General features: G+C 37.8%; 1 protein-coding gene and 3 pseudogenes across 3 annotated transcripts; 1 reads left to right on the plus strand and 3 right to left on the minus strand.

Annotated features, from left to right (window-relative positions):
• Positions 1 to 11,618: 11,618 nt before the first annotated feature.
• LOC118613690 lies at positions 11,619 to 13,375 on the minus strand (annotated as a pseudogene).
• Positions 13,376 to 37,304: 23,929 nt separating this feature from the next.
• LOC118613956 lies at positions 37,305 to 37,423 on the plus strand (annotated as a pseudogene).
• A 35,116-nt stretch (positions 37,424 to 72,539) lies between these two features.
• Positions 72,540 to 237,446, minus strand: ANO6 (anoctamin 6). 3 transcript variants are annotated; one of them, XM_016146448.2, is made up of 20 exons: positions 236,769 to 237,444; positions 170,238 to 170,317; positions 137,755 to 137,883; positions 123,048 to 123,113; positions 121,902 to 122,189; positions 121,612 to 121,725; positions 119,440 to 119,555; positions 117,026 to 117,160; positions 113,752 to 113,857; positions 109,674 to 109,734; positions 102,523 to 102,665; positions 100,314 to 100,391; positions 95,687 to 95,912; positions 94,486 to 94,655; positions 94,176 to 94,273; positions 90,235 to 90,365; positions 85,998 to 86,203; positions 82,017 to 82,219; positions 80,621 to 80,726; positions 72,540 to 75,799 (listed from the first exon to the last, which is right to left on the minus strand). In XM_016146448.2, exons 1-20 carry the CDS (start codon positions 236,833 to 236,835, stop codon positions 75,593 to 75,595), a joined length of 2,730 nt encoding a protein of 909 aa, XP_016001934.2. In that variant the 5' UTR covers positions 236,836 to 237,444; the 3' UTR covers positions 72,540 to 75,592. The 3 variants fall into 3 exon arrangements, with proteins under 3 accessions (XP_016001934.2, XP_016001931.2, XP_016001933.2); XM_016146445.2 differs by lacking the exon at positions 236,769 to 237,444 and adding an exon at positions 219,535 to 219,701; XM_016146447.2 differs by lacking the exon at positions 170,238 to 170,317 and having other exon boundaries at positions 236,769 to 237,446.
• On the minus strand, positions 220,430 to 220,548 carry LOC118614545 (annotated as a pseudogene).
• Positions 237,447 to 288,358: the final 50,912 nt, after the last annotated feature.

The raw sequence follows: 288,358 nt of genomic DNA on the forward strand, positions 1-288,358 counted from the left end.
AAAATACTTAAAAAAAAAAAAAAAAAGAACCCACAGACTATTTTTTTGTGGTCTGATCCATGATGCCATCTCAGTGATTCATAATTTAAATTTTGATTTTATAATATTTAGTGTTATAGGATGATATTTTTCCTATCTATAAAATGGAGAATATCCACCCAGCCTACTCACACAACTATTGTGAATATTAAATGCATTTGCAAAGTATAAAATGCCATACAGAACATGTATACATATATATTCATCAGTGGGTCTTATTTAGGGGTGCTTTTGCTGCCCAAACCCCAGGGGCAATGTCCGTAGATATTTTAGGGGCTTAAAACTTGATGGGAGAATATGCTACTAGCATCTAGTGGGTAGAGGCCAGGGGTGCTGCTAAACATTCTATAATACACAGAAACCTCCCCCCCCCCCCGCCATAACAATAACAACAACAACAAAAACCCAAAGAATCACCTGCCCCTAAATGTCAACAGCACCAAGATTGGGAAACACCGAGGTTGAGATACACAAAGCAGAAATAGAGTCTTGTTCAATAATCATCTTCCCTCCTGTTCCTTTTCTGCATCTGACTGTGGGCAAGCTGAATGAGGTAATGAAATGCTAATCAAAATTGCCACTCCTTTTACAGGTCATTAGACAGAGAAAGCAACTTGAATAAACACTATTTTTAACCATTCTTATAAATTAACAGACATCTCATAGATAATTTTTAGTTGTTGGAAGGATCAGGATGAGTAGTTAGTCTGTGTTTTTATTTCCATGCTCTAGTTTATCTAGGTACAATATCTCTAGTTATTAAAGAATAGAATCCTAGAACCTAGGGTGGTTGCCAGAGGTATCTGTTTCATCTTGCCAGACAGATGGTGTCTAAACTCTCCTAGTTAATTGCCATCCTAATAGCAATGATAACCAGCATCTATTGAGTATTTATGGGGTACTTTACATACATGACCTTTTCTTGTCTTCACAACAACCCTGAAAAATAGATGGTTATATCATACTAGTCAAAATCTATTTTAGAACTTTTAGGAAGAGTTTAGAAACACAACTTTCTGTAGTTGAAGCTCTTTTCTGCTGCTTCTTCAGTTCTAAATGGTCAATAAATAAATATTTTACTTAAGAGTTTCTATCTGCGGAGCTCTTTGAGAATTTGGTAATATTTCTTTTAAGAAACATGAGCTTTAGTTTGAAGAGTATAGCCCAAATCTTTATAAATACTATATAACCAGTAAATGGTCTAAATGTTTGCTAAAAGGTAATGGTTATTTATAATGTTTGTATATTAACACATATATGATCTCAATACAGTGAGTTTAACAAATAAGCTGTTGGTGGAACAATGCATATAACATAATACATTTATGTTGAAAATAATTATACATTCTTAGGTAGGAAAATTATCGCATGGAAGAAGTTTTGTCAGATTGTGAAGTATGGTTTTACCTTTGTGGGTAAGACTACAGAGAAGCATTTTCTTTCTCTACATAATTTAAATCTTTTGTAATGATCATGTATCTTTCCAAAGAGCAATAAAGATATTTAAAATACACAACCATAGAAATTAACAGTAGTTCAAGATAGCCATGGAAAATATAATTTGTCACAAAGTGGAAGTAATAAACCAAATAATGGCTAATATTAATTGAATGCTTACTCTGTACTTGGTATGGTTCTAAGCATTTTATATACATGAACTCATTGAATCATCACCAAGGCACAGAAAAGGTAAATAAGTTGTCCAGAGTCGCAGAGGTAGTATTTGATTGAATCAGGACTTGAACTCAGGTAACCTGGCTCCAGAGCCCATAGGCTGAATCTTCATTCGGAAATGCCGGATGAAGGGTCCCCGAGACTACTAGAGGGATTTAAGGGGGTGAGATTTGAGGACTTGAAGTCACTCTGGGTTCTCTCTGAGGTAATCATCAGTACCCTACCAGGCTCTGAGCCCCTGTGGGCAAACAGTGTCTGAGGCACCTTGATTTTTTTTCTCAGCCACCAGAATCAGGTCTTTGACACATACTTGTATTAAAAGTTTTTAGATATCCTAAGATTAATTTCCACTTCATTTCATAAACAAACTCTTCACGTGGAAAGGGGTTTGGCTGTTTTGTGTGTGGTCAGCGGTGAGAGGGTATAAGAGGTTAGAGAAGGTGTGCATTTCATTGACCATTCAACGTGCCTTCTTGAACACCTGCCACGTGTTGGCAGTGTTCTGGGGACACAAGGTGTACAATGTCTTGGCTTTCACAGAGGTTATATCTCAGTGGTGAAAGTTATCAGAAACAAGTAAATTGGGAAAACACTGAAGACACAGATAGTGTTCGACCCTTAAGGATATCACAAACCTGGGGTTTTGAGAGTTGTATGAAATGTATATTTTGTAATAAAGTGTTACTTTAATAGATAACTGAAAGAGAAAAGTTCTAATGTCAGACAAGTCGCCGGTGCTGTATTATTAAAACAAAGAAATTAAACTTAATGGCACCAGAGGGAAAATGATAAAAATGATTTTCTGGTCACGTGTTATTAACCATAATAAAATAAATAGGGGAATGATGAGGGGGAGAAAGGACTGGGTTGTTCATACCCTCAAGGCAGACACAGTTAGCAGGAGAGGAAAAATGCTGCTACTTTTCAGCTTAACTCTTTCCTGGGCTTTACGTAAGCCCACAATGTGTATGTGTGGCTTTGGTGTTCCTAGGGGCCATAAAGTCCACCTTAAATGATCCTTGTATGAGTCTCAGAGTTACTTTATGTTGTCCTTGGAGACAGAAAATAAGCTTTTACCTCTCTTCTGGATTCATTTTCGAAAATGATTCTTGGAAATGAGTTTTCCTTAGACCCATTTATATATAATGACAGGCTAATATCTTACACACCATTACTGTATGTAATAACAGTGTGACAAAACTGACAAGGACTAGACTATAGATATAAGGCAATTAGCTGTGGAGGGAGAGTTATCCAGCAGAAAGGATGAGCATCATCATACTGGGTGGTGACTTAATAGTTACTAAGTGATGAATGGGGACATCTCAGAGGCAAAACTTCAAATAAATGAAAATTGTTCTCACGGCTCCACTTTTCTTTTTGGGCATACACTTTCGCATTGCCAAGTCCTTCCTGCATGGAGAGAAGTGTGAGCCCAGAGACCTAACCCTTAGTAGGTGATCAATAGTTTTTACTGAATGGATAGATGGACTCACTCACTGTAACGTACAAGGAGCTTATCTTAGCACCCATTTAAATTTTGGACAGTGCTTATGGCAGGCATGAAGTGTTAATGATGGGATTTTAGGGATCAGTGAGGAGATGTTTTTAGATAGAAAGGACGTCTTTTGGGGAGGGATGGCTAAGTGAGCAGACTCTGGAGCTGTACTGTGGGATTGAATCTCAGTCTGCCACTTTTTTTAGCTGTGTCGTTTTGAGCATTTTCCTCAGCTGCGAAATGGGGCTAATCATCCTATCTACCTCACAGAGTTGTTTTGAGGATCAAATGAATGAATTCGTGTAGAGTCTGCCATATAATTAGAACTTAACAGACCTGTACGTACCATCTGTGACCGGGCACAGGGGTTGCACTGCCCCCTCTCTCCCTCTCGCCCTCCCCTCCTAGTGAGAGCCCATTTTCTTCCTGTTGGTTAGGGGAAGATTCAACTGCTCCTACATGTCGCCTTGCTCACTCTGCTCCTTGCTTTTCCTCAGACACTCCAGGCACATCTCTACCATCATGTCTCTGCACTAGCTCTATACCACGAATGCTATTCCCCAGATGTCCTTCAGCTAATTCCTTTACCTCCTACAGGTTTTTCTTCAAATATCACCTCCTACTTGAGAATTATTATGACCACCCTATAATACTTGCACCCACCTCGTCTCCCCCAGTATTCCTGATACCGCTTACCCTGCTTTTTAATTCATTTTACTAGCTCTCACCACCTTCAAATATACTCTATATTTACTTATTTATCATGATTATTGTTTATGTATTTCTCTCCAACAAGGAGGTAAATTCCTGGAGGGCAAGGATTTTTGTGTTTTGGGTTCATCGATACATCTAAGTGCTACAACAATATCCAGGCATCTAGTAGGCACTGAACAAATGTTTGGTGAATAAACGAATGGTTAAAATGAACTGCAAAGCAGGTGCAAACTTTCTAGGAGTTGAAAGGCAAGGAAATGGATTCTAGAACAATCTTAGAGTCTCCAGAAGAAAACAGTGCCTTACTAGCATCTTGATTTTAACTGAGTGACATCTGTGTCAGACGTCTGACCTCCAGAAATGTAAAATAATAATTTGTTTTGTTTAAGCCACCAAACTTGGGGTAATTTTTTTATAACAGCAATAGAAAACCAGCATACTGTATAATGCTTTGCCTCCCTGGGCTTAGCTTTTTTGAGGCTACACTGTAAAATGGGAGTAAGTGATACTAACCTTTTAAGGTTATAGAATTTGCAAAATGCCTAGCCATATCCCACACATAGTAGGTACTAAATAAATAATAACTCTTAGCTCATCAGCATTTCTTTCTAAGCTATATTGTCCTTCCTAAGGATAACTCATCATTCACTCATAATATCCTTACAGGGAACAACCCAGTGCCTGCCTAGTAAACCTTATCCTTTTAGGCTCAGTTTAACATCCCCTCATTGGACAAAGCTTCCCAAAACCCACTCTCACATCAGGCAAATATAATCTACTCTCTCTTTCTGCCTCCTCAACTTCGTGATTTATGTAATAGCTAGGTGAAGTAGCTAATTCCCAGAGGTTTGAATAAGAGGAGGGAAGCAAGTTACCACGAGTACAAGATTTAAGGAGGCATATTCATCGTTAGGTTTGTGCGAGTCCTCACCCTCGTTCTGATCCTAATTAGCCCCATTTTATTGAATAAGAAACCCAAGCTTAGGGAGATGAAGTGTCTTGCTGGGAGGTGGCAAAATCATTTCTTTGCCTTTCAACTCCTATATTACTTTACTATTCACAAGCTATTAGAGCAGAGCCTGACGCATAGCTGAGACTCAAGAATTTGTCAAAAGAATAAACCAAGGTGGTAGGTTGGGTAGCACGTTGGCCTGGTAGTTGATGTAGTAGTAGTAGTAATGATGATGATAATAAACTTCCAGCCTTTACTGAATGTATATTATGTGCTGTACACTCTGCTAAGCGCTTTGCATATAATTCTCATAGCTCTATGAATTAGGCACTATTGTTATTATTTTCATCCTAATATGAAGCAATTGTGCCTCAGAGAAATTAATCCCTTGTGTGGGGTCATATAGCTAGTAAGTTTTCATTAAATCTAGTATGTGAACCTGAGCAGCCTGGCTCAGGAGCCCTTAAATCTGATTTTGTCGCTTTCATTCTAGAGAACTGATTGAATATGTTGTCTTACTAAGAATGATCAAAGGCTAGTTACCCATCTAAGTGTTCGCTCTGAAGTTTCAAGAGTCTTAATGGTGTTTAAAAAACCCCTCGAAGGAGGACAGGCCTGTCTGTGTCAGCAGGGCTGACATAGGAATGAGACATTGGAAGAGGCATTGAAGCTGAAGGAGACACACTCAGGAAAGCAGACATGCCAACCCAGTTCTTGTGAAGTGTGTTTACTCATCTGTTATGAGCTCACTCTAATGTGACTTTATTTTTGATGTAATAAATTGTATTAACTTTATGCTCGAGTGAGTTATCTCTCAAAATAGAAAAATGTGTATTTCCAGGAGTCGTCTTTCATTTACACATGGAAGTCTATGGGAGTTGAAAAAATGGACTTTAAGAGCCTCAGTGATGGCTAAGAAATTGCTATTTCAGTCTTGAAAATTGCCCTTTCTACTGGAAACCTGAACAAGAAAATCAGACTATCTGATCTTGTTGGATAGGAAAAAAAATTACTCGGATGGTGAGATGGTCTCTAAAATTTGATCCTTTTTCCCCTCACGATATGATAAAAATTTAACCTTGGGTTCCCTTATCCAAATATCTAAAGATAGAGTAACACAGGAAGCCAAATTGTATTATTTATTTTAGTGAAAGAAGGCACCCAGAAGTTCTGAGCCTTTTCCCCCAATTGTGATGAGATTCAGATAACTCATGAATTCAATGTTAGCTTTCTCTATGCAAGAGCTTAATTTCCCATCTTTACACCACACTTACTTAGGTTTGATGACAAAGTGATTTGTCCTCTATCCCTATAATTTGAATGGCTTAAGTCCTGTGGCAGTGCCTAATCACTTTCCTATAACAGATACGTAAAATTAGGTGAACTCTCCTTTACATGTAACTGTGGAAAGTCAAAGATCTTTCCCAAATTCTCTGCAGTGTGGGAAGGCGTGCTTGTATTTTCCAGGTGGTTGTCTTTCATCCTTGATTGTAAGTATTTGCTGTCAACGTAATTCTTGATCTCTTGGTCATCTGCCAGCTACTGATCTTTCTACTGTTTCATCCCAAGATGTTCTCTCCTCCTTTGCAAAAGATTCTCTAACAAAGCTATAGAATGTAATAAACTTTTAATGAAAGTTGGGGACTTAGTCCGAAATTACAGCATAAAACAGGAAGCAATCCAGAAATGAATTTTAGAATTTCTGGTTTCCAACTAGGATGCGGAAAGCTGGAAAGAGTGTTGCTGCCACCCTACTGACAAGAAAAACTTAACTGACAAAATCACATTTTTTTTTTTTTTTGTATCTGTCAGAAAATTGAGTTCACAAGGCAAACTAGCCTGAAGTCTAAAGAAAGTTGAAGATCTGTAAGGAGAGGCTGGGTACCTGGTAGAACTCAGGAGTCACCTGATAAGAAGAGTTTGGTTAAATGTTTCAATTAATTGCTGAAGATGAGGGGTGGGCTAGAGTGAGAATATACAACATCTAGGTGCCACCCGAGCAAGGAAGATCCATGTCTGCTCATAGGCCCTTCTGCACCAATGTTCACAAGGAAGATTGGGGCAGGGTGGTTGTCTAGCGAAAGCCTACCTCAGTGATGTAGGCTTAGAGGAGGGAAGCAGCTGCCTTTGCGACATGAAACTTTGCCCGGATCCTTTTCTCTTTGAAGAATGCAGGCCTTACAACACTGAGGGGAGAGCAGCAAACCCTGAAACCCCTAATGCATTATGAAGACCTGTGTGGCTGAGGGATATGGCTGTGAAAGGAAACAAACAAATAAACAAAAAACTATTTTAGGAGGTGGGACAAGAAACCACCTAAGAGCCAGGACATTAGAGGTCTCTCATACCTTTTTCTCTTGGGTGAAAGGTAAAATCATTAAGGTCTTACCTCTGAGACCAATAAACATAGAGCCTGCCTAAGACTGAGGCTCGGCTAAGACCACAGACAGTCCTCCCCTTGTCCCCAGCCTTCACTCCCACCAAGCTGAATAACAAGCAACAGCAGTATTTTGCGGGAAAGAGCAGGTTCTTTCTAAGGTACAAGTGCACAGTTAAGACATAAAGCTGTAGATGGAGCAGGAATGTTGAAAAAATTCCTCCACCAAGCCAGCCTCCACGTAAGTAATTGCTCCAAAAGTGAAGTGAATGTCTGTCAAGGAGTAGCAATGTAGTTTGGTTTAAAAGCACATATAGATACATGAAATATATATCAAAGTAAGATATATGAAAATAATAGCACAAAAGATGGGAGGAGGAAATTGGGAATATACACTTGTAAGATTAGGTTCTTATACTAAATATGAAGTAGTATTATTTGGAGTAATACATTATAAACCCTAGGGTAACCACTGAAAATGTTTAACAAGAGATTTTTTTAAAAATTAGCCAATTGTAGAGATATAAAGCAAGAGGAAAAAAAGCAGGCAAAAAAGGAAAAAGAGTAGATGGAACAAATAGAAAACAGCTAGCAAGCTTATTGACTATAGCCCAGTCATATCATTAATTATATTAAATGGTCAAAAAATACCAATTAAAAAAAAACGGGGATTGGCAGAATGGATAAAAAAATGACTTAATTTTCTACAAGAAACTCGTTTAGGCAGGTTGAAAGTGAAAGAATGGAAAATGATATACCATACATAAAAGACAGTGGAAGTGGTCATAGAAATATCAGACTAAGTAAAATTCAGCACAAGGACTACTACCAGGAATAAAGAAGGACATTATCTCATGATAAGGGGTCAGTTCACCAAGGAGACATAACAATCCTAAACGTAGATGCATTTAACAACAGAACCTCAAAAACTGATAGAACTGGAAGAAGAATTAGACAAATATAAAATTATAGCCAGAGGCTTTAGTATTGCTCAATAATTGTTAGAACAAGGTGGCAGAAAAATCATTAAGGATATAGAAGACCTGAAGAACTTGAGCAACCGACTTGACCTTATTAATATTTACAGAACTGTAAACCCAACAAGAGCAGAACATACATTCTTTTCAATTGCACAAGGAACACTCACAAGATAAACTATATTCTGGAACATAAACCTCAATAAAGAACCAGTGGAAGCTTTGAAGTGACAGCTTTTCTTTAATACTTCACAATTCAAGATCACATTTTTAAAAGGGCTCAGGTCAGAGAACTTTCGCTTCTCAGCCAACCTATAGTCTTCGTAAGTGGAAGGGGACACCAGAAAAACTTGTCCATTTCTAGAGCAAATCCTTGAAGTTATGCCCCCACCATTACGTCACAAACTAGTGGCCATTCGAGTAGAAAGGGGGTATATGTTAGAAGAGCACTTGGCGGAGGTGAAGGACTGTGTTTCTACTTCTCTAAGAGAAAAGAAGGAAATGCCAATCCTTCTATGCTTGAAACTAGGGGTGTATTAAATCATTCTTCCATCCAACGAATATTTTAGGGTCTACTATGTGCCAGGCACTTTTTTAAGGGCTGAGAATATGAGGCTTAAAAGCAGTGAATAAAACAATAAAGGAAATGGCTTTTTGGAGCTTACGTTATAGTGAAATAGACCCAAACATAAATATATAATTAAATACCAGGTAATGATACATGTTTGAAAAAAAAATAATTCAGGTAAAGAAACAAATGAAGATGGCATGAGTAGCTGTTATGAATTATGGTCTAGAAAAGACTGACTCACCTAGGCCTTCTTTTTCTGTCCTTATTCTATTCCTTATTCCATGGCTCTCATTTTCCTTTCCTTCATCTCTAAGGGATTGACATTTGAGCAGAGACCTGAATGAAGTGAGGTAGCCAGCCATGCAGATGTCTGATTGAAGGTTCTTCTGGGCAGAAGAAAGGACATACACTGATGCATATACTTGATATACGTTTGTATACTTGCCTTGTGTAAGAGACGGTGATGTGGCAAGTATGGCTGGAACAATGAGAAAGAGGAGAGTGGAGGGTGATAGGGTCTGAAACACAGGCTGAGGCCAGATGCTATAGGACCTTGTAGACTGTGGTAAGAAGTTTCTAGAGTGCCCACCTTCCCTGAAATGCTATGGGGACTTTCTGTTGGACATACATGTGCACGCGCACATCCACACACAAAGGAACACACTCCAGTAAAATCTTTGGAGGGATGTTGTTTCTGTTGCAGTTTTTATTATTAGAGGACTTTTTAATGCTGGTACAAGGGGTAATTACATGAGCTGGATAAATGTAGGAATCCATTGCTGGCCTTCCACGTACCCCAGAAAGACTGATGAAGGCTGGAATCAATGTAAGGGCTGCTTCGGGGGGATGTAGATGAATATTAAATGCCTTAGTTCTAGGTGCACAATATAGAAATAATGGGGTCACTCCAGCATTTTTTAAAATACTTTTTTTTCCCCTTCAGATTACTACTGGTTTCCCTTTTCTACTAAAAGAGACATCTGCTTCTATGTATAGAAGAGGCTTCAGGCCCTGAATTATAGTGTTGTAATTTATGCTTAAGTGTTTGAATGGCTGCATAGCCCTCAGCCCTGCATCTCCTAATGCACAATATACTAATTATTAGACTATAATTCACACTGTGTGAGTTCTTATTGCTTATCTCTCTTGTAGGATACAGATAGCTAGGAACATATAGTGCCTGTGAATGACCAGTATGCTCACTCAGATAACATTAGGCAAGCAATTCCACATAACACTGAAGAAGGTAAGAGTGTGAAGAGAATTAACAAAATGGCCCTTGAGAGACAAAGATTGTTTTTGACAAAGTGCATTAACTAATTGATAGTGGTAGCAATGGCACATGGCCTGCTCATATGAAAACTTTCTATCAAACCTTTAGTCCCTTTTGTAAGGAAAAGGGGGCCTGTAAACTAATCATGCAGCCTTTTAAAGAGATTATAAAAAGCAATGAGATTTGCCTGTGAATTCACCTACAGATCTGATGAAACTTTTGTGATAGATTTGGGAAATCGATTATTTTGTCATAGCTTAAGGAAAAAGCTGTGGTATCTTTTGATGGTTCAAGAACTAGAACTTGTGAAACCATGGGAATATTACAGATTGGTAGAAAACAATAACATTCTCACAGCTGGACCATCTGGTGGGTTATTCAGATATAACAGTGTATATCACTGAGCGGCTGCCATAAAACACCAGATGAGGATAAGAGCTGGCATCCACTTCTCATTTTCCAAGGCTTAAATTGCCTTTAGTTCCTTAAGTTCTGGAAATGAGGACTTCATTTGCAATGGTCTCAGCATCTTCCTAAATGCGATCTTTTTAAACGAATTATGATGCTAGTAGACTTTAGGACAAGAACCTTACATCTTCGTGGTCAATTCTGTGCCAGTGAAGTGTGTCCTTCGTCAAATAAATGTCACATGCTCTACACTGTCCTGCTTAAAGAACATCTGCTGTTATTCATCCTATTTTTTAAAGCGCGCTCTCTCTCTCTCTCTCTCTCTCTCTCTCTCTTCCCTCCCCCCTCACACCCCTCCCCCCCCAGAGCATAGGGGCTATAAGAACACCTTCGATTCCACATTCCATCCCTGGCCCCACCACTTACTAGTTATGTGGCAGTTTGCTTATTCTTTTTGGGCCTCAGTTTTCTAGTCTTAAAATGGAAATATAACAGTATTTAACCTATATTGTTGTTGAGAGAAAAAAATAAGTTATAAGAGCTTTGAACACTGCTTGTCACACAGTAATATCAGTCATCATTATAACAATAATAATTATTATTTTTATTACTAAATAGAAGGTAGTCTCAGCCTCTAGTTCTTTCTTGATTGACCAGCACAATGCACATATAAAGATCCTGGTAATAGTTAACTAATAAATCCAAATCATATAAATTAATAACAGTTATAATTAACAATAAAAACAACTCCTTTATTGTGCTACTATGATGTAGCAGGCACTGTTCTAGATGCTTTACACAGTCAGCCAGTATTCATTGTCTTCTAGATAACTAAGATAATTGGGGATGCAGCAGTAAACCAAACAGACTTGGTTCCTGCCCTATGAAGTAATTACTATTAGTACTATTTTGTAGGTGAAGAAATAAGAGCTCCATGGATTTAACCCATTTCCTATTTAGAAAAAAAAGTGCAGTTCACTGCCAATGTTTATTTAATTTTACATAAACACGCTTTTTGAGGCTGAAGCAAATCTGACTGGTTTTCAATGTGAAAATAATGGAGTTATTTCTAAACAGAACTTGTCTCTAATCCTAATGTAACAGAAATGTATATGATGATCAGTATCGAATAATTTTTTTGTGTGTGGTAAATTTCAAAGCATGGAACATCACAGAGCTGAACATCACATTCCGCACAAAAATGTTGCGTTTCTCTCCCGGTCTTCTTGCCATCCTTGTTGTGCGAGCAGCAAACTCTGCAGCAATCAGTTGGATTCTGTTTCTCTGGTGTTGGTGGTATGCTCTTGGGGGAAGTGTCTTCCAGACAGGCGAAGAGGTGTGACATCATCAGAGTACGGATGACCTTGAAGACATTGCTGTCTTGGCTTGGGATGCTTTTCCAGCATTCTTTTAATCGACATCAGTCTGAAGTTTACATGGCGAATCGTGTACTCATGATTGTCCTTCCTGAATAGAATGTAGTAGTTCAGTACTGTAATGTTTAGAAGGTGGCAAAGGAATTTCTTACACCAAAACTCGTGCCTTTTGCTCTCAGTTGGATAAGAAGTGAGCATCTGACCAGCTGAGTCCACTGCTCCCATATTCTCTTTATAACCCACAATGACACATGACTTCTTAGTTTTCTTTTCATTTCTGTTGTCTACTTCAATCATAGTATCTTGTGGAGTGTTGATAACATTGCCACCTCCTAGTCACACCATTTCAGTGCCATATAAGTTCACCACAGAATCTGGCTACAGTCATCCTCTTTGCCATCCTTTTTTTTTCAGATCATTTGGCATCTATTTTCTGTTCAAATGAGCTGTCCCAACTGCATCGGTCCTGTTTTGATGTAATTCTCTGAAAAGCATGGGAGATGTATAGAAGTTATCCAGAAATACACAATGTCCTTGGCCAAAAGGTCATTGACCAAGGTAAGGACAATATGTGATGATTTCAGCTATCGGCTGAATCAAATTTGGGCCCTGTGCGAATAAGTTCATTCCACACATAACCAGATTGACTTTCACAGAGTACATATAGCTTGACACCAAACCACACTGATTTCATCGCAATGTACTGCTGTATAGCTAACAACCCCTTAAAATGCATCGGTGATTCATCAACTGCAATGATTCTGTTTGGAGTATATACAATTGAAAATTTATTTATGAGAAATTTGAACACAGGTTTGATCTTCTGCAATGAAATATGGGCCTTTGATTGAACAGCAGATATGTAAGAATTTTTGACAAAATACAGGCACCAAAGCAAAAATAAAAATCTTTCACTGGTCATAATTTGCCTGAGATAAGGTATATCCAAAAGAGGCCTAGTCAACCGAAACATCTCCAGCTCAGGTTTCTGCACAATACCTTACTTTGCAGTAACATTACTGCAAAACAAAACAAAACTAAACACCCTTTCACTTCGTCATTGTCAATATCTCTTCATTTATCTCTCCATTTATCCATTTGTGAAAATCCTTTTGGACCAGATGGCTTTGAAGCCAGCAAGGCAACTTGGCATTCATTTTGCTGTTAATTTTTGAAACTAATTCCTCAGTAAAGAACAGTTGAAAATACAGCAATGGGTATTGACATCAACTTTTCTGCCAGGTGCGCTAGTAAAGTTATATCTTTGTTGTAGAATCGTAACACGAGTTAATCATTTCAGAGAGCAACCCAAGTTAGCTAATGTAGGGCTATTTTCATCAGATTCCAAATCAGACAAAGGCCTGTCGATATAGTCTTCAAAAGCACTATTTGAAAAATCATCGGAATCATTTATTTTGGAAAAATCAGATTCATCAAATGAATCTTCGGCTAACAACTGTTCAAAAATGATGTTGACATCATGCATAGGAACAGTATGTTTTCTAGGATTTGACATTTTCAGCTATTGAGAATTACTATATTTCATAAATGGAAATACTGCTACTAAAAATGGAATGCTGTAAACAGAATAATGTCATTTGTTTTCAAAGACTATCAATGTACTAGAGTAATGTGAAGAAAATAATAAAAGTGAGCTATTTTGTGGCAAACTTTGGGGGTAAGGTTAGGACTGTAATCTGCGAGTTACCTTGGGGTAAATGCTACAGCTGCAAGCGCTGCCAATGAGTATTCTCGGGGCACCCGGGAAATGGGTTAACTTGCTTATTGCCACATTGTTTGTTAGTAAGTGGCAACTTCCTGGAGAGCTGTTTGACTTGAAAGCCCATGTTCTGCCCATTACACTTTGTTTTTTTCCTTGGTTTAACAACTAGCATCTTCGAGATTCAATAATACAAGCTAAATGTGGGGCATTCCAAGTATCATAAAGCATAGATAGTGTTGGTATGGGTTGTAATAAATTGAAAAAAAAAAAAAAGAAAATCCATGAGTCATAAACAGGGATGGGATGGAAGAAAATAAAGCTCTTCTTTAAAGAATAATGCCAAGGATGTGTAGAAAGAATTATGGAAATAGAAAATCACTATTTGTAACCCCCAATTTAATAATTGATAAGGCAAGGATTAATAATAGATCCTAAAACTTATACTAGGTAAAAGTTTTTGGAGACCTTGTTATTCATACAGTCTCAAAGTATCACCTCACAGATTATTTATTAGTTAAAATGGAAAAAAGTACCTTTACAGTGGATCAAATTTAGCATCTCCATTAATAAGACAAGCTCACCTTATACGATGCAATAATGAATACACAACACTGCAATAGTCTAACTCTAATCATGAGGAAACGAATTCAGAATGTAGAAAAGACATTCTATGAGACAACTGGACTGTGCGCTCTTTTCAAAAATCTATCTCATGAAAAACAAAAATAAAGAGACAGGCTATTTATTCCATGTTAAAATAAACTAAAGAGATATAACAACCAAATATGATGCTAAAAGCTTGGATTAGATTCTGGATCAAAAATTAAAAACAATTTTAAAAGACATTTTGTCATCAAGTGGGAAAATTTGAATTTGGACTATATATTAGATGATAATATTGAATTAAGTTTCTTGGTTGTGATAATGGCATTGTGGGGTTATGAAGAACAACATCTTAAGGTAAACATGCAGAAGTATTTAGGGACAATATGTCACATGTCAGGATGCCTATAATTTAATTTAATTTAATTTCTAATGCAGCACTAGAGTGCAGCATTTCTATGTATACACATCTATATATATGTATACACATGTGCATATATATAATATATTCACATATGTGTGTGTGTGTGTATACACTTATATATATGAGAGAGAGACAGATTGATTAAGCAAGCAAATGTAGCAAAACAATCTATGGGAAGGGTATACAGGTGTCATTGTATTATTTTCTCAAATTTTTGTGTTTGAAATTTTTCAAAATTAAAAGTTGGGCGGAAAAATACAAACAATGAAATTTTCTTTACCAACTAAATAAAGCTTGGTAAAGTAATACCTCCAGCCGCAAAGCTAAGCAAAGATGAAATTTCTTCCCCTGGTTCTAGAAAGAAAGAGTCTAGTTCCCAGATTTGCAACTGTTTGCTTCTATTGATGAAGAGTTTAATAAGTGTCAATCAAAATTTCAAAGAGACATAATCTAGTTAATATAACTTTGGTTTAAATTTAGTCTAGTTCCGGATTAATCATCAGTAACCAAGGTATTTGGAGCCTTTTAGCTACCATAATGTGCTGTGGAACCTGTCCCTGTGAATGGAAAGGGGGATTGAAGTGACCTGCTGGCCAGATTTCCTGGAAGAGACTTTGTATGACTGAGCATAGCTCCTGCATTACACCGACATATAGGAGGAGTTAGAGTTCGCCAGGAAAAGAAAATGCAACGAGTCGCACACTTGGATAGGAATAGTCTCGTCAAGGCAGTAGTAGTCTCTACATTTAAAAAAGATGTAACTCTTTCATGTAAAACAAAACAAAACAAAACAAAAACAATACCAAAAAGCCCACCCACTTTAAACATGTGCATGTTTATTAATACATTTCCTATTTATTCTATTTTACTAATGTTTTATATTATAAAACACCCACAAAGATAGAATATAACATATGGAATAAAATTAAATATTAATCAAAGTTTATTTCCTACTGTCACTCCAATGTTTTACGCTTCATTTTGCAACCACTTCGATGGTGGCCATTTTAACATTCATTTATGGGCATCTACACATATATTTATCAATACCTGAAGGAGCTTTTGATTTTATAAAGCAAAAAAATCATTGAAATCTTTAAATTAATTACTTTAGAATGAATTGGATATAGATTTTGATAAAGTTTAATTTTCCCTTATCAATGCCTTAAGCTCATGAATATGTATGTCTTTTCTCAAAATAAAATAGATGCCTTAGCTTGCTTTCCTTCCCATTGGGCTCAACTATTTTTTCCCACCTCCCTTCCCTTTTGGTATTCACTATACTTTTCATTATGTATTTTTATGCATAGATTACTTAGTCATTGTTTAGACTAGTGATCTGCAAATTTCTTTGATCATGTGCCCATATTAGTAAAAAAAAGAAATTGAGTATGAACACACACATATGCTTAATTTTTAAATTATATCATATAAACTATATTAATAGATTATGTACATTATAAAAGTTTCACTAAGATAATTTCTTTACAAATGAGAGTAACAAATATATATAAGTAGATGTCTTAATATCTTTCTATGGCATACCATCTATATTAGTTAAGGTTCTCCAGAGAGAGAGAGAGAGAGAGAGAAAGAGAGAGATTGATTTTAAGGAATTGATTTACATGATTAGGGAGACTAGAAAGTCCAAAGTTCAAAAACTTCCAGGTTGGCTGGCAGGCTGGAGACTCAGGGAAGAGTTGATATTGCAGTTCAAGTTCAAAGGCAGTCTTCTGGAAGAATTTTCTCTTCCTTGTTTGGTTTGAAGATTTCTTTGTGCTGATCTGTGGATAGGCTGTGAATCTCCTAACGTTTTATATAAAATCTGTGCTTGTGGAGAGGGTTTATAGTTTTCACCATATATTGAAAGAAGTTTGGATTTGTCGAAAAGATAAAAGTTAATACTCCAATTATTTACACTTTTTATTTGCTATTTCACAAAAGGATTAGCCAGAACTCCTGGAGGTGTGGCTCTTTTCTAGGAAATGTGGAGACAGATAAGCTCCGGGAGGAGGGATAGCAGAGGAAGGCAGTGAGCAGAGGCAAGTGGCCCAGTGATAAAGAGCATGAACTTGGGCATTACCTTCTCTGGATTTTGAACTCTGACTTGGCCAGTTAATAACCATGTAAACTTTGACAGGTTATTAACCTCAGTTTTTGTAAAATGGGAGTGATACTAGTAATACTAGTAATCTTTTACACAGGGTTATTTTGAAAATTAAAAAACATTAAAAAGTAAAAAGCACATAGAATGATTCCTAGCGTCAAGTGTGTAATTGCATTAATTTTTTTTTTTTTTTTTACTAAATCTCTCAGGTATCCAACTTAGAGGGTTGAGTGAATAATGATGTCCTGACTATTCATTCGCCTTTCACACCTGTATAGGCAGGCCTACTTCAGTGCCTTGCCCGTCAGAGGAATTTCATAAATATTTGTTGAGTGGGACACAATTGAATCTGTATTGAACTCCTGAAAGTCCATTTTTATCCTCTGATTCAAATTGCCTACCTCCTTTTAACTTAGTCTCGGTTATTCTATTGGATCTATAAGAAACCAGAAAGTTTGGAAACCAAGCTGGTGTGTTCTTGGAGAGGAGGGAAAAAACGAGGGAGGTTCATGTCTGTGCATTAGCTAAACGGCTTTTTTAAAAAACACCTGTTGGGGGGGCGGAGGGGAGTACATAGTCAGCATCACAACAGTTTTAAGTAGTCTAAGAGAAAATGTATTTTTAAAATTTACTAAATATAAATATACAAACAAACATTTTGAATTCTTTTTACATTAAGAAATTACTATGGGACAACAGGATTAAAGCAGAGAACTCCAAAGAAATTGAGAACTCATTTTCTGTCTGTATGAGTCAGGATTCTCCAGAGAACCAGAACCAATAGGATGTGTATATAAAGAATAAAATTTGTTTAAGGAATTGATTCACATGATTAAGGAGGCTAGCAAGTCCAAAATCTGCAGAATGGACTGGCAGGCTGGAGACCCAGAAAAGGGCCAATGCTGTGGTTCAAGTCCAAAGTCCATCAGGCTGAAGACCCAGGAAAAAGTCCTTATTTTAGTTCAAGTACAATTCCCTCTTGCTCAGGGGAGGTTAATCTTTTGTTCTAGTCAGGCCTTCAACTGATTGAGTGAGACCCACCCACATTATGGAAGACATCAGCTTTATACAAAGTCCACCAATTTAAATGTTAATCTTACCCCAAACGCCCTTGTGGAAACATCCAGAATAATCTTTGACCATGTCTTTTGGGACTGTGGCCCAGACAATTACACATAAAATTAAACCATGCAGTTTTAAAGTATGAAGAGAAAAAGCTCAGGGTCACATACAAAATGATAAAAAAGAATGAATAAGGATAAATTTTAGATTCAGAAGACTTGAGATCAAACCTCACTTTCACACCTTGGTAAGTGGGTAGCGTCTTAAGGAAAATACCACAGATGCTCAAATTAGGCAACCTCAAAAATAAAGTGAGTTTTTACATTTCCAGTGAGAGGAATGCAAAAAAATTTTTTGGCCAATTTAAAAAAAAGCAAAAAGATTCATATATAAAATATAATTTGTAATATCTATACATTTAGTCATATATTTAAAATTCTATTATATATGAAATAACAGAAATATTGGGTGGTTTTTTTTTTCCAGTCTCATTCTTCATGAAACACTTTGATCAGATGCTTCCCAAGCATCTTTAATATCGGTGTTGTTCTTTTGGCTACTTTCTCAGTTACTACACAGTTTTTTTGGAGTATATCTTCATATCCATCCAAATTATGTAAGAATCCAAACTTTTGAATCTGTGATTGATGCCATCACTAGAGATTTTATCCCACTTTATAAGTATATGTTTGCATAACATTAGGAAGTGGATTTTTAAATTTTAGGTGAACAATCATTCTGTTTACAATATATACTCTTTAAGTGATTTTAAAAGATTTGAGTCATGAACTGCCTCTTCCAAGCCTGGGATAATAAATCTGGGTTAAATTTCTTTGTTTCTTCTTCTTTTTTTTTTTTTATAAATCAGTTCTACCAGATTACTTTCATAAGCATCCCAAACTAGTACATTAGAACCATTTCAGGTAAGTATGTTTCTCATATTCCAGTGTTCAAAATTTAGTAACTAAAACAGTGCCTTATAATAATTTCTATAGAATTGAATATAAAACAACTTTTTTCTGATAAATAATTTTGGGAAAAATATATTTAGACACATATTTGGATATATTTTATGGGGATAATGGCAGTAATTACCTCATTGGGTTGTGATGAAGATTAAGTGAGATAATTTAAGTACATCCATTGGTACAGTGCTGATACATGGTAAGGGCTCTAAGAGGTTAATTATTTTATTATTAATAAGCAATGTGACAGGATGTTGTAGATGTCACCTTCTTGCTCCACAGTGAGAAACAAGATAAAACAGGTTCAGAATTCTTCTTTCTCCAGTTGTGGATTAGATGTCAGGCTTGTTTTGACTTTGTAGCTTCCTCACAGCTGTCAGAGGATTTCATTGAGGTCCTTAATGCATAATAGAGGTGACCACCATTTGCATCCTTCTGCCGTGTCCTATTAGGGCACTGTAAAAACTGGTTACATCCTTCCTTATCTTGCCACATTCAGGCACCTATATTTCCTCAGTAACGGCTACTGCTTACAGGCAGTTTAAACTTCTCACACAATCCAAGATCAGGATGCTGTATGATTAATTACCATAAAATAGTCTTGCCTCCTTCTAAAAGAGTGTAGACTTCTTTCAATTTAGACCCTTAGGCAAAATTGAACTAGATAACAACTTCTGAAGTCACTTCTGTTAAAACTTCTCGAAATACAGATAAAGAGAAAACAACTCTTAAACCTCCCCGGTAATAACAACAGTAGCAGAGCCATTATTTTAGTACCTCTGTAGTTTGTATTTCAAGGGAGGGGGAAATACTTTGTGTCATCCTCTTGGTCTCCCTATTTTTATCCTGAAACTATAAAAGACTGGCCGATTACAAAAATAACAGCAAACTTGGAATTTCCCCCATAACTGTTATCTTCTTCATCCCGTAAATTTAGAGATCAGTCTGAGAACAGCTTGTGTTGCAGTATGAGTCAAGTAAGTGCGATTATTAGGGCGAGTCAGGAGAACCTGACAGTGTGATTTCTTGTCACATTAAAGGAAGTACTATCCTTATGGTTCATAGAATGAAGGGTACTTTAAGGCAATTTGGCTCAAGTTTGGTGAATATTTCACTATGAGAATGGATTTTAGTTTGACAAGGACAGCAGGCAGACAGATGTGTATCAGATAGCATCTGTAGCATATGAAAATTAATTTTTCACAACCAGTAAGATATAAAGATAGTAATGTTTCTCATTTTAAAGTGTCATTTACATCAACCAGAAATGTGATATATTAGGGAGAAAATTCACAGTCTATAAATAATACTGCTTTGGTGTTCTTATCTGTGGGTAGATGGACAAGTGTGTGGGGATTCCATTCCCTGAATACAAACTTAAATCTAACTGTCCATGCAACATTTCCATTTGGTTATCTCAAAAGCACATTTTATTATCATCCCCTCTTCCAAACTTGGTGCTCTTCCTGTATTTCCTCTCTTTGTACATGGAACCATCGTCCATTTAACTGAACAAAACATAAACCCAGATATCATCCTAGATGCTTCCCCTCTTCCTCACCCACTCATCTAATCCATCCTACCTTTTCTGTAACTCTCCACTTTTCTTCCTTACCACTGAGACCATCCTAGTTCAAGTCACCATCAGAAATCACCTGTTTACTGCCATGGCCTTGCGTTTTAAAATGTACCAGGATTTGTTTTTAATCAGGTATGGTAAGACCTGCAGATACTGAAATGACTATCATGAAGGAAGAAGTTTATAGCCATAGATCTCTAGAAAAAGGAAGCATGGCACACCACCCAAGAGGCCCACATGGGAAGCACCAGGATTGGTCAGGAGGCAGAGGGAGAGTGGGAGTGCGGGTGTGGCCAAGAGCCTTTATCGTGGTTTCTGTGGGAAGGAATGAGTGAGGCAGTGTAAGCAGGCTTAGGATAATTTTGAATAATTTTGAGTAATTATGGAATAATTTTGGTGGGTTGTGGGGGATGGGGGCTGTCCCTAGCTATTTGGTACCAGGCCCTGGGGTAACTAGGGCAGGTAGATAGTGGCCCGAATAAAGGAGGTGGTTGGGGGTTTGGCTTTTAGATTGGTTGGTTTGCATATGAAAGGAGCACTTGTAGGCCAAATCCTTTTCTATCTCTAAAAATTGGCTAGCCCTATGAGAGGCAATCTTTCCAGGGTCATCATGGCTCCAAATGTCAAAACATCAGAAATACCTGGTTAATTTACCTTGTAACTAGTTTCCTTGCACACACTCTCCCCTACCAGAATAAGAGTTCCTTTAAAAATACAAATATGAAAACATTTACTGCTCAGTTGAAATCCATCAGTAGCTTCCCATTGCTCTTTCTAGAAGGCCCCGAATGATCTGTTCCCTGCCTACCTATTGAGCCTACTGCATTTTGCACCCCCTCCCCTGATTTCAGCTCTTTAAAAGGGCATGTTTCCTCCACGGACATTTATATGTGCAGTTCTCTCTGAGTGGAACATTCTTCCTCACTTCCTCTTCCCCGTGTTACTACCCAACCACTCTGGAGCCATCAGCTTTAGCCTCGCTTCCTCATGGAAGCCTTCCCCTCCTGCCCCAGATCAGGTCAAGTTCCCCGTTTTATATTCCCCTTTCATGATCCTCCTTCAGAACACTTATCAAAGTTGGTGATTATATGCTTATTTGTGTGATTAATTTCTGCTGCCTGAGATCCATGAAGGCAAGACTGTGTCTATTTGACTCACATTATGTTTCTAATTCCTAGCAGAGTGCCTCGATAAATATGGTAGCCTTCAATAAATATATGTTGAATGAGTGAATAAATGCCAGTCCTGGTTTAGGGCATAGATGATATTTTCAGCTTAAAGATGGAGTTGGAAGAACAGGAGAGGTTTTCCTGAGACTGCTTTTTAAAAAACACGCGAAGCTGATGCATAATTGCTCTCGGTGATGTGTTATCAGAAGTGATGGGAGCCATACCAAACTGTCTCTACTGGGCATTGTGTGTCGTGGCAATGAGACATCTGACATGATTTGGAATGTGAAGGAAATAGATTGTGAAAAGTCATAGTGTGTGGAAGTTTTTTTCTCTTTTCATGAGGATCATCTGAAAACTGCTCTGAGTAGCCCAATGGCATGTTTTATGGCTGACTCTTCAGCGAAGATGAGGAAAGGTAGTCTGTAGGAAGATCTTTTTAGATTGTGTATAAGAAGGAAAACTTTGACTTGCTTTTCTTTTAACCACTCTTTATAAGAATTTAATTATAAAAACATGACACAGTATTAACCATTCCCCAGATGTTCATTATGAGGAAAGAATCCTAAAAACACAAGCAACTATACACTGGGTTAGTTAAAATTAGACTTAAGCTCTGGGGTACTCTGGAAAAAGTACTCAGATTTCAAATTTTAAAAAAAGATGAGGATATCAAATGAATAACCCACTTTAGCATAACTGAAGTGCCACAGAACAGAGCAGATAATTCCCTGTCAAGAAGACAACTATCCTAACAGATGTCAAAGCTTTTCCCTTTATATCATTTCTGAAGGCACAGTGGATTTTAAAAATCTTTTTTATAGTTCGACTCTTCAATTCCCCACTTCTCCAATTCTTCCTCTCTAGAGCTTAACTTATCTTCTTTTCACATAGAGGAAGCAATACAAAAATTTGATCAGATGAAGCAAAAATTGATGTAATAAACCAGATCAGATGTTGCAACTGGATGATCATGGTACTGTGGGGTATATTTGATCTGCAGAATACTTTTGATTTGTCCAGCAAAAGGTGTAGAGTTTCATGAATAATTTGTAATGCTTAAAATTAAAACACTACACATTAGTATCTGTATCTTTAATTGAAAACTGGGACACCCTGCGAGGCCAGCAGCTATCTTCCTAGATGGCCCCATTGCTCTTGCTGAGTGGAGTCCATGCACATGGCACATGGTTGCCAGTGTGCCAGAGTCCCAAAGTGGCCCTTGTCATATTTCTACATTATCTGCCTGGCCCCTGCAGGTACTTGACTTTGTAATTCTTAAAATATGTGGTACAAGAATTACATTAATTTTCCATTTGCTTCAGCTGTAAAGAGAGTCTTTTATAGTGTAATCCACACAAAAAGCTCTTTTCTAAAATCCATAAGACTAGCACAATTTACAGTGAGCAGCATGTGATGACATATTTTAGGGATCATCTCTCTGTGAAGCTTTAAATATGTTAATTCCCTTAGACCTTGTTCTCTTAAAGATTTAAAAAACTTACCCCCTACGAAATTGTCAGGTATTTCTTTTTCATCTTTATGGCAAAAGAAGAAAAGTTACTGGGCTACTTGATTCCTAAGATCTAAAAGATGGCATGCAATGGCTATTTATAAATGTCACTGGGCCATTACCTTATTTCTTGAATACCTTAAGTATCTTAGCTTGTGAATACCCTAAGGTTGTTATAGGAAAAGTCACAAATGGGCATGATGATTACTAGAAGCTAATTCATGACTGTTTTACCTTCACTTCTACGTCACTCTGACATAGCTGGCATAATATTAAAATAATTAATCGACCTAGAACAACAAGGAAGTGGAACCAAAATATGAATTAGAAAAAAAAATGTACAATTAAATCAAGAAACACATCATATTTATAGCCTGTATTCTATGGGATAAAACTTTCCAAATGTTAGTTTTTCTCTATTGTTGTTATTTATATAGTGATGAAAAGTTAAATTTATGAAACTGGAAATTAGATTATTTCCCATTGTGTCTTTCGCATAGAAAATAGAAACTAGCACATACTAGGCACTCAATAAAGTAGAAAAATAAAGGTGACTTTTCAGACAAACACACATACGAGTGAGTTATAGTCATTTTTGTGAAGGACAGGTCAAGGTTATACACACTGTTAAACATTGAGGTAACTTAGAATACTTAAAAAAACTCTCACTTTAATGAGATGGTAAATCGGCTTGGTTTGTGTCCCTTAATTCTCAGATTGCCAAAATATTCATTTCTCTACTCTTATCCATGGACCTAGGATTCTATGGAAAACCATAGTATCTGTTCTTGTGCCATTCCTTAAATTCTATCTTAGAACATTTCTCTGCATTCAGTGGTATCTTTTATCTGAATATGTATCAACTGGCAAAGTATTTCCAGCCTATTCCTATAGTACTGTCATCAAAAAAACTTGTGTATGCAGTGCTGCTGACTTGGTTGGGTCCTGCCCAAGGCCACCTGTCCAAAATCACCTGAAATCTATTCTCTCTGTGGCTTCAGGGAATCCACTATCTGATCCATCCTTGTAATCGACCACCAACTTCTACTCCTATTGTGACTTATCTTGCACATTGACCAGCATGGCTGCCTTGGCCTATTTCTGTAACTTATTTGCTTAAGTGTCTTATTTTTTCTATTCGCTTAAAACAGAACAAAGACTTCCAGTTTCTAGTTCCACATGTAAGAAGCTTGGAAGTCACTACTCTATTCTAACCACAAGTAAAAAGCAGGTTGAAAAAACAGATTGAAAATTCATAACTCTTCTAGGATCTATAAGAAAAGAAGACACAGGGCAAACTTCTGCCTCAGGTTTGGAGAGACAGACAGATAAATATAGGGAGATGCGGCTCACTGGAGCAGAGACTCACAAGTGGAAACTGCCACAGGAACCAGTGCTGGGGTAGGAAAATCTGGACTATAATTTGTATGTATTAATCCAACTATATAAATAATCACTTTGCACATCAATGGTCTAAATGCACCAATTCAAAGACAGTGATTGTCAGAGTATGTAAAAAAAACACACAAGATTTAACTATATGTTGTCTACAAGAAATTATCTTTAAATATAAAGACATGTATAGATTAGAAGTGAGTAGGTGAATAAAAATATGCCATGCTAATATTAATCAAAAGGAAGCAAGAATAGCTATATTAATTTCAAACAGAGAAGACTTCAAAGCAAGGAAAGTTATCAGGGACAAAGGGTTTACTTTTCCAAGAAGACATAACAATCTTTAATAGGTATGTACCTAATAATAGGGTGTCTATGTGAGGGAAAAATTGATAAAACTATAAGGAGAAATAGATGAATTAGCTACCATAGTTGGAGACTTCAATATCCCTCTATCAGAAATGAACAGATAGAACAGGCGGAAAATCAGTAAGGACATCGTTTAATTTAACAATACCCTCAATCAACTAAATAGATGTCTTTTCTTCATTCAAAAACAGCAGAATACACATTATTCTTAAGCTCACATGGAACACTCACCAAGATAGACCACATTCTGGGAGATAATATACACCTAAACAAATTTAAAAGAATAGAAATTATACAGCGTCTGCTCTCAGATGACAATAAAATTAACCTAGAAATCAATAAAGGAAAGATAACTCGAAAATTTCAAAATAAGAGGAGATTAAACAACACACTTCTGAATAACACAGAGGTCAAGGAAGAAATCTAGGAAAAAAATTGAAAACATTAGGCTAAATGAAGATGAAAACAACTTATCAAATGTGTATGATGCAGCAAAAGCAGTAGTTAGAGGGTAATTAACAGCAGTTAAAAAGGATCTAAAATCAATCGTCTAAGTTTCCACCTTAGGGAACTAAAAAGAAGAACAAATTAAATCCAAAGTAGGCAGAAGAAAATAAATAATAAGAAACAGAGGTGACATCAATGAAATTGAGAATAGGAAATAAAGAAAATCAATGAAACCAAAAGCTGATTCTTTGAAAACATTAGTGAAATTGATAAGCCTTTAGCCAGACGAGAGAGAGAGAGAGAGAGAGAGAGAGAGAGAGAGAGAGAGAGAGAGAGAGAACGAACATAAATTAGTAATAACAGAAATGAAAGAGGAGATATTACTACAGAGCCTGTGGATGTTAAAAGAATAATAAATGAATACTACGAACAACTATATGCCCACAAACTTGACAATGTAGGTGAATGGGCAAATTCTTTGAAAGACATATCTGTCAAAACTCACACAAGAAGAAATAGACAATCTTAATAGGCCTATATCTATGAAAGAAATTGAATGAATAATTAATAATCTCCCCAAACAGAAAGCATCAGTCCAAATGGGTTTATTTTCTTATAGTTGAGTTTTAAGAGTTCTTTGTATATTTTGGGCAGCAGTCATTTATCAGATATGTTTTTTTTGCGAATATTTTCTTCCAGTCTGCGTCTTGTCTCTCATTCTCTTGAAACTGTCTTTCACAGAGCAGAAGTTTTTACTTTTAGTGAAGTCCAGCTTATCAATTATTTTTTCATAATTTATGCCTTTAGTGTTGTATCTAAAAAGTCATTGCCATACCCAAGGTCATCTAGTTTTTCTCCTCTGTCATCTTCTATGATCTATTTTGAGTTATTTTTGCGGAGGGTATAAAGACCGTGTCTAGATTTATTTATTTATTTTGCATGTAGATGTCCAATTGTTCCAACATATTTTTTAGAAGGACTATCTTTGCTCCATTGTATTACCTTACTCCTTGTTCCTGTATGTGTATGGGTCTACTCCCAGGTTCTCTATTCTGTTCCATTGATCTGTTTATTCTTTTGCCAATACTGCATTGTTTTGATTACTGTAAGGGTCATCGTGGATGGAGAAAAGGCTCATCTGCCTGTAGCAAAGTAAATGGTAACTGGGGATGGAAATTTGAAACCTGGCAATCCAGATGCTCTTACTGTAACTCGAAGTGGTGCTACTCGAAATATGATTTGCGAACTGATGAAATGCACATTTTCAGACCTGAAACTGGATGTAATGAATCAGAATCCCTGGTGGTGAGTTTCCAATTTTCTAGGTGATTTGGGTGCACACTTGAAGTTGGGGAAACAGTGACTAAGAGAATAGTCTTCCCTAACTGACTGAAGACTACATAGAAGATGTGGGAAAGAATGAGCCTGGGAGGGGTGTGAGTAGGTTAATTTTGGAGTTTGAAGAGATAGAGATCTTTGGTACAAATGGTAATTTAAAAGTGGCATCCCAGGCTTTGTAAGGGGAAGGCCATTTATTTTTGAGAGGATGTTGGTATACCTAAGGAGCTAAACATCTGGAAAAAGAGAATCTTCTGGAAAGGCACCTCTTTCCTTATACATCTGGAACATTTGAATTGACTCATAAAGTCAGACATAATGATGTCCTCCAGTCACGCCCACCTATGTGCGGAATCAAGGACATGATGTAAGACTCACAGACCTCTAGACACAGGCCTCATGGATACCACGCTCATCAGATAGTGTTTTGTGGGGGCCTCAGGCACATTTGCCAACTATTGCAAATGATCAAGAGTCCTCTCCAGCATGGATTCTTATGAAAAATATAGAAAGTAAAGTTACAAGTTTATTAATTTTATAGTAGATGATTATCATGAAAATATTTCTAATTTTCTCTGAGGGCCTGGGAAAATTGTTTCATGCCCAGGGAAGTTGTTTTTTATTTAATCTTCCCTGGTTTATCAATTAGGATGTGATGATGTCTATGAACCAGGCTAGGCATTTTCTTTTGAGGCCAGGCTACTTGACAGAATTTTTTAAAAGCTGCTGGTTACTACTATTTTCTCCTTGTATTTCCTGATCTACCTTACTCTGAAAATAAATACAAAAAAACACCAGATAATGTTGTTATCCTTACCACCATGGAAATAGACAAAATTACCCAGACTTCATACTGTATATATGATTACATGAAGATCAAAATGAATCAAAGCTTTGCCATTTTTACCAGTTACAATTATTATAAATATCTTCATCAGTTCTTTAATAACATTCTCTCCTGGCTTGGCTAATAAAATTGATGGACTTTGACATGTAATATTCACAGATGCTAACAAAACTGTTATGATAGCTGTGGTTATGATAAATTATTTTCAAAGATGCATATTTAGAGGGATGCTCTTATTAAATACTGTACTAGAAGTCTAGGTCCAGATTCCAGATCTGTCTACAGCATGGCCTCAGAAAATATTGATTTTAAATTAAGTATGACATTTTATCTTTTCTATCAAAACAGAAGACCATATGAAAACAAAAAGAAAAGTAGAGGCCAGACTTTTGAAAAATGAAAAAAGATGTGACAGTAGCTCTTAGATAAAACTGGTTAATATTTAGAAGGTAACCTACTCATGAGTTAGTGAATTTAGTTGTTATATCTTATAGAAAATTAGCTTATAAATTTAATTTTTTATTTTGTGAACGATCTTAGTTGATGAGACAAGTTATGGAGAAAATCAAATTGCACTTATAAGTTATCACTTGTGTTTCATTGTCATTCAGTGCTGTGTAGGAGAGAACATAGAATTTCACTATTTTCTCTCCAACATCAAACTGATGGGATCTCAGTGTAGCCACAGATGTGGATGATGGCTGGATCCAGTAGGTCATAGTTATTTGTTCAAATCTACTTGCTAGAAACCTGAAAAAACAAATTATTTGACATAAATAAAATATTTAAGAACTATATGAATCTTTTTATTTTTTTGGCTCAATCTACCCAATAACTTGCCTTTGGAAATAATAACTACTCTTTCAAGCCCTAATGCTGGACTATAAGTAACCTTCATTTATAATTCGATGTTTTAAAGAAGTTATTTGCAACATATTTGAGGTTGCATGACCCTGATCTATCATATATTAGACTGGAATCTTTTTGTTTTAGACAGAGAGCAACTGAAACTGGTCATTTCCTTTTTCTGATAAAAAGACATCTGAATACGAGTTAGGAAACCACGGTACCGATTTCTAATGATCAATCTATCAGCATGTGCCAAACAAATCTACCTGGCATATGGCCATGTTGGTTGTAGTTACTTAAATCTGACCAAAAAAAAATATTATTGAGTCTGTACTAAGTGCAAGACACTGTGGAGGAATCAAATACAATAAAACATACAGTATAATATGATAATGGCAAGTTGTTAAGGTCTTCACTGTTTCCAAAGAACTGATACATTCATTATCTCATTTGACCATCTCAGCAACACTTGCCCCTTGCAATTGAGGAGACTGAGACCTGGAGAGGTGGAATGACTTGCAGTGGTCATTGACAATGGATCTTTGGTGACAGAACACAGACTAAAACTAACTCCCTTGCCTTCTGATCAGAGTTCTCACCATCATTCTTATCTCTGCCCAACTTGCAACAAGCAATTGATTTGTTGCCATCCATTCTTTATTGATGAACATGATGTGGTGGAAAACATCATTGTATACAAGATTTCCCAGTTGCTGGGCCACTCTTTTCCCTGGACGTGAAAAATGTTGCCTGCCAAGTGAACCTGACCCATATGGCGTGAGGTTTACAGCCTTAACAGGTGCATGTCAAGTTGTCATCCGTCATTGTAACAGCGCAGCTCTCATTCTTTTTACCCTCGCTCCAAAGTGTGATGCTTTTGTTAAGGCTTAGTTTTGGATGGAAGGGGAAAAAAATTTCTCTCCTGAGCAGCATGCTGACTTTATCAAATGCATTTTAAGCCAAGACAAAACCTACGCTTTCCTTGACTTTATGTGAATCTTCTTCCTAGAACAGACTGGAGATTCTTACTCTATTCCATCAAATGTCAGCATTTACTCTTTTGTTGTTCTTTTTTTCTTTTACACCCTTATCTAATCCATAAGTGAGTCCTCCTGGTTCCCTTTCCATCCGTTCTGTTCAGTCTTGCCTCTTCTTTGTGCCTACTACCCGCTGAATTCAACCTGCCGGTATTTCACTTACCCTTCTCTGCTAGGGGCCATAGCTCTACTGATTACATTTCTTTTCGCTCTGGCCCGTCACTGTCCGGCCTCCACAAACTGACAAGAGAAATGCTTTTAAAATGTAAAATATTCTCACTCTCTGTTTAAAATCTGTCACTGCCTTCCAATTAATTAAACTAAACCCCGATTCCCTTACCTTGGCGCATAGGCCATGTCCACTATGTCTCAGGCCTCATGGTCTCTGCACCTCCCTCTCCACCTGTCGCTTCAGCCATATACACTATCAGAACATGCCAAACTCCTTCCCATCTCCGGGAGGCTGAAAATTGCTCCCTTGCCCCCAAATATATCCACATCCTAATCTCTGGAACCTGTGACTGTGACTGTTACCTTATGTGGCCAAATAAAAAAAAGGGGGATGTGATTTACAATTTTTTTTTCAGATGAGATTAAATTAGGTATTATGAAGTGGGGAGATCGATTATCCCGGGAGATGGGACCATCACAAGTGTCTTTATAAGACAGAGGCAGAGGGAGATTAGTCACACAGAGGAGATTTGAAGATGCTGGCCTTGAAGACTGGAGTGATTCAAACAGAAGCCCAGAAATACTGGCAGCCACCAGAAGCTGGGAGAGGCGAGGCATGGTTTCTCCCCTAGCACCTCCAGTGGGAGCTTGGTCCTGTGAATACCTTGTTTTCACACTTCTGACCTCTAAAACTGTGAGAGAATGAATTTCTGTTTTTAACTACAAAGTTTGTGGTAATTTGTTATAGCAGCCATAGGAAATTAATACACCATGAGACTTTATGGTTCTTTCTGATTGTAGCTTATTTCTATGTGACCTTTCTAGTCTGCCTCTTGTTCCTTAGGGCTCAATTGAAATGCCATCTCCTCAGGAAGAAATTCCTGACCATTGGAGCTAAGGTAGCTGGCTCCAGTCAGACAATCTTTATCACATCACACATGTTGTTTTCTTCATTTAAAAAATTTTTAATTTTTTTGTTGACTTTCTTATTATCTAATTCCAGCACATAAAACAGTGTCTGGCATGGAGTAGATGTTGTTAAAGGAAGAAAGAAAATAAGGAAAGACTATTACTAACTGCCTGGCGATAAAGCAAATGCTATTTAATAAACAGCTGGGCTTTTGAAAAATCCTTGTCTCTGATGGGGAATATCTTTGCTATTGATAGGGTTTGCCTATTTACAATCCTATAAATAAAATACAGGACAACCAGTTAAATATAAATATCAGACAAATAATTTTTATAAAAGTACATCGACAAATGTTGCATAGGACATACTTACACTAAAAATTATTCATCATTCAAATTCAAAATTCGAATTTAGCTGGCATTTTGTTTTGTTTCGTTTTTACAAATCCGGCATCCCTAATTGTAGAACATTCCAGTTCTCTGTCATGAACACAAATTATTGTCCTGCCAGGAGATGAGGAAATAAACTAAAAAAAAAATTTCTTTGCAAATCTTTTCTCATGCAATTATTCTTCAATCTTAGAACTTTACACATATCAGTAAGTTCATCCTTCTCTCTTTGGGAAAACTAAAGAAGTGCTTATTGACTCACATCACCCAGGGAAGGAAGATATCTTTTGTGCAAAGACAAACCCTGATAGTTTCATATGTGAATCTGTACACGTGATGCCAGAACTGGGCATAGATCAATTCCACATAGTGGAACTATTTACATATGTGAAGGCAATATGAGTACCTGGGATATGTTTTCATTCCCTGTATGAAGTGCTTTTTTTGGGGGGTTGTGATGAGGTTTTTTTGCATGCATTCTTTTATTCACCCTCTACCTCCTTATTCTCCTGGATCCTGGCTGATAACCAGACAAAAGATAGATTAACAGAGGGGATGAAATACCATTAGGGCTTTCTGGTTATGGCCAACTTGGAGACTGGGGCCTCTCGCTGCTCATCCCAGTGAAAGACTTGGATCTGCAGACCACATTCCCACTTGGTCCATGCTGGGAGGGAGAATAGAGATCTGGCGGTCCCAGTAAGGGCAGGCCCTGCTCACTGGGCTGACACAGACCAGATGAGTAACCTTGTCCCATGAGAGCAAGAGGTCATGCATTATGTGTGCAGTGGCTGTTAGCATGCCAGGTCCACTCAGTGAATGCATGGCCTGATGGCTGTCCAGTCTGAGCAACCAGACCTCTTCATATGGAGAGAGGAAGTCAGGGGCAAGTGGGGGTGGACTTTCTTGTCGTGGAGAACATGTTTGTGGATGTTCTCTTCTCTTTGGGTCAAGGCAGGAATATGAAAAGAGGAACATAATTACTTCTCCCTAAAATACTGCTTCAGGGGAAGGGGGTGTTTATAGGACATGGCTGTCAGTACTATTGATAGATGTGACCAAACTTTAAGCCTGCTAACACGAGAGATTCATTGTGAGAACTAAAAGGTTTTTACTAGGCAGCAGAATTGTTCGAAGGCTCTGTAAAGCATATTCCAATAGTTGTGTTTACCTTGAAGTCTTTTGGAAACTTAAAAATAGGAAGTTCTATGTTGAAAAGCCTGTTTATCAGTAAGGAAATAGAGGGTGCCAGATAGCCAGATGCAGAGCCTCAAACTCCAAGCCTCAGTTTACCCACAGTCATATAATGGGAGCCTCAGTCTTCTCAATGAGTCCTCCCATCATAGTATAGGGAACACTCCAGAAGAAGAAATTCAAATAACGACTAAAAATTGAAATCCATCACTAGAGTAACATAGTTTCCCTTTTAAAACATCTCAATCGTCTCAAGAGAAAAGGAAAAAAAAAAGATGTGTCTTAATGAGGATCTACCTCCATCTTTCACAAATTCACATGGAATTTTGTTTTAAATAAGACCATCACAAAGACAGTTTCTTTTCTATTCAGCATCAACTTAGAATAAGTTTTGTGATTATTTTGTTTTCTAAAATGCATTAATTTTACATTTTAAAGAAGACACTGAGCCCTAGTGGTTACGAACAGAATTAAGTGTATTTTTCAAAGACTCCAACTTCAAGAACTGAGCATGAGGTAAATTCACTCTTCTGGATTGTTGCTTAATGTTTCCAGTAGGTGCTTTGCCTAACTCTATTTTGATGTCGTAAAGAAATAAATGTAAATCTAGTGGATGATTCCATACAATTGTATTATTTTATTTATTTCAAAGACCATAAGGTCTGGATCAAATTGTAAGATTCTCAAATTTAGCTTTACAATACTTTTTACATATTTCTCCTTCTATAAAATTTCTAGCAATATGTGAGATTCCCTAAAGTTTTATATATTTAAAATTTGTCTATAATATGTAATTGACCAATTAAAAGATTTAATTATAGAAAATCAATCTTATATATTTAAATTCTTCATTATTTTTTCTAGTTAAAAAATACATGTGTTCATCATAAAAATCTCAAGGTATATAAAGAAAAAAATTAAAATTTCCCTTCTTTTCACTCCAATTCTACACTCCAGAGATACCCATGGTTAACAGTTCTATATGTATCCTCTCAGATTTTCCTCCTATGCACATAGAAACATATACGTAAATATATTTTAATGTACTCTAATCTTTATTATAAAAATTTCAAACTTGAAATAGAATATTATAATAAGGCAATATATACCTATCATCCAACTTCAACTGTTTTCCATTTATAGTCAACCTTGTTTCGTCCACACTCCCACCTACTTTGTTCCACGCCTCACTAGATTATTTATAAGCAAATCTAAGACATAACATTTCATCAGTAAATACTTTTATATTTATCTAAAAGGTAATAACTTTAAAAACTATTACCACGCCCCAAATATTCTAAATAAATAACTCTTAAATAACATTGAATACCTAGCATTCGAATTTTCCCAATTTATATAGGCATATAGGCACAGATATAACTATAAATATATAGATTTTTAACACAAAAATGGAAATATAGTAAGCATAGTGTCACATATGTTGCAGAAAAATTTAAACTTTAAAGAAGACATTTGACAGAATGCTGTTGGAATTCAAAGGGACTCTCGAAGTTATGTTTTATACCCTTCCTATTAATTTGAAAAATTCTACTCATGTAAGGCCAGGCTTTAGGTTTACTTCCTTCATGAATGGCTTGTAATGTCAAATATCTTTTATGTGCTTATTTTGCATCCATATATCCTCAGAACAATGTTTCTTCATGTCTTTTGCCTATTTTCTAATTAGCTTGTCTTTTTTATTATTGTGGAGTTTTGAGTGTTCTTTATATATTAATAATATATAAGTCCTTTGCCAGATATGTGGTTTGCAAATATTTTTTCCCAGGCTCTAAGATGTCTTTTCATCCTCTTAACAGGCTCTTTGACAAAGCAAAGATTTTTTTATTTTGATAAAGTCCCATTTATCTACTTTTTTCCTTCAGGGTCATGGTTTTGGTGTCATGTCTAAGAAGTCATCATTAAACCTTAGGTCCCAAAGTTTTCTTCTATGGTATCTTCTAAAATTTTTATAATTTATGTTTTAAATGTAAATCAATGAATGATTCATTTTGAGTTAATTTTTGCATAAGATATAAGACTTAGGTTGAATTCATATTTTTCCCTGCTACATATCTGGTTGTCCCAATATCATTGGTTGAAAAGACTGTCTATCCTTTCTTGAATTGCTTTTGCACCTTTGTCAAAAATCAACTGGATGTCCTTGTGTAGGGTTATTTCTGGATTCTTTACTCCGTTGCATTGATATGTGTATACCTATTGATTCATGTGAATTATGTGCAGTGTTTCTAAATACTTCCTACCACACAACCTAGTCATCTGTCCCTATAGTTCATTGCTGTGCTCAGCCAGGGCTCTTACTCATTGTGTTCCCGTGGTAAGATTTTTGGTCTGTCAATGAGATGTAGAGAATCTTGAATATCATTCTATTCTAATGGTATTGTGTGAATTTCCTTCTGAAAAGTAGTCTCTTTATTAAGAAATTATCAAGAACAGGAAAATTTCAAGTTTATGTCATTTATAATTTGATGTTTATGTAATCCAAATGTCCCACATTTCATTTCCCTTCCATGCCCTATTTTCAACAATATGAATCCCTTTCCATTTTCCTGTAGAAATTCTACTCCTTTCTTTCAGGTATCTCTGAGAATGCTCTCATGTTTATATGTTCCACTAATGTATGCTTGTTGGCTGTCACTTTAGCAGATCATCTGGTCTCGATCCCTGCTTAGCTCTTCTGAAGGCCCCTCTCGATACCTTGAGATAGGTTTTCTTCCAGCTATGCTGCTATACTGTCTATACTATTTTGCTTTAAAGTATGGACACAGTTTAGTATGAAGGCTCAAGAGCCTCTCAGGCCTTTTCTGGGGTGTGTCTCCCCTGGTTTTATGTGTGTGCTTCCCCCCACCCCCCACTCAATTTTCCCATATACACAGCTGCTTCTAAATGTCTTAATTTCCTGAGTCTCACTTCTGCTTCTTTTCAAGGTCTTAGATATTCTGTTGTATTCCTCTACCCATCATCTCTTGACCCAGGCATCCACAGGTCCACAGTCTTGCCGTAGATCTCATGTGTCATAGTGCCCACTGCTTCTAGAGGCCTTCAATCTGGTATCCAAATGATGCAACAATTCCTGTCTGTGCTCTCAGTAAGGTGAAACAAACAAGTTCCATTTTTTTCTTTCTGTCTCAAGGGAGGAACCAGTAATTGGGCATTGTCCTGACGACCACACCTCTGTGCACTGGGGTAGTGGTGGTGGTGGGCAGGGAGAATGGGTCAGGGTAGGCAGAGATATCCTACTTTTTTGAGTGTGACATTTCTCGGTTAGGCATTCACCTGTTTGCTGCAACTTTTTAACTGTTTTTTAAGAATTCTTACAAAACTACTTTGGTCTGTAAGTTATTGTTTATTGGTGTTTCTGTGAGAGAACAAGGGTTTAGAGCTTACTACTCTGCCATCTTGCTGTTGTCACTCTACTGTGTAAGTCCTTTGGTTTAAGTGACCTTATATCTTTTTGGAAATATGTCATAAAAATTGAATACATAAAATACATTCACATCATTTAAGAGGGAAACAAATTATAGAATATTAATATATTCATACTTCGGAGAATCGACTAGAAGAAACTAAAATTTTATTCGAATTAGTGCTGAGTAAGTACAAAGAGGTGCTAAAAAAGCAGTGAACGGCAGTGGTTTAAATACCTATAGACTAAGGAGACCAAAATTTATAAAGGACCTCCAAATAATCTTTAGTTAAATAGTAATAAGATAATATTTAGGGACCGTTATAACATTTGGCGATAAAAGTAGTTAATTGGTGCTTAAGAAATTTTGTTTTATAAAATAGGTTTTGCTCCAGTTAGGAGTATGTTCCTTTGCAAGAAAAAGAATATCACATATCAGTGGTTTAATAAATTTTGGTTACTTTTTATCAAATAAGAAGACTGGAGATAGAAAGATTCAGGCACTGGTTCAACAGCTCAATGATGCCAGAATTTGTGTCATCATCTTTCTGGCCTTACCCTCATGGATGTAAGTCAGTTCCTGCTGCCCCACATTTGAAGCAGGAAGAAGAGGGAAAGTTGGTGCCAGTTACCAGACCCTTAATTAGGAAAGCACATATTTCCCAGGAATCCCTGGGAGACTTTGAGTTACAGCTCATTGGCCATAACATGGTCACATGTCCATCTTTGCTGCAGAGGAGACTGAGAAAGTGAGTCTTTACATTTTTCAGCCTGGCAAGAGAAGAGGGGCTGGGAATGGCTGTTGGGTAAGCAGCTCTAGCAGTGTTTCCCCAGGGGTATTCAAGGAGCAAAATCCCACTTGGTCCTCTGGTATGTAAGCAAGAAATTCTATGTCTTTATTTTATCACAGCCTTCCTTAGTTTCCAGAGTATTCTGATAGAAAGGTACATAAACAAAGTGTATTATTCTTCAGTTCCTCTGTTTTTAGATGTGGTTCTATATTTTGAAACCAAAGTATACATTGCTTTTTCCCCCATTAACAATTTTAACAATATTATGAATTTTTAATTAACACATCCAATCAACATTTATTAGGCATCATCTGTGTGATAGTAATTATAGTAGATACTGATAATTCAGAGATGAATAAGTAGCCTTAAATAGTTCATAATCCATTGATGTAAACAATTACATATATATAATTATAATTTATTATGAAAGCATTGATGAGCAAATATGATAAAATATACATACAGGTCTAATGATATACACATCCTTAGTCTATGAACAATCTTTTGAGATGTTGATTTTGCTAAGAGATCTAGGAAGATGTGTTTAGAGATAACTAGAATTTCCTTAAGCAAATGGCCCTTTGTAATGATGCTAATTTTCTTTAATCCTTATATTGTCCCTGAAGTACTTGAAGACTGTAGGTCTTTTATATAATGCTAGTTTATCCAACTTGATGATAATATAGTGGTTTGAATTTAGGTACCACTGCTATGCTTGAAAATGAAGAATGTGATTGGCATTTAGCATTATATAAAAAAAGGATTGGTATGTTACTATGTCTCATTCACTTGATGTGCCAGGGCCCTGAGTTTAAGAATAAAGAAAAAGATACGAGTCAGAACTGCACCAGGCAGCCTAAGGCACTTCATTTTAGGGCCACTAGATCTGCTGCTCTCAATCAGATGACATGCAGGTTTTTGGTTTTTAGGGATGATCAGTGATTCACCCTTCACTTCTCTGCTGTCAGCAACTCACAATTGCCTGGAATGAGAAATTTTAATTCTTCTTAGCTAGGACTCTTCTCCCTTTGCCTGTAGTGGATTACATGAAACCAGGACATGGCATTAAAGCTTGCTTTTCTTCTCCTATACTTTGTGACTCTGTGTCTCTGCACAAAACTCTCTCATTTCGAAGTCCACACTACGGCTATGCTACCCTGTACGAGCCCAATCCCATCTGATCTCAGAAGCTAAGCAGTGTCAGGCCTGGTTAGTACTTGGATGGGAGACCACCTAGGAAGACCAGATGCTGTAGGTGTAAAAAACTTTTTTAAATGAGAGATTGTAAGCTGACAAGGTCCTTGCAATCTGTGAGGTCAACCAAGGTTTGCCTCACCTAAAAAAAAAAAAAAAAAAATAGAAGTCTACAAACTCCAGCCCGTGGACCAGATACTATAGTTATGTAGTCAGTCTGTGAGCTAAGAATGGTTTTTACATTTTTAATTGGGCAAAAAACTCAGATGGAAGATTTGTTTTGTGATCTGTGAAATTATATGAAATTCAAAATCCAGTGTCCACAAATAAACCCAGCCATGTTCATTTGTTTACATGTCATCTGTGGCCACTTTTGAGCTACAATGGCAGAGCTGAATAGTTACAACAGGGACTGTATCATCTGCAACACCTAACACTATGTGGTCCTTTACAGAAAAATTTTACTGACCTCTGATTTAGAAGAAAAATGTCTACCCCTAGATGTAGAAAGCTATAATCACAGTAATATAGTGCACTGACCAAATTAGGATTGTATATCACATATCAGTCCACTGAGGTGTAGGGGGACTGGCACCATCACAGCAAGTGGTGATCAGGCATTTTTAGCAGAACTGGTTTTTTTCCCCCAAATAATTTTTATTGATTGATTGATTGATTCAATGTGAAACCATATATATAGTATGTATTTACTGTATACAATACAAAAATAATATGTATACACACAGCCTGGATTGGTCTCTAAGGTCCCTCTAGTGGTCACTAGGGTTCTATGGCTCTAGGTTTGCCTCTGCAGTCTCAGTCCCTTAATGTTTGTGCATCTGTGCTCTGAGGTAGACATGCTCTGTGTCTTTGCAAGGAGAAGCTCTACGTGACCCAGAAGGTCCACTGTTCCCACCTCAGTAATGACACTGATCATCTCTAAAAACCAAAAACCTGCATGTTAACTGTGACAACCTTTGCTCGCCTGGGGGGGGGGGGGGGGGGGGGGGGGGGGGGGGGGGGGGGGGGGGGGGGGGGGGGGGGGGGGGGGGGGGGGGGGGGTACCCACCCCCCACCCCGCCCCATTCAACCTGTCACCCAGCTCCATCAGATCTATCTCCCGTGTGTCTTACCCGAGTATCCGTATCGTCTCCCTTTCCACTGCTACCTCGCCACCCAATGTTACCAGCACTTGGACTCCTGGAAAAGCTCTCGGTGATATTATTCATGTTCCCCTCAAACCACTTTCCATAGTAGGCTTTTAAAAGTGAAGATACGGTGCGAGATTCCTCGTTTTCAAATCCTTCAGTGTCTTCCCATTGACTTTCTCTTCACTCCCATCTCTTACCTCTCTCTTCCCAGAGCCCAATCATATTAGTTTCCCTTCAGTTCTTTTATTGTGTTCTACATTAGGGCCCACACACCTGCTATTTCTTGCTTCTCACCCTATTTGCCTAAATGTTCATTTTTTTCTTTAGTTCTTGGTTTTCATTTATGAAATGGAATACTGAGAACTTATGTCCCAGATCCTGCGAGCTTAGACTACAGGTATGGAGAAAACATAATCCTGTCCCACAGACTTTATAATCTAATAGGGGATACTGGCATTAAACAAATAATCCTCAAATAATTAATTACTATTATGATAAGTGCTAGGAAGCTGAAATACAAGATTTCAGAATAAAACAGGGTTGTTGATCTACTCCTGGGGGCACATGGAAACCTTTGTGGAAGTACTATTTAATGTGAGCCTCAGAGGATGAGGAATAGTTCTGTAGGTAAGAGAGAGAAGCAAGTTCAAAAGTCCTGAGGCTAAAAGAGTTGAAAGAGCATAAACAGTAAGAGAGACAATGACTTATAATAAGCTGAACATAAAGGGAGGGCCCAGATCAAACAGGGGCTTGGAGGCCTTGCTAAGCATTTTGGTCCCTGAGAAATTTAGGCTTAAGTGACCCTTCTTTCAGGAAGCTTTCCTTCACTCCTCAAACTGGGTGAGGCAACCAGCCCCCAAACCCAGCTCTGACACCACACACACGTTGTGTCTAGAGTAGTGTTTGGCATGTAATTCTGGCATTGGCTTCTTTTATGAATCATTCTCTTTGATCACTGGGCTGGCCTCTCACCTACTCTCCTGACTTCCATTCTCTTGCCTTTCGAGTCCATCATTCTCACTACTGCCTGAACTACTATCCTAAAGTAAAATTTTGATCACATCTTTAAAATAAAAAATTTTTTTATCCTTAAATACCCTCCATTACTCCTCAGTGCCCACAGAATAGAATTCAAACACTTGTAAATCTGTTCTAGACCCTCTGCGAATCAGCCCTGACCTATCTTTCCAGTTTCATCCTTTCTTCATTTCACATATTCTGCCTCCAACCATAGCAGGCTTCCCCAGCATATCAGAAACTCGGATATTCCACGCTCTGGTTATTGTGCCAACCAGGAATACACTTCTCTCTCTCCTCCGCCTGTCGACATTTGGCTCATTGTTTGCCACCCACCTGGATCCAGGCATTCTGTTCTTTTTACTCTGTTTCCATAGCCCAGTGGTTCTCAAAGAGTAGTCCCTGAACAGCAGCAAACTTGTTACATATGAAAATTCACAGGTCTCACCACAGACTTACAGAAAAACTGGGGTGGGACAATCTGTGGTTGAATAAGCCTTCCAGGTGATTACAATCATTTGAGTCACTGCCCTAGCACACTGCTGTATTTCTATTAGGATTTTTAAGTTTAGTTTAGATCACATTACGTTCTAGTTAATTGTTTGTCAGTATCCGAGGATACAGACAATTAGTATCCTCAGTATAAGCAGGCTAAAGGCAAGAAACAGATCTTGTCTATTGTATCTCCACCACAATAAAATAAAATGGCGATGAAATACTATGGAGCTGTGGGTAGTTGATACTACTCTTTCTGTTCCTAACACAATTTAAGGTTTTCTCTTCTGCAAATAAATTTATTTGGAAAGGAAGGTATATTGTAATGTATAATGTAATATTACATTATACATTACAATATAGTCTATTGCATTACTCTCTCTCTCTCTCTCTCTCTCTCTCTCTCCACTATCGTTCATCTTCAACATTCTCAATGATGAAACCTGGACTTGAATCTCAGGAACCTGATAAGAAAAAGGTGTTCTAAGGGGAGACTGATTTGTTTTGCCTAGTTAGTATTTAGGGTTTTCAGCAGTGCTTCTCAGACTTTAACATGAATATCAATCACCTGGGATCTTTTTAAACAATAGATTCCTGAGTCAGTAGGGCTGTGGAGAGGCCCGAGGTTCCGCATATCTCATGAGCTCCCAGGTGATGCTGATGCTGCTGGTCTCAGTGGACCCCAGAGAATATCTTACAAATGACCTATGTTCTTTCAGAGACAGGCTTTGCAGCTTCTTCTGGTGCAGGGAGATTTAGTGTGAGGCATGACTTCTTTGTGGTATTTTTTTTATTCGTGCATGTGTCAGTGGCCTTAGCCAACAGTTCTCAACCCTGGCTGCACTTTTGAATCACCTAGGGGTGCTTTTAAAACATACCAGTGCCCAGGCTCTACTCTCTGAGAGCTGGATTTAATGAACCACAGCCCTAGGCGATGAAGTGAAGCAGGTGCATAAATTGCTCTTGTGTTCTACACAGCAGATCTATGAAACGTCTGCCCTTGAGAAGTTTTTTGTCTAAATGATAAGATGATACAGTGCATATTAAGAGGGACTTAACATTAAAATTATTAAAAGGAAAAATAAAAAGCAAACCTTGTTTTTGATATAAAGTATGACAGACCACCTATTGCTTAAGATGGAAACCAAGCAATAGGCCTGCTACTATGCACTCCTCTCTCTGGATTTTCTCCTAAGGAGATTATTTAGAAAAATAGAAATCTTGCCTACCTGCCTGGAAGATGAGATAGGCCATTGCCATTTCTGTAGTATGGCATATTTGCAGATACTAAGCTGTAGCATATTGGATTACGTTCCAATTCTTTATTCCCTTCCTTGTTATGGAATTACAAGACAGTCATGCTTTTTCTGTGTGACTTTTCAGTGCCTCCCACAAGAGCAGAGGCAGCATATTTTCTTGTGTCAATGGAATGTCACAACCCAGAGACATTAAATGTTCTTGGGTGATATTGCTTGGCTCCTATCATTGCTGCCATTCCATAAGGAGATCACACCAAGGCTAGCGGAGGTTCTGCCTCTCCCTTAAAAGATCTGGAGTGCAGCGCAGACATCTGTATTTGTTAAATATTAAACACAGGTAATTCACTGACCTCCTGGTTTCAGAGACTAGAAAGTAAAACATAATGTAGATGGGTTTTCCCTCAATACATTTACATTCTCATAATTAAATGTCTGAAGTATACCCCACCTGATGATTTCTGTGATTGAGCTGTCACTGTTTAATTGTAAAATAAGGACATGATAGTATTTCATTAAGTCAAAGATTCAGTTTAAAAACATTTTTTTTTTATTTTGAGAATGTGATATTTTCTCCTTTTTCGTTTAAGTTTTTTCTTTATGAAATGATAGTGGTGGTTGGCTATGTATTTTTCCTTAGCAAAATAAAAAGTTGAAAATGGAAAGTTAGAAATCTAATGTATGTTCCAAATTTTGGTAGGTTAAAGGGTGTGAAGAATTTTTATGGTATATGACTCCAAAGCTAGGGAACCAACTTTACAATCTATTAATGTTACTGTGGATAAATCAAACTTAGAAGATGAATATCAACTGAGGATTAAACTAACCTTTAGTCTAGTGTCTTTCCCAGTGGCTGAAAGGACAAGCAAAATATGCCCTGAAGAAACCCATACTAATTAGGTGCTATAGCTTAGGGCCATATTTGCCATCAGTTTTTTTTTTTTTAAATTTTGAACTTCATCTTCAGTTGGTGAGGCTTCTCTGTGGAAATCAGGATGGATAAAATAGATGTTAGCTAAGTAAAAGCAGTGTTTACAATATACCGCACCTAATTATATAAAAATGTCAAGATCACTCTTTTTAATAGTGTTATGAGATGTTCTAAAATGGTAAGCTGATAATTTCCCTTTCTGGGATTTCTAGCTGACTGTCAAAATAATGGTAATATCGCCTGATATATTTTCAGTATTAAAAAGAAAAGATTGGCAACATCTTTACAAATTTACAGTACTGCAGAACTGAGACAAATTGTACAGGGTAGCTATGACTAGATCCTCCTGCTATTATTTAGAGGGGCAGGAACTCCTCCCAACCCGTGAGGTAGTTGTGGGGTGGCAGAAGCACACTGCACAGGGACAGGGAAGACCTGGCCACCTGCCTAACCTGGCACAAGTCATTTAATCTTTCTGGGCCCCAGTTTATTTACCTACAAAAGGAAGGGTTTAGATTAGATGGTTTTTAAGGACTTTACCAGATATAAAATTCCATGATATTACTTAATTTGTATAACATCTCCTAATGAAGAGAAAAAATAAGGTTAGTTTGGCCAACGTATTCCTCTCTGCTTTCTTAGTAAGGCAATATTTTTTGCGAATGAGGAAACAGACCCACAGAAAGGTTAATTAATTTACCCAATATCATACAAAAACTTTACGCTTGATCTTTTGAATCTAGAACTTTAAAATATGTAGATCTATTTTTCCAAACGAGCAGTTTCAAAAATTTCTGATTATGTAGATTTTACTTTAGGCAGATGATAAAATTATTTTTACCCTTTTAAGGTGGATGGTAGATCCAGGAGAAACTTTCTGATTTACAATTAAAATGACTATTTATAAATACTAAGTGCTCTGACTTTTAAAAGTCTTTATATTTTGCCTTTAAAAGATGAACAAAAACCCATTGAATAAGTTAAGAAACTTATCATATGTGCATTGTGTGCACTTGTGTGTATGTGTGTACATGTGTGTATGTATATGTGACAGAGAGGAAGAGGTTAACACAATCTTATTTTCTCCTATCCCTTTTTACTCACATGCATTATAATACAGGAATTATCTAAGATCTATGAAACGTTGCCCAGGTGAAATCCTGCTATGTTCAGTTTTCAGATAAGGAGATTGAAACACAGAAGTGTTAATTGACTTTCTCAAGGTCACACAGAAGATTTCAATCAAGGCTGGGATTAGAATCTTAAATTTCCTGACCCGGATGCTTTCCTCCCATTAGGCTGTTGTTCTCTCATGGAGTCGATTGAGATCATCGATTCCCCTGCAGGACTTGGGGACTCTTAGGAAATGCATCGATAATAATCACAGTATCCTTGGATGTGGACACAGGTGGCATCCCAGGTAAAGACTGATGGGTTTTGACCAGGAAGTTAGGGAGCTTAGAGTATAAATTAACGAGAAAAGAAACTAAGGCATGGGGACAGCTTGGCCTTTCACAGTGGGATTCTGCTTTGTCCCCTGGGCCGGCCATTCCACTTTCACTGAGCATTTATTTTTAATGTGGTGCTGTCTCTGGGACTAATATTCAATGGCATAAAGACCTTGTCTCCTCTGTTTGAAAATTTTTTCTTAGTAAAAGCAAATTTCCATATATTTTGTAAGAACTCCTTTGGCTGTACTACACAAATCGTATTCAAACAAGTTTCCTCAGCTCTAATTAGAATATTGTTTTATTAGTCTGCACATTTTCTAAATCTCACACTAATTAAATGTATGTTGTACGTTATTACCAACAAACAGCTATCGGTATTCAAGATTTACGGTTGTGTACTGTGGTGGTTGATGACTGTATCAGCATTTCAATTTCAAATGCGTTTCAGAGGTTTAGAGCTTATCTGGAAAATTAATTGCAGCTGAAAATCTGGCACAGCCTGTTCTTAGTTAGACCAGCCTAGGGGGTCCCCTCAAGCTCTCCGCTCCTTTTTCTGGACCGGCTGCCAGAGGAGTGAAGTGAGGAGAGGAAGAGGGGGAAGTAAAAGGCTAGATGGGGGAGTGGGATGCCATCACTTTCTCAGAGCTTTCCCACCAATTGCTGGAATCCATTGGAGGGGAAATGAACATTCTTCTCTGCCTAGAGAACACAGTAAGTGGACAGAGCCTCGAGTTCTCCACACTTCATTAGCAAGCCAGCCAGATGTTGGCTGCTGTCAACACTGGCAGCTTTTCCCCTGTATTTTTTAAGCAAAGATTTCAGGCCTTTTTTTTGTTTATTTTTAGTAGATTTCAGCTGTGGGTTTTCAAGATAGGGATGTATTCATTGGCTTAGAAGCAGATGGATGACCCTTGAAGGCAATTGGACTTTTTCCTGCCAGCTTGTCCCTTGACTTTTCCAAAGGGAGGGTGGTAACAATAAGACAGCTACTCTGGCTAGTGGCCTTGTAACCTGTATTCATTTCTGTTTTGTGAGGTTAATCAAGCTCTGCCTAGGAGCATGAAAGAGTAGTTTTCCAAAGAAACAGGAGCATTTACCTTTTTTTTTTCTTTTTTTTTAACTAATTTACCATGAAAGTCCTAGTAATAGACTAGGAACTTTTTAGCTTATCCTGAACACTGAAAAGCAAAGTATCCCTGTTGAATTCAGGGCCATTTGATTGCAAGGGGCAGAAACTGATGAACACCAGTTTAAATAAATGGCGTCTAAGAACTAGAAGTACAGGTGAACCTGATGAGAGTCTGGAATTGTAAATGGGAAAGTCTTTCGGGGCTAAGATACCTGTTTTATTTTTCATTTCTCTCTCGTGTCCACATTTAATTTCTCTTTCTCTCCATGTGTATTTCTTTCTACCTTCTTTAAGACATTTGCTTCTCCTTGGTCTAGTTCTCTCTTCTTGCTCATCCACCCAGAGTTCCCAAACTTCCAGCCTTGAGAGTCTATATGACTTTCCAGTTCCAGTGACTATCACTTATTACTACAGTTTTGCTATCTTGGTTTCATTGTTGAGAAAAGCTCTAATCTGACTTAGATGGGTCGGATGTCCAGCCCATGCCAAATCAGTTTTGGTTGGCTTGGTGGCACCATGACCACTAGATAATTACTTTTGCAGTCTATGACATCAGTATTCTTAAGACAGTGCTGGATAGGCACTTAGGCACCCATCCCAAGTGTGAATTAATAGGACCCAAGAATGTACATACACACACACTAGAAATGGCTTAATGACAGAAAAGTGGTATCATGTGTGAAAGACGGTGCACATAAAATAGTTTAATTCAGTGGTTCTTAAATATTAGAGGGCATAAATACCCTTGGAGGGCTTATCAAAAATGCAGATACCAGGGCTCTCTTCAGAGACCCTGATTGGGGTGGCAAACAGGAATCTACTATTTAATAAGCCTTTCAGGTGAATCTGATGAAAGTGGTCCACATACCTCATTTTGAGAAGTCCTGGTTTCTCAGCTGATTCTTAACGTAGATTCTGGCATAATTAGTAGTGAAGAATTTCTTTGATGATATTTAGTTGCGGTAGTGCAGAAGGACTTCTGACTCTTCCACAGAGACTAGAACAGGTCAGGTAGCGAGAATGAATTGCGTCCTACACCTAAGCTCTGAGTGGGATTTAGTGATGTGGGTGTATAAACAGTTCAGGAGCCTAGTCAGACAAACCCCAAGTGCTTTCATTTTACTAGATGTAGTTACTGTGTGAAAAATGTAAGTTAATTATGAAATAACATGGTCGCATTCATATTGCCATACCAGTGAGCGCTGCAGTGAAACATGCCAGAGTTGATTACGATAGCTTGCCTGGGAGGATTGATACTAAACTGTCAGGAGTGACATGAAAGAAGTTGCAGTGGCATTATTCCTACCTCACAGGAGTATAATTAGGGAGGATAATTTAATTTCTTTCATCCTTGTTTCCAGGGTTTCATACCTTCCTAAAAATGCTAATTTTAAAGAGAATAGTTTTATAATTTTTCATCCCCAAAGTTAAAAATACACTCCACATTTTCAAGCTTGCTGTTTCATGTGTGTTTAAGAATGGTTGTAAATTTGCCGTAGGGCCAGATATCTCCCTTATAGAACCCAGGGTTCAGTATGTTTTATTGGATGGAAAAAAAAAAAAAAAAACAGCAGTAGATGAAGAATGAAATTAAAAAGAAATTAAGATATGAGCTTTGTACAGCCAAGTACATCATCATCTTTCCACATGAAGCACAGAGGGTGGTTTTTCCAGGCACACACAGGCGTGTGGCACCTGTGTTCATTTAAGTGATTACACATTCAACAAAATTTGAATGTGTGATATGCAATCATTTGAATCGCTCATTATACATTAAAATAAACTGACACAAACACAACTCGTTCTCAGCTGCTTTTGAGAAACTAAGTAAATTAAATGAAAGAATGAAACGAAGGTGATGCTAGGCTGAAGATTTAATGTGGATTTGACTCAGAATTCAGAATTCTGTCTTTACCCATGATGAAAGAACTTTCAGTGCTGGTGTACAATTAAAAAAGCTAAAGTAAAGAGTATCACCTCCCTGCCCTGGACCACCGCACTTGGGGCTCCCGGTCCACTTCTCAGTGGGTACTAATGTAGAGGACCACATAGGACAATAGGAAACAGTAAGGAAAAAAGGTTCAAGCAAAAGAGGCAAATGGAAGAAATATAGGCTCCGGGGAAGTACAGGTGTGTTTTCCCAACTCTGTCATTATCATTGCGGTCTCTTTTTTTTATGGCTAATGATTTCTACAACCCACAAGAATGGGTCTTCTGACCCTCATCAGTCCACTGAAACTGTTTTCAGGGTTTATCATAATGCCAAATCAAATGTCCCTTCTTACTTAACGTTTCTTGACCTGTCGGTGTTGAAATGGATGATCCTCCCCCACCCTGACTGAAACATCTTCTCTTGCCTTCCACAATAACAGTGTTCTAGTTTTCATCTTTCCTTCGGACAATTTCTTCTGAGTCTCCTCCTACTCTTCAATGTTTAAATAATTGACAACTGCCAGCTTGGTTTGAGACAATCAGCTTTTCTTTCTCTAGGGGATCATATCTAGTCTTACACATGCATGCAGAGGAATTCAAACTTATTTATCTAGGTCTGAAGGCATCCCTGAACTCCACATTTATATACCCAATGCTTACTTGATATTCTGACTTGGAAGTCTTATTAAGACCTGAAACTTCATATGATAAAAACAGAAATCTTAATTGTATACTTACCTCTTCTAAACTATAGCATCTCTGCCCACCTAGTTAAGCCAAAAAATAAAGAGTTCTCAGCTCATGTCTAGCCTTCTCATCCTACATCCAATTCATTATCAAGCCCACTCAAGACTATACCCAAAGGTTTCCCTAATCCATCAGTTGACAACTGCCATTATCCTTCATCTTGATGGCTTTAATAGCTGTCTAATAGGTTCTCTCTTTCTACTAGTAGCTACGATATTTTCCCCTAGTTTTCTCTCTATATATTACCTTGTCAATCCACCATCATAATTTCCTGGCTACTACATTTGGATTTTAACTGATCTCCTAACTCTGCAACCAACCGGGTCCTCTGAAAATAAAATCAAATTTGGCACTTCCTTCAGTAGCTTCCTATTACATGTAGAATAAAATTCGAGTTTATCACGACCTTCAAATTCTTAAAAGATCTATTCATGAATTCTGTGGCCACATTTTCTACAATTCTTTTCACAGAATGTCCTTTTACAAACTTAAATCAGATTTTGTCATTCTTCAGATTAAAAACTTTCGAAGTCTAGTAATCTTTACCACATTGTACAATGTTATATCTGTTAAGAATACTTTTGGCTTCAAGTAATAGAAAAACTAATAGTGTCTTAGACAAAAAGGGATTAATTTTTCTCAAAGAACAAGAAAGGAGGAGGCAGTTGGTGGTATTGGTGCAGTTTTTAAAAATGATTCCATAAAGTGCTCAGATTCTTTCCTTTTTCTTTTCCATCTGCAGTATGTTGGCACGTGACCTTATGCTTGTTGCCTCATGATTCAGATGGTTCTCACAGCTCCAGACATCACATCTATATCATCCATATTCAAGGTAAGAAAAACGTAGAAGAGGTAAGAGCTGTACAAGCAAACTTATTTATGCTCCAAGGCCTTTGCACTTATCATTTTTTTCCCACTGAAATGAATTTTCCTCAGATTTTCATATGATTTGCTCTTTGTAACTATTCAGATCACAGCACAAATGTCATCTCAGAAAGGTGACTTACTGATTCAAAGTAGTACCTACTAGTTGTTCACCATCACTATACATTTGTTTTTTTCCTTATAGAGATCTGTATTAGTTTGCTAGGGCTGCTGCAATAAGGTATCACAGACTAGGTGACTTAATGTCTTAGCATAGGCCGCATAACAAAAATACCACAGATGGAGTAGCTTAAACAACAGAAATTTATTTCTCACTGTTCTGGAGGCTCAGAAATCCACCATCAAGGTACCTGCTGATCAGTTCCTGGTGAGAACCCTTTTCCTGGTTTATCAAGATGGCTACCTCCTTGCTGCATCCTCACTTGGCAGGGAAAAGGAGGAAGCAAACTCTCTTGTATCTCTCTATAAGGGTGCTAATTCCATCACAAAGCTCTACTTACCTGACTTAATTACCTCCTAACGGCCTTATCTCCAAACCATCATACTGAGGACTGGGGTTTCAGCCTATGAATTTGGGATTGGGGGACATATTCAGTTCATAGCACTTAAACAACAGAAATTTACTGTCTCATATTTTTGGAGTCCAAGATCAAGGTGTCAGCAGGGTTGGTACCTTCTGAGGGCTGTGAAGGAAGGAGCTGTTCCAGGCTTCTCTCCTTGACTTGTACATGGTCATCCTCTCCCTTGTGTCTGTATCTAAATTTTACCCTACCGACCTTATTTTAACTTGATGACCTTTATAAAGACCCTGTCTCCAAATAAGGTCACATCTGAGGTCCTGAGATTAGGTCTTTAAATATGAATTTGGGAAGAAGGCACAATTCAACCCATTACCAACTCAATAAACATGTGCTAAGTGAATGGATGGGTTTTAGTCATCACCACCATTTGCTGAATGTTTACAGTGTGCCAAGAGTGACATGAAGCTTTAACTCTCACAATAATTTAGTGAAGAAGGTACTGCATGCATTCTCTTTTAGAAATGAGAAAACCATAGCAATAGATACAGTGAGTAGTACAGCAGTATGGTGGAGGCATAAAAAAAAATAAAGGCTGAAATGTTTCCAGCAAAATAGTGAGGAAAAGGCCCTTTGAGACATCTTCATTATCTTTGGTCACATTAGATCATGATTAGACAAAACTGAAATATGATGTTTAGACAGGGATCAGCAAACTTGTGTCTGTAAAGTATATATTTTATAGGCTTCTAAGCCACATGGTTTCTGTCACAGCTACTCAACTCTGCCATTGTAGTATGAAGCAGCCACAGATAATAATAAATGACCGTGGTTGTGTTCCAATAAAACAAAAGCCAGTGGCTAGCCAGATTTGGCCTATATGCCACAGTTTGTTAAAGCCTTGTTTAAGAAAATTTTCACTTTGATTTTCTTTCATTTTCCTAAAAGCATATTAATTTTATGAATTAAAAAAAAAAAAACTGTCCTGATCTGCTGCCTTTTGGATGCCCAGCATTTGCTTCCCTTTTAGAGAGGTTTGTTCTAAACCATTCAAACCCCGAGGGAGGCACTCAGAAAGTCCATAAATGTCCTCTGTAATGTTCTCTCCTCTAGGGTGTTCTTTGTCACCTCATGTTACAGTGTGAACCTTAGCGATGGTGCAGGAGAGCTGTGGGGACAGAGGAGAGATCAAAGGGACAGAAGTGCAAAGCCTATCGATCCTGAGTTTCATTTCTGGCTGAGAGATGAACAGACATGTGGCTTGGGTGCCAGTTATTTCAATTCTCCATGAGTTGCTTCCTTTCCTGATGAGATTGCAAGTCTTATTTATCTAAAGATATGGTCCTTATTAAGTCGTTGAGGTAATCTGGATAAATATACTTGAAAAATAGGCAGTGTAGAGTTACCTGATTTCGAAGTGTGAGGAATTCTCTCCTGTTGCCTCAATATATATTTTCAACTTTTGAGTCCCTGTGCTATTTGTCAGAATTTTGTGTTTCTTGTATTTTCTCCTGATGACTGGCCTTCAAGATTCCACTTTTTTTTTTTTTTCTCCTTTTCTCACTATCTGCCCTGCCCTGCTCTAGTCCTTGGAGTTCTTTTTTTTTTTCATGTTTAGACTTAGAGCAAGATGGAGTTCCCCACCTGCCCTACCCTCGAGCATAGATGCCCCAGGAGAGGGTCCTTATGGACCTGTGTCCATATCATTTTAAGTAGTTTACTGCTAAAGCAACCTGGGTGATGATCGAACTGAACATGGGAGTTATATGTCTGCTAACGACCTTGAAATAGTGCACCCTGGTCTAAGATGTCTTCATGTTTTCATGGTGGTGGTGGTTTTTAAAGGGGATAAAAAGAACAGTTTTTTTCTTATTACCACGTTTTGGCAATGTGGTAGACTAAATATCCTAAAAGTCCACCTAATTCAAAACTCCTAGCAATGCTATATGAAATATAACAAACATCCTTTAAACACATAGCTGAAATCATAAGAATATAGGAGAAATCTTCAGGGGCCCGAAACAAAGAGGGACCTGGAAACCTGTGTGGCAGTTCATCCTGAAGCATTGACTTCTCAGGGAACATTTGTCAGTTCTAATAACCAGAAGGCTTTCATTTTAAGGATGAAAACGATAGGACCTGGCAAAAGCAAATGATAGGACCATGGGGGCTTGTCTCCTTATTCAGGCTCTACAGGATTCTTATAGATAAAACCCCACATATGACTTCACAGTTCAAAATTTCAAAACACATGAGAAATGAACCATTATATATAACATTAGTTAAAACAAAAAAAAGAAAAAGAAAATTAGATACCCAGGATGTTTCGATATTGAATTATCAGATTCAGGATATAAACTGAAGAGATTTAATATATTTTTTTTGCCAATACCATACTGATTATTGTACCTTTATAGTTAAATTTGAAGTTAAAAAGTGTGAAACCTGTAATATTGTTCTTTTTCAATATTGTTTTTGTTATTTGGGATTCCTCGATATTCCACATGAATTTGAGTAAATTTTCCTAATTCTGCAAAAAAATATATCATTGGGATTTTGATAAAGATTATATTAAATCTGTAGATCACTTTGGGTAGTATCAATATTTTAATAATATTAGGTCTCTGAATTCATGAACAAAGGCTGTCTTTCCATTTATTGGTGTCTTTAGTTTCTTTCAACAATGATTTCTAGTTTTCAATGTATAAGTCTTATACCTCCTTAGTTAAATTTACTTCTAAGTATTTTATTCATTCTGATGCTATTGTAAATGAAATTGTTTTCCTAATTTTCATTTTAGCCTTTTCATTGTTAATATATAAAAAGACTACTGATTTTTGTTTGTTGACTTTGTGTCCTGTAACTTTGCTAAATTTATTTATTAGTTCCAGGGTTTTTGATGTGGAATATTTAGAGTTCTCTACATATAAATTATTGTCTATACACAGATAATTTCACTCTTCCTTCCCATTTTGGATGTCCCCTTTTTTGTTGCCTAAATGCTTTTAGTGCTATGTTGAATGGAAGTGATGAAAATAGGAACCCCTGTCTTGTTCCTGATGGTATAGAGAAAACTCTTAGTCTTTCGTCATTGAGTATATATTAGCCGTGGGCTTTCATATATGGCCTTTATTATGTTGGTGTATTTACCTTTTAATCACAGTTTGTTAGTGTTTATATCATGTAAAGGTGTTAAATTTTGTCAAAGGCTTTTTCTGCATTGATCGGGATGATCAGGGGTACCCCTTCATTCCATTAATGTGGTATATTATGTCGATTAATATTTGTATGTTGAACTATTCTTGAATTCCAGGAATAAATCCCACTTCATTATGGGGTGTAATCTTTTTAATGTGCTAGTCTGTCTGCTAGTATTTTCTTAAGGATTTTAGCAGTAATATTCATCAGGGATATTGGTCTGAAGTTTTCTTGTAGTGTTTTGCCAGGGTTTGGTATCAGTGTAATGCTATCGGTTTGCTCTTTACATCTGGGTCTGTTTCTTTGTGCTTTGGTTTATTTTTAGATTCTACATGTAAGTAAAATCATACAATATTTGTCTTTCTCTGTCTTTCTTTGTCTTTGTCTGTTTTACTTAGTGTAATATCATGTAGGTCTATCCATGCTGTCACAAATGACAAGATTTCATTCTTTTTTATTGCCAAGTAATATTCCATTTTACATATATGTACTATATCTTCTTTATTCATTTGCCTATCTGTAGACACCTAGGTTGCTTCCATATCTTGGCTAGTGTAAGTAATGCTGCAATGAACATAGGGGCACATATACCTTTTCCAATTAATGTATTTGTTCAAATAAATACCCAGAAGTGAAATTGCTGGGTCATATGGCAACTCTAATTTTAATTTTTTGAAGAATCTCCATACTGTTATCCATTGTGGCTGCACCACTTTACAATCAGTGTATGAGGGTCTCTCTTCACGTCCTGGCCAGCACTTTTTATTTGTTGATTTTTTTTATAATAATCATCCTGACTGGTGTGAGGTAATATCTTATGGTTTCGATTTGCATTTCCCTGATGATTAATAATGTTGAGCATCTTTTTATAAGTCTGTTGGCCATCTATGTCCTTTTTCAAAAAATGTCTGCCTATTTAATTGAATTGTTTGCTTGTTTTTGGTATTAAGTTGTATGAGTTCCTTAGGTATTTTGGATATTAACCCCTTATCAGATGTATCACTGGTGAATATCTTCTTCTATTCAGATTGCCTTTTTTTGTTGATGATTTCCTTGACTCTGCAAAACTTTTTAGTTTCATGTAGTCCCATTTGTTTATTTTTTCTTTTGTTATTCTTGCCAAAGGGGACATATCCCAAAAGATATTGCTAAGACCAATGTCAAAGAGTTTACTGCCTATGTTTTCTTCTAGTAGTGTGTTAGAGTTTCAGGTCTTATATTTAAATCATTAATCCATTTTGAGTTTATATTTGTATATGGCATAAGAAAGTGATCCAATTTCATTTTTTTGCATGTATCTGTCCAGTTTTCCCAACACCACTTATTGAAGAGACTGTTTTTACCTCACTGTATATTCTTACCTCTCTTGATATAGATTAAGTGACCATATAAGTGAGGATTTATTTCTGGGCTCTTTATTCTATTCCATTGTTTTTATACCAGTACCATACTGTTTTGATTATTATGACCTTGTAGTATTATCGAAAGTGAGATATTGAAGTCTCCTACTATTATTATTAAGTATTCTCTTTCATTCATTCAGTCACAGTTTGCTTCATTTATTTTGGAACTCTGATATTTGTTGTAAATATCTTTATAATTATATTTTCTTGTTGAATTGACTCTTTTGTCATTCTCTTTGTTTTTGTTTTTTTATATAACAGTTTTTGTCTTAACGTCTATTTTGTCTGATATTAGAATAGTGTCTCCTCTCTTTTGGTTACTATTGGAATTGCATATTTTTTTTCGATCCTGTCAGTTCCAGTCTGTATATGTCCTTAGATCTAAAGTGAGTCTCTTGCAGGCATCATGTAGTTGCATCCTGCTTTTAAATCCATTCTGCCTATCTATGTCTTTTGATTAGGGAATTCAATCTATTTAGGTTTAAAGTAACTACTGATAGCGAAGGATTTACTATTGCCATTTTGTTTTATGTATGTCTTATTGTTTTATTGTCCCTTATTGTCTTCCTTTGTGTTTAGTTGACTTATTGTTGTGACACATTTTGATTCCTTTCTCTCCTTTTGTGTATATTCTACAGATTTATTTTTCATGGTTACCATAAGGATTACATATAGCACACTAAAGTTATAACAATTTATTTTAAACCGTTACCAACTTAAGTTCAATTGCATACAAAAAATGTACATGTCTGCTCCCTTCATGTTATTTATGTCACAAATTGAATCTTTATATGTGTGCCCATTAACATAGATTTATAATTATTGGTGCATTTTCTTTTAAATCTATAGAATAATAATGGAGTTATGAAACAAAATTATAATACTGCTTTTTATTTTTGTACATGTATTTGCCTTTGGAAGAAAACTTTGTTTTTGTGTGATTCTGAGTAGCTTTCTGATTTTATTTCAATTTGAATAACTCCCTTTTTTTGTAGGGCAGGTCTAATGGTAATGAACTACCTCAGTTTTTGTTTATCTGGAATGTCCTCATTTCTACCTCATTTTTGAAGGATGGTTTTTCTAGATATAGAATTATGTATTGTAGTCTTTCTCTTATAGTATTTTAAAGATATCATCTTACTGCCTTTTAGAATGTAAGAAAGGTTCTGCTGAAAAATCTATTGGTAATTTTGAGGATCCGTTATATGTGATGATTCACTTTTCTCTTGTTCCTTTCAAGATTCTCTTTGTAATTGAGTTTAGACAACTCGATTTTAATGTGTCTCAGTATGAGTATTTTCTGGTTATCCACTTGAATACCATTGAGTTTCTTGTATTTATCTACGTTTTCCTAAAATTTTGGAAATTTTCAGCCATTATTTCTTTAAATAAGTTATCTGACTTTCTGTCTTTTCCTTCTGGGATTTTCATATTGTAAATTTCCATATATTAGTCTGTTTGATGATGTCTCATAACTCCCTTAGACTCTGTTTACTTTTCTTCATTTTGTTTTTGTTTTTGCTTCTCATACTTGATAATTACAAATGACCTATTGTAGTTTGCTGATTTTTTTCCATCTACTTGTTCGGGTTTACTATTAAATCTCTAATGAATTTTTTAATTTAGTTACTGTTTTTCAGCTCCAGAATTAGTTTATTTTATATAATTTCTATCTACTGATATGCACAATTTCTTCAAATGTAGTTTTTCAAATTTCCTTTAGTTCTTTGTCCATGTTTTCTTTTAGCTCTTTGAGCATACATAAGATGGTTGTTTTAAAGTCTTTGTTTAGGAAACTCAAAGCCTGTTTTTCTTTCAAATTGTTTTCTGATATTTATGATGTTTCTTTAAAATGTTAATTTCTTTCTTTGCTTTATTTTTATTTTTTCTTATTACATCTGTCTTTAATCACTCCTCTACATGATTTCTAGAATGGTCAGCACATCCATTCAAAGAAATGTTATAAAATGCTGAACAAATAGTATTCCTAGAAACGACATTTTTAATTTTCCAGCTTTATTGAAATATAATTTACATATAACATCGTATATGTTTAAGGCATACAATGTATTGATATGCTAATAAGTTGCAAAAATGATCCCCGCCATAACATTTGCTAACACCTCCAGCATGTCACATAATTACCATTTTTGTGATGAAAATATTTAACATTTATTCTCTTATAAACTTTTAAGTATGTAATACAATATTAACTATAATCGCCATGCTGTACATTAGATCCACAGAATCTATTCATCTTTTAACAGGAAGTTTGTACTCTGACTAACATCTCCCCATTTTCCCCACTCTCAGCTGCTATTAATCACAATTTTACTTCCTGGTTCTGTGAGTTTGGCTTTTTTTATATTCCATGGGTAAGCGATATCATATAGTATTTGGCTTTGACTTAGTTTACTTCACATAATGCCCTCAAGATCCATCCAAGTTATCACAAATGACATGATTTCCTTTTTTCTCATGCCTGATTACTATTCCATTGTATCTATATACCACATTTTCTTTATCCATTCATCTATAGGAAGACACATTGTTTCCATTTCAGGACTACTGTGAATAATGCTGCAACAAACATGGGAGTGCAGATATCTCTTTGAGGGTACTGTTTTAATTTATTTTGGATCTATACCTAGAAGTTTGGTTTGCTGAATCATATAGTAGTTCTATAGTTAATTTTTTTTTTTGAGGACTGTCCATAGTTTTTTCCATAGTGGCTACACCAGCTTACATTCACATCAAGAATATACAAGGGCTCCCTTTTGTCAAGCCAACACATCCTATTTCTTGTCTTTTTTATGATAGTCATTCTAACAGGTGTGAGGTGATATCTCATTTGGTTTCGATTTTCATTTCCATGATGACTAGTGATATTGAGCACCTTTTCATGTAACCATTGGACATTTATATGTCTGCTTTTGAAAAATGTCTATTCAGATTCTCTGCCTATTTTTAAATCAGATTTTTTTTCTATTGAATTTTATCAGTTCTTTATATATTTGGATATTAACCCCTTATCAAGTACATGATTTGCAAATATTTCCTCTCATACCATAGGTTGCTTTTTCATTTTGTTCATGGGTTCTTTTGCTTTAAAAAGAAATCTTTGTTTGATGTAGTCCCACTTATTAATTTTTTGCTTTTTGCTTTGCTTTTGGTTTCTTATGCAGAAAAATTATTGTTAAAATCCTGCTTGATTGTAATGTATGATCTTTTCATTATGCTGTTGAATTTGGTTTGCTATTTTGTTGAGAATTTTTGCATCTGTAGTCATCAGAAAATTTGGTATGTAGTTTTCTTGTAGTATCCTTATCTGGTTTTGCAATTAGGGTAATGTTGGCTTCATAAAATTAAGGAATGTTTCCTCCTCTTCAATTGGATCAGTATTAATCCTTCTTTAAATATTTAGTAGAATTCACCAGTAAAGCCATCTAGTGTGGGCTTTTTTTTGTTGTTATAGGTTTTTAATTATTGATTCAGACTTTGTATTCAGATTTTCTATTTCTTCATAATTCAGGTTTGTCTGGTCATATGTTTCATTTCTTTTAGGTCATATGTTTCTAATAATATATTCATTTCTTTTAGGTTATCCGAGTGTAATCGTTCATAGTAGCTTCTTTTTATCTTCTGTATTTCTGTGGCATCAGTTGTAACATATGCTCTTTATAATTTTGTATATTTTAGTATTTTTTTTTATTCTTAATCTTGCTAAAAGTTTTTCAATTTGGTTTATCTTTTCAAAAAAAAAAACAGCTCCTAGTTTTACTCATCTTTTTTATTTTTCTGGGTTTTGTTTTATTTCTGCTCTAATCTTTATTTCTTTCCTCTGCTAACTGAGCTTGCTTTGGTTTTCTTTTTCTAGTTTTCTCAGTGGAATTTATTTGGTTATTTATTTTAATTAAAAATCATTGGGGCGACACTGATGAACAAAATTACATAAGTTTCAAGTGTATTATTCAACTGAAAGTCATAGGTGTATTGCACTGTGTGTTCACCACCGAAAGTAGATTTCCTTCTGTCACCAAATATTTAACCTCTTTTACCTCTCCCCTCCCCACTTCTCTCCGGTAACCACTAATCCACTGTTTATGTCCATGAGTCTGTTTGTTTGTCATGTTTGTTGCTTTCAGTTTTATATATCACATAAGAGTGATATCATGCGGTTTTTAACTTTTTTGGTCTGGCTTATTTCACTTAGCATTGTAATCCCAAGATCCATCCATGTTGTCTCAAATGGCAGTATTTCATCTTTGAGTAATATTCCGCTATATATATGTACCATGTCTTTATCCAATCATCTATTGTAGGACACTTGGGTTGTTTCCATGTCCTGGCCACTGTGAGTAATGCTGCGATGAACATCGGAGTGCATATATCTTTGCAGATAAATGTTTTCAGGTTTCTGGGGTAAATGTCCAGAAGAGGGATTGCTGGATCATATGATAATTCAATTCTTAGTTTTTTGAGGAAACTCCATACTGTTTTCAACAGTGTTTGTACCAATTTGTAGTCCCACCAGCAATGTATGAGGGGATTCCTAAGCATTTGTTATTACTTGTCTTGTTGATAGCCATTCTAACAGGTGTGAGATGACATCTCATTGTGCTTTTAATTTGCATTACCTTGATAGCTAGTGAAGTTGAGAATCTTTTCAAATGTCTGTTGGCCATTTGTATGTCTTCTTGGGAGAAATGTCTGTTCGGGTCCTCTGCCCATTTTTTAATTGGATTTTTGTTGTTGTTGAGTTGTATGAGTTCTTTGCGTATTTTGGATATTGGGCCCTTATCAGAGGCATTATTTGCAAATATGTTCTCCTATTTAGATGGTTGTCTCTTTGCCTTGTTGACTATTTCTTTTGCTGTGCAGAAGCTTTTTAGTTTGATATAGTTCCATTCATTTATTTTTGCTTTTACTTCCCTTGCCTTTGAGGTCAAATTCATAAAATCCTCTCATGGTTTATGAGTTTAGTACCTATGTTTTCTTCTATGCATTTTATTGTTTCAGGTCTTATATTCAGGTCCTTGATTTATTTTGAGTTAATTTTGGTGTGTGATGATAGACAACAGTCTAGTTTCATTCTTTCGCATGTGGCTTTCTAATTTTCCCAGCACCATTTATTGAAAGAGGCTTTCCTTTCTCCATTGTATGTTTTTGTCTCCTTTGTCGAAAATTATTTGCCCATGTAAGTGGGGATTTACTTCTGGACTCTCGATTCTGTTCCATTGGTCCATGTGTCTGTTTTGCTGCCAATATCATGCCGTTTGATTACTGTCACTTTGTAGTATAATTAATGTCAGGCAGAGTGATACCTTCGAGCTTTTTCTTTTTTCTCAGGATTACTTTGGCTATTTGGGGTCTCTTGTGCTTACAAATCTGATTTTTCTATTAAAAAGTGCTAATGGGGTTTCAATAGGAATACATTAAATCTGTATAATGCTTTAGGTAATAAGATCATTTTAACTATGTTGATTCTTCCAGTCCAAGAACACGAAATATCTTTCCATTTTTTTGTGTCTTCTCCAATTTCTTTTAATAGCGTCTTATAGTTTTCAGTGTATAGGTCCTTCACATGTTTTGTTAGGCTTATTCCTAGATATTTTATTCTTTTTGTTGCAATTGCAAAAGGAATTGTTTTTTTCATTTATTTTTTCTGAAAGTTCATTATTAGAATTTGGGAACACTATAGATTTTTGAACATTGATTTTATACCCTGAAACTATACTGTATTTGTTTATTAATACTTTAGTGAAGTCTAGGGTTTTCTTTATAGAGAATCATGTCATCTGCAAAAAGTGACAATTTGATTTCTTCACTCTCTATTTGGATGCATTTTAGTTCTTTCTTTTGCCTGATGGCTTTCACTAGGACTTCAGAATTATAATGAACGATTGTGGTGTTAGCAGACAGCCTTGTCTTGTTCCTGATTTTAGAGGGAAGGCTTTTTGTTTTTCACCATTAAATATAATGTTAGCTGAGGGCTTGTCATATATGTCCTTTATTACATTGAGGTACTTTCCTTCTATATCCATTTTATTAAGTGTTTAAATCCTAAATGGATGCTGTATCTTCTTGAAGGTTTTTTATGCATCTATTGACATGATCATATGACTTCTATTCTTTATTTTGTTTACATGGTGTATCACATTAATTGATTTGCACATGTTAAACCATCCCTGTGCCCCTTAGATGGAGCCCACTTGATCATGGTGTATGATCTTTTTAACATGTTGCTGTAGTCAATTTGCCAGTATCTTATTTAGGATTTTTGCATCTGTGTTCAAGAGAGATATTAGTCTATAGTTTTCGTTTTTCTAGTTTCTTAAGGTGTAAAGTTGTTTGAGATTTTTTTTTCTAGCATAGGTGTTTGTCACTATAAACCTCCCTCTTAGAATTGCTTTGCACCATGCAATAGGTTTGGGTATGTTGTGCTTTCATATTTGTTTGTTTCAAGATATACTTGGAGTTTTTTTTATTCTTTGACTTACTGATTGTTTAGGAGTATGTTGTTTAATGTTCACTTATTGGTGATTTTTCCAGATTTTCTCTCATTTTTGATTGCTAGCTTCATTTCATTGTGGTCGAAAAGATACTTGGTGTGACTTCAATCTTAAGTTTGATAAGAATTGTTTTGTGACCTATCATATGATATGTTCTAGATAATGTTTTATGTACACCTGAGAAAAATGTGTATTGTATTCTGTTGCTATTGGATGGAATATTTTGTATTTGTTCCATATGATCTAAAATATGGTTCATGTCCAATGTTTCCTTCTTGATTTTCTGTCTGGATGATCTGTTCATTATTGAAAGTGTACTATTGAAGTCTACCATTTTTGTATTGTTGTCTATCTCTTTCTTCAGATCTGTTAATATGTGCTTAATATATTTAGGTGCTCTGGGATTGTGTGTATACATTTTATAATTGTTACAACTCTTCCATGAGTCAACCCCTTTATCATTTTATAATGACTTTCTTTGTCCCTTATTACTGTTTTTGTCTTATAGTCTGTTTTGTCTGATATAATTTTATTTACCCACCCTCTCTTTTGGTTTCCACTTGTATGGAATATCTTTTCTATCCCTTCACTTTGAACCTGTGTGTGTCTTTAAAGCTGAAGTGCATCTCTTGCAGGATATACTTGGATCTTGATTTTTTATCCAGCCAATCGCTCTAAGTCTTTTGAATAATTAAATGCATTTGTATCTAATTATTGATAGGTAAAGACTTGCTAATTCCATCTTATTGTTTTCTGGTTAATTTTTAGCTATGTGTTTCTTCCTTTCTTGCTGCCTTCCTTTTTGAATTGGTGATTTTCTGTGGCGATATGCTTTGATTTTCTTTTAAAAAATATTTTGTGAACATACCGTAGGTTTTTGCTTTGTGGTTGTTATATGTCTTACATAAAGCGTCATATGATATAACAGTTTATTTTACATTAACAACACCTTCAATCACACATAAAACCCTTTTACTTTCCCTTCTTTTATGTTTTTGATGTTACAATTTAGCTTTTTATATTGCATATCTATTAAAAATTATTGTAGCTATAGTTATTTTTAATGATCTTGTCCTTTAACCTTTATACTAGAGTTAAGTGATTAATTAATACTCCACCATATTACAATATTAAGGTATTCAGAATCTGACTCTATACTTACCTTTGCTAGTGTGTTGTATATTTTCATATGTTTTTGTGTTACTATTCCGTATAATTTCATTTTACCTTGAACTCCTTTCAACATTTCTTGAAGGCAGGTCTAATAGTGATAAATTTCCTCAGCTTTTTCTTGTCTGTGAAAGTCTATTTTTCCTTCATTTCGGTAGGACAACTTTGCTGGGTAAAGTAGTCTTGGTTGGCATTATTTTCTTCAGTACTTTGAATATATTATCCCTTGGTCTGTAAAGTTTCTACTGAGAAATCTTCTGATAGCCTTATTGGGGTTCCCTTGAAAGTTACAAGGTCTTTTTCTCTTGTTGCTTTTAATATCCTTTTTCTTGAATTTTTGACAGTTCTGTTAAAATGTGTCTTGAAGAGGATCTCTTTAAGTTGATTTTCTTTGGTCACCTGTGAGCTTTATGTATTTGGATATCTAAATCTCAATCCAGCTTTGGGAAGTTCTCAGCCATTATTGATTTTATGAAGTTCTATCCTTTTATCCCTCTCTTCTTCTTCTGGAACTCTAATAATTCTCTCATCAGTTCTTTAGGTGGTATCCAAAAGATTACATAGGTTTTCTTAACCTTTTTCATTATTTTTTCTTTTTTGCTCTTCTTACTTGGATAATTTTAATTAATCTGTATTAAAGTTCACTTATCCTTTTTGCTTCTTGCTCAAGTCTGTTGTTGAAGCTCTGAGTTAAATTTTTCAGTTAAGTCATTGTATTCTTTAGCTCCAAAATTTCTTATTGTTTTTTTTTAAAGATGTTTACTATCTCTTCTCATTTTATTCTTGTATTGTTTTCCTGATATCATGAAAACTGTTTGTGTTGTCTTGTATCTCTCTGAGCATCTTTAGAAGAATGATTTAGAATTCATTGTTGGGCAGTGCCTGGATCTCCATTTATTTGGGGCCAGTTACAGGGGTAACGTATTTCCCCCCTGACTTTTTGTGAGCCCTGTAGCCTTGCATAGGTATCTATCTGTACATCGAAGATGCAGTTGCCTCTTCCAGACTTTATGGACTGACTTTGGTAAGGGAATATTTTCACCTGCAGGTCGGGGCACACTGTAATGTACTGTGATCCCAAGTCTAGTGGGGCAGGGCGCCAAATGCTGGTAGGTTTGGTGACACTGGGTCCCCCTGGACCATGTGAAAGCACACAGTGGCTAGCAACCAAAGCAGGAAGCTGTGGTGGCTGAAGCCAGTGGTGTGCACACACTTGGATGCAGGGACCAGCTGTAGGCGTCTATGTGGTGTCAGGGGCAGGTTATAGACACACACGTAGTGGCAGCCAGAGCAAGTATCAATGGCCAGGGCCAACTACAGGCTTATTGGCAGCTATATTACCCTGGTTATCTGTGTGCTTTCACATGACTGTACAATCTCCCCTTGGGCATATGCACTGCAGTGGAGGCCAGCGGTGTGTATGAACCTGGCAGTGTGCAAGCGCACACCTGGAGTATGTGCATGGTGATGGGGGCAAGTTTTGGGGATGTAGGCTGAAGTCTGGCACTATAGCAGCCACAGAGTACTGGGCTGGCTTCCAGTGCTTTTTCTGAGCTCTGGCTCGTGGGGGTTCAGTTGGCTGGCATCAGTGAATACAAATACCTGTGGGGTGAAAGCTGGGAGGATTTGCAGGGGGTGCCACAGAAGCTATGCTGGCTGTTGGTTCCTTCTTGAGTGGTGAAAGCTGTTTGGCTTATCTGTAGACAAGTCATTGCAAATTGTGATTGCTGCTGTTGTGTGGCTTCAACTGATAGCCTCTGCTACTCTTCCTCGTTCCTAGCTGTCTCTGTACATCCTCGCTTTACCCATCTGTGTGGGGTGAAACCAAAGTAAGTCCTTCCTGTGGTCCCTCAAAAGGCTGTGAAAGCTGGCCACTTACCCTACTCTCTCTTTCCCAGTGAGGGGAACTCTTTCTAGCTGTGAAATTCCCTCTTGGCACTAAGCAATGCTGGCTTGGGGGATGAGATGATGCAGGCAAAACGAAGCTATATATTTTTTCTCTTTTCATGCAGTTATTCTTAAATGTATTGTTCTATTGTGTTGTTGAAGTTTCTGAAGTGGACTTCACAGCTCTACCAGAGCTGATTTTGTTGACAGATAGCTGTCTAATTGTTGGTCTTTGTTGACTTGGGGGATAGAGGCTGAGTTCCCCTATGTTACCATCTTGGTGAGGTCACTTTCCTGTTTCTTTGTATGCCCTATGATCTTCTATTGAATATTGGGCATTAAAAAAAGACACTTCTTCCAGTCTTGGCTGACTAGCTCTAGAAGGAGGATGATATCCCCTAAATAGGCTAGTGAGAAGGATTAAGGCATTCTTAGGCCTTTTCTGGGTATGTGTCTTTTGGGGGCCTATATGTGTGCTTTATTCTCAATATTCTTATATACACAGCTGCTTTTAAATGTCTTAATTTCTCTGAGTCTCATCCCTGCTGCTTCTTAGGTCCCTAGATGCTCTACTGTATTCTTTTGCTTGTACTCTCTTGCCCCCAAATGTTTGGGGTCCGCAGCCCCCCTTTTCACATGCCCAGGTGTCCAACACTACCACCCATGGCTTTCAACCTAATATCCAAACCGTGACGCCATTCCCATCTGCGCTCTGGGTCAGGGGAGTCTCTTGGGCAGTTGACAGGCCAGAATGTTGCAAACATTTTTCCTTTTCCTTTCATCCAATGGGAGGAAAGCTGGAATGGGTACCTCTTCCACATCATGTCATATCATGTTGGAGAAGGGGAAGGGCAAGTTTGAGCAAAAACACCTCAAAATTTCCTGCCATTTTGAGTGTGGCTTTCTTGATTTGGGTGTTCAGTTGGTTGCTGCAGGCCCTTGACCCATTTCCAGAGCACTCTGTTGTTTACTTGATGTTTCCAGGAGGGGAACAAGGGCTTGGAGCTTCCTGTTCTTACATCTTGCTGACATCATTTGAGAAATAAATTCTTAAACGGTCATGGAATATTTACAAAAACAGGTTATACACTGGTTCAAAAATCAAATTTCAACAAGTGTCAAAAAATAAGTATTATAATATATAGAAACTTTCCTTGCCATACTGCAAATAAGGTCAGACTTGATTATATAAAGAAGCTATTATAAATTTCAAATCTCACAACAATATATCTCTTAGTAAAAAAATTAAACTCAAACTACCTTGAAAAATGAAAATGGCATAAAGGCATGTCAGATTAAAAAGCAAATCAAAACAAAACAGATAAAATACAACTTCATAACAACTATAACAACAAAAACTCCACAAATAAAAGGTTGTAGATTCTAGCTAAAATGGGATTTAGAAGGAAATTTATGGTCTTAAAAGCCAATATTAAAAAATTAATGAGCCAAGCAATACTATTCTATTTCCAGTATGTAAAACAATACCTGTTACACAATAGCCACATAAATATTTGTTGACTGACTTATTGAATGAATTTAGCTTAATAAATTAGATAGAGAAGAATATAGAATATACCTAAGAAAATAGCAAAGAATAAAATATGTTGAATATACAATACAGAGTGAGTCAACAAAGTCAAAAGTTCTTTCAAAAGTCTTTCATAGACAACTCTATGTCAAATATGGCAGTCAAATTATATATTACATACCCCGGTACTTATTGTTTCCCGGTAGGCCAAATGAAAATGAGAGCCAGCATTTGTCTTTGAGTGTTTGTTTAAAAGCTGAAATTCAAATGCTCATGTGCCCAGATAAACTCCCTTTTACCATTTTCCTATGGTTGAGGAAGAACAGGACATCAATATCATAATAGCCTTACCTAATCTGCCTCCTATTTGGGACTGTCTCCAATTGAGACCCACACAGCAGATGAGCTCAGAAGTTAGTTCAGTGCATCATTCGGATATGGGGATTGAGCACTTCAGAGCCCCAGATCCACTTTGTTCATCATTTCATTGGCCTCTATATGTTGTGTAACAAAATCATTGGTGTCATCCCACCTCAGAAGGCTATTATAGCTGCATATTAGACTGAGACTCACTTTAGTGGTGGGCTGGTGGTTGGCAGCCAGCAGAGGGCTGTCAATGATGACTGACTATAGCAATGTCTATAGTAAAGGTACATAGAACACACTTCCTCATAGTTCACAACCAGGACTTTTGACTACTCAGCCATTATACTAAACCAAAACGTCTAGCTTTACTCATCTTAATTTGGAAATGACAGCAATCCACTGTCATTTCCATTTTAACCTGTTCTACTTTCCCGGGTACGCTTCCTAACTCCCTTAGAGGCATTCATTTATTCAATAATTCATTCTTTGAATGAATGAATATAGTTAGTGAGACCAACTTTATTATTGAACATCTACTGTCTGTAATGAGTCTGCTATGGATACAATAGTGAATACATACACTGCCCTTTTTGTTTGAAGGAAATATCTTTAATGGGATTGTTTCCTACCTATTATATCTTACAGGATCAATGTACAACCATGTTTTTGCACTGGGCTTCTAAATGGTACCAGAACAGTAGTTTTGACCACTTTTTGCATGCTAGTCCACTAATATTGCTGGTCACTTTTTCTCCTTTGGCACCCCAAGATTTCCAAACAAAACAGAGCCCAGAATCCAAAATATATATACAAACATGTGTTGAATGTGGCAGGATTCACAAAAGAAACTGCAGCAGGGCTCATCAACCTATACAGCCCAGGACAAATAGTGGGGAAATGTAGAACACCCAGAGCTCAGCAGGCGTCAGGCAGGGATGAGGGGCTCATCTGAGCATAAGGACCAGTGCAACCCTTGGGTTGGAGCCTGAGCTTCAATAAAGGTCATTGACATCTACCCGAAGGTGGATTTCATGTGCATTCAGTGTGGAAAGGGTACATTATTCTTTTCTGCCACTTGAGTTTCATCGTCCAAATCAAATGTGAATGCCTTGGTTGGCTCTGGCTCAAATTTTTATTACAAACAGTGGTTCTCATGGGTTTTGGTCACCAAACTCCTTTATACTCTTAACGTATTAAGAAGCACCCCAAACACTTTTGTTTATATAAATCATATTTACTAATATTTAGTATAATGGAAACTAAAACTGTGATATTTAAAAATTTGCTTATTAATTTAAAATCCATTGCATGCGAAACATAAAATGTTTTAATGAAAATGTTTTAACATTTTAAAAATGTTAGAAGAGTGTATTGTTTTGTTTCTAATGTCTGGCTTAATAGAAAACAGCTGGATGCTGATAACTGCTTCTTTGTTTAATCTGTGGCCATATCCAATATTATGTAGCCTCTGGAAACTCCACTGCGAGGGAAAGAGTGAAAAAGGCAAATTATGTTTTCATATTATTAAGAAAATAGTTTTGCCTTTGTAGACCTCCTGAAAAGGTCTCAGGCCTTCCAGGGGAAACTCAGACCACATTTTGAGAACCACTGTTTTAGAATCTCATGGCTGACAAGTCGTTTCCAACATATGTCAATATTTCTTAGACTTTTCTACGCTAAGTATTGTTATTTTATATTCACATTTTACATTCAGTTCCATCGTATTTACACACACACACACACGCACACACACACACACACGTGTTTTATATTGGTCATTTCCTTCCTAATCATTGAAACACTCACCTCTAAGAGGATGGGTCATTGTTTATCCAGTGTTTTCTTCTACTGCCTGGCACAGATGCTAGGGACTTAAAAATGGTGTAGAATGGTGGGAACTATTTAGTTCTATTTTATGGATTAGGAAGCTGGAGCCTAGAGAGGTTAACTTTGTGGAAAAAAGCAAAGATCAACCAAGTGAGAACAAGCAGAGACTATTCTGAGCTTGATGCAGCAAAGGAGTCAGCCACCATCATATGCTTTTTTGGCAGAGACTTAAAGGAAGGAAGAAGCGAGAACGCTTTATAGTGAAAGAAAGGAAGGCTTCAGGTGTACCCTGGTTGGAGGCCGTTGGCATGGAGAAGCTGGAGATAAGCTAAGGAGAAGTGAGGTGTCCTATGTGACTGATTAGGGGTGCGTATTTGGTTTTCTCTGGGTGATCCTAAGTTGGAATCAGGGAAAACAATTAGGGAAAATAAGTCAATTATTAATCAAGTCCTGGCAATTTGGAGCTGATTATCATTTGGCTTCCTAGACTGTCACTAGTGGTAGTAACCTGACTTCTTACAAGTCTGACTTGACAGCAGGTTGGTTTCCTGGTCTGATTATTGTAAAGGGTTGGTTTTCAGGGCAGGATGGCACAGATTTGGGTCAGAGTCCTATTCATATATATGGTCTGGACATTGTCTATTTTTATTTCGTCTCAGCTTGCTAAAGCTGGCAGGTCCAGGACTTGAACCAAGGTCTCCTGTTTCTGAATCTTATTTGCTTTCCCATACTCCAGACTGCCTGGAACCCCAGTAAAATAACCATCAACACTGTCTTTTACCTATACATTGTCCACATTTTTTTCCCAGTGACTTTCTGTTATATTCTAAATGTACTGGTGGACTCTAATTAAAAACAAGATACATTTTTGGTGAGGCTGACTATATTCTTGATATACTTAGATAAATAGGTTAAAATCCTCACTCTGTACCCCAGGCAAAGTTTCTGTTCCTTTCTCTTATCGTTTATAGTATGTAGGCTGGTCAGGAGGGACGAGAAGTACATTTGTTCCAAGCCCGGATTCACAGAATACAGAGATTTGGTTTAGTTCGAATGGTATAGCGTGACCTGAGAGTTCCTAAGAAAATGGAGGACAGAAGAAACGAGATGTTTATAACAGATGCATCCTCCAGGCTATTTCCATGGGCTGCAGAGTTGAGGGGTGTTTTGTGAGCAGAATGCTGGTGTTATGTCTTTCTTACCTTTAAGTGAAGCAGCTGGCAGAAAGTAGGAGGACTAATATTAAGTAATGAGGTGGCTGTGAATGAAAGATGTTAAGACAAGATTTAGAAAATGATAATACTGTAGTATTATCAGGGCAGATGAACTTTCAAGGATTGGAGCCCAGGAAAACCCAGGAAGAGAGCCTGGGTTTAGGTTCCTTTCTCCTATGCAATGCTGTCATCGGGTGTTAGGGATTATATCATTCACATTTAACAGGTGATAGAGCTTTAAAAGGTGACAGAAGAACATTATCTGGGAAAAATTTTATTCTAGGTTTTCAGTGCAATCTCCTAGATTAAAACAAGGAAGGTAATGTCGTGATTTACCCTTGCAAAGGAAGTTAAAGAAGTCCCTAAAACATATTACCTCACCTCGTTATTAGTGAAAGGCAAATATTAACATCACAATTCTCTCTGGGCCCCAGTGAGGCTCCTGGGGTTGTATCTGACCCATTGTCACCAATAAAAAGGGAAACTGAGACAACTTCCTGGGAGCTGCTCCTTACATGTTTGCTTTTAATTATTTTGGGGTGCAACCTAAATGGAATGTTTTGGTAGTTATACTCAGGGGCTTTCTCAGAGCAAAAACGAGGGACCTGGAATTTCCCACTACTCTCTGGATCTTCTAATAGATTCACTCTTTTTCCAGATTCTTTATTATTCTGGTCTCTTTGGATTGCTTCCTATTTTCCTTCTCTAACCAGTCTTTAAGAAAGAGTTGTTCCACAATTTTAATTTTGAAGCTAGGGCTCTGGGATTGTGGATACTGATTGTTCCATATACTTGAAGGTAAAATTTGGTCTGATTGAAAATAACGTAGAAGAGGAAAGGCCCACTGGTGAGGCCAGACCTTGAATTTTGGTGCCATCAGCATTTGCGGATCATTCTACACCCAGAGCAGGCCACTCCATCGTTTTCTCATCACTAATAGAGACCCATCACTATGTGTCACCACAAGCAACACTGAAGAGAAAGTAAAGGTAGGGTATTTTGTAATCATAATTGTGTTTACTCATACTGAATAATATTAGGGATTATAATCTACTTACTTTAGAGTTCTCCTGTGGAGTGGTTCTCATTGGCAGGAACCAGGTGTGATCATGGCAAAGCACTCAGTCAAGAGAATGAGAAAAGAAAGGTAGGGCCAGGGATCTTGGGGATCCCTTCCAATAGGTTAAGTGATAAAAATAAAATAAAATCACTCCAGTATTGCAAAAGACTCATGTGTTAAACAGTTTTAGGAAACGAGGCAAGGGGTTTTTAAGGGCTATTGACGTCGTTTTCTGGTAGGAAACAGAAATGCTGGTCCTTTAAGAACATTTATAAAATCTTGTTTCATAACCAAAGGAACACATTTCCCCCTTAAAAATGAAATCGTTTTGGTTGCAGCAGGTTATCCCATGATTGTTTTCCCTCCAATTTATGCTTGAATGCCCCATGTAACATGAAGGCTCTGAGGTGGGATAAACTCCCTCCTTTGCCTCACACCAAGAAGACTGCAAGTGGCCTACCTATTGTGAGAACTAGTATCAATCTTTCTTGAAACTGAAGGTACCCAAGTACCTTCTGAGCATCTCAGAGGAGTAAGAGTTTAGACAGAAAGGAAATGAGTCTTTACCAGGGCTAAAGATGAGACTTTTGCTTCCAGTTTTTCCTTTTGGTCTTTCATAGGTTCTCCATTACCTATCAAAGGCAAATTCTGTGCTATATTCACCCCTTGGCAGTCCAACCTACAGTTCCAGAAGATTATCAGCTATAAGTTTCCAACCCTCCCTCCCCTTCTAATGTGACTCAGGGACAGAAGTCAGCCAAAGTAACACTTCCAAATGTTTGTCCAACCTGCCCAGCAAACCCCCTCCACCTTGTGTCAGATAGTAATGTGAAATAAATAAAGACCAACTAAATGAGAACATGCAAAGGCTATTTATTCCAAACTCCCTATAGCAAGGAAGTCAGCTATCATCAGTTGCATTTTCACAGAGACTCAGGCAGAAGTAAAAGTGAGAAAGCTTATAGTGAAGAAAAGGAGGTTTCAGGTGTGCCGATTGGAGGGTGTTGACATGGGGGAGCTGTATGCGGGCTAACTAGAAGTGAAATGTCCTATGTAATTGGTTAGGGATACATAGTTGGCTTTCTCTGTTTGGTCCTAAGTTGAAAGTAGGGACAAAAATTAGGAAACCTGTCAGTATTAATCAAATCTTGGCCTTTGGGGCTGATTGTCACAGAGGTTATTTTTTGGCTTCCAGGACTGTTACCACAGATAGAACAGTTTATTGTACATAAAGGGTTGGTTTCCTGGGTTGGTCGCTACAGCTTGTGGGTCAGAGTTCTATTTTTATATATAGTCTGATCATTGCTCACTTGCTTACTCAGTCTCCCAGTCACAAAGGGTGACAAGGGAGAACATGGGCTAAATAAATGGCTTTGTGAAAGATATTCTCTAAGCAGAGCAGGAGAGTTAGCAGTCCCTCTACTTGCAGCCTCTTGGCCGCAGTTGGAAAAACTGGAGTACTTAAAAAGGAAATGGAATAGACTAAATTTGTAATTGCTATTTCAGATATTTTAAAGCTTTTCATTAAGTTCGCAAGTGGAAACAAAGTTTCCTTAAAAGGTGATAACATTTGCTAAGTTTATGAAAAGAAGAGGATTTGGGCTGAACTTAAGAGCTTAAGGATACAAGTAGCTTTTCTGATCTGCAACTTTAACATACTAAATATAATTTTGAAAAACTAAGGCAAATCTCTGGGGTCTCTTTGGGACAAAGACTGCTTTTGATGGCCCTCAATTTGTACTTCCTCGGACCTCTGGGGCGGGGGTAGAATGGGCTGGGGTGAGAGTAGGACTTAGGTTTCCTGTAAAGCCTTTTTGTACAGCTTGGAACTTTTTACCAACATGTTGCATTTCTTTTACAATCATATGCTTCTTTTATAATCCTTTAAAAAAAATCGACTTAAAACTTCTCTACAAAGAAATCATGCTGAGATAATGTGTAAGTAAACATCTGGCATGTGCCAGGTGGGGGTCAGATAAATACCAATTACAGTCCTGTCCCCCTTTCCACGGGGGATATGTTCCAAGACTCCCAGTGGATGTCTGAAACCTCAGAGGGTACAAATCCTACTTATACTATGTTTTTTTTTCCTATACATACAATTCCATGATAAAGTTTAACTCATAAATTAGGCACAGTAAGAGATTAACAATAAAATAGAACAATTATAATATACTGTAATAAGTTATATGACTGTGGTCTCTCTCAGCAAACTCGCACAATTTCTTTTTCCTTCATAATTTCATGGCTAGAAGATTAGTTCTTACCATAGATATTAGCAACCTCAGCACACAATTCTTTTTTAACTTGAGAACTTTCACCTTTTCACTTATGGAAGCACTTTTAAGGCTTTTCTTAGGCATATCCGAATTGTCACCATTACTCCTCCTGTGTTTTGGGGCCATTGTTAAGTAAAATAAGGGTTACTTGAACACAGCACTGTGATACCATGACAAATCTGATAACCTAGATGAGCGGGTAGCATGGATAGTGTAGAGACATTGGACAAAGGGGTGTCTCATGTCTTGGGCGGGATGAGATTTCATTACGCTACTCAGAATTCAACTTGAATCTTATGAATTATTTCTGGAATTTTCCATTTAAAACTTCTGGACCACAGGTAAATGAAACCATGGAAAATAAAAACATGGATAAAGGGGAGAGAATGCCTGTATTTAAAATCTCATCACTGCCCCCAAATAGAAGGGGGTACTTTGAAGTGAACTTCTAGTTGTTCCTTTGCTACACTTAGAGTGCTTAAAGGAAGAATAACATTGTTAGTATTGGTCCCAAGAGCATTATTTAAGGATCAGAAAAGGCTTCTTCCTGTTGATCCAGGTGTGGACTATATCCGAGTTATAGTTTGATTGGAAGCCTAATGAGATTTAAACTGGTCAAAAAGAAATCAAAGGATAGAATAAGTTAAAATTTGAATTTTAGGTTGTCAGGATAAAAAAAACAGTTGATTTTTTTTTTTTTTTTTTTTGGTAATGAGATAATCCTTTCTATTCTATAATCTCCATAATTTCTCCTTTCTGCACCCGGGGCCATGGCAGGTCCAAACAGCCTTCCTGTGACTCACAGAGACTTGCCCTCTCTGGGTGGCATGCCCCTGCGATCATGGTTTGTAGCTAGTAGAAGCCGTCTTTATGTAATTTAACACTTCCGCCTCCTAGCTGATGCAGCTGGACACTGGAGCACCTGGCCTGGTGAGCAGAGGTGAGCTAGTTTTCATCTTCCACCTGGTCCCCAGGCTTGGCGCCCTGTGTAGGGCTCAATCACAACTGTACACAGCAGCACCGGCTGAATCCCCACCCTCAATTTTTCCTAGAAAAACCACGTTTCAAAGTAAGTGTAAGCTGTGAAAAAAATACAATTTTAGCTATAATCTATACAAAAGTGCACATTTGTTACCTGAGTTATACATAACTGGTAAATAGCAGATATATATTTGCTCTTTCTTAAAAATTTTAAGACCATTAAATAGAGTAACCACAGTATTGTTTTTAAAATAATTTTATTAAAATGCTCATAATTATAAAAGGATATTAAAATGCACAGAAATCACAAAACATTACAAACTTTACATCTTATGCCACAGTGTATGAATATTTATGAATATTTCAGTTTTACTTTAGTTAAGCTACTAATACATTTAGACTTTTCAAACATCTTAAAATATAATACAAACATGACAAAATGGTACAAGAAATGTTTCAAGAACAGAGCACATTCTGCCCCCCTATTATGAATTAATGTTTTCTGAAATTCAAGACGCAGGTGCAATTAAAAGGGAGGACTTTGGCGACAGTTTACAAGGTGGCCTTGTTTAGTTTTCAAACAAAAACGACAGCTTTCCCTTTCTATTGACATAACTAAAATAGCTGAGGGATATTTAAAGAAAAATCCCCTGAGTATTTTGGTCTAATGCTTCAATCCACTAAAATTCACAGGCATTACCAAAAGGATACAAAATGAAAATTTCTCTAGTGGTTAACACACTGGGCAGTTCTGGGGTCAGATTTTCCCTTCACAGGTCCACTGCGACACCCATCCATTTTTCCAGGGGCGCTGCCTCTGGGTACGTTTACAGATCCAGTCCATGGCTGCTGCAGACAGCCCCACGTTTTCCTTCACCACCGAGTCAGCACTAGACTTACATTAACACTGTCAGTGTCACAGGTAACCCTGGGTCCCCACTATATCTTAGCTGTTTGGCGAACACTGGCACTGTCATACAACATATCTGCTGCCTTTCAAAAGGGAGAGGGTTTTTCCCTGCCTCTTCACAGAAGCACATCTTAGACCATGAAGGCAATTTATGGAAAGTGATTTATGAAAACATAAATGCACAATTCTTTTAAAGTCATGTCTCATATACAAGGGGATAAGGCAAACACATTTCCTTTTCTATGCTTCCATAAGCCCTGGGTAATTGCCAAATCTAATAGTAGGAGATAATCATACAGTTCAGAGGATAGAAGAGGTAATATGAGAGGCGCCGACACCGCTTCCAAGAGCAGTATCACAGGTGAGCGGGGAAGGGAAGAGTGGCACCCTGTCTAGGCTGGGCAGAATTAAAAGCTTTTCCCCACTGGGAAGAAATTCACTTCTCATTCCCGGTGCAGTCACACCTCACGTGGACTGTTGCAAGCACTTTCTGAGCCTCGTTAGCATTACCAAGAAAGCTAGTAAAATGTTGTCTCTGATCCATTGGGAGAATTCAAAAGTCCAGATAATGTTTTGATGAATCTGACATAAATACTGTTTTTTTTTTCTTTTACCATTCATGGCAGGCATTTAGAATTGTGATCTGGAGTTAGGCCACTCTATTTTAATAGGCCTCTAAGTCTGCTCACTAAACATGTTTCCTTTTCCTTTATTGCTGGGGTTCTGATTGGCTTGGCTCCTGTTGCACCTGGACATTTAGCAGCATCCCAGTGGGTGGTGGCCCATTTAGCAAGATCCTGGTGCCAGACCCCCTCTCCTGCACCCAGCACTGCCCTATATTACCAGTCAAGGGTGAGGGGTCCGGACCTGTGTCGTCTCCAGTGCTTACCGGAGGCTCTAGCACCTGAAAGGCAGTAAAGCGCTGTAAAGACTGCTGAGCTGAACAAATCAAGGGCAAGATATGCATAGTGCAGAAGTTCAGCAGGAAGTTACCTCCAGCTGATGGCAGAGTTTGTGGCCAAAACCATTTCCTTTTCTTACCTTAATGCCTGATTGGCCTTAGGGAGGCTAGAAGCTCAAATCAAATCCAAAGTCTCTTTTCTTGATTGGGAATAACCTGGGTCTCTCCTCCTCCTTCCCCACAAATGCTCCACTGGTGCAAAGATGCAATTACAAACGAGTTACTGGGCTGGGCACAGGAGAATGGAGGGTGCAAAGAGTTACTTGTGGCGGATGCTTTGGTATGCTAATCACCTGGACATGCAGAATCCCTGCTGAAAGGCGCCCCCTACACAGGAACACAATGCGGCTCAAGGCTGGGGCACTTAGTGTTCTCTTCACTGTGCACGTCAGTCACGTCAGGATGGCCATATAGTGAGCCACTTGCAATGGTGCTCATGATTTGTAATACTGTACTTCCTGCAGCTAATGAATAAAGGGCAACTGGTAGGAAGTTGATGAGCTTTATCTTCTCCAGACCATTATGTTGATAGAAATGTAATGTTAATCACTTTTTTTTTTTTTTAAGAAACCACACCTCTTTAGAAGAGGTAAATTAATTTACTTGCTCAATAGGAGTTACAGTTCTATTTGAATCTGTAACCTTGAGAGTTGCAAAGCATTCAACATTGATTAGGCACAGAACATTCTAGGACAGCTCCTAGAAGATGAAAGGTGTTGCTGTGGATTAGCACAGATATGCTTCAGTTCCTTGCGATTTTTATTCCAATCCATTAACAGTATTTCTTTGAGATGGAAAGGTAAGCCAGAATAAAGACAAACTATTTCCTGTTAACTGAGGTTTCCTTTTCTGTGGAGCTGTGATAGTACACCTCAGTATCGTGAATTCTTCAGTCTATTTGCCACTTAATCCAGCATTCAGACTGAGTTCTGAGTTAGCATTGTTTAACCATGCAAAAGCTATCATGTCTTGTCTTTAATGATGATACTGTAAGGGAAAGACAATTCTGGAACAATCTGGCAAAGTGAAGAAATGAAACACTACTTAAAAATAAAGACCATGCGCTTGAGAACAGAAATGAATGAAGGCAATCAAATGGGAGGAAAAAAAAATCCATCCTGCTTTAGAAGGCGTGGTTTTTAAGCACATTAAGAGACTTTTTCTGTGATAGTGAAATTCCAATTTATCAAAGGTAACGTTTTAGGTTTTCCACGTGATTAGTTTTATGTTCTTCTTGATCTAAATTTTACATTTTCCAGTTCCTGCATCACTAGCTGAAACTGAAAAATAATCTACATGAAAATGGCAATAGTTAACACTCATATTTGCCAAAGTGACTGAGCTTAAACATTCTCATTAGAGATTCATAACATTTTTTGACAGAGCTAAATTCTCTAAAGTGCTTCTCAGAACATAAAGCTCTTATTCTGATTTTGGTCGTAAATTGTTATCTACTGCTTCTACCATCCTCTCAGCTATGACCTCCATAGTTTTTGTCATATCTTTGAGGTGATTCTCATGAAGAAGCTTTTGAGTTAAGTATTTTTCTCTCTTGATCTTGCTCTTCGTACTTTTTGATACGTCTGGAATTGCATAGGAAATGAAAAATTTCACAGAGTAGATGACATGCTGAAGGAGAGAAGAAGAAAAAAGTCAATCAAAAAGACACGGAGGGGAAAATAATTCCTTTCATTTATTTTTGCTGATCGTTGCGGCAATGTGGTGGGCAAGGTGTTGGGCATTCTACGTGTACATCCAATCTCTCCCACCATGATGTGGCTCTGCCAAGCAGCTACGTTTTGTTACTTTATATATTTCAAGAACAGTATTTGATATGTAGAAAAAAATATAATATCTATAATACCACGACACTGACAATGCTGTAGTTTTTTGTGTGTTCCTTTCCTATCTCATTCCATTCCCAAGCCTCCTCCCCAAAGGCAAACATGCTCATCTGTGCAATTATATAATTTTCTTTTACTTTTGAAAAAATCTTTAAAATATGTATATATCCCAAAATAATGTTGTTTAGTCTTGCTTGATTGGACCTTTATAAAGCTTATAGCATGACATCATATACAGTGTTTAAAAAAACTTTTTTTTTTTAATTCAGAACTAGTTTCTAAGATTTATCAAGGTTATTGTGAATAACTATGGTCTATTTATTTTCACTTCTGCATAACATTCCACTGTTTGAATACACTATCATTTATTCCACTCTCAAAAGGTATTGGGCTTGTTTCTAGTTTTTGTATTAGACGCAGTGATGCTGGGAATGGTCTTGCCCTTGGACTCTGGAGCGTATCTGTGAGATTCTCAAGAATGTGCACTTAAGAGTGGCGCTGCCACGAAATCTATTCTGTTTTACCAGGGGTGGTTTTTAAACACATTAGGAGAACATGAATGTTCGATTTTACCAGGCAGCAACACAGTACTTCCCAAGGCAGTTATACCGGCTCACATTCCTACCAGGGGTATATGATCGTTTCAGTTGCTCTGCAGCCTTGCCAGCACTTGTTAGCAGACTTTTTTTTTTTTTAAACCAACATAGTTATTAAGAAATAAACTTTCGCTTTGGTCTTGCTTAGCATTTATTTGATGACTAATGAGGTTGAACATCTATTTATTCAATATTCAAAAATTCCCAATCTAGCAAGGCGATGGATATAATATGCAATAAAGATAATTAAAAACAAATTATACATGGTGTTAAGAAGTGATAAGAACTATGGGAAAACAGTAAAGCAGAGTAAGAGTTATGGTGAGTATTACGGTGAGAAGTGAATTTAAAATAAATCTTATATGGATTAGCTTGGATATGCCTCATTGAACAGACTTGAAGGAGGTGAAAGAATCAGCCATGCAGATATCAGGACAGACACTCTAGGCAAAGGGAAGAGTCAATGCAAAGTCTGTACAGTGGAAGCTGGCAGGATGTGGTCCAGGAGTGGCAAGGCTGCAGTGAAGTGAGCAAGGAGAAGTGGCATCAGAGAGGTGACAAAGTGTGGCCAGGTGCATAAGGCCTTGTATGTCATTGTAAGGACTTTGGCTTTTACTTTGAGACATGAAGACAATGGAAAGCCCAGATAGAAGACTGTTGCCCAAATTCAGGCAAGAAATGATGGTGCCTGTGACCAGTGGTAGAAATAGTTGGTAAAAAAAAAAAAAAAAAAGTGGTCATATATATGAAAAAGCCAACGGGACTGGACTGGACGTAGGGCAAGTGGGGGAGAGAAAACAAGGTTCTAAGCGTTCTGTCCTGAGCAACTGGGGCGGTGGAACCGAGAACGGGAAGACCGACTATGGACGGAACAGATTCGGGGCAGGGTGGGGAGAACACTGAAAGTGAATTTAAGCGAACATGGGAATTTGAGGCAGTACATTTGAGATATCTGCTAGATATCCAAATAGAAAGTTCAAGTAAGTAGTTGGAGTCACGGGCTGAGTTCAGAAGAGAGGTGTTTTGGAGCTATCCATTTGTGAGTCATTGGCATGTAGATGGCATTTAAAGTCAATGTACTGCATGAGATCACCAGGGCTGTGACTAGAGAGAAAGGAATCAGGTCCCAGGATCATTAAGGAGAAGAGAAGGGGCTGGCAAAGAAACTGAGACCACCTAGGGAGGTGGACAGAAAAGCAAACAACGAGGCAGGGCAGGAGGAATTTCAAGGAAGAGAGGGCGATGAGCTGTGTCAAATGTTTCTGATAAGTTAGGTAATGTGAGGGTGGAGGATATTGAGATGAGAGAGATCAGAGTATTTAGATGATGGAAATTACATAGTAAAGAGACAAAAGTCATGTTGTAGGAAAGGGTTTTTTTCCCCCCATCTATTTCTGAGGTAATTAATATTTACAGATAAGTGGATTTTCTGTTATACTACCTTTGCATTTCTGTGATAAAGTCAACGTGGTATGATGTCATCTTTTAAAAACAGTCTGCACATTTAAAAAATACTTGTGCATCTATCTAAGGAGTGAGATTGGCTTATAATTTTCCTTTCTATTCTTGTGTGATTTTAGGATCGAAAGAGTGGGAGAATAGTTCCCTTTCTTTTCTGATCTCTGAAGGAGTTTGCTTAAGATTGAAAAAAATGTTCTATAAAGTTTGGTATCACTCTCCCATAAAACCGTAAGGCCTGGTGTTTTCATCGTGGAAAGATTTTTCAGTTCCTCAAAGTTTAATAATCCTAGGTTTACAGTTACCTTCTTTAGCATTTTGAAAATATCATACTACTCTTCTGGCTTCTATGTTGCTGTTAAAAACTCTACTCTCATTCAACTTTTAATTTTATTTTTCAGTCATCCGTCTTCTTCCTCTGGTTACTCTTAAAATCTTGTTTTTGGGGTGCTGCATTTTCCTTATAATGTACACGTGGATTTCTTTATCTGCTTTGCTTAACATTTTTGTTTTGGTGTGCTTTCTGTTCTCTGAACAGATGTCTTTCATTTATTTTGAAAAATTTTTAGCCAATAACTCATCAAATGTTACCTCTCTTCCATTACCCATTTTTTTCTTGTACGATTTTTTTGAAAATTAGTCCTTTTTACTGTGTCTTGCATATCACAACCTCTTTTTCAGACTCATCTTCTAATTCACTAATTCTCAAATTTGCTCAAATTTGTTTAATCCATATGTTAATTTTTCATTTCTAGAAGTTCTATTTTTCAAAATTGCCTTGTAACTTTTTTTAGTTTCTTACTGTTTGCTCAGTTTTGACTATTTGTTTCAACATTTTTACGTACAGTTAATTTACATTCCTTATGTGATAATTCAAAGTCTTGAAGTTATTTAGGTTCCAAATCAGTTGTTTTTTTCTGGCTGAATCTCACCCATGTTGCCCCCACCCCTGTCATTGTTGATCTTTGATTGTAAGCTCATATTTGATTATTGCAAAATCTGAGAAAACCTGGGATCTAAATTGAAGACACTTTTCTCCAGAAAAGATATGCTTTTCCTCCTGCTCTGGGACACATTTAGCCCTTTTCGGGGTCCTGGCTGAATCTAAGAGTCTCAAGCTCAGCTCTTCCGCCTTGCTTCTGACTCAAGCCTTGACTCCTTGAGCTTTTAGACGGAGGCGATGATGCCAGCACTTGTCCTCAGAGCACTCGTGAACCTCAGGGGTGCTCACTGCCTACTACTCAACTTTGGCCCATCACCTGTTTTCCCCTCTTTGTATATTCTCCTCCCTTTTAGTGAGCTCAGAAACGCAAAGGAAATGTTTAAAGCTAATTCTAAATGTTTTGTAGTGAGATGGCCCCTCACAGTGTCTAGTCTACCATATCAAAAGCAAAAGTCTAAACACTTTGGCAAGAACACATTTTAATATAATGACTCTTGCTAATATATCAGATACTGTGCTTTAAGAATCCACTTATGATGGTGAGTTAATGATAAATTACTTTCTTCTTCCATTAGTGTGTGGTAGCTATTAAAAAATACTAGAAAAATTATCAAAGCCAGGTAGCCTATCCCACTTCTTTCTTGCTAACAGATTCTGATTTTATTCAGAGAAACCAAATATCTCTAGGAGGAACCATGTGCTGTAGTTCTAGGATGAGATGGAAGTCTGCTTGGAGTGGGGGTGGGTTCTGACAGAGCATTTTCTTTCCTGACAGAAAGAAACAGGTATGGCTAGCATCTCCCTTTTCCTTCTTCTCACCTCAAACATAAACACGTTATTGGGAATTGCAGCGCTCATAATGTAACCATAACATGACACGCAATGAGAGAAAATCAGAGACACAATCCTTATATCAGTGAGATGGAACAGATTTAGGAGTAATCACCTACTTCTAGTGAACTTTATGTGAGAAAAATCAACCCTTATTTATTTAAGCTACTGTAGACGGTTTTCTATTTCTTGCAGCTAAATGTAATCCTAACTGACCACACCAATCAAGCAGCTTCTGAGGTTCTGGAATTTGGTAGTAGTTATTCACTCAGCGTAAGAAGTTGGCTAGATCAATTTCAAATTTATAGGTGCCTTCATCATTTTTCAGAGCTGATTAATTTTAGGTATATAAAACTATTGTAAGAAGGTATATTATAAAAATCAATAAAAATAATACAAATAAAACTATTATAGCAATAAAAGTTACTCCAGGTCAGAGGTCACATCTTATTCATCTTAAATAAGTCCCTTCTCAGCCTAATATGTAGCTGAGTGCTCCCTCCCCAAAGGCATTCAATTAATGCTGAATTGAAAAGAACTGAATCTCCTTAGCATATAACACGCTTTTAACACACGTAAGCAACTTCATTTAATTAATGAGAGCTTTACGTGTGTTCTCAGATCAAATCTGATTAATAAAAATCCTAAAATAATCATTAGCAAGAGAAAAGAATGCATTGTACATTTTAAGTCAGAGTTGGCAACACTTAAAGCTAACAAAGGATCTTCAAATATCCTGCCTTATAAACTATTTCCAAGTACGTATACTTCTCCTTACCTCCATGACAATGATAAAAGCCAGCTTGGCTGCGATCACATGCCAGTAGTAGATGTTGTGTTTATATTGTTGTGGGTGTCCTGGAGGGTACCGGAAATCACGATACCTGGAAACGAAATCAAGGCAGGTCAGGAGATAATTCTTCTTGATCAATGACTGTAAACGAGGTCCCATTTGAAAAGAGGTCATATTCAATGCAATGCTTTTAAATCGGGCATTATATAAATTTTCTCCCAGAGGTTTAATTTGGTAACAAAACTCAAATAACTATTCCAGTAGTACTTCATTTAATGCACAAGAGGAAAATGATGGTAATCACAGATTCCATCTTTGTAAAAAGAGAACAAAAATATCTTAAAATTTTTGGTAGTTTTAGCCCTGCTTTCTCAAGATAATAACAAACAATTTAGCATATTTTCAGAATTGTATTTATAAATTTATATCATGGTGTCATCATGGTTCACTTCAGCTATGGGACTCTCTCTGCCTACAGAGAATAATATATGTTTATAATTTTCTTACTAATTTCCTGTTATCAGATGTCATGTGCTACTGCTGTTAGTGTTTCTCCCTCAGGTAGCACCTCTCAAATTTTCTGCCTGTAACCTGTTAGATCTAGAAGAATTTAATTACTTTTAGAATTATGCAAAGTAAAAGTAAACAGATTCAGTGTGAGATTCTGAAGAGGCTCTACTATGTGTCACTTTGAAACATTTATTTGGGGCTTATTTCTGTTTTTTTGGTTGTATTGTTGAGAATTTGAATCAGAAAGCTTTGAGGAGTTGATCTAAATGAATTTTAAAGCCTCTTTTAGGTTTAAGACTCCATTGAACAACAAAAAAACTCAAAGAACTGTGGTCAACAAACTTTCAATTGGTAATTTAGTTGATGTATACTGTCTACAGTTGATCTTACCAGCCATTAAAAATCACTGCACAGAGCTTTGTAATACCTTTAGAGAATACTGTTGGCTAGGCTGGGGTATTCACAGTTCTTATCTTTGTTTCCTTTAAGTGAGGGTGCTAGCTTGTCATCATTCAATGTTGTCAGGTTGTGCTTGAATAACACATTAGTCATAACAACTCAATTATCTTGCTTTTTGGAACTCTTAGAATTTCCTCATTTCTAAGATATAAAACTTTTCTCCTGGATTGGTCTACCTGTAATCATTTGAAACTCTCAACTTTAAATCTTGCTTTATGGTTTGGTTTGAAAGCTCTAATCCTAGTGTGTATTACTTTTGTATCTTACCCTTTTTTTAAGATCGATTGAAAAGAAAGCTGGGAAAAAAAAATGTCTCTAGCAATTTTACTTAAATGATGTCAAATAGAATTATATTACAATAAAAGTCCTTTAAAAGATGAAGTGCATTTGAAAACACGTAAGCAGAACTTGCCTGCACATGGCATGACCACCAGGCCCAGAGTCCAGATTTGCCTTGCTTCTGTTTTTAAAGTCCGCGACACTAAAGTAGGAGAGAGTATTGTTGATGTATCCCTCCATGGTGTGATGGGTGTGGTCCCCATAAGGAGGGATGGAAAAGGACCAGTAATACACCAGGCGGGGGATCATGTCTGACGTGAAAGCAATGATCATGGCCTGTGTTGGGAGGAAAACAAGAAAGGGGACATTAATTTAGGGCCTTCACAGCTATGGTTATCTAGCATGCCAGAATTACATTTTCATCAGTTTTTTTATTTTTTTTAAATTAATGGTTCAGAAACTTTTCCTCCTAACTAACAATCGGATATAGATAGTGAATAGCCTAAAATCTTTGAGCAGCTGCTTTAAAGTAGAATAGTTTCCTTCTGGTCGTCGATTCTAAGAAATGTCCAGAAGTCTATCTGCAGTTCAAAAGTGAAGGCCTGATAGTCGTCTGTTACATTTAAGTACAGTAAGAATAACTGCAGACTTGGGTATTGTAACTTGGAAGTTTCTTGCATATACATAAGTTATATTTTTAAAAATTAGAATGTAACAATTTAGTCGACCTTGAAGCTCTATTCAATATAATTTAAATCTTTTCTGATTCAGATGTAGAAGGCCCTTGTGTACATGTAATACTAAGGTCAGTATTCTGGGTTTATACAATTTCTTTGCAATACAAAATCGACTTTTAAAAATTACTTGCCTCTTAAAAATAGAACGTAAGCTCCATAAAATGTATTTTCCTTGATCTAAACTAAGTAAATAACAGCCTTTAAATTTATACTTTTTCTCTATAGTATCTTGTTTAGACAAGTCAACCCATACATAGTCTGAATTTAAACTCTCAGAATATACTTACATGTTGCTTCATTAGAGAGCAGTAATTTTTAAATTTTAATAAAATATAGGTAGCAAAATATATTGGGTTGATCCACTCAGTCAAGCAATGATGTCTATTTTGTTAGATCTAGTGTTTAAATTAAGCCTCTAAACTTCCAAAAGTAATGAACATTATAGATTATCAAATTAGTATGTTCCCAGATTAAAGGAATAAATGTGAGTCAAATGTATCTTAAATGAGAGCTTTATGGATATTCTCAGATCAAATTTGATTAAAAAAAATGTCCTAAAATAATCATTAGCAAGAGAAGAATATATTGTACATTTTAAGTCAGAGCTGACAGACATCTGTTAGGATGTAAAGCTCTTATGCATTACATGAATTTTCTCTAAAGATCTGTAATTTGGGCTTTAAGTTCTCTAATGTACAAAATTGGTTTGAAGGAAAAAGTAAAAGCTAAACGATTCAGTCATTTATTGAGGCAGAAGAACAGACATGTTTTTGGTACAAAATGATTTTTAATAGTATTTATCTGAACATATGATTTAGACACAGATCACAAGCCAACAAACAAGATCTTAGGCAAAGCAAGAAAAACAACTAAGGGGCTTTTCTATTGCAAAATTCCCCCCCACTGGAACCAGCTCTGTCATTTCCTTTAAAATATTTTTTCTGTGTGTGTATAGGCAGTGGTGTAAAACAAGAATATTTTAGTTTTCCGGATTTCATTAAATTTTTTTTATCATTTTACTGAACTACAGCTTTATCTAGAATCACCTGTAGATGTGCTTTACGAAGCTACAAAAATTCTAACAAGATAATTCCATTTTCTGACAAGATACTTTTTCTTCCTGAATTGAGCTGCTTTGAGACACCCTGCAAAAGTACAAATAAATGCAGTGTGCTCCATTTCCCATGCTGTTCCAAACATAATTTTCCATTTATATCAAAATAAATTAAAACTGTTCTTCAATAGCAGATGCTCTGGCATGATACAACAATGTCAATTCGGCTTACGTATTGAACCAGCAGCTTTAAAATGATTTTATAACAAACTCCTGCCTGATGTCCCTTCTCATCCCTGGTGGCTATTCTCTTCTTCCTACAGTTAAAAAATTCTCCTATCATGTAAAGTTAGCCTGTCTTGCATACAGTAGATCGGGGAGGCACGCATTAGGTATGTGAGAGGGTAACATACACAAGACCTGGATCTTGAAAATTGTAACATATCCTAATATAGAAACAAGTCCTGGGGTATACAAAATGAAGCCTAAGGTATAAGGAAAAAAAAAAAAAAGCTACTTGGGTAAGAACCAGTAGCACCGAAGAGCGGTACGAGCATGTGCACACAGCATCGAATAGCCCTGGAAACACACCAACACTCTATCGGCGTGAATGGCCTGGAGCCAGGCTGGGGGTACTAGGGAAAAGGTGCCTGACACAATCAAACCAGAATGCTTGAAGAATGGGGAGGATGAGTCAATTGAATTTTCTGGTTAGCTGAAGGTCAAACAAAAATCCTTTTAGTTTCAAACTCGTTGCTGAGAATTTTCCTAAAGCACACGAGTCCACGTTCCCGCCTTGCTTAGTGTTGTACAGCATATTGAACTTGACAGATTCATCCTTTTATGACTATGGAACTTGAAAGGCCTCACTGTCCTATTTCTGAACATCAGTCTTCATTTCACAGCACAGTGGATACTGAAAGTGTGGGCTATTTGAACGGAAACTGATAGAACCTAGCAGTTTTTGTGTGTGTGTGTGATTTGCAACTTTTCCCAAAAAGGAGGGACAGCATGCAATTCAGATAAATTGAGGGTTCTTGGGGGTGACAGTTGGCCTCCAGATAACTTGTTTTATTGTATAAAACTGTAACCATGGTTCAGACAGTGACCCGCTGTAAAATTATTGTGCCTCTGGTTTAGATACCTGTCAAAGTTTATACACAGTCACTGTGGGTGATGATGAGTAATGGAAATGATAAAATCACAGCTAACATTCCTCGAGGACCAGCCTCCATGCATTGCATGCATTAACTCAAAGAATTCCCTAACCACCTTTTGTGCTATATAATCTTAAAATACGTGATTGGGAATCAATTTACAAATGATAAAATGGAGCTCTGAAGTATTAAGGCCTGGCCATAGGTCATAAGGCTGGCAAGCTGCAGTGCTTAGCAGCTTCCCTTGTCCAAGAGCCTGACCCGTAGGCACTGCCGAATTCTGTTCTGTTTCTACAAGTGCTTAAGAAATTAAAACTGGGATGTCATTTTGTTGGGGACTATGGCTTGGGAATGAGATGAGTGGAAATAGCCCTGGTTGTAAGTGTATTTCTAGGGCAGGAGGTCCCGATGAGCTGGCATGTTGGACTCTGTGAGGTTGGGGGTGAAAGAGACTGACTGTTTGGACAGGTCCCTAATAAAGGTTGTAAACAACTGAGCTCTGTTCCCTCACAGCTGGGATACAAGCAGGGTATGAGGCTGCTTAGCTAATGACCAGAGAGTGGCTAGCAGTGACTAAAGGGGTGGGGGGAGACATGGGACCTGTCTTAAACCACCTCCTGGAAGAACCTTTGCCCTAGGAGACAAGGGAGATAACAGGATTGGGAATGCACAGTGTTTGTACTTCATTAAATAGTTACTTTAAGTTGATAATTTGAAATACGTAGCAAAATACGGTGGAATGATAGCTGTTATTTTAGGATCCTCAACCTCTAAATGGATAGATTTCTATGTCCATTATAAAAGCACTTTTGGATAACTCCTTTTATAGTTATGTGAGGATTAAAAGAGTACTTACTGTTATTACTATTACAATGTGTCTATTGAATAAAAACTTTACCAAAGTGCAACAACAGTATAATGATTACTCTTAGCAATTGCCTCTGTAAGATGTCTTGACTTTGTGATTATTTTTCATGACTTACAAACAAAATACATTAAAAATAATAATTACAGTTATAAGAGCTATGTTGCTTATATGGCTAATAGTCTTGGCATCCTTCTTTCATTTTAAGAAATACTAAACATCTGATTCCAGAGGTAGCAATGCTAATACATTTTTTGGACTTTTCAAGGTCTGTACCCTGTGAAGCCTAAGTTTTACTCACATTGGTCACCACAGCCAGAATTGCTATTCCTTGCATGATGGGCTGCCATGCTCCGATGTCTTGGGCTTTTTCTGGCACCATGCGTCTATACTGGGTGGTCATTTTCCATGCGTCCACTCTTATTTCCAATATATTGTTCACCAGGGCCAACAGAGGGGCCAGTGGAAAAGAGGCCACAAATAAGGTGACGAACCCAAACTGAATAACTGTCAATGGAATGGACACACATCACAGGATGGTAGATGGGTGGAAGGACAACATTTTTTCCTTTACTCTTGTAAAGAAAGACAAAGGCAAACAACAAACTAACCCTCAAAGAAAACCGACATCTGTGGTAATAAGTGTGCAACAATGAGAGAATCCAAACAAAACACAAATATGGGATTTGGGGGAAGAAGATGAATTACAAATTGTTTCTTTCATATATACATATATACACACACACACTTAACAGGAATAATATATTTAAAAATCTTTAATCAACCAAAGCTATTTGCTGGTAAATAATCTTGGGATACCCTAAGCATATTATTCATTCTCAGTGTTGAAATAGAATCTTGGAAGATGATTCGTAATTTAGGATCAAAAAAATATTATGTATGTATCTAGCAAGTTAAAAAGAAATAAGAAATATACCTTTGGGAAGACCATGCTTAGAGAATGTTGGAGGAAATATGTCGAAAATAGGCAAATGAATAATCTCCCTGGAGTCTGTGAATGCAAGTGCTATGATATTATACAAATCACAGAAATGTGATAAAAGTATCTTAAGTCAAAATATAATCCTTTAGGAATTTTTATCTTGAAGTTGCTGCAGGCCGCACGGTCACAGTGAGTCAAGATTCAAGTGATGGCTTAGAAGACTTTTTCTTCCTTTTCTGTAATTTATGTGGCATCTACTCTACATACCATGTATACTATACTGTACTGTACTATACTTTTCAGTTTTAGATCTTCCCCTCCTAACTGGCAGACCTTTAAAGTAAGCCAGCACAGGTATGTAACAAAGACTGTGGGTGAAAAGAAAATGAACAGCCCTGTAAAGCTACTGCTAGACCAGGGGGAGAGACCACTCTGGCCAAGGCTGTGGAGGAGGTGGGTAGGGAGGAGGAGCTGGCATGTGCTTCTGGTCTGAGAGGCCAGAGTGTGTTACAGAAGGGCAGACAGGGCTGGAGGGACCTGGCAGGTCCACAGGCCAGGCAGGAGTGGTCATGTTTAGGGAAATCAGATAGGCAAGGACCAGAGTTGGTGATGCCAGCAGAAAAGAACCGAGCAGTGAGGTCAACATCTGTGTCTGACTCATCTAACCCTAAATGAACTTATCAACCAGAGGAGCCCAGCAAGTAACAGAATTGAGTGAAATGGGTACAGTCAACTGTGGGAAACTGGCAAGTGCATGTCCTAAAGAAAGGGACCACTCACAGTTGCTATGTTGGAATGAGGGCCCAATGCTGCCAGATCTCATTATTCAAGAGGAGCCAGAAATTAGGGCTATGTTAGCAATAAACCCAAAAATCCAAAAAAGAAAAGGTACTGTTTATAACAAAAGCATAGACTATTTAGAAATAAATTAGTGAGAAATATTAAGACATGGTAACTGACTTAAAACAAATGATGAAGGAATGGTACAGTATACCATACTCTTAAGCAGACTCAAGTCTGCTTAATTTGGGGACATACCAAATTTATTCTCCAAAATATATTTTAGGATTTAAATACAAGTTTAGTAAATAATCCCAAATAGATTTCAGGAAAAAAAGCTGAAAGCGATGCTAAAATTCTTTATGAAATATACACAAGTACAATAATGAGAAGGGATGTTTGAACTGACAGTATTAGGAAAACTAGATATTCCAAAAAAATAGGACCAGATCTAGGAGATATTAATGTATATTATAATGTTATGGTAATAGAAACAGTGTAGAACAGGTACAATAATAAAATGAATTAAACATAGAAGATTTCAAGAATAGATGTAGATATTCAGGAGAGTTTAATATAAAAGTGATACTTTAAATCAGTAGATCCACGTACTGAAGAAATTAGCTGAATCACTGGAAAAACTGATATGGAGTCCTCACTTTTGACACCAAAATAAATTCCAGATGGTATAATCTGTTCTGATATTCAAGTGAGAAGAACTTTCTAAACAACTTTTGAATCCAAGAACAAAAAGAAAGGGAAGCAAGCAAGCAAGAAAAGACCTAGCAATTTAGCAAGGCAAAAAACACTCGCTGGAAAAACAGAACTAGCCTTCATCTGGAACGTTTTCCTGACCTAGATTACTGGCTAATACTTTCCATGCTTGCTTCACTTTAAAGTCAAGTTTCTTGAAGAAATACCTACATCAGTCGCTCCTCTACACCCTGCTGCAGTCCTTAGCACTGCACTGAAACAAGACTCCTGCTAACTCTGCTGGGGGCTGCATATTCCAAAGCCGCTGTATAGTTCAGTCCTTGTTTGATTACGAGGTAGCTTTTGAGAGCACTAAACATCCCCTTCTCTGTGGAATGTTTTACACCCCTTGATTTTTGTTTTACTGTTTAAAAGCCAAGGTGTGTATATATTTATGTGTATGTACTTGTATGTAAATATACTTTTTTAAAAGGCTACCTAGCTACCGTGCTTGTTCCATTTGGAAAGCTCATCCTGCAAAGACAAGGAAGTATCGATGCAGGTGGTGGACAGAAACAGAGCAGAGATGACGGAGGCGGGGAAGACAGGCCCGACTCCCAGATAGTGTGTATGGATGTAGCACTGGAGAGGGAGGGAAAAAGGGATGAGTGCCAAGGAGATGCTGAAGAATTGATCTTAAATACAGAATAAGAGACGGCCTACTCAGAACTCAATTTTCCTAATTCATTTGACTAATCACTTCAGAAAAATAGCTTTCTCCAAGTTATTCTGGTGCTAAAATAACATGATATTCTCCCCCAGAATAGTATTAATAATGCTAATAGCTCCATATAAAATATTTATAATTACGACTTACTTTAGGATGACTGGTAATTGTCTTAGTGTCCCTTTGAAAACAAACTGAGTAAATAAATATAGCTCCTACATTATGTACAGTGGCTACACACTTACTCAAACTTGATCATAAAACATAACAAAAGCAAAAATGGAATTCAAATCAGACTCCAGGATGAAAAGCCCTGTTGACCAAAGAAGCTACAAGATGAACCTTTCGCTCACCAAAAGAAGCAGATGTCAGATGTGTTTCCATGTATATTTTTAAAAGCACTTATTTAATATATGGAATGATTTAATAAAAGACACCCTCTCTTTGCAGACTTATAAACAGGGACCACAAAGGGATGTCTTTACTATCACATATACCCCTATGCATAAACACAAGGCCTTTCAACAAAAATGTCGTGCCTCCTTTTCTAGTCTCCTAAGCTTAAAAAATGGTAAATCAGTGGTTAGCTGAAAGGGCAGATACAAAACATGTAGACTGTTAGCTTTCTATTAGATATGTGTGTCATGCATGATAGAAAAAATGGTATTTCTTATGGAAATTTATCTTGAGATGCATCCATTTAAAAGGCAACTCAGAGCGCAAAATCAAGTTCAACTGAAGAGAAACAGAGCCCAAGCAAATACTACACAAATGGGTAGACATTCAAAAAGAAGAGCTGTGCTAAAATCTTAATTCCAGACCAGAGAAATGGTTCTGAATTCAAGCCAGTGATTGGCCATGAGATCAAGGAACCAGGCAGAAACCACCAGCCAGAACAAATAGATATACTGTCAAAGGTAGTTGTATGTGTGTGGTGGGGTGGGGGACTGTGATCATTCCTGTAACAAGAGGCAACATGCTTCTACAGACTTTCTGTATAGGCTTGCTTAAAGACTCGGATCAGAACTTCATCAGCCAACAGCTGTCTGTGCCTACGTGGACTCCAGCCCAAGCTGAATAACATCTAATAATAGTTCTGGGTTCATTCTCAGACCGCATGGTTGGAATGCCCTGAGAATTAATGGTGAAGATGTACCTCAATGACTACTGCATGTCACTAGTAATAAAACTTTAACTTCGTACAACAAAAACACTGACAAAGATACATGCAGTCACCTTATTTGAAAGCCTGATTGTATAATTTTATCTAGTGGAGAGAAACATACTCCATTTCAATATGCTAGATAATTATTTAGTTTACTAATCCATACTTTGGGGATCCAAAACATGCTCCAACATAAATTTATAGCATCTGAAACTTAAGTAATGACTTACTCATTTCAAGATATTCGTAAAATAATCCCAGCCTGCCCATGAGCTGCAGATGATAGTCCTGTTCCCATCGTGGGGTTACCTTTTCTGAGCCTGAAACTGTGCGACAGCGTCCAATTAGATTCTTGACCCAGCTGCCAAAAAGATCAAATTATAAATTAGAACGTTATCAGACAAAGGTTATAAAAGTATTTGATAGCTCAAGCTGAATGCACAATCTTCCCAATAAATTGATTTTCACACTAAATTTCTTATTTTTGCCTCCCTCTCCCAAAATATTTTGAAAGGGTACTAACGACCAAGTACCTCGGTTTATCAAAATTGTAACTGCTACTTTTACCTCCTTTTCACGTGAGTTTAGTTGTTAAAAGATACTTTCCCTCATTTGATTAACTTTATTCCTCCCGCCCTTCATTTTCATGCTGTTATTCAAAATCATCTTTTTAGTATGAAAATCACCAAAGAGAAATGAAGACATGGTATGGGAGCTGGTGATAAGGGCTCTGGAGAATAACACAGTAGGACAAGGAGTGGCGAGCACTTGCATTTGTGATAGGGAGGAACAGGGATTGTGGAAAGGAAGAGAGAGCTCACTGCAAATGACATTTTCATAAGGCTGTGAAGGAGGCAAAGGGATGGGGAGGGGCGGAGGGAACGGTGACAACAGAGACCTGGAGACAGGAGTGGGCCTCCCATGTTTGACAGATAGGAAGAAGTGGTCCAGGACTAGTAGGGAACAACTGGTGGGTTGGGGGTGGTGAGGGTAGGGGTGGGGTGAAGAGACCAGTGTGAGGATTTGGGTGTTTTTTACTCTGAGGGACTTGGGGAGCCCTTGAGGAGCACTGAGAGAAAAGTGACATTTGACATTAGATAAAGCAGTTCTACGACCCTATTTTAAGCTGAACAGATCAAGGACGAGAGACACGAAACACTTCATTAAAGTCACAGTGCAGAGCTAGAAGAAAACACAGCCTTAGCTGACAGCCCACACTGGTCTGCCCTCTTCTGGATACTATCCTCACAGACCTGTCTGTTGTCTCTTGTTACATGCCACATTTTTCTCTTTCTCAAAGCCTTGTGGCCCAGATAAAAGTTTCCTTCTTTTTAGAATGGCAAGTTGGCAGTGAATTGAGGTGTGCACCTGTAGCACAGAGAACGGTTGTCCCCTAGAGCAACAGCTGGCTTGTGGTTGACATGTGGAGTTCATCAGAGGAGGCACAACAACTTCAAATATGGATATAAACATCTGGCTAAGCTTTGGCTGATTAAACAACGTTTGTATGGATTTCAAATTCCGAAAATGAGAAGGCTTCACACTACTGTAGAGACAATTGTATACGTTGCATGTGCATGCACGCACACACTTGGTATAAGATATGCATTACAAATAGCTCGCTATGCTGGGTTTCCCACTGCTACTGATCTCGGCGTTAACTTTTCACTGACTACTCCCCAGGGTTTACTAAGAGGAGATTTCTTTACAACAGAACATGCCCCTGGCTTCACAATCTTTCTCCATTTCTCTCTCTCCTATGACATTAGAGACATGACAGGTGGCTGTGGAAAGTGGAGGGAATATAGATTCTGATACCCCTGAATCCATACTTCATTGCTTAGTATTTAACTTTGGTCAAGTTCTAATAAAATTGGGGAATAAAACCTACACTGCCCAGGGTTGCTGCCAGGATTAAATGATTCAAACCCTCCTGCATGGGATTTTCTTTCAACCAATACATGTTAACTGGCTGAGGCCACCAGTAAATATGGCTCACGTTACTTAGAAAATCGGCTTGGGGGCATAGTGCTGTCTGGATCAGCAGATCTCACTCCATCAAATATAAGAACGACATGGAATGCTAGTTGCTAGTGCTACTTCCTATGCTCCAACCCAAAGCTCTATAATCAGTCAAGACTGGGAATCTACAGCTTTATGGACATTCCAGGGGCCCTGTGACACAGGTAGCACCAAAGACCACACATGTCCATCACCCTTCATGATGCTCAAACTCAAGATTACTGATTTTTATTGGATAATTTTTGGCTCTGCCTCACACTTTCAGCCTCAGCCTCTTGCTGAATCCTCTCCATGGTCCAAAGACGCAGGTCTTCTACTAACAGGGCCCCACATCTATCACAACTGAGATTCAGGATGGAAACTTCTGTCCTGGCAGCCACTTGCATGACTAACTCATCTGGCGCTTCCCCCATGTACTGAACTGCCTTCCCTCACCCATAACAGGTCACGTTAGAAATCTTTCTGAATAGCTTTCTTTTCTCTACAGACTCGGAACCTCTCGTTCAGTGCTTCTGAGCTAAACCACTCAACTGTAGAAGGAAACCTTGGGCTGTAGTCCATCCATCACTGTCCTTAGTCTTTTGGGCTTTCTACTGGGTTGTGATTCTAGTGTGGGCTACCGATCTGGACTGCATGTGAGAATTGCCTAGGGAACTTTTTAAAAACACTGACACCAGACACTTCTTCCCTTGGCCCAGGTTGGAAGCTTCCTCTGTCTACCAGGGGTTACAAAATAGTTTTCTTAGAAATTTACCATGCATATTAGCATAACAGTATCATTAGAAGTTACTCTTTAATAAATGCTTATTATGTATAAAGCATGATGTGAAGTACTTTATACCTCATTTTCTTTTTGCATCTTTATGATCATATTTAACGACATACTGAAGATAACTGCCATTTCTGTTGAGGACATTCTATAGTATTCCCACTTGCTAATTTTGAATACAAGCATCCTTTATTATCTGAATCTATTTTATTCCTGAGTTTACCATTCTTGAATTTAAAAAGTGAGTCTAGTCAGTGAGGGATACCTATATTTAGAGTTCTCTATTGCAGGTCTTTGGTTCATCCTCTAGCCAAATCATAGAAAATATCCCTTCACAAAATAACAGTTCACTTTTCTTATAAGTAGTGAGCATACCCACTGTGGAAAATACAGAAAATATATAAAGGAAGAAAATTATAGCCACCCATTATCTAAATACCCAAGGATAATGGTATTGGCAATTGGGATATTTAATCATTTTCCTTAACATTTTATCATACAAATTTCTCTAGTGTAAGTCGCTTAACACTGAAATTACACACTAGCATTTCATCAAGTATGTACAGAATAAAATTCCCAGGAATGCCTCAAATATCGAGAAACTAAGTGAGGCTAGAAAGGCTAAAGAGCTTTGAGCTTGTTCTCTGGGTCCAACAAACAATTCTATGTTGTATGTTTGAAACACATGAGCTACTCATTCACTCAACAGGTGCTGAGAGTGCCTACTAAAGGCCAGGTTCTGATCCAGGTGTCAGTGCCAGAGATGCTTCTTCATTTGCTCTAAGAATCCTAGCCAAGGACCCCCAAGTGGGGTTGGGGCAAAGGAGGGTAAGTTTATGGTGGAATTCATTTCACTATGTTCCTTTTGATATAGTTAAATGGCACAAAAACAAGTGCTGATTTGCAAGGCTTTTCTCTCCCTTTCTATGTATTTTTGGGATGGTGTATGTTTGGGTAGCAAGAGTATCTAATATGTCTTTGGGATATTAGAATTTCGTATGAAAAAAATTAGAAGGAAACTGGCACCTATACACAGAAAAGGAGCAGTGATGAGAAGAGCCAAGTTGCTCTCCAATTTGGCTAACAGCATAGTTTTCAAACAAGTAAAAGATAACTCAAAACATACTGCCTTAATATTTTAGGCCAGGAGTTGAAATATCGGAAGGCACAGTTCAGGTCATTATAATTTGCAATAGTGGGCTTATCTGAATTGAAGGTTTAAACATGGGTACATTTACTTCCTATCTGGAGAACTTTAATAAATATAGTCTACTCGATTTTAGAGGTGGGCATGCAGCTATGGAGATATGTAGGCAAATGACTTGGATGGGTGGGATGTTGTCTCGTCCTATCCCCAAGATTAAACAATATAAGACTCACGGGAGTAACACTTCTTGTATGTTATTCCAGATTGCTTTTCCTCCCATGATTATTGTCAGCTGTGTGGTCAGTTCAAGGAGACAGCCACCTGGGTCACACTGGAATTTTAAAAAGAAAATCTTATTTAAATTTTACATGGGTCTAACATGAAACAGAATCATTAGTTTTGTTATTATTATTATTTTTCTGATATTCTGTTGAGGCTAAAACAAATTTAAGAATGTACAAGGAAGAAACTGTTCATTGGGCAACCAGAAAAAAAACACAAAGCCACTTAAATTGTCAAGAAGATACAATTCTATATCCATACCTCTTCATTTCTATATTTTCCCAGCCAATAAACTGGATCTCCTGGATAACCTACAAATTTGCCCTTAAAGAATGCAATGTAGAAACACGAAGAGTAGTAGTTGACAAACTGGAATAAGAACATCTTCATGGTTAAGCTATTTTCATAATCAGTCTGGGTCCTTGGGAGTTCTGTAGTTAAAGCAAAGCAAAGTGAGATTTTTAAAACTGTGAACAGCTTTGAGACCCTAATCAAAGACACTGATACATGAGTTAACAGGTTAAAAAAATATAATTCACACTGTTTCCATTTAAGCTATTTTGATCTTAATATAGCTACTGTGTTAATTCAAGTTTACACATTTTTATGAGTTTCTCCCCCATAAATACACTATCCGAATGACCAAAAAATTCAACTGTTCCTTAAAATATATAAACACAATGTTATCAAATGGGCAAGAACTGTCTTCTCTTGGGTCTAAGCAGACAGGAAATTATTTTTGAACAGCCTGCTAAATGATGTTCTCTTTTTCTGAATCGCAATAAGGTAGGTATTGAAGAAAACAAAGCAAGGGTCAACTTGCTAGAAGCATTTGGGGAAGACAAAACAGATCATCCTCCAAGTTTAGAATTTAAATCAGACTGATCGGTCTCAGAAGATGACCACTGAGCAGACCATTTGGCGAATGACCCAGGCATATGCGGCGTGTGAGAAGCACTTAACTTTGGCCACAAAGCAGTTGCCTGGGATACGAGCCAGAGAGAAGAAACATTTATCACAAAGCAAGAGCTGATGAGAATGGAGCTGTATTAATATGAACAGAACAGGGGAAGACACGTAACAGCGTGACTGCTTGTCCTCTCAGCAACGGAGGATCATATTTGCTACGGGAACCATGACCCTATTCTGCTTATTTTCAAGGAAGATACTATTCCCTTTCAACAATAGGGTACATGATGTAATGAAACTGAAAATATTTTTCAGCCCTGATCTGTTTATACAAAGCTTGAACATTATAATGACTATCTTTGCTTTGCTCCTTTTACTAACGCAAAGCTGTAAATAATTCATTTCCCATACAGGCTAGGGAAAATATGTTCACACTTGAAATTTTCTAAAAATTCTAACATGTTGGAATAGAAATGCCTAAAAGATACAGTCTCTTTCTTGACCAGGTGCTAAAAATGTCTTAAAAATGACCTAAGCTACGGCAAGAACTTACCAAAATTAGTTATCATGATTGCCACTTTTTCATAGATGATGTTCAGTATCATGATGATGATAAAGCTGATGAGGGAAGCAGTGATGGACGTGGCTGTCTGTGGAGTCAGATACTTCTGTATTGGGTCTGTTACATTAAAGCTATTGGGCAGTTTTGCGGAAAATACAATGAACACTGAGAGCCGATAGACGATGATCCCGATAACTGAAGCAATGATCAGCAGGATCTGAAAACAATAAACAAGAAAGCATGAGTCGCCAATCATCATAGTTCTAAACTGAAAAACTGGTCCCACACTTAAATGGACAAGTTTCATGTGTGATGTTAAATCCTACGTAACTGCCACAAGAGAGGTGGAAATCAAGCATGTTAAATTTCAAAAAAAGGAAAAGGAAAGGAATGAACTCAAAAGAGAGCACATACATCCACTAAAATGAGACTCTAACAAGGGAAGCTGTGAGTGGGGAGTGAGGGGTACGTGTCAACTTTATACCTTCTGTGTAATTTTTCTGTAAACCTAAAACTGCTCTAAAAAAGTTCTATTAGAAAGGGAAGGAGGGAGAGATAAGGGAAGAAGGAGAGAATATGAATATCTTCAGATGGGGTAAAAATGGAATAACTGGTAGCATATTCTGGTAGAAGGAAAAAGTCTTTGTGACAGCAGAACCAGTGAGCATTCCTTTCTACAATTATGAAATTATTTAGGTTATGAAATAGTGTGTTTGGCTCCATTAAGGGGCTATGTGTCCTTCTGACTGAGAACCTATCCCTGGATTGGGGTTGGCAGGTGCTAGCTTTTGTCCTAGTTACTGTACCAAGGGAGATTCTGCACAGGACCGGTGTTCAGAAGCCGCAGATGTGTCCTGAGGTAATGACTGGAGATGGCGGTGGGTCTCTGCTGATGAAGGAAGCTTTCCATGCTTGCATCTTAAGATCTTAAATTGGCATTTTCCATAACTGCGTTAGCACAAGATTCATTTCACTAATTCATTGTATTTTTGACTGCATGAACTCAATGTCAGTGGAGGTTTCTGAAACATGGTTTGCATGTAGTTGCTAGGATTTCACTTCGACACTAGGCAGGTTCCCTCTGCCACTGAACAATACACATTAAAGGTCCCATTTTAAAACTGTTTTCTCTACATCTGCCTTCTTGGACATACTCCAGAAGCATGTGCTCGATGTGTCTGACTGCTTGTGATGACTGTCATGAGAGAGAAAAGCTACAAAGAATGTGAATTTCAGGATCAAGCAAATCATGTCCTGTTGTTTACAGTAACAGAGGAAGGCTGGTTTTCACGCGTGGAGTGCAGTAGAGGAAGTGATTACAAGCACAGTCCTGGAGCCAGACTCCTGCATTGGAATTCCAGCTCAGCCACTAGCTGTGGGACCTTGTACAAATTATTTAAACTTTTGGGGCTTCAATGGGGGAGATAATAACAGCAACTAACTTATAGAATTGTCGTCGGGATTCAGTGAGGTACTACAGGGAAAAACATCCCAGACCAGGCACATGAAAAGTACTATATAAACATCAGCTATGATTATGGTGGCCAATGTTTTCCTTTTTAAGCTATCAGTTTGTAAAGAAGACATTATCCTTCCTCCTCTGATCTCTTTCATTATCTCCTTTCCTTCACAGGTAAAGCTTAAAACTATGAAAGGAATAACGTATGTGTGTGTACGTGAAAATTAGCCAAGGCTGAGAAATACGTATTAGAGAAGGTATATTGAGTCTTCCTCGCTCAGCACAGTATGTAGAGACCATTTATTTTATTTTTTAGGTGAGGCAACCCTTGGTTGACCTCACAGATCGCAAGGACCTTGTCAGCTTACAATCCCTTATTTATTTTTTACACCTATAGCACCTTGTCGTCTTAGGTGGTTCTCCATCCAAGTACTAACCAGCCCTGAGCCTGCTTAGCTTCCAAGATCAGACAAGATAGGGCATGTTCAGGGTGGTATGGCCGTAGACGAGACCATTTAAACATGATGTATTTAAAAAAAATTATCTCCATAATAATTTTAAAAATTATTAATTATAATAGTTACAATTCTTTAAATGCTTACTATTCGCCTCAGCACACACATATTTTTTAAGTCCTCACAACAGCCCTGTGAGGTAGATAGTGTTATATCTCTTTAAAGATGAGGAAATAGAACCACAGAGAGATTAAGCAATTTGCCCCAAATTAAGCAACAAATAAGTGAAAGAACTGAGATACTCAAGGACTCTAAAGACACATTAATCTCTCCATGGCACTGCCTCCCACCACATGTTTCTGAAATGAATTCTGATTCATTCCAGAGCTTTCACAAACTTGATAGGTTTCCAAACTTCTTCAGAGCACTTCATAGGCTGGCTCAATATTTCTTCATAGGGAAGAAGAAAGGTTTTCATTTTCTAAGTTTCTTACATATTTTTCTCACTATAACTTTAATATATGCTCATCATAGTAAGTTTGAAAGTAACCTGTAGTGGACATTAGTTGTGTTTGCTACCCCGGATCTGTTCATAGTCTTAGAAGAGGACCCAGACTTTGCTTTTGGGGGAATGAATGTTTTTCAGTCTTGTGGTTTGGGCTGGATGGCTCCCTCCCTGAGTCTCCAGAGGTATAGATCCTGACTGGTTTGAGACAGACAGGTATCTTATTCTATTGGCTTTAGCAACTGGTTCAAGGACTGACAAATAACCTAACATGAGCTATTGAGATGAGAGGAGTTATCTACTAGGACTCATGGGAGAGAGAAGTTTCCTTTGTCAATAGAGGAAGCTGCTAACAGATACCTCTCTTGGCTTAGATATGATGTGAGATCTGGAATGCTGCAGCCACTGTGCAACTGTTATGGGAGTTCCTAGAACCAGCCTGCTGGAGGACCACTGGATACAAAATAAAGACCGAACGAAACACAGCCCTTGACATAGTCAGGGCTGCAGCATCTATCATAGACGGAAGCCATAGCACAGACATGGGATTTTCAGTTATAGGAACCAATAAATCCCACCCATCCCCCTCCTTTTTTTTTTTTTGGAGATTTTTCTGTCACCTATAATTAAAAAGCTCCTAACTATAAAAATAGACAAAAAAATAAAAATAGGAAAAACATATCTAGGCATAATTCCTTTAGCATGCACCATGTAGTGTGCATACTAAAATCACTTTAATAATTTTATATTTTCCTTAAGCCTATCATAATCATAACATTTTTATATGTCGTAAAATATTTTCATGAACATACTTTTTTATGGCTGCATAAGATGCCATGGTATGAAGGGCTGGAAGGATATTTTGGCATATATATGTAATAAATATGTCTATGACCAAATATTTACTTTTACTTACCATTTTGAAATACTTCCTGATTCAAAGTTTTAAAAATCTGAATTAGTGAATTAAAGCATGTGAATATTTTTGACTCAGTACATACTGCCAAACTGCTTTCTAAGCAGGCCAGAGCAATATAAAATTCCAATATGTATGAGAGAACTGACCACTCATTTCATCCTCACAAACACTGAGTCTTAGCATTTGAGACAAGAAAAATTGCATCCATTTTCGTGTGCACTGATATTTAATTACTATTGAGGTTTGACATCTGCCATGTACTTTTTTTTTTTTTTTTTTTTGGTGACTGTATTCATGTTCTTTGCCTCCTTGGCTCCTGAGATCTTTGGTGTTATCTTAGAAGTGATCTGGACTTTTTATGTATTGAAGGTATTAACCCTTTGGTCTATTTGTTAACAAATTTTTTTTTCTGGTGTTTTGTTTAAACTTAGGATGCTTCTGATGTATGGAAATCCTTAAATATTTTCATCTGATGCTTCTCCCACTGTTTTTAAGTTTAGAAAGTCTTTTTACATCTAGAGAGCATATATTCATCAGTATTTATTTCTCAGTTTTTTGGTATTATTTTTTAATGTTTCTGGAATTTATTATAGTATGTGGTTCACAGTATGGTTTCAATCTCTACCTTTTCCCCTTGATATCTAACAAGTGTTCCATTATAGTTATTGAGTGATTTTTACTTATCTGACTGATTTAGAATGCCTCCCTTTTCATATTATTATTATTTGTATCAGGGCCTATACTGGGCTTCATGTCCTATTCTCTAGTCTGGCTATTCTTGAGCCCATAAAACTCTTATTATACTACTAATTATTATAATACTAATATGATTTTATCAATAAACCCAAAATTAATTTCACAAATACTGATGTTTTAGAAGTATTGTCTTTTGATGTAGCATCATTTGTTTAAGGCTTCTTTTATGTCTCTCAGTAGTTGTTATGTTTTCTTTGATAGTTCCTATTTTTTGTTATAGTCATTCCTAGACATTTTTAGTTGTTACTATTGGAAAATTTTAGAATTCTTAAGGCCTCCCATTTGGTCTCTGCACCAGAAACTGGAAAATCCTGGACCGCTGATCTGATTTAAGTAAATGAGGTGAAAAGAACTGGAAGAACCACTGTGAACAGGTAGGCGTTTTGAAACCTTGAGAGTAACTCCATGTGGTGGCTCAGTAGTTCTCTGGAAACCATTTTCTGAGACAATGTAGTTTCCAGCTCGGCTTTTAGTGTCCTCGACATTTAAAATTGGATAGTAAAAAATTTGCGAAAGACTCTTACCCAGAATAAGACAGCACTTGCACAGAGGGCTACACGTATACATTTTCCCCAGGCACTGAAAGGAACGCGTTCCTCTTCCTAATTAAAAAAGAAGAAATTTAGTCAATCGAGGGATTACGCCTGTGAAATGAGTTTTCTCCAGATCAGCCACTAAATCCTAGGCTTAATTTTCCTAAAAATTAGTTTCCAAACATTCTTACTCATAATTGCAGTTTTTTGTTAACAATTGCAAACATATGTATATGTCCAGTGTTCACTTTAAATTTTTTGAAAATGTAAGTGTGAATAATAACAATTTATCTGCCATATAAATTTGGTATAATGAATTTTTAGTTTTCATTTTATACTTTATATGAGTATGTTTAAAAATTTAAGAGAAGAAATCACTACTTCTCAAGATCTACCTGGCTAGTAAGAGTAGCTACAGTATAATAATAGCTGCAAATACTTCTGTGCCAAGTACTATTCTAAGTAGGTTCTGTACATTAAGTGGATCAATATTTACTACAATCACATAAGAAAGCAACTATATTTGTTACCATTTTATAGTTGGGAAACAATGGCACAGGAAAGTTCATTTATTTGTCCGAGACCATTCAGCTAGTAAGTTGCTATGTTCAGCTTTGAACTCAGGCAGCCTCATTCTCAAGCCTTGACCACCCGACTATATATATACTTCCCTAAACCAATTAAGGACGTGTTAGCAACAAAAGCAAAATGAGGAAGAAAGATAAAGATGAACGACTTTTTAAAAATGTTTCAATGGAAATTTAACCTATTAGTTGGCAATTTTAAATTTAAAAGTGGCAGGTTTAAATGACCAAATTGTCTTTTCTATAGTATTTTTCCTACGTTGCCAATAAGCTTTTGTTTTCTCAGTACTCAAAAAATGTTACGAACATCTAATTTTGTCCAAGTTTCAGCTTTAATTCTGAATGTACAATCTTTCAACATACGCTTTGATCCTGTCTTCTGTAGTAAACACCGAGAACTATTCATGATGGGGATTATTTGAAGCTTATCACATAGTAAAAGACAAATGTCACCCTCTCTTGATAATTGAATCTCATTTTTTTTTTCCATTTATAAAATGCAGAGGTTAAACTGCTCCCTTCAGTCCATTTTAGTGCTGACATTCTATAAATCTGTGAATCAACTTACAAAATATAGAGCTGGGGACATTTGCAGATGCTCTTGGTTAAAAGCATTTCTAGCCAAGAGTTATTCATATTCAGAACCTACTGTCCATATGCTGATGAAGTACAATCAGCTTTACATTTTCTGTGTTGCTGGGAAGAAGCAACAACGCAGGTGATTCAAAAATCATCTTTTGCTGGCTTCGGAATATTTATACATAGAGATATATAGTTTTTAATTTTTTTTTCCGTGCAGCAGTCACATCAGCAAATTTACCTTTCCAATTACGTAAAAGGCCTCACACCTTGCCGGAACACAGTTGGACCTCACTCAACAAATGTTTTCCTTCTTCATGCTTCCTCTGACTATGGGATATGAGCCACACTAGTTTGTGCACATCCCAGCCAGAAGGGGGAGCAGTGACTGAGGCTTAGTGCAAGACAAAGGGGCAGCTAGTGTAGATGCAAAGGTGCATGTGAAAAATTGAGAATCAACTATAAAAACCTAAGCATCTCCCCTTATACATTTAGGTCACAGAGTATAATTTTTATTCTTGCATTTTTTTTTACTAGTATTACAAAAGAAAGGACATACACCAATACATTTTTTCTAATACAGGAAGTCCTCAAATAACATTGTTTCATTTGATGTCATTTCATTATAACATTGACAAGATGACAGAGAAATTTAACTCTAGTTAATATCAATTAGGCTATGGGAAAACTGGTTTCATTATGCATCATTTCAATGTAGCAGAATCTATCAATGATGTTAAGTGAGGACTTACTGTACATTTATGTTAGAGCCTAACTTTTTTTTTTTACTTTTATGAAAGAAGGGACCACATTTATCTCCTACGTCCATTGTTCTAAGCATAGCACATTAGAATCATCAGAGAGCTCTAAAAAAATACCTGTGCCCAGAACACACCCCAGGCTTCTAAGTTCCATCAGAGCATGTAATGATGGACATCAATATTTTCTAAGGTCCTCAGGACATCCCAATATGCAGCCAAGGTTGCGAACTCCTGCCATAAATAGACTAAAATGCATCTAAATAATATCCTTCTTACCTGAGTAATCTCATTTATCACCACGTGAGTACAACGTGCCTCATATTCTGGTCGGGGTTGTTCTTCCTGCTGTAACTCAACAGTGTCCCATTCATACTCAAGTTCTGCCTGGCGCCGCTTCCAGAACTCCAAAAACAAAGTAACTAACAAGGAGAGAGAACAGGATCATGCATGTCTTCAGTGATGCCTGACTTTTCAGAAATAGGTACCGAATAATATCCATAACACTTTTGTATATGGTGAATAAAAATCTAATATATGAGACTGATATTTGAAAGAGAAAAATGAGTTAATTTTTGGGGGGAAAATGATAATGTGTTCAACTTGAGGAAACAGATTAATGCGATGGTCAGACTGGGTCTAATGCTCAAGTGTCTGCTACCAGCATTTTACTGCCAACTAAACAACACAGATAACCATCCTAATTCAAAAGCAGTTCATGGTCTATCCCTCAGTCTGCTCTTCCCTACACCCCTCTCCCTTTCTTCCCAAGGGTATGGCGGGGGGGATGGTTTAGTACTTACCTAATTTCTATTTACCTCTACCCAAGCTACCTGAAGTTAAAACAGTTATATTCTTAAATACGTAAGACTGATTTTTTTCAATCTTGCATCAATACGAATGAAATAAGTTTTAGAAATTTGGAGGGAACAACTGTGAATTCTGGGGTGATTTAGAGCTGAGGTGAAAGGTAGAATGTTAAGGCCATTCCCCACGGTGAGCTTTGTAAGCAAAGGCAAGAAGGCCAGACAGAGCCAGGTACTTCCCAGGAACTGCAAAACATCTGGAAGTGAGCACACGGAGTGATAACGAGGGTGGGGCAGCCAGGAGGGGAGTGCCACAGGGACAGCTCACAAAGGGCTTGCTGTGCGGTAGGTAAAGCGGGAAGTAGAACCTACCTCATTGGCTGTCGCGACCTGAATGATATAATATCCATTATATCATTCAACCTGAGGTACTTCTTATCTTCATTTTAGATGCCAAGAAACAGAGGCATGGAAAGGTTCAAATCCTCACCCAAGACTACAGAGTTGGAGTCAGCGACCAAACTCTGGCGTTCCTGGCTCCAGGGCCCAGGCTCTTCTCGGTGTGAGGTGCTACCCAAAGCTGCCGGCCCCTCAGCTACCGTGCCCGGCAGCCCACCTTCCTCTGGCCCTGTGCCACAGCGCCCATTCTTTGCTTCGGTGCCGTCACTGCTTGCTTTTCTAGTTTCTGGTTCTGGCACTCTTCTGGGGCACGCTGCTAGTAACTGTCCTCTGGTCCCACGCACTGCCTCTGTGGGTACGCCAGCCTATATGTGGCCGCCTGGATGTTTACAAGGGGTATAGATGGTGGCCCAGCTTTTTGCTACAGGTGCTACTGTTAATGGAGGCATAGAGCTCAGTGAGTAAGGGAGACCCTTTCTTGTCTCCTACTCTGCTGGAGAGCTGGAAGAAAGCTAGTTTTCCTTATGCAATTTTGAAACCCAGGGCAGGAGTTATGTAAGGCCTCCTAGCCTCTTTGAATAGGAATGGTCCCCTCTCCCTCTGCCACTAAGTCACAGTTTACATTGTAACCCAATGGCCCCATAAGCGAACAAAGGCAATGGCCTAATAGTCCACCAAGTTCCATCTCCTTAAATAGCAGCTACAGTGGGATGAGTTAACTTTGGAGGGTGAAATCTATAAAGCCCTTGGGTATTATTTCCTGACACTCTCAGGTTATTCAAATGTCCCAAATCCTCTAAGTGAATAACTGGAGAGAAATTTATCTAGCTTACCTGTCAGACCCCTGATAGCAGGACAGATCTACCTAAGGCCACAGCCAAGGCAAGGGGCCCACATTGCTGAGTTTTCGGTATGGAGATTAATGTCCCTTACCACTGAGAAACTGCCCAGATGTAAATGTCCTTGTCCTTAACCAGGGGAAAATGAGGTATCAGTGGGGTGAAAGTCTTAAGGGACCAAGCTGTGACAGACTGGTCCTTCTCCCACCTGATCCATGCTGGATTCATGTAGACACTCCCAAGAGACCCCTACTGAGGTGAATGAGTCACCCATAAGCCAACCCTTCTTGGGCTGCATCTGAAGCAGTACAATATATGCCCCCCATTTACTAAAGTCCCCTAAACTGACATGCCCTTGATAAACACCAATGCACCCCCATTAAACAGAAGACCCCTACTTTTTAGTTTATTTGAGAACTCTACTGCCAGGATTGCAATACTCTCTACCCGGGAAATTCTTTCAACTGTCTCCCATATAAACTATGAAATCTGGCCAGTGGTAGTGTACATTCTCTCAAAAAGGGCACATTTATTTCCTGTGCCAACCTCAACTTTTGTGCTCCAAAACAGACAACACTCACGCATCCTAACCTGTATTTGCTTCTGCGTTTATCATTTACCGTGCCCACTAGAATGTCACCTTCATGAGGGCAGGGATCTCGCTTTGTTCATGTTAAAACACTAGGACACAGCAGGCACTGAGCATATATTGGCTGAATGAATGAACTGTAGGAAGTGCTCCCGAAACTGGAGGACCCTCACCAGCTGGGACCCCTCCCTGAACGACGGAACCACCTGCTCAAAGGGCCCAGATGGCTGACTGCTCCTCTCTGTGAATGACCCGCTTTCCATCATTCTCTGCCGTGCCAGTCCACTTGGGTCCTCAGCTCGCCCTGCACCCAGCAACTGGTCTAGATAAGCTGAGACGGAAAACCAACCATGGAGAATGTGACAGTTTATCGGTGAGGTCATTGTAGCGAAAGCCCCTTGACTACTCGGAGTAGTTCGGGGTAGACAGACTGGAGGAATCATCATGTTCTCTCCAAACTCAACTCACTCAGAGCACTAGGACCACACACCAGTGGAAATTCTGGCCTAAGGAAAGAAACTGTGGGTGGGAAGAGTATGCCTGGCTCATTATGGCCTATTAACAAACCTAGACTACTGGAAAAAGCCTTCTGAAGTCACTCTAGATACCTTCTTCGTGTTTCTATAATTCCTCTAAATTTCTGCAATTTTAATCTAAATATTAGAAATGTAAGTATTTTTTAACTCTTTTTCAAAAATGGAGAAAATCCCCAATTTCCTTCTCTACAAAGTAACTTTTCATTTTATAAAAAAGTAGCTTGCTTTCATGAATTTATATATTTAAACATATCTATTTTTAAATGAAATTGTGATTAAGAACATTGAAGTCCTGCTCACTTTGGCACCCAGAGGCGGGCACACATGAAGGGAACCGGGCCTTATCTCACGAGGCTGGTAAAATGAGACTAGAAACCCAGTGCTTTTTTCTTCCTGTTACACCTGTCAGGTGAAGTAGAACCAAGGCCATGCAACCAAAATTTTCTAACCCATGCCTAGCATTCAAAGCCCCAGAAAAACAGTGCTTTTATATCAATTGGGTAAATATTTCTGCATCTTTCTAAAAGCTTCCTACAACTTTACTACTATATACTGCACTTTGTCATTGATCTCAAGGCCGATGACACCCAAATTATTTGCACAGCTCTTATTCTGTGCTTGTCACTTTCTGTCTTTGGAGACTTGAGCAATCTGCTTAATCTCCCTGAGTGTCATTTTCCTCATCTTTAAAATGGGAGTATAATAGCCATCCATTTGTTCACTATCTAGCAACAGTATCAACAGGAGATGATTTATGAAAAGAAAACTTACTTTTCTCACAAAAAGCAATATAAGCAATTCTAATCAGGAAGAACGGTCTTCTCTGAACTTGAACATAAGGGGTAAAAATGCTGTTTACCAAAAATCCTGATCTTTAGGAACGGTTCTGCCTAGGAAGTGATAGGACTGTCCTGCAAGCAAAAAATGACCTGGTGAAAAATAATGAGTTGTCAGCAAATCTTCAACCTTAAAGGCGAAAACCTTGAGAATTGCAGGAATGAGCGGGAGTTTTAGTTCCTATTTCACACCACCAAGGTTTTGCTGGGTCCACGGAAGACACTGGTAATCTAGTATAACCACCTAGCATTTGGGAGTACTCCTGGGCCACATCCCTGCTGACTCACACTGCTGTGTGTCGCAGATTGGGAACAGCAGGTCCTGGGGTGACAGTGCATGGTCAGATAGGAATTTCCTGTTCTGTACCTTTTGCTCTCTGCCAGTAATGACACAGCTGGTGGAACCCCAGTGGGGGGCACTGCACTTAGGTTCTCTGGCAAACCGCTATGCACCATGAAGCTCTAGTTGATGAGAGAGACACAGTTAGGACTCTTACATCAACGTGTAACAAGAGAAGAGGGAAGGCTGCCTAGGATCTTGGGAATTAGGAACAGCTTGTCCTCTTACTCATGATATTACAGTTAGAGAGAGTATGCATCAGATGAAGGTGCCCACACACAAAGACAGGGTTCAGATCACTAAAGCACTGGTGGTGTTATATCCAGCAATATCTAAGGACAAGAGACACACTCTGGTAGATGGGATGGTTGCTATAAGAATTTGCTGCTGAAGGGCTGGGACATTTTAGTAGGTCTTGAAACTATTCCGACCTCTTTACTCACAAAGGCAGATGAGGTAGATGAGCTTGCTCAGCCTTTATTCCAACTTCCTAACTGAAAGACTGCAAGGTCGAAAACTAAATCTCTCACATTCTCTTGCAGCTAGGGTTCCAGATGTGATTTTTAAAATCTACATCCGATACATGTGGGTGTCACTTAAAACAGAAACCGAGTGGCATGGAGGCAGAAGCAGTTGTAGGAACTGTGCTGTTTTGCTGGTGTGGACCCCGCAGGAGCAGCACAACTCTGGAACTTATGGTTCCAACAGCCATTTCCTGACCCCAAGTGCACTCAGTTAAGGTAACAGCTTCCTCATCCCCTGACCCCTGACGAGCCAAGTGTCTGGTGTTTTGGGGGAATCGTTAGGCCTAGACTAGGACTCAAAAGTGAAAATGAAAAACTGCAGTCATGCAGCCAAGAGCCTGGAGCCAGGGAGAATAAGATAGAAGAAGGTAAGAGGCCACAAAAGATGCGGAGGGGATGATACGTTAGGACCTTTACTTCGACCATGGACTGGTGTTTTAGGACCCTCAGTCAGTTACGAATGGGTGAGCTGGCCTGGCCTAGAAGGGTGAACATTTTTCAGATAAGTATATGATTTGTACTATATTTATTATTGAAGGTTTTCTACCCTCAACTGTTATAACTCTAAGGAAGCATAAAAATATTCTAAGCGCCATATACATCTGGGGACAAAAGAGATGCTGTAGGAATATGACGACAGTGATATGAAAAACTTCACATGATCCTCCTGGCCTGTTCAGTTCTTACAATTTTAGGCTTTCTGTAATGAGGTTCAAAGCAGTAGTTCTCATAAGGCAGAGGTAACAAGAAAAGCAACATAAGGCCCTTAAAATAAAGACTTCATCATATATAAATATCTATATAGATATATATATAGTGCTATAAGCTGGGCTAAAACATTTTCTGCATTCTGAAATTTGATGAAATAAAATCAGCAGATCAATATGCTTAAGTCAATTCTATAAATATGCTGTAGTTAATGATCATAGAAAGCAATGTTAGCTAGGGAATCTTAGGTTTGTCTTTAAGTGCCAAAATTAATATATATTTTTGCTTTATGATATCTCTTTAAATTATAGCTGTCAGCATCTATTACTATATGGAGTTTGATGGGATTTTATATATTATGAATCCACGCTGAGACTAAGGTTTAGACAAGATTTAAAAGAGCCCACTACCCATGTGCTCGGCACCTATGCTCTTACTTCTGGGGGAAAAAAATGATGTATTTTAGTGAAAGAATATGTAGGCTCTTCATACATAAATTTAATTTTGATTCTTGTATGTGTCAAATATTAGCCAGTGTTTGGTCTCCAACTAAAACATGCTAAGTGTTTGAATGACAATGTAACTTAATAGATAAGTAGGGCGATCTTACAGTCTACTTTATCCAGGAGTGGCACCTGGTATCCCTAAAAAGTGTCCAAAATAATTGCTGTCTGCTTTGAGATCCATTTGGTGACCCTTCATAGGCACAACCACTGCAAAAGAGAAATGCTGCAAGGACAGCGGTAAAGAACTGGGTGCTGTGAGTCACATGTGTCAACACGTTACCTTAAGAGACTTTAGTTCCGTTTCTTCTCCCACCCATCTATAACCTGAACTCTATTTTCCCTTTGACTTACCCATTGAAATTGGAAACACATTTGTCTTTGAAAATGGAATCTTTTTTCTTCTTTGGTAGTACATTTACATCCATTAAATATGTAAAAGTTTGCATTTAAAGAGAATAATTGCCTCATTGATGATGCTATTCAAAGTAAATAATATAATGTTAAAGCTTCTATATGAGAATATTGTTTAGGATTATATTTGTTCAACTTATTAAATAGGATGTGATATTATAAGAGTCGCGCATGCTTACTAAATACTCACTCATGTAGAAATGTATAAAAAGAAGACAGCTCCTGTAATCTCTGTGTTGGTGCTTCCCCCAAAACCCCAACCCCATGAACGTCAGGTGGGTTCCCACCTGTGGGACTGTTACAATAATGGCTCATAATGAATCGTGTCCCCCTCCATCCAAGCCCTTGTGGAGTCTTCCCACCTCCTCACATTATTATTGGCTTGGCCATGACTTGCTTTGGCTGATGGGACATTTGTAACCTTGATGCAATTGTAAGCTAAAAAAAATGGCCGTGCATTGGGTTTTGTCCTATTTTACTTCTCTTTGGAACCCTAAAACCACCATGTGAAGAGAATCCTAGGCCAGCCCACTGGAGGAGGAGAGGCCACATGGAGCAAGACCAAACCAGCCAGGTGACTGTGGGACCATCTACACCAGTGGAGCTGCCAGCTCGAAGGAGAGATGAGCTGAGCCAGCCCATGCCTGAAGAACCTCCCAGCTGACTCAGAGGTTCAGGAGGATGATAAATGTGTTTTAAGCCATTACATTTTGAGGCAGTCTCTTATGAAATAACTGACACAATGGCATAAAGGTTATAAGTGGATTCTAGGGGAGCTGAAACTTGGGCAATCTGAGCATTAAAAGTGGGTTACTTTGATAGCCTGAATGAAACTTGTATAATTCTGTTAAATCAGGTGCTTGTGTGATCTTAGGGATATTTTTTTAATGTTAAGATGCAAAAGTAAACTGAAAAAAAAAATTGAAAAGAACTTACCCCATACTCCCATAAATACTGCAAAGACTAGGGTTCCAAAACTGTCAAAGATGCACAATTTCTGGAAAATACAATAACATATAAATGAATGCTGTTCTCCACTTACTAGAATTCTCCACTTAATAGAATTCATCAAATATGTAACACTTTGTGTATTATACAGTCTGAACTTCTTTTTAAAGCTGATACCTAGTTTAACAATCACTATAGGTACTACATACTTACAGATGGGATTTCTTGTTCTTTTGGAAACAGCCTTTGCTGTACTTACCAGAGTGCCTTTTCCAATAGAATCTTTCCATATCATGACAAAGAAATAGGCATAGCTGCTAAGTTTCCATTCCATTTAAAGTCTCTATGAGGCTTTGAAATAATGGCCTCACCTAATGAGTTGTCATAAAAAGAATGTGAGGAAGTAGTATGGTCCTAAGAGTACAATGAACTCCAAGCAACTTTTGGATTATGATTTGCATCTTATCACCATCCTCCCCTGATCAGAGAACTCATTTCTGAATTCTTGTTTTAATTGTTAAGAGAAGCACAAAGCTGGTTTATTCTGAGACGGCTCTTCCCCTCAAACCCAATGCAGGCTTTCCTACCATCACTGACAGAGGCTTCCTTGAGAATAAGGATGCACAAGTGCTTTTGCTGACATAAAGTATACAGTGACTATAAATGAATAAGTCACATACCTGTGCAAAGAAGGTTCTAGTCACTAGTTCTGCTAAGTTTCATCTCTCTACTAGTATATAAGCCACCTATCTCCCTCTATGAATTCCTGGAAAAATCTTTCGGTTACTTTTTCATTAGTCAGCTTTTTTATATCTCTTAAGAATATCTGTAAAGTTAATGAAAAAAATGGCAAACATCTATAATGTCATCTTTATGAAGGTTTATGTGAAAAGTAAAGACAACAAGTCAGAAAAAGAAGCTATAGGTCTACTTTGTTTTAGGTAACTATTTTGGTTGCTTTTTATACTGATGTAAAGTGGGTAATCTTTCATCTACGTAAAAATATTAGTTATGTTATTTTCATTTAAAAAAAATCCACCTAAATATCTTCTCATACATCTGTTTTTCAAAGCCTAGAAATGCCCCTCAATCATCCTTTGAGACCCTGATCAGAAAGCACATCTCAAATTGCTATAATCCAATTTTTCCTCTCAAAAAATCAAGCTCATGGAAGACCATGAATAAATGAATGAAGGCTCTGGGGAACAAAGCTCTCTACCTTCTCCTCTAGTCTTGGAATCCCCTGAATCACACATTTCAATCTTTTAGCTTTGACTCTTACAGAACCATCCTCTCCAAGTTGTCTTTTACTATGCCTTATCCCTTATTGAAATTATAAGAAACATTTTATGAAAAATAGTCCTGCATGTTATCATGCTATTATTATTGAAGGCTCTGTCCAGTGTTATTACTCTTTTATGAATCAATGCAAGCCTCTCTGTATCCGATACCTCCCTGCTTGCCCTGACATCTCTGCCCACCCACTGCACAAAGAAGAAATCCTACCTGTGAATTCTTTGCCCTACAATGCTAAAAAAAAGGAAAAAAAAAAGCACATCTGTTAGTGCAAGAGAGAAAAAAAATAGGAGCAACAAGAAAAAGCAGGTTTACTAATGATGCCAAGATCACCCCAGTTGTCTAGCTCAAGCCAAGAGATGTGCCTTATACTCCTATGACAGGCAATTATGTGGCTTGGATAGAGTCACTATTTTTGCCACATATTGAAAATCAAGGACTTGAGGAGAATGAGATGATTGGCCTCTCTTCTCCATGTGCCCCATAAATGACACAGAATCAGGAAGTAGGGGAGATGGTAAGCAAGGGGTGTTCTTGGTAGGAAGCTTGGCTTAGCTTCCTTGGCAGGATGGCGCAGAAAGGGAAAGCCAGCTGTGTAGAGGGTAGTCCCAAGTCAGTATGCTGCTTTAGTCACATGGAACAGGAAAAGAAAAGAGAGGGCTGCACATGCAGGCATGACAATTTCAAGAGAGGAGCCAATCAGAATCTAGAAAAATAACCATGCTATGCTTTCATCCTGCAAAGGAACAAAATAAAAATTTTATAACAATGTCTTTCTAAGAACAAAATATTATATAACTTACCCTGTTCCCCTTTAACTTGACAGCCAAAAAACTAAGAACCTTATTCAATGCCCAATCACAAAAACATATTAACCTTGATTATTTTCACAACTGTTTCTTCATTTCCTCGATCTTGATTTTATATTTCTAATTTGTTAACCCTTTTAGCATACATGTCAGTTAGTGACTACTCCATCTCTTTCCAAAAGAAAGGTAGAAATGAAAGCATGAACAGGTGCTCTCTTTTTCTGCTTTTTAAACTTATTTTTTAATTTCATTCTTTTAGTCATTTTAAAAATATACTTCCTTCCTTTTGTAAATCACTCTGACAAGGCTCAAGGGATCCTTCAAAAAACTGGAATAGAATGATTCATTTTTTCCAAAACAATGAAAAAAATGTATGCAGGGACACATTTAAAAGTCATGTGCTTAAGGATGGGCAGACGGGAGCAGGAGAAAGGAGAAATAAGGTGGGGGTAGGGTGTCGAAAGAGAATTTCTTAAAGAATATGAAATTTGCAATTGTACTTTGCGGAGCACAACTTACCTCTGGTATTATTATTGGCATTTGTCTTAAATCCAGTGTGTGGAGATACGTGCTAACTTGTGACCTTTGTGAGTTAACATCATTGGAAGGCAGCTTCCTTCTCACTAGCTTCAAGTCTTTTACTTTGTGTTACCCTTGACATATTTGTAAGTCTAGAATGTATTTAATGGTTTGGGGGTGGGCAATGAAATCTATTCTAATTCATAAACTAAGTGTAAAAATTCATGTGTTGACAATACCCTGCAATCATCTTAATTAAGTGTTGGAACGATTTTCCAAACAAAGCTCAATTTGAGAGTGAAATGTCTGATACTACTATTAGGCAGTGAGGAACACAGTAATGGCAAGAAATGCAGATTTTCTGTTAATTTTTGGCTTTCTTAGTTACCAGATGGGTGACTTTGAGTACATAATTTACTTTCGGATCTTTTGTGTTTTGATCTTTAAAATGGAAATAATATCTATTCTGCCCATCTCACAGGGTGATTGTCTCAAAAGTGATAAGTACAAGACTTTGCAAAGTATAAAATATAAAGTAACATCACTATCATAGCAATGCAGTCAGTTAAAATAAGAGATATACGGAATAGATCAGAATATTCCGAGGTCATATAAGGATTCCTAAACTTTCATGGCAGAATGAAGGGACAGAGGAAAGCTGACAACCATTGAGATCATATATCAAAGTTGTTGGGAAAATTCTCCAAAGCAAGCTGACCATCCCTCTTCCTGTCTGGAATTTCTGGCATGCCTTTCAGTAAGTTCCCTCTTGTCTCAGTGTCTGTCCTAAGCCTCCTGGAGTTTAAGAAGTCATAACTCAAGACCATCTGCATGTATGTATAAGGGGAACCAGATGTGTTTTGTGGGAATATTTGGAGAGACAAAGTGGGTATCTGTTGTCATTTATACACACAATCTTTCTTACGCATATTTATAGATATAGTCTAAATCTGACCAGCGAAATCTTTAAAAATCCAAGCACAGTTTCAGCACACTTTAAAAGTGGGAAAACACAAGTAGAAATTTCAGGTTTTCACTCACTTGAACTATGGAAAATACTATTTAATAGCAAACCTATTAAATAGTATTCATGAGTTAAGTCGAGTCTGAGATTTCAGCTTTGATTATTAAATAGTATTCATGAGTTAAGTCGAGTCTGAGATTTTGGCTTTGATTATTTGAAATACTCAAATAGTTTAAATTCCATAGTTCCTCACCGACCCTTCAGGAGATTTTAGATAAGGCTTTTAATTTCAATTTATTATGTGTGAAAGAGGAATTAACCCATGCATTCCTTAGCTACCTTTTAGAATGAAAAATTAGTTGAAAATTACCTTTCCAAATTCCTCAGGGGGGGGGGGGAATTTCTATGTTGTTGTAAAATTATTAGAAGAAAAAAATATCTTTCATTAACTGTAAACGTTTGGAATAACAAAAATTACCTTTGAGGACTCGCAAGTAATATTGAGTTTCCAGAACTGACAATGAGAATCACACTGAGGACACATTATGATCTTGCCACCAATATCAGGATGACAAACTTCTTTGCTAAAGAGAGAAAAAAAATTTAATTTAATTTAATTTCTACCAGCATGATAGAATCCAACATCTATTCACGATAAGAAAACTGAAGTATACCAAGTTCTTATAAAACTAGAAATGGAAATGGACTTCATTAACCCAGTAAAGGCTTGCTACACGAACCCTATAAAAAACACTATACTTAATGGCAAAATGCTGAAAGTATTTCCTTTGACCAGAAACAAGAAAAGAATTGTGTCCCTATAAACTTCAGCAATTAGAAATTAATTTTTAAAAATGCCATTTTTCAATAGCTTAAAAAATATAAAGAGCCAGGAATAAATCTAATTCAAGAGATATAAGGTTTATATGGAGAAAATTATAAAACTGTTCTGAGAGAGTGAAAAACATATAGCAAATCTTATATACATTATCATGTTCATAATCAATATTTAAAGATGTCATTTCTCTCCCACTTAACTATAAATTCAATTAGAAGAGCAAAGAGCTCAAAAAGAGTCAAGATATCCCAAGGCAACTGAAGTGTCCTATGATAGATGATTGGATAAAGAAGCTGTGGTATATATATATATACCACAATGAATTATTATTCAGCCATAAGAAGAGATGAAATATTGCCATTTGCAACGATGTGGATAGACCTTGAGATAATCACGCTAAGCGAAATGAGCCTGATTGAAAAAGTTGAAAACCATATAATATCACTTATATGTAGGCTATAAATCTAAAAGCAACAAACAAACATGACAAACAGAGACTCATAAACATGGACAATAGACTAGTAGTTACCAGAGGGCAGGGGGAAGGGGGAGGAAATGGAGTAAAAGGGGTCAAATATGTGGTGATATTGAAGGAAAAAAAAAAAAAAAGACATCCCTCAAGAACAAGGTTCTGTTGGCACAGGTTAAGAAAAACTGGCCAAGAGAACAAATACAGAGTTCAGAAAGAGACATCTGCATATATAAAAGCTGACTTATGACAGGGCTGGCCCAGCAAATCAGTAAGGTGTGAACTGACATTTCAATAAATGGGGCTGGTGCAATGGAATATCCATATGGGAAAACATAAAACTGGACTCCTAAATTCTATCATTTACCAATAAATTCCAGGTGAAAAATAAGAATGCAACAGTACCAACTTGTTAGAAAAAAAAAAGAGAATATTTAAATAACTTTGGAGTAAGGAGAAATTCCATTAATGAGAAATCAAAAGGCATAAATCATAAAGAAAAATAATTGATAAATTTAAAAGTGAGAACTATGCTAAAATATACCATGAAGGGAGGAAAAAAAGAACCAGCCACAAACTGGTAGAAGTTTTGCAACACATAAAAATGACAAAGGACTATTCACTAGAGTAGTTAAAGAACTCCTACAAGTTAATGCAGACGGCCGCCTCTAGGAGAAGCCATTCAGAGGAACTCTTATGTGAATCGGACTGGAGTTGTGTAATTGCACACTTTCAAGGGGTGCGTTTTATGGTATGTAAATTAAATCTATACAGCTGTTATTTTTAAAGGAGGAACATAGGATTTAAACAGGCATTTTATTGAAGAAGAAATATCTATAGTACCCTCCATTTATGCACACATATTTTCAAAAGCACACAAAATAAAATATGTTTTGTAAGGACACAAATATATGTGATAAAGAATAAAGAATACATGTAAAAAAATGATAAAAATCAAAATTTATTATAGTTGTTATTTCCAAACTGGAAAGTGTGGGAATGCAATTGAGTAAACCACTTCAGAGGCAACAGTAATGTTATTTTTCTTAAACTGGATGATGGATCATTATTCCTTACACCTTAAATGTATTTTTTATTTGTGAATCTACTTAACATGTAATAAAACTAACTGAAAATATTTAAAATGCATACATTTTAAATATTTTAAAAAGTTAGAAATTAAATAATTGAAGACAAAAAAGTTTTGAGCATGGGGAATATATCTCCAACGCCCTTCCCCCCCACCCCCAGTTTTTTACAAATTAATCTGTGAAACAGTGGAAACTACATGGTGTGATGGTCATGGCGATTTTATAAAATGAATTATAATGGGAACAATCACCATTCAAGAACCTTGTAAAAATGTAACTTTTGTACTTTGAAAGTGTATTTTTGAGAGAATTATTTTTTTATTTTTTTATTTTTTGGCTGGGACAATATACAAAGCAGTGAGAAGCCAAAGACAAATTTAGGCAAAAGTTATCCACATTTAGTCTTTGGCCCTAAACTTTTTCGGTGAAGAGAAGCAAGTACTTCAAAGACCATCTGCAGCTTTCTAGCTAAGAAACCATAATGGGTACAAAACACTCAGAATCCTCCATTAAATAGAATGGATAATTATGCCCATACATCAGGGCTGCCATTGCCATGTAAGCTTCCTGCCTTGGGAGTCAGCCTGATAGGCTCAGGGCTAGAAAAATTTGGTCTGCTCATGGGTGGTGCCCAGAAATCTTGATCTGGCTATCACATCTGGATAGAAGCCAGATGATCAAGAGAAAACACTTGGTTGTGGTGTTTCATCCCTTCTGGAAGTAGAAACCTCCAAAAGCAGAGGAACAATAACAATTTAGAAAAGTGTTGCTGAAATTCAATGTTCTGGCACCCACGTATTTCTCTTTAGACAGTGCAGCTGGTTATTCGCATTCTGACATTTAATTCTTTATGACATTGTTTCCTCTAAATTTTTAAGAGCTAATTTTTAAAAAAGTAAAACAAAAGTTTTTTATCTGAGTTTTTAAACATGTATTTCTTAATATTCATTAAAAAGTCTTTTCTAAAAGCATAAAAACATCAATTTTACCAGTTTTGCCCTTGAAACCTTGAGGAAATTAGAGCTGTTCTTGGCCCATAGCTGTAGGACTGGGGCCAGAAGTTCAAGGACAGTCTTCCCTCCAGATCTCCTTTATTTTTCAAACAAAGTATTGTCTTAAACTATTGAAGTGTTCCCTGGTGGTAATATTCCTATCAGAGACTGGGCTGTATTATCTAAGGAAAGAATTTTCCACTCCACTTAGTTATTATGCTCAGAATAAAAAGGAAGCATATCATCCAAATCAGTAAGTGTTCTGTGCTGAGTCTTCTTTTACTAAAACAGTCTAAGACCTGAAAATAATTTTATGTCTCATCAACTTTTCAGAATGGTAACAAGGAAAAAACAGAGGTTACCTCCATGTACAGTTATTTTGATTAACATAACCGTAGACAAAGCAAGCCACTCCTACAACTGCTGCCAGGAGGAGCATCTGAGTGTAATAGCCCAGCCAAGCAAAATAGATTCCAATCTTCTCTCCGTAATATTTCCTGAAGAAAGACAGAAATGTTTAGAAGGCACAAATAATCACTCTGCAGCTTCATCCTAATATTAATTTCTGATTTTAAATAAAGGAAGCTTTATGCTTAAACTTCTGACTTTACACTTAAAACACATTCAGTTTTGTAACAGACCCCAAATTCCAGTATAAAGCAAAACTATTTTACATATCATAGAAGTACTGACCACTGGTTAGCCTGTAGAAGCAAAGTAAATTAGAACGGAGCAAAGGAAGAAGAAAATGCTGACTATGGAGAGTATCACCATCGTTTTTTGTAAATACTATTCTCCAAAAGATTATTTTTAATATGCGTGAAATGAACATGAACATCACAGATATCTACTTTTGCTTATCTAGGGAACTTCCTTAGAGCAAATATAATCTAAATCACAAATAATAACAAGAAAATGACTGATAATAATAGTAATTAGTAGTGAAACATCTCTCTCACAAAAATATTTATAAAACCAACTCATTGTGAGAGTGGAAGAGGGTGGGATGGATACGACTGAAGAATCCACTGCCTGACATTCCTTCTATTGAGCGCTTCAATTTTTCCTAAGGTTTAAAAACTGCTCAGTGGTATGCTCTGGGGTAAAATGGAAGAGGTCAGCTAGGCAAGAAGGGAGACGAGGCATGAAGCAATACCAGATTGTTTCTGAAAGGGAGATATATAATACAGTTAGGCAGAAAAACAGGTTTTAGGGATAAGGAGAAAATTATGAAATGATTGTTTAGGTGATTGTTGCTGTTGCTGATACTTTTCTAGAATGACTCACTTCTGTCTCGGTATTGGCTGGTACGACATGAAGATTTACTTTGGGGCCTATGTGATACTTCCAGCTCAGCATGGAGCTGGAATGGATTTCTTGGACTCAGGCCAGTGGGGACTGAGTGCTGAGAAGAATCTAGAGATGTGGGAGATTTCATACAGGAGCATCCCTAGGCTGGACCAGCTCCCTGGTTATAGGTCTGGTGTAGGCCACATCCCTGGGGAAAAGGAAGGGATGATACCAATGTGCAATCAGGAGAACAGTGTGTCCATTTTCATGCAAATGGCGCTTTGCTATCTGCACCTGTATGGCAGGCTTAGGATAGAGCCTGGAGAGAAAGCCTGGCAATGGGTTTGAGATATCTTGGACTCTTTGCTGTTAGCCTTTCTGTAATGTGTTCTTATCAACCATCTACTTTAGAAATGCCACATTTAAAATTGGAAAGAATGTTAAAAGTTTCCTGGTCTAACCTCTCAATAGTAAAAATATCCCAATACATTTAGTGGGCTGGTCATGTAGTCTCTGCTTGGATATCTATAGTGACAGGGAGTTTATTACTTCCCGAGGTATCCACATTACACTGTAGGCAAGGATGTCAAAATTTCTGAATCTTAAACAGAGCTTGCCTCTCAGTTCATGCTGAAAGGCTGGGAATAATGAGAATCCCTTCAAATGTGAGAGTCTAATCATCTCTTTGCCAAAAACATCCCAAGCCTTAACACCAGTTTTTAAAAATTTAGCTTTGATTTTTTAAAATCAAAGTTATGACTATACATTCATTAAAGAGTTAAATAGTTCTAGAAGACTGATTATAAAAAGCAACCTCCTCCCCATCTCCTGTTGCCTAGCAGCAACAACTTTCAACTCCTAAGGCTGATTCTTGAAATATTTATCTCCATATCTCTAACTAATATATGTGTCGTGTTGCTTATTGATTTTTCAGTTTTATGTATCGCCTATTGACGTTCTACTTTGGAAAGTGAGGATTAAGCTCTCTTTTAATGTACCTGTCCTACCTCCCCAACCCTGTCTCATCTGCACATCCACCACATCTTCTTGACACAGTTACATTATAATTTTGGTTAATCTCCTTGCTTTACATTATTATGACGCTTTAAAGATTATTAATGGCTAAATCAAGTCACCTGCTATACTTACGTCCTTTTCTGATGGGCACCCTAGAGAGTTTATGCTAATGAGATGACTCAGGATGGTGCTGGACACGCCAGAAAGACCAAACATGTGATTAGAGGGTTGGGACTTTGAGCCGCATATATTGGCCTGAATTCTGGGGAGAGGAAGAGGTTGGAGACTGAGCCATGTGAGCAATGACTCAATTAGTCATGTCTATGTAATGAATCCCCCCAATAAAGACTCTGGACAACGAGGCTCAGAGGTCCATGTGAGCTTGTGTGGTTGGCAATACTGTCACACTTAGATGGCATGAGGACAACCCTGAGTTCTTTCCACTGGAGTGGTCCCTACAACACCTCACCTGATAAGATCCAAGGGCTGCTTTTTGTATATGCTTCGAGGATGACCCCACTCCCTGTACAGAAGGTACCGTTCATTTGGGCAGTTGAAATCCTTTGATGGATGGCTGAAGTTGCACTGGGAAGCAGAAGCAAACAAGTGAGCATCACAATCACCATGTGTTCACAAATCTGTTTATTAAATGTGGTTCTAATACACTTCACAGTCATTTGTGAACAAGGGGCCCTCATTTGTTGAAGCAGATGGATATATCACATATTTTTAGTGATTCTCAACCAGGGTATCACTAATGTCACCTCCTATGAAGGCCACTTGCAGATGTGGGTGGGAAGGAATTCATGATTGTTACAATCCTGAGGACCACTGTAGATACTCGGTGGGAGCCTTGGGGATGCTTAATGTCTTATAAGTGGGCCAGCTCTAAACAATGAAAACTGGGCCACTCAAGTGCCAAAACTGCCACAATGGAGAGACACCTGATAGTCCAGCCCCCTTCTTGGACACTGGGGGAAAGCAGGGCCTTAGCTGGTAAGCAGCAGGGTCAGTTCTAAAATCCAGGCTTCTTCTTCCCCCAATTCAACAGTAATTCAGAGACAATATGTAGAAGAATTTTACATGTTATATGCTTAGCTTCTTCAAAAAATAAAACTTCCCACCTCTGTTTAATTTCAGTCACTCTTCTTCCCACCTGACTCAGTTCCTTCCTCCAGTATTAGAACCAGACTATTTCCCAGCCAAGCCTTAATGTGGGTCTTGACCACTTACCTCTTTTCCAAATACCACATGAGATCTCATTCCTTAGCTTGGATATAGCACTCTGCAATTACATGAGGCTTTAGTGGAGAAGACCTGGGCATGGACAGATGCCACCTGAATATTACAGAATCTTGGCATCCCAGATGAATATTCATGAGGGCTCTCTGAAAGTGTCCTCTGAGTTTATGTCATGCTATAATTGCTTATTTTGCTGGGGCACAAATATAAAACCCCTAGATTGTCAGGCTGAACTGCTGCGGTCTCTTAGCCAGGAAACTTAGCATCTGTTTTTCTACCCTTCTCTCTGGTCTCTATTTATGCATGTATATTAAGTAGCTATTTAATGATCTAGTTTTATTATCTTATACAGTACATTTTGATTATCGTCTTCATCCACAAATGCATGTACACACAGTAGTAATTATCCATTTCAGTGTTTGCTATCTTTGGTCTTAGAGATTCAGGTAAATTGATAGTAAATGTAACAAACTATCGAGTTGATAATAATATAGTATTTAATTTATTTCAATGAAAGAATTTATGTAAAGCGCTTAGACATAATATCCCTGGATTTATGGAATTACCGTGGGTCTGAAGAACTCACATTTTAAAAATTTCATTTCATGAGAAATGTTATCGACTAGAGAAGTGCTCTTGAATTTGAGGAGTTGCTGTCATCTCAGAACATAGTTTTTAACAATGTCAACACTCTGCCGTATTGCCATTATGACAAGAACCTTGACAAATGCCTTTTTAAAAGCCCTGTGATATTCCAAGGCACACACAGTCTGAAATGGTGTTTCAGTGGGTAAAAAAAAAACCCCTGTATTACAGAAAATGATAAATGAGAAGGTCTAACATGTATTTTTCTTACAAAGAACTAATACTTTTCTGGTTGATAATGACATCTGTCAGTAATTATAAAAATATCTAACATATATATAGTACTTACTACATGCTACGGGCTGTTCTAACATTTGATATGGATTCGTTAATCTTCACAGCAATTCTATAAGGCAGGTACTCTCATTATCCCCATTTTATTGATGATGAAATTGAGGGAAAGAGAGGCTAAATGACTGCTCGAAAGTGGTGGAGCAGGCGTGTCGGCTCCGGAGTCCACGCTCTTAACTACTAATCGACATTACTTTACAGAGTAACTATGGGAGGGCTCCTGTTCATTCGTCTGTTCATTCCTTCATTCACTCATTTAAACCCTGGGCCTTCTCTATGTCTTGGATTCAGCAGTGAACAGTACAACCTGGTTCCTGCCCTGAATAAGCCTGTAACCTTTCGATATATTATTTTCATTTCACTGAGGAAGAAACTTAAGTTAGGTTAAGAAGATTACCTTTCTCCACTAACACTGGAATACATATGTTAGGGTATTTGATTTTGTTTTTACTGTTTAACTTACATCATGGAGAGGAAAAGCTGCCTTGTAGATCCCGGAGCTCACAAGTTTGTTAATCCCAAACTTTTTAACGTTGTCCCGTACTTGATACTTGATCCGAGAGAGGATAAAGTAAACCTAAAAAGATTCCAAAATAGTGTGTGGTTTATTCAGTGCTAACTAACCAATCGCTGTTTACTAACAGAACAGGAACACGTAGGCATATTTCTTTTTTGTGTCTGTGGCAGCTTTTAAAAACCAAACTAAACCAACCAAACCAAACCACTAGGAAAGTAAATTTGGTTTAGACTCACAATGCGGCTTCTTGTGGCTGGATTGAAGAAGGTTTCTCTATCACGAATATAAAAATCACTCATCCGGTTCTTCTCAAATGGGGCAGTGAAAAACTCTTGCTCTGGCTTGATGATGCTTTCATCAACTTGGAGGACTTTGGTAAACCAGTTGAAATTACCGAAGGCTGAGGACCGGGTTTTCAGATCATTGGGTTTCAGAGGCAATTTGATATGCATTATCTCAGCATATGTACATAACACCTCCCAAGGGGCATGTACTTTTACAAATACGAGTTTGTCATCCAAAATCTATATTGAAAGAATAAAAACACAATTCAGGAAACCAAACCAACTGTTTTCACTATTTTAAAATTCATAGTTTTTCTTATGTTGCTGGTAGTTCAAACACTCGTGTGCACAAACACACATTCACACACACACACACCGGTAAAAGTGAAGATACAATAGATTTGCAAATGATCATAAATTTTTGCCTTAAAGATAATTTCTTGGTTTGAATTACTGAGAAAGCAACTCTTACCATAGTTCTTTCACAAAATTACTAACATTTTAAATGAAGAAAAACAAACTTGTTATTTGCCCATCATTCCATCCAAATAAGGAAAAATTAAAATAATGGAATACTCATTGTGATGTTATTATAATAACAATCTTAAACCTAAAAGAGGACTGTTTATTATATATCTGTCCAATATCAAGTTATGTGGTCATTATAAAGGATGTCAAAAAATTATATTTTTTACTATAGAAGTGTATTTACTATATATTAAAGGAAAAAAATTAAAATACTGAAATTAATAATCCCCCTTTCTGGAACAGAAAAATGTATATATTTGAGCAAAAAAAAAAGGTTAAGAAGGACTACAAAGTTATAGGTAATTAATAAAATTTTTTTTAAATCTTAAAATAAGAAAATAATTTACACATGTATTTATTACTACATTCTCTGGCTGTTGAAAAAGATCTGCTGGCTTTGATCAGAAACAGATACATTCCATAACGCAGATTTTGACTGACTCCCCTCCTAGCCTACAACTAAGGCGTGACTGGAGTCGCATGTTTCAAATGCCATTCTGGCATTCCACGTGACATGCAGGTTCCCGAGAGCAATGGCGAGCCAAGAGCTGGCAAGGGACAGACACTTACTGATCGTGTTGCTTCTAGCTGCAGGCCATCATGGATGAGGTTAGACTCATATGCCTGTCTTTTTCGCTGTCATGAGAAATTGGAAAATATGTTAGGCCTTTAGTTTTACCAAGGGCAGAAAAAGTTTTTTAAGAAAAAATAAACACCAAATCAGTTTGAATCTGATAGAGACATTTGCTGGAAATGGCACAGAAGCGGTGGAGGCGCTGTGGCTGCTGCTGCTGGTGCTGGACTCCTCAGACGGAATGCCGCGGGGCTCACTTGGATCCCCTTAGCACACTGGAAGGCCCTTGGCTGTCCCCATGGGTTTTCAGCCATTTGAGATGCACAAAAGTCCCTGATTTGGGCACAATTCCAAGGAATTTCTTTTTTTTGGCTTATAAGAGGTTTTGCACACAAATAGAGGTTTTTGAGTCCTCTTCACTGACATCACTTACCAGTTATAGCCCAGATCCAACACTCTAGATTTTTAAAATTTTATTTCCATACTGGACATTCAAATGGTTCAATTTTGGATGCGTGTATTTCATCTCTGCATGCCTTGACCAAGTTCAATAAAACAACACAGACAATTTTGGCAAAACAATGGAATTTTTCTCTCTGTAAGACCGAAATGTTTTCGAAGCTATAGAAAAATAAACTGAAATCTAAAAAAATAGGGAACTAATTAACTGATAATATATTTGTCCATGTTACATGGCCATTTAAAAAGATATAGAAGGTAGTAGTGTATTAATTGATATTAAAGTCTATATCTGGTTAAGCCTTTTGTCAAAATATGTTCCAAATTATAAGGGAAACATGTAAAGGTAGAGACTTGTTTGACCTTTTAAAAGAATGATGATGAAGCAGCTATAATGCTTTATGAAAAAAAGAAAATGGGTGGACTTAGGAATTAAGCTCTGACATCAGATGACCTGTGTTCAAATGCTGAGGCCATTACTTATCAGCTCTTTGATCCTGGGTAAGAAACTTTAACTCTCTTGCCTCATTTTCCTCATCTGTAGATTGGAGAAAAAGCTCACCAGTTTCCTTTTGAGGTTCTTGTGAGGATTATATGATTTAAACTACCACATGAAGCACCTAAACTAGAATTTCTATCTCTAGTAATCACAGGAAGTGAATTGGACCAATTCTCTCACTGAAGAAGACTAACAAGGCTTTATTACATTTTTTTGTTTGTTTTAACTTCAGCTGTTAACAAGATAGAAAGGAATTACTCCTGGGTTAATGCCTAGGTAATCCTGGAAGTCTGGCCACATTGCCCAGGGAGCATCATTCATGAGTTGCCAATGTGAACTTGCAGAGGAGGGGCTGAGCTGCAGTGCTACGGACAGTGCCTAACATGGAAAGCACCTGGTGAATGTAAAGCAGATGCTGTATGAAGAAGGCTGACAGTCAAAAAGGAAAAAAATAAAAAATACATGTGGCATTTGGCTTAATGTAAGTCCGAGTGGGATCTCAACCTATATTGTGGCTTAAGTATCAGAAACAGAACATTGCTTTATATTTATATATTTAACAAGTGGTTACAGAGTACTTAAAACATGCCAGACACTGTTCTAAGAGCTCTGCAAATGTAACACATTTAACTGCTCATTACAATCTGAGCATACCATAGTCACTTAGAGAAAGAGAAAAAAACAAGCACGTGCTACAGCTCCTCTAAAAATGAACAAATTGTCCAGATACGCCTGAGTCAGATGAGAGTGAGAAGAGCTTGAGCTGCGGCTTTTCCCACTCTGCTCCCAGCAGGCGACTATCTACTCTGCCCGCCTCCCACCCCTGCCATCTCTGCAATTTGCCCTGGTAAGTTTTCCAGCTCTTTCTATCTCTGATCCCCAACCATATCCCCAACCTCAACTTCGGGAGCTGATTCAGACTCACCCTGCTTCACGTCTAAGCAGTATTTCTTCACTCTAGATCCTAATTCTCATATTTTGATTGGTAGCCCGCTCCTTGTTCCTGACAGCTTTTTTTCTTTACTATTGGGTAAGGCATTTTTATCCTGCAAACAATTTTCAACAGTATTTGGAACATAACGTATGCCCAATACATATTTGTTGAAAGCATATACTCAACACATTAATTTATTCTACAAACATTTCCTGAGAGCATCCCACAAAGTGCTGAGGATTCAAAGAAGAATTTAAAATAGTCTGCTATAAAGGAACTACAGAGAAACTCAGTATCTAGTGACTTAAGACTTTCTCCCAATGCAGAAGGACTAAAATATTTATTCCTGTGTTTCATGGCACTGTAATGGACATCTGTCATTCTTTATGGCCACCCAACATTTCAACTGCCAGAGCCTACAACCACTATAGCAAATAAAAACACAAACACTCCCATTTTTGTCTCCTGCGAAGTTCAATCATTGGCACATGAGCTAGGTCTTATTAATCAGACCACCCACTCCGGACTCTGAATTAGAAGCCAGCAGTGCAAAGTCAGGCCGACCAGAACCCATTTTGGGGTAACTGGGAGAGCGAATGCCAGTTCCAGAAACAGTAGAGGTTTTGGCAGGAGCTTTTGGGGACCACTGCCGGTCAGTATTGTCAGCTGTGCCAGCAGCTCTGGGCCCAGAGGAGCAACCATGCTTTCACTCCTAGACTGGCTCTGCAGGGGGACTTAGAGCACTGCTTCTGGCTGTCTAGTCTCCAGGCTTGTTTGCCCAACCTTTGAGGAAAAACCTGTGAGCTCCCAAACATTCTTCTGATAAAGCTGTCTGCTTAAATTAGAGCTCATTTGTTGTTTGCCAGCAAGAATCCTGACAGAGTAGCCATGAACTGGGGAAAACTTGTTAGCCTAAAACCTATATCACTGCACAGTGGAGGGAGCAGGAATTCCGAGTAGACTGGACACTCTGACTTCCTCTCATTCAGGGGAGATGACTCACCCCAAGGCCGTCCAAGGGGCAACCCAGATTGTCTCACTAGCAGGTCTTAAGCAGGATCCATTACTGTCTTTTGTATCTTCTATGTCAGTCCAGAATAATTTCAATAAGGATGGATGTAAAGGCTCGAACCCAAGGATTTTAGCTTTTATGGACACACGTTTTTCTAAAGGTAGAAACACCAGTCAGAGGGGCTTTTCCAGTGGCTCAAGGGGTATGTAAAAAGAAATCAAATAACTACATTAATTGGCCTTATTAGAAATTCCCAGTTCCTATCACCATTTGGCCCACCATGATACGTGGCCATCTCCTTCCTGGCCCCTACTCATTCACTAGGGAGCTGTTCCAAACTTCAAGGTGCTCCTCAAACTCCACACTAACTTCCAGAAAGTGACTTTGTGTCCTTTCTCACAGAGAAAATGGCAGCCACTCACTGCGAACTCCTGCAGGTGTCTTTCTTTCTACCTACTTATCAATAGCCGGATGTCATTTCTCTTCTTGAAGTCAAAAAAATTCCATCTTTTCCTATCTCTTCTTGAGCTTGCTCTCACAATACCTTCTCTTCATTGCTTTTACTCAGCCAACAAACACCTCAAATTTTTTCCCATCTTTAAGAATATTAAGTCCTTCTGCCAGCCCTGCCTCTTCTTCAATTACCATCCCTGTACCTCGAGATGTTTGTCTTTTAATCTTGATATCCTTGTCACTTAGAACAGGCCTATAACAGATTAAATATGAAATAAATAATGAATGAGTGAAAGAATGAATGGAGTGGCTGGTGGATCAGTGGCTGCCTGTTAAGTGGGAATGGATTTAGGAACACGAATTACTACAGTGTAGCAACTGGGCTCCCCTTTCCTGAGCACCCGGAAATATTCCATGAACTTTTACTAATGCGTAATCGGAATATGATGAGGTGAGACACAGTTTAATTCTGGAGTGTACCAGATACCTCAGAGCATCCTGAGCATGAAGTGATTTCCAGACACCGTGGACTCTGGATTACTAGATGATGAGAAGAGGATGTTTTCAAAGAACTGGAAATGAACCAGCCCCACCAGAGGGCAGTTCTGTCAAACACAACAAACAGACTATTCCTGCCTTAGTTGTATCAGCTGCACCCACCATGATTGTAACATGTGGCAGAGTATAAGTCAGATATGGTTCCTCATCTATGGAATTTCTAAATTGAGGCTATAACTTCTCATCACCTTCGTGGGAAAATCTCCTCTCAGATTTTAGTTTACCACATTAACCCTTTAGCTCTTGCAGTTGGGTTTTCCATTTACTCCTGGGCATAATTGTTAGATTACAAGTCAAAATTCAAATCTTGGTTCTGTGATGTACTAGTTCTGTGATATTGGGCAAATAAACTGTGCAAGCATTAGTGGCTTCATCTCAAAAATAAGACAAGAAGTATCTCCATCATAGAGTTTTTTAGGGATTAAATGTGAATATGGGTATAAAATACTCAGTATTATGCCCTTTAAACATGCTCAACTTCCCTTATTCCTTAAAAAAAAAAACCTCTCTATCTTGCAAAGGTAGAGTCTCACCTGTCCTTTTTAAAGCCAAACATTTGAACAAAAATAGGTAATTCCCACTTTGCCTCCACACTGTGTGCCCAATGACACCTTAATCCCTCCAGTGGGCGCCAATGAGACCATTTTACTAGAGCCCGAGAAGAAGGATCTTGATGCTGAGTAGTAATTCAGCAAACCCTCTTGACTCTTCCATACCACTTGATCCTGACCCCTGGACTACATTCTTTGATATCTGGTAGATATATAGCCTTTTCATTCTCTGAAAAATGAACATATCTTTCTACCTTCTCTCTTTCTGTAGGTATTAAAGGAAGTCACTGATAAAAGTATAGAGCACATGTGAATATCACAGATGCAGAAAACATTAGAAATATTTCTCTTCTATCTCATTTTAATGGCACGATAATATTCTCTCAGAGAGATTTACTGTAATTTATTTAACCAATCTCGAATTGTTAAATATTTAGGTTGTTTCTAACTTTTCATTACTACGGAAATCCTTGTAGAACAATCTTTGTGCATCCATTAATACTTCCTCAGGAGAAAAGTCCTAGTAGAAGAGTTATTAATCAAAGATTGTATACAATTTTAAGTTCTTTAATATGTATTGCCATACTTCCCTCCAGAAGGGCTGTACTAATTTATCCTATTTTACTTTTATCTAGTTTTTTACAAAGAGCTCCTGAGATATTTACCTGATTTCTCTTAAGATAACTGGTAGACCTTGAAGTTGGTTTATGATGCCATTTTACAGCTATAAATACTTAAACAGTTGACTCAAGGATAGAACATTTTTATTTGCTTAAACATGTTACTAAATCACCCTGGTGGTACTTTATTAAGTTCTTGTTACTTTCCTTTGGCAAGGCACTTCACAAAGAACTAGTGGAATATTTAAAAAATTGATCAAACCAGTTTTCTTGGTTTGTCAGGTAGCTAAAGTAAATTAGCATATGTGCCATATTTGTCAAACAGGCGCACATCAGGAAAAAACTGCTTTTTAAAGAAAAGATTGCTTAGGTCTGTTTAATATGAAACCATCATCTTTACTTCTCCATAGAATTTACACTTGAATAAGTGTTCTTGACATTTAAAAAAAAATTAGGGTAGAGCTGTCATCCACGTTAAAAATGAAAGAAAATTAACATTGTATATTGCCCGACATAGCCATTGCTCAATAAATACTTGCTGAATGAATAACTGAGGCCACACAATTTTTATCTAAAAATTATGTGACTTGTTGGAAAACCTTACATATAAGAACCTGTCTATGTTCTATAGTCTATAATCTGCTTTTGGCAGCACAAAATTATTAAACTAGACTGAAAAAAGCCCAGTCACACACTCTATTGTTCTGCAAATTACACTGTTTCTAGGGGAGCAAATTCATTGGCATTGCAACCTGGATTTCATTTTTTAACCTATTTCTAGTAAAGCCAAAATGACTATAATCATCGAGGACCTATGTACATTACAAAAAGATGCATGTGATTCTATTACTGTTGGAGGAGGACAGTACCAGGGGGTTCAAAGTGAAAAAGGACAAGAGCGCCTATCCCACTCCATAAACCGATATTTTATTCATACCTCTTTCGAGAGGTTAATAAAGCTGTCAGAGAAATAAAGAATAAAGCAATCAAAATCACAAAGGACAGACTGGCTTAATTAAGGAAGCTTTCTGTCCCTAAGCACCTTAGATTACACATTGCATTTGGCTTAATATAGCCATTGTTAGGAAGGACCTGCTTGCGAATGATACAGTAATAATACTGATTGTAAACACCAATCTACCATTTTCTTTGTGTCACTCAGATTTTTCAGCATAAAAAGCAGGGGTTGTAATGTCTAAGAAGTAAAATTTATTGAATATACTGCAATGATAATAAAGCGCAAATCAGTTGGGATTAATGAGATATATGCATAGATTAATTTTAAATATTCTTACAGCTTTGTGAGGCACAGTAATGACAATGCTGTCATTGTGTTTTTCAACTTGCCAATTGTTGTTAGGCCTACAAAGATGGATGAGAAATAAGTCCAAGGTACTTAACTTGTGCAAAACATTACTGTCTAATTCCTCTAAGTGCTATTTATTAGTTACGTATTGTGCTCAAGAAGGTTTGGTAGGCAGAATTATTTAATCGAGGTTTAGTTTAAACTCACATATTGGTGAAAAACCATTTAATGTGAATGGACAGATCTGATGAGAGATTTACTCAAGAAGTTAGCTAGGGGAAATAGATGAGCATTTTAAGTGATAAGCACAGAATGGGAGTGAATATTTAGATCAACTTCACTTCCAACTTTTCTTTTTAAACAAACACTTTTGGTGTAATTATAAAAATAAATAAATGGTAACTTAGAAAACAAATTTTCCAAGAAGAAAAATAATCACTGTAACCCACTGCTGAGATAACTACTGTAAACATTTTAGGGCAGTGTTTTCCAAACTTACCTGCTTATAAGAACAACTTGGAGCACTGCTTTAAAAGCAGATTCTTGGGCCCCTGTCCTAGAGACTCAGCCTGAGTATAGGATGAGGCCTAAATTAATCTAGTTTTAAAGAGCAAAGCAGATGACTCATCAAATAAGTTTAAGAAATACTGTTTTTCAGAACACCCCTCTTCCGTGCATCTAAGCAGCTATTTTTTGAGTATTTATCTCCCTCAAGCCTGTACCATATGAGAATTCGGTATAGCTGATTTTCCCAACCCATTACCCTTTTACAGATGACCTTTTAAAAAAGTAAAACACAGGTGACTTTTTGGGGCCAGGGCAAATGACAGCCTCTTCATTCAACTCTAAGGCCAGACAGACCTTTATGAAATAAAATGAAAAAATCAGATTTTACTTTTCAGGATTTCACTGTCCTCTTTGTTTTTAAGGACTGGGTCCAAGGAAACTTCCCCATGTTGGAAATAGAAGCAGGATGCGGATTCACTGCTCTTGTATTGAGTATTCAAAAATAAAACCAAACATGCTTACACCAGCAACACATTTCGTAGCTGTAATTTGAAACTTCTGATTCTAATTTATTTCTTTTAGCCTATAATCTTAGTATAAGCAAGTAGGGTGTAAAGGAAGGAGATAAAAATATAAAGAGCTCCCTGCCTCAGTCTAAAATATTAAGGAGTTGAAAGTAGACTTGATTTTACTCTCCAAAACAAAATGGAACACCTAGCAAAAGTTGTCTGAGAAGGTAAAACCACCCAACACTGGTTGCCACCATCTCTTCTTAACCTATCCTAATATGGGCCTCAAGTTTCCAACTCCTAGACTATCTGTAGCAAATATATCATTTCCAGTAAATGTTTTATACTGTTCTGATTCTTCAGAATTTCCTTCTTCTATCCCTTTATTTCTTCAATTTAGAGAAAGTATGCCAATATTAAATCTATACGATCACGCATTTCGTTTTGAGGATCCATGGGATACATTTCTTTCTGGGGGATTCTCAGACCAGAGCATTATATTTCTTTCGAACACTTAGTTGTTTTTATTGAGTTGAAATTTTAGACCGAGTTATTGATAATATCCCCTATTTTCTTTGGCTTTGAGGAAACAGGCAAAATTCCAGCTGAACTCAAACTTCTGAATAGAATCTATGGTTACTCCTCTGATATATGACTTCATTTTATTTTCTGGCCTTTACATTTCTGTCACTTTGATCTCCTCATCTAATTACTATTATTCTTGATATATTTTTTAAGTGAGCTCATTTTTTAATCAATTATAAAGTATGTTAATGTGTATTAGCATAAGTAGGGAGCTAATGACTATAAAAATTATAAATTTCATGTTGAAGGCGATAATTTTTGAATTATGTATGCTATTAGTCATCCTTTTATTAGCCGCAAATAACCACATACTTAATGCACATAAGACTCAATGAGAAATAAAGCCATGTGATCATCTCAATAGACACAAAAAATTTTTAAAAATTTGATAAAATTTAAAACCCAATTTATAAAAACTCTTAGCAATCTATAGCTAGAAAGGAACCCCTTCACTTTTTAAAAGAAAACTACCAAAATTTATAGCAAATATGATACTTAATGATGAAATTTTAGAATCAATCCCATTGAAATCAGGAACAATACAATGGTGATTATTATGTATTACTTGTTCTATGTCTGAGCAATTGCACTTGGAAAAGAAATATAAAGATGGGAAAGGTAAAGCAAAACTGTTATTTGTAGACAACATGGTCTTCTGAGAAACCTTTAAACAAGTATTATAAACTACTAGAACTAAAAACAGTTTAAGTTCCTAACAAAACTTATGAAAATCAAAAGACTTCTTTTTTATTTTTACACACAATAATAAATTACAAACTGCAATTTAAAATCCTTCTAACAGCAACGAAAAAATTTAAAGTAATAGTTAATAAATGTACAAGATATAGGGTTAGGGTTGATGTTGATTAGGTTGGTGTTAGAGTAAGGGTTAGGAAAAAAAATTTAAAAATGAAAATAAATGTACAAGATCTCTGTGGAATTATAAAATTTTACTAAAGACTGTAAGACCTCAATAAATGAGGTTATGTACTGTGTTCATCATACTAGAATTTTCTGATGAACTTTTAAAAACTTCCTAAGAAATTTCATCTGGCTTTTAGACAAACAGTTTCAGTATGATAACTCATCTAAAAGAATGTATAAAAGTTTTAAAAGCTCACAAGATCTTTTACCAATTAGATGTCTCACATTATTTGAAAATTTGCATATAATTTGATCGCTCATTTTTCAAAAATCTTTTTCTATGGTCTGCATTGGCCAGATTCTTCTGTTATACAAGGAAGAATTTTTAAGGTCAGATATGAAATATAAATTTTTACTTCCATATATAAACTTCTTATCGACTTTAAAGAAATAAATTTTCCATCAACTTTTAGGAATGGACTCTGCTGATAAGAAAAGTAAATAAAACACATATTCAGGATTGTTTATACTGTTTTGGGGCTATTTAGGCCCCCTCCATTCTCTTTACTATCATTTGAATTATACCATTACTTCATAAATACATCTGTTTGAAGGGAGGCCAAGTGTCAGCCAAAATGAAATTCAAATTGATCAATTCAGTCACTTAGCAGTTTCAGAAAAAGGAAATGGAAGAAGCATTACTAACAAAACTGAGCAGGAAGAGTTGGAAAAGTAAAGGTGAATTTGTTTTATTTAAAACATTTCTGCTCTTTACAATATAGACCAAACATATTTAGATATATTAATCATTTATTGTGCCAGACACTGCTGGCTGCCTCCTGAACAGTCATTCTCCCCATCTTCATTACTAAGAAAAGCCTAGTGTTTTCTCAGATATTGGGTGATGAGGTGATTTAAGAGTTGTGTCTCGCTTAGTCTATGCTAATGATTAATTCCATTCACCTTGCAAGTAGCTGATTAGGAATAGATTTGTGATAGACAATGAAGTGTAAAAGGAAGTCTGCTTAGGGACCTTCTAGGGGAGCTTTCTTCCCCCTTAAAAAAGGGCCATGAGAAAGGGCATTGCCTCTTTTCACCTCTGGATACCTGGAATTGCAGCAGCCATCTTGTAAGACGGTGAAGCCAGTTTAAGAAAACAGCCAACATTATAACACTACCAGATATCAACCTATATTACCAGGCTACAGTAATCAAAACAGCATGATACTAGCATAAAAACAGATACATTGGGAAATGGAACAGAATAGAGCCCAGAAATAAATCCATGCCTATACGCTCATTTAATATATGACAAAGTAGGTAAGAATAGACAATGGGGTAAAGACAGTCTCTTCAATGAATGGTGCTGGGAAAATTGGACAGAAATATGCAAAAAAAATGAAACTGGACCACCTCCTTACACCGTATACAACAATAGACTCGAAATGGATGAATAACTTAAATCTAAGACCCAAAATCATAAAACATCTAGAAGAAAACATAGACAGTAATCTCTCTGATATTGCTACTAGTAATTTCCTTTCAGACATATCTCCTCAGGCAAGGAAAACAAAAGAAAAAATAAACGGGACTACATCAAACTAAACATTTTTTCACAACAAAGGAAACCATCAACGAAATGAAAAGACAACCAACTGAATGAGAAGATATATTTGCTTATGATACTTCTGACAAGGGAATAATATCCAAAAATATATAAAGAACTCATACACCTCAGTAACAAAAAAACAAACAATCCAATTTAAAAATAGGCAGAAGATTTGAATAGATATTTCTCCGAAGAGGAAATACAAATTGCCAACAGACATATGCAGAGATGCTCAAGGTCACTAATCATCAGAGAAATACAAATTAAGACAACATTGAGATATCATCACACCTATTAGAAGGGATATCATTAATTAGTCAAAAACAATAAGTTTTAGTGAGAATGTGGAGAAAAGGGAACTCTCATACACTGTTAGTGGGATTGCAAATTAGTACAGCCACTAGGAAAACAGTCTGGAGGTTCCTCAAAAAATTTAAAATGGATATACCTTTTGACCCAGCAAATGCACTTCTGGGTATATATCCAAAGAAAACCAAAACAGTAATTTGTAAAGATCTACACATTCCTATGTTTATGGCAGCGCTATTTATAATAGCCAAGATATGGAAGCAACCTAAATGCCTATCAACAGATGATTGTATAAAGAAGTTATAGTTCATATATACAATGGAATATTACTTAGCCATTAAAAAAATAATATCCTACCATTTGCAACGATATGGATGGACCTAGAGGTTATTATACTGAGTGATATAAGTCAGACAGAGAAAGATAAATACCTTATGATTTTACTTACATGTGGAATCTAAGGAACAAAAAGAACAAACTGAGAACAGACCCACAAATATAGAGGACAATCTGGTGATGGCCAGAGGGGAGGGGGGCTGGGAGAAATGGGTAAAGGGTTAAAGAAGTATAAATTAGTAGCTGACAGATGGTCATGGGGATGGGGAGCATGGCATAGGGAATGTAGTCAGCAGTAATGTAATGGCTAGGTGCAGAGCCAGAGGAGAGAGAGGAGAAAAATCAGGGAGATTGTTTCATAAACTATACAAATGTCTAACCAATGTACTGTATATTTGAAACTAATAATAAGATAAAAAAATAAAAATAGAGAGCTCTAATAAAAGAGAAAAAAGAAAAACAACTAACATTTTGAGAATGGTGGGCCAGAAGGATGGAATGAACTTTGCTTCCTGATGCGCTCATTAAGCCAACAAATTACCTAACCCAGAAATGGTCCTATCTCCAAGCTACTTCTTAAATGAGAAAATTATTATTTTCTTTTAGGATTTAAACCATTCTGAGTTTGATTTTCCTGTTATTTGCAGTTAAAAAAAAATTCAAACTGATTCTGAGCTAAGAACGGTCCTGGCTAAATGAGCGTTTGTTATAATCATCCCCTTGCAAATCTAAGTGTAAATGGTTTATGCTTTTAAAAGGAAGGTATGAGGTTTCTGAAGTATTTACAATAATATAAGGGAGGGAGAAAGTTACATTCTATTTGGAGGTTTGGCTAGAAAAATTAGTTCTCTTTTGCTCATAGAAATACGCAGCCTTGTACTCCTCTATGTTTTTGATATTGTGGCCCTATATCACGTTTTTTTCCATCATCTCTAAGAAAGTATTTAACAGTGCTTTTCAGATCAGCCCCTGGCAAAGTCGACTTTGGTGTTGCTTTAGGAAATCAATATGATTTCAACATTTTTTTTTCCCTCTCAAAACAAACAATATTTTCAAATTCCTTTTCCTTGGTTTTGCCCTAAATTCTGAATAAGGCCTGACAGTGAGGAAGATGGAACTTGGGATTGTTTTTCCAGTTAATAAAAATGTAATTCGAAAGCTGAGCTCTGCATTTTGGTAGAGTCTAAATTAAGTAATATGGAGAGAAATTCAAAACACTTCAAAGCATGACTTATAAAAACTATCATCATAGTATATCAATCTATGAGTTCAGGGATTGCCAAAATTAATGATGTTTTTTTTTTTTTCTCCTGATTTATGAGAGTTACTCTGGGACCTATGTTTCTGTGTAAAGCAAATGCAGAATTTATTAATAATGTAAGCAGCTCTATGGCTCCTTCACCATTGCAATGAAGTTCTTGCCTAAAACCAAAACTGTTTCCTTTACACTTTAATGGATTAGATTTGTTTAATTTACTTTATGTAGCACTCAATCCAGTTCCACTGGCATTCAGATGCATAATGAATATTTGATGATGGTGACTATGGCTGCACAGAAGATATTTCAGTGTCCACAGGAACATGAAGGAATACTCTAAGCTATTTAACGCTAGTGATAAAATTACACAATAACAGAGGAGCCGTGCTTTTCATATCAGTGCACTGTTTTAAGAAAACCCCAAATAAAAGGGAAGGGATAGGAATTAACATCTATCATCTAATATATTTATAACATCTCTAAGTACTTTTTTATATAACATCTCTAAGTACTTTTTTATTTAATCAAAACCATAATCCTATGGACTAGGTATTGAGATTCCCATTTTCCTGAATCGAAAATGCCATTGGTTGTATTGGGAACCAATATTCTACGGACTAATAGAAAAAATCCAGCCAATGAAATTATGACACATCACGTGTGAGATATACTTTGATATCAGAGATGTCAAAATGTAAAAATAACAGGCATATCAAAAATAATAATATATTGATAAGAAAATTCATAGCAGTCACACAGCCAGTTAGTAGCTGTGGCAAAGACAAGCTAGATACCCACCAGAACTCCTGTTCCCCTTCCACAGTATGTGGTTCCTACTGAGAAATGGCTGTCCAGCCAGAAACTACACTTTCCACCTTCCTGAGTTCTGATCAATAGATTGTGAACACAACTGATGTAGTCACTTCCAGGCCAAAGAGGTAAAGAAGCATGAGTACTTTCTCCGTCTTCTCTCTTATTCTACTACCATTTATGTTGATGCTCAAGATGATGTTAGAAACCAACTACCTGTTGAATATAGCAAAGCCTCTGTGTTAGCCTGGGTTCCTGAATGACTATAGAGCTCAGCCTGTACCTCAAACCATTGCGCCAAACAGGGATGCCACATTTGACCTGACATGAATAAATAAACTTTTATTTTGTTAAGTCGCTGTCATTTGGGGCTAGTTTGTTACATCGACTAGAATTAATCCAAATAATAAGTGGCAAAATTAGAATTTGAATGTCAGGTTCCAAAGCCTGGGCTCATCCTATGACACCATGCAAATATTAACCTTCAAACGTATCCCTTCCAAAACAAAGAAAAACCCAAAATAAAACAGCACTGATCACTTCATTTTAAGCAGGTTTCATCACTTGGTTTGAAAGAATTAGGCAGACATCAATAAATTTAAGAATGATATACTTTAGAGAGAAAGTCTAGGCAGGGACAATTAAAGTTGTGTGTGTGTGTGACAGCACAGGTGTGGAAATAAAAGAATGAGGGAGTGATTTTCTAGGCAGGTATAAGTGACATTTACAGGCATGTGCTCTTTTCCTCTCCTGTTTTAGTTTACTACAGTTTGAGTGCACGTAAAGATCCTGGCAGGTATGATAACCCTAGCCTATTAAAACGGTTTACTATCTTGAGGTGATCCTGAGAGCTTGAGGCAAAGGGCGGAAGAAGTGGCTTGACTTGCAATGGACGAAAGGGATGGAAGGGAGGTGACAGAAAATGGGAGCGGTCAAGAGCACAGGGTCTAGATTCAAGACAAGAGTCTGAACCATGGCTCCAATATTTCTTATACCAGGGTCCATGACCTTGGGCAATCATTTCAACCCTCTAACAGTCAACTCTGTCATCTAGGTGGCAGAACAGAATACACCTCAGAGGACGTCGTGAAGATTAAATGAAAAAATGCATGCAAAAGGCACATAACCATCCGTAAGTGAGCACACACTGAATCCTAGTTATTACACTTGCTATCATTATTAATCATTAGCTTGCTTTCCTACCTAGTTGCAAACAGCCAAGTGAGTTTTTAATATAAATCTCTTCTACAGATAGGAGGTACAATTCCTTGGGGGAAAAAAAGGTCTGCCCAGCTGTGAAACCAACCGAGGTTAAGAGCCTGTGGAAGTTTCTATTTCAAATTAAAAATAAAAAATTTGTTAACATGCTTTGAGGGAATGATGAGCAGAGAAAATTTGAAGGTATGTATGGTATGTGATATTTCAAACACCAGTTTCACTTTACTGCTTATATAAAATTAGCACTTTTTTTGTTTACGATATTATAAGGAATAAAAAGGAATGAAAATAGCATTAAAAACTTACCCTTTGTTTTTCATTTGAACCCTTTTTATTGGTCTCTTTTCTACTTTCATCTTCATACACGAGAACAAAGTCAATTCTTCGCTGGCCGTCATTAAAAAAGAGGGAGTCAGGCTTTCCATTAAATTCTTCCTGTATGGAAAGGAAAACCAAACAAATATAATTTTTTTGAAAAAGTGCTAATTTATAAGTATTTGTTTTTTAGTTTTAGTGTATACATCAATGTGTTTATAGAGAAAGAAAAATATAACCATTACTAGTTACTCGACAAAAGGCATGGTCACCATGACCTTTGCAAGTATAGTCTGCTCTCAGTGAAATAAGTTCTTGAATTGAGCAGTTTAGTGTTATTCTACAAGTTCATTGGAAAATACCAGTGTTATGTATGTGACACAATCATCCCAGAATTATTCCCATCTCAACCAGCAAAAGGAGTATCGTATTTGGAAAACAAACACAGTAACCAGAGATGCCTATTGGAAGGAAGGAAGTTTGTTTAACAAGAAGAAAAAGCTAAAACAAAGCGCTGTTAATGAAAATTTCAATGTCTTATTTTCTAACTTTTTCATTATTTTTCCTGACTTCTCTCTAGACATCACCACTTTATAGAAGGTACTATTTTATAACCTTAAACAAATGCCAGAAGATGCTTTAACATACACAAAAGCTACAATGGTCTTTGGTATTCATTCCCAAATCCATCAAGGATACCAACTCACTCCCAAGCAGAAAAACAAACAAACAAAAAACCCCACAGCAACAATAACAAAATAAATGAGCCTTTAAGTTATATCTTAAAAGCCTGATGGGTTAAAAAACGAAGAAATAATGGCCAAACATAGATCTAATACAATTTAAAACAATCAATATTACTATGTGGATTTGAACAGAATTGTTTAAAAAAACTTGAGTTTGTATTCTCACAGCTTGTCAGGATGCTTATGTTCATTTTGTTTAAGAATCAGACTACTTTAGAACTAATATTTAATTTTTCAGGTTTTTTTTTTTTTTAAATTAAAACCTCATGGAGAGAAATGCATTTTGCAGTCACTTGGTAGAACCACTTAATCACTAAATGTGATTAATTCTTCTCTGCGTTTAGCATCAATTAGTACAAAATCACTTAATTTTACCACCACTTCCTCCTTTTCTTTGCACTTCTGAGATGTATTTTTTGCTTAACATATACAACCCGATACTTGTGATTCCACTTTCCATCAGGGAGCCTGCGAAAGTTCATCAGTATTCGAAGCTCCCCCGATTTAACAGGTTACTCTAATGTGTGCGGCTGAACCCAACTCAACACACCTTCATTTCAGCTTCATTTCCCTAGAGATAGTAACCATAAACAGTGTGACTTTGCCTTGAGCCCTTTCCTAGCCAGGGCATAGAGGGGCCAGGAAAACAGAAGGACGATGTCTTAGGTTAATGTCATTAACGGATTCTTTATCTGCAATTTCAGCTATTTAAAACTAATAAAGCTTAAGAGTATTTAAGGCTATACAAAAATGCTAAGCCCTGTCTTTTTCATTTCAGCCAGAGTCCTTGAGGCCCCTTCATTTTCCTTTCAATGAAGGTATTACTATTATTGACAGGGAAGCTTCTATAGGAAAATTCTGTGTAGAATGAAAGAAAGAAAGAAAGAAAAAAAAAAGAATTTCTCAGAATGGCAAAGGGGAGGTGAGGTAGGGTGGAATATAGTCGTGAAAATCTGGTCATTATTGCAGACATCTATGAAGTGTACAAAAGCAACTTGTTCTCCATTGCCCATATTATGCTGTGTTTGGTGGCATCCAGCAGGAGCTCACTAAAGTTAAGTTCTGAGGAATTAGTCCTCGAACCAGAACCAGTTCTGCCCGACTCCAGGCACTCTTCCTTGCAAGCCCATCACTCAGCTGCACAGGTTGGCAGCTAGCCCCCAAATAATCTGATCTGCATGTACATTGGTCCTGTGTGATAGAAGACCATGACTCTTTGTGTAGAGGAAAACCCCTACTGACTTGGCAACAGTTGTCCTTAAGAAATTGCTAGGTCAAACTCTGATATGGTATTTTAGAATGCAATGCCAGGAAAAAAGGTGCAAATTTTTTACTGCTGTAAAATCCAGGTTTCTCATCCCTTGGCAGAGACATTCCACTAGGCATTTGGGAAGAAGGGACAAACTAAATGCTGGGCTGGAAAGAATAGTAACGAACAAGGGAATTGGCCTCTTTTTTTTTTTTTTTTAAAGACTGATTTATAAATAAAACTGCGCTGTTAAAAAAAAAAAAAAAAAGGCTAGATTTTCCAGTAATAAATTCCACTACAGGCCTAACAAATATAACACGACATCGGAATGATAGGAGAAAAAAAAAAAAAATCCTCTCCTAAAGTTTTGCTTTACATGAAGTAAAATTTTAATAATTTTTCGGGATAAATTTAAATAATCTTTAAATGACTGATTATTCAGAGATGGATTATTACAGTCCTGGCCTCTATGCCTTCTCCCCAAGTTTACTTAAAATTCAATCATTAGACATCCTACCAAGTCAAATGGTACCATTCAGCAGATTAAATTTAAAAAAATACTTGGAGAGACGATTTAAAATTTATCAGGTAAAATCATTTTCAAGATCAGAGTTTATGTATGGTTACTGACCTTCTGGCTAGAAAATTTATTAATTCTTAAGCTCATTCAGGTAACTTACTAATTGTTACCTTGGGGTCTTAGGTAAATGTCTTCAATGCCAAGGAAGTCAATAAAGTCTCTGTTAATACTTCTTCCTTCTTGGAAAATGTATCAAGCAAATTTCTAATTACAGTTTGGAATCTATAATCATTACATCTGTTCACACCCACTGCTCCCTACAGTCCCAAAGATACATTTATTTACTCATCTGTAGCAACCTGACCTAACACTGTACGAAAAGCTCAAGGATGGCAGTGGGTGAAAGGACTACCTACGTTCATTTGTTATTATCTCGAATTAAAGCAAAACAATGTCGGCCACCACGGCAGAAGAGTGAGCTGACCACTTCTATCTTTGGCTGTTGGTACTGACATTTCACACTGGGATAGGATAAAGAGGAGACGTGCTTGGTCTGAGTAAGGGGAGATCTGAGAGCTTGGCTGAGTGGTGTAGAAGAGAAAAGAAGGGAGGTCACATATGATTTACCCAAGTGCCATTTTCCAGGCCTCCCTCCTTTCATCTGGCTTCTCTCCTCCTCTTATTTGTGGGTAGCTCCTTCAACAAAAGAGCCCAGAAGGGTAGGATCCTCCTTAACCATATCAGGATAAGAAATGCAAGCAGAAAAATTACTCTGCCCAGGGCCTTCAAACTGTTGCATGAGTTTGACAAAACTAAAAAATATGATTTGTTGCTATTGTCTAGGAAGTTTGTGTGGGTACCAGTCCTTACCCTGGAGTGGTTGAGACCCCTGTACTATAGGACAAGTGTCTGAGAAAGAATGTCCTAGTGGATAGAAAGATAAGTCCAAAGATGAGCATTTCTCGTAATTACTTGGCAGGAAAATTTCTCATAAGCAGTCTCTGAATGAAATAAGGCCCTGGACTTCTCTTTACATAAGATGGTATTCTTCAGATTTATGAAGGGTCATGTGATGGTTACATGATGGTGAAATCTGTCTTGCAGGCAGAGAAAAAAGAGCTGGAGTAAGGGAGGACCTGGGGAAAGAGCTGCCTGAGCATCACTGCTCTGTGGCATTTAGGGTGGTTATAGGTGAGCAGCCCATTACTCAAATCTCTGGCATTAGCACTCAGGGAGTCCATGAAATAACTTAGTGCTTAACATCTGTCCAACACTTCTCAAGTGTCTCATATAACCCTGCAAAATCAAGACTGAAAGTCCTATTTCACAATAGAAGCCTCTACGCCAAGTTTAAAATACTGAGTTTATATCATTTGCCCAAGATCTGGATAAAGAGCAGACTGGGATTGTTGCTCAAACTCTTGTTTACGTATAAGGAAGGGTGTTGGAAACTTGTTTTGGGCAGCAAGTGATATTATCTGATTGCATCTCTAGAATTTCCAAATAGGCTTTTCCTGTCCTGTTACGGTTGTCATGGACTAAGAGATTGAAGTGCACTCCAGGCTTATTTGGGTTCATGGTCTCAACCTCTACACAAAGCGGGATGCAAGAAAGGTTTATTGTCTAACAATAATAGTTGAGGAATTACACTATGAAAAACAGTATCAAAACATAATTAAAGAGCAACTGATGTATGAATGTGGAAAAAAACATGTGGCTCCCTGCAGTCTCTAAGACTAGCAAAACAAAGTAATTAATTCCAAGCAGAACACAACAGAAAAAAATCTTAATTAGAGTAGAGGGCTAAAGTGAAAATACAGGATCTTCCATTTCTCATTAAACCATGAATCCATGCACATAGCAAATTCTAGGGAAACAAAAGTTTAGAATCCAAAACCTTTATGTAAAAATTTAGATATCACAAAATATGGAACATAATGAAATTTTATTTACACGCCATGCAGTTATGAATTAGATATATTCGAAAGTGTTATCCCTGACTGTAGCAGAGTTCACACAGATTTGAGGCATAAGTAACAGTCAAACTCTCTTTCCTTCATACAATTGTGCAAAATAACTGCAGAGACAGAAGAGACCAAGTCGAACTTTATTCCTTATGTTTAGATCACCTCCTCGGCCTGTAACAACACTTAATAATGAGAAAATGCAAAGAGCAAAGAAAAATGTCAAGAACTGTAGGCTGAATGCTGAAGATGGAAAGACTAGTACTGTGAGAAGCAGGGGTGGGAGGAAAGGATGTTAGATATTCGTAACAGGGTTAAGAAAAGTACATGGACACACAGGAACCACAGTCCGCTCTCTAAATGGCACACTGTTTGGGGGTGGGGGGGCACGGTGAGCATGTTTTTGACGAGACCCAGGCATTCAGCACCTTGTTGACAGAAACAAAGTGTGGTGGAAAAGGGGTCCATTCAAGGAGGAGGGAACCTCCAGAAGTGAGGATTTCAAATCTGTTACAAAGTGTGTCAGGATGTTCTAAGAACGTCCCTTGGTGGTGACTCTGTGATGATCCAAGAGTAACCAAGAATGATTTTTGTAGAAATCACACTGTCTCCCCGACTCTGTTAACCACACTATCAAGTTCTGAAGTCAAGTGACCAGGTCTTATTCACCCTGAGTTCTTTGCTGACCCTTTACATGTAGCAGGAGTTTGGTTGTTTTTTTTTTTTTTCTTAGAATAAAAATAGCTTTTTTCCTTGCTGATGGTAAAAATCAATATATACACGAAGGAAAAATTCTGAAGATACAGGAAAAAAAATGTCTTATGCATTCTCAATTCCTAGAGATGAGCTGAACTTCTTAATGTTTTGGAATACATCTTTTTGGGTTTTCACACACGCACACACATTAACCAAAATGGTACCATGCTATATAATCTGTTTTATAAACATCCATCATAGACACTTTTCTAGCTTGATATAAAGCTCTGCATCATCATGTTTAATAGCTGCAATATAATTTAGTTAAATAGTTCCTCTACTGATGAACACATAAGTTGTTTCCAATTTGTTGCTTTTATAAACACTGCTGCAATGAGCATCCTTGCACATATGTATCTTTGCACATGTTCAATTACCTTAGGCTAAATTCCAGACACGGATTTTAAGTACCATGGCCTTTCAGGAAGCTTTTGATATACAGGTTGCTAAACTGTCACCCAAAATACTTATAAAAATGAGCACTTCTACCAGTAGAGTATGAAGATGCCTTTTTCTATTGTGACTAGATACCAGTCTTTCCCTTTTCCCATCTGAGTCATTTTTTTTTTCTCATTTGCACTTTTTAACTACAGCGCTCTAACACTTTTACGGTGCTGCCCATTTGAATTACTGTTTTTGTTAAGTGTCAATAACTATTATTGACCTAACTGAACTATCTTATTCTGTGATCCCTTTCCAGGAGATTCTCTAGGGTTTTACTGAAGGGATCCCAAAGGCCATACAGGCAAATGGGGAGAGGAGGTGAATGGCAACATGGAAAGGCAGATGTTTAACTGGAACGTGCCAGGCGAGTTTTAGAAGTTCCCTACGCCCACCATCCCATTACAGTTTCAGTGGCACCTGTGTAACTACCAAATACATTATATCTTTTGGCTCACATGTTTCTTTAGATTTGGAACCCACTACTTGGTTTATAAATGATTTCTGTTGCAAGTTAAGAATTGAGGAACAAATTCTTTAAAAAGTCTTGCTATTTTATTTTGGTAAATGGCTATAACTAGTTCTCAAGTAGCTGAACTTGTTATTTCAGTCATTTCTCATCAGGGATAGATGTGTGTACTTCACTTATAAATATAATTAGATTGTGCCATGAAAATGCTGCTGCTTCTTTTTACTTTTTTGTTCTACACATGAGGGAATGTTCACAAGCCGACAGCGTCCTGATTTGGTATATGGACCCTGCCTTTGTTTTCCCTTGCCTGTTAAACTTTAGAGCTCCATTATTGGAACATCACATTTCGGATGCCTCAAGCATAATTACTGTTAAGTATTTCCTTCTAGTCCATGCCAAGGAAGCAATAGTTTTATCAAGTGGAATTCCCATATGATTATAAATATTATATTCTTAAAATTTCTGAACAGGGCTATAGGAAATATGAAAATAGAACTTTGAAATGACCTTTAAAATAAAACTTCCTTAAAAGCAGTTAAGTAAACAGGGTAGATGGATAACGAGCTCAGTTAGGAGCCCTCGCATAGAAGAGAGACTGACTGAACCTTTTCCTTAAACCCACAGATAGAGTTGGGACTAGAATTTCCAATTAGCACAATTTCAAACTTCTTTTGCTTGCCTATTTTCCCATAGGCTTTCCACCATTTTAAAACCTCAGTTTAGCCTTCCTTAAAGATCTGCTTAAATGAGGGGAACAAGTAAAGAGCAGTAAAAAAAAAAAAGGAAAAGGAAAAATGTGAAAATGCCTTTAGTGATGGTTTTCATACTTTTCCTTTTCTAGAAGCATCATCTGTTTGCACTGTTCTCATCTGGTAGTGGTAAAACTGCTGAAAGAAATATGGGTGAGATTAAGCTGTAAGATATTCCCAATAAAGTCTGAGGCACGATAAAAGTGACAGAAGTGATAAAACAAGACAAGTGTACAAGAGGACATTAGTGAGAGAGGATGATTATCTTCCTACACGCTAACCTCTTAAGGTTTCAATATCCCCAAAGTGTCTTGCTTTGCTTTAATATCCCATTATAGATTTAACATCCAACCATTTATCTAAAACTTTTTTGAACCTATGAACACTTATAGTTGTATCACCTTCTGAGGAAGAATGTTCTGTAGCTTCCAATTTTATATTCTGGAATTAGAATGAAAATAATTTTGTTACAACCAGATCCTTTATGACTTAATGGACTTCCACAATATACTATCTACAACTTTAAGATCCTTAGTTTTAAAAAACAATAACTTTAGCTTGGTTTTATAACCACAGGTTCTCCTCTACCTACCCTCTTGTTCTTCTTAACTAACCATATTTCAACTGTCTTTACATTATCTACTTCCAATTCTTGGAAAACTAACTGGTTATGACTTAAAATATTTACTGGTAGATCCTATTCACCAAATCCATAGCTGTGAACTGTCTCCCTTTTCTCAATCATCTAGGTCTCATGTGACCCAGGTTACTGGTCCTCCAAATTTTGTGCTTTTGAATAAAGAGTCAATCTCATAGAAGGTGACTATAATCTGAGGATGAATAGAAAGGGGAGTTTCAAGCTATGTGCTGACCTGAAGAAGTATAAGGTATAACTGAGGGCATAACTAAGGCAAGACTCTACCAGATTCCTGTATAATTCTTCTTCAGACTCCCTTAAAATTGTAACGTCATTCTCAGAAAGCTCTTCTACTCTCACAGGAGGTTTTCATTTCCAGTCTAAGAACTACTCTGAGTTATTTTTAGCTTTCCAGCTGCTCGGGGTTTGCACAAGAGTCCTGTCATCAGCTCTAACTTCTTCATGGGACTGTTGTGTCACATGTGTCCCTTAACCATAATCCTCTCAGACCACATCTCTGAGAACTGAGGTTTGCAACCTCATTCAAGCAAGGAGGAGAAAAACAAATCAGAGCATTTAGTTCCCAGCAACGCAAAGGACTGTGACAACTCCTTTCAATTGGTTAATGTTTTATAGAGATAATACTTTCTCTCCTTTAACTCAAGCAGCAGTTTACAAGAATGGCTATTCTTTGTGATATGAAAATGAAGATATAGAGATACTTACAAAGCAAAATTAAAAAACCAGTGACATTTAAAACAATGGCACAAAAATGTTTTAAACTGACTATAGATAATAAACACCTTACAAAATCTTCCTCTCAGACAAGAAAAAACTAAACAAGTTCATCACTACTAAAACAATATTAGAAGAAATATAAAAGGGACTTCTTTAAGTAGAAAAGATTTTTAAAAATATGAAAAAGAAAATATAGGAAAGAAAAAATGCTCACTAACAAAAGCAAACACTTGTAAAAGCAGGTGGCTCAACAAACACTAAAGCCAATATAATGGCTAAAAGACCGAAGTAGGAAGATCGTGCATAATTAAAGCAGTAAACTAAGGGATACGCACTAACCCACACACAAAGCAGTAAAAAAGAATGACAAAAACATAAACATGATGGGGGTGAATAAAAATTGCAGTGATTTTAGAAGTATTCAAAATTAAACACACATAAACTTAAAATAAACTGATGTAAACATGGCTTGGTATATATGAAGCACATGGGAACCACAAACCAAAAGTCTACCAGAGACACACAAGAAGAGAAAGAAGTCCAAACACAACACTATGGAAAGTCATCAACATAACACGAGCAGAGAGCAAGAAATAAGAAAGGAACAGAGAACTATAAAAACACTTAGAAAACAATGAATAAAATGGCAATAACCACAAACCTATAATAATTATTTTAATTTAAATGGACTAAATGTTCCAATTAAAAGATACAGGGTGGCTGAATGAATTAAAAAAAAAAAAAAAGACCTGTACATATGCTGCCTATGTACAGAGACCCACTACAGAAAGACAAACACAGACTGAAAGTAAAGGATTGGAAAAAATTATTTCATGCAAATGGAAATGAAAAATAAGCTTGGGTAGTGATACTTATATCAGACAAAATAGGCTTTAAAATAAGGACTATAACAAGAGACAAAGAGAGGCATTTCATAATAATAAAGGAGTCAATATCCAACCAGAAGCTACACTCTCAAAAACAGTTACACAGCCAACATAGGAGCCTATCAATACATAAAGCAAAATTGACGGATATACAGAAAGAGATGAATGGTCATAGTAGGGGACTTAAACATCCCCACTGACATCAATGGATAAATTATCCAGATAGAAAATCAACAAGGAAACAGTGGCCTTAAATGATATATTAGCTGAGATGCACTTAATTGATATCTGTAGGACATTTCACCCAAAAGCAGCAGAATATACTTCTTTTCAAGTGCACATGGAACATTTTGCAGGACAGACCACATTTTACACCACAAAACACGTTTCAATAAATTTAAGAAGATTAAAATCATACCAAACATCTTCCCTGGTCACGATGGTATAAAACTAGAAGTCAATTTCAAGAAGAAAACTGAAAAACACACAAAAACATGGAGGCTAAGTAAATGCTACTAAACAATGAATGGGGTTAACAAGATCAAGGAAGAAATCAAAAGATACTTTGAGACAAATGAAAATGGAAACACAATGATGCAAATTCTATGGGACACAGCCAAAGCAGTTCTAAGAGGGAAATGTATAGTAACACAGGCCTATCTCAAGAAACAAGAAAAATTTCAAATAAACAGTTTAACCTTACACTTGATGAAACTAAAAAAAGAACAAAGCACAAGATTAGAATAAGGGAAATAATAAATATCAGAGTGAACAAAATAGAGACTAAAACAACAATAAAAAAGATCAATGAAATCTAGAGCTAGTTCTTTGAAAAGGTAAACAAAATTAATAAACCTTTAGCCAGACTCATCAAGAAAGAGAGGGCCCAAATAAAGTAAGAAATGAAAGAGAAATGACAACGGACACCACAGAAATACAAAGGATTATAAGAAAATAGTGTGAACAACTATATGCTGACAAACTGGACAACCTGGAAGAAAAGGATAAATACTTAGAAACATAATCTTCCAAGACTAAATCAGAAGGAAAGAGAAAATATGAACAGACTTATGACCACTAATGAAATTAAATCAATAAGCAAAAGTCCTGGACCAGATGGCTTCACAGGTGAATTTTATTAAACATTCAAGGAACAATTAACAAGTATCCTTCTCAGACTATTCCAAAAATTTGAAGAGTGTAGGCTCCAAACTCATTTGTGAGGTCAGCATTACTCTGATACCAAAATCAGACAAAGACACAACAACAAAAAATTAGAGACCAATAACCCTGATAAACTTAGATGCAAAAATTCTAAAAATACTAGCAAACCTAATTCAGCAATAATTGAAAATATCATGGTCAACTGGGATTTACTCCTGGGATGCAGGATTGCTTCAACATCTACAAATCAATTACCATGATGCACCACATAAATAAAATGAAGGATAAAAATCGTATGGTCATATCATGCAGGAAAAAAAGTGACAATATCCAACATCTATTTATGATAAAAACTCTCAGCATAATAAAAGCCATATATAACAAATCCATTGTTCACATCATATTCAAAGATGAAAAGCTGATAGCTTTTTCTTTAATATTGGGAAAAAGAAAAAAATTTCCACTTTCACCACTTTCATTCAACGTAGTATTGGAAGTCCGAGCCACAGCATTCAGACAAGAAAAACAAAAAAAAAAAAGCCATCCAGATTGGAAAGGAAGAAGTAAAACTCATTATTTGCAAATGACATAATGTACTGACAGAACCCTAAAGATGCCACCAAAAACCTATAAGAACTAATAAATGAATTCAGTAAAATAGAATACAAAATTAATATTCAGAAATCAGTTGCATTTTTATACACCAACAACGAACTATAAGAAAGCAAAATTAAGAAAACAATCCCATTTACTATTGCATCAAAAAGAATAAAATACTTAGGAATAAATTTAACCACGGAGATAAAAGACCTGTTCTCAGAAAACTATAAAATATTAAAGAAAGAAATTAAAGAAGATACAAATAAACAGAAGCATATGGATGCTCATGGATAGAAACAATTAATATCATTAAAATGTCCATACTACCCAAAGCAATCTATAGATACCATGTAATTCCTAACAAAATACCAACAGCACTTTTCAGAAAACAGAACAGAATCCTAAAATTTACATGGAACCACAAAAGATACCTAATAGTCACAGAAATCATGAGAAAGAAAAATAAAGATCAAGAAGGTATCATGCTACCTGATATCAAACTATACTACAAGTCTATAGTAATTAAAACAGCATGGTACTGGCATAAAAACAGATACACTGATCAATGGCACAGAACAGAGAGCCCAGAAATAAACCCATGTTTATATGGTCATTTAATCTATGACAAAGGAAACAAGAATATACTATGGGGGAAAGACAGTCTCTTCAATAAATGGTGCTGGGAATATTAGACAGAAACATACAGGAGAATAAAAGTGGATCACTTTCTTACACCATATCTAAGAATAAACTCAAAATAGATTAAAGACTTAAATGTAAGACCTGAAAACACAACTTCTACAAAAAAATATAGGCAGTAAACTCTTTGGCATCTTAATTACAATCTTTTTGCATATGTTTCCTTGTACAAGGGAAACAAAAGAAAAAATAACAAATGGTACTATATCAAAGTAAAAAGTTTTTGACAGTAAAGAAAACCATCAGCAAAACAAAAATACAACCTACTAAACTGGAAAACATATTTGCCAATGATATATTTGGTAAGGTATTAATATCCAAAAATATAAGGAATTCATACAACCCAACATCAAAAAAACAATCTGACTAAAATATGGGCAGAAGTCCTAATTCTCCAATGAGGACATACAGATAACCAAAGGACATATGAAAAGATGCTCGACATCACTAATCATCAGAAAAAATGCAAGTTAAAACCACAGTGAGATATTTCCTAATTCCAGTCAGAATGCCTATGATTAATCAACAAACAGGCGTTGGTGAGGATGTGGAGAAAAGGGGACTCTTGAGCACTGTTGGTGGGACTTCGAACTGGTGTAGCCACTATGGAAAACAGTATGGAGGTTCCTTAAAAAGTTAAAAATAGAACTGCCTTATGACATAGCAATTCTACTGCTGGGTATTTATCCAGAGACATCCAAAACACTAATTCAAAAAGATATATGCATCTGTATGTTCACTACAGCACTACTGACAACGATACCCAAGATATGGAAGCAACCTAAGTGTCCATCAATAGACAACTGAAATATTACCATGGAATAATACTTGGCCATAAAAAAAGAATAAAATCTTGCTATTTGCGACAACGGGAAAGACCTAGAGGGTATTATGCTAAATAAGTCAGACAGAAAAAGACAAATACCATATGATTTCACTTAAAAATGATATTAAAAAAAAAAAAAACAGAAACAAGCCCACTTATATCACAGAGAATAAACTGATGGGAAAGGGTTGAGGGGGGTAGATGAATAAGGTGAAGAGATTAAGTATATAAACTGCCAACTATGAAAACAGTCACTGGAATGAAGTTTGGCACAGAGAATATCATCAATAATATTGTAATAACTATGTATGGTGCCAGGTGGGTACCAGACATATTGGGTGATCACTCTGTAAGTTATATAAATGTCTAATCACTATGTTTTACACCTGAAACTAACATAATATTGTTTGTCAGCTCTACGTGAAAAAAAAAAAAAAAGACATCAGCTTTGGTACCTGGCAGACTAGGTTCATATCACAACTCTGCCAGATGACGACTAGCCATCTGCCTTTGTGTATATATTTTATCTCTTTAAAAATAAATGTACTCATCTGTAAAAAGAAGGAAATCATAGAAAGAAATTCAGGATTATTGTGAAGAATAAGCTGATGCATCTAAAGCAACAGAAGAGTCAGAAACACAGTAAAGCCCAAATGTGAGCTGTTGGTGTTCTCTATTTGAGTGTATGACAGTCCTTCATTGACTACTAACTAGCTTGTTGGGTTCATTCACACACTTTATGCCCATTAGGAAGTTCCACTTGCACCTTGTTTTTTCTCTTTGCCATGCCTCAGATTTCGAGAGTCTCTTCTTTCACTACCATTTTACCCATGGTTAACAGGTATTCCAAAACCCTTTTGTTTGCTGCTTTGAATTGGGCAGCCAAATTAACTGAATTTGTTGAATTTCTTTGAAATTATACCTTGGTGCTTTGGTTTTAAACACCAGAGGCTTTATAGCTTTCTTCGGGTTCTGAGTAAAATGTGATTGAAGTAGAGGGCCCTATCCACAAATAAAATATGTTACCGGCTATTATATTATCATATTATATTCCCCCGTCTCTTCAATCTGTTTCAAAAGAGGTCTTATGGCATCTGGCATCAAATGGAATGAAAACAAATTAGATTAATGAATTATAAGTAGAGATAGAGACTCAGAGGCAAAGAAAATGTACTAACCACTGGGACAATTGTAACTGTTGTGATTTTAACATGACATTTGGCACAAAGTCTTCTGGTGGCAGGGGAAAAAAAGGAAATGTGTTCCATGACACAGTCCTCGTGATCAGAAACAAGGAAGCATTCTGATTTTGGCAGGCAGGAAAAAGTCTCATGTGAGACTTTATAAAAAAAAATACATCCAGTTTTTGTCTATTCCCTAACAATGTTCTTGGCAAGAAATTGGGGTTATAAAATATAACAAATTAATAACCTTTGACTTTTTCACCTTTAATTCTTATACATCTACCTTTGAGGCAATTAGTCTACATTTCACTCTGTTTCACTTATTGCCATCACCCTCGTCTGCGCTCTTAACTTTTACTAGATAACAATTAGATCTCCTTGCATCCAGTTGTCCTGTTTGCCAATTCACACCTTATACACTGCCACCGTATGGATGAATGCTCCTAAATCAACATGTTCAAGTCACAGGATTCAAACACCTTCAGCTACTACTCCCAGTGATCTCTGGAGAAAGTGCAAACGTTTCAGATGGGTATTTGGGATCCTTCATAATCTCATTACATCCCACATTTTATTATTATCACTCCCCATTCCTAACCCTCCAACCCAAGCATCTTTTTCAATCAGTATTATGCCTATGTCAGGCTGCTTCCTGCCCACTTCTTTGCTCACATGATTTTCCCTCCTGAAATCCCTTTTCATTCTCTTGCCCACCACCTATCCAAATCTTAATTCAATTCTTCAGTTAAATTCTTCTCTCATGAAACCTTCTTAACAGCTTGGGTTCATGTTTCTTTCTTCCTCACTGTACTACTGTTTATGCCAAATGATTTGTGTTCTGTGGACTTCTAGAGATTCCTGAGACCCTTCACAACCATTTTTATAATAACATTAAGATGTTATTTGCCTTTCTCATTGTTTTAACATCTGCAAAGATGGTGCAAAAGCAATGGTGGGTAAAGCTGTCAACATTGCAACACAACTCAGCAGTGGTACCAAACCACACATGTAATCACTGTATTCTTTACCACTACATACTTACAGTAAAAAAAAAAAAAAAAAAAAAAAAGAGTCACCACTTAAGAATGTTCTTGATGATGCTGTAACAGTTGCTAACTTTATTAGAGCTTGACCCTTGAGAACACAGCTTTGGAATAAAGCACTTCTGCTGCACGTCAAAGTATGATGGTTGTCTTCAGGAAAAGTGTGTAATATTTGAGTCGCCAATTTTTTTTCCATGGACACCACTTTTACTCAACACAAAATTAAGTCATACTGACTTGGATATTTGCCAGATATTTTTCTGAAAATGAGCAGTGAAACTGCCATTTCGAAGAAAACAACTCATAATATTTATTGCTAATGATAAAATTCGAGCTTTTATAAGTATTAGGATTTAGGACAACTTGTATTCACCACCATGAACTTGAATGCTTCTCAATATTCAATGCTTTTCTGATGAGACTGGAAGTATGTTAATATAGTTTTTTTTCATATTGTATAATGAACTAGGTCAATATTTATAAAAGCTACTTAACTCGATGAACCAGTATTTTCCAACTGCCCTATGCATGGGGATAAAAATCATGCTCAGGTTTCAAAATGCAAGCTATGTTTGAAATATACAAAAAGTTCACTGATGTAGATTTACATTCCACATTGCAACCAACCTTTAAGAAACCACCACTTGTTAAGTTTTAATATGGTATCAAAGAATAATATTCACAATTACCTAAAAAGTCTTTAAAACACTCCTCTCTTTTCTGCTACCTATTTGTGTAACGCTGGATACACTTCATATACTTCAACCAAAACAACCCATTGCAACTTTAAACTGCTGAAGCAGATATAAGACTCTAACTATTCAAAGGAAACCAACAACAAAATGAAAACACAACTTTTTGAAAGGGAGAAGATATTCACAAATGATATATCTGATAAGGGGTTAATATTCAAAATACAAAACTCATACAGGATCAAAAAAAAAAAACAGATTAAAAAAATGGACAGAAGACCTCAGTAGACATTTCTCCAAAGAAGATATGCTGATGGCTAACAGACACACGAAAAGATGCCCAACATCAATAACCATCAGGGAAATGCAAATCAAAACCACAATGAGACATTATCTTAACCTATCAGGATGGCTATTATCAAAAGGTCAACAAACTGCAAGTGGTGGAGAAAATGAAACCCTTGTGCATTGTTGGTGGGATTGTAAACTGGTACAACCACTATGGAAAGCAGTATGGAGATTCCTCAAAAAATAAAAAATAGAACTATCATATGATTCAGTAATTCCATTTCTGAGTATTTATCAAAAAAAAAATGAAAACACTAATTTGAAAAGACATATGCACCCTTATCTTTACTGTAGCATTATTTGCAATAGCCAAGATATGGAAACAACTGAAATGTATACTGATGAATAAAATGAATAAAGATGTGGTACATATATACAATGGTATACTGCTCAGTCATAAAAAGGAAATCTTACCATTTGCAACCACATAGATGGACCTTGAGGGTACTATGCTAAGTGAAATCAGTCAGATGGAAAAGGACAAAAACTGTATGATTTCACTCATATGTAGAATATCAACAAAAAAAACCCAAACGAAACAAAAAAATCCTCATAGATACAGACAACAGACTGGTGGTTATCTGGGGAAGGGAGTCATGGAGAGCAAAATGGGTAAAGGTGTCAAATGTATGGTGACTGATGGATGCTAGACCTCTGGTGGTGAGCTCGCGATAGTGTACACATATCAAACTACAATGCTGTACATCTGAAGCATATATTATTAACCAGTTACCTCAATAAAAAACAAAACAAAATCCAGCTGTCTTCTCTTAAAGAGATCTGTAAAATATTCAAAATAATGCAACCTTTCTTACTTTTTCTGATTTAGAAAATATTTTTCACAAAAATCTTATTTATGTTAATGCATATTGAACTTATTACTTGGTTAAGTTTAATCAAATGAATTAATATTTAAAAATTTTAGTTGTTAAGTTCTAATATAGCAAATAGTGACAGATACATCCACATAAAGCTCTTTGGTGTCGATACTTTATTAAAGAGTATAAAGTGTAATAATATATCAAGTACAGAACTGCTATTCTATGTTGTTCATTTTGGCTCTTAATTTTGCATTATATAAATGATAACAGCATGATACAATACACATATAGTATAAAGTCATCTATTTTTATGTACACATATCATCATTTTAATTGGATTATAACAATAAAGGAAAAAGAACTTGCTTTTTGTTTTTAACCTATAATACCTAGGAAAGTAAGCCAACAGATACTTGCTGAATGGCCTTGAGATAACATATTCAAGTCAAAGTGTCTAATAGAACCATCTTATTCAAGTTGTAAAGATATTATTGGTTTCCAAGGCTGCTCTAGATGGCTTGAAAAATTTAAAGCTACATGTCATCCCAAAACAGGTGTCAGTTTCTATATTTCATTCATGTTTTTAATGATTAAACTGCATTCCTTCAAAGTATTTCCCTCCGATCTTTGCTCATGCAGTTTCTATCTCCTAGAATCTTCTCTCCTTTCCTCCGGTTAACTCCTCTTTATGGAGCCCTTCCCTGACCTTCCTGGCTAGCTTAGGTTTCTTCCTTATACATTCTCAGAACATCTTATACTCCTCCTTAAATGACACATCTCTCAATTTTAATTGTCTAGCTATTCATATAATCATTTGATTAATGTCTGTCTCCCTCACTAGAACATATGCCCCCAAGCAATATTTCCATGATATTTCCCAATTGTCCTTCCTTAATAGGGTTATAGAAATAGTAAGTGGATAAATATTATGAAATAAATCAACTGAAATTAATTAACCCTTTATCTTGTGTCATTTTGTAGTACAACAAAGCAAAAGGGAGAAAATTCCATTACATGTCACAGAAGGAACGAAATGATCTTATTTGTTTTTAAAGGAATTGTTTAAAAAATAGTAGTTGACCAATATGGTCATGGGTTGACCAATGTGGTCATGGGGAGACTGTGAAAGTCCAGGGAAGAAAGGTGGCAACCTATTCTAAGAGGGTAGCAACAGAGATAAGGAGAAAGGGACAAACTGAAGCAATAACTTACAAATAGCATCAGCAGATCAAAAGCAAGGTGTCAGGAGGAGTCTCAGGTTTCCGACCTGAGCAGCTGAGAGGATGGTTTATATTTACCCAAAATCGAAACACTGGGAGAGAAGTTAAGGCCAGGAAGGGAGATGAAGAGTTTGTGAGATTTCCAAGTGGAGATACCAGAGATCTGGAGATGAGATGAAAGATCTAAGACTGCAAGTATGAACTTGGGAGTTATTAACATAGATTTTGTAATTGAAACTAAGGAAGTGAGTGAGAAGAGTGAGAAAAGATAAGTTAGGATAAGCTCTGATGAAATCTACAGACAGGAAGGGCTTGGATGGTAGGAGAGCAGCAAGCAAGAAGGTAGATTAGCTGTTGGAAAGACAGAAGTGGCCAACTGTATCATCACTTCTCCCTCTTCCTATCCACTTTCCAGGCTTCTGACCCAACCTCCACTGGGACTATAAGAGTAATCTAACTGGATTGCTTGCTTTGTTTCTTCTTCAAATGAATGCTGTATACGCCTGCCAGATTGATCTCGCCATAGCTGGATTCTCCAATGCAGTAGCTTCTAGCCATGTGTGGCTATTTACATAAATTAAAATTAAAATTTTATGTTCAGTTCCTGTCTCACTAGCCACATTTCAGGTGTCTCCACAGCCAAATATGGCTAAGTGACAATCGTGTTGGGCAGCACAGAGTCAGAACATTTCCAGCATCTGAGAAAGTTCTGTTGGAGTGTTCCGATAGCACTGTTTTGTCTTTTCAGCTCAAAAGTCAAAACTCTGAGTTCAACGCTTCTGTGTTCGATCCTATCTTTCTAACTTCATCTCCTCCCATTCCCTTAGATCAACTTTATGCTTGATACAAACTGAGCACACTCACTCATTTCCACTTTTATTTACATGTTCATGTAATGCTATTTGGATACTCTCCTGTAGTATGTCCACTGTCATAGTTACATTCATGTGTCAGTTGGCTAGGCTACAGTACCCAGTTATGCAACCCAATACTAGTCTAGGTGTTACTGTGAAGGTATACTATAGATGTGATTAATATCTATAATCAGTTAACTTTAAGGAGATTATTTTCAATGATCTGGGTGAGAATCATCCTATTAGTTGAATGGCCTTAAGAGCAAAGCTGAGGTTTCTCTGAGGAAACTTCCATCTGTAGGCTGTGGTACCAGTCCCTGCCCAAGAATGTCTAGCTTACCCTACCTATTGGAGGGTCCCACAGATCAGACCCCACAATTGCAGAAGTCAGTTCTTTGAGATAAATTTTTTAATGAATGTTTCTGTTTCTCTCTGTGCCATGTGTGTATACACATACATATATACAAATATGTACACACATACAAATATATATGTACACATACACACATATGTGTATGTATATATCCTATTGGTTCTGTTTTCTGGTAAAACCTTGAATAGTACAGATTTTGGTACAGATTTAACTACTGAAATGTACTCCCTTGAAAACTGAGCTATTTAACCCCTCCTTTAACAATAACAACCTGATTTTTCAAAGACAGTAACTCTTAAACATGGCTGCACATTAGAATCACCTCTGTAAACTTTATAGCAACAAATTCAGGTTCTAACCAAGAGCAGGATTAGCACACAGGGGTGGAGTGCGGCCCTTCACTTTTTAGAACAGCTCTCTAGGTAATTCTGACACACAACTGGGGTTGATAACTATAGTCCTAACAGAATTCCTCCAGCACTTGCAAGTGAATAAACGAATAAAACATTATACATTGCCTATTATTCTTCATTTAACCAATGAACCAAGCGGCATGAGTTGCTTGCTAATATTTGTCAGATAATAAGACAACGTGCAGGGGACGGAGGCAACATTATACCCACTCTCGGCCTTGAGGGTAAACAATGAGATATACTGTTTGCCATTCCTCAAAGTACATTGATTAATAAATATTAAATGATTAAGTAAATAAAAAATTTACTACAAAGTTTAGTGAAGCTGATAGTGGTTTATTCAAAATAGTGCATAATTTAAATAGCTTTTATTTCTAGTTCAGTTGTAAATTCTATTAGCAAGTGTTAGTAAGTGCTTGATATATTTATTTATTGATAGACTGTACTGTTGGCATTTTATTATATTGCTGGGTATGATTAATTCTCAACCCACTGATAATCTGGTAGGCACCTAAAGGACTATAACTACTCTCTCAAGAGCATAAGTCACAAATGCTCCTGTGTGCAATTCCTGATGCCAACACAGTCTGATTTCATTTGAAGAGAATGAAGAAGGGTATAGGCTGGGCTGAGGGATGTAGGGCTGTGGTCGCTTCAAGGCCGGCTAGCCCTGTGCCTGCAAGGTGCTTTGTGAATTATAAGCATTCATAAATGTTAGATAAAATTTCTCACTGTATTATTATTTTATGAATATGCTTTTAAGATAGCTAAAATGCTTTTCAATCACTGTGCAGTCACTGAACAACACTCTGGTGAGGAAATCTACTGCTGATTTTTCGTTTTTATACATGAGACTGAGGTCCTAAAAGGAAAAGTGACATGCCCACAGGGGACTGAGAACAGAGCTGCATAGGAACAGAGGGTATCTAATTCCCTGAAATGCCAACTTCCACTCACCTTTGAGGGGCACTTTTAGAATGATTTTTCCTTTCTAAAAAGAAAACTTTTTTTAAAGTAAAAATGCTTCTAAGTCTTAGAAGTATCTTATCTCATTCACTGCTTTCTTCTTCGACCTTCTTCCTTCCTATTTCATAAGACTATATTTACTTTTTAAAAACACTTAAGACTAATGAAAATACATAAAATGCTGGTGATAGAGTAGCATCACTGAGTAATCTGTCAAAACTATCATGATGTATATTCATTCAAAGCGATTTAGACTTAAGTCAAATTTCACTCCAGCTACAAGTATGGTCCTGACTTGATATATTCTAATCATACTAACATCATATAAAGATCCATATTATTGGTCTGCCCACCATAATTAATGAAAATGCTTTTTGGTAGTTATTACAATCTGTCAGGTCACATTAATCTACATTTCAAAAAGTAACGGGAGAAGGAACTGTAGATGCATTTTTCCTTTTGAAGGAGCTATTAGGGTTTTCCGGGTAAAAGCACATTTAAAATTTTGTTTTGTTTTGTTTTGTTTACCAGAAAGAGTTAAGGAATACATTTGAGACTTACAGTAAAAAAGCACTTTTTATTACTTGTTGAAATCAAGAAAACTACAGTTAACTACCTGAACTTCAGAAATAAGGAGATTTTAAATCACCCTTCCAAAGCCCTTAATACTTCCAAATTAATTAAGAGTTCAAACTATGGGATGGAGAGCTACGGCTGAAATCTCACTGGTCTCCCTTTTTAATTCTTCAGGAATCCTATGAATTTATATTGTGTACACATTTCTACCAAATTTCGTATTTCTCTTTAAATTTTAATTGCCTTTTTTTTTTCTCAATAGGTCATGGTGCGGTCAGGTTATTTACTAGCAGACTCTCAACTTTAACTCAATTCTGCAGGCTTTTTTGGCCATTATTCTGATATGCTTCTACATGACTTAAAGTCAAATGAGTTCCATGATAAATACTGATATCGCATCTTTGTTCAGAAGGCTCCCAGAATGCCCAAGGCTCCCTGCTTTTCTCACGCATGTTTTTGTCAAATTAAATTTGACATTCGCCAGATAATAGATAGCTTGCTGAATTTCAAATGGGATATTTTGTGGGACAGGAAATCACAAAGCATTTTATAGTCAAGAGTTTCTGAAAATAGGGTAATAAAACCAGGTAGAATGAATACCATTATATGGAGGAAAGGGTTTTAATCAATTACATAATCTGGCTAATGGTGATAATAAGGTGAATAAGGGGGGAAAAAAAGAGAAATCAACTCAGAGTCATCAGTGAGTCACATATATCTCACTTGGGTGGTACAGTCCCAGAAACATCCTCTCTTTCCCTCATTCCCTACTTTCATCAACAAGTTCAGCTACACATAAAACAAGCATGCCTTTCCTTTCCATCCCCACTGACACGTCCTGGTTCAAGCACTCAGCATCTCCTGCCTAGACTGTTATCCAGTCTGTCTGTATTTGAACTACTCAAAGGAATTAAGATATTTTAATGATGAGAACATCTTTCTACTGAAATGAAATCTGTCTGCCTACATATACACCTTCCATGCACAGGTTTTAATACTATATTTTGTATTACCACCAATTACTATTGTCAAATATTCAAACTTATCCTGTTCTTGTCTAAGTGTCAGGACCCATTACCCTGTTGACCTTTCTCCTTTCGATATGCTTTCCCTTAAAATGGAGCACCCAGAATGGGAGGTAGATTTATTGATACTGTATGGAAAAAGCCTCCTACTTCCTTTGTTCTGGACGCAAAGGTAAGAATGCAACCTAGATGTAGTAGTACATTTTTAATTCATACTTAGTTTAATTAGCCAAATACCTATCAGTCATTAGCCTCAGCCCTTATGATTTTAAGCAGCTAATATTTACGAATTAGGAGCCGGAGCTTACTTTAATGCATATTGATTTTTGTCTCCTCTCGAAACTGATTTCCATTCATTATTCCACAGTCTCGCTAATATCAATTGCCCAGATTGGCACACTTTCACTAGGCCCACATTTCTTCATTCTGTATTTAAATGTAATTTTTCCCACACACCTTGCTAAAATCAAAACACACAAAAATGTCTGTGGCTTTCTCCTGCCATACCCTTCTAGTACCATCCCTCCATTTAAAAAAAAAAAAAAAAGAGGCGGTAATGTGCTCAGTTTGACATGACTTATTTTTATTGAACTCATGGTGGCTCCTGATGACCTTTTCTTTTTCTAACATTCACAAACCACGTGCTTAAAAAATCTCACTTTGTAACATTCCTGGAGATTAATGCTCCGGCTTCAATGTCTCCATCAGAATGTAGTCTATGCCTAACTTTTACCCTAACTCTACCCCTTTTTGAATATCGTCACCTTTGTCCCTCTACTATACTGAAACTTATTCCCCATATGGCCTTGAGATTACTAAGTGTGGGTCTATGAGAAAATCTACAAGTTCTTTTAATACATTAGTTGATAATTTTTCTAGCTAAGAAATTTAAACTCATTTGGAATTATATTCCTTTCTAAAATAGCCTCGAGCAGCATGGGCTTCTGCAGCCTCTCCCCAAGGCTTGAACTATGCCAATCTAAAGTTCCCCTTCATTAGTGAAAAGGCAAAAGTAATATAGAAGCTGATAAGCTCTTTTTCTGTCATTTAGTCCCATTAAACTGTCTTCCTCAAATTCCGGACTGATCACAAGCCTTTTCAGGGTCTGACATAACTCAAAATCAATCTCTCTCTCTTTCTCTCATTATGTTCAGCATTTTTTTCACAAACCTCAACTCAATCTCTTACTCTGGACTCTCATATTTTTTAATAATAATGAAAAAAAATAAGGCTGGGGTGTTCCAGAAAAAATAAGGGTGGGGTGTACAGAATGATAATCTGTTAACGTTCTGAGTTAACTTAGCTTCATCAGGTCTGGCCTTGCTGGACCTAAAAGCCTATCACAATTTATAACTGTTTCTCTGGAAAAATAAATTCTGCATTCCAAAGAAGTGACTCAGAAAGAAATTTCTGACTGAGATCTGCAAATGTTGGACTGCCCACTTCTGCTCCAAACCCCCAATCCCAAAAAATCCACAAACATTGATTCTGAATCAGCCACATAAAGTGAATGAGTAGGTCCCCCTTCCTCCATATTCAGGTAAAGTACACATTCCATCACCTTTTTGCACTTGAATGCACAAAAAGCTTTCAACTTCAAATGCCATGTGAATTCCTGCCAGAGCAAAGGGGCCGATTTAGCCATTCTTATGAGCCAGTTTATCTTTGATCTCATTTCCCCTCTTGAGTTTTTTTTTTTCCCAAGCTAATATGTTACTTTGTTTGGTTTCCTTTTTTGGTTGAGTTTCTTTTCTCTTTTAATTTGGTGATCTTAGTGCCAACAGCTACAAAGCAAAGCCACAATATTTCTCTGTTTAGAGCAGGCCCAAGGGTACAAGTCCCAGAAAAGAAATGCTTGAACAGAGAAGAGTCCTGCCTTATTCCCAGTCTTTCAGATCCTGAAGATCCTGAGAGCTTGAGACAGACTTGGGACTTTCACTGGGTTTCTGGGATTAGCCAGAAAGATCCTGGACTGACCATAAAATAAAACTAATCTCTCTGAAGAGCACCAACACTGATTCAGTTACCTTGGGGTTATTTAGACTGGAAATAACCAAACAAAATCTGGACTTCTAAGCGGGGAGGAGAACAAACCAAAGATTAAGTTAAATCTACTTTGAAAGAAACCTGACTGACCACCCTTGAAATAAAATCTGCCATCAGCTCTGCGGGCAGCTGGTTTTGCTGTCTCACACCTCCCACGTCTCAGGGTAAGCAAGCAGGACTGACGTTCTCTTTGTTCCACGTGTCACTCCTACTCACCAGTGTTCCTAGGAGTGTAAACAGAATACGCTCCCAGAGTTTCCCAGGGTCTCTCATCTCCTTCTCCCAGGTGCTGCTTCTGGTTCACAGAAAATCTGGTGCCTGGGCTCAGGCTTCCCTTTCCATTCTGAGTCCTCCATCATACCAGAAGAACATCGCATCCACAGGTGTGACTGAAGTAGCATGGCCCCTTAATAACTCGACATCTTATCACCAATGATCTTCTCCCTTTCTTGAACTAACTGCCATGGTCACACCCTGGAACTTGCCATCACTTGAAAAATTTCCTTTCTAAAATCACTTATTCAAGAATCCTTCTTTCTGACTGACCACAACTAACAACTCATTTCACAGTGACTTCAGAGGCCCCCTCACTTTTTCTAATCCATTTGCAGATCCTCTTTTTCTTTCCCTCTGTCCTTTTTTAAGGTTACATTTCCAAGCTCATCATTTCAGTAACACACTGGCCAACACTACTCTTCCCCACGTCCATCTAGCAAGACCCCAACTCCAGCTGAAACCTACTATCTGCTTTCTCGGTGTGGGAGTGATGCTGGAGAAAACCACAGCACGGCAGTTTGGTATCACAGTAAATTCAGGCTCATTGGCCCCAAACAGGCCCTCAAGTCCAGAAATCTTTAAAATTTGTCTAGGTTTTTCCAGGTCAGCTCAGTCTCCCGTTCTCTACAACTACATTGAAGTGCCAACTCCTCCCCCTCAGTGCTCTCTCCACTCTCCTCAGGTGAAAACTGAAGCGGCCAGATGGGAATTCCTTCAATTCTTTCCATCAAATCCACAAACCAACAACATCGACTCTCTCAACCCCAGACCTTAGGAGACACTGCCCCTCCCATCCCATGTTAACTCCTCCTCCTGTGCTCTGCAGACCATTCCACAGCCCTTTCAAAGCCACTCTTCTCTAGATGCAATTGTTCCTTTCACATGGATCCTTATCAATCTTAAACTTGTTCAAGTCTCTCCATCTGATGGAATGACGTCATCCCTGGCTCTCCTATTCTCCAGTTAGGTCTCTCATCCTCCAGCCCTTCATAGTCAAACTCCTTGAAAGAGAAGTCAGTATTTTCTATTTTCTCCTGTTCATTCTGCAATCCTCAGAGGTCCCATGGCTCCCCAACACTCCCTAGAAAGAGCTCTGTATAATGACACCAGTGACTGTGGCGCCTTTTCAGTATTCATCCTGGTATGACTGAATCCCTACACAACATCGAAACTACTCAACACAACACTTCATCTACTTCCTGGCTGCTGTCCTGCCATTCCCCAGATTTTCTTCTTGTCTCTCTGGTTATCTCCTTTTGCAGCTATCTACTGACTGCTGAGTCACTTCTCATCATTCCTTGGAGATTTAAGCTTTGGTTCACTGATACTTCTCCAATGCATTTCTCCTGACAAAATTCCTGGGAATTTTCACATCCACATATGCAGTCCTCCCAATACCCTAACTCCGCCCTGCCTCAGCTGCTCATTCCAATTCATATCCCAGACCTCTGTTGTAACTCATTCCAATTCATATCCCAGACCTCTGTTGTAACTAGCTATTGTAACTCCTCCCTCAGTTATGACCGTCTGACTCTCCAACTACGGTCTCTTATTATTCCAGTTCACTTTCTCCAGTACTCCAACTCCGAAAATGATCACACCCCACTTCAGTCTGAATCTATTCCCTCGCCCTCATGTCCCTGGTCTTCTACTCTCTTGTAAACGTTTGGTAACTCTCTTAGCCTTGTCTTGCTTCGCTGGAACTGACTTGAAGAAACCCCGAAATAAATTAAATCAAACTCTGCCTATTTGACACCTGCTCCCCATTGCTGAACTCGAATGGAAAAACATACAACCATGATGCCCACTAACCTCAAGTGGGCTCTTCGGGATCCCAGGCAATATGACATTTTTCAGTGCACTCACTCTCAGATAACTATCTATCTCATACTGTCTCCTCTCTGTCAGAGCTCTTCATCTCTTTTCCTTCCTCAGTCTTAGCTAATGTCTTGCTTTCCTCGTACTTCTAAGAATAAACAGTCTCTACAGCTATGTGGGGAGACCAACCCACCACTCATGGACCAGGTTCCATCCCCTTCCTGTCCTCTCCAAAGGGCATTCCACAAACTTATCCCTCTCACTCCAGTGTCATCAGATTTTCTCTCCTTATTGAATTATTTCCATAACCTTACAAACAGTGATTCCTGCCATCTAAAAACTAAAGTTTTCCACCAAATCTCCTTCCAGATAATATCTCCTTACTCTATATTTTTGTTTAGCAAAAACTTCTTGAAAGTGTCATCTAAATTCTGTGTATCCGATTCCTCTTCTTCCATTCCATTTTGAAGCTTCTCTAATGAGGTTTTGGGTCCCATCACCGAGCTGAGACTTTTCTTGTCAAGGTCTCTCCCATATTGCTAAATTCAATTTCCCATCCTTATCAGCAGTATTTGGTCATTTCCTGATACTTCCTACTTTTTTCATTTAGCTTCCAGGACTCTCCTTGTTGTCCTCCTACCTCACGGCTCCTTCTCAGCAATCTCCTCTGCTGATTCTTCCTCAGCTCCCTGACCTGTGTACAGCAGGGGCCCCAGGGCTCAGGCCAGGAGCTTTTTTATCTCACTCACTGCCTTGCTGCTCTCATTCAGCCCCACAGCTCTGAACGCCATTCGTGTGCTGACAATTCCCAGATCCCTAGCTGGACTCCTAACTCCTGACTCATATATCCAACGGTATGTGAGCATCTCCACTTGGATGTCTCAAACTCTGTATATACAAAAGAGAATTCCTTCCAACTGCTCCTTCCACAGTCTTCCAGATCAAATACTATGGAGTCATCCCTGACTGCTCTTTCTCACACACCTCACATCTCATCTGTCAACAAATCCTATTGGTTCCACCTTCGAAACATACCAAGAATCTGAGTGTGTCTCACGACTGCCATAATGAATACTCGAGCCCAAGCCACCGTCATCTCACTTAGATTCCAGAAAAGTTCAATAGGTCTCCATGCTTCTGCTCCTGTTTCTCCACAGTCTATACTCACCAGTCAAAGTGATCCTGTTAAAACACAGGTCAGGTCAGGTCACGTCGCTCCTCTGCTCAAAATCCCCCAGTTCATCCTTCAAATGCTTATCCCCATGTAACTTCCCAACTCGCTCAGGGTAAAACCAAAGTGTTTAGAGTAGTCCATGGAGTCCTGTTCTCACCATCTTTCATTACACTCCAATCAAACTGGCCTTCCATTTCCTCAGACAGGTCACAAACTCCCACCTCGAGACCTGTGTCTACACTCTTCTTTCTGTCTGCACTGTTCTTCTAGAGCCCCACAGGGCCTGCTCCAGCAACCCTGCCTTCAGGTCTTTGTACTTGTCACCTCCTCCATGAGACACACCCTGCATACCTGGTTTAAAGCCGCAACTCCCCTCCGCAGCCCCCAGGATACATGTACCATCCTTAACTATTTTTCCCTTAAGGATCGCCATCATATGGCACGTCATGTATTTTGTTTATTTTGTGTTTCATCTTTCCCCCACCAAAATGTAAGCTCCACAAGTGCAGGGATATTATCTGCTTGTTCACTACAGTGCCTAAAATAGCAGACATCAAATATATATTTGTTGAATGAATCAATATTTTAACTCTTCCTTGGGGGATCATGTGTATTTTCATCAAGTTAAAGACAATCAAATTTCAATTTCAGGGAATCAACAGTGTTTTCTAGAAAGTACTATCTTCCCTCAAAAAGAGAGCCGGTTACACAAAACCTCAAATAGGATAATTACTCTTCAGACCGCCTTCTCTCTGCATAACCATGAGTGCTGAACAAAGGGGTCAAATACTTATTCCACTTTAATTACCTTCCTGAGTCTATTTTTCTCTAGTTTAGTCTGTTTAAATCCTGTGATTTCTCATCATCTTCCCTGGTTTATCCTATTGTAATCCTAATACTCTTTGCCAGCCCACATTCTTTATTATTTACTCCAAATTTGGTAGAAGCTAAACAAAAAAGAAATCATCTTTTGGCATGAGACAAGAGATGATAAGAATCTTCCTGCCTCTGAAAAGCCAGGAGAGTTATAGATAAACCTCAAGTCTGGAAAGGCCGGAAAAGGGGATATTACTAGCGAGGCTCAGATCATAAAACATAATTCCTCAGCCTTCTCTTTCCTTCCATGTCTCTTCCTGTTGACCTCGGCCTGGTTTCTATCCAGTTTGCTACAAGCAGATTCACCACTGCTAGATCAGAGTTCTTACCCACGCCCATCCCTCACCCTGTGTGTACTCAGGCAATTGGGCTCACGTGAATTCCTGGGTCAGTGCCAAAAGAGGCATGGTTTCTAGAAAGAGCCTTGACCACTACCCAAACTTTCCCCCTCGTAACCCTTCAATATCCAGTTTTTTTCCTATTCTTTGAGGCTTGGAATAACCTGGGGTCTGTTAAGACAGTTATGACTGTTGAGACCCTTGGGTGACCACTCAGATCACCTCTGCCCTTAAACAAACCTGAAAGTGGGAGCGCTGGGGGAGACTTGGGTACCCTACATCTGTACGCTACCACATTGCAGAATAGCCTTTATCAGCTCCACTGCCATGTGGGATGACTCCCCATCCTCAGTTCTAACCAGACTGCTGAGCTCTGCCATCTCTGCTTCAAAGTCTGAAGTCTACGAAATCATCTGGGTCTCGGATACCCAGTCTTCAGCCTCACTCCGGCTGATCTCCTTCCACAGAGTCTGACACTTGTCATCACATACCTGGTCTATTTTCAGGGTCCATGTCCCAAAATGATGGTGACCAATCACCTGGTTCCAGAGCATCTGACCATGCCATCATTTCCTTGACTAGGTCCCCCTTGAACTGTTTTGAAAATTATAATGTGATTATAGTTTATCAACACAAGGAAACCATGTTAGAGGGAAAAAACAGCATGGAGCTGCATACCTTAACTCTACACAGTGCTATGCCAATTATACCTCAATAACTGGGAAAAAACAGCATGGGAAAATATTCAGGTGATAAAGCAGATTTTCATTGTGCTTGAAAAATTGAATGGGGATAGAGATGGTTTTCCCAGCACAGTGAGATCACTGAGTCCACACTTAGCCAGGTCCCTTTCACCCCACTCACACATCCACATCATCCCGGAGTGGGTCTATGCCTAGTTCTAACACTTTCCCCAGCTCTTCATAAGCTCTGCAGTGGCAAGAACACATACACCTTGTATCCACACCTCTGTCTACCCTTTTACCCAGCATGGTTTGGCTTAATTCACTCGCTTCAGTCTGCAAAGTCGGGTGGGAGGCCAAGAGGAGCAGCACAGGTGTGCAGGCTGTGACAGAGCATCAATGGACAGAATCTGCAGCAAGCGGAGAAGGGGAACGAGTGTGGACCCTGCCAAACACAAAGTGGGTGGCTGTCTTCGGGCCACACAGAAGGGTCACGACAGCATTTGTTTACTCATGATTTACACAGACTATCTGGCAATACAGGCTTAGTCCTACCAGTCAGTATAGACACCTGAACTGTGACGGAAACCTTTAATGTCCTTATCGTGCCAGTAACTAAGGCTACTCAATTGGCAGTGCTCCCTTAGGCCTTGTTTCAAAAGGAAGAAGAAAATGAAATTCTGAAGGAAACAAACTAATAATGATAAGCATTTTTGTTCTCTCTCGGCCAAACTATATAAATACACTCTGTTGTATAAAAACACTAGGCTCTTGATCCTTCTAAAATCTGAACTATTTGAGGATAAGGCCTGAGTAAACATGGTTTATGCCTTGCTTTATTTCAGTTCAGCTCAGCAAATTGCCAGATGGGGAACAGAATACTGATTTTTCAGCTCCTTTTATTCTTCTGTCTTCTTTCCGTTTTCAATTGTGCTTTGTTGTTGGGTTCCTTTTGCTCCCAGGTACGGCCTGTAGCCCCTGTTTTTGATTTAAAATTAGGGGTTGGATCAACTTACCTGATTTGGTCCTAGCATTTCCCCAATCCATCTGCCTGAGCGACTGGAGACACCCGTTTTCACTGATGCTATAAGTTTCTGCCTACAGAAAAGGCTGCCCTGATTCTCCTGAGTACCTTATTCTCAAGGCACCTTGCACACCTCCTGTTTGTTTACCATAGAGACAGCAGTTTGGGAGATATGTTTACTATGGGAGTACACAGGCTATAGTGATGCTGAGGAGAAAATACAAGCAGCTATGTATGTGCTACACAGAGATGTGGCATGCAGTGAGCATCAGATGTGTGAAAATCTAGAAAGCACAGGGAAATCAGAGATTCCTTCCTGAACAAGGTATGAACACATAATTAGAGAAAGGTAAAAGCCAGGATATAGAACTCAATATCAACCACACATTTAAGGAAACTATGATTACCAACCTGATTCCACTAAGGCAGTCTAAAGAAATGACTCTGGATATTCTTAAATAAAGAAGAAAAACATGGAGATTGAGCCTAAAAGTCTCCTTTCAGCTTGAGTGTTCTCAGACTCATTGTTAAGACAAGTCCCTCCAGACAGCAAGTATTTTCTGTGATTCTTAAGTTCCACCCCTGGTCATTCTAGCTTAGACTCCTCAATCTCTACACTTTGAAAAGGGGTATGTGCTAGTCGAGAAGTTAATGCTGAAGGTGGAAGAGTACCAGTGAAATTACCAGTGTAGACTGCCCGTGGCCAGGACACCACAAAAGCAATGCCACTCTCAAACGTCATAATGTACTACAATCTGTTCTCGAGAAAAATACTCTTATTTTCACAAGGGAACTGGAGTGAACTATCTCTGTGTTTACCAAGCACACCAGTGGCTTATTGCACACAGTTCTTTTTAGATTGGCTATGTCGCTTTTCAGATTGTATGTGTTGCTTAAAGGTACTCAACAAAAAGCAGTTAGAAAATAACAAAACCAAAAAAGGCTAGCTAGCTCTGTGAGTCTGTAACAACATCATACTCAAATGTGAAATATCTGTGTCAATTCTGCTTTGTGGCTCTAACTGAAGAAATTAGAAAAACCTCAAAACTATTCTGCAACTTTAAGATGCAGGAATATTGGCGAGTATTCACAATTTTCCTTCACTGAAAATCTCATTGTATATAATAGGGAAGTCATTGAATACTATGTCTTTCTATTATATCCAAGTGATTTTCGCAGTAGGCAATCTGCTAGTACACCGCAGGAGTCCACACTTTGAAATAAAATGACATTGTGGATACAGTTTTATGTGCGATCCCTATTCAGTCCAGAGCACTGCCTAGTTCCCTTCTTCTTGGCTGAATTGAGTGGGCAATTCATAAAGAGTGAGTGAGAAAGGAAAAGCACATAATGAGTTCTTTTTTTGTCTTCATCAATAATATAATTGTGCTCTTCCAATTACTGGAGTGGTGACTGTATATATTACACTTTGAAAATAAGTCGAAAAAAGATTTTTTGCATTGCTAAAATGGTACACGAGCCATCTCCAGCAGGAGGCAAAAATTAGTAAATCTAGGTGGATCCTAGCATGCTCTTCCTACATATCTGGTGGAATAATACGGCACAGGAGTCAGAGAGACGCTTCTTCCCACCCCCTCTTCAAATGAACCTAATATAAAATCTATTCGGCAAAAACATTCTGCACAAGGCATCCTATGTGCTTACTATTCTTTAAACGTGGCATTAATAAAATCACACTAGCATCTAATAAAATTTTTAATTCCTTAAGGGTAGGAACCATTACTAACCTTTAATGAGTGATTCAGTGAAAGCATTTAGTTCCCCTCTTGGTAGGAATAACCAGTAGAATATTCTTAGCCCTACAAGACATATCTACATAGATGGTATTACTGATGGCTCCAGAATAAAATGATAATCAGACTGATTAATGTACCTGTATGTGCTCAGTAAAGACTGGTTTCCAGAGTTACTAACAGCAGAAAATGATGGCAAGGATATCAAAGAATGATGGGGGAGCTTCTGAAACACGATGCTATTTCACTGCAGAATGCATTCCCATTTGTGGTTTCAGGCAGCATGAAGAATGAGCCTACAGAGCAAGATTCCAAGACACTGTAGAGTTCAGTAACCTGTTCCCCAAAGAACCAGAGCTTTGAACACACGGTCAGTGCCAGTGAGACCTGTGTCAGATCTAGAGCCACTGAAGGAAAGAATCAAAACAAAACAAAACAAAACAAAACAAACACCTTTTCTTCCACTTGGTGAGAAAGCTCTGGCTAACCAATACAAATTTAGGATAGCGTAGTAGTACTCACAAACTCTGGGGATCTGAAATCTTGCTGACTTTCCAGGGTTCCAAAATTAGAGACAATCATCTGATCAAGGTTTTCCAACTCTAAAAAGAAACACACACACACACATAAATGAAGTATGAAGTTTCATCAGCTCCCATACCTTTTTTGCTTTTAAATCAGCCACACTGGCTTACCAAGTATATTTAGCATTTGTGGCACACTTACAGGTTTACATTATTTCAAGTTTACATTATTTAACACTTTCAACTATCGGGGACACTCAAAATCTTCAGCAGCAGTTTCATTTATCAGACAATGCCATGCTTGCAGGATGTTAGGTCTGAAAATGCTCTGGGCTAGATCTACCACAGAAAATCATTTAGCTTCTACATGGAAGGACACAGCAAATAAATGTTATTAAACTCTAGCTAAGCCTACTGATGTGCTTTTTCTACTGCCTTTCAGAGAACTGACAACACGGAGTCATTCTGGAGTAGCAATTTTCTGTTCTAAAATCTGCTGAATAGCACTATCTGATAGAAATAAACTAGGAGACAAATTGTCTGTTAGACATATTAATAAAAAACAGATAAAATTAATTTTAGTATTATAATCTCTTTAACCTGATATACTCTGATTATCATTTGAACATGTATTCAATATAAAAAATTATTACTAAAATATTTTACCTCTGTTTTGGTACTAAGTCTTTGAAATCCAATCTGTATGTTATGCCCATATCTCAATTTGGACTAGCCACCATTTCAAAAGCTCAAAAGCCACAAGTGACTAGTGGTCACCGTAAGGAACAGCACAGTTAGAGGGATAAAGGAACCAAATCTAAAAGGTGGGTCACTGTGCAAGACATTCGTCTTGTTTTGTCAACAAGTTCCTGACATGAACAAAAGGAATTGTTTGAGATTAAAAGGCACTGAGAGGACAAAACACCCGTGTGCAATGTGTGGTTCTGGATTGGATCCTGGTTTAAACAAACCAGATGCAAAAGACTTAAAAAAGAAAAAGTTGGGAAAATTTGAATATTAAGTTTTTGAATTATATTAAGGAATTATTAATATTGATAAATGTAACAATGTAATTTTAGCTGTGTAGGAAAAGTTCTTAAATATTCTTAAATATTTAGGTTTAAATAAAGATGATTAAATATTTAAATAAATTTAAGTAAATATTCTCATTTATCAACAGGTCCAGCCTCTTCAACAAATCACTGATATGAAAAAAGGCAGACCGCTGGAAATTTAAAGAGCCCTAAGGAATGGAACTCCAGTGTGTATTTTTTCCCACACCACCAAACAACTCACTCAATTCTGACACTATCTGAAGAGAGTATCAGATTCCACAGGTTAAGGGCTCAGTTCCACTGGACTTTCTCCACTTACGATGCCAATACAAGTCTAGATTGTCACCTGTGCTTGTGACGACCGACTATAAATGAGAGATTGCCATCATCCTCGTCTTAGGTTTTACTAATTTTCTATAAAGCAGCTCACAGAATTCAGAGAAACGTTTACTTACATTTACCAATTTATTATAAAGGGTTGAAGGGGTTCAGAAGAAGCCTATGATGTGCCACTTTGGCATAAGGATTCTTCTTTTGAATTAAAGGAGGCTCGAAAGAAATTTTTACCTCTCCCTTAAAAAATTTAAATTGGGGGGACTTGCCCATAATAACAGTTAACAAGAAATAAATTTGTATGACTTATCTGTAGGCTGGGACGAATATCTAATCACTGAACGTCTATCTACTCTTCTTATTTTTCCTTCCCATTCCTGGACTCAATATGGCATATATATCTCATTTTACCTTTCTGTCTTTGACCTTCTCATGTATGTGTAATTAAATTTATTTTCTCCTGTTAAGCTGTTTCACATCAATTTGATTAGAACAGCCAAAAAAAAAAAAAAAAAAAAAAAAACCTTTGTAGCATTGAGGAAACATTATTTATTTCTCCCCAACAGGGTATTATTAAGGATACAGAGGAATAGCCAGATGAAGAAGTACATAAGGTAATGCACGTAGAAAGAGGTGCAGGGTTTGAATGGCCACTCTCCCCACGACTCTCCATGTTCACCAAGATGAAGCTCTCCAAACCCTGCAGTTTTGGATTTTTATGGAAACTTCATGACATAGGCATGACTGATTGATGATCACTGGCCATTGGCAGTTGATTTTACCTCACCCCTCCCCAAGTCAAGGGGCCATGGAACTGAAATTTTCAACCCTCTAAGTCATAGGGTGGGTTCTTCCAGCAACCAACCCTCAACCTTTGATTACCTAAATTGTTTCATTAACATAATAAAAGGCAAATTTATCTCTCTCATCCTGTAGGAAATACCTAGGATTTTAGGAGATGTAGGCCAGGAACCAAGGAAAACTAAATACATACTTTTACAAATCACAATACTAAAACAGTCATTATCAATATGTGACCCTAAACTAGATCCTAACTTGGACAAACCAGCTGTGAAGAACATATTTATCAAAACCAGGGAAAATGAGTATGGAATAATCATTATGTTAAGAAATCGCTTTTAATTTTATAAAATATAGTGTTATCCTAGCTTTGTAATGACTTTTTTTTTTTTAATGCATACTACATTTTTTTTTAAGTCCACAAAGGCTTTTGTAAAAGAAAAAGCTGGGTTTCTATGGATCCAGAAAAACTCCCTTCATGGCTCAAAAGAAAGCTGAGAGATTCGTAACAGATCTCTAAGTGATTGTTTAACAAAACCAAACTGTCAGCCAACAATGCAGCTACCAAATACTTAGGTTTGACACATCACTGAGAAACATCCCAATATCTGGACGGGGATCACTCAGAATCTTGTCTGCTTACATCACTGTATGTCCAGGAACTGAAAGGAAATGTCAGTAGAAATGACAACACAAAGAAATGATTCTAACTATTTGAGAAAAACTGAGTTCATCACAGGACCAAAGCAGAAACAAGAACAGATGAGGGGAGCCAAGGCTTGCAGAGCTGCAACCAAAGCAGAAGTTAAGGTGAGAACTCCAGGAGGGAGTCTGCTACACTTAGAGCAGCAGTCCCCAAACTTTTTGGCACCAGGGACCAGTGCTCCCATGAGAATCTAACGCCTGATCATCTGAGGTGGCGCTGAGGGCAAATACTGATGAAGCTTTGCTCTCACTTGCTCTCCCACTGCTTGCCTCCTGATGTGTGGCCCGGTTTCTAACACGCCAAAAACTGGAAGGTACAGGTTGGCGGGGGTTGGGAACCCCGACTTAGAGAACTGTAATGTAATAAGCTGGTTATTTCTAATATCAGAACAACAGTCGTCCAAGATAATTACCTTCTTGCAGACCACCTTTAAAACTTGCTAAAAATGTGTTTACACTACTGGCCATACGGGCTTATTTTATATTGGTGTTTTGCAGCTTGGTTTACATCAAGAAGAAAAGGCCTAACCTTTAAATAGTGTTAAGGGTGGAAAATTTTCAAATGGCCAACTTCTGCTTCCATTGTTTAATGTTAAACAGGGTGTAGTTCTAGGAGATATTCTGTGCAAAGATATGCTAATGTTAAGGGTGTAGTTACACTATGTAAAGATATGTTAATGGCCAGCCTCTGCTTCTGTAAACCTGCTTGCTTGCTAGAGGGGGTTTTGGAGCTTTTTAAGCTATTCCTTCTAGAGGCTCAGGGCTGATTCTCTAGTGGGGAGAATCAGTCGCCGGCTGGCTAATAAAGGCTCATAATTAATCTCAATTGGCTCTGTGGGTCTTAAATTTGATCACACAACAATAGCATTTAGATATTTAAGAAATTATATCTGTGGCATTTATCATACATTGTTTTTGGGGAGCAGAACTAGCAAGTCAATGAAATAATATTGCAGATATATTTTTAAAATGAGTATTGTAAATCTGATAGAAGAACTTGACTTGTATTTTACTGGATTACTTTAAAATTATCTAATAATCTAATCCAGCTATTATGTATCCAGGGTCAACAGATGGACAGAGCTTTTATTGTTGACTGTTTTCTTATGGAAGGACAGCGTTTAAAAAGTAAGTATTTTGCCTAAACACAGGAAAAACAATGCATTACCCAGATGTCCTATCAAATTAAAGGCATCTATGCAGCTCAAAAGGATTTGTGGAGGAAAATACAGAACTATTTATACTTTTTGTTATTCTGCAGGTAATAAAAACTAATAGACTCACTGGTTAATGTCAACACAAAGAAGAAACTGTAAATTTGAGTGAATAAAAACAGAAACAGCTTTATTGAAACATCATCTAGGTAGAACATGCTACAGCTGTTGCTCTCATGACCTCATACAATACTGAGAAGCAAATGATTTATGATGCTAATATGATAATTATACTTCCACTGCTAAAGGGTCCCAGTTACTGTTGGATATTCTCATTTCTGGTAATCTAATACAGCTGAAAAAATTCCCTTCTCAGCAAAAACAAAATAGTCAAAATCAAGGTGACACTTTGAAGGCTTTTTATTAAAATAGGGGCATAGTGAATGAAAAAAATTCTAAAAAGGCAAAAATGTTAATTTCTTCATATGAATCATTTTTAAAAATGTAATATTTTGAAATGTTCTTTTAGTATTGTCACAATCCCTTGCTTTATACAACAGAGGTACCACCTTAAATGACATCATGATTAGCTCATTTAATTTTGGCACTCGAAATATAAAAAAAAAAGATTTGGGATGGATCTCTATGTTATCTGTTCATCAAAAGCTGACTAGAGAACTGGAAACTAGTTATTCTACTATGATGAAAAACCTTTGGTATTGACATGTCAACAGAATTTTACATGGATGTACAATAAAAGTGTAACTGAAAGTCAGGTTTGACATACATTGACTAGTTTATATAAGAAACTCGTCAAATTTTAAAAAAGCCATTATGTATAATTTTATAACTTAGACAATCTACTACCCATACAAAACACAAAATGACCTTTTAGGAAATTCAAGGACAAAAGCCATAATACCTGATAAGTAGTGCCCTAGCAATAAAAGTAATCAGAATTATGCATCCACATTTAATCTAACTTACAGCACCAGCATGGAGGTGGTTGGGTTCAATCGAAATATTTATTATGGTGGTTGTTTGCCATTGAAATGATCAGAGATGTAGTGAATGTATGAGAGAGGCAGATAAAAATAGACTAGGGCCTGGTGCAAGGAGCACAGGTCATGGATTAAGGAGGTTGACTGGGTTCAAGTCCTGATTCTGCAATTTAGCTGCATGACCTAGGAAGGCAATAACTCATTCTCAGTTTGTTTACTTAAAGCTGATAATAAAATTATGCTCCCTGGGTATCGGACAGGATTGTGCAAAGAATATAAATGACAGTTCAAAGGTATGTTGTAAAAAAACAAACCACTATATATAAGTATAAATTAATTTCATGTATGCAGACCCAGAAATATGAAAAAATGTAAACAGAAATTTCCTGAGTGTTTTTTTGTGCATGGCACTTCCAACTATCTGATCTTATCTAATCCTATTTGTATCCCTATTTTCAGAGATGATGAAAAATTTGAGGTTATTAGTTGCCTAAGGTTAAGCACTAGAAGTGACCCAACAGGAATCTGAATCTGTCAAATTCCAAACTTTTTTAATATAATAATTTGTCTCTCAAGCTGCTGTGAATAATCCCAAGGTGCCCGCAGTGCTAAATACAATGGACTAACATAGCTTGAAAAACAAATAATGATAGAACAATGCAGTGAAATTTATTGTTATAGTGGTCACAACCAGAACTAGTGGAAAAGTTCCACAAAATAAATAAATGGATACAACATTCTGGAAAATGGCTAAAGACATGCGCCAAGGACGGAGCTAGGTGATATGAGCACAAATACCAAGATGAACAAAGTACCGAAGCTATACACAGGAATTCCATGATCTAGCAAAAGTACAGCTAAAGAAGTGTCAAAGGAATGGCCCACATCACCTTGGGAATGAGGATGTAGTCACATATCCAGATTAAGCATGATGTCTAATGATCTGCCAGGCCTTCCTGTACCTGAAATTCCATACTTTCCAGATATTATGTGGGCCTGCCCAGTCTCACTCCCCACATCACGTACAGATGAGTCTACCCCTCAGGTCTACATCATCTTGTGGTCAGTCGTATTTGATCTCCATGTTCCAGTATCTCTTTCTCTGGCCTCAGTTTAACAGGATCTACTTTATTCTGGTGACAATTAGGTAGGGAAAAATCTATTTCCCATATTATCATGATATTGTAAGCCCGCAGGTTATAGTCTCTATGACATTAAATGAGATTCTAAATCCTAAAATGGGGCCAAAGAGTCCTTATTAATAAAAAGTAAATAATGAAACATAAAACAGAAACACAGGAGAATTTCTATCAAGCTAAGATGGTTGTGTTTTACCACACAGGACAGTGGACTTGAATTATAAGACCTCTACACAGAATAACCCTGTGGCTTCAGGCATATGGCTTAACCTGAAGTCTCAGCTTCTCCATCAGTAAAATGTAGATTATAATGCCTACATCAAAATGTCATTAAAGAGAATAAATTAACTGACACATTGATAAAAGTGACTTGAAAACTATTAAGTACTATATAAACATTGGTTATTATTACTTTTTTATTTCAATCTTTAATAAATTTTGGCATCCTTAACCTTGTTAGGCACCAATATTTCCATTTGACTTTTTACCTTAACTATCCCTGCCATTCATTCCTTTTTTAATAATAAAACAGAAAAAGGCAATACTAATACAGTAAATATTTTTGAATGATTTCAATGTCCTAAGCACTCTTGGCTACTACTTTCAATTAAAAGACATGTGAATCAGGAAATGTTTCCTCTTTTATGAATCTGGAGGGATAAATCTCTGACCCCAACTTGTTAATGGCATATAAATACAATAATTGTAATATTTAAACGAAAAGAAAAATGAGGCATTCTCTTTTAATTATTTCTGGCATGCAAATTCCAAATTCAAGTTGATGATTTCCATTAGAGCTCTGTTTTCTCATCTTGAGAAAGAAAAAAAGTGCTGTCACTCTGGAAAAGTTATTAGTGCTCTCTAATTCCTCAGAATGCAATTTAATTACTTACATATAATAAGAGTTTTTATATTTCCAGGACCCTACTGCACTAGACCACATTGCAATATGTCCGCACACAAAGCAGGCTAATAATATAATGTCCTTTTGCAATAATATTCTTTAAATATTTGGACAAAAAGGAGGGGCTCGGCCTCACCTCCACCCTGCCCACTGCTCCAGCAACGCATTAAATAGACACATGCTCCCACCCAAGCACAAAAGACTCCATAACAGGACCAAAGGGAGACAGTTCAATGAGTCCCTTGGGTATCTCACCTTTCTAGCCCTGCCCAAAGTGGGTACTTTGATTTCTTCCATCACAAATAACAATGCTCTCCCCAAGAAGATCTCAAGTACATATAGTTTTCTCCATCTCATTACATTTCAGTGGTGTTTAGTGTTGTTTTAGCTCCTGTTCTGCACCGTCTTCCCACAATCCTCCCCCTTCTTCAATAATTCAGCGCTAAAAATGTGCCTGGAAGTTAAATATGTTTCCTTTTGAAGAGCTGGGAACAACCATCACATTATTTATTCTCACATCCCAACCAGATTAGCTAATGCCTTTATAGAAAAACCCAATGTATATCACAGACCTATCAGTTTCCAATTAAACTTATTAGTTCCTTTGCCATCTTAAAAAAAGCTTCATTGTGGTAACATTCATACAACATGAGATTTTTCATTTTAACCATTTTTAAGTGAACTATTTGGTGGCATTAGTTCCATTCATGATGTTATGCAAACCATCACCACTATGTCCATTTTTTTTTTTTAACACCACAGAGACAGTTACTTATTAAGCAATAATTCTCCATTTCCCCCTCCCCTGGCCCATGGTAACTTCTAATCTTCTGTCTCTATGAATTTGCCTATTCTAAATATTTCATATGAGTAGAATCATACAATATTTGTCCTTTTGTTTCTAGCTTATATCACTGAGCATAATATCAAGTTTCATCCATGTTATAGTATGCATCATCTACTTATGACTGAGTAATATACCATTGTATGTACATAACATATTTTGTTTGTCCACTCATCTGTTGGACACTTAAGTTGTTTTTATCTTTCGGCTATTGTGAATAATACTGCAGTGAACAATGACATACAAGTATCTGTCTGAATCCCTGTTTTCAATTCTTTTCGGTATATTCCTAGGAGTAGAAATGCTGAGTCAGAGTAATTTTTATGTTTAGCTTTTTGAGGAACTGCTAAATTATTTTCTACATTGGCTGTAACATTTTACATTCCCATCAGCAATGTACGAGGGTCTCAATTTTTCTACATCCTTACCAACACATTATTTTTTTTTAAATTCTGACCATTCTAGTACGTGTAAAGTGGTGTCATGGTTTTGAATTGCACGTCCCTAAAAAACAAATAATGTTGAGCATCTTTTTGTGTGCTACTGGCCATTTGCATATCTTCTCTGTAGAAAGGTCTACTCAAATTCTTTGCCCACTTTTTCAATTGGGATGTCTTTTATTGAGTTGTAGAAGTTCTTTATATATTCTGGATATGAAAGCCTTATCGGACATATTATTTCCAAATATTTTCCCCACTCTTAGTTGTTTTTTCATTTTCTTGATAATGTCCTTTGATGAACAGGTTTTTAATTTTGCTAAAGTCTAATTTATCTATTTTTGTTGTTGTTGTCGTTGTTGCTCATGCTTTTGTTGTTATATCTAAGACTCATTGCTAAATCCAAGGTCATGAAGATTTACCTCTTATGTTTTTTTTAAGAATTTTATAGTTTTAGGTCTTACATTTAGATTGTTTATCCATTTTGAGTTCATGTTTATATATGATGTGAGGTAGAGATCCAGTTGTCACAACACCATTTGTTAGAAAAATTATTCTCATTAAGTGTACTTGGCATCCTTTGCAAAAATCGATTAGCCATAGATATTTAGATTTATTTCTGAACTCTCAAGTCTATCTGTCTATATATGTGTCTGTACACCAGTACTACACTGTTCTAACTACTGTGGCTTTGTAGTGAGTTTTGAAATCAGGAGATGTGAATCCTTCAACTTTGTTCCTTCTTTTCAAAATTGTTTTGGCTACTTGGGGTCCCTATCAATTCCACATGAATTTGAGTCAACTTTTCCATTTCTGCAATCTTTATTATCATTTTAATGAACATGTTTTTAAATTTAGATTTAATAACATTAACGAAAATCAATTATGTAACTGAAGAGTGATTTTATTTAATGTAATCAATCTGGCGGGGTATTTTTTTTGTTGTTTTTTGTTTTTTTAAAGCTTGGCTAACACAGCTGATGTTCTATAAATGACAAATGGTATTAATTATAAAAATATGTTCCAACAACATCTCGGAAAGCTCACTATCGCTTCACAGTCCAATTGGTTCAGGTTTTCTAAGACCCTCAGGGTTCCCAGTTGAATACCACCAAGTTTGCGGTTGGCTATACCTCAGCTGCAATTTAGCTCTAGTCATTGACCTGTCAGTTCCCAGATTATAGTGATTATACAAGTCCTGGGGATGAAAGAAAACACCATTCTTAAATTCCTATTTCTTTAAACTCAAAGCACATTTGCGTCATAACTCCATGCTTAACTATCAAAGTAGGCCTAGCTTCAAAATTAGGTTTTAAAGCTTAGGGGAAATGAGAACATAAAATGCAAGACAAAAAAAAAAAACAACAACAACAATAAGTCCACATTTCCTTATCTAACACCTTTGATGCCAAAACCTTTGCTTCAGAATTTAGAACTTTTCAGAATTCTAAAAGAAAATAACTCTTACATCTACATACTGTATATTACTATGCACGCCAGTGAGGTATGAAACAGCACCTATTACTCAAACATGTTCCAAAAATATAAACTTGGCAAATGTAGCAAAAGCTTTAATATTAGTTATATCCTTTGATCTTATAAATTCTATTTCTGGGAAACAATACTTGCTTGCTTAAATCAATTAGGATACAGCTATACAATAGTATATAATGCAATCACTAAAAATAATTTGTTAGAAAATTCTAACGATATATTTCATTGTGAAAAAGTAGATTATAAAACTATATGGTATATCCTTAGAAGAAGGAAAAGGAGGAACTCAAACAAATATTTGCATACCCATGTTCATAGCAACATTATTCACAATAGCCAAAGGTGGAAACAATCCAAGTTTCCAACAACTGAAAACATACAATGGAAAGTTATTTAGCCTTAACAAGGCAATTTTGACCCATGCTACAACATGGATGTATCCTGAGGACATTATGCTATGTGAAATAAGCCAGTCAAAAAGGGAAAAATTATGTATGATTCCACTAATATTAGGTCTTTCGAGTAGTTAAATTCATAGAGACGAAGTAGTGGTTGTCAGAGACTGGGGGAAGGAAGAATGGAGAGTTTTTGTTTAATGAGAATAGAATTTCAGTTCTGCAAGGTGAAAAAGTTTTGGAGCTGGATGATGGTGATAGTTGCACGATAATGAGAATGTCCTTAATGCCACCAAAATGTGTTATACCCCAAGACTCCCCTGACTTTGGAAAGGACCCCAAATTCCACTAAATTAATCAGACCAAAATTCCTGGAGCCATCCCTGATTCCTTTCCCTCACACTTCAACATCTAATTCCTCAATAAATCTACTTAGCTAAATTTTCAAATATATTCAGAAATGGGCTACTTACATCTCACCACTCCATAGTGCCTAGATAAAAACTAGCACTTAATACTAATGTTAAGAGTGATTAACAAACTCTAGTACCTGTTTTATATCTAAGTTCTTTTCATATATGAACCCATTTCATCTTCACAACAGCCCTACAGGAGAAAGATAAGCATTATCTTTAGCTTTACATCACCAGTGAAGAGGCACAGAGAAATCAAGTATTTTGCCCAAGATCACACAGCTAATGAGCAAGAGGATCAGAATTTGACTCAGGAGTCCACAGGCAACCTATGCTTATAACCACTATATGAAACTGCTTCTTGGTCTTTGGCATCTTTCTCTACGGCTTTTCGAGTCTCTGTTCAATATCCTGGCCTCGGAGGGGGTGTCCCCAACTTAGGCTCAGAATAGAGCCACTATTCTTTGCCACCTTGCCCTGTTGTAGTTTTCTCTAGCACTTAATTAATAATTAGTTGCTATATATTAAGTTTCATGAGGGCAGAGATTTCACCTTGTTTGTAGATGAATCCGAAGCACCTAGAATAGTGCCTGGGCCATGTGAGTCACTCCATAATTATCTGCTGAAAGACTGCCTTCTATTAGGTTGGCTGCTGGAGTCAGACAGATGTGAATTTAAACCCCAGACTCACCATTTCCTGTGTGTGACCTTGAGCAGCTTAGTCAACCGTGCTATGGGTCAGTGTCTGCATCTTCTTCTCAGGATTGTTTTGAAGATGAAATGAGTTATGGCATGTGATGTGTTTAGCTTGGAATCTGCACATTGTAAACACTAGATAAATATGAGCTACGAGTAATATATAATGGTGGGGGGGATGTTATGTTGGAACCTTCCTGAAGTGCTTTTCTTTTTTTTTTTAAAGGATATATATATAGCCTTTGGAATACGTCAAGAAATAAAGATATTGATGGCAGTTTATTACCTGTTCCATAACAAAAAAATTATGGATGTGTATGTAAATTCAGTCTAATGCTGAAAATAAAGAGAACTCAAGAAACATGTACATCTCATTTTAAGCATTCTTTTAAGCATTCTTGTGTATTGTTATTTACATACTTCTAAATCACGCCATTACTTAAATTTTGAATGTACGGGTACTTTTTTTTTTTAAAGCCGCCAGTTAAATAACAGACTGAGACAACAAAAATTCCTTCCAAACGAATCAGTTTTAGTAGTTCAGGATATTATTTTAGGCTAAATAGAACTGAATGCCCATATTCTGCCACTACTTACCCTACTGCCTCTGGGAAACCCAATGAGTCAAGGGCAATGGCAGCAGAGCCTCACCCTCTTCCTGTTTACCCTTCAACAACTCAACAGCCTCAAGGGACTGTTCAGAAGTGGGGCACCCAGATCCAGCTCCAGTCAGTCCCTTCTGCTTGAGGAGTGGCCAGGGCAATGGCCATTCTTATGGCTGAGAACACAGTGACTATACTAGGAATACGTGGCTATTTAAGGGAAACTCTCACACCTGGCTGGGGAGAAAGGCGTCACAGCAAGAAGCACCTGGCCTCATGCTGATGTTTTCCACAGGACTTCAACTCTCATGACAAGCGTCTCTCTAGACAGTCCCTGGGATGTAAATGACTCTCAGTTTCTTGGTCACGGCACTTCCCAGCTGTGACTATAATGCTTTAGAAGGTCTGAACCCATGCCATTTGCTCCATAGAAAAATAACCAACTCCTTCTGTGTCTTATTACACTTTGATTTGGTAACTTGAAATACTTGTTCAGTTGCCAGCTGGTAAGGACCTCCTACTACACTCCCAGTAGATTATGGTGGGGAGGGGCATGGTGATGCAGCAGAGGCGGGCAGATCCAAATGGGAAGACCCCAGTTTGGGAGCTCCCTATCTAAAGAGTTGGAAGGCCACTTCTTTTAGAATCCCATCAGGGACTTTATTCATGTGATAATCCTCCAGCTGGCCAGATGCAGCTAAGAAGGTTCAGGTACTTCTACTCTAGAAAATACGATACAGTATAGCTCTTTGAGATTTTAAAAATAAACAGATCATCTGAATATAGCTGAATCACCTGAGAGATGCAAAGTATTTAAGTTTACTCAAAATATGCACTTAATGTGCTAATTAAAAAACTAATACAAATGGCACTCAAAATCAGATTGCCTCTCCCTAGGGTGTAATAATCCTGAAGCTTGCTCTAGGATCAAATGTCTTCTTGGTCCTTTGTGAGCTCATCTCATGCCTTTTGTCCTTGTCCTTCTTTTTCATGAACCAAGTTTATATAAGCATTAGACTTTCTGGCATAAAATAATAACTATCCGTTTTTAGCATGCAATATGAGCTAAACACTAGTTAAGTGTTAGAGATGTAAAAATGGCCACTAAGATATTCACATGTGAAGACTAGATAAATAAACATACAAATGACCGTCCAGGGAGAATAAACTGAACAGGGCTGGAGATCTGAAGAAGTGAGACCAGAGTAATGCACAAAAAGAAATATGAGACCATCTAAGAGATTATGCTGAACAAAATCCGGGCTGGAACATAATGACGGTGGTAGTGGGGATGAACAGAATGAGATGGAATCCAGTGACTTTAAGCTCTTAGAATCAATAGGCTTTGTGGGCTGACTGGGGAGGAATGTAAGAGATACAGACTATACGGAGTCCAACCTGAGCAAACGGGTACACTAAGAAGGGCCTTTCAACTCTCCAATTTCGCCTTCATCAGTTTCAGTAGGAAATATTAACCTTATTCTTGGTAGAGAAAGTGGAAAACTAGATGCTTTCAGATAGAATCATTAAATTCTATTGCCAAATCAACCAAACTACACTTGTTTATTCATTCAACCAATAAGTATTTGTTGAGTGCCTGCCATGTGACAACACTGGGTAAGGCTCTGGGAATGACTGAGGACTCTGCTTCCCCTTTCATCCTATCTGCCCTCCTCAGCCTAGAGCCTCTTCCTTTCATGCCTTGGTTTCCATTCCCACAGGCCTTGTCACTATAGAATACTCAAGCATGTTTTTCTGTGACTTCAACTTACCCTTTACTTGCCCCGCATTGACATTTTTCAAGCTAAAAGTTCTTCCATCTTAAAAAAATAAAAGACCCTGTCCTTGGGCATTGTAGCAGTAACAAAATGTCAAATGTGTACTCCCTTTGACCCCGCAATTCCACTTTAGAAACTTGTCCCACAGAAATTCCTGCACTCACATGAAAGGAATGCATAAGCAAATATGCACAAATATGTTCAGGAAAGCATTATGTGAGAAAGCTAAAATGTCTAAATAAAACTCAAATGTCCAGAGAATATACTACAGCACAATATAATACTATACACTTGCTTATGTAGTGAGATGTCTGAAACAGATAAAAATACAAGCTTTAACAGACTATATGACAATAAATCCAATTTTTGTAAATTAAATGTGTAAAAGTGTGTGAATGTGGTAGTGTATGCACAGAAAAACTTTGAAGGATATACCTCAAATTTTTAACTGGTTATTTATGAGGGAACAGGACTATGAAGATTATTCTCAGTCATATTTTTGGATGTTTAAAACTTTTACAATTTGTACCTTATCACTTTGGTAATCGGAACAAAACAATAAAGAGGTTAGCATAAAAAGGAAAGACAACAACTTTCTCAGCCTTGTCCATGCATCTATTGCATTGTAACAGTCCAAAATCCTTACCACTGCTGCCAGGGCTCTAGGTAGGCGGGCACCTCTCCAGCAGGGATTCAGTCTCTACCACTCGTCACCCAGCTCTGCTTCAGGTCACCCATAACTTGCACACTGCTAAACTTAATGTCTATTTTAAATTTTTGCCTTATTTGGCATCTCAGCAATCTTTGACACAGATGACCGTAACTTTTGAAGACTCTCTTCTCTTGCCTTCTCTTGGAGGTTCTTCCATGTCTCTGGTCTCCTCTGTCAGTGCCTGCTCCCAGGCTAGACTTGACTTCTAAAATATATGGGGCTCCACCCAAGGCCCATGCCTCTGCTATCCCATGGCATCTGTTAACATCTTTAGGAGAAAGGTTCCAAATGCATCACTTCTGAACGTCACACATCCAACTACCTATATGACTCTTCTACTTGGAAACTTCCCATGCATCTCAGACTGAGAGCGTGCACACAGGACTTAGGTTTAAACACACACACACACACTACTCTTTCTCCATTATTTCTTGTCTCAGTAAATGGTATTGCTATCTATTCAGCTGGTCGAGCCAGAAACCTGGGTGTCATCCTGCATCCCTCTTGCTCTTTCATCCCACAGCCAAACATTCACCATCTTTTGGTGCCGAATATTTCTTGAGTTTGTCTTCTTCTCTCTGTCTTACATGGCAGTACTTCCCAGTAGCCCTGTGCTGGACTACAGCACTAATCTCCTGACTGATAGATAGCCTGCCAGCAACCTTCACCCCCTTCCAATCTTTTCTCCCTTCAACAGCCAAAGTGACCCCTGAAAATAAAATTCTGACCCAGTAATTTTCTGCTTTAAACCCTTCAGTGGCTTCCCATTAGAAAGCTACTTTCGGATTTATGACAACAAGCATTTCTGTAATGGGGAAAAATGAGAAAATTTTTAAAGGAGTGTAGTTAAAAAGAGAGCGTAAGCACCACGGCAGCAGGAGCTATGTCTATTTAGTTTGCTGTAGAACCTCAGTGCCTAGCCAAGGTCTTTGCAGATAGTTGACCCAAGCTATGGAATGAATAAATGAATGAATGGGATACGGCAGAACCTAGGATGGCCATAGAGTTGAGGAAGAAATATTTTTGTTTGTTGTGCCTTGTTTTGTAAAATTAAATGTGTATTCATATTACATATACATACACGCAAATGTTGATGAAAAGGGGTGAAAGAAAAATACATAGGAGGGATCACTGATGGAGAGAGGCATAGGTAGAGGGGTTAACCTTAATCAGAATAGTAAACATAAGTGTAAGCATACAGTAATATTTTCATTATGAACACACACTTTTTTTTTTTTTTGAAGGAAGGAAGGAAGGAGAGAAAAGGGGCAGTACCTCCCAAAGATTTCTATTTTCTCTCTGGTTTCAGAAGAAAGATGATCTACGAAGAATGAGGAGAAAGGGTGTACAGTACGGACGCTAGGAAAGCAGTAAGAATCTGAAACTGTTTTTGTGATTGATAGAAGCATCGGCTGGCTAGGTATGCCAGGTTCAGTTTCTGTTCTGCTTTTTTCCCTGAGCCCTGCAAATACTCAAGACTTAGATTTTTTTCTGGCCTCTTATCCCTAAGACAATAGTTCCCCAGCCAGTGTAAGAATCAAATGTATCATAATAACCTGGGGAACTCTGATTCCTGAGCCCCGCCTCATGGAGACTGTTTTAGTAATTGGGGCAGGGTGGCTCTAGTGTATAACTCAGTTTGTGAAGTACTGCCCTAAGGAATCTCACCTTGGTATCTGAGCCACAAGGTCACCGGCTTCACGGATCACATTTCCTCTTCAGTCATTATATGAACCACTACTGAGTACACATGATTAGTGATCAAACTCGCCAGTCAAAACCACAGTGACATGCAATGTCCACTTTCCATCTAACTGAAAAATAGCAACATGGAGGAAAAAGAAAATATAAATGGGGGATATTATCTACTCACACATGGGTTGGATGAGAAGGACACATTTCCTGGTGGGGTGCTACCAGGATGTCCATTCTTGTCAGAGGGTAAATGGGGAAAAAAAAGACCTCATTCTCCATTATCTTTCCTGTTTTTCTGGCTCAAAACTAACACTTCAGCTATTGAGAACATGAATCCAAGTATGCTTTGGAGCTGAACTATTATCAGCTGAAAATAGACCAGAGGGAAAAAAATTCAGAATTTTTTTTTTTTTACTTTTTAACAGTTTCTTGTTAATTAAAAGTAGGTTGTAATTTTACTTGGGACTTTCCTTGAAACTAAAATCAATCTATGGGAACAAACCAACTTTAAAATCATCTATTTCAAGTCCTTGGTCTTATAGATGAGGAAATAATGACAAGGGAGAATGCCCATATTAAGTAGTTTGTAGCAACTCTGGAAATAGAACCCAAGTCTAACTTGCAGTCCAAGGAACTTTCCACCATGCCTCACTCACACTGTAGGTAAGAAAAGAATTGAAGTTGGGGGCGGGGGGAGGGGGGGCTGGAGATGCACAGCTTACCGAGAACTCTATTTCACATGTGTGATCAAATGCCTCATAAACAACAACTTAAAACTCACGTCAAGAGAAATTTTTATTTGAAGATAGAGTACTGAACACATACATTTAGTTCTGCTCCCTCCTCAAATACTACTGCAAACTAAACAGATTAAGACACAAAAGATAGAAGAGAAAGTAACACAGTTTTGGAAGATGGAGAGCAGACAGACAAGTGGCAACTAACTTGACAGAATCAAGAAAGCTCAGTCCAAAACTAAGATCACCTCGGAGCACTTTCATTTAAAGTATAAACCCCGCAAAGGCTGAGGGCCTGGCAACACCGGGTTCTTCTGGAAGGGGGAGAGAAGGCGGGGTGGAGAATTGGCTGAAAGTCTATTTAAGAAGTAGTTAGACCCCTAGATTCTCTCCCTCATTCCTTGAAGACAGATGATTGCCTCCAAAGCTCCAGACCCACACTTAGGAGAAAACTGGAAATGTATCCTCTCTGTAAAGAACTAAGAAAGGATCTTTGGACTGGAGGATTCCTGGCAGAGTTAAGGATGGGGATTCCATACTGAAGAAAGATTACACAAAGAGATTACGGCTGAATGTTAAGACCCCTAGCCTAGCTATATTTTCTCTGGGGGATCTAATCAGCTAAATAAGACAACAAAAACAAATAAAAAACACACAAAGCCTAAAGACCTAAAAATATTAACATCGGGAGTTCCAAAACAAAACCAAAATAAACAGCCCAGCCAGGTAACCCTAGATGAAACCCAAAATTGCCAAACCCCATCCACTATTCAAAAAACTTGTGGTTATGGTCATTATTATAGAATTACCCCCCCAAATAGGAGGGAACAACAAGAATTTCCAGATATGAAGAAAAGCATCTAGCAGAGAAATAGCAAAGCAACTTAAAGGTGTGAGGTGGGAGATTGGGAGTCCTTGGCATAGATGCTAATGAATCAAATATGAGGTATGAGACAAAGTCAGAAATCAAGGATGACTTCAGGTTTTTGGACTGAATGACTGGGTGGAGTCACTGCTGAGATGAGGAATAATGTAAGAAAACAAATTAGGAAGTTGCTTTTGGACATGTTAACATTTGAGATGTCTCTTAGACAACCAGATAGAAAGGTAAATAAAACGGGCAGCTGAAAAGCAAGGGAGGGACAGGGATTGGAGATAAGTATGTGGAAGTCATCGACATATAGATGATATTTAAGGCCCTGGAAACAAATAAGTTCACCTAAGAAGCAAGTGAGAGGCGGTAGAGGTCAGAAAAACCCTTGGCACTACAAAGTCTAGAAGCCAGGAATAGGAAGAGACGGATCCAGTAGGGGAGACTGAGAAGCAACAAGAGAGTTGTGAACAGAATCAAGATGGAGTAGCATCACATAAGCCAAGTGAAGAATTTCAGGAAGGGGAGAGTTCTGGGCTGTGCTCCATCCTACTGAGATAAGGATGAGCTCCAGGAGAAAATGTCAAGGGACTCTGTGACTCACGCTGAATGAACAATGCTCTGAGATAATACTCCTTTCTCATTAGTGTACTAAGAGTAATCAGTTCATCTAGAACACCAATGTTCTGTTTCCACGGATGCCTCACCACACCGCAAGCCCTCCTTCAGGGTTCTCCCAGGAAGCAACCAGGAGAGCCCTGTGCCTACGAAACAGAAACAGCTCCAAATGGATAGGGTTAAAAAAGGAGACCAGTGCTCACAGCAAAGGAATCAGATATGTTAAGGCAGGACAGAACTATTCTATAGATTTCTACATTTTTTTAACCTATAGCCTGTGAGAATAAAATTAATGAAGTCATTCCTCCCATCTTATTTGGCCACTGAAATTGCATAACAGCTACAGTTTCTGAAACTTCTGTTTATCCATTGTTTCTAAACCCTTTTCTCTCCCACTATTCTTTGTTCATGTTGCAGCTCCTGACTTTAAAAAAAGTCTGAGGTTTAACATATATGGTAAAACTTTACCCTTTTTAAGTTTGATGTATTTCGACAAATGTAGACAATCATGTAACCACTACCATGTTGAAGATATAGAGTATTTCCTACACCCCTAAAAACTTCCTCTTGCTCCTAGGCAATCTCTTCCACCCACTTCCAATCCTTGGCAAGCTATGATCTGATTTGTCTCTAGTTTTGCCTTTTCAGAATGTCATATAAATGGAATTACATAGTTTATAGGCTTTTTATCTAGCTTCCCTTACTTAGCAAAATGCTTTTGAGATTTATTCATGGTGTTGCCTGTATCAGTAGTTTGTTCCTTTTTTTGCTGCTGAATAGCATTCCATTGTATGGATGTACCACAGTTTATCCATTTGCCAGCTGATGGACATCTGTTTCTAGGTTTTATCTATTAAAAAAACTTCTATAAAATTTTGCTAAAAGGTCTTAGGTGAACACGGGTTTTCAATTCTCTTGAGTCAGCATTTGGAATGAGATTGCTGGGCTGCGTAACATCTAGCTTTTGGCCACTAAGAATAGACATTTACTGAGCACTAACTTTATGTCACATAATGTGCTAAGCTCTTTCTATGCCTTATGTTACTCAGTTCTTAAAATGACAATGAAGTTATTATTGTTCCCATCTTACTAATAAGGAACTAAGGCACAGAAGGTCACTTGCCCAAGATCACACCTTTAGTGGGTGGCAGAGCCCGGATTCTCAAACCCAGGAACATGGCAAAACATAAATCAGCAGTCATTTTGCTTTGCTCCCTCCTCCAATTCAAATGCATGACGTCTGAGAGAGAGATCACAAAACTCTACCCGAGGCTGTATGTCTTCTGACCAAAAATAGCCATTGCTGACTATTCCTTTCCTCCCTTTTAATCATGACAATGAATACATTAGCATGGTCTGAAAACCACTGCAATAACAGTGTGCCGTTTTAAAGTCAAAACTTGATAAGACATTATGAGGAAACGCTTTTATCTGTTTCTTGCAGGTTTATAGCTGTTAACTTATTGGTGTGAAATAACAACTCCAAGGGAAGCAAAAGTCAGCCCTCTTCTTCCAGCATGGTAATTCCTCATGGTCAATAACAATCTTTTCTAGAGACTTCTCCACTCTCATGACATGAGGCCAAAACTGGCAGAAAAATATAAGGGCTCTGGAATCAGACAGACTTGGATTCGAATTCTGGCTCTGCTCCCTAGTGGACAGGTGCACATACACGTCCTCCCATGCAAAAACTGGTGTGAATAAGCCCTAATGTGCAGGCAGCCATAAAGATTCCATGGAGCAGCATGGGCGAAAACACTGAACACTGCGCCTTAGCTATGAACGCTTCCTTTCCCCCCTCCTCCTTCTCTTCCAGTATTGGTGAGCATCTGTAGTTAGTATGATAGAAGTAGGTTACTCAGCAAAAGCTTTTATTGGCTTGTTAATTTTTCATCCAAAAAGCAGCAAAGGACAGACTGGAAGGAGGTGATCCTTTAACACTTCATAATCTTTTAAAAAAAGTCTTGCAAACTTTGTACTTCATTCCACGATATAATCAAAGTTATTTTTTAGTGTGTCATACACCTGTAACACAGATTTTTAAGATAAATGTGTATCCCCTTCACCCACTGCTCCCAACCCTCCAACTGCTTCCTCTGGCAATCTGTTCTCTGTATCTATAAGCTTGGTTTGTTGTTGTTTTTAGATTCCACATATAAAAGAAATCGGATAGTATTTGTCTTCCTCTGACGTTTCACTTAGCATAATGCTAAGTCCATCCATGTTGTTGTAAATGGCAAGATTTCATTCTTTTTTATGACTGAATAATAGTCCATTGTATATATGTACCACAATTTCCTTATCCATCATCCATCAGTGGATACTTAGGTTTGTTTCCATATCTTGGCTATTGTAAATAATGCTCCAATGAACATGGGGGTGCATATAACTTTTCTAGTTAGTGTTTTCCTTTTCTTTAATAAATGTTCAAAGGTGGAATTGCCGGATCATACGGTAGCTCTGTTTTTAATTTTTTGAGGAACCTCCGCACGTTCTCATAGCGGCGTCTCCAGTTTCCACTCCCACCAACAGTGCCTGAGGGGTCGCTTTTCTCCACATCCTCGCCAACACTTGTTGTGCTTTGTCATTTTGATAAAAAGCATTCTAACAGGTTATATCTCATTTCGGCTTTAATTTACATCTCCCTGATGATTAATGATGTTGAGCATTTTTTCCAAGTACTCGTTGGCCATCTTTGTATCTTATTTGGGAAAATGTCTGTTAAGATCTTCTGCCCATTTTTAAATCACATTGGTTATTATTATTATTATTTTTGCTATTCAATTACATGCATTCTTTATAAATTTGGATATTAGCATTTTAGATATATGATTTGTGAATATTTTTTCCCATTCGGTAGGTTGTCTTTTCATTTTGTTGGTTTCCTTTGCTGTGCAGAAGTTTTTTAGCATGATACAGTCCTCCTTATTTTTGTTTTTGGTGTCAGATTCAACAAATCATCACCAAAACCTGTATCAAAGAGCTTATCACCTGTTTTCTTCTAGGAGTTCTATGATTTCAGGTCTTACATTCAAAGTTATTTTAATATAAAAATGTTGTACACCTATCTCCACCTAAATGACAGCTTTCTCCTGAAAATTTTTAAGAACCTTACTTACATGCTGCTGCACTGCCACTAACCTGGAGTACGAAGGCTCCCAATTATAAAGCACGAACCTCTACATAAGCCTTATTAAGCCCTGAAAATGATTTCATGCACTCTGGTCATTATTCTTTCTTGCTGGAACATCTTAACATCAACCCTACACCACCATCCTCTTTGCAGTCTTGGCTCCAAAAGCTTTTAACTCTGAATTCCCCAAACAAGGAAAAAAGCTACTCTCGGTTACCCCTATGTGGAGCCTCCTGGCCACCTGTAAAGAGATACTGGCTGCGACCTGCTTTCTGAGACAAACCTTTGTTATAGCTACAAGTATAAACATAAATACTACACATCTAAAAATATTTTTCAAATTAAAATAAGATGCTGGCCAAGCCTGACCTTAAAGTGAGATGACAGAGATTGATAGTTTTTTAAATCTACAGAAAAGACTTTAACATATTAATCCAGAAACGCCAAAGGATTTAGTTCAGCTACACTAATGACATGTGGCTGCTCAGAGTTACATATCTAATATGATAAAGGAAATAATTTAGTCCTTAAAATGTATTTTCATGAAATGGTGTTATTTTTTTTTCTTCAGACAATAAATATGTTATTCAGAAAGTCTCTGGTTGTTGTATGTATGTTGAGCAACATGTACAGTCACTGGAATATTTTCATTATTTGTCATTGAAATCCCCTTGATAAACTTTTTTTTTTTTTTTTGGTGCCAAAAAGGCCTCTCCTGGCTAAGGAATGGGAAGTCCTTGTGTATGAAATCTTGACCCATGGTATAGTGGGCTGTTGATGGGTAAAAAATAACTTCTGCTCTCAGAAACTATCATATAGGAATGAATTTTTTTTTTTTTTTTTTTAGGAATCCATATGTACTAACTGATGAATAAAAAGTTAAGGAACTTCAACTCATCAAATATTATCTTGGACCCAATGACAAGTCAGCAAGTTACAGAGAAGCCAAGAATGACATGGGCTCTGTCCTCCTGACGCTGACTATCCAAGGAAGAAAAAGTAAGCAGGGTGCTCTTCAAGTATAAAGGAATGGAAAGGTGAGTGTGAGGTCTCAGAGGAGGCCTCTTGGAGGCAGGAACATCACCTGAAGGACGAGGAGACATTAATAAACACAGCAGCCAAACATAAGGGTGCGATACTGGGCATTAGAAAGACCAGTCAGAGGCATCGGACCTGAGTCCCAGACCTGCCTCTGCAACGACCTGAACAAGCCAATTTTTAACCTTCCTAGTTCTCATTTTTCCTTACCTTTGGTATGGGATGGTTAGATTATGTCAGTTGACCTAATTTCTTTCCATGAGTAAGGATCATCCAGGAGCTTTCTAAAAATACTGGCTCCCTCCCCCAGAAATGTGGTTTCGATTGGCAGGGCATCAGTATTTCTTTCAAAAAGATTTCTAGGTAATGCTAATGCGCAACCAGGGCTGAGAACCACTTAATGCGATGACCTCTTAAGTCTCAGACGGTTAGGTCTGTGGGTACCAATCCTTAGTGCACAACAACATCCTCTGCAGAGCTTTTAAAAACCCCAGGCAGGCTGCATTCCAAACAATTAAACCAGAACCACTGTGGGTGGGACCTAGGCTCCAGTATTTTTTAAAGTTCCCAGGCTGAATCCCAGGTGCAGCCAAGGTTAAGAGCCACTATTCCTAGGCTCTCTCTCTCTTGACACTTCAATTTCCTATTACAACCACTGGAGGAGGATGGGAAAAGGAAGGAAAGGGAAGCTAAAAGGTTTCCCCTCTTTCATTCCTATGTCAAATTAAAATAGATTTGAATGCCGAAGGTCACCAGTAAATTTTAAATGGGCTTGTACCATACGGTAGAGTTGATTTTGGACATGTATGTAATTCACGTTGGTGAATGACGGTAGAAAGTGCCCATTCCAAAATGCTTACAATTCTAAATTTAGAATTCAATGGAACATGTTTCTAAAATGACTCCATAGTGTGTCCTCTGCAATATTTAGTTAGAATTTGATTTGCATGGTTGACTCTAATATGAACATTACATTCCCTACCCCCAAGGTTACTTAAATCCACTTATTAGGCAATGGTGAACTAAACAAACAGTAATTAGAAACACTCCAGACTACCTTTTAAATCTGTTGCTAAATTATACTTTTCCTGCACCAAAGCCCATACACACAGCATGTCCGCAAGCATCATAAAACTAAAGCTTCCGAAATATTTACATTAATAAAAGCACAGGCTACCTCTGGGCCTTCACACTGGGAAGCAAGAGCTGCTTTAGAAGAGGACTGTTCATTCCTGTTATTTCTCACATCTGGGTAAATAAATCTCTGCCCACATGTGGTTAGAAATCCCAGGAGAAAATAAACCATTCGAGGGTCTGGAAATGAAGAACACTTCTGACAGACTGCCTCGTTGCCTAAAATGAGTCAAAAATGAAAGTAATTCTTTAGAAAAGAACATCTGCGCCATGGCACAACTTATAAAATATTGCCAGATGATACATGTGGCTGAGAGGCTGGGCCGGGGGAGGGAGCAAGGGCCTGGGGAACAGGACTGGGGCCTCCACATTGCACTTCGTCCCAGAGCTGCACTGTGAGCTTGGAGGGTTTGCAAATCCAAGAGCGCCGAGCACCCTGGTCTCAGCCATAAATGTTGATTAGCAGTAAGACTGTTCATATTCCACTAGAAAGCTGGCCCCCTCTCCAACGGGTGGGAGCAGCCAGAAAGGATTCACGTGCTGCCATGGGCAGGAAACAGTGATTCTTACAAGAAAAACTGTTTTACTTAACTAAAAATAGTCTATGCCTGTTAATGACCGAATCGACCCTTCTTCCTGAGGAGAAAGGACTGCTGTATAGAGATGACCGAATGCAGGGAAGCCCCTCCTTTCACATTATGCAGCAAAGGAGAGGTACTGGCATATGGGCTGGTGAAGGTAAAAAAGACTGAAACACCTTTCACAACACTTCCAGTGAGGACGGATAAACAGCAAGGTGAAAAACAAAGACTGTCTTCACCAAAATTGGAGGCTAGTCATTTTTGTAAGGTGGCTCGTCACTATTCTTTCCATCTCGGGCTTTTAAAGGGAATCTAACTCTATCTTTAGTGACTGGGGGTGGGGGTGGGGGGGAGGGAGGAGAGAGGGGTTCAGGAAACAAAGTAAATGCCCATTAATAGGTGACTTATTAAATTAAAATCTGTTATGTACACAATGGTATACCATGTAGCCTTTCCGTGAGGGCCAATACAGAGCATGTGCATAAAGATCTGTATTCTATGATAGTTAAGACATGAAAAAAAAAATGCACCTGGCCTCTGTACAGCAAACATTTGTATAAATGTACTGAAAAAAGCTGCCTTAGTGCAGAAGGAGGAGGCCGGGAGAATATTATTTTTCCTTTTACACCCTTCAATACGGTTTAAATTATCTTTTCATGTACTTAACATCCTCCCATTTTTAATAATAGGCATTAAGTGGGTGGAAGCCTATTTTTGGTTTCTTCTTAATACTAGTTTCTCTATACATAATTTAACACAAAGGAGCGTTATTTTAAATAGATGTTATAGACTGAATTGTGTCTCCTCAAAATTCATAAGTTGAAGCCCTAACCACCAGTACCTCAGAATGTGACTATATTTGGAGAGAGGGCCTTTAAAGAGGTAATGAAGTTAAAATAAAGTTGTTAGAGTGGGCCCTAATCCAATCGGACTGGTGTTCTTATAAGAAGAGGGGACACAGGCACACACAAAGACACCAGAGATGTGCGCACGCACACACACACACAGGAAAGACCATGTGAGGATAAAGCAAGAAGGTGGTATCTACAAACCAAGGCGAGAGCCCCAGAAACCAAAGGTGCCAACACCCCAACCTTGGACTTAAAGCCTCAAGAACTGTAAGAAAATAAATTTATGTTATTTAAGCCACCCAGTCTGTGGGTGTTCTGTTATGGGAGCCCTAGTAAACCAATATATAAATAAATATATGGGTGAAATTCAGCTAACAATATTGAGTGAGGTACCTTAAAAGTTTTTGATGGTTTAAAAAAAAAAAAAGCCATTGCATCTGCTGTTATGCAAATGGCCTCATCTGGTAGGTGAAGAAATTGGGACTCACGGGGCTTCTGACTAAATCAGGGTCACCCTATAAAGTGACTTGAGCCAAGACCAGAACAGGTTTCCAACCACCTGATTTAAGACTCTTTTTGTTCACAATATTTATCTTTTATGGTAATTTTAACAAATCCCACAACTCGAAGACTTGGATGTTTTATTAGTGTCTTTTTAAGGCTTGGCTTATATTCAAAAAAGGCTTCCTTCCTTAAAAAAAAAAAAAAAAAAAAAGGAAGCTGTCGTAATAATATTGTTAATTTGATTGAAAAAAAAGACTTGGTTTAAAAATCCAGAAAAACAAAAGATACGCCATATTTGTGTGCCAATCTGATTTTTTATAGTTTAATACATGCGGCCTAAGACCACAATACAATATATTAAAAGTTTAGCCCAAAACTAAAATTTTTGTTATGAAATTTTATAGATTTTTACAAATTAATCAATCTTCCCTTTAAATACTGTAGTTTAGAGATTAAAGACATTAAAACTGCAGACTTTGCCTGTAGAGTATTTAATCTATAAGTCGGTTATGATCCAAGCACATGAAAAGGAGATCAAAACTCAAAGATAAATGTTTGGTAGGCTGCATTCTGAGGAAGAATCATCTTTGCCCTGAAAAGTTAGGACAAATTTCACCAAGGGCAAGAGCTCTAAACCAATCTGCAATTAGATACATAAAGGTTAGGGAGAAATGATTTATGTCTTGCCACTGAGTAAAAGTTTTGAAGGTAACAACTGTACACCTAAGATCCTAACAGGGTGCCTAGCACATAGCAGGCATTTGCCAATTCTGGGGCAGGAGACACAGGTGGGAAAGTACACAGTATTCTGTCACGTTAGGGAAGGTCTGTGGTGCAGGTTCTTGTAAGGTGGTTGTGGAATACAAGGTTAAAGAAGTGTGGCCAACTCACATATACTAAGTTTGGGCTTTATCCCCATGCAGGGTGGAGTTTTTAATGCTGTTTCTGAAGGAGAATGTTATAAAGAACACAGATGGGTCCGGCAGTGATGTGCAGAATGAACCAGAGGTGATAGGTAAATGACAAGAATCCACCAATCAAGGGGCATCAGGAGGTTAATCAAATGATTAGTCAGAAGAAGTCTCAGTTTCCTAATCTGCAAAATGGCATTCTATTACCTCTCTGTTGTAAATAGTAAGTGGGACATAACACATAGCCTGACAGTAAGCATTTAAAATATTATTATTACTACTACTACTACTACTACTACTACTACTACTACTACTACTATTATTATTATTATTATTATTCCACACTGAAAGATATAAAATAACAAGTGAGAGTGAGAGAACAAGTGTGAGGAGGAGAGCGACGGTGTATCTCTTTGGACTTTCCTCAAGTCTCCTAAACAGAGAACGGCAATGGCTATCCATCTTTCTTGGAAGTGAAGTGTGCAATATTTATTCCTTAGATCTCCAGAACTTAATACATCAATACAGTACACCCGGCACAGGAGGAACAGATGTTTGAAATCATCTTTAAAATTAAGACACTCCAAAATCAATTTTTAAGTTGCTATTGTATAAAAATAACTATTCAGGCCAATGTCAGTTTTGAAACAGTATGTTATTGGGCTCAGCTATAAATCCAGGAAAACCACTTTCACAATGAAAATGCCAATGCCTTTTTAATTAAGGATGAAATTGCTGACATAAAAGGCTTAAGATAAATGAAGAATTGTTCCTTTCTCTCATAAAAAGAAAAAAAGAACCTGATAACCTTGTAAATTATTTTGATGTGCTTATTATCAGAAATTGTTTAGAATCTAAGCAACTGGATTTTCCAGCTGCATTACAATCACTTCATATTAGGGCTGACAGCCTCAGACCAAATTTGGTGCTCTGCTTTTTAAGTTCCTTTTTCTAATTATTATCGGGGACCCCATAGTCCTATATTCAGAGTCACTGTGTAGATATGGAGCTCTACTGAAGATAATGGCCTTTTGTCTAACAAAGCAATGCTAACATTTTTTTTTTTGTAAATTTGACCTTAGAAGGAAGATTTACATTAAAAGTATATGTACATTTACATAAATATATACATGTACATTCATGATAAAGCTCTATCAACTAACCATTATCTATCAGCCATCATGAAATGAATACACCAGAGAGCTGTGCTACTATTCCTATTCTCAGCATTAATGATCTATTCGAAAACTGTTTATTTTGTGGCACTGGACCAGGTTTCCACTGAAGGGTGTTTTACTTCTTAAAATAAAACGAAACCCAACAAAATTACCCAAAGGGGCTAACAAGAAGAGGGCAAAGGGAGCAAAATAAGACATTGCTGATTAATCCAAGGAAAACAAAATAAGACAACTGATTACTTTTGCCAGAGTCAACAGAAACTTTCCAATCATCGATGAGGCCAAGATAAAGAGAGCGGTCAGCAGTCACACAAATTAGGAGGCCAACGTCCAATGTAGAATAGGCGTGCAAACATACCAGCATCATGTGATGTCTATTGATAGACATTAGCCAGCACACATATGTGTTCGACGTTGAAAATGAACATCTTAGAACAAAACAGCAGAAAACAAAATCAGGAATTTAAAAGTGAAAAGATGAAAAGAATTCCTTAAGAAGAAAAACAAAGGCTAAGAAAACCTTGGGCAGGTCATGAGATGACCACCAGAAAAAGAGAGACATGAATTTTAATTTCTCATTTATGTTTATCCAACTAGTTTCCTTCAGAATTTTTAACTTTTTAAGCCTTAGAATTTTCACCCATAGTCTGAACAGGGAAGATTATAAGATATCCAAAGGTTTCCTCCTGCTCTGATTTAACAGATCAGGAGTTTCTGTTTAGATGATAAACATACTTTTTTTCAAAGGTTACTTTTACTTCACAGTGAGCTTCAAGTTCACAAGTCTGGAACCAAGCTCTGTTAGCATGCATATGGAGCACAGCCTTAAAGCATGAGTCGGACCATTGCCTCTGAAATGAGTACGAAAAGCTGGACAGTTTGCATGATACCTGTGACACAGTGTCAACCTCAGCCATCATCTCTTTGCCTCTGCCCTCCCTAGCTCTTCCCAGTTGGATACACTCATTTCTCATTCCTAGCTCTTCACTTAACACTGCCAAATGAAAGTTAGATATGCATTTGTTAAAAATAAAGAAAAATAGAAAATTAGTAGAGCTGGTAAGGTGTCATAGGCAAAAGAAATGTTTGGGGGTAAGTCCTGATTTTGAGAACTGCACAGTGGATAACAATAATCAGCATTCTAAAAGAACGCCTCTTACTGCCTTTTTACAATAAGTAGTCCAGTAATTCCACTTTCCACATTCTTCACAAAACAATCTGAAATTTGAACATATATACCTAAAACTATGTCACAACATTATTTATAACAGGAAAAAATCTGCTACACACTAGATGTGCAATAATCAAATAATAATGATATAAAATACACATCAAGGTTCTCCTCCTAGATGCTCTATAGGACTCAAACTACCCACTTACAGCCATTTCCTCTACTCGATTTAAGGTCTTAGAGAGCAAAGACCACGTTTAGTTCACTGCATTAGCCATAAGGTCTACCTCACAGTGAACACAAAATAAGTATCTGTTTAAGTTTGCAAGGAATGCTTTCGGGTAAATTCTACAGGATGGAGTATTATGCAGCTATTAAATGTGGTTTGTAGAGCATTTTTAAATACAGAGAAATGATGATGAAAAAGTTATGGAGCTGAATAGTGGTGATGGTTGCACAGCACTGTGAATATACTTGAAATCACTAAATTATACATTTGGAAATGGGTAAAATGGTCAAGTTTCTGTTACATATATTTTACCACAATAAGAAAATGCTTATGAGGCAAAAAGACAGGATACTATATGTCTAAGCTGTATAAAATTACATCTGAATTTTAAAAGGCTGAAAAGAAACATACTAAGGTATGTTTGGTTTATCTTTCTGCAGTAGCATTAGGGATGATTTTTGATTTGCAATTTTCTTTATTTTCTAAAATATCAGTAATGGTCCACATATAACGCTTATAATCAGAAAAAGATGGGGCACAGCAGATGTCAGGGATGGGAAGGTTTGGTGACCAGCAGGTTTACTAGGTGGGAACCATTCACCTTGCTATGATTCTTGATGTTCTTGTAAACTGCACACCATTTATACTTACCTTCACTGTGGAGACAATCCAAAGGCATGCCAGTGGAGTTCAGATTTTATCCTTATGATATTGGAATGTATTTTTTTTTTCTTTTTGCTATGCCAGAAAGGAGGCATTACAAATTTGCTCCTCCATAAGTATGTTCTGTACAGACTGAGTAGTAACAGATAATTGTTTTGGACATACAAGTGCCAAAATGGATCGAATATACACTTGTTCTAGAGGTGAAGGCTTTCAGAACACAGAACGGACCAGTCTGAAATACCTTCTAGAAAATGAGGCATCAAGATAGCCTCACTAAACACTAGATTTGTCACATTTGCAGATAAACCAGAAGCAAGACTTTTATTAGAGTCACGAAGACTCAGGACTGAAGTAACATATAATACAGACCTGGGACTGCCACTTGCAATTGTCGTATTGAGTGCTCCTGGCCTCAGTTTCCTCACAAATAAATGGGGATAATCATACCTACCCCTTGCGTATTAAATGGGATGATGTTGGCAAATCAGAGACCAAGAAAAATCCGAACCTGCAGTCTTTAGATCAAGTGTCTAATCTGGGAAAAGAACAGTGTAAAGGACTTGAATGCTAAAAATGACCAAGTATCTAAAAGTCATAAAGTTAACATGATAGGAACATAGGAAGATACTTTCAACGATCTTCGAATTCACCCCATCAATTCAGAAGCCTTCATGATACAGTTCAAAACAATTTTCCTATTCCTTGTTCCTCAGTAATTAGAAAATACTAATCACTATTCTCTGTATTTACTACATCTGAGATCATGAGCACACACTTCAGTTTCTTCTTCAACATTCCCATTTTAAAATCTTTATGTTTGTGGCTCCTCTGAGCCCTCTGCAAGCTTCCCCTATCCCACTGCCCACGACATTCTGTTAGTTGGGGATTCCCCAAATCTGCCCGGACAGGGCTGAGCTCACGAAAGTAGGCGCCTGATTCATGCATCCTAGCGAAGAGCTTTGAAAAATACAATGAATCATGATGCTTCTGAAGCTTACTTGATTTCGGGTGACGGATGGGGCTGTGTGGGTGGGTGCTCCTGAGCCAGATCCGAGTGTGATCAACAGTGCCCTCCATGTCTACTAGAGTAACCTTTGTCCTTTGCTTTGTCTTGTGGTTATCGATATTTGTTTACCAAACTGACAGCCTCTGATTCCGTCAGACTGGACACTGTGACAAACCTCTCCCTTCAAAAGAGCAGCCCCTATCCTTGCAGAAGATCTGCTTTCTTCCTTGACTAACATTTTTATCCAAGTGCCTCACTGGGCAAAGGATAATGGAAATCTTCAGCTGTGCTGTGTGGGGTTATCTTTGTGCTGGCTGAACCACGCACAAACTCCACTACCTTCACGCTAGAAAGCTTGAGTTCATTCTTTGGATAAACGCATACTTAGCCCAGGGCTAAATGCTGGACATTTAAAAATAAGCCAGTCTTGCCTTGCAGAAGAAAAGAATATCAACAATTACACCACAGTGCAATATTTTCTAGAACAAAGGTAGGTGCAGGGTATTATTGCAGCTGCACAGCAGGGCAGAGGATCTGCCTGGGCAGGATTCTAATAGTTGGATAATTCACACATCTCTTTACTGATGCTGAGGAATGAATGAGCTGACTATAGAGTCTCTGGGGGGTTAAGGCTGTTGCAGTCTTTTAATGCAGTCTATTTAATACCATTGCCACTGAACTGCTTTGGTTACTGTATCTACTTTCTTCTCTTCACATATTTACTTCCTCACTTTATTTTCAGAATAAAACATATGGTGCTTCCATTCTCTCAGAGTCTTTCAACCCCATAATGTTTCCTACCCTGGAGAGTTGCTGAAAGGACCTAGAAAAGAGTATGTGAAACCATTACCAGAAATGTCCATTGAGACCTCAATGACTCCAGCAGGTTAAGTGCCCTGTGGATGCTCAGGTGCGTCCTGCCAGCTGCAGCTGGGGACAATTTATCTTCAAATTATTTTCTATCCTCTGCCCCTTACCTCACCCATTTCTAGTGGTATGATATTTGTAAAAAGAGTGGTTTTAACTTTTCATAGGCTATGCAATGCTTTTGGAAAATCTGATGAAATTCAAGGATCCTCTTCCAGAAAAATTCTCAGAAACATATAAACATAAAACAGCGTATACAACTTCAGGGGATTCACAAATCCTCAAGGCCCATATACAGATACCAGGAGGGGGCATGGTGCTCACTTTGGATGTTTTTGAGCTTCTAACATGTGCCAAGCACCATGGGGACCCCACCCCAAACTCAACTCATTATCATACCGAATGTTGGACCATGCCCTGCCTGGAACGTCTGTCATCAAGTTTTCTGCCCAGGAAACACCTACTCAGCAGCACATCACCTCTTAAATAAAAACATTCTGAACACTTTACTCATTTATCCCCCCAAGAGGGACTAACTGAACCTTTCTTTCTGCCCTACTATACTCTTCGGGTACTTGTCTCAGAGATCCTATAATATTTATGATCTTCATGTATTTACATGACTTTCTCTTTCTGCTGGATTATAAGCAACCCGAGGACACGGATTATAATTCGATCATCTTACATTTCCAGTTTCTGGTAAAGTCTTCATTTAGGAGGAAAATACTCCATTGAGAGAAACAGACAAAATCAAATAATTTTAACACATGAACCTAATGGAATGAGTGATTGATTTTAAGCTAAATCTTGTAAAGAGGAACAGTGATAAATTAGATGAAGTTAGGAGTGGATATTACAGGCAGAGATGACAGCAAGGCAGGTATGCAAGCAGGAAAGAGTATATGCAGGGAATAAAGGAATTTGGGATTTGTGATCACTAAAAAGGTAGGCAGGAAGAAGTTGTAAGGAGACGAATAAGGTTTGGAGGGCACTGAATGAGGTATAAGGGAGCTTGAATTTATTGCATAAAGGTGGGAAGTCACTAGATTTTATTTTTTACTTAAAAAGTAACAAATGATAATTGGAGAAAATAGAGAAAAAACACAAATGAGAAAAATGTATAATACCATATAGAGACAACCACTATTACTATTCTTTCATCTTTATGTGTTAGGTAAACATGTATGCATGTGATGGTGGTTTTCGTGTTACTCTGATTCTGCTAACGTTTATTAAGCATTGACTAGGTACCAGACATTGTGCTAAATGCACTACAAGAATTCTGTCATTATGGTACTTAATCCTCCCAAAAATTTTTAGAGGAATTTCCTAATATAATCCCATTTTAAAGAGAAAGGCATAGGAAAGTGGTAGGGGCACTATTGTCCCAGGTCATGCAGCTAATACGTAGCAGAGCTGAGTATTAACACCAAGTTTTGTTACTGCAAAGACCATATTCTTACACTTCAAGCTCTATTTATCCTCACTCATTTAATTTATAACATGAGTGAATTATTTCATCCAATCTTCTCAGAAAAATCCTGATCTTGATTAGCCTGGTAATAAACTGAAAAAAATAAACCTGGAAAGCATGAACACGTGACTGTATCGTCTTCCTATGCATGAAGCACAGGAAAACCTAGTATTTATTTCAATCTTTTTTTTTTTTTCTTGCAGTCTTGGTAAAGTTTACAGTTTTCTTCATTGAAGTCTTATAAATTTAAGAGGGTGACATGTTCAGATGTACTTTGGAGAGATTCATCTGGCAACAGTATGAAGAAGGATGAATTTGATAAAACAAGATGGGAAGGTCAAAACACAAACTAAGAGATATGGCCACAATCCAGGTGAGAGACACAAAGGCCTAGGACCAGGGTAGTGATATTTGGAGTGAAGGGGAGGGACTGGACTCAGAAAACACGGAAGGCAGAGTGTAAAGGACTGGATGTGGAGGGAAAAATGTAAGGTGATGTTATGAGAGAAGTTAGGGAAGACTGGATGGTGGATGCCATTCATTGAGAGAACACAGGAAAGAGATGCATTGTTCAGAGTGCGTGTGTGTGTGGCAGGGTTGGGAGTGCAGAGAATAATGAGTTCAACTGTGAGCATCAAACCACTGAACACATTCCAAGTGCCTATCCTCTGCCAGGGGCTTTGCAGAGTGCTAGGGAGTCAGTGGCAAACCAGACTGAGAAGGTCACAGGACAGGTGGGATGCAAGTAACAAGGTGAATGAGAGTAAAGGAAATGGTGATGGGGGTGGGGCGGGGTGGCATTCTGGTAGCGATAGCCTGGAGAGGGCCCTAAAGTCCAAGGACAGGCCAGAACCTATAAACTGCAAGTATGAATGAGAACACCCTCAGAAAACATGCACAGTGGAGTGAGAGAACACAGGTGGACCAAGGTTGGCACTCGAAGTAACACAAGTGTTTTAAGTCGAGCAGAGGAAGCAAGACACCAAGAAGGAACAGTCAGATGCAGGAAGAGGAACAACTGAGCCCAGATCACAGTAGCCAGGAAGGGAGCAGAAGGAATAATAACACACCTTGAGACCATATTGCCCTTGGACCTCTTAAGAAGAATGACTTTTTTTTAATTTAGAGGTCACTAAATTTTAAATATTAAAATCACATAAAAGTCCATGATGAGGGTAAGAATTGATATCTCCTGGCTGCCTCTCTGTGCTCTATCCACCAGCCATATGGAGTTGATGATTAATATTTAGTAGGAAGTGAATTTATAATCATGTGCCTGCCATTCAAATGTGAAAAGAAATGTTTTCTGCTCAGTACACCCAATAATACATTAATATATCTCCAGTTTAAAATACATTTATGAGTAATTTTATGCATTTTATAAATTTCCTGGCAAGAATGATAATAGAACAATCTATTTTCACTGCTACATGAAACAAAAAAGAGAAATGAAAGGTTCAGTTAATCAAGGAATTTAATATGCTTTATAATAAATATCAAACAGTCATTACTTGGGCTATACACAGGGTGGCTGAGGTCAAAAGATGATTATAATAGCAAGAGTTTGTGCCCATATTTATTCTGTCAGTTGCTTACATTTGCATAAAAAGTTTCCTCTATTCATGAATTTTTAAACCACATTAGAATGCTTAAAATCAAATTTGTTTTCCTTGATTTATATATGGGCGGTAATAATAAGATTTTTGTAATGATTAACAGTAGTAACAATCAAATAAATAGAAAACACTAGCTCTTCCAAGGTACCAACAGACAGATATGAAAATAAATTACCTTTGCTGTCTTAGGTAAATGTGGTTTAGAAAGCCAAGAAAGCACCAGAATCTGAAATGTTTTCTATGGCAGTGTTCAGTAAAGCCAGGAAATGCAAAACAATATGAATTCTACATCTTCTGTCATCTTTGTCAACAGTATGCATGTGTGTATATGTGTCCACAATGTGCACACTCAACTTGAAGGCATCTGGATCGTAGGAAGAGATGTAGTAACTTCGAGACTATCATGGAGAGACCTGGGACCAGAAGAAGGTGTAAGATCAACCTATCCAAGAAGAGATGATGGAATCAAATTCCCTCTCTAAAGCACCACCTCGAACTGGGAGCCACAACTAGTAGAGACTAATTTAATAAAACTGTAATTTAATAAACCAGAAATGAATTTGGGGTGATTCTTCCTAAAGAGGAATCCTATGATTCCATGATGGTTCCATTAGAAATAATATCCAAGAAGTAATGTCCATTACTACCTTGTCCAGAAACATTCCTGCTTTTCTTTGAGGAAAGAATTACAAGGAAGAGGGAGAATACTTTAGTACCAAAGGAACTAGAGAAGGAGAAACAACCAAAATTCGAAGTTAATGGAAGAAAGGATAAAATAAAGATCAGAGCAGAAAAAGAAAATAGAAACTAAAAATAATCTTAAGGGTCAATGAGACTAAGAGCTGGTTTTTTGAAAAGACAAACAAAAGTGATAAACCTTTAGCCAAACTCATCAGGAAAAAAAGAGGCTCAAATAAATAAGATAAGGAATGAAAGAGAAGTTACAACCAACACTACAGAAATACAGAGATCATAAAAACACTCTACAAACAGTTATAGGCCAATGTCTGTACAACCTAGAAAAAATAGATAAATTTCAAGAAACATACACCCCTCCAAGACTAAGCCAGGAAGAAACAGAAAATCTTAATAGAATGATTACTAGTAACAAAATTGAATCACTAATTAAAAAAAAAATTTCCCAAAAAACAAAAGTCCAAGACAAGATGGCTTCACAGGTGAATTATTCCAAACATTTAAAGAATAATACCTATCTTTGTCAAACTATTCCAAAAAACTGCTGAGAAGGAAATGCTTCCAAACTCATTTTACAAGGCCAGTGTTACTGTGATATCAAAATCAGACAAAGATACTAAGAAAAAAAATTACAGGCCAGTATCTTTAATGAACATAGATGCAAAAATTCTCCACAAAATATTAGCAAAACAAATTCAACAATATATTAAAATGATTATACACCATGATTAAGTGGGATTTCTTCCGGGAACACAAGGATAGTTCAATACCTGCCAATCAATCAATTTAATATATCACATTAACAAAAGCAAGGATAAAAATCATATGATCATCTCAGATACAGAAAAAGCATTTGACAAAATTCAATATCCATTTATGATTTAAAAATACCTCACAACAAAATGGATATAGAAGAAATATACCTCAACATAATAAAGGCTATATATGACAAACTCAAAGTTAACATCACATTCAACAGGGAAAAACTGAAAACTTTTCCTCTAAGATCAGAAACGAGATGGAGATATCCACTCTCACCAATTTTATTCAATACAGTATTGGAAGTCCCAGCCACAGCAATCAGAAGAAAAAGGAAAGAAGTAAAACTGTCACTATTTGCATAGGATGTGATATCATGTAGAAAACCCTGAAGACTCCACCAAAAAAATATTAGAACTAATAAATGAATTCAGTAAAGTTACAGGATACAAAATATGCAGAAATTGTAGTTTATACACCAATAATGAACTATCAGAAAGCAAAATTAAGATAACAGTCCCATTTACAACTAGGAATAAATTTAAGCAAGGAGGAGAAAGACCTGTATTTTGAAAACTATAAGTCATTGATAAATTGAAGATGACACAAATAAATGAAAGCATATATCATGGTCAAGGATCAGAAATATTAGTACTGTCAAAACATTCATACTACATAAAGCAAACCACAGATTCTATGCAATCCCTATCAAAAATACTAATGGCATTTTTCATAAAACTAGAATAATTATCGAATTTATATGAAACCACAGAAGACCCTGAAAAACCACAGCAATCTTGAGAAAAAACAACAAAGTTGGAGGTATCCTGTAATCAAAACAATATGGTACTGGCACAAGTACAGGTACAGATCAAAGGAACAGAACAGAGAGCCCAGAAATAAACGCTCGCTGGCTGGCGAGGATGTAGAGAAAAGAGAACCCTTGTGCACTGCTGGTGGGCTTGTAAATTAGCGCAGCCACTATAGAAATGGAATGGAGGGTCCTCAAAAAACTAAAAAATAGAACTACCATATGACCCAGCAATTCTACTTCTGAGTATTTGCCTGAAGAAAATGAAAACAGATTCAAAAAGATACATGCACACCTATGTTCACTGCAACATTATTTATAATAACCAAGATATGAAAGTAACCTAGGTGTCTATATATAGATGAATGGATAAAGATGTAACACACACACACACACACACACACACACACACACACACACACGGAATATTACTCAGCAATAAAAAAGAACAAAATGTTGTCATGTGACAATGTGGATGGACCTAGAGTGCACTAGGCTAAGTGAAATAAGTCAGAGAAAGACAAATACCATAAAGTTTCACTTATATATGGAATCTAAAAAAACAAATGAACAAAAAAAAACAGAAACAGACTCACAGATAGAGAGAACTGATAGCTGCAAGACAGAAGGGGGTGGAGGGATAGATAAAAAGGTGAAGGGGAATAAAAGGTACAAAATTTCCATTTTAACAAAATAAGTCACAGAGATGTGATATACATCATAAGGAATATAGTCAATAATACCATAATTACTCTGTATGGTAACATATGGTTACTGGAATTATTGTGATCCCATTGTAAGGTAAATAAATGTCAAATCATTATGTTGTATACCTGAAATTAATATAATATTGTATGTCAACTATACTTTAAAAAAATTAAAGTACCTTATTCTCAATAAAATATATAAGGAATTTAAAAATTTAATGACTCAAACCTTGATCAAGTTATGTAAGATGTAATTATTTAATGTGACATTCAGATAAAAATGGATAATAAAATAACAATCAGAAAATCTTGCTTTTATGCACTCAAATATACTGAGTTTATTTGTTCATAGAAGAACTTGGCCATAGTGGATATCTCTACTTCATTTTCAACTGATAACAAGGTCTAATCCTTCCCTTTTGTAATAGTGGGAAATATCCACAGTTCATTTAATCATAAGTATATCTAGCAAAAAAGAGTTAAATATCATCATTTTATGTTCACTCCAAAGTGTGATAAACACTTGATCAGCCAAATTTAAAAAGAAACAAATTACGGAAACTAAACTGTACTTATATTATTTTCCAAAACCAAACTTAAATGTGATAATTAAAAGTTTGTTTTGTAAGTACAAGCAGTTGTAGTATCTATGATTCTGTCAACAAACTTGTCCAATCCTATGCAGCCCTATCTTCTGGGAGAGAGCACTGCACAATGGTCAAGGGCATGGATTCTGGAACCAGGTGGCCTTGGTTGAATCCCCAGCTCAGCCACTTGCTAATTAGTTATATGACCTTGGTAAGTTACTTCATTTTTCTGTGCCTAAGTTTCTTCATATGTAAAATTGGAATCATAACTGTACCTACCAACCAAGGTTGTTGTGAGGAGTAAATGCGTTAATGTACTCAGAAGAGTGCCTGGCTCAATAAGATTAGCTCATTTATTATTATAATTATCACCATCATTATAATTATCATCTATTTTGTGGGCTTTGCATGAAACAAAAATTAACTCAGATTTCAGAGTTGAGGTCTAATTAATAATCAGTTCTCTCATAGTACCATATTTTTAGCATGCCATAATTAAAATATAAGATCTGTGTATGCTTTTGGTGAAATAAAAGACAATTATTAGTCCACGGCTAGTGTGGGATGGACATAGGACTGGACCAGATATTCTGACTCATACTGATGCTCCTTTTTGTCATGGTAGTGTCTGATGATGGTAGGCTTTCAGTAAACTCAGCAACAGGTACAAAAATAAGCCCATAAATAAATAACCCACCAAGTTAAATGTTTCCCCATAGATCACAGTAAAAACAATGGAGATACAGTCAAAACATCCAACTGCACAGTTTTATGGCCTAGATTCTTTGGCTACACATGATAGTATATGAAAATATGACAGGAAAAGTAATTGTCACTGGGCCAAAGCCATGATCTAGCAGGTACTGCCTCCCCAGGTAATAATCACCAACAACATCTCCATCCTCCTCTCTCTCCCTATTTCTTGGCCCACTTTCAGAAGGTGTAACAAATTTGGGTCTCCAAAATCCTGGAGTAACCTTCCTCTGGCTTGCCGAACTGTAATGTCTTTCCCTACCGTCTTCTCCTTTCTGTACTATCAACCTCCTCAAGGATAAAATTGGTGAATTTTCTGGAATTATTGCATGGAAAGTTCTGAAAAGCTTTTGCAAATCTAAAGGGTAAAGCAAACATTAATACCTCCTTATAGGAGTTATTAATATACAATTATGGAATCAACAAACTAGGAGGAATCTTGGACACAGTTTAGTCTAAAGCCCTCATTTCACAGACGAGGGAACTACGATATTGGTGTGCGCCTATAATCAAAATAACAACTGACTCAAAGCAATCTAACACATTCATATAACTTCTGAGGCATTCATTAAGGAATACTTTAATTATACATTTTCACATTTTAATGTTGTAAGAGGTTAATCACCTAATTCCAGGATGTTAATGATATTGTATATCTCCTAATTTGTAACCATGTGAAGATTTAGAGGAATCCTCGAACTTTTTCAGTGGTGTGCTTCTTCCATGAACTCCCATTTCACATTTTGTCATTATTAGTAGCATCAACATGTCTCTCATAAATTATTTCTGAACAACAAATAAGTTTATACGTTTAAGATTTCTATTTTATTTTCTATTCTATTTTCTCTTCTCTGAAAATGGATCAGTGGCAGGGGGCTTGAAGAGAGATGATGAGCAAGTCTGGACTCCCACTGACTTCACTTGGGGAAGCCCAGAGGGAACGAGCAGGAGGAGAGTCTTTTAGGCTACGCTTCTTTTCCTAAGATGTGCTCAGCCTTTAAAAGGAAGTACACATCATTTTACATTTACTAAATGGAATTCTTCCATTATTATATGTTTAACAAGCTAAGTCTAGAGTAAATTTACAAACAAACAAACAGGTAAACAATTTCATTTTTCAATTCTGTGGACTCAACTTCTATTTCTTATAATATGGGTTTAATTAGGTCAAATCAGTCTGGACACATTCCAGACACTTTTTGAGGGGCCATGGTAAGAAAGCTAATTCTTTAAAATATTTGCATGTCTATGTACGCATGGGAAAATATCCAGAAGATACAATCCAAAACCAGTTTTTATCAGATGCCACGTGTTGTGTGAGGCCAGAGTCCATTCTGATTAGTAGGTGCATGTGACATATTGGCTATTAAATGTTTTTTATTTCACTTCTGATACAAATGAAAATGTTAGCAGACATTATCTTCAGGTGCTATCATTTTTTTCTTTCTCCGTATATCCTCATTTTCTTCCAGTGACAATGCAATACTCATGTAATTAAACAAATGTGATATTAAACAGCCTGAATTATAGAACGCTCCCTACTCTTGGTTAAGGATCTTAATACATGTTATACCAGTCTGCAGAACTTCTCACTATTAGTAAAGTAATTTATTGGCAGAACAAGTATGGTAGGGAATTTAAAAAGTAGACAAGATAAGCTTTTAATAAAAATGTTCATTATTAATTGTCAGTCTTCACAGAGAGTAAGCAAGAAAAACACAGTGGTAACTTTTTTCTCTGAAGTCTCAAAAGATATAAACATACAAACATGTGAGGAATCGTGACACTTGCCTGTTGCATGAAGGTTTTCACAAATCTCCAGAGCTAATTTAGAGAAAGAGATTAAGATCACATCCTGTAATTTGCCCTCAGAGCCAATATTTATATTTAAGTATGTCAATGACCAAACAATTATATATAAAGCATAATAAAATAACATTTTAAAAAAATAAAATACATGCTTTTCCACTGCCTCCTTTTGGCTAACTTTGAGCCTCAGAAAAACATGAGAATGTTCTGGCTTAATAAAAGGGTAAATTGCATACTGCGAAGGCTGTTCCCCACCTGTGTCCAACTGCACCGCTTTTATGGTTTTACACTCCGACGATATTAAGCTTTATGGGCCTGGGAAACAAAACTCCTTCGTAGCAGTGAAATGAGTATTTAACGAGAGCAGATTGCCAGCCAAATTTCAGCATGTGCCCCTGTCTAAGAAGAGATGTCATTTCTTATAAAGTACAGCTAGTAAAAAATAGTAGTTTAAAAAATCACCTAGACTTTTTAAAAAATGATGAAACATCTTTGAAGCTAAAGATGTGTTCATGTTTAGTTTCCTGTAATATTTGCTTAAATAACTTCTGTACAACACTGCCTGTTATACTCAGGGAAAATACAGGCCTCTGGGAGAAATGAGTTCAAAGTATTTCACTTAACTTCAAAATTATGGAAAACGTGATATAGCAAATCAAGCAGTTGGCTGTTTAATCACATATTACTCTATTTTCAACCGCTAAAATGGTTTTTTGTATGATTGTCTGTGTGCTCTGCCAGGTGAAGCCAGCAGCATCACATGCTTCTTTACTTCAAGCAACCACTTGTTGGAGATGAAAAGGTTGAGAAACGTCCTGTGCACTTACCCCAAGTCAAGCCCACAGAAAATGCTCTAAATTCTACTTTTTGAGCTATCAGAATTCTTAATATTAAATAATAAGGGTGATTATAAAAGCTGAAGCAGTGGTTGGAGGGCCCTAAGATGTAGGCCGAACATGTAAAAGTCTTTTTAAAAAAATCAAATAAATAAGCAAATACTACAGGAGAATGGGCAAGAAAGGAGAATAAGGTGTTCGTTCTGGACATTAGCACTTCTTCCTGGGGCATAAGGATGACTTTTCCATCTTGTCAAGGGTTCAAGAAGGCTAACTTTAAAATAGCAGGTTTTACCACAGTTGAACACACTTTTCCGATCCACGAAATGGGATTACAGCAACTTTGAAATACGGCCATCAATTCTTTGAAAACTCCTCTCAGTAGGTGGTGGAAGCTCTATCCCTCCCCTTGAATCTGGGCCAGCTTGTCCAGTCCCCAGGAGAGTATGATGGAAATGAAGGCTAAGCCATAAGACGCCATGCGGCTTCTGTCTTGTTCACTGGAACACTAGTCTCTGAGCCCTGAGTCGCCATGTAATAAGTCCCACTACTCTGAGCCCACCATGCTGAAGAGGCCACATGTAGCCACTCTGATGAATAGCCCCAACTGAAACTAGCCTTCAGACATCCCTGCCAAGGTCAGAGGAACATGTCTTGGACCAGACTGTCTGACAGCTGAACACTACTCAGCCAAACACTGGCTGAATCTCTGTGTAAAATCATAAGATATAATAAAACGGTTGTTGCTTTAAGTCACTAAGCCTTTGAGGAAACCGAGATCCAGACTGGTCACTAGCGTCCAAGGTCACTAGCAATCAAGTTAAAACTAGAAACCAGGTCTCCAGGCTCCCAGCTGTTCTTTCAAAGAGCCCATCTTGGCTTCATCACATCTCACATTCACCTTTTCATTCTGTTACTGGGTTGACTCAAAAAGTACCAGGGCATGATCTTCGAAACTGTACCTTCTACCTACCTGTAAAAGTTAAGGATAATTCTGATATATTTTCTTCATTATCATAAACATTTCCTTAGATGAAATTAGAAAAGATTTACTATTGGGAGAGTATGGAATAGAACTTCTAATCGAAATATGCTTCTGTAATGTGGATAACAGTGTTAGCTTCAAAAAGTATGCATAAGATTTCATCTCTTTATTCCCATTTCACATGAAATATCTTCAGGTAAACTTCAGTGTTACTTTCCTCTAATACCTGTACAGTGTTTTGCTCCAACTTGTTAAGACAATATATGACCTTTTACTAGACCCAGTAATATAGTTCTTGAGTTTTATATCCTTAGCTGAAATACGTATTAAAAGGCAACACTGAGCTTCCCAAGGTTAGCCTTATGTGTGCGGAGTTTACAGGAAACATTTCAGGTGTTCTTTAGGCTCCATATGAACCTGAAATTGCGATTAATGATCTACTCAGCAAGAAGTTTTCTCTTTAAGTACTTTGGTCTATTAGATACTGCATTATTAAACTATTAATTAGTAAAGAAAAGAAGACAATTCCAACGATTAAAAAACAAGTTCTGGCAGCCATTTAAAAGGAAAAGTAGATAAGATATTGGCATGCAGGCAACTGTATCTAAGTATCTAGAAGACATAAGGCCATGAATGGCTATGATCTAGACAATTATCAGTAACATTTTCCTCCCAAGGAAACTTTACTCTAAATTCACACAAAATATTGTCAAGATTTTTAAAAATCAAGTTTATTACCTGACTGATATCCTCTTCTTCCCTCAACAAACCTATATCCTCTATATTCTATCCATGGCACACACAAAAAAGATCCCTCAAATGCCTTAAAACGGGAATGCCTTGCCCTACCAATGAATTTGTCCTCAGCAAAACAAATTTTCAAATGCAAGACTGCACCCTCAAGAATCAGAAGAGTTCTATCATGTTACGAAAGTTTTCACAAATTTGCAAATGTTTATCAACTTGCGGGATATTTAATAAACCAAATCTAAAATCTCAGATTGTAATCCAAAGGAAGAAACATCTCAGAAGAATTACTCAAGGTGAAATGCTGATCACAGCTTTAAAAACATTTATGACTATGACATGAACATGATATAAATTATGCCAATTTCTTGTGTAATATACTCTTTCCTATGATCTGATGATAGCTTTTAATCACGCACTTGGCTATTCGGCTTCTTTGATAAAGAAACTGCAGCGTCAGTTCAAATTAAGTTATTGTACTTACAAGGCATTCTAGGTCTAAGACATTATAGCAGCGAGAACAAGGTGCTCTATCAGCTTGCCACTCAAAGTCTTTCAGTTTAACATCTTCTCTATGGTTTTATTCTCACAAAAAAAGTCCTATATAGTACCACTGACAGATAATATCATGATTTTGAGACAATTTGAGATATCCCAAAGCAATCTATAGATTCAGTGCAATCCCTATCAAAATACTAATGACATTTTTTCACAGAACTAGAACAAATAATCCTCAAATTTATATAGAACCACACACACACACAAAAAAACATGAATAGACACAGAAATCTTGAGAAAGAACAAAGTGGAGGTATCACACTATCTGATATCAAACTATACTACAAAGCTATAATAATCAATACAGCATTGGACTGGCATAAAAGCAGACACACAGATCAATGGAACAGAATAGAGCCTAGAAATAAATCCACGCCTATACGATCAGTTAATCTCTGACAAAGGAGGCAAGAATATACAATGGGGGTAAAGAAAGTCTATTCAATAAAAGGCATTGGGAAAACTGGACTGATAAATGCAAAAAATTAAAAAAAAAAACTAGATAAATTTTATACTATATACAAGAATAAACTCAAAATGGATTAAAGACTTACATGTGAGACCCGAAACCATAAAACTCCGAGAAGACAACATAGGCACTAAACTCTGACACTGCTCTTAGAAATATCTTTTTGGATGTATCTCCTCGGGCAAAGGAAACAAAAGAAAAAATAAACACATGGGGCTACATCAAACTAAAAAGTGTTTGCACAGCAAAGGAAACCATCAACAAAATGAAAAGACAACCTACTGAATGGGAGAAGAGACATCTGATAAGGGGTTAACATCCAAAATTTGTAAAGAACTCATACAACTGAATACCAAAAACAATCTGATAAAAAATACACAAAGGATCTAAATAGATATTTCTCCAAAGAGGACATACAGATGGCCAACGGACACATGTAAGGATGCTCGACATCATTAATCATCAGAGAAACCATCAGAGAAATGAAAACTAAAACCACAATGGGATACTGCCTCACGTTTGTCAGAATGACTATTATCATAAATCAAGAATGTGGAGAAAAAGAAATCCTTGAGTACTGTTGGTAAGATTGCAAATTGGTGTAGCCACTACGGAAAACAGTATGGAGGTTCCTCGAAATTAAAAGTAGAACTACCATATGACCTAGCAATTTCACTGCTGGGTATTTATCCAGAGAAATCCAAAACACTAATCCAAAATGATATATGCATCGCTAGGTTCACTGGTGTATTATTTACAATAGCCTAGATATGGAAGCAACCTAAGTGTCCATCAGTAGACAATTGGATAAAGAATACATGGTGTGTGTGTGCGTATGTATATATGTACATATGTATGTATGTGTATGTATGTGTGTGTAATGGAATATTACTTGGTCATAAAAAAGAATGAAATCTTATCATTTGTGACAACATGGATAGACCCAGAGGGGAGGTATTCTGCTACATGAAATAAGTCAGACAAAGACAAATACTACATGATTTCATTTATATGTGGAATCTAAAAAACAAACAAATAAAACAGACTCATAGACACAGAACGAACTGATGGCTGTCAGATGGGAGAGTGGTTGGGGGGCTGGGTGGAAAAGGTAAATGGATTAAGAAGTATAAATTGCCAATTATAAAAAGTCACAGGTATGTAAAGTACAGCATATGAAACATAGTTAATAATATTGTAATAATGACGTACAGTGCTAGGTGGCTACTAGACTTATTGGATTGGGGGGAATCACTTCGTAAATTATATAAATGTCTAACCATTATGCTGTACACCTGAAACTAATATAATATTGAAAGTCAACTATAATTGAAAAAAATGACGTTTTATAAAATAACCAAACTCAGTAATACTTCAGAAAACCAGTATGTCTTAAGAACAAATATTATTTTTAAACTCTCCAAATGTTCAAATATTTAATATGAACAGATAAACACCCAGCACAAAACTTCAAAACTTCGGACTGTGATTAAATGTTCCTTTTACTCTCTAAATTTAAAAACAATAAATTAAGAATACCACCCTAAAAAAAAGATGATTTGAGGACCAGAGAGGCTGAGCTACATCTCTGGAGTACAATTCTGACTCAGGGTAACAGCTTCCATTTCTGCAATGGACTCATCCTCTAAAAATGAAGTATTAGAATATTATAAAAGGCAGGTCTTACTTTGAGCTAAGGCTAGCCAAATGGGCCCAGACCAGGTCTCCTTTAATTAGAGGAGCATTCTAAGACTGACTTAGTGGGGACCCACATCTCCTAGGTAGTGGCACAATCCTCTGTTTAAATGACTTTTGCCAGTCTTCCACCTTTTTCTTTCAGGTTGCTGTGTGACTTTAGTGACTGCAAATTCCTACTTGTTAAGTTTATTTATCATTAAATACATTTTCTTTATGACCTCATGTATATTCCCTATAGACACACACACAAAAATCAGCAATATTACTTGGTGGAAGCTTTCTAAGCTGAGTAACTGAATAGTGTAACGGCAGTAAGAAGTTTAGGGTGACTTAGCACTTCCATTTCCTCATCCATAAAATGAATGTTCTGCAAACTACGTAACTACTGTAATAAAGTGAGACTCAAGTGTTTTGTTAACTGTAAAGTGCCACAGCTACACAAAATAAAGTTATTGCCATTATACATGCAAGCCAGGGGGAAAAAGTAACTATACATAAATATGTATCTAATTTTTTCTTCCATTAACTCCAAAGACTCACTGCCATGTCCAGACCAGCCTTCTACCCAGAAATTAGGATTTTCAAGTCAATGAAACAAAAGCAATGGCAATGTGATTCTACAGATTATGTAAACTATTTATAATTACGCAGTACATTAACTAACCAAATTTTTATACTATTCTTATTTCATTTTTTCATTCTTCTATCTATCTCCAGACTGTCCAGGAATTGGCTTAATGATTGTGCCTAAGTTCCAATCCTGCCTTCACCATTTACTTGCTGTGTGACTTTAGTGAATTATTTAACTTTCCTGACCTTTAATTTTATCATCCATAAAGTGGGTATTATAATAGTACCTAATAGCATTGTTGTAACTATTAAATGTATTTATACCTAGCACTTAATGTTACTCTTTTTATGCACCTTCTTTTTAACACTTGTAGGCATAGAGCAGACACTTATTTCATAAATCCTGAGTTGATGGATTTCATTAGAAAGTAGGACGGAACTGACCCATGTGAAGTTGGGTCCACGCCTACTGGAAGCAAGGCTATATCAAAACATGGTATCAGACCAATCCCTGTCTTGTCTATTTTTAAATATTCTCAGGGGAAAAGTCTATATTTGGACCTCATTAAGTGTTTAATAATCTAAACCATTAGATTAATTATAAGAATGAATTCCTTAAATCCATTAGGAATCCTTACACATCGATATCCCAAGCTGGCCGCTCTACGTTATTATAGGCTACTGGTCAGCTTTCTTTTTCAAAGCCCAACAACCTCAGCCCCTTTACTCCTTCCTCACAGTTAGCAATGTTTATTTTGACTTGAATTCCCAAGTGTAGAAATATTTCAGGCACCATATTAACCGAGGTTAAAAAAATTCTGAAGAACTCAGAAAGGATTACACTGGAAAGTGCAAGAAAACCAAAAACCACAAAGTAAACTTTCAATAGGTTTTACTCTTGTACTCATTGGCTGCAAAGAATGTCACTGATTCAACAATTCTGATTGGAACTATTTATTGTAAAAGGTCAATTAATATATTCATTTTTATTTATTCCTAAAATTATGAAAAATGAGCCCCAGTATAAACTGAAAAAAGTAACCCAAGAAATAAAATCAATTAAAGACTGTTTGTGTATTTATGCTCAGACAGGCTTTGAAATTCAGTGCTTTAAGCTAATTTCCCTCCTGATATTTTCAGACCAAATTCGGTAACACAAGTAATGCTTATTAATGATATTAATGTACCATATTCTATCTCTGTCAGCTTAATCTTCTTGGGGTTTTCTGACTAAAATGTCAGTCTAACTTCTAGAATCCTACCCAAGAGAATCTATGCAAAATTACAATAAACAGACTGATTCTATATGCATAGTAATTAGCTGTGGGTCCGTTCGTGGATGCCTGTTATTAAGTACTTGTACATATTATTTTATTTGAAATTATGATATTTGCCTAATTTGGCTAATGTAAACAACTACTAGTCCCAGGCACTCTACTAAGTCCTGTATGAACATTACCCCATTTTATCTTTATAATGAGGAAAAACAGCTCAGAGATTTAAAGACTTATTTAACATTGTAGAGCAAGCGAGTAGCAGAGTAAAAATTTTAATTCAGTTATTCAACATCGGAAAATCCTTCCCATGAGCCTTTCTACTGCTTTATACTACAGAGATATTTGAAAAACATTTGCGGTAACATAGTAAAAAAACAGTTTAAGCCAGGGAAATATATTTCTTATAAAGAAATGCTGCTCCACCAACCCAAGGAGAAAGAGAGCTTTAATGAAGCCCTCCGAAAAAGCCAATCTACTATGATTTCTGGGGAAGAGAAGTTACCAGAACTCTCTTCCTGTGGATGACATGGAATACTGGAATTAACAGATAGGAAACCATCACTATCACTTAGCTTCAAGGGAAGAGCTGAAACTGTTGGGTGTCTTTTCTATGAAATGTGAGGGTGAGATTGGCTGGCTCCTGAAGGCAGAACTACCTCTGCACATTTCGGTTATTACACTAATAAAATCTATTATTCAGGCCATTCAGTTTGGCTTTCTGTCCCCTGCCACCAAAGATTCCTAATTAAAACGGGCAGTTAAAAGTTGAGAAATATATCTTAAAATATAACATTGTCTATTCCTTCTCTGGTCTTCTGCCAATAAAACTACCTAAGGGCATCCACTGTAGTGCACACATTATAAAGCAGGTGGACTTTAAGGAATGTCAGTGTGGCAGCTGATGACAGCACAGGAAAACAGATTTTCAAAAAGAAGCAGTGTTGGGTAACATTCTGACAGCACTGTGCAGCTAAAGAAACCTTAACTCATGAATTCTGTAACTTAATTACCCAGTTTTACTGAACTGGCAATTCAGTCCTTTTGTATCAAATCTGATGAAAGTTATAGATTCTTTTCAACAGAGACCTGAAAACACCCAAATAAACACATTTTCCTTCCAGTTTAGGAGATTCAAGAACTCACTTGACCCCACCCATCTAGACTCACAGACCCCAAGGTAGGAACTCAAGTAGTACCAGTGCTTGGGCAATTTAGAAAAAAGAAATAGAGCAAGCAGCATCTTCCTGGTCAGTTTCCTAAAAAGGTCATTTTTTTATGCTGGAGACCCACCTCACGTCTCCTCAAGGACACCTGACGGATGCTCTCCTGTCAGAGTCTTTCTGAATCCCACCAAGCTGTGAAGGCTTTAGTCATTGATCTTCTAAAGGCTACAACAAAAATAAGGCAGGAATCACGAGACTGTGAACAGAAACTTTTTGTATTTTGTCATCAAATATCAAATATGATTTTATATTAATATATTTCCCTGTCCAATCAATTTAAGTTAGTAGGAAAGCATTTTGTAGCATTTATATTAGATTAAGGTATTTCTAATTATTTCTATAAAACACGGGACCAAAAAAGCCCTTAGTATAGTCTTTCTTACACGATTTCTATGAGAAATGAGTTTCAATTTAAGTTACATTCTCTCTAATGCACATTTCTAGAAGGTAACTTGCTGTAAATGAGAAGGCAATTAGGACTATGTCTGAATCTCTCCCATTTAATCTGTAGTAATTAATTGCATTAAAATATTTATCTATAAACATCTCTAATTTGACCAAGAAACAGGTAAATTCAATCACACTTTATATATCAGGAAACAGAGATATGCAGAGAAATTAAATGCTTTATTCCAGGTTGTCATAGCTGGATGATATGAAGAATGTACTGCTTCTGAAAGTTCAAATGCACAGCCAAGGTGACACCTATGTATACACTTACACTCCGAAAAGCTGTAATTTATTACCACAATTATTATTTTATTGTCCATATAATCTCTACTGTGGACAAAAAAAGTAACAAACTAATAGTATATGGCAGAAATCACAGATGATGGATTTTCTACATATACAATTGACCCTTGAACAACACAGATTTGAACTATATGGGTCCACTTATAAGCAGATTTTTTCCAATAAATATAGTAAATATATTCCCATTTTTGATTTTTTTCTTTTCTTTACATCTACAGCATCTGGTCTTCCTAGGTGGTCTCCCATCCAAGTATTAACCAGGTCCGACCCTGCTTAGCTTCCAAGATCAGACGGGATCAGGCGTGTTCAGGGTGGCATGGCCACAGACCATGATTTTCTTAATATTTTCTTTTCTCTAGCTTACTTTATTATAAGACTACAGTATATGATACATATAACAAAATATATGTTAATTGACCATGTAATTAGTAAGGCTTCAGGTCAATAGTGGGCTATTAGTAGTTAAGTTTTGGGGAAGTCAAAAGTTACATGTGGCTTTTCAACTGTGCTAAGGGTCAGTGCTCCTGGTCCTTGTGTTGTTCAAGAGTCAACCATATTTGTGAAATAATGATTAACATATACTTTCCTATTCTCATTAAAAGTCAGAAGTCACAATCAACTTTTTTTTTTTTTAAAGGCATGGGAAGCGCTGTAACCTTATTCGTTTTTTAAAAAAAAGTTCAGAAGGAAACCTTTCTCAATCCATTTTGAACTTCCCGTGTGTGAAAGCTCACAAAGCTTAATAAAACAAATCTCAGTGGCACACACTAGCTCTGTCAGAAGCCAGACAACAAACTGTACAGTTTACCTATTCACAGCATTTATCACTTTTTTCTACGTTAAAATCTGAACCAGATGTCTTCTAAGTTCTGTCCCAACAGGGCTAGGTCTGTTTTGCCTGCGCATTCGCCTACAGCTAATTTCCCTCTCCTAAGGCAGACAAGATCCTCCTTCCTCCTTCCCTTCTTCCTCACATATATGGGCTTTTTCACTTCCAAAGACAGTTGGCCTGGCTCGGTAAAGATCCAGGCTTTGGAGGCTACCTGGGAAGAATGAGGCCTGCCTCCAGAGTGGATCAAGTGCCCAGGGATAAACCTAGTGCAGGAGCCAGGAGGAAGGCCACCTGAGAGAGGATGTGGTAACCAAGAAAGGTGGAGGCACACAGGCATGCTGGTTCAGGAATGCCGTCAGCGTCAGGGAGGGAAGGAAAAAGCCGAGAGTGGTTCTCAACTTTCTGGATTCCCAACACACTTTCAAAAACTGGAAATTCTGACTGGAGGACTTTTCTTAAAGCTGTATGTGCACAAGATTGAGGAAAATGCCCATTTTCTATATTGAAGAATAGGGGGCGGTGGTTCACAGTCGCAGCCTGTGTTAGGAATGCTGCTGAGTGTTATCTAGCTCTGCTCAGATATCCTGCTGCTCAAATAGGTCACTTCTCTGTATTGGGGAACTGCTTTAGGAATAGAATGTTTACTGCCAGGCACCAATTTCTACTGTGCCCAGGAGGTGGTTTTCCCACATTCCAGTAAACACTTGATCTTTCTTAGGTGCCAGGCTGAAGTTAAATCTCCTATCTCTTACTGCAGGAAACTGTATTCCACTCTTACTCATAGCCCCACTTACAGCAGCCAGCAGGTCATGACTAATGAAATGGAATGAAAATAAATACGGCACTCTGATCACAAAGCAGGGCCCGAGATTTAAGGTACCAGGGGTATAACAGCTGAGGAAGAAAAGAGAGGTACAGCTCATATTATTAAATCCGAGGACACAGGAAGGCTATTATCTGGGTCTGCTACAGGAAGCGGGCAGTTAGTGCCATGTAGGGCAGCACTTAATCTCCGGGGCATGGGAGCAATTAGGAGATATTGACAAGAGTAAGATGGGACCTGAAGAACAAAGAGACTGAGGTTTTAAGCATGTTTCTGAGAAATAAGTTTTGGCAACTCGGGACAAAAAAGGAAAAGCTGAATCATCAAAACTGAAACACATACACAAGGTTATTGCTGGACCGATACTAAATTTTGAATTTTAAAATCCTTTTTGCCTGGAGTCAGAATTGGTTCCAGAGACTGCTGTGTAGCTAAGCCAAAGGGCAGGGAATCTGCAAAGGCTGGAATCCAGGCAGAGTTTAAAAGCCTGCTTAACCCAAGCAGTGAAGGTGACTAACAGTAGAAACCAGACTCAAGAAATCATGAGTCATCCTTAAGGGAAACCAACGTCAGAGTCAATAACTTCTCTGGGAACTTGGAACACATGTGCTTGAACAAATATTTTGGAATCTAATACCTTGCACCAACATGGAATCGCTCCTTGGTTTTGGGTAGGTCGTCACTCTTTTCTGTTCTCAGAGCAATTCAGTTACCAAATGAGGCTAATATCTGTTTGGAATATTTTTACGAAAAAAGGAATATTTTTACCAGTAAAATACACCAATAAGAGCTGACCTTCTGGAAAGTGAATTATGACACTTAAACTTCTTACACTTAAGAAAGGCATCCACACACTGTTCACTCTGGGCTGCTTTTATACTCACTGGTTAAATTGTCAGTGGACTAATGCTCAGAATGAAAGTGTAGGTGGGTTTTACCATCACAGCAGGGAAATTAAAATCTGAATATATATAAAGTGAGATCTGAGTTAGTTTTCTTACACACTCCCTTCCAACTTAAGAAAACTTTTGCTGATTTCCTATTATGGGCAAGGCATTGTGTGAGCAGCTAAAGGGATTACAAAAATAACTAAGACCCAAAAAAAAAAAAAAAAGGGAAAACAAACCACTTGAATTTAAAGTAAAAACTGATTTAAAAGGTTGCTTTTTTTAGTTTGCCATCTATAAGAGATGTAATACTTCAAGATTTAATTAAAAATATTTTTCCAGGTATTCTTACAGGTAAAATATACTGGACTACTACTGATAACCACAAAAACAGGGATGAATCTCCAAAAAAATTATGCTAAGTGCAAGAAGCCAGGCACACCAAAGACTATGTTCCATATGATTCCATTTATCTGAAGTTCAAGAACAGGAAAAAACAATTTATGGTAGTAGAAGTCATTATGTGACATCTGGATTGTGGGGAGAAGGTTTGACTTAAAAAGGCGATGGAATTGCTGCCTATCTTGTTTGGAGTAGTAGTCATACAATTGTCAAAACTCAGTAAACTGAATGGTTAACTGTGTATTTTACTTACTGTATGTAAAATATGACTTTTAAATGTTAAAAGATACCACTGGACTAAATAAACACTACTAGGAATAGGGTGTTCCAATAAAATCATGGCAAAGGTTAATGGCAGTATCTCATATACTTAATCTCAAAGGTATTTATAAAGAAAATATTCCCAGTTTGGAAGAGATTAGACGTAGTGGCTAGAACAATAAGTTTAATATAGTCATACTGCCTGCTAGATTTCGGTCATGTATAAAAGATCTTAACAAAGAAAAACAAGATTTTTTAACAGTAAAGAAAAAAGGATTTGCATTTGTTTCTTTCTGCCCTAGCAACTGAAAACAAAACAAGTTTTAATTTGCATCTTCCATATTACTGTATTACCTGGGTACTCTGGTGACTCACAGGGAAGGAATTCTAGAGTGCTTCTCTAGCACAGCAGCACTGCCTTATCCTTGAGGGATATGTTCTAAGACCCCAGGTGGATGCCTGAAAATGTAGATAGTATTGAACTCTACACATTCTATGTTTTTCCCTATATATACGTACCTATGATAAAGTTTAATTTATAAATTAGGCTCAGTATGAGATTAAAGATAAAGAAATTTAAAAGTTATAACAACATACTTAATAAAAGTTATATGAATGTGATTCTGTCTCTCTGATAACCAATCTGATAACTGAGAAGGTTCCTAAAGTGACTAATGGGCGGGGTGCGTACACAACGTGGAGATACTGGACAAAGGGTTGACTCACGTCCTGGGAAGGATGGAGAGAGACGGTTATGGCACTCAGAATGATGCACAATTTAAAATTTATGAATTGTTTTTCTGTAGAATTTTCCATTTAATATTTTTAGATCATGGTTGACCAAGGGCAACGGAAACCGTGGAAAATGAAACTACGGACTAGGATGTGTGTGGGGGTGAGGGGGTGGGGTACTGTATTAAAATTTTTCAAAGGAAAAAGCCTTGATGGAGCACATCAGAGTCCCAGTGGGGCTTTTCCACCCTCACACTAATTCTGATTCATGCCTCCGGGGCTTGGTTATGACTCCTAGCCAAAGTCAGTCACTTACAGGCAGGAATGAGTCACACCCCTTGGCTAGTATGACAGGAAGAGTAAAGAACTAGTTCCTGGGTGAGAATCTAGGAAATGGGCTCTTTGCTTGCTCCCTGCCCCTTTCAAGTTAGGAGAGGTAAAGGTGCTGGGCAGGGAACAGGTGTACCTGCTCCAGCTCTCTTTCCTCCTGCTCTGTCAACTCAAGAAAACTGCGTAGGATTGCTTAGACCCAACCTCTCAGCTCCCCCTCCTTTACCTTAAAGGAGAAGATTGTGTTAAACTGACTCTACAAAGAAAGAATAAAAGGAACTGGGAGCGATCTACCAAGTTTTGTTCCTTTCCAACCCAGTACCAATATTTTAGGCCATCTACCAAGGAATAAAGGGGCACAGGAGCATGCAGCATCAGTGCTACTGGCTCACCTTTGCAAGGTCCATTAACGAATGTAGAAATCAATATAAGCAAGGCTCCCCATGGTAGATCCCCCCAGAATAACAGGAGCTGTGAACCTGAAAATGTTTGTAGTATTTTACACATTAATTTAATGTACACCTTGAGCCTTCTCATAGACCTTTTTCAAGAGTCTAAGGCCATGTTATTTTTAGAATTATGAGAATAACAGCTGCACTTGTCAGCCATACCCCAGTAAGGGGCCATCCCTTTTAACTGGCTTTGGATGCACCTAAGTTCTGTGCTCAGCAGTACTATTCTGTTTCAGTCTCTTTTTTTTCACAATCTTTAAATATAATTTGCCGTAATCTGCTGGCATGTTTGTCTTCCCAGCCAGGCTACCTACTAGTCGAGGGCAGAGACCATTTCTGTCTTGTGTATTGCTGAATCCCTCATGCTGAGCACAATGCCTGGCACACAGAAGGTGCGGAATAGACACTTCTATTGCATTTTTTGTTTTTATTTAATCACTTATTAGAATATAAGATCCTATCTGGGTTTGTAGCCTCATACCTTAAATAGTACATGACCCACAGGGGAGCGTCAATATATACTTACTGAATTAATAAAGATTGTGAGATCGGTCCAGGGCTCTGAGCTAAATTAAATGCCTATGCATGTGACTTTTAAAAAGAGCAACAGACTTGATTTATGAAGCCAGTGCTAGCAAATTCCACGGTCAGCTTTCAAAAGGTTGTTTTTGTGTGTGCCAAATAAGTCAAGATTGTGATTGCATGCTTCAAAATAAGTATTTTGGGGTATAAAACAAGCCACTAGCCACAGAGGAACTGTAACTCTCAGGAAAACCATGATTATCTCATTGCTCAAAAGCCATTTTCTGTGTGGCTTACCTTTACAGTGGGTGACAAGGCCAGTTAGAAATGTTCACATTTCCTCTATGTGTTGTAAGCAGCAATAAGCAATGTGCTTGTTATAGAAGCATGTACCCAGTGGGTACTATATACTATTTATATTTAAATGGAGGCAGGAAATATGAGACAGTCTGGCAATCTTCTCAATGGAGTACAGGTTGAAACTCCACAGATGACAAGAGCTGCAATTCTAAGTGCAATAACTGAAGAAATGGAACCTTGGCTTTTACTGAAAATTCACTTCAATAAAAGGTTTAAATATAAGAGCAAATATCTCAAAGTCTACTTGATTTGGGGATAAAAAAAAAACAACAGGTTTCTCCCTTTTGTTTTGCTGTCACTTACCCAAATGGAACAGAATGTCTAATTTTTCTTAGGCCTGATGCTGCTGCTGGAGGCCTGGTAGTGCGTAAGTCTGAACGACTAGGGATAGAGGCTGAATCATTACCAAACTTTAAATATACAAAATGTGAAACATTATTTCACACACCTCCTTTACAAATTAGGTAGAGATTATTTTTATTTTTTATATCACTAAATTCGAAACAATTCAAACCATGAGGGTCGTGATTTCTTTGTGTATTCATGTGTTCAGTTTTATCATTTTGCTCTGCAACATATTCATCTCTTAACATGTTTTATTTGACTTCAAACTTTTAGATAATATTTAGTGAACAAATTTTAGACTTATGGGCAAATTAAACATTTTAGAACTTTTTTCATTGAAAATAACTGACCATTTAAGTAAAACTACCTATTTAAAAAATACATTTTATTAAAAGTTTACATGATCAATATCAAGAACACTACTCTTTAGGCTTTAATATATTTCTAAAATCTTAAATTTGCTAGATTAATGCTCTTATTTCTTACACATTTTCTTTATTATAAAGGTTATCAAAGTATCATTTTAAATTTCACTATAAAGCTTTATATTATATTCTCTTACCTTTCTTACTAAAATTATATATATTCAAAGGGATGATATAATTCTATTATAAAATGCATCTACTGGAAAATCCAATTTAATTATTGGATTTATATTTCTCTATTTATAGGTGTTTTATAATTACTGCAACTATTATTTATTGGTCTATTATGTGCCAAGATCTCTCCCTCATCCTTGTATATATTAATATATTAAATCTATAACAATCCTATAAAGTAAGTATCATTACCCTTTCTGTGTTATTATCTCTCCTATACTTTTCTGATATGGTAACCCAAAGCTCCAAACCCAAGGCTCCAAAGTTATAAGAACCTGCCCAAGGGTTGATCTATATCTAAAGTCCTACCTTTCCAATAGTACCACATAGTTCTTTAGTAATCAATGTCTTTCATTCATTTACTCATTCGTTCAATGAGATTATCGATCACCTACTGCAAGCCAGGCACTATGATGCTCACGGAAGTGACAGTTCTCAATATGATCACAGTTTAATAAAAAAGACAAAAGGTGACAATAAACTATATAAATGAAAGATACAGCCTCTGGAGAAAATTAAGATTTCTAATAAAAAACAAAAGAGGTCAGTCAAGATTAGGATATAGGCAAAAACATCTACGCAGAAGATTGATAATATTAGCTTATAATTATGAAGAGCTTTTAGTGCATTGGGTACCACAATCCTATAAAGTAAAATTTTAAAAATTATATCATTTTTGATACAATCAACCTTGAAGTAGGTTCTAATATTAGTTTCATTTTACAGAGGAGAAAATTATATTCATCACTCAAGGTCATACAGCTAGTGAATTCGAACTCAAATCTTTCCAAAGTTTAAGTAGTGGTGGTCTCTGTCTCTGTGCAGAACCAGGCTAAGTGTCTGATGAAAATACTGAGACAGAGGAAAGACAAAGAACCCTAAGAATGATGGGCAACAGAAAGAGGAAAAGGAAATGACATGGATAAATAAAAAAAGGACTGCAGGCCAACAGAAGGGCCCATTTCTTTCTTACCACAGTCAGCCACGATACAACAGGATGCTAGTCCACATCCTTGGCCAAGTTAGGGTGAGGCTATCTACAACAGGTGGTGGAAATTATCTTTCAATACAGGGAGGGAGGTCATCCTTTTCTTTTAATCTCCAGTGTGAGTACCTCTAATCAAATTCAGGTTTTCACTTGCAAATCCAAACCTCAACTAAAGACCATTTTCACCTGATCTCTAATGTATACACTTATCCAGGGCTCTGGGGGTGGGGGAAAGGTATGGATTCACTCAAGCAGTGGAACAAAGGACCTAGGCTCTCCCTCACCCCTCCAGACTCAAGTAGATGCAGATTCCCAAGGCATCCCCCACAGCCCCCTGGGAATGGGGTTTGGGAATGCAGGAATAACAAGGTGGCTGAGAAGATCCTTGCTCTGACACCCAAGATAATCTCTAATTCTGAAGACATTTAGAGAACGAGAGGCCAAAACTGATGCTGCCTGCATATACAACTGTCAAAACCTGGGAAGGGGGTGGAGGGAAGGATGTCAATGTCGAATATGTTTCTAACATCATATCAATGATCCACCCCACCCCCCATGACGTGCTGCCTGGCTGACTCCCTCCACTGAAGGGTGAACTCAATGAATGATCCTCCATGTTTCCACAATTCAGTAGGAACGACGGGATCATGTGAACCCTGACCACCGAGAATCTCGTCATTAATCTTCCTCTCCTCCATTTTCCCGTGATATTCTAAAGACTCAATTTGTAATAAGGGCTCTTCACTTCTCACTTTAACTGTCTCCTTCCTCATTTCTTGTGCATATGATGCTGTGGTTCAGGAGCACACAAGCTTTATTCAGAAATGCCCGGCAGCAATTGGGAGAACGGGACAGGACACAGTAGTAGTATCACTGATAGAACTACAATCCCTATATTCATGAGCCCTTATTTGGAAGACAACTAAGTCGGCCCTGAGCACCTTTGGCTAAGATTTCCTGAAAAAAATTCCTCCTGAAAAAGGCCTCCTAGAATTTGGAAAATTCCATCTATGTGAAGATCTATGAGTGTATAGGAAAACGCACTATAATTATCCCTTTGCAGAAATGACATGCTATTCTTCAACCCCTTTATCTTTAAACTCATTTCTGCCACTCAGTCACTTAACCTGACGCTTAGTTTCTGCACACATAGTGTGACCGGAGCAACAATAAAGAGACAGCAGGGGAAGGATTTAGAGTCCTCTGAGGTTAAGAGTAGCATTTCCCTTCACTGCTTTTAAATATAAGAATTCATTATGATGGTGATGTTGTAAGTGCCACTCTGTGGGGTGTGAGTGAAAAGGCTCCACCCCAGCACCATACATCCTAACTATCCCACAGAGCTAAGGAAAGAGGCTCAGAGAAGCCGAGAAGGTTGCCCCAGGTGATAGATTATAGGTGACAAAGCCAACTGCAAATGCAGGTCTTCTGCAAGATTTTCCTTTACCCTCCTTACAGCTCTGCATCAACACAGCCTTCACAGGAGCTGTCTTCTTTTAAATTTTTTTGTCCTCTTAGGGATTAACTTTCCTCAAAGAAACCAAGAAGCTGTTTAAAATCTACTTTTCCTAAGTTGCATTTCTAAAATCAATGAATTTATACTGTTTCTTTACTATTTGTATCACTTAGAAAACAATGGTGGGTTTTGTTTGTTGGTTTTCTTTTTCTGAGAAAGAGCATCTTATGGTTTACTCAAATGAAGTATTCAGGGCTTGTTTAATAAGTAACAGAAGTAAATAAAATAACAAATGAATACAAATCTTTCTAATCATAATATAAATAACAATATGTTAAGGGTCTGAGTTTTATATGTAGGAAGGGTATATTATTTTTGTTTAGAATTTAGTGGGAAATAACTTCTCAAAAACTTAGCACAAATTAGGGTGGGGGGGAGGAGGGATTGGAGGGGATGTGCTTAAGGTGTGTCATGTGATGCCCCAAGAAAAATTTAGCCATCATTTTGTGAAAGCAAAGACTATTTTTCAAACATCTAGAGAGAATGTCTGGAGAAATCATAACAAATTCAATTATGTAAACACAATCTTAGTTTATATGAAACAAGCTTTATAAACAAACCTATAATTTGCATAATTATATTTTGTGAAAGAACACCAATTTACACGACGACTATGACCTGCGGTTAAAGTTCTGCCAAAGTTAAAATAAAAATTATAGAAAAGAAAAACTTAAAGACCAATAACCCTTTTTTCCAATTTCAAGTATTTGTATTTTAAAATAATGTGGGAAATAGTGGAGTTTCAATGTTTTAGATTGAAAGCTTTAAATATAAAAGCAACATCTGGACTTCACAAAAGAATATATTTTCTTTCATTTGTATTTCTGGCTGCTGAATAACGTATTGCAGCGATTTCTTTCAATTAGTATTCAGACATGTAGCCAGGGTAGCAATAAATACCATGGCACAGAAAGTTGCCTATTAACCCTTCAACTTGTCTTCTATGCCAATGTTTCATCTGATGTTTTGGTTGAATAGCATTTGAATTGCTCTTTGGTATATGTACAAAATATTTTATTGTTCACTTTTTCAGCTAGTAGTCTTGAAACTGGCGGCTTCTTAGGACAGATGCTAATTAATTTCACTTGCAGTATTAAAAAGCAAGACAAAACTAAAGGAGAAGAAATAATAATAGTAATAATAATGACCTAAGATAGTCACTTGATTCTATTAAGCTAGTCAAGAAGTACATTTCCTCATTTGAATGTAATTGGTAATAATGTTTTTCTGTTCTAAAAGTAGTGATTTTTGCACAGACCCAGCCCCAAATGCATTGTACCAGAAGCATATCAAGCAGCTTAAATCTCACAGCATACAAAGCCTCCATTACAATTTAAACAGCAGTCCCTTAACAAATATTTAAGTATCTGCTATGTGAAAAGCACTATGATATGCAGGCTATGGGGCACAAAGGTCAACAGATAGTGCTTATTGACTCTCCCAGACTATAAGCTTTTTGTTAAGATGTACCCAATTGGCTAGAATACAAAACTCAGAAGTATGATAACAGAAGAAAAGCTAAATAGCTAGAGTTGAAACTTTCATTAAAATATAATCATTTTAATCTAACCTGCTATAAATACCACATTGGGAGTTCAGAACTATCCTCTAACTTAAAGCCAGACTGTGCAATTCTTAATAATATATTATAATCTCCCCTCAAGAATTTCAGAATTTAAACAGTAACTTTGATGTTAATCTTCATACAAGCTTTTGGTCTGAATTTCTTGGTTTCTAAAAGCAAAAAAAAAAAAAAAAAAAAAAAAAGTACAGTAATTAACACAAGCGACTGTTGCAACCACTTGAGAAAAAAGAAAGGGGTGTCTGTGGAACTCCTTTAGAGCTGACTTTGTGTCAGATCCAAAGAACAATGAGAATTATAAGAGACTGGGGAATCTTTTGGAAAGCAATTATTTGACTTGAGAGTTAGAATGTGGGAGATAAATCATGACTGTGGATTTGAAACTGAACATAACAAAACGTTTACCTAAAAGGGCAAAACTGACTATGCTCAAAGAGAAACACTTTCAGGACAGTCTGCATTTTTTTTTTTTTTACTTTACATCTGTCATCCCCCTAATAGAAGAAAAAGAATACATTGTTTGAAAAATCATGGCACATTTAGAAATACTCAGCACACCTCCTTGTCTTAGCCACATTCCCTCACTTATCTTCTCATCCTTTCTATGGTTGGCTCAGGAAATGCCTCTGTAAAGATATCTTGAATTCCCCTAAGCAAGGTTACATGCTTTATCCTTGGCACCACAAACTGACCCTGGTACACGTCTTGATGAAAGCATTTATCACAGATGACTGCAATTGTCTATTCACGTATCTTCGTCCTTCCTAGATAGCGAAGGACTGAGGGTTCAGGGACTCTGGAACCTAGCTGAGAGGCTGATAGAGAACGTACAATCAACATTTTTATAACAGATGACTGAGGAAATCTCAAATGCCATAAAAGAGAATTCTACTAGGGCCAATAAAAGCACTTAGCATTATGTTAATCAAATTGCTTAAGGAGTAATTTATTTACTCATTCTTTCAACAATGGTTTGCTTGGCTTCTATTGACTATCAAGCACCATTCTAGGCACTAGGGGCATAATTTAGAACACAAAGAGCATGAAACACCTACCTTCAGAGAGCTTACATTTTAGTGGACTCTGAGAAAGAGAATTTGTTTAAATTATAACAATAGAATATATACAACATTTGGGATATTTTTCATAATCTCTAGAAAATCCAAATGACCTAGTCCCAGTACCAAGAAATTTACACTCTAGTTGTGGAGATAATTAATGCAAAGATAATAAACAACAAAGACAAAATACAAGGTGAGTGCTAAATAGATAGAACAGAAAAATAAATTGTGTGAGAATCCACTGGCGAGCACTTTGAGCTAGGAGGATCAGCAATATTTTTCTGGGTTTGTGACAGGCTTGGAAGGAGAGAAAAAAAAGTCCAGTATTACCAGGAAGGGGAATAGTCTGAGCCAAAGTAGAGGAGAAAAGTTTTAAGACTTGAAAGAATAGAAAATTCTCCCATTCTGCAAACCTGTTCTCTGCCCACCACCACTTTCCACCTAATCACTCACCTCAAGTCAGAGAGTTATCCGGGACTCCTCTGCTTGCTGGGAGCAGTCAATCTCTGGGAACTGATAGATGCTGCCCCTTTCATAAGCTCTCAGACTCATTTGTCTCTGTTCCGAGGGCCACTGCAGGCATTTCTGAACCTGACTACTGGGCTTATCTCTACCATCTCCTCTCTCCAACACATTTTTCAACATGCTGTCAGAGAAATCTTTCCAAAAGCAAATTCAGCAAATTCAATCGTATCACTCTTTTCCTTTAAATCCTTCAGGAGCTCTAAATCACGTGCACAGTAAAGCCCTTAAAACATGCAGAGGATTCTTCATGGTGTAACCTCTCCCTTCCTTCCCAGCCTTGTGACTGCTCCCTTCAACTACTGGCAACTACTTAAAACTCCAGACTCTTCTGACATTTATGTCCCTGTACCTGCCTGGTCCTTCAACATCAGGCCCAACAATCCCTTCTGTGAACCTGTCTCCCATTCTCCTCCCATGGTTGTATACATACATCAAAAATGGCATTTCCTGCAAACTTCTGATCCCCTGGACCCTACTTCTCCACGCCCAAGGCGTACATCTTACTCAATTTTAGACTCTGAACACCCAGCCCAGCACATAATCCTGCACCTAGCACAGCAGCTTTGCTCAATTAATGTTGATAAAACAAAACTGGGGCTAAGATCAGATTTGCAGGTGATTAAACATGAAGTAGGTAGTAAGGGGATAACAGTGAAAAGGGAGCCAATAAAAACAATTGAGAGGTACAGCTGGACCATTATCTCTTAGAGGTAATGGGCCTCTGCCCATCCACCCCAGTTGACATGACCATTAGCTGTGGTGCTGAGAGAGAAAACTACCATAAACAGACTGGGAACCCAAAGCAACTAACCATCTAAACTGAAAACATTTTGCCTGAACTGACTGACTTGTTTCTGTATCTCCCTTCTTTTTCCAGAACACCTGTCCTCCCTCAGTAAAGTCTGAACCATAGACATGCAAGAAACAAAGTAAAACAACATACTAAATATAACAGCTACATTCTGGCTACAAAAGATGTTTCTGTCACTTTCTACATCAATAAGAGATGCTGAATTCAGTTCACTGATTAATTGGGGGTTGGAGGTGCTCCTGGGGGCAAGGCAGCTAAGGACCCTCTTCTACAAATCAGGAACACAGAATCTGCCTCGAGATGAGATGTGATGTCTACCAGCACCAGTGCAACAGGGCTGCAGGCCAAATATTTCCTGCCACTGCTACCTGGATGTAACATCTCTGGTTGGTTAATGAAGCTGATGAAGAAAAGAAGTGGCCTTTTGCAAAAGAAAAAAAGGCCCAAATCCCAATCTAGTAGAGGACACACTTCCATATTTGTACATAAACCAGGGACCACAACCAGTTTAAAGTTTTTCGTTTTGTCTCTTGCAAATCAACTGATAGATATTTTACCCAGAAATTTATATCATAATAACTCTTCTGCTCTGAATTACAGTTAATAGTTATAGATTTCACAGAAATCTTCATTATCTGTGTGGTTTCAAAATTACTCCAGAACTGTTCATAGTGGCAATCGAATACTAGGAGAAATATGTTAGTCAACTGCTCTAACTCAGATAAGCCTACATTACAAAATTAGAGGCAGAGGTTAAAATTATAATCTTCCTTTCACCAGTCTCCCCTCCCATAGTTGGAAATTATAATTATTTCGTAACAGGCTGTATACCATTAGCCTACTTCTGGTAACCTTTTAAAAGGCTTATTATCTTACAGTGACATAAACTTACCATTGGCATGGAAACATTTTCTCTTGATATAAAATCACTGCAACCCACATTAAATTTATATAATCAAAAATTGCTCAGATATATTTAAATTATATTTATGGCCTAACATAAAATATATTGAACTGACCCCTATACACACCAATCATATCAGTAGCCTATGGAGGGAGGGTGAGATGAAGAAGTAGAGATATTTAAGTTTTCTTAAATATATCTAAACTATTTGACCTGAAAGAACCAGCAAAGATTACACCTGTAATTAAAAATAAAAAGAGCCTATTGCCACACACTTAAGATGAATTTTATGATGCCTCATCATGTAAACACAAACTCGATGAAGTTAGTTTTCTTTCTAAACTGAGATCTACTGGTGGCAGAGGAGAACAAACAAAGCACAGAATGTCTTGTTTAATTTCCATTTGGAGTTTTACCCTTATTTATTTGCCATACTCAGTATAAACAGTGACACCTCACCATAGCAGACAAGAGAATTTTCCTAAAAAACAGACTGCTAATTTTATCATAACTTTTTAAAGTTTGCTCCTATGATTTATATTTTTACATAATCCTAATTTATTACTAAAAGCTGCCAAATAGCATTACAAACATCTGAGAGCTGTAGTCACCAGGTGGAAAGAACATTAATCTGTGCAGATCTTGCAAGTCAGGAAACCTGGGTTTAAACCTTAACTTGCTGTGTGAGGAGCTAGGCAGATCAACCTGTGAGTTTCAGTTTTCTCTCGTATGAAAAAGAACACTATTTGCTCCCTTCATAAGGATGGATACCTAATTGATTCTCGAATGACAAGCAAAGGTAAACCATGGAGTATAATCCCCTCTATTCCATTTGTCCCTGGTCAACAAGGAAATTATCAAATTTTCTGAATTTAAATGAGCAGTGACTACAATAGCCAAGATATAAGCAACTTAATTGTCTAACTCAGATGAATGGATAAAGATGTGGTATGTGTGTATACACACACATATATGTTTACACACAATGAAATAGTATTTATTCGGTCATGAGAAAACAGGAAATCCTGCCATTTGTGACACCATGGATGGAACTTGAGGGCAGTATGCTAAGTGAAATAAACCAGAGAAAGACGAATACTGTGTATCACTTATATGTGAAATATAAAAGAACTGAACTCACAGAAACAGAATGGAGGGTGGGGAGAGAGGATTGAAATATGTTGGTCAAAAGGTACAAATTTCCAGTTATAAGATAAATAAGTTCTGGGGATATAACAGTACAGCATAGCGATAATAATATTGTGTCACATACTTTAAAGTTGCTAACAGTAACTTAAATGTTCTAACCACAAAAAAGAAATGGTAATTATGTTACATGATGGAGATGTTAACTAAGCCCATGGTGGTAATCATTTTGCAACATATAAATGTATCAAATCAACATGCTGTACACCTTAAACTTACATGTAACATTTCAACTATATCTCAATAGAGATTGAAAAACTAAATAAGCAGTGCCTAGAATGTGAAACACACACACACACACACCCCCCTAACTGGTAAAATTAAGTTACTTCTAAAGTTATTAAAGAATAAGGTTTGAGGACATGAGCAGGAACTGTTGTTTTAAAGTGATCTGTCATCCAGGAAACTGAGGCGGAGTCTGCTGAACAGACCAGCGTGGTAATTTAATTGCCAGTCTTCTGGAGAGACTCAATATGTCATTGTTCTGAACCAGTGTTCTCTTAAGGACCTGATTTTCTCTCTAGTCCTCCAGCTGCTTTCCGGTTTTTCGCCTCCTCCCACCCCTTTTGCTCTTTTACTCTTAAACATGTCTCCCTCCGTTCCGTTTACAACTTTCATGTATGTCTAACTCTAGGAATGAGGTACCTCGGGCTTGGCCCCCCGCCCCGCCCCAAGTTCCAGGGAACTTTTGGACAATTAGGAAATGCTTGCGGTCCATCCCACCTCAGGGCTTCCTCCTCCGATCACTTCCCTCGCGAGCTCTGCGCGTAAGAAAGGGCTGCTGGCCGGCGCCCCGAGCCCACAAATCAGTTCCCCAGGCCGCCCCACACAGCTCCAACACTCCCTCCCGGAGCCGTGCACACACTCCCCCTGAAACGGTTTCAGGTGGGTCGCAGCCGGCGGTCCAAAAGCTGCCGGCTCCTCCCAGCCCCGCCTACAGGCTCGCCGCCCCCGCCCGCTCTCCAGATTCTCCAGAGCTACTTCGAGCGGGAGGAAATGACTCAAAAGACGTTGTTTCTAAGACTTCCACGAGACAAGGCGTCCCCAAGCCTCCCGAGACTGTTCAGGGGCTGCGTCCCCTCCCCATCCGAATCTGCTCTCGGGCCCTGCGTGCCCCGCGCCTCCCCCGCCTTCCCCGGGGCCGCCGGCCGCCGCCTGCTGAGCCGGGAGGCGACCCGGGTCGGCGGCGCGAGGCGGCCGCAATGCGGGCCCCCGGACGGCGGTGCGGGCTTCCGTCTCCCCGCCCCGGAGCCCGCCGCGCTGCTCGGGGTGGCCCAGGGTCCCCGCAAACCTCCCCCGCAGTGGGTGCAGCGCCCACGCGCAGTCCCCAACTTCCTCCCTCGTGCGCTCGGGTTTTGGGGAGCCGACGCGCGGCCCCGCGCAGGCCCACCCTGGGAGCCCCTTACTCACCGATATCTCCATCCTCGTCGTCGTCCTCCTCCTGCTCCATTTCTAACAAAACGTCCCTGGTCATCATTTGCGTGGCTCCCCAGAAGGCGGCTCCGAAGTTGGCACGAAGTTGGGGCTCCCGGGTTCCAGAACCGCTCGGCTCCCGCGGGCCTGGCGCCGGGCGGGGACCCCGCGGGCCGAGTCTTGCTCGGGGCTCAGGAGCCGCTGCTCCTGGCCCGCGCTGCGGGAAGCCGAGCCGAGGCTGCCGCCGACCCGCGCCCAGCGCCCGAGGCTACCACTCGCCAGCCGAGCGGGGCCGGGCCACTGAGCATGCCCAGTGCGAGACGAGGCTGCGGATGATTGAGCTTCCCCCGATTTATTAGGCGCTCAGAAGGAAGTCGGGAGCCGAGGGCGAGTACTTGGCGCTCGCGTTCTGCACGCGAGTGACCTCGCAGAAGGGGGAGGCGAGAGCACGCGAGGGTGGGAGTGGACAGGGCTCCCCTAAACTTTGCCTCCAGACGAGGCGGCTTTCTGTTCTAAGGTCATATATGGACACGTCGTGGCGCTTGCTTTCTCTGACATCTACTACTGGAGAGGGGGAAACTCTGCGGACAGCTCACGTAAAGAAGCTGAAGACGAGCCCGTTTGAACAGTGCTTAAAGGCGACGTGGAGCCAATGGAGGATCTCAACGTCTCAATTAACTCTGACTCCAACGGGGAGACGTGTGTTGTGTTAGGGAAGGGAGAGAGGGGGATTACAGAGAAAAGAGGCAAGACACGTATAGAATAAGCAACAGAAGAAAAAAAGAAAGAGCGAGATCCAAAGAAACACGTTCACAAAACGTAAGAGCTTTTCCGCAGAAAGTGAGGTTAGGAAGAGAGAAAAGCGCCCCCTACCCCCTCCTGCTGAACACACACAGGGAGTGGTCGAACATGATCACCGAGTATGCAGCCCTGCTGGACCTTGAAAAGCTTAGTCCTACGTGTCAAAAAAGCAAAAGAAGCTGAAGACCTCCACTATGGTTAGATGTAAACTCTACACCAGCGTGAAAAGAAACTATAAAACCCAAGGAAACAAAGAAAGTACTGAAATAAAATTGAGGAACAGAGTAAAAGAATGCATTCTTGGAGACGAAGGGGAACAATAAGAAAAACCCAAAGGGATTTCTACTTTGAACATACATGGGCTAGTTTGAACTGTAGGTTTCTGGGATCACGAGTCTGCAGAACTTTTTTCAAAGAAGCTGGTGAATTCAGATAGGTAAAGTTTTGACTTCTCAAAAGGGCCGGATTTGAAATCCTAGTTATATTCATTGTCTAACACTTCTCATTGAAATTTTTTATACTTTTTCCATTGAAGTACCGTAATTATTGATAATTACGATAACTATTATAACACTGATGCTACTGTGCATTTTATTCTCCCATGCACATGTTTTTGATGTTTTTATATATGAAAGAAATAAAACAATGAGACCAATTGTAAGTGGGAGAACAGCCATGAATATACATAACACATGGGGAAATTACTTTTAAGAAAATATCCAGGAAATACTATACTTCTTAAGAGGCCTTTTTTTTTTTAAGAGAATTGTTTTCAATATAAAGAAAAAACAATACAGTACTCTGAAAATGGGTGGGGTGAGAAAAGTTGGAAGAATACAGAAGAAAAAAAAATGAGAAAACATTTTATTTTAGTGCACTCTCTCCCCAAAGTGTATGGGACCTACTGAAATAGAAATTCCAGAGTTATTTTGGTTGCATGGTCAGTTTTCACAGTTTTTATTTAACAAGTGTGTATCCGGTGCCTTTTATGTGCTAGGCACAGTTCTAAATGTTTTGCATTTAGTCATTTAATTCTCATAACAACCCCGGGAGTCGTTACCACTCCTTTACTCAGGCACAGGACAACTGAGTTACGTGTCCAAAATCACGCCAGGAGTAAGTGGCAGGGCTGGGACTCAAACCCAAGCAGCTTGTTCCAGAATCTGTGCTCTCAGCCACTCTATAAACCTCCTCTAGAGCCATTTACGGATCTTAAAAAAAGAAACACTTTCTCCTCCCTGCAATTCTAAACTCTCAAAGTCTCATCCACTCCCTGCCCCACTTCTCTAACCAAATAGCCTGGTTTTTCTGGCCTACAACTTGGCTTACAGTTAATTAGTAGTTGGAAAACTCTCGTGGTTGATTCGCAACAGGTTCAATGAATCAACTGAAATTCTTCACGGATTTTAGAGTTCATATTTTTCTTGCTTGGTAAATGTTGCAGAGAGACATTGCTGGCCTTATATGTAAAGGTGACTTTGACTGGAAAAGAAATGAATTATTTATTTTAGTTAGCTGTGAGTCTATTATTAGTAAACTCCATTATTTCATTTATTCCATTTTATATCTTACAGTTTCTCTCACGCATTTTTCAAAACTGATTAATATATGCTTCAAAAATAATCAAGGTAAGAGGCCTATATAAAAACCACAGCTATGACCCTGAAAAATTACCATCTATATCATGAATAGTTGGTGAATTAAAGTGTGCCTAACAATATGCGGCCAGGTTACTGGGTTTGCAAAGCTTCCCCAGTCAGAGATGATGAACCAAGTATTTTCTCCTTTATTCGTCTTCTGATGAGTCACAACCTTTGTCTAGCCACTGTATGCTCTTTCTATGCCCATCCTTTAAACCTTGGTGCTTCTCTGGCTTTGGTCCTCAGGCCTCTTTTCCTCTCATCTCCCTATTGAACTCATTCAGTCTTATAACTTTACTCTCTATTCCAAGCAAGGCCAGTTTATGGGCATACAAACAGTTCATTCACACAGGGTCCCGCATTTAGAAGGGCTTAATACTTGGTTTCTTAATGCTCTGTGGTTGCCAGCTTAAAATTCTGAATGATTTTTTTTATCTTTGAATTTTTGTTTCATAAGTAAAATTCAAAGAGACAATGGAGTGTGCTTGAGTTCACATGCAGTCCTGCCTCTCTGGGATGGGTTCTCAGTGCCAGCTCCCCCGATTCCCTGGCACCTCAGCCCTGTCCACCTTCCCCTTCACCACACTCAGGACCAGGACCACTAGAACCAGGGGGGACCTAGGCAAGGGAAGGTCAGGGTCATGTGTATGCACCCATGTTGTCTTAGAGTGAGGAATAGTGACAGCTGTTCCTGCTCTGGACTGGCAGTGCCACAGTGTACCCAGCGGGCGACCCTGGGGATGGCCCTCTTGTCCACCACCTATTTGAGTGTATCCTAGTAGGGAAGTTGCAGTCTCTTGGAGGTTGTCCCTCCAATCTTGTTTGTGCACAGTGTCTGTGGGAAGGGGAGATACCTGGCTCAACTCCCCCACCCTCAGCCAGAGCATGGTCTCTCAGTCCTACAAACTGGTGAGAGGGGGACCTGGCAGTTGGTGGACTTCACGTGCTCTTTGAACAAAGGATCCTGCATTTTCATTTAGAGTCTTAGGCAGAAAAAAAAGCAAATGCAAAAGTCCTGAGGAAACAACAGTGATTATCCCCAAATTTAGCAGCTTGGAACAACAATGAACATGTATCATTATACAGTTTTTGTGGGTTGGGAATTTGGGAACAGCATAGTCAAGGGGTCTGGGATGCATTCTCTTGAAGTTATAGTCAAGATACTGGCCAGGCCTGCAGTCACCTGAAAGCTTTGCAGGTTTGAGATCAGCTTTTTAGTTCACTCTCAAGTGGTGCTGTTTATCAGGAGCACAGTTCCTTCCTCATGGGCCTGGCCGCAGACTGCTTGAGCATCCCTAGGACGTGATACCGACTTTCCTTGCAAGAGGCAATCCAAGAGGGTGAGTAGATGGAAGCAACATCCTTTGCAACCTAGACTTGGAAGTCACAAATGTCATTTCTGCCATTGGTCACACAGGTCAGTTCTACTCACTATGGGAGGAGCTTATACAAGAGCATGAACACCAGAGGCAAGGATCTTTGGGAGCCATCTTGGAGTCTGGCTACCACACATCTCCACTGTCCTGGTTCTGATACATACTACTGTTTAAAAAAAAAAAAAAATGAAACAACAGGGCAAAATGGGGTCACTCTTGCTAAGCCGTAGCACCAAACCAAAATGTAATAACTAACCTAATTGCAGTGTCAGCCTCTCTCCCAGGAGTGAAATTTCAAACCAACCAATCTGGAATTTCCTGGTCGACATTAGTTAGGTATCCTGCCTGATAAGACCTCCTGCCTTCCCTTAAGGGAAGGTGACTTTGTCTGAGATAACCCACTCTTTTAACTTTCTTATCCCACTTCTTTCTGTCTATAAAAACCTCCTACTTTATACAACTCTTTGGAGCACCCTTCTAGTTGCTAGACGGGATGCCGCCTGATTAGTAAAGCCAATTAGATCTTCAAATTTATTCAGTTGAATTTTGTTCTTTAACATCATCATCATTTTTTATTTGTAGTTACTGAGAACTAACTATATGCTGGCCACTAATCTGGGTATTGGGGATTCAACAGTGAAACCAAAAGCAAAGATAGACGATAGCATCCTTGCCCTATGACTTTCCATTCTAGTGGATAGAGATGAACAACTAAGTACATGTCAAAAGTGATGGGCACTAGTGAGAAAAAAATGAAGCAAGGCAGGAGTGGTAGAGACCAATGGTTGGGAGAGGAACTTTATGCAGAGAGGTTAGATAAGGTGACATTTTAACAGCGAACTGAAGGGAGTGAGGAGATAAGACATGTAAGTCCCTGAGGGAACAGAGTTTTAAGGAGAGGGAAATGTAAGTACAAATGCCTTAGGACAAACATGCTTAATGTCTTCAAGAAAAGCATAGAAGCCATGGTGACTGTGGCCTAGTGACAGAGGAGGAGAGTGGCAGGACATTGGGATTGGTGGGGGATGGGGAGAGCTGCAGATCACTTTGGGCCATCAGAAGGACTTGGGCTTTTAGTCTGAGTAATATGGAAAGGCTGTGGAAAGTTTTGAGTAAATGAGTGTCATAACTTATATTTTGAAAGGATCTTCCCTAATACTTTATGAAAAATAGACTAGACTGTAGAAGAGCAAGTCTAGAAGCAGGAAGGCCAGTTGGGAGACTCGTTCTTTCTTTTAGAAAAGAAATGGTGGTCTTGAACCAGAGTGGTGGTAGTAGATGTGGGTAACAGATATGATTTGAGAAAAGAATTTCTGATGCACTGGACGTGGGTATGAGAACAAAAGGGAGTTAAGGGTGACTCCAAGGTTTTGACCTGAGCAACTAGAAGAGCAGAGTTGCTGTTTTTGAGACAAGGGAGACTATAGGAGTGTAAGGGGTGTTTGGTTTCTGGACCTGTAAATTTGAATTTTGGATTAGACAACCATGTGGAAATGTCCAGCGGTTGTGAGTCTAGAGTTTGGAGGAGAGCTCTGCACTGGAGATGGTAAACTCAGCACGGGAAAAGACTGCTGGGAAGGTTAATCTATATAAAGAGAGAAGGTCCAAGAACTGAGCATGGGGAAAATAAGGAACAACCAGCAAAGAAGGCTGAGAAGGAAGCAGTGTCCAGTCAGGAATGAAGAACAATAAAAAAAGGTGAAGTTAAATGTTTTCAAAAAAGGAGGAAACGATGTCCTGTGACAAATGAATCAGATAAGGTGACTTAGTAAAGACTTCAAATTTTCTGGTAGCTAAAGTAGTTTTCTTCAGTTATGAAGAGAAATGGTCATTGTATTTAGCAGTGGAAGGTCATTGGCAACTTCAGCAGTTTCAGAGGGGTGGCAGGGGACAAAAGTCTGGAACAGGTTCTTCATTACGTTTTTTCCAACACAACCAAGCAATTCTCTAATTGTCTGTGGACACTGAGTGTCCTACAATTAATTAAAATCTACACTCTCTGCCTCAAGATAGCATCCAATTCCCCAGATTAAGGGCTCAGCCCCACAAATGCACCAGCTCCACCACTTCAGACACCAATCACAAGTACAGACTGTCACCCGTGCTTCTGACTGATGAGATGTAGACTGGAAAGTCCCACGACCCCAGCTCAGGTTTGATTGATTTGTTAGAGTAGCGCATAGGACTAGAGAAACAGTTACTTATATTTATCAGTTTATTAGAAAGGCTTTTATAAAAGATGCAGATGAAGAGGTACCCAGTGAGAGATCTGGAAGGGTCCTGAGTGCAGAAGCTCCTGTTCCCATGGAACTGGGATGCACCACCTTCTCAGCATGCGGATGTGCTCACCAACCCAGAAGCTCATCAAATCTTGCTGTTTAAAAGTTTTGATAGAGCTTAATCTGCTTTCCCCTTCTCAGAGGTAGAGTGGGCTGAAAGTTCCAACCCTCTAATCACCTGGTGGCCAGCCCCATCCCGAGCCTGTCTAGGGGCACCATCCTAAATCACCTCATTAGCATAAACTCAAAAGGGGCTACTTATGAAGGAAGAAAGATACTCCTATTACTCAGAAAATTCCAAAGGTTTGAAGAGGTTTGTCTCAAGAACTGGGGACAAAGAATATATTTTTTACTAAACCACATATTCACAGGAGAATGGAAGAAAAGGAAGTGGTAACAATAACTATGGGCAACTCCTTTGAGGAGACCTGAAACTCTCTGAGACCCAAGAACATATATATCCATCTTCACTTAGATTCTAACAGGCAGCTAAAATTTAACGTCCAAAACCGAACTGCTGACCTTCCTTCCAAACCCTGCTCTACTCATAATCTTTTCATTTCAAATAATCAAAACTCCATCCTTTTGACCCCAAACCCTGGAGCCATCTTTGACACCTCTTCTTCTTATATCCACCCTATCTACCCTATCAGCATATTCTTTTAAGTCTATTTTAAAAATATACCTAGAATTGGACCACTACACAGCAGCTTCGCCACTAACATATCATCTGTGACATCATCATCTCTCACTTGGATTATTTTCCTTTCTGGTTTTCCTGCTTCCACTTTTGTCCTTCTACAGTTCATTCTCAACGCAGTGGCCAAAGTGAGGTTTTTAAACCATAAGTCAGATCATATTACTCTCCACTCAAAGTATCGACAGCTCCCTACACTAACTACAGGAAAACCTAAGGTATTTGCAAAGCCACGCTATTTAAGTTGCAAATGTCCAGTCACCTCATATGGTTGTACAAGATATTTACTCTACACAGATGCCGGTCAAGAGGAATAAAATGAGGCCTGAAATCTAGCTCAGGCTCTGCCTGTCAGATTAAGTGACTTGGTGCAAGGATCTGTCTGTACAAGGTTCCATACAGGTTGTCAGCAACCCTAGACACCCCTACACATGCACTCCCCATTGTTTGTATTTTGCCTGATTTTCTCCTTATCATCATTTGTTTACTTACTCTGTTTATTATCTCTCTTCGTCAAATAAAAATGAGTTCCAAGAGAGCAGTGCTTTTGTCTTTTGTTCATTACCATATCCTCAGCACATAGTAGGCACTCAATAAATATTTATTGAATTGAATTGAGTTTTTCTGGTAAGGATAGTGGATAAATGCACTAGTAGGTAGTAGAGTATGTGGGGCCAAGAGAAGGAAAGGTTATAATGTGGGAGAGAGAAGGGAACATTGCTGTCATAATATTGTTGGGTAAGTGAAAGTGATGAGCTCCAGTACACCATGGAGATACTGGCCATAAAAAGCAGGATAAATTTCCCATCGGGAAAAACAGAGGGAAGATATAGTATATGGATATAGGTGCAGGTACCCTGGAAAATGTATTGGTAGGAGCTGTGGAAGCTATTTCTCCCTCCAAATGTTTATTTTAAAACTTCCAGACATATAGAAGAGTTGAAAGAATAGTGTGAGAGAGACATATATATTCACTGCCAAGCTTCAAACAATTGTGAATATTTTGTGATATTTAATTTATCTGTTTGTTTCCCTGTATATATTTCTTTGAATAATGCTAATATGGCAGACCTCATGACATGTCATCCCTACATAAATTACATATGCACATCTAAGAGATTTAAGAATGTTTCCTTTATACCAACTAATACCAACTAATCCATTTCAAGCCTGAGTCTTTAACGGCCAAGGCTTTTCATACAAGCAATTGAACTATATTCCTCAACATTTTCCCTAATGAGTTTGCCTTTTTCAAGAGACCAGAATGGTTGTGGATAATATTCTCCCCCAGATACTGTTGTTCAATGTCTTTATTTCCTGTAAACTGGACATTAAATCAGAGCCTTAATTAGATTCAAGTTAAACAATTTTGAGCAAAAATCCATCACAGAAGATGCTGTGTTTTTCATGTGGCATTACAGCAGGAAGTGTACACTGGCAGATTTTACCACCATTATTTAAGTTCGATCACTACGCTACATGACAAATACCAGATCTTTCCATTAAGTCAGAGTTTGAACCTGGGCAGTCTGACTCCAGGATCTGCACCTCCTACTACTTTGTAATATTGCCTCTGTGGGTAAAAGAACAGGGCTCAATAACCAATAGTATTTACACAGGCAGCAAGACTGGATTTAAAAGCTGATTGGTCTGCCCACTCCATGAAAATGATGTTTCAGTTTAGGATCTTCAAAAAGATTCTTGCTGTACCTTCCTGATGAAAGCAAACTCCTTCTTCTTCTGTTCTCTATATACTGAGAAAAAGACAAATGAATTTATTGGCTTACTACCAGGGCTGGGTTGATTTGCTTCAGTAAAAAGATAACTCAGATTTTAGCTGATTTTCCAGTTTACATTTTGATTTTCCAGTTTACATTTTATTGTCATTCCCAAAGACTCATCTTTTGTATGAGTAAATAAAATGGAAAAGTGGTCTTCAATGTGGGCATTAATCTTTGATTCTATGATAACCTGGGTTCTGAAGAAAGAGGATTTTAATAATGGGAAGGCAGAAACTTGAGATACAAATTTCTTTTTAAAGGAAGAGTTTAGGACAGATCACCTAAAGACCTGCTTGAAAGCAATGAACTAATCCAGGTAATTTTTTGGTTACTGAATTTTCAGAGTTAAAGTTTTTGTTTCTATTTTGCTAGGGAAGATTGACAAAACACACACACACACACACACACACAGACACACACACACACACAGACACACACAGCCCCTCTACTTGAAGAGTTTGAAATAAAGTGAATAAAATGCCTCTTCTGATGGTAGTCACCAATGCTCTGATGCAGGGCTGCTTTACTTTCTTGCATTGGCAGAAGGATCATGGCAAAAATTAGGATTAGAACTACCAACGCTGCTGGATTAGATTAGAGCCAGTGTCAGGATAGCTAGGTTAGCAGTGGGCAGGATGCTTTTTTGAAAAAGAGACTTTCCTACTTGATGTTTTGTTTTCTTATTTACAAAATTGAGTGGAGGCCAAAATTGAGCTTTGTCATTAGCTGGTCCTCAATTGCTGTACAAGATGGAAAATGTCAAATTCCTCCAAAGTGTTCACTTGTCCAGTTCAATATTATACAATCTAAGTCATTGCTGGGACAGATTGGTGGGGAGTTGGCTGGAGAAGAGGGCAGCGTGGATTTCTATAACACAATCTCAACGTTATTTTGATTTTAATTCTGCTTTTAAATATATATAATACTTTGCAAAGGATGGTGAGGTCAGGGAAAAAATGACGCGAGGGTCTCACACTTACAAAGAGATTAGAGATAATTTCCTATAATAACTAGAGCAGTAGATGAGGGAAGTGAACAAACCACATCAAGGTATGAGTCCCCATTGTGCTTGACTTGCCATACGGACTTCATTTTCATTAGCATTTGACTCACAAATAATTTTGTGAGTGAAAGTAAAGTAAAATCTCCTTTTCTAGAACATCGCTATATATTTTTATAATCAACAGAAGGAGCATGTTTTTATAGCTGTAGTCATCTCACAGAATTATCTAAGCCTTCTTGGCTTCTTTTGTCTCACTTACTGAGACCATATGACCTGCAAATTTGAAAATATGTACTATCTGACCCCTTACAGAAAGTTTGCCAACCCAAGGGTTGTACTGTCCCTTGACTGAACTTTTAAAGGATGTATTATACTTCTGAGATGGAGCTGTTTCAGCAGGTAAACAATCCATACAGATGGGTATTTATAAAGAACTACTTATTTTTGTGTAGGTTTCCATTCGTTGTGTTTAGCAATTACACATTTCCCCTTACGCGGCCATAGGTTGTCATGGAATAAATCACAAAAGACTTCATAGAATTAGCAGGCTACGCAGAGTGAGTGCCCTGTAGGAATATCTTTGGTTGAGTCAGGACAGACATCAAAATGGTGCCTACGAATGGAGCCGTGAGTCCAGCTCAACATTAAATTTATCTCCCAAATTGTCCCTGAGGCCCCTCAATATTTGGGGGCAAAAGGGTCAAATACTTGGGTCTCTGCTCTTTCTTCCAGGCCTGGGTGGCATTGGATCCTGCCAGGTCGTTTCTCAGTCACCCTGGCAGGTAACACGCATGCCACCTTTCCTCTGCTCGCTCACTTTCCTGGCACAGATTCTGGTCGGCAATGCTGATCTCGGTACTCCATATGCCGTACAGGGCCAGCCCTCCTTTGGGTGTGTTCCGTTCTGTTTTGTCCACAGACTTATTCGGGAATCCCGTCAGCTTCTCCGTGGTGATGGTCCCATTCGGTAACTTCTGCTGCAGTCCTGGGCTGCAGTCTTTAAGATCTCTAAGACGCTGTGCTAGGTATGCCCACTTTCCTTCCTCGGGGTTTTATTAGGGCAGTAACTCCGTGCAGACACCACTGGTTTGTTTTCATTGGCACCTCTGCTTGAATATGGCCATGTGGGGAGGCAGTGGTGGGGACAGGAGACCTGGGGTGAGTGTGGTGCACCTAGCTGAGAGTGGAACAGACTGCACACTGAAAGATTTTTTTAATTGTGGTAAAAACACATAACAAAATTTACCATCTTAACCATTTCTAAGTGTACCGTTCAGTAGTGTTACATATATTCACATTATTGGGCATCAGATCTCCAGAACATTTTCATCTTGCAAAATTGAAACTCTGTACTCATGGAACAACTCCCATTTCCACCTCCCTTTACCCCCTGGAAACCGCCATCCTATTTTCTGTTTCTATGAGTTTGACTACTTTAGATATCTCACATACATGAAATCATACAGTATTCGTCTTTTTGTGACTGGCTTATTTCATTTAATATAATGTCCTCGAAGTCCAGAAACTATCATTTGATCGTTTGTTTCCTCGATAGACTAGAAAATAAAGGTCATTAATAGGGAATGAGAACATGGAGGGACGTTTAAGCAGAGAGAAATTTTAGAATAGTTATCCAGGATGGCCGGAGAGTATATTGACTAGGGAAATAGCATAGGATCATACCAAAGTCCCACAGGAGGTTATAAATTTAAAGTTAAACTTGTCAGCATGGTCATATATTTTTTTCTAGGCACATTTCACTACTCAGGTCCATACATCAAATAGGGGGACATGACTATGACGAGGGTAGGGTATTGCCAGGTAAGGTCAACAGACGGAAAGAAGGGGAGGGAGCTGATGACATAAACAAGGGAATGCTTTTAACAGTGTACTACAGGATCCAAAGGATAGAGCAGTCAGGATGTGACTAAAAAAAAAATGATAAGATCAGAAAGTTGTATATTCTGATAGTGTGGAATTACTGGAATTGCTGGAGCTATTTCTCACCTGGATTGCTGCTGAAGCCTCCTTATTGGTTTCTTATCCTTTTCAATTCATTCTCCCTGCTGTGATCTCGACATAAAAATCTGATGGAATGACTCCTTTCAAATTCTCCAAGGGCTTCCCTTGCACTGTGGATAGTGTCTAACCTTTTCATCACTTGAAGTCCTGTCTGTATCTTAAGCCTCGATCGCAACACTTTCTCAGTATTTTTAATGCCGCCAGCACCTTCAGTTGAGGTTTCATTCTCTACCATACTACCACAACTTTGAAAGTGCTGTTCTTTTGATCTGGACAACTTCTCCATCTTGAACTGGCTTTCACTTATCCATTAGGTCTCAGCTTAAATTTCACTTCCTCCTGGAAGACTTCCCTGATGTTCCCCAGTTTATACTGAATCTTCTGATACAATACTTGCAGAGCATCTTGCATTTTCCTATTTTACATTAATACGCCTTACCGTTAATGCCTATTTACTTGGAGAGGGGGACCTTGTATGAATACCTTACCCTATGTATGAAGCATCTGAAAGTTTGTAAAAAATTTAAATCCTTCTTGAAAGTTACCCTATTTCTTCCTTCTTGAAACTCTTCTTCTCTAGGCTTCCAGGACATCTCACTCATCTGATCCCCTCCATGCCCATCAGCCACTCCTCCTCTACCATGCTCTAGCCTTCTAATCTATCTCTCCCCACCACACTCCACACTTTCTTGAGGTTATTTTACTCAGTCTCATGATTTTAAAATATCACCTATATCTTGATAACCCCTAAATCTATCTCTCTAACCTGGACATCTTTTGTGTGTTCCAGATTCTTGTATTCAAATGTCTATTCTATATTGCTGCCTGGTAAAACAGATTTATTATGATCACCGAAACATCATTACCCAAGTTGTCTCTATTTAGTGTATAGCAACTATGGCAGATTATATTTTATAAAGATACCTGCACCAAAATACTTATCCTATTTCTCATGCTCTTCTTACGATGTGACCAACACTGTTCCTACTGAAACGTGAGTACTGTGTTTTCTCTCCATGGCTCTGGGTAGGGTTTGTGACTGCCCTGATCAGTGGAGTACTGAAGAAGCAACGCCTTGTGACTTCTGAGACTGGGTCATAGAAAAGATAGAGTTCCCCCTGCTCGACTCTCTATCTCTTTCAACATGCTTACCTTTTGAAGCCACATGCCATGTTGTGAAAAAGCTCAGATCACATGGAGAGGCCACATGTACATATTTCAGCTGACAATCACAGGTAAGGACTAAGCTGACAACCATCGTTAACCATTATACATGTACATCGAATGGGCCTTCAAATGGTTCCAGCCTCTAGCCTTTGAGCCTTCCAGCTGAGGCTCCAGACTTAGAACAGAAAAAAGCCATCTCTGCTGTGACCTGTCTGAATTCCTGACTCGCAGAAACCACAAGAAATGATAAGTGATTATGTTTGGGGGAATTTGTTACACAGCACTAGATAATTAATATAGTTTAACAGCTAGTCACTTACTCAGGCCAAAACTTTAGGTGTCATTCTTCATGCATTTTTTTTCTCATATCACTATCCAATATAGTCAACAAGTCTGGTTCACTCTATGTCTAAAACACATATACATCTTACCCCTTCTGATCTCCCATGATACACCTGATCCAAGTAGCCATCATCTATGGCTAAAGCAATCAGCAATCCCCCAATAGATCTTCCTGGCTTTCCTCTTTACCCTTTAAAGCCCATTCTCCATTCAGTGGCTAAAGAAGTCTTACAAAAATCTTTATCTGAATATGTCCCTTCCCTGCTTAAAAGCTGCCATGACTGAGGAAATTTGAACACTCCATAGATGTTTGAAAATATCAAGTAATAACTGAATTTTTAACGTGTGATATAGTATTGTAGTTAAAAAAATTTTTGATATGCATATAGAAATCTTTATAAATGAAATGATATGATTTCTGGGATTGTTTCAGGATAATCTAGAGAGAAGGAGAGTAGATAGTGGTATCGATTGAACAAGGCTGCTCAGGAACTGAAGACTGCCAATGTTAGGTGATAGGGAGGGGGTCAGTACACCATTCTCTCTATTTTTTGTATATTTTAAATTTTATTCTTTAAAAAAGGAAAAAAGCTCTAGTCTTTTTCTCTTTTGTTCCCTTCTATTCCCTTATTTTTTTTTTTTTCATTAAAAATGTGTATTGGTTTTCTTCCTTTTCCTTCCTTTATTTCAGCCATGGCTGGTGGAGCTGAGCAGGTGGTTTTGGCAAGTGGGGTGGGGCATTCCAAGGTTGGGGAAGTGGTAGTGGGGTTAAAAGATGGGTTACATAAAGGAGAAATGAGCAAGTAAGTAAATAAGTTACAAATATGGAAAGAAAGAAGGCTAGAAAGAGTCTTGAAGTTTTGACTAGAATTGTAGATACTAAAGAAATAATGGTATTTTAAAATATATATACCTAGCTGGCTATAGAAATAGATGCAGATACATGTTATATGTGTGCGTTATATACGTATGGTGCATGCATGCGTGTATGTATGGATGGATGGATGGATGAATGGATGGATGGATGGATGGATGGATGGATTTCTTATCTCTGCCTTACTCTGAGAGGGACTAGAAATAATAACATCCTAATAGCTATGACCACACTTAGCATTAAGATCTTGGTTTCTAAATGCCGTTTTTCACTAAAAAGAACTAGGGCTTTGCGGAGAAATGGCTGATTCCCAGGCTGAGGGAGGGGAAGTACAAGAAAAGCCTGGAACATTTTCTTGGGCCAGAAAGTAAAAAAGGGCTTTAAAAATGATGAAGACCTGTCAAAAGGACACATGCGGTATCCTGAACGGTTCCCACTGGTCAAATCTGGGATAATTTGAGCATCTAAAGAAATAATGAAGTGACCAATTATAATCCACTGAATATAATAGGAATCCACGAGTCCACACAGATACAAATGAACAAATGGATGAAAGAAGGAACGAATGAATGAACGAATGAACAGGGTAAAAGGGAAAATTTTCTTACATTCGAATGGAACTAATAAAAGTTGAAGGAATGATGAAATTAGGAACTCGCCACTCAGCAACCATCATGAAAATGATTCAGACATGAAGCATCAGTGGATGCTAAAATTAGCGGCGAAAGTTTATTGAGCAGTGAGGTATTCATATAGCCTCTAGCTTTTCCCCCATGAAAAAATTTATTACAAAGGTAAAAAATAATTATTTACAGTGGAGAAATCTTATAGAAATCTTGATCAAAATTAATATCACTGGAAATGGAACAAATTAACATCATGTGCCTTTTGATGGCATACTAAGAAGAATATAGTATGACTTCTGTGAAATTTCTAGCCAACAGGCATATCCTAAATCTAATCATAAACAGTCCTCAGAGAAATCCAAATTAAAGGGCATTCTATAAAACAATTTGCCTGCAATCTTTAAAAATATCTAGTCTCAGAAGACAAGGAAAGACTGAGGAACTATTCCAGATTGAAGATTAAAGAGAAGACAATTAAATGCAACCCATCATTCTATATTGATTAGACCCTGTACCAAAGGGGAAAAGAAAAAGTTCCATAAAGGATATTATTAGGATAATTGTAGAAATTAAATGAGATCTCTTAGTTGATAAGTTTGTATCAATATCAATTTCCTAATTTATACAGTTGTACTATGGGTTTGTAGGGGAACCTGGGTAGAAGCTATATGAATGTTCTTCGTATATTCTTGCGTAATCTCTGTGACTTTGAAACTGCTTCAGAATAAAAGGTAAAAACAAATAAAAATAAATAAATAAACCCCAAACGAAAGTCGCCAGTGGCTTACTATTGAACCTAGCTCGGTAAACATGTCCTCTCACGTGGTCCTGCCAGCCCTGCCTTCATCTCCAACCACTCTCCCCTTATGTGAACCTCCAGCCACCTTTGTCGTCTTTCGCTTCCGTGCACCCCGCCAAATGGGTTTCCATGTCACGGTCTTTGCATCTGCTCTTCTTCCTCGAAAGATTCCACTCAATCTTTTCGAGGCTCCTTCCCCCTTTTCACTCAGGTTCAGCTCAAATGAGTCGCATTAGGCTTTTTTATTTTCTTCACTGCATTCGTAATACTTTCATACTTGTTTTCTTGTTTGTCGCCTGCCTTTCTTCAGTAAATGTTCACTGAGGACAAGGACATTGTCTCTTCACCCCCATATACCCAACAGCTAGGGCACTGCTTGGTGAATAATCAGTGCTTATTAAGTACTGCTGTCTGACTGATTTCATAAACATTTGTTGAATTAATGACATATTAAGTCTATAAAGAAGCCTTTTAGTTTAGTATTCCAGTCCTTTGATATGACTTTGCTAGAAGAAAAACTTTAAAAAATGAAGAAGAAAATAGAGTTTGGCAGCCAAATTTAATATGGAAATGCTCCACACTGAGCCTCTCAGAAGCCCTCCTGAACTGAATTCTTTTTCTTTATTTAATGAGGCATGTCTTAACTGTATTGGAACATGGGCTCTTCTTTTCCATTTGATATGAGAATATAAAACACTTTGCTGGGATCTTTCTATAGTCCATGCTCCAATAATAGAGGCAACAAACAGACAAACTTTGGTATGTGTATATACTGTAAGGCCAGTGCTCCTGGAAAAGGCCCCAAGGACGTCAGGTCCCCGCCCCTGGCTCCTGCCTGCTAGCCACCTGAGGCCCACGGGCCAATCCGCAGGTGCCAGGACTACACTCATGGCGCCAAACCGCGGCACCAATGAAAGATCCCCACGTTATGCTTTTGCCTTTTTTGAATCTTCCCCTTCCTGGACTCGACCCTTAAAACCCTGCCCTGACCCCGCCCGGGTGCGACTTCTCTGGCCCCTTTCCTCGGTACCAGAGAACCTTGCCCTGGACGGCTTGCCTTTCAATAAATGATGCCTGTTAATCATGAGTCAGACTGTCTGTTGAGCGGCCGAACCTTACATATACATCAAAACATAAATCCCTAAACATATCGGAAAGTGTCTCTTGTTTGACCTGACCGTGAAGCCACAGATGTCATGCTGTGTTTACTACAGAGTGGGGCTGCCTCATTCGTGATGTGCCATGCCTCTCCCTCCTCCAGCAGCACCTTGACTGAAGCTGTCGCTGGCTATTGTGTCAAAGAGGCCTGAGAGCAGGCTGTGTATTCCAACCCTGCTGTTGACACTTGGAGAACTGTGTAGACCATAGGGGATTATTGTGTATTTCTTGGATTCCAGAAGTGAGAGGTCAACTAAGCAATATAACTGCAACAAAAATTTTTTAAACCAATAAGTTTTATGTCTAGTAATAGTATTCCTAAACAATCATAAATGCATTCTTTTTATAACTTTAAATGTCTTTCAAATATGCATTTTTTTCTAACTGTAGATTATAATTGTTACTCAGGAAGTTTATTTTCCACCCATTCAGTGCCACGTTTAGCCAGGTTTGGTTTTATCAGCCGTTTGTTGCGCTCTGCCCTCCAAGTGGAGATTTGACTACATTTTAAAAACTGGGTGCGAAAAGAAGAAGTAACATACTTTCTTTTTCACAAAACATTTCTCTGATCTGAATCAGCTTTCTTTCACTCTTCTCTCACTGGGTGGTACCAATCTACTCTTTCCTGCCACTCCCACTCCTATCTCCCATACATATTCTGTCAAGAAAACAGAAAAGAGGCTTAGTATTTTTTTTTTTTTTTTTATCAAAGGCCTGCAGGCTTTAAAATGCCACTGGCTTCATATTTTTTCTCCCTTGTTCACAAAGTCAACAATTTAAACCTCAATCTTCTTCCTCTCCCCAAATGCATTTCTGTTCTCTTATTTGAAAAGAATTTTTTCTATCATGATCTAATCTAAACCTCAGAAAATGGAAAGTTCAAGTGAAGGCAGCGTCTTCCTTGTCTACTTATTTCACCACCACTGGGACAGATGTGGGGGTGGCCTTGATTGCTGTTTGGGTGCATAGCAGTCAGGGCATCGAAGAGCCAAAGTGGACTGAAGGCAAATTCTACTACTGTCATTTGCAGCTACAGCTTCTCACAAAAGAGTGTCCACAAGTTTAGATCCAGGCTGGCAAATGCTTAAGAGCATCTTTCTTCCTCACACCCAGGGGCAGAACTGGAAGGGAACTGATACAGTTTCCAAATGCCTATCATGAAAAGTGTTTACCTCTGTGATTCAAGTTAGAAAGAGAAGGAGGGGGTTAAAAAGAAAGAATGAAGACAGGAAGAAAGAAGTTTTAAGTAGCTAAAGGTAGAAATTAAGCAAATGATACTATAAATATTTCAGACTAAAAACAATAGAGATAATACTTGTAGAAACTTTCTAAACCTAGGAACACACACACACACACGCACACACACACACACAATTTAATACAAGTAAAAAATTTTTGTTCTTGAGTGGTCCCGAGAAAAAATATAGAACGGTCGATTACAGGTTTCCAATTTTTAAGTCAGCCAGTAGTCCAGAGATACCCTGGAGAAGGTATTTCTGAATCTAAATGTAAAAAAAAAAAAAAAAAAAAAAAAAGGCTGTATGTAATAGGGCCCCCTTTTCATCTGGAATGTTTCATCCTCTCTGCAAAAACATCCAACTAAAACCAAGTCAGCCAATATCTTTCTTATCAGATAGATATTAAAACAGAATACAACAAAAAACCAATAGGTCTCTAAAAACGGTTATACTGTGGATAAGCTGGGAGGGGAGATAGGCTGGGGAGAAAAACTTTGGCCTCTTCAGAGTTCTGTCTTGAATCAGTCGTACCAAGCCATTCATAATCAACTCCTCAGCCACTGTAAGCCCTGGGGAACTAGGACTGGGGAACTAGTTCCTAGTTCCGCTTATGCCCCTGAAGAACAGTGACTTATCTTGTGCAGGATCAGCAGCTCGTCTGCTGCTATTTATGATGCAAATGTAAAGAGCATTGCAAATAGCTAGAGTTACATGCTAGATAGTCCTGCTGGTGGCTACTTCCTTTTCTTCCTCTCTAATGTAAATATCACCCAAGGTTAAAGGCTGGACATTTGTTAATCTGGTCACTTAACAAAGAGTCTTTAAAGAGAATTATTTAAACTTTATTTTCCCCATAGAGATCCAAGAGTTCTAGTTTAGATTGGTGGAAGGAAATGGGAGAGTCTTTTAGAGAAGTTTATACCCTCTAAGGAGCAAGGAATGGAAAGAATTACCATTCTTATAAGTCTGTGTGCAAGGTAAATGCGTGACACTCTGAGAGAAGTTTTAAAAGCAAACCCTTATTGGGAGAGCCCTCTCGGGTGAGGTTCTCTGGTCCAGAGAGGAGAGGGGCCAGAGAAGTCGCACCCTGGAACAGGAGGGTGTAGTTTTTATAGGGTTATGTGAGGGTAGAGTATAGAATGTGGAATGTCAGTTGAGCATCTGGATTAGGGCGGTGGCAAATTAGGGCGGTGGCACCAGGGCCGGATTCTGATGTCAAGCTGGGAAGCCTCCAGGCAGGCCCACCAGACCTAACACCCCAATCTCTTGGGTATAGGGACTCGAAGTCAAATCTGGCTACTTCCTGCTGACCAGGGGCAAAGAGATTAGGGGTCTGAGGCCAGGACTTCGGTGGGGAGGCGAGCTATGGATGTAAAAGTAGCTGGTTGACCGTGATCCGGGAGGCTTCGCGGATGCGTTCCATGCATTGTGGGGTAGAGCACGCGTCAGGCGAGTGAGGTGGTACCAGCACTGATGACCCAGGAGTTTGGCAGCTGTCGGTGTGGTCAGTATGACGGTGTGTGGACCTGACCACCGAGGTTCTAGTGACCGAGGCTGTAGCTCCTTGAGGAGGACCTGGTCCCCCGGAGACAGACGTTCACTATTTGAGGAAGCTGGTCCAGTAGCTGGGTCTGTTGTAGGGGCTGAGAGGCAGGAGTCCACGTGGTGCCTGAGTAAGCTCCTGAGAGAGAGAAGGTAGATAAGAGATCAGTGGTAGGGGAATTACAGTAATGTTCATCGGTGAATAAGTGGAAGGGTTTTAGGTAGGCACGAGGCTGTGCCATCAATTCCCATAACTGAAATAGGTGAGGGTATTGTGGTTCGCTCAAATCTAAGACCCTCGGAGCCAATTGAGATGAATTGTGAGCCTTTATTAGCCAGCTGGTGACAGACTCTACCATGCAGAGTCAGAGGAGATCAGCCCTGAGCTCCCAAAAGAGGCAGTTTATAAAGACTAGAAGCACACCCTGGTTAACAAGTAAACAGATTACCACACCCTGGTTAACAGAATCAGAAGTAAATCTTTAATGCTGGCTTATTGGAAAATTTTCCACCCTTAACAAGGGGACGGTAGGACCCTAGTGAGATGGCAAAACAGAGAAGGTAGCCCCCATGTCCACCAGGAGGACGATGGACTTACTCGCTACCTGGAGTGTTACCCTGGGCTCGGCAAGAGTGAGAGGGGTCCCGGAGTCTGGGCCTCATCAGTCATCCTCTAATCCGAGAAGTTCCAGTGACAGTGTTGCCTAACTGGATGATCCCCCACGTGGAGGCGCCGCTGACGATCTGGTCATTGGGCAATCAGATTTCCAGTGGCCCGTCTACCTGCAGATGGGGCAGGGCTTCGTGGGAACTGTGAGTTAGGGCACTGACAGGCCCAGTGGTCTTCAGGGCCGCATTTAAAGCATGCCCCAGAGGGGGTTGATTTTGGGTTGACCCCAGCTCCTTGGCCCCTGGGGCCCACTGGCCTCAAGGCAGCTACCACGGCCTGGGTTTGGAGTGCCACCTCCTGGCGGAGATGGGACAGGTGGTGAGTTTCAGGTGGTGAGTTTCAGCCGTCTCCTCTTGGGCATTGAAAACTTTAAAGGCCATTTTCACCTATTCCTGTATAGGGGGTTGAGGGCCATCCTCAGAAAAAGACTCTAACCGCTTTTCTATTTGAGAGGGATCCTGTAAAGAGAAAGGAACGTGGATTCTGACGACACCTTCGGTCCCGGCGAGCTCTCGAAGAGGGCAGAGGAGATCAGAGTCGGGGTCAGGGGCAGAGTGAGAGCGGGTCTGGGCTGAGACAGTGAATGGAGCAAACAGAGGTGGAGGAGGAAGAGAAGGGTATATCGGGTGAGTGGTGGAGTCCAATGAGATGGGTGGCAGAGGAGAAACTGAGGCACTGAGGTAGGGAGGTGGCGGGGTAGGCCGGAGTTGAGGAGGAGAAAGGATTTCTGGAGGATCATTGAGAGGAGAGGGGCCAGAGAAGTCACGCCCTGGGACGGGAGGGCATAGTTTTTATAGGGTTATGTGGGGGTAGAGTATAGAATGTGGAATATCAGCTAAGCATCCAGATTAGAGTGGTGGCAGATTAGGGCGATGGTGCCAGAGCTTTAGGGTGGGCCCTTGTCCGGATTCCGATGTCAAGTTGGGAAGGCTCCAGGCAGGCCCACACCGACCTAACACTGTGTAGTACTAAAATAAATCTATAAAATAGATTTCCCCTCTTTGGTTCACATTGTTTTCCTTTGGCTACTGGTGCACAGATATCTTACTGTGTCAAAGTCTGCTATAAAGAATGTGTCTATCTAGGTTCAAAGTGGAAAGACTTCAAAATGACTATGTTTTGCTTAAATCTTGACTCCACTGTTTATTAACTGTGTTACCTTGAGCAAGTTGCTTCGCTTTTGCATACCAGTCTTCTCCTTCATTGGGGCAGGGGTAAGGCCTGTGGAGGGAAGCGATGGAGATTAAAATGGCTGGCTAGCACACATTTTATATCAATGTTTTCTCACTCAACAAATATTTACTTAGTCTTACTACATGTGGTGCACTTGGAATACAGTGGTAAAAAGGATACAGAACTGGCCCTTAAGAAACTTAGTCTCATTAAAACTTTTGACTGCCATTATATATACATCGCACATTTGCTAGTGACTTTCACATAAGGCCAACCAACCCTCACAACAGGAGTGTTATCGCTTAGAACCCTGAGCACTCACAACCTCCGATGGTCTGTGGCTGAGTAGCTGTTCTTTCACTACTTATTTACTGAGGGCCTAGTATGTGACAGGCATTGTGCTAGGTACTGAAGATTTAATGGAAAACCTTGTTGCTGGATCAGTTGAACTTCATCTGATTAATACGATTATTTCCTGAGTTTATTCAAACAATACTTGGAATGTCTTAGAGTGAGTGTCTCCTGTACACTGAGAATCATGTTATTTTGCTGCTTGACATTAAATCTCCAGATAGTCTATATTCATTGAAAAAGTCCATAAAACACTTTCCTAAATTGCTGAAGGGAAGACAACAAATATTTATCATGTACCTCTCATACTCTCTGGTCCTCTCGTGCACTTTCTCATTTAATCTTCACAACAGTGATGTGAGACAGACATTACACAATGTTTACAGAAAAAGAGACTGAGAGGGATTAAATACAAAGGACACTTAACAAGTGTTTTATCAAGGTTATATAGTCTGAGCTGCTGAAATAAAGAGAAAACATATAGTGACCTAATTAATTAAATTAATGTTCCTTTTTTTATTGAAATTATTGGGGTGATATTGGTTAATAAAATCAAATAAGTTTCAAATGTACAATTCAACATGTCATGTATATATTGCATTGTGTGTTCACCACCCACAGTTAAATTTCCTTCCATCACCAAATATTTGATCCCTTTTACCATCCCCAAAGTGAGCAATTCCAGGTTGTCAAATCACCTCTACTCCGTGAGGTCATTCCAAGACTCAGGTCTCCTTCATCTTGCCACTGTCATTGCCTACATGGCCAAAGCTTGGTCACCACTATATATATATATATATATATATATATACACACACACACACACACACACACACACACACACGTATATACATATATATGTATATACACGTAGATATGTGTATACACGTATATACACCTACACACACACACACACACACACACACACACACACACACACACATTCATTCCAGCCTATGAGAAGGGGAAAGACACACTATTTAGGGCAAGTAGCTTTGTCCTGAAGGAGATGTGAAAATCCTTTCTGCTCACATCCCACTGACCTGAACCTGGTTGTACAGCCATACCTGGTTGCAAAGGAGGTTGGGAAATGTAGCCTCTGCGTGGGCAGTCATGTGCCCTGCTAAAACTTAGGATATTCGCTTACTAAACATAAGCTGGCAGAGAGAATTTAGAACGGTTAGTAGTCTCTGGCAGAGCTAGTAAGTAATGAAGCAAGAATGCAAATTCATATTTGCTTAAATTCAATTCTATGCTACTGCCTCTTAGAATAAAGAGCTGGAGAATTCTGCCTCTCCATCCATTTGTCTGTAATGTATAATGATGATAATGACAATGATAATGATAATAATATTTTATTGCTATAGTTTAGAAGCAAACAATTGGATTTGTGTATCAACTTCTCAGAAACATAAGGATATTGTTTTTTAACTTTTCTTTCTTTAAATTTCAATATTCCCCCCTCCTTATTTTCCTGAAAATATCTGAAACTTCTAGCAGGCTGGCCTTGTGACTCATGTGAACTATTTGTCAAATGAGTTACAGAAGAAAGAAAAATACAGCCACTTTGAAAAAATTGCCATCTCCATGCCAAATCCTTAAGAGGAGGTATTTTAAAGGTAGTACAGTGCAGCAAACTATAGGCCGGATTAAAGTTGGCTAATGCAGAAAGAGTCATTCAGAAAGACTGCGTGAACATAAAAAAATAAAGGTTTCTTTCTTCCCCGTCACTCCTATAAACAGAGACCCATGAACTATATCTTAGAACGAAAACAAACAAACACATGTTTGCATATTCTTGGAAAAGAAAGAGTGACTCATTTCTTTTTAAAAAGAGGGGAAGACTACTGTGTCCATTTAAAACTACTGTTTCTATACTATGGCAAGCTTTGTTTGCTTTTCTTTTTTCATCTTTTAAATAAATTCAATTTTTATATAAAGTGATGCATAGGGCTAACAACTCAATACCCTAAGTTCCTCTGAAACTGGCCTTCTCGTGTAATTCATGTACTTTTGTTTTTCCCTCTGCACTCACTAGGTAAGCAACTACCCTATGGTAGCTATCTGGACCACGATCACCACAAACCCTTTTTCTATCTTTCATTTCTTCTTAGTCACTGAAATCTTTTCTCCCTGATCTTTGATCCAGTCACTCCAAAACACTTTCTAATATCTTGCTAAAGATCTAATAATTGCCAAACTCAGTGCTTATATCATCCTACTATTCTTTGTGGCCTTTGATTCTACCGACTGTTCCCTTCCTTTTTGAAACTCATTTTTTCAGATCTGAAATTAAAAAAATTTGTCCTTGACCTTCAGTTTCCACTCTCTCCTCCAATAGCTCATTCCCCTCAGGCTCATCTTTCACAATGCTTCCACCCACAGCTTTGCATATGTTCAGAGGGCTCTACCTCGCTGGCTCCACTACTCCAACCTTGTATTTTCAAGGTATTTCTAGTTTAGTGTTTCTATTTGGAAGTCCTACCAAAAGCAACAGGTGTCACAGTGAACACTTCTTTTTCTTGAAAACCAGCTTCTTCTTTTAACCTTCATAGTCCTATTAATGGTACCAGCCATCTGTATCACCCCAGCTAGGAACCCTGATACATGTCTAATCCCTATATCAAAGCAGTCACTAAGCACTATCAACTCTGCTTTCATAGTGTCTCTCACATCTGCCACTTCTCATCCTTTCTGTTGTTTTATCTTCTATCAATATGGTTTACGATTAAGGCCTGGACCACAAGAAGAATGAACTTGCTAGCTTGTCTCATACTTCAGATCTCTGTCCCTCCCCTATATTCTGCTTCTACCTGAACCCATTCTTCACTCTGCTCCCACATGAATCTTCTTAAAACACTACTTTCATTCTATCTATTCCCACTCAAGAAATCTCTAATAGCTCTCTGATGACTAAAATCCAAATACCTTACTTTGCTTTTTATTTCAACATATGTCAGACATGCTTCTAACTACTGAGTAAACATACCATCCTACCCTATTCCCAAATCCATCTAATTCTTCCACATCCACAGCTACCACCATAGTTCAAGCAAACACAACTTCTTAACAGGATATTATCTCCTAACTGGCCTCATGCTTCCATTCTTGTCTTGCTACAATGTATGCTCCACAGCCACAGCGGTCTTTAAAAAAGTAAATAGCTTCTGTGATAGCTAGCCTCCCATGAACCATGTCTCTCAGTGTTCACACTGCCATCTCTTTGCCAAATCCTTAAGAGAAGATATTTTAAAGGTTGTGCAGTGCAACAAACTAGAGGTTGGGTTAAGTTGGCAAATCCAGGAAAAGTCAATCAGGAAGACTGAATGAAATGCCTTAAAAAAAAAAAGAGGTTTCTTTCCTCCCATCACTCCTATAAACAGAGATCCTTGAAACTATACTTTAGGATGAAAACGAAATAAACCATGTTTGCATATTCTTGCCAAAGAAATAAACAACGATTCACCGCCCTTACTGCATGTGTGTGTATTCACCTCCCTCATTGAATCTGAGTGCCTTCTCACTCACTTTAACCACCGGAATGCAGCAGAAGTGACACTGTGCCAATTCTGGGCTGAATCTTTAAGACGTCTTCGCAGCTTCTGCTTTTGTACTTATAGAAACCTTGAGCTGCCATATAAGTGGTCTACCTATCTTGGAGAGATTTCGTTGGAGAGATCCTAAAACAACACGGGAAAGAGGCTCAGTCGTGCCAGTGTCCAGCTGAGTCTAGCAGTCTAGTCCTCTCTGCTAAGGCATCAGACAAATGAGAGAGCCATCTTGACTGTCCCAGCCTAGTGTAGCCCTCAGATAACTGCAGCCCAAGTTGATATCATGTGAAGCAGAAGAACCATTCAGTTGGGCCTAGCAACTCGCAGAATTGTGAGAGATAGTAATAAAATAATTACTGTTTTAAAACACTAAGTTTTGAGGTGTTTTGTAATAGATCATTAAACCCAGCTCCTCCTTATAGTAGCCTACTAAGATCAGGCTCCTGCCTATCTCTTGGACCTCACATTCTATTCCCCTCACGATGCTCTGCCATCCTAGCTTGCATCTCTTCCCCAGACTGACTACCGTAGTGTTTCCCCCAGGTGCTCCTCCACCTGGTGTGCTGTCCACCTTCCCAGACGGTCCATCAGCAGCTGTGCTCTCCTTGTCCTCCCCACCCTTTCCTCGCTCTCTACCACACCATTTTATTTGCTTCTAAGCAAGTATTACTCTCTGGAAAAAGAATCTAGTTTATTTACTTGCTCATTGTCCATCTTTCCTTCCCACTTCCTCTCAAACATACTCTTCAAGAGAGCAGATACTCTGTCTAGCTCATCAACCAGATGGAGATATTTTTTCACGAAGCTCATGAGGCTTATGCTCAGGGACCCTCATTTGCATGTACTTCTTTAAAAGCCTTATATTTAATTTTGTATTTTTTTTCCTTAAAGAAGTCTCCTCAAGTTGTTTGAATTTCAGGTCCTCCGAAATCTGGACCCACCTTATTAATTACTGTATTCCTGGGACCTAGAATGGTGCCTATCACATAATAAACACTCAGTATATGCCTGCCAGTGTGTGAATGGTGCCTGGCAGTCCATGGAGAGAATTTCTGTTCCTCTTACATCTATTCTGCACTTTGCTTCCACATTAATCTTCTTAAAATACCACCTTCATCCCATCTCTTCCCTATTCCAGAAATCTTCGACAATTACCACACGAATGGAGAATAAAGTTCAAATCTCCTGGCCTGCCATTCAAGGCCTGCCACAACCTTTTTCATCCGTATCTCCTACTTCTTGTCTTCATAGACACCTCATCATGGGCAGATCTATTTACTGCTCCGGGAATATTCTCACTCCTTCCATCTTCCCAGCCTTCACAGTAGCTATTTACATCATCTACAGGTCAACTTTCCTCCAGTCTTTGTTACCTGGGAACCTTATCCTTGCTTTAAGACACTCCTCCATGAAGCCTTCCTAGACTCCAGCAGACTCAGTGTTTTCTCCCTTTTTTGAACTCAAGCCTGGCATGCCGTTCATTCAGAATTGCCTTCTATCACATTATCTTCTTTTGCTTCTGGTCCTGTCTGCCCTTCTGGGTTATGCCAGCATTTTTCTGAGGGAACATATCGTCACTAGAGCCGTTCCCAGTTTAGAGGCCCCAGTGGAGATTGAAGAGATCCTCAGGAGGCCTCTTGGGTTGTATATTCAAAGACAAATGGGGAGGAATAACAGAGTTTCATAGCTTCCCTGGAACCAAATAAAATCAGCAGAAATGTGAACAGAGAAGAAATAAAGTCGTGAAAGAATGGCAATACAATACTTTAACACAAGTTTCTAAATTGTTAATTCTTCAAGGGCAGCTCTATAATAGTTCCTGAAAAGTATCTGGTTTGGGGTAATTTGTTGCAAGATTGTACCCCCAAAGATATTACGGCACAGCAACTGGTAATGTGGGGATCATGGTGGTGGCGACTAACGGTGGCGATGTGAAGAAAGCTCTAGTCCGTTCAGGTGGGTGAGACACTGGTAGTGTTTGATGGGACCCTGCATGAGCAGAACTTCCTCTGTTACTGCTTTCTATGCTAGCAACACCAAAGCGAAAAAGTCTTTCCAAAGGCAAGTATAATTTATATTTCATTTTTTAAAAATGGTTACATTTTCCCCAGTGCATAATGGAAGAGTCTTCCTCAAACAATATACTTCTAGAAAAGAAAATACTTGTAGGAAATGGGGAAGAGCTTTTGTTTCCTGCTAGCATCAGGCTTCTTTCTTTTCCTTTTTATGTTTTTCAGTCATAGGCAAAACGACAGTTCTTTAGTGAAAGCTAAAATTGCAGCCCTAAAAATCTACTCAAATACAGTATTTTATTTCAGTTTAGACTTATTTCCAATTGTGCTTAATCGTTTCCAGGCTTGTTATTGCTTTCTCGTACAGTTTCCAGTTATGAAATGATATTTTCAGTCTCTTTTGCCCTCTATTGAATTGCCCTGGTAATAACAGTAACCAGCAAAATACTAGTTCTCCAGCATGTAGGGGATGACATAAATATTTGATCTCAGATCAGTGGTGTGTGTAATTGTTGTTATAGAGAAAATCTTTGATTGCTGTCCAAATTTGGAGGCCTATTAAAATTTAACTTCTGGGTCTTATCCATATATTTAAAACTCAGAATATTTTGTAGCGTGTAAGTTAACCCTTCCTTGTTCCTATGACAAGTTATTCTTCATTTCCAAGGGGATGGAACAAGAGAAAATGCAACTCGCCCACAGGAATAGGATTTAGATATTAGAGAATAACTCCTTCAGCGAACACTGAAAATTTTTGGAAAGAAATATGAAGGGAACTTGTAGATTGTTTTCTCTAGGAAGCATTAAAAATAGGATAGACTATCATTTGTCTGCATACTTTTTTGTTATTAATATTGATAATTTTTGAAAAATCACATAAAAGAAAAATAGAAAAAGTAAATATGAAAGCAATTAATATAGTAGCTTGCCTTTATAAACATTTTTAAAAACTGAGTCGATATTAAGAAATTAGAAAATTGTGGTTTCATAGTAATTAAACATTCTTCATAAATTGTATTTGCAGATTCCAGCCATAAGAAGAAGAGATAAAAGCAAATGTTCTTAGGGAAACAATAGCAGAAGTATAATATATGAAGTTTTTCTTTCTAATACATCATAATTGTAAGTGGGATTTGGCTACTGGCTGACTCATCTCATTATATCCAGATGAATGAAGTACTAAAGAAGTAGATAATCCTGAAGCTTAATTTTATACATTAGTTTAAAAGTCTCTTGGCTGCACCCAAAGCTGTTATGGTAACACAAGTAACTGATCTATCTTTTATTCTCCTAGCTTCTCTCCATCCCTTCTAATAGGATGGGACATAAATCTTAAAGAGAAAGAAAGTTTAGCAGAGCATAAAGGTAGATGAACAAAGAGGGCTAGATATATATATCCACCCCGACATAAGTCAAGACCGGCCAAAGGGTAAATGTAAAAAACAACCTACTGAGATTTTTTAGAACTCTAAGATTCTCTTAATGGTATGTGTTATGCAACTAATTACCTTCCTGGGATTGAAGATAGGGGAGGCCAAAAGTACTAGTTAGAAACTAGGCTCTGGAGTGAAACGATACTGGTTATGTCACTTATTGTTGTGTGATCTGAAGCAAGGTTTTGAACCCTCCAGGCCTCAATTTCCTCATCTGCTTAATGAGAAAAATAAAACTTCACAGAGTTGCTCTTGAGAGAAAATGAAACAATATCTGTAAAATACTAGGGAAAGGCTTGGCTAGAACAGACTTTTGATTAATATTGGTCTTTATTAGCATCATCACAATTGTTGTAATTCTCAATGTTATCTTTAGTATTTTTAGCATTGATAATAAAGATACTACTAACAGCCTTAACAGGGGAAATTTCCCTAGGCATTTGCTGGGAAAGAAAGCTCAGAGAAGTGTGACTTCTGTGCATGCCCCTCCCAACTCAATACATATGGTGTTAGAGGCCATGACCCAGGACAGGGAAAGGCCTGCAGGATTCCTTGCCATCACCCAGGGGACATCATCTGGTCTTTGCTACCTGGAGACTTTCTAAGCAAGATTCAGAGCTGTTCAGGTAATTCATCAGCCATGGAATCCTTCAGCTGTCAGTTGTGGGGTTCTTTGTTTCAAGTATGCATCATTCTGATTTGTGCCAAGAGTTAGGATGAAGAAATTATTTGACCTTTTTACTTTTTAACACAGAAAACTGTTGTACAATCCTGAGCTCTAGAAGTCAGACAGGATGAGATTTGTATTGTCAACGCATATGTATAACTCTGAAGTAACAAGTACCAATTTGTTTCAAATATAGGAATTTAAAATTGGATAAAATGCTCTTTTTTTTCTTTTTTTGTTGGGTGGGGTGTACTAGCCACTGACATGGAATTACCATTAGCTTTAATGGTCTATTAGCTCTCTTTCAGATGCTCTTTGGGGATGATACATACAGGTGAAGAAAGGGACCCTGAATTTGGAAGAGATTACCTCCAAGAACAAAGTTGAGTATGTTGAGTATTAATACGCCCCTGGGAAGATTTGGGAGGTCTGAGGGAGCTGACCAGCATTGAGGCTCTGAGAGGTAGGGCTGAAAAAATCGATATTTATCAGTTATAATGTAATCTCTCTGAAGAAAGAGTGAGTTATAACGAGAATGAAGAAGGCTGAACATCAAGGAGGCTACAAAGAATTCATTTTCTTTTTCTCAAGGGAAAAAATGGAATCTGAAGAACAAATATGAACTAGTACATCACAACTATGCTTTCTGAGAGATGGGATAGAATTCTAAAGTTTTATGATTAGGATGACATTTCACTCAGAACTATATCCCTTCCTTAGTCTTATTCCCTTCTCTCTTCCTGCCCTTCTTTCTTCCTTCTCTCTTGTACTCTCTCTCTCTCCTTTCTTTTTTCCTTCCTTCCTTCCTTCCTTCCTTCCTTCCTTCCTTCCTTCCTTCCTTCCTTCCCTCCCTCCCTCCCTTCCTCTTCCTTTCTCTTCCTGTCTTTCTTTCTTTCTTCCTGTCTTTCTTTCTTTCTTTCGTTCGTTCTTTCTTTCTTTCTTTCTTTCTTTCTTTCTTTCTTTCTTTCTTTCTTTCTTTTTCTTTTTCTGTTTTGTTAATACCTATTGAATGGCAGGCTGCTATGTGCAAAATACTGTGCTAGGAACCTTGGTCAAGACAGAAAGCAAAATGAGACATCATGCTTGGCCAGCTTAGATATTATGGTGGCAGGAAAGGCTAAATATTCTTCATTGCAACTTAATTAATTGAGAATCTGATTTATGCATCAATCTGAAATGATTTGGTTACTGTGAGTTCCTAAGAGGCTGATTATCTAGCTACATGAACCAAATTTGGTTTCTGAAGATACTAAGTTGAGGCCAAAGAATCACCCTGGAGACACAATGAAGGCACCGTGACCCTTGGCATTGTCTCTGGGCACTTGGCAGGCATCTCCCTATGAGGACTCTAGCCCATTCTCATCACTTTAGCCAGGAGGGAGCGGTTCTTATACCAACCTACACATACCACTGTACAGACGCACTTATTGAAAAACATGAACATCAGAGTTTGGGTTTTGTTTTTGTTTTTAGTGGCAGTGTCACTTGACCTGCCCTGACATTCTTTGTGGTATACATGTGCAACTCTGTAAGAGTAAATGGCAGGAAGAGGGTGCTAGAAATAGAGATAAATGGGAAAGAGAGTTTTCAAATTACAAAAATTGGCATTAAAAGGCAGTGGATATAATCCAACGACTGAAGAGCGTAATTATAACAATGATTTCACAGCATCAATCAAACTCTTTATATTCCAAATTTCAAGAATTCGTTCTATAATATTTTTATTATTTTAATCCTGAAATTGCCCAAGGCACTGATCTAAATCTAACCATGTGATTATAAAGTTTTTGAAAAGTCATGAAGTCCTCCACAAATTACTCAGTTACTAGAGATTAACTATTATGTTGGCTATTATATTCTCTAATAAATCCTATATCGATTATTTGTATAAATGATTTACACATTAACTACGTTTTTAGATTGCTGCTTAAGTTTTAAACCCTTAAAAGATAAGATTAAAATAACTGCGTGGGATAATATATTTTACATGAATTAAATGATTCAAAACAACTGAAAAAGGAGCAAATTCAATTGCATCTACTCAGAATTCCTAAATGAGCTCTATTTATATGGCTGATAATTGTTCTCTTTTTATTTTGCACCTTTTACCTAGTACTTTGGAACTATTCGTTTTCCTGAATTATTCTGACACTACAGTGGAAATAGGATAAAGTAGCACAAACTAAACCTGACATGCTTATGCAGAAAGCTCTCATTGACCTTTGTAATGCATTTTAAACGTGTCTCTGAGGCTTTTTTTTTCCCCCCATGATACAGCTCTGGCAATAATCAAGAGATTGTCTCTCTTTGAAGGCCGTGACGTTAGCTGAAAAAGACTTCAACCAGGTGTAGATATGGCAGTCCCCGTATCCATGGGGAATACGTACCAAGAACCCAGTGGATGCCTGAAATTGTGGGTAGTAGTGAACCCTATATACTGTTTTTTCCTATATACCTAGATACCTATGATAAAATTTAATTTATAAATTAGATACAGTAAGCGATAACAACTAATAATCGAATAGAACAATTATAACAATACACTTTAATAACAGTTATGGGAATGTAGGCTCTTTCTCTCAAAATATCTTATGATACTCTACCTACCTTTTCACTTTAAGGAAACACTTTGTGTGGCTTTTCTGGCATATCCGAATTATCAGCATCACTACCTCGTGCTTTGGGATCATTATTAAATAAAATAAGGGTTATTTAAACATAAACACTGCAATACCGTGACAGACAATCTGATAACTGAGAAGGCCACCAAGTGACTAACAGGCACAGAGAGTGTACCACATGGAGATGTTGAATGAAGGAATGATTCACGTCCTGGGTGGGATGGAGCAGGACAGCGTGAGATTTCATCATGCTACTGAGAATGCATGCATTTTAAAACTTGTGAACTGTTTACTCCTAGAATTTTCCATTTAATATTTTATGGTTGACTGTGGGCAACTGAAAACATGGAAAGTGAAAACTGCAGATAACGGGAAGGCCACTGTGTTTTCTTTGTGCCTAAGGAATGTATGCTCATTAATTTTAAATAGTTTCATTTTAGCATTGTGATTCATTATAATAATAATAATAATAATAATAATGCAACTGTTAAAAAATTAGCTGTCAACTAATTTGCATATATATACTAAATTCTTCTAAAAAATTGGCTATGTCAACAAACTAATCGGCATGTATATCTTAAATTTTGACTGTGTTATAATACTACCTTGTTATGGAACACAGTAAGTCATGACTTACATTAGACTCATTAAGGCCACACAAAAAAAGAAAATCGCAAAGAAAAAGGCAAGTACATTCTCAAAATAGCTAAAATGAAAGCATTCACTATGTGTCAAGCAGTATGTCAAATGCTTCATGTGTTAACTCATTTAATCAACATGACAATTCTGGAACACAGATACTACTATCCTCCCCATTTTAGAGATGAAGAAGGTAGAGTCACAGAGAGATTAAGTAATCTGCCCAGCTGGCATAGCAAGATGGAGCATCAAGATCTGAACCCAGGCAGTCTGGCTTCAGTGCCAGAACTCCCCTACCATTAAGCTAGGTGATACCACAGGACCACAAATACTAACTCAGAAGAGAAATCAGGGATCGTCTATTTGGGTTTTTAAAAAGACACGTTACCACTATTTTCCAAAGCCTGTGAATAAAACTAATGTCACAAAACAGTGTTGGTGGGCGGTGTGTATGCTATATCAAGAACAGAAAGGGGCTTTAGCTATCAGACTTCAAATGTTCTGGTCCCACCAACAAGACCATGTCCATGGGAGACAGATGCATCATACCCAGATGCTATTCAACAGTCATCACCCGGCAACCTTCTGCTTGTTGTTTGGCTTTTTATGTCAGTCTGCCCAAAGGGGGAAAATGCTCTGATCACAGAGATATAAGTATTCTCATTCCTGACACAGTCATGTCTTCTCACAAATTAACAGACTGATATGTATCTGCAGATGTTCTACCCTAAGAATTGAACACATCACATTTTGCCTTATATGTAAGGAGAAGCAGCTCACCCCTGGCTGTACTCAAAGTTCCTTCCTTTCCCTATCCTCTCGCTGAACTTGGACCAAATCATTGCGCCTTAGAATGGACCGTCCCCAGGAGGCGCCACCTTCTCCCAAACAACTAGACTTTGGAGGCCGACACTTGGGATCCCAACCCATGTCCCCCAGCACTTCAGGCCCTCCAAGTGGGTCATAGTCTCGACTAAATCCTAGAAACAACAATAACAATAGATATATCAAAATTCTGGCATGGCTGTGATGAAGAAACTGAAGCTCAGAGTTCAGATGGCAATCAAGGAGACACAACTGATGAGCAGGCCCCAAACGCAAGGCTCCTGATTCCTAGTTCCACGCTGCCTCCTAGTGGATAGCCCTGCTTCCAAAGGCTGTGACAGAAATATTCTTCCATTTCCCAAAAGAAACAGTAGATCAACTAACTGATACTCATTTGAGTCAGAAAGAAATCTTCTTGTACATATTTTACACTAGTTCTCAAACTAGTTCTTACAAATATTTTTAGAAATAATGACCCTATCAAAAAATTCTATTTTAACTAAAATATTATGATTGCATTACAAATAACTCTAAATGGCCCATTGGATGAGAAAAATATAGTAGCTTTTGAAGTATATTTTAGTATGTGTCACAGGCAAATTATTTTCAAGGGACACCCTTGAACCTTAGAAGTCTGCTTTCTGGACTGTATTGCTTGTAAATTTTATTGACCTTCAAGTCTGTGAGGACTCAGATATTGGCACTATATTACTGCCATATAAAAATATTGTTTCTCTTTTAAAGTATTTCAGAGGAATTGACTATACTTGGTATATGTTCTTTTCATTCTCTTCTATGCTCTTAATAAATGTGCATGCATATATCATGTAACAATATGTCAAGCGGAATTGCTACTTTCAATGTGAAGCTTCAAAGATAAGCGTCCAAAACTTCATTTATACAATATATTCACACTTGCACATGTATACAATACATGTATATACAATTACATGTTAATTACTGTATTCTACCAAATATTATAAAGATGTGTGAAGGGAAAGACATTCTGCTCAAAAATAAACCCACACATTGTGAATCAAGTTAAAAACCTTAAAAACAATCTTTCTAAAAACAAGGGTCAATCCCCTATTTCTTCAGTTTATCCTAAGAGATGAAAGGTTCTGGTCACTTAAAGTTTTGCAAAATCTAAATTTAAATCAAATTTCACAAAACTTTTCAACAGCAATAAATTTGAACCCAATAGGCAGTTCTTAGCTGTTCTATAAAGTACAATAGCAGTTCTGTAAACACCAGCTCTTGATTGAAACCTACAATATGGTATGGTGAGCAACTGTTCTTCACAACAGGTGCAACAGTTAGCATCACCCTCCAGCACTCCCCAAGATGCCTTTGTTTTCCTCTTTTACCAGTGGGCAAAAAAGCTACCACTTACTTTGATGAGTAGTGTTCATCTTCTAAGAGGGCAGAGGCTCTAGTTTTGGCTTTCTTTCCAGTGGCTTGGTTGCCCATAGTGAAGATATTGCGATGTTTTCAGGTCCCACTACTGTCTTTAAGCTGTGAGAAAAAAATACAGATCAAGCCTCTGCAAGTTGGATTCAGAATCTATTGAGATTATGGGTTTTGTGGTTTTCTTTTTACAAATTAATTGAAACATGAATTCCTCTGCTTTGGAAATAATCATATTTATCATATGGAAGAAGAGACATTCTGCCTATTATGTCATGGTGATGTTTGCAGGATGCTCTGAACAAAACTTACTAAAGGCAAAACTGCCAAAAATATGTAATGAAGGGATTCCAGTACAGCGCGATGGAAAAATCCAGTCACTTTTTTATATCATCAAACTCATCTAGGAAAAGAAAAGTGGCAACTTGGAAAATAGGATCTAAAATAGGATCTATAAAAAAAGAAAAGTGAGAATTTAGACTCCCTAATTTGAAGTCTAAATGGTGACTTAAATTACTTCAAATATATCATTTTGATAATGTCAGAGATATAGGCAATCACCGGGTTTTCACTCCATTACCTGTAAATTATAACAGGAAGGCTTCAAGATGTAAACTACACAAAGAAAATCTTTTTTACTATACGAAGTAATATACTTCATTGATTTACTAAAGGAACAGGCAGCGTAAGAACACAGCATAGAATTTTAGCAGTTAAAACCCCCAATGAGTTCATAGGAATCCCTTATACAACTTGCCTCATGAACATCAAATGAATTTTCTGTAACTGCTTTCAGTAATAAGAAAATTACCATCTCAAAGGGCAAGTAATTCTGTTTTCAAATAGCTCGAATCATTAAACTATTCTTTCTCGTTTTAAGATGAAATCTATACCCTGTAACTTACATCCCCTGGTCCATTCTTTGGGGCTATAAAAATAAGATTTTTCCCTTCTGTACCTATAGCCTACTAGATCTTTGAAGTTAGCTCATATTCTACCTGGTTAAACATCCTATTTCCTTAAGTATGTATAACATAATCAATAGTCTTTCCTTCCTCATCCATCCTCCCAATTGTGCTCAAGTTTGATCTTTTGACATCACTAACACACTCCTGCATCTTGAACCTCTTTTTTCTTCTTTTACCTCTGACTGTTTCCCTTCTTAAAAACAAGCAAGCACACACACACATACACACACACTATTCCCTTCAAGTTTTAATTTTATTTCTCTCTTCTCTTTCGATGCTTTTGAAAAAGTATTTTTGCACTCATTTTTCCTACTTCCTCCCTTTCAAAACCACTGGAATCTGGCTTCTGTCTTCATACCCTGCTGAAATTGCTTATGATAATATCACTGTTGACCCTTGAAGGTGAGCTGGTAAAGTGGCTCAAAAAGGGGCCTCGCTGTCAGACTGACATGGATCCACCACTTCCTCGTCGTGTGACCCTGGCAACATTTGACTTGTTCTCAGTCTTAATTTTCTTGTTGATAAAATAGATTGCTATGTGAACCACATAAGATAATGTAAGAAAAGTGTTAAAGGGCCTGGCCACAGTTGGTGAGCACTGTTTGCAGCAGTCATTATTATTACTAATATTGCTCTTACCAGTGGCTGTCGGACTTTAGTGTGCCTTAGAATCACATGGTAGGCTTGTTATAACAGATTGCTGGCCCCACCCCCAGGGTGGGGCCAAGAATGTGCATTTCTAACAAGTTCCCTGGTGATGCTGAACTGATGATGCTGGTTCAAAAACCATACTTTGAGATCCGCTCTGGCCTAAACCTTTGCTAGTCTAAGTGTACCAGCAGCACTGACATCACCTGGGAGTGTTTTAGAATGGCCCCATCCCAGACCTCCTGAGTCACATACTGCATGTTAACAAGACACCAAATGATCCCTGTGAACACTAAGTTGAACAACATAAATCTACCATTAAATATTTGTTGGTCCTTATATCAATTGATTCAGTAATTGGTTTATTTTTCTCCCTTCTTTCAGATATTCCTTTAGCTTTCCAGATATAATTTTCTTCTGGTTTTTCTCCTCTTTGCTTATTCCTTCTCAATCTGATTTTTCTGCCTCTCTAGCCAAAATGCTCCCTCGGTCCTGTTTTTCTCCTGTTTTCACTCTGCGTACTTGTATTGATTAAGATTAGATTCGACAGCAAGTAATAGGAACCCCCTCCCCCCAAAAAAAAACCGACAAAAAACAGAGGTTTAGGCAAGAAAAAAGGTCATTCTTGCTCATGTCGAAGTCCAGATAAGGGCAGTTAGTATGATGACTCTGCTCCACAAAGCTTTTAATTACCCACATTCCTTTTATTCAAGTTCTTCGTTCATGTCTTCCATCATGATGTCACTCTTAGTTTAAATACAGCCATCACATCTGTATTATAGCCACCAGGAAGGAGTGAGGGATGCAGAAAAAAGGGCAAAAGACAGTTGCCAGCCATCTTTTAAGGGAGGCTGCTGGAAGCTGCCACTGAGTACAGCTGATTATAGCTTGTTAGCTAGAACTAAGTGATCCGGCCAGCCCGGCTGTATGAAAGAGTGGGAAATGTATTTTGGCTCAGCTAAAAAGTTGGCGTATGCTTAATACAGGAGGTTAACCAGCAGTCTGCCATATGTCCCACAAATCATCCACGTATTATCCATTTTACTACACATGGAATACACTCAGCTCCTTCCCAAGAGAGGTGCATTAGTTTGCTAGCACTGCCCTAATAAAGTACCATGAGCTAGGTGGCATTAACAACAGACATTTACTGTTTCAGAATCCTGAAGGCTGGAAGGCCAGGATCAAGGTGTTGGTAGGGTTGGTTCCATTTGAGGGCTATGAGGGAAAGAGCCCTTCCAGGTCTTCTTCCTTGTTTTGTAGATGATCACCTTCATGTTCACCTAATGTCTTCCCTGTGTGCATCCACGTTCAAAGTCTCCCCTTTTGTAAGGACAAACCAGTCATTTTGGATTATGGGGCTGCCCTGCTCCAGCAGGACCTCACCTTAACTAATTACACCTTTAATGACTCTATTTCCAAGTAAGGTCACATTCTGAGGTATTAGGGGTTAGGACTTCAGCATATGATTTTAGAGGGGGAGAGAATACAAGCCATAACAGGATACCACACCTATTTTCTATTCAGTTATTAAAACCAATTCCAAACCTAGGATATCCTGGGTCAAGTGTCCATACCTGGTCCACATGGTTGTGGCTGGTGTTCTGGAAAGAGGGTAAGATGTGTCACAATCACAACTGCCTATATCTGCCAGACGGCTGGTGATTATATTTAAGGTGGTTTCCCTTGGAAGGTGCTGTGCTTGGGTTCATCTATACCATGTGCGACTGCTAACTCTACTGGCCATTCTGCCTGCCTCGCAGCCCCCTTACCTTAGTAAACATACTTAATAGCACTTGCTGCTCCCTTTGCTTCATACATTTTCTTTCTAGAAATTCAAGTGGCTCATTCAGATTCTGGTCAATTTTAGCCTTTACGGAGAAATCTTCCTGGACTGCCCTGTCTCTAAATAGCCCCCTCCCCTTCCCCATTACTGAGAGCCCCTTCCTACTCTTGTTTTTCTTTTGTAACATTTGTCACTGCCTGAAATTGTATTAAACATGTCTGTGCTTATTCTCTACAACCCTCACTAAAATGTAAACTCCATGAGGACAGGATCTTTGTGTATTTTATTATCTCTATATCTCCAACATCTAAAACACAGTGCTTAACAAACTACTGAAGAAATGAATAAATCCTTCAAGATTTTGTTTACTTTCCCTTACACAGATCTTGTAATCTGTAGGTGAGAAATATCTTGAGAGTGGATAAACAAGTCCTTTTACTTCTGGGCTAATAGTTCTATGAGTTTATAGAAATATTCTGCGACCTAAATGTTAAGCAAGCATATAGACATAATGGTCAATTTTGAGGCTTCACTTGAGGTTTGAAGATTCCATTAAATTTTTCCACCTTCTCTGATAAAGATGCACCAAGCCATAAATTCTCATTAGAGCAGTGTTTTCAAACTATGGGTCATGACTTATTAGTGATTATGAAATTGATTTAATGGATCACAACCATTCTTATTAAAAAGAAAAAAATTAGACTACAGGTCAGAGCTCATCACATGTTTTAAGAATGAATATTGTTTTGTGAAATTTCTGTTTCAGTTTCATATATCTGTGCACATGTGTACTGTTACAAAGTAAAATGTTTTTCTTACTTTGAGTCATGGTCAAAAATAGCCACTGCTTTTGTCCTCAGGGAACAGAAACACAAGGAGCTTCTCTTAATGTAATTTTTTAGCTATTGAATTTTCACTCATTTCTTCAACTCAGTTCTTCCAAGGAAAAAACAATCAATTTGGTTAACATTTATTGTTTTTCAAAACAATCTTTGCTCTTAAAAAGCCGGTATTCTAGCAGGGAAACTGGAAATGCTGTAAAATATGAGAGATTCAATCTTAAGGAGTCCAGAGTAGAGAAAAATTAATTTTGAGTGTTAGGAGTGTTTCCTAAGAAATATGTTCACAGTTAAATTTAGAAGATGCACATATATAATGCTCATGAAGCTATTTTGCTTAAAGCTTGAGAGCATTTAGAAGCATTTTAATATCATATATGTTGTGTGTATATATATACATATATATATGTATACATATATATATGTGTATATATATACATATATACACATACACATTTTTCTTCACAATTCTGTATGTGAAATTCTCCACAGAAATAGTCAGATTATGTGTATGTGTATGTGTGTGTGTGTGCATATATATATGTATATATATGTGTATATATATGTATATATATGCATATATATATGTACGTGTGTGTGTGTGTGTGTGTGTGTGTGTGTGTGTGTATACACATATTTGTTCTGGCACCCCAAGGAGTACAATAATAATCTTAATCTAAATTTTATGCTCTACTCACTTTTTCAATTCAGAATTGTTTTCATTTACGGAAGAGTAGTCCAATTTGTATCTTTCCACGTGATGTCTATTGCTTTCATCACCCCAGATTACGGCACCCACACGTACTAGATATTTTAGGCATACAATTTAATTCCTTTATAAAAAGATGATGCATTAAATATTTGACAAAGTATTACTGAACATTTTCACATTTGTAAGAATTCAATATAGAAAAATTACAAATGTGAGAAATCCATCTTCGGACTAAGAATTTTGATCTGAGGTCTCTAAAATATGGTCAATAGACTCAACAATAATATTCCTCATTTATTGAATTGTTACTAGATGTCAGTGCATATTAGTCAGAACTTTGGGTTGCAAGCGATGGAAACCAGGACCCAGGTGGTTTTAGAGGCAACTAGAACATGGACTTGACAGCCACTAGGTGGATCTATCTTTCTTCTCCCTCTTTCTCTCTGAATGTTGCTTTCATTCTCTCACACTCATTTTGACTACATACACTAGCAACTTTTTTTCCTCTTTCCTTCTTAGTGTACTGCTAAGAGAGAATCAAAACTCTCCCTCCCTAGGCTCAAGTTAACAATAAACAAAAACTCTAGCCTAAGAAAAACTTTGAATTACTTCAGCAGATGTCAGGTACCCTCTCCCAGACCAAGAAATTGTGTCTAGGATGTGGGATCCTCTTACTAATTCAGTTTCTATTGGATAAACACCTCTGGGCTAATCAGTGGTGGTGACTAGCTGAAATTTGTAAGAAAATGGAAATCTGCCCTTTAATTGTATGTCTAAGGAGAAGCAATAACACATCCCAGGAACGGATGTTGTTTTGGATGGATGAGACCATAGGCATAGACATAATATTAAGTATCATACATATATTACTTGCGAGAATCTAGCCATAGTATGCAAACGACCCTTAAGATTCAGTTCAGTTTGACCCCCAGGTATAGAAACACAGGTGCTTTAGGGTTATTCTTGAAGAGAAGCCTGATAAAATCTTACTTTCCTGGTATTGTTTGCTAATGGTTCACAGGATGGGAGAATAGATTTTAGATACTGTAGACAGCCCTATGAAAATGATCTATCAAATGATCCAGCAGACCCTCTACTGGGTATATGCCAAAAATATATGAAAACATTTATCTGGAAGATATTTGCACACCAATGTTCATAGCAGCATTATTCACAGTGGCCAGGACATGGAAGCAACTGAAGTGTCCTACAGTAGATGACTGGGTAAAGAAGCTATGGTACATATATACAATGGAATATTACTCAGTCATTTGCGACAACATGGATGAATCTTGACATAATTATAGAGATATAAATCTAAAAGGAACAAACATGACAAACAGACACTCGTGGATGTGGACAGTCAACTAGTGGTCACCAGAGAGTGGGGGGAGGGGGGAGGTAGGTGGAGTAAAAGGGATCAAATATGTGGTGACAAAAAGAAATCTAATTATGTGCAGTGAACACACACATACACACGATTTACTGTTGAATTGTACACTTGAAACTGATTGGATTTTGTTAATCTATGTCATCATTAAGAAAAAAACAACAACTCTGTGAGAAGGTTTACCTTGAATTTTTCTGTGTAAAAATGCTGATCTGACCTATTCTTCCCATGTGGGCTGACCCCTCATTCTCTGCTGCTCCTAACAGCTGCTCTGAAGGTTACAGAGTCTGTTGCTTACACAGCTGCTGTAGCAGAGAGCTGGCCAAACCTGGTTCCAGCCTTCAGACTGTTTGTTAACCCCTTAATGGCTATATTGGGAGCCTGATGAAGGAGAGAGATTCTTTTACAGACAGGAGCTTCTGTTCCAATTCAGTTTCAACCAGTGGGGATGGTGTTACTGAAAGTCTCCTTTTTTCCCTTTTTCTCTTTCCCTCCCTCCCTTCCTTGCTTCCTTCCTTCCTTCCTTCCTTCCTTCCTTCCTTCCTTCCTTCCTTCCTTCCTTCTTTCTTCCCTTCCCTCCCTTTTTTTCTTTTTCTTGTAATTACAATTTCTTGCACTTATGGGATAACAGGTTGATTTTTTAAAATCATGCCTGGTATGCACCTTCTTCCTCTATCACAATTCTGAGCTCAAGATATTTTCACTTTACCCTTCTCTCTTAGAAACATTTTAATTAAAAAATTCTCTTAACATTAAAAAAAAGCTCTGGCTTTTTTTTTTTTACATGCGGGCTATCATAATTCAATTTGTCGAATGTTGCTGCTAGAGATATAACAGGTTGTTAGCTGTCATTTCAGACTGGTGACATACGCGAATGTATTGTAGTGACAAGAATATGAGAAATAGACTAGATTTTAGGAAGACAAGAAAATTGCTCAACCAAAACAACATGCAATTGAAAGACTGTAAAATATGAGTTTTATTGACAATATTTGATATAAGATAAGCGGTGTGTAAAAACTACTTTAGCCTGTTCCAATCAAGGAGGTATGAGTGACTCAAGTTGTTTATTTAAAGATTTATCAAGTTAGGCATGTGCTAGTCACGAAGGTATAGAAGTAAACAAGACTGACATTGTCCCTGATGAGATGGAACTATTTAGTACAAGAAACAATTAATATTTTTCTTAGTTAATGAATTACAATTTTTATGACTGGTATGGAAGAAATGTACAGAGTGAGGTGGAAATTTTTATTTTGTAATCTGGGGATGATTCCTAGTCTGGCAATTGGGAGAAGAGGAATTTTAGGGCTGGTTTTTTTCGAGGCAGGGACACATAAGGAGACTGAATGTGAGCAGAAGTTGGCCAAACCAAGAGAGAGAAACAACATCCAGGCCAAGAAAACAACATGTGTAAAGACTCCAGGATGGGAAAGGGCTTTAGTGGATTTGAAGAATTGAAAGAACAGTTAAATTATAGTGCGGGGTGTCAGAAGAGGGAGCATGGTATATGGTGAGGCTGGAAACCCATGATAGGCCTTTTAGGTCATATTAAGAATTTTTAAGTTGATTTTACATGAAGTTGTATCAGTTAGCTATTTCTGCATAACAAACGACCACCAAATCTAAAGAGCATGAGACAATAAGCACTTATTTCTTGTTTACTCGAGTCAAATGGGTTGGCTTAGCTTCAGGCTGTAGGTCTCAAGGTCGGCTAAAGAGGCTCTAGACCACATGCATCATTCTGGAGCACCTACCGAAGGGCCAGTAGCTACCCTAGGAAGCTCTTTTCATGGTGATAGCAGAAGCACAAAAGAGCAAACCTGACAAACAGTAGGCATAGCTTTTGCTTGTGTCACATAAACTAACACTCTAGTGGTCAAAGTAAGTCACATGGCCATGCCAAACATCGGTAGGGCACAGAAGTGTAATCTTCTAAAGGAGGCAGGTAGGAGAGAAAACATTTTTGCTACACTAATCTGAGATACCACAGGAGATATTGAAGGATTATAACCAAGGAGTGAGGGAGACAGACAGATTTGGTTTTAAAATGGACATACAGGGGATTGCGAAGAATGGGTTAAAGGATTCGAGAATATTTGTAGGCAATCAAGTAAGGAGATTATTGTGTTATTATAGGAGAGAGATAATGGTAGCTTGATCTAGGTGATGCTAATGGAGATGAATTAGATGGATTCAAATATATATATTTATATTTGTATATAAAACACAGAGGAGTGAAACTCCTTCCTCTAGCAGTGCGTGTCTATTAGATAAAAATAACAAAACATGTTGAAATTAAAGGAAATATCAAGACCAACACATTGGCGTGTCCTGGGTGGATGGATGTACTAGTCATTGTGATAGAGACAAAAAAAAAAAAAGGAAAATTTTATGGGGGGAGATGATGATTTAGTTTTGTATATATTCGATTTGGTAAGGCAGATTTCTAAGTGCAGCAACCTCTGCATCATCATTATGGATCATGCTTATTTTCATAATTTCTCCATAATAGTACATGTTGCTGTATTTATGTTTGCTAGTAACAAGAAGAGGCTGCAAGTAGATATTTCAACAAAAAACAACTAACATATAACAAATAATTTTATGAAGTTTTGAGATAACCGAGTCTAATTCCTTCATTGGCAAATAAAACAGACCCAGAGAAGTATTTTATTCTTTTCTGTATGGGAACATTCTTTTAAAAAGCATAGCCTACATTGATCAATCAATAAACAAAATTTTTATTGAAAATTTATGGTTTGTTCCATACTTGATTAATTTATTTGTTGTATGAAAAATAATTATTAATGACAATTATTATAGAATAGAAAACATTTCTTTAGTGCCATGTGACAGGTATTTACCAAACAATTCATTTTTATGCATTATCTCATTTATTCTTTGTAAAAAATGAGTTTATGAAGAAACATTTATAATAGTTAATAAATTGTCTAGTATTCATTTACTTAATGATTATGCTACATTATTTTGGTCCCTGACTTACAGCATCCAAAAATATGAGAGAAGCAAGTATTACACAAATAAAAAACTGTATAGAAAAACATATTTAAATGCTAAGTTTGGGAGTTGCAGACTAGAAATCTCTATAAAATTGTATAAATGAAAGAAACAATAACATAGGCTTTATGTGAAGTTCTTAGGATCAAGGTGATGATTTTGGTTGGATAACCTATAGGGATTGTTGAATATGGTAAAACTCCGACCATTTTGTGTAATTTGCTTCTTTTGGGACACACATTTGTAGACCTTCTCAGGGTCCCTTGATGACTTCCTTCTCTTTTTTTGGTTCAGCATTCTATGTACACTGGGATCCCATCCACTTTCAGAACTCTATGGAACCCCTTTCCTTTTGAAATAAACCTGGAAGACAGGAGACGTATCAATTCTCTCTTTTCTCTTCCCATAGACTACTTAAGGTATGGCGTCTCTTTGTTACTCTTGACAGAATTTTGTGGATCCCACTTATAGCACTCTGACTGGGTTTACGTGTATTTTATTCTGTTGTTATCTATTGAAATAAATGGACATATTATGCAGTGGAATGCAAAAATGCGTGTGAATTTTAGAAGATAACATACAAGACTCTACAGAAATAATGTGCTTTGCCATAGGCTGCTTTGAGATAACATTCCCTACTCCTTCTAGAATTTTCACTTGTTAGGAGTAATTAGTTTGGAAAATTTGCCAAACAGTGCAGAGGTATGTATACTTTCCCTCCTCATTAAACATATTTGTACATCTTAAAATGAATAAAAATGTTACTTCAAAAACTGCCCCCATGTCTATGTTCTAGGGAAATGTAGCAGAATTATCTTTCAAAGGAAGATTACTTTTTAGTGTGGAAGAAAATATTTTAGTGGGCCTTTTGGCTTGCCAAGTTAAGTAAATTCCAGAGGCTAGTCTGGAAGGGAAAGGTTGAAATGCAGGGGAGTGAAACTCTTTCCTCTAGCAATGTTAACAGCTATCATCATTCTGCACGTCTTGGCAACTCCTGCAGCTTATCATTGAGCTTCCCAGTTTAGTCCCCGCTAGCTGGGGTTAAGGAAAAAGGAATGTTTGGGCTGTAGACCCAAGGTGAGCGGTTGGGCAACAGCCAGGCTCTCATTTGAACTGACATTGGTTCTAGCAACCCAGCAGCTGCCTGGGGGGTATGGAGGATACTGCCATGAGGGAACCCCCACTCAAGGGGTGTGGTAACAGTGAGAGCTGAAACCCAAATTTGGGCTCTGCCTTTCTTCACCGAAACTCTCCTCAGTCCCTGAGTCTTCAGTTGTGCTTTGGGGAATGTAAGGACATCGGCGTTTGGGGGCAATGTGCACCTGCAGGCTGACAGAATTTGGGGGCAGCATATAAAAGTAATGATGAGACCACCAGAAATGATTAGAGAGTTTTGGGGAGCAGCATATTGGAATGAGAAGACAAACAACAGAGAAATGGGAGCATTTTTCTGGACGTGTAGGGCTCTATATTTTCTAAGGCAGAGGAATTTAAATTTACTTATTTGGATATTATGAGTCATCACAGAAGAGAGGAGAATCTCAGGCTATAGGTTACGGGTACATGGAATTGTAACTTGAGATATAGTATGTTTATGATTGAAAGGGTATATGGAGTAAAAAATCATGGATGAGTGAGCACAGTCTTTGTCTAAGAGACAATAACACTGCCTTCTCTGAGGGGGAAGCTGGGCATGCAAGAGGTATGTGGGATTTCGACAAAGACGTCTTATAGACTGAACACTACAGCAAGCAAACAAGAGATATAAAGAGTATAGAGCAATAGGAAAATTATGAGAATGAAGGCATCACTCTAACATCAACTGAAAAGACTTCTCTATACCTAGAGGGATCTTTTAAAAACACAAATTTAATCATGTCATGTACTTGAAACACTTCAATAGTTTTTTCTATTGCCTGTAAGGTAAGAGCGCAAAATTCATAACTTGCTTGGTGAGACTGTCTGAGCTGGTGCTTGTACCAAACTTTTCAACTCCAACTCTCCTCCCTCTGTTCTACACTCTTTCCACATCAGCCATTCTGAGTATGTATGTATGTATGTATGTATGTATGTATGTATGTATGTATTTATAAAACTTCAGTTCTTTCACAGTTGGGCCTTTAAACAAAGGTTTTCTTACACCTGTGTCATCCTTCCCTCTCATCTTCAAGTTATCATTTAAATATCAGAAGAAATGTCATTTCTTAGGATGACCCCCCCTCAGCTCCCCAGACTAGATGAGGTTCCCCTGGCACATGCTCCTGCAGCACTCTCTGCTTTCTCTTTCATACGATTCACCCAGCAAATATTCATTGAGAGACACAGCAGTTAAGGCAACACAAATCCTTGTCATCACACTTGAGTCGTTTACTGTTTACTTTTTGTGTCTTCTGTGAGATGCAGCTCCATGAGGGTGGAGAACACATCTGTCTTGTTTACCATTTATATCCCAGTACACAGTATTGAGCCTGCAATCCTGTAGGTGCTTAGTAAATATTTGTGAAATGAAGGAAGGATACAGAAGTTGGAGATTTACTGGAGGTGGTCATATCTATAACCTGGAGATCTTCAAATACCTTGGCAGATAGTGTTAGCATAGTAAATGGCATAATTTTATTATGCCAAATAATTTACCAAACTTGGAAAGCTACAAAACTTACTAAGAGTTATGACTGATATAAAAACTTAGCTTGATCCATTGGGAAGATAAATTTCAGGCTTTCAAAGTCAAATATTGATTATAAATGTTTTAAGACAATTTGATGTTGAAGGAAGTACAATGGATCAGGAGCAAAAGCACCATGGCCCCAGTGGCTTGTCAGAAGCCTTGACTGGCCTCCATAAATGCTACCGCAGGCAGTATTTTAAAAATAATCTTATACTTGTTTGGGGGTAAGCTACAGTTGTAGAAGGTTTAGATAAAAGAGAGAACAGAACTGAGTGGAAAAATAATTTTGCTTTCCAAAATGTATTCTTTTGCAAATTAGTTTTTTGACTCCAAATAAATACTAATTCTGAATGAGAAGTCTGAAAGAACAAAATAACTTTAATTCTAGACAGTAAATTCCTTGAGGGCAGCGTCTGTACCACCTTCATCTTTGAGCCCTCAGTACTGAGCACCACTGATTCTGGCAATAATAAATTACCCAGTAGTATTGTTTTTTCTTTTCATAAATGAAGAAACACGGTCTCTTGAGTAGAAAAGAAAAGCCAGTCGAATTGCTTATTTGGTTAGCATGGAGACCAAAATTATTAATTGGCTAAAGCTTTCATAATTAAAATTTATTTTGATGTATTGTAAGGAAAACTAATCCATCAAAATCAAACTTTGTAATTAGATTGTATCATAATATCTATTTATAGCCTACCTATTTCTATAGGGAACTCATAACTACAACGAAACGTATATGACAAAAATCATAGCAGAGAAACTAGAAAATTATATTAAGAAAACATTTTTGAGGAAGTGATGCCAATTTAGCATGACACTTAGCTCTGTTTCCTGTAAGCCAATGCCAGGAGGAAAACATGGAGTACAGACACCTCATAGTCCGTAGAAGGAACATCTGAGTTTATCAGGAGAGAGAAACATTTTCCTGGTCCCGAGATCAGAGATAATGTATCATATGGGTCTTTATAAAGAAGACATTGAGAAAAACAGGGATAGATTCTTAGCATCAACTTTACAAATAAAGATGAAAAGACGAATATATGTGAGGCCGCTCCTTTTTCCAGCCATGGGTGAGAGATGAGGACATAACATTAAATCATGGTTCTATAATAGCTGTTCCTGAGGTTGAGATGAATAGTTTCATGTTTCTCTGGAATGATGTGACATGAACCTTGGAGAGGATTAAGAACTGGATATTTTGTGTCACCCTGGTTCTAGGTATCTCAGAGCCCTGGAACTGTTGGGGTGAGTCAGAAGTGGCGGCTGCCATGGTAGGTGACTCTGTGTGGCCCTGAGTGCCAGGAGAGGATCCGGCTGTGTGGGAGAGCTCTAAGCCTCCACCCCTACCTCTGCCTCTGCTTCAACCAGTGATAGTCCTCAATTCTAGGTCTTACATTTTGAGTTTCCATGCTTTTTCCCCCCTTTCCTTTGAAAGCAAAGTTCTGAAAGCACTCACTTGCCCTAACCAGGCACTCTTTATCCTCTTCCTCTGTTTCGTTTTTCCCAATAGCATTTACAAAATCTAAATTATATATAATTTATTATTTTATTTTGTGTCTTGGTCAGGGTTATAACAGGACAGAGTACCCTTGAACTGGATGAGCCAAGGATAGTGTACTAAAAGAATGATGAACAAAGGCGTGGGCAAGGTTTAGGGACAACAACGAGGACTAATGTAGGGCCTTGGGGTCAGCAACAATGGCAGTGGCAGTGTGGAGCCATTGGTACCCAAGCCCTATAGGGGAAAAGTGAAAGAGAAGTTACTGGACTCGAGGAACCAAGAGAGGACAGGAGCTTGGAGAGGGCTACCTTTGGGAGGAAGATGTAACTATCCCATGATGAGTAAACTCCCATGACTTTCTTCTCTTCTTGTAACACAGGCCCCTCCCACTAGCCAAATCCAACTGGAGATAAGAAGTGAGCTGTGATGCGGTCTGTAGAGATGCGCACTGCCGGGTGGAGAAGGCTTAAGAGTGGGTCAGGAGGTTGCCACTATGTTTCATTGGTTGTCTTTCTCCTCCAACTAGAACCTAAGCTCTACCAGGGTTGGGATTTTGATCTGCTTTATTCTCTTCTGTATTTCCTGTACCTGGCTCATGCTTGGTGCTCGATAAATATTTTTCGAATGACAGAATATCAGTTGTTTTAACGTGATTTAAAGACTCGACAATGGTACAGAAATTATGGGGTATTTATATTATGTTATCATGAAAGGCACTTTTTAAGTTGTTTCTGTCTCCCTGACTTACATTTGTGATAAATGCTGGACACTCACTATTTTATAGCTAGCTAGATGGATATCTATCTGTGTGTATGCAAGCATGAGTGTGGCCCCAAATTATATTTAAAATTATATTAGTAACACTTTTAAAATTGTCTTCAACTAGATTTTGAGTAACTGCATATTAATATAATTCAAATCATTAAATCATCTTTATGTGTCTCATGGTGCTGAGGACAGCGCTATCTTCTTAAGTCCTACACATTTCAACACAGAAATAATCATAGCATAAAATGTCAGGCACGACACCACTTAAACTACTAAAGTGGTAAAGATTTATCACAGAGACAACTGTTTTGAACACCCTACTGTTAGGGCAAAAAAAAAAGGAAGGTCAGTGATTTATTTGAATGGACAGATGGGTCATAATGTATTCCTTCAGAGTGATCTAATTTGGTCTCTGACAGGCTATAAAAACAAGTGACTCATAGTAGAGTGTCCTTCACCAACACGAATGTGGGCTGGAGTGGACTTCTCTGCCTACCATGCTCCAGGGGCTGGCTGAGGGTTGAGGTCTGCCTCTTTAGGAACTGGGATGACACGGTCTAGGAATTACAAAGAACAGGAGCAACACTTTGACTCACCTCAGGGAGTCTTTAGGACCCCAGCACCATCTGTCAATGTCAGAGGAGCTGAAGCCAACATGGCAGGTGTGGCTGAGAGAATGAACAGGTCTCTGCTCCTCTGGCAGAATCTTGGGAAGTCTTGAGACTTGGGCTCCACAGATAGCACTCTTTCGAAGGCAATTTGGTGATGTCATGAGAGGTCTCTAACCAAGTGAGAGTGGTAGATTCTATTAACGCTCAAAATGTCTGCTGCCCTTCCATGAGGTGCAGCTCCCTGAAGGATTTCACATTCCCTCTCTGTTGATATCAGGAGTGGCCATATGACTTTGCTTTGTTTGTGAAGCCGGGATAGAAGCTTTGAGAACAAACTTGTGTTTTGTCATGTTTCATCTGCTTCTGCCACAGACTTACTGTTCTCCAGAGACAATGTTCCATTAGTCTGGCTCCTAGAGTAAAGATGACATTGTGCAGAGCTGAGGCCAACCCACACAGGGATATACTATGAATGAGAAATAGAGCTTTTTACTGTTATTGTAAACTGCTAGGATTTCGGAGGTCATTTGTTATCACAGCACAATCTATTGTACCTGACTGATACAAGGAAATCACATCTCTCATTGTCTCTATTTGCCTACCCTGCAGCAGGAAACAGATGTTATTGTGGGCAAACAGTTGGTTTATAGGGCTCATTTGCCACATAAGATTATGGACACAATGAAGGCTGATGACGGTAAAGCAGGGATTTCAGGTTAATGGGGGAATTAGCAACATACAACACTTTGCTTACTGAGAAACAATTTGAACTTGACAGTGGCTGGAGCAAGAAAGTGGCCTGAGCAAGGATATTTCAGGGGCTTTGACTGGCTTATGCTGGTCATTTTGAGCTTCCTGGATAATGCATTTGAAGGGGGTTAACCAGGGAACTGTTACAGCAGGACTATGCCAAGACACAGAAACCAGTGGCATGTTTGGGCTACAAGTACTGCCACAATGTAACAATAGCATCTGGAATTGGCACTCCAGAAGAAAAAGCCCTGGAAGCAGCAGAAGGTGGAAGCATTAATAACTGTCAAGAGCAGGGCAGACAGGCTAACTTAATGGGTGAGCTCAGTCCACTCAGGGCCTGATAAGTCCTATCACTCTCCATTTCTACAGTCACTCCTCCTAGGAGACATATAAATCATAGCCAATGACCTAATAAAATAATGAGGTTTGTCTGAGTTTTGACAACAGAAAATAATAGAGGACCTCAAATTCAGAGGAAGAGAAATAGGAGGCATTTTAAAATTGCTTTCCCACCAGAATAGTGGAAGTCTAGAGATGAACAAAAAGTTATGCTCTGTCTATAAGTTGTCAGTTTCCTGAAAATACCCACAAATCTATGACACTTTAGAGAGCTTCAGCAAAGGGTCAGGTTAAGTGAGATTGTTTTTCGGCTGGACATTGTCAGGTATTTGACTTGTCTCTTCTGGCATGAAATGGATCTACTAGAGATTAAACTTTTTCTCTTAATTTTTATTTTTGCACTGTGGCATGTGGAAAGTAGGCTTTTAAGTGAGGCAGATCTGAACTGAAATTCCAGCTAGGCTTTTTAGAGTCATGATTTGGCAAAGTACTTAATTTCTCTTGAGTCATTTTCTTCAAGACTGTTGTGATGAATTAAATGAAACAATGTATTAGAGCATTTGGCATACAGCCTGACACTTAAGAGCTCAATCCTGGTTACTTTCCTTCTTTAATCTTTTAGTGATGTTTTAAGGTTGGAGAGGCTTTACACTGTTGGTACAGGTTAGTCCTGGTATATTGACAAAAAAGGTACATTTGGTAATCATATAATTAAAAGAACAGGTGACTACTGAGTATACCATTTGCTCTGTTAGGTCAACTACATGGCCTACCCAGCCCAGTGTTCTATATTAAATTTCTATGTGGCTGATTTCTGGATAGAGTAGAATGTTTTAATGACATCTTTTCTTATTCACCAGGAGCTGGTAGTTTGTGTCACTAGTTA

Source organism: Rousettus aegyptiacus, unplaced genomic scaffold (genome assembly GCF_014176215.1).
Source record: "Rousettus aegyptiacus isolate mRouAeg1 unplaced genomic scaffold, mRouAeg1.p scaffold_m13_p_2, whole genome shotgun sequence".
NCBI classification, from domain to species: Eukaryota; Metazoa; Chordata; class Mammalia; order Chiroptera; family Pteropodidae; genus Rousettus; species Rousettus aegyptiacus.

What these genes read in the sequence shown, in the direction of transcription:
- ANO6 (XM_016146448.2), bottom strand. Translation starts at nt 236,835, where the DNA reads ATGATGACCAGGGACGTTTTGTTAGAAATGGAGCAGGAGGAGGACGAC. An exon ending in CAGCTTTTCCTCTCCATGAT is followed by an intron (nt 119,556 to 121,611) that starts GTAAGTTAAACA and finishes TCTGCTTCCCAG; the next exon opens with TGCAACTTCAGCCATCCATC. An exon ending in CAAAATAACTGTACATGGAG is followed by an intron (nt 113,858 to 117,025) that starts GTAACCTCTGTT and finishes TTCTCTCTTTAG; the next exon opens with CAAAGAAGTTTGTCATCCTG.